The sequence below is a fragment of the Hyperolius riggenbachi genome, chromosome 3, assembly GCF_040937935.1.
Source record: "Hyperolius riggenbachi isolate aHypRig1 chromosome 3, aHypRig1.pri, whole genome shotgun sequence".
In the NCBI taxonomy this organism is placed as follows: Eukaryota; Metazoa; Chordata; class Amphibia; order Anura; family Hyperoliidae; genus Hyperolius; species Hyperolius riggenbachi.
Genome location: NC_090648.1, coordinates 165,985,273 through 166,222,786, shown reverse-complemented (window position 1 = coordinate 166,222,786; position 237,514 = coordinate 165,985,273). Strand labels below are relative to the sequence as shown.

At 43.6% G+C, this 237,514-nt stretch overlaps 2 protein-coding genes across 4 annotated transcripts; one reads left to right on the top strand and one right to left on the bottom strand.

The window, feature by feature from the left end:
• Positions 1-23,002: 23,002 nt before the first annotated feature.
• Positions 23,003-105,062, bottom strand: ABHD2 (abhydrolase domain containing 2, acylglycerol lipase). Of its 2 annotated transcripts, none has more exons than XM_068275190.1 (11): positions 104,880-105,061; positions 58,324-58,408; positions 52,369-52,567; positions 46,835-47,010; positions 44,966-45,133; positions 38,327-38,510; positions 36,270-36,362; positions 32,451-32,558; positions 30,712-30,781; positions 26,549-26,633; positions 23,003-23,226 (listed from the first exon to the last, which is right to left on the bottom strand). In XM_068275190.1, exons 3-11 carry the CDS (start codon positions 52,560-52,562, stop codon positions 23,030-23,032), a joined length of 1,275 nt encoding a protein of 424 aa, XP_068131291.1. In that variant the 5' UTR covers positions 52,563-52,567; positions 58,324-58,408; positions 104,880-105,061; the 3' UTR covers positions 23,003-23,029. The 2 variants fall into 2 exon arrangements, with proteins under 2 accessions (XP_068131291.1, XP_068131292.1); XM_068275191.1 differs by lacking the exon at positions 23,003-23,226 and adding an exon at positions 26,086-26,397 and having other exon boundaries at positions 104,880-105,062.
• Positions 105,063-133,968: 28,906 nt separating this feature from the next.
• Positions 133,969-234,138, top strand: MFGE8 (milk fat globule EGF and factor V/VIII domain containing). Of its 2 annotated transcripts, none has more exons than XM_068275188.1 (10): positions 133,969-134,207; positions 168,002-168,124; positions 181,371-181,502; positions 194,915-195,028; positions 200,363-200,544; positions 203,052-203,207; positions 203,641-203,785; positions 216,977-217,179; positions 231,100-231,255; positions 233,662-234,138. In XM_068275188.1, the coding sequence occupies exons 1-10, from the start codon at positions 134,150-134,152 to the stop codon at positions 233,803-233,805; spliced, it is 1,413 nt and encodes a 470-aa protein (XP_068131289.1). In that variant the 5' UTR covers positions 133,969-134,149; the 3' UTR covers positions 233,806-234,138. The 2 variants fall into 2 exon arrangements, with proteins under 2 accessions (XP_068131289.1, XP_068131290.1); XM_068275189.1 differs by having other exon boundaries at positions 133,970-134,207; positions 216,995-217,179.
• Positions 234,139-237,514: the final 3,376 nt, after the last annotated feature.

Genomic DNA, 237,514 nt, shown 5'->3' with positions numbered 1-237,514 from the left:
ACTGGGGCGACTTTAACTGGTGGCACAGTTTTTATGTCAATCGCCCTTTTTATTTTTAAACAGAAATTGGTCAAAATTGAGAAATAATGAATTGTTTTTAATTTTTTCCCATTAAAATGCATAGAGAGGAACATTTTATTTGGGACCAAATACCCCCCAATGAAAGCTTAGTTTGTCTTGAAAAAAAAAGCCTATAGTTCTCAAGAGGTTAAAGGTCCATACACACATCGGATCTTTCCGAACGGGACGTTTAAACGTCCCGTCCAGTCGTCCGCACGCCAAATCGGGCGTGTGTACAGACTGTCGTTCGGGTGATAAGACTGATTTTGAGCGATCCGCCCGGCCGTTAGGAGAAAACTAGTTCTATTTGCTATTGTCAACATTGGCTGCACCTGCTACTGCATCTACTACAGGTAGTCCCCAATTTACGAACGACCTGCCGATACAAATAGTATCGATTCTGTTTCCATGGGAACAAGCCCAAAAAATTTTCAAATTGGACTTTGAATTTTTCAAAATCGATTTTCTCAAAAACTACAAGAAAAAAATGGCTTTTAAACTTGAATAAGCAGGTGCAGAGGGCAGAGGTGAAACAGAGGGGGACACTGGAATCACAGGGGACAGAGATGGCTCAGTGTTTCAACTTATGAACAGATTCAGGTTAAGAACAAACCTACAGTCCCTATCGCGTTCGTTAACCGGGGACTACCTGTATACATCAACGTCTCTACCCACTATTATTGACTCTAGTTGCATAGACATGAAGTTTGATGCTCAGCCAAGCTGGCCTCTCACATGGTTAGGAGGCAGATGCCTCGAAGTCTGACCACCCTTTATTACCTGTGAACACTTATTTACATAAGCAGGAACCTACTCCTGTGCTCTAATATTTGTAGGCCTTTTAATCTTCATATCATGTCCGATATGTAAGTTTTGGCATCATAGGAAAAAACTTTGACAATGTTGCTCTTCTCTGTTCAGAGTCTTGTTTCCTGTATCCATTACAGTGTATCTGGTTTCCTTTGCTGGAAGTATACTGTACATAAGACAAGTAGAAGGCTATTCACTGAATGCGGCAGCTCGGCACAAGTAAAGCATTATTCACCCATCACCTGGCTTCACATCAAATCAAACAGGATGTCTGACATGTGGTCACAGGAATATGAGGCAGAGGGCTTGATGTTAAGGGGTTTCAAAGGTTCTGAATTGCTCACAAGTGGGTTATTTAATGAAATCTCCAAGGAATGCAGCCCACGGATGTATCATGGTCTGAAGACTAATTTCACTGTATATAGTTTTGAAATCAACTGCCTTATTATACCATTATACATAAACAGAGTGTTTACGAATCAAGCACACTCTCTCTCTAATCGGATACATTTTTGGGTACCTGGAGTTGGAGTCTGTCAAAAATTTAAGTCATTACACATTGCACTGCTGCGCTCCAGCCCTGCAGGGGGGCCCATGTGGAGGGAGGAGGAATAATGGTCCCCCCTCGCTGCAGTGGCCCCTATACATGTTACCTATACTGGCTGCACCTATATATGGCTACCTGTACTGGCAGCACCTATATCTGGTTACCTGTACAGGCGCACTGATTTCAGGACAGGAAAAGTTGGATACCAATACATATCTGGTATTGTTGGATTCAGCAGAGTCAGGGATTTTACAAACAGTAACATTTTGTCAGAAAATGTAATTCTTTGAAGTAAAAAACAAAACACACAACAGAAAAATTTCTATCACTCAAAAGTGTTGTTATATCTCCAGAAAAAGTACATTTTGTTTCAGTGTTCAAGCCCAATTCATTACGAAAAAAATATATATCTCCTATTTCATGTAGGTTTTCTTGTAAAAAAAAAAGATCCTAAGTAAACCTAATGACTGCAAAATGTCTAAAAACTGCTTGGCAGTAGAGGTTTGCATTTAGGACAAATCAGCTGGCAGGGAAAGGGTTAAACAAAAGAAAAAAAAGGTTCTATTTCTCAGATAAGTCATCATAAATAACTTGTATAAAAAAAAAAGTTACTTATGCTGTGGCAATAAAGCAGTCAGTGTTTTTAAAAGCAGATATACAGATCTGATTGTGACATAATAAACATCACCACCTCTGCTGAAAGAATAAAGCCCGATGAGTATGGTACTTGTGTCACTAGTAGGGATGTCAATTAAATGCAAGTAACTGCATCTACTCTTGATTGCAGGTTCATGAAAATGTTGTATGCAAATGTATGCATTTGCATACCTTTAGATTGTAAGTCTCTGGCAGGGCCCTCCTCCCTAGTGTTTCCAGCTTGATTATGCAATCTTACTGTCAATCACCCCTCTTGTGGACTAGACCAGTCTCTATTTTGACCTATGACACTGAACTGCTGTAATCAAACCATTTGCATGATCTTGTTTTGTTGTGAGTTTCCTGTATGTCCTACCTTGTATGTTAACCCATTTATCTATTGTGCAGCGCTGCGTAATCTGTTGGCGCTTTATTATAATAATAATAATATGCAGCTTGTAAAATGGTAGACCAATTAAATTCAACCTTTGCAGGATTAAATTGGTCTATTTTCAAGCTGCATACATTTTCATACAAAATTTGCATAATCCTGCATCAACTAAGAATTCTTTACATCTCATTGACCTTCCCTAGTCACTAGTGACATCCAGTTCAGCTGTTTTGCAAAAACTCAAAATCATTTTAATATGTATTGCAAAAGAGTATTAATTTTATACAAACTAATTTGTTTAATCAAGTGCAATTGAGTGTTAACACCTGTAACTATTGTCAGCTACCAAACCAATTCTAATTGATCTTCTTTGTTCCTGTCTGCACCGGTTTATATGGAGCTTCGGAGAAACTTCTTATACAGACAACTTTCTGTCGCATTCCCATTGGTAGTGGCAGGCCGAGATAGCAGACAGGATAGAGTGTCAGCTTCGTGGCCAGGAGCTTTGTTTTGTTCCCAAAAGCAGATACCATCTTAATATAGCTTTACAATTCCTCAGCTTTAGCAGTAATTAAATGCCTTTTGTGTTATGCTGGAAATACACGTTACGTTTTTTGTGGTCGATTCTCCACGCCATCTATTAACCATTCAATTCTCTGCTCAATTCTTCCGCTCGTTTTTCTTATCTTTTTTTCCATTCATTTCTATGAGAAATTGAGCGGAAAAAAATTGAGCAGAGAATCGGACATGACGGTATTTTATCTATCGAAGGCATTTATCGGAACGATCCTGTCGCAAAAAACGTAACGTGCATTCACAGCATTACATACTTTGTCAACAAGATTGTTGTAAATTATAGTCAGAGCTGAGGAGTAGCTGGAATCAAGTCTTCCGCTGATTTTTGTACTGACTCCACAGCCCTGCCTCTATCATTCAGATACATTTCTCCTTTTGGATTCATAATAAATTATTATGTATTTATATAGCGCAAACATCTTACACATTACTTTGCAAAGTACAATGTCATGCCAGCAACGGTCCCTCAGGGAAACTCATAAATCTAATCCCTACCAAAGTCATAGTCCATGCAGGGCCAGTGCTTCCATAGGGGCAGCTGAGCAATTGCCCAGCATCTCTGAGCCACACACTCAGGCCTTCCTGAGTCTAACCCTAAGTATATAGTGGTCCTCTCCAGAGAATTCAACAATGGAGTGACTCGCCTATCTGGCCAGCATGGGCCTCCGTTAGTCTCTGTTCTCCTAGTCTTCATCCCTGCTGGCTACATCGTTTCAGTGACCTTAGCTGAATGGCTGCGGAGATAAAGAGAAGGAGCTTTCAGACTGATGGAGGAGAGTGCTAGATGGACAGGCAGGTCACTCCACTGCCAAATTCTATAGCTGGCTCCAGGGCCTCAGGGGGGCGGCGACAAAGTGGCCTGATATGGCAAATGGGAGATTATGGGGGAACCCACGTGTACCCAGGGCCACATTGAGCCCAGAATTGGGGGGGGGGGTTGTCAGAGGAATATATAATATTACGCAAACACAGATGCGGTATTCCAGGTAAGTTTAATGGAAAATATTCAAAATAATATGTCTGATTCATCAAAACTGGTGGAATGGTATATGGCATCAAATGCTATCAGATTGTTTGCAGTGTAGGTGAGAAAACAAAATCTGCGCTAAGGGTCTTTCAGAATTGCATTTTAGGAATTCCTCATTATCTGCTTAAATACAGAGATGAAATACTTTCAAAAGATCTAGTCCTAAGCAGAAACAGGTGCTGGAATTTGAGTGAAACATGTTAGTTTAACGAATGTTTCACAAACTTTCAGTCAAGGGTATAAATTACAGTTAAATGAGAGCACAGTTCTCTAGTGCATTATATACAGTAATAATGCCTAATCAATCAAATACGACTACTTAACATTGACCTTCACTTTCATTAGGCTCTTTTTCTATTTTAAAAATTAGGTTCTTATACATATGGCCCCGTTAACAAGCCAACTGTATAACAAAATAATAAGCAGATTAACCACCTTAGCCCACAGGTGTTTTTACCTTCAGGACAGAAGCAATTCTTCCCGGTCAGCGCTCCTCCCATTCATTCACCAATAACTTTATCACTACTCATCACAAGTAATTGATCTATATCTTTTTTTTTCCCCGTTACAAATTAAAGAGGAACTCCAGTGAAAATAATGTAATAAAAAGTGCTTCATTTTTACAATAATTATGTATAAATGAGTCAGTCAGTGTTTGCCCACTGTAAAATCTTTCCTCTCCCTGATCTACATTCTGACATTTATCACATGGTGACATTTTTACTGCTGGCAGTTGGAAATAGCTGTAAACAGCTGTTATTTCCCACAGTGCAACAAGGCTCCCTCAGTGTGAGGTCAGGACCATGGTCCGGACAAAACACTGTGGGAGGGGTTTCACCACAATATCATCCATACAAAGCCCCCTGATGATATGTTTGAGAAAAGGAATAGATTTCTCATGTAAAAGGGGGTATCAGCTACTGATTGGGATGACGTTCAATTCTTGGTCACGTTTTCTCTTTAAAGCGGATCCGAGATGAAAAACTATAACAAGTAACTTATTTATAAATCTTATCTAAAGTTTAGATATTTTACACAGCATATCTAGCTGCAAACAGCTTCAACAGTTTATGATTATTTATTCCTGTGATACAATGGGGGCAGCCATGTTCTGTTTGTCACATTGTCACAGGCTGAGGGCTGGAGATGCTATTGCCTGTGTGTAAATTCAGTCCCCTCTCCTCCTCCCCTCTGCCTCTGAATTCAATAGCCAGTAAACTCCTCCTGCCCAGACTGAGCTCCCATAAGCCCTTGCTACAGTGCCAAGGCACAAAAGGAGCTGTGTGCGCGGCTTGTTTAGTTTATAGAGAATTAGAGTATTAAAACAAAAAAAGTATTTGGCTTGAGGAATGCCCTATAAACTATATGAAAGGAACACAATTATGCAATTAGTAAAAGTTTATCCCGGATCCACTTTAAGCTTTTTGTGGGCGATACTGGTTTTCAGTAATTATTTTAGTGTGTGTGTGTGTGTGTGTGTGTGTGTGTGTGTGTGTGTGTGTGTGTGTGTGTGTGTGTGTGTGTGTGTGTGTGTGTGTGTGTGTGTGTGTGTGTGTGTGTGTGTGTGTGTGTGTGTGTGTGTGTGTGTGTGTGTGTGTGTGTGTGTGTGTGTGTGTGTGTGTGTGTGTGTGTGTGTGTGTGTGTGTGTGTGTGTGTGTGTGTGTGTGTGTGTGTGTGCGTGCACACAACTACAAAAAAAACACACATTTCTCCAATTTCATCCCCTATAGTTTTACAATAAGCAATGCTACTATAAATAAAACCCACACAATTTATTTGCCTATTATTCCCGGCTACCACATTTAAATTATGTTCGAGTACAATGTATGGCATTAATATATTGTGTGGAAATAAAGGTGTAATTTTTGGTTTTTGATTCCCATCAATTGTAAGCCCTTATGTCCTAAAAGAACAGTAATATACCCTTATGACATACATATTTAAAAAAAAAAAAAAGTTGAGTTCCTAAGGAAACTATTTCTGGATTTTTAGTTTACATCTGTTTGCTTGGTAACTGGAGTTGGGGCTTTGAAAGGGATTCATTATAATATTATTTTTAATAAAAAAAAAAAAATGTGTGGAGTGTAATTTAACTTTTGCTTTACCAGAACAAGTTTTTTTTTTTTTCTTTTTTTACTTTGTCACATTCTTACTTATGAATGGACATGGCCCCTGATCGGGTTATGTCCATTCATTACCGGCACTGGGATTAGTTCGGGGAAAGCCTTGCTTCCCTTCCCCAACCGCCGACATGAAAATACCACTGCTCGTAACTCTTGTCCAGTTTCCCTTTAGCGCCGCCTATCTGGACGAGAATACTCGTTCAGATAGGCTTAAGTGGTTAAAAGAAGGATAATTGATAGATACATTTAAAAATTAAATAACCACATTAGGTCACTAGTGTGCATTAGACAATGGACCATATGCAATTAACTTTTTCTCTTGAGTTTTCTCATAGGTCATAATTTTCCCACCTGGTCAATAGACACGTTACTTACCGGTAACGTATTTTCCGGGAGTCGGAAGGACAGCACCCATATGAGATAAATTCCCTCCAGATACTATTGGACAGAAGAAGGTTAAAAATTAACACAACCAGCAGCAGTATGCATGTATATAAACCCCCTAACATTCAGTAATAATAAAGATGAACTCAACTTAATGCTCAATAAACCAAAATTTATATATACACACATACACACACACACACACACACATATATAACCTGGTCCGGGTAGTGCGGGTGCTGTCCTTCCGACTCCCAGAAAAGACGTTACCGGTAAGTAACGTGTCTTTCCCAGGGTCGTCTCCAGGAAAGCACCCATATGAGACTACCAAGATTAAATATATGCAAATATATATTGGCTGAAATGGTGGACTCATGAGAGCCTGAAGTACTAAGTTTAAATCCCAAGGAGGCACATGAGATTTATACACTGGTTTAATCCTGGACATAGCTCTAAAAAAAAATCTGACAAAAAATTCATTTTCTGCCAATCTCCTCTGTAGAAAGACACTTAAGGCCGACGTCTGCACCTTTAATGTACTGATACTGAGTCCTTTTTCAAGACCTGCTTGGAGAAATTCTAATGGAGTATACTCCTGTCTTGAATCCATCTTATTTTCATTGCACCAATGAAGATAGGTCCTCCATGCTTTCAAGTAAATTTTTCTAGTGACAATCTTTCTGCTTTGTAGTAGAGTGTTGGATAAACTACCCGAAAATCCTTTATCCCTTAATAGCTTCCATTCATCATCCAGGCTGACAGATGTAACATTTCCAGCTGCGGGTGCATCACTGGACCCTGATGTAACAGATCCTGACGTAGCAGTAAAATTACTGGTTCCTGCACTGATAACTTCCCTAGCAGAGAAAACCAAGCTCTTTTTGGCCAGAAAGGTATTATTAGTATGCCTGTTGCCCTTTCCCTGTAAATCTTGTTGAGGGTTTTTGGAATCAACCTGAACGGAGGAAAAGCATAAATCAGATGATCCTTCCAATTCAGTGAAAAGGCATCCACTGCGACAGGGTTGTCGGTGAGACAGAGGGAACAAAATTTGCGACATTTTACATTCCTTCTGGTCGCAAATAAGTCTATTGTCGGGGTCCCCCATTTGCGTGTCACACTCTGGAAGACTTCTTCGTTCAGTATCCATTCGTCCTGGTTTAGTTGTGACCTGCTGAGGTAATCTGCCACGAAGTTTAATGTTCCTTTTAGGTGTACTGCAGTCAGAGATGCCAGATTCGTTTCTGCCCACAGAAGGATCTTGCTCACTCTGTTGAACAATGATCTGCTCCTGGTTCCTCCCTGATGATTTATGTGGGCTACCACTGTACTGTTGTCTGATCTGATTACTACATGTAGCCCCTGAATGGATACTTAAAATTGTAACAGTGCCATCATTACTGCTTCCATCTCTCTGATATTGGAATGAGCTTGGGCCAGATGTTTCCCCCAAGCCCCCTGTGTTGGAGTGTTGTCCATATGTGCTCCCCAGCCCCAAGAACTGGCGTCTGTGGTTATCATCTTTTGATATGGCAAGATCCATAATCGGCCCTCTCTTAGATGAGACGGCTCCAACCACCAATGAAGTGACATCTTGACATAGTGTGGTATTAGCACCTTCTTGTCTAAGGCATTTTGTTTTTTGTTCCAAGATTGTAAAATCCATAGCTGAAGTTGTCTTGAATGCATCTGGCCCCATAGGACCGCCGGGAATGAGGATGTCATAAGACCGAGCAGAGACATGGCTTTTCATAGAGTGATGATAGTTGATTCCTGAAATGAAACAACATTCAATAATAAAAGTTCTCTCTTTTGTGCAGGGAGATAAACTCTTTGATTAACAGTATTTATCTAAAACCCCCCAAAAAACATAATCTGAATTGGAGTAAGAGATGATTTTTTCCAATTGATTAACCACCCCACTGATTCAAGAACCGTCACTGAGGTCTGGATCTGGGTGGATACTGACATAGCCGAGTACCCCCATAAAAACAAGTAATCTAGATATGCTATGATCTGAATCTCCTTAAGTCTCAAAAAAGCAAGAATTTCAGTCATTATTTTCGTAAACAACCATGGGGCAGAAGAAAGGCCGAATGGAAGGGCTGTAAACTGATAGTGTCTTACCTCGCCTGTTTGATGTACTGCAAACCTCATGAATGCTTGAGATTCCGGGTGTATTGGAATATGGAGATATGCATCTTGTAGATCTAGAGACGCCATATATGTTCTGTCTTGAAGTATGCTTAGAACAGACCGTATGTTGTCCATTTTGAATTTTCTGTAACAAATGAATCTGTTCAGGGTCTTTAGATTGAGAATAAGCCTGAAATTCCCTTGCGGCTTTCTGACCAGAAACACTGGGGAGTAAAAACCCTGTCCTCTTTGACACTTCGGAACTTCTCTTATCACCTGTTTTTGCAAAAGATCTGACACTGCGTTTTGTAAAGCTAAATTCTGTTCCGTTACAGTGGGGGGAGGCGTTACCAGAAATCTTGTGCTTGGCTTCTCTACAAACTCCAGTCTGTAACCCTCTAGTATAATCCTTCTTATCCATATATTGTTGGTCAGTGTATACCAGTTGTCTATGAAGTGAGCCAGTCTTCCTCCTACCGGAATCCTGGCGTCATTGTTTTTTAGGCTGATTGGCTGGGGAGAAAGGAAAGGAGGATTTTCCCTTTTGTTCCTTTTGTGCTCTCCAGTTTCTTCTAAACCCTGGTCTAGTGTCTGACTCCTGCTTCCTAGAACCTCGAAAGGAATGTCTGATCTGAATGTTTTCTTTTTATTTGGGAAATTTTTCTTATAGTCTGCTGATCTTTCTAATGTTTCATCTAGCTTTGTGCCAAATAACAGATTGCCTTCACATGGAAAACCACACAATTTTATCTTGGAAGAAACATCACCTTCCCATGGTCTCACCCATATTCCTCTTCTTGCTTAATTGGATAAGGCAGAAGCTCTTGCAGTTAGTCTCACCGTTTCATCCGCTGCATCTGTAAGAATCTACTACATGGAACAGATTAGGAAAAGATTTAAGTATAACGTCTCTAGGGGAACCTTCTGCGATATGCATTTCTAATTGTTGTAACCATATCTTTAATGATCTTGAAAAGGCCGTACTCGCCACGGCTGGTTTGAAGGTTAAAGTAGTTGTTTCCCAATTCATCCTTAACAAATCATCAACTTTTTTGTCTAGAGGATCCTTCAGTACCCCAAAGTCCTCAAATTGTAAGTCCGATTTACGAGACACTTTAGATAATGCAGGATCTAATTTAGGGACTGGTCCCCAATTCCCTTGGTCCTCTGGTTTAAAGGGGTATTTCCTATTCATAGATTTTGGCCAAAAAGCTCTTTTTTCTGGGTTCTGCCACTCCTTATCAATCAATTCTTTCAAGGTAGAATGAACTGGGATAAAACTTCGATTATCTGCCAGACTCTAATACATCCTATCTAAGGTGGAAAGTTCCTTCTCTTCCTCCTTAATACCCATAGTAGCAAACATTGCACTCAAAATCTGATCCATCTTATCCATAGAAAAAGCAAATCTCTGTCCCTTTCTTGTTTCCTCTGGTTTAACAGTCTCATCTTCAGCACTCATTTCTTCCAGGGATGAGATTTCTCCCTCTGAATGTTCTGAGTCTGAATTCCATTTCCTCTTTTGTCCCTGCTGGGATTCACCCACAGTTATCGATGTTTTAGGAGAGGAAGGAATAACTTTAGGTGGTAGTGAGTCAGGTACTGCTGAAGAGGTAGAGGGAGCAGACTCCTTATAGGATTGAAAAGTAGCTTTTATCTCTGACTTCATCCATCCCATAAGATCTTTAAACATAGTCGGGGTTTCCGCTTTAACCACTTTGAGTACAGGAATAACAAACTTTTCCCTGATGTAGTCAAAAATTTTGCTGCACATAAAGCACATTTCTTTTCTTTACGCTTTTGCTCCGTTTTAGGCAATTGCGCTGAAGAATGGCCAGATTCAGTTTTTGTTTCCTTTCCCTTAACCGGCTTGTCAGCTTTATCCAGTTTTGGCTACAAGCAATAAAAAGAAAGGAACCTAATTACTATCTATGTTTGATAAAATATAGTACAAGATATAATGCCCACACTGTGGGACTACATACCAGACCATGCACATAAGCTCCCTACTAACCCTTCTGCTTGGACTTACTTGGCCGCCAGCACTGAAGGGGTTAATTCTGGACGGCGTTTCAGCATTTGCCTCCTTACCGCTGCATGCCACCCCACGCCAGTCCAGCTTCCGCTCTGCTTCCGAGAGGGGCGTGCCCAAGCTTCCTCCTGGTCACCTGACCCGGATGAGCCAATCCAACCTCCGAAACGCCAAACACTGCGCGCGCACTGCCCGCTCAGCTCTCGCCCCATAAGTCCTAGCGTCTTCTGAGGTCTGTAACTTCTGGAGAACGGCATCCTCTCCCCACATCAGTGCGACTGGCTGACACATATACTGGGGGAACTGCCGCTCAGAGCCTGCCGTCTGACATGGACTCTCCTGCTAGATCCTTCTCCTTCCGTGGACAGGAATTAAACTGAATGTGAGTTCCGTTTAGGGGTTTATTATATACATGCATACTGCTGCTGGTTGTGTTAATTTTTAACCTTCTCCTGTCCAATAGTTTCTGGAGGGAATTTATCTCATATGGGTGCTGTCCTGGAGACGACCCTGGGAAAAAATGCCTTTTGCAAGCAGCAAAATAATTTTGATAACATTTTTTAACCTCTTTTTAATTGCAAAGTTCTGAAAAGTTATTTTAAAGAGAAGATGAAAAAATATCTCCTAGGAGAATACGCAAGAGAAAATGTTAATTGCATATGGGCCAATAGCACCCTATTCAATTAACCTTTCCCTTGTGTTTTCTCCCAGAAGATATGTTCACATCTTAGCCATAAAATACATTATAAGCCACCTGCAAGCAAGAAACTAGTCAGAATAAGCTGGATATTTCACTTACACTTACTTTTGGGTAGATTTTCAAATGCAAAAATGAAAAATTATCACCTGGAAGAAAAGTTGATTGCATATGGGCCAATGACAACGTTTTGTGTGAAGTAAGCTCACCTTTTCAGGCCAAAAAGAGAGAGTCTATAGCTATAGAACATTTAATTTTATTTTTACCTGAAAAAGCACATTTTTCCACCTGCAAACCAATTGTCATGGTTTCCAATACCTGATGAGGCTGTTTAGTCTTTTAATCGTTTTCCATACCCATGAATACTTTCCTCTAAGGTAACCCCAGTCTGTCAGCACTAGTCTATGCCTTTTGAATTTATTGGACCTATTAAAAAAATTACTGCACTATAGTTATATTTATGAGCAAGAATTATTTCTCTATTCTAAATTCACAACATTTATCTTTAAAGGGACTCAGAGCTGAAAAAATAAAAAGATTTTATACATACCTGGGGCTTCCTCCAGTCCCATCCGCCTGGAGAGCTCCTCCGCTGCCGTCCTCCGCTGCCCGCAGCTTTGGAAACCGGGTCCCGTCACTTAAGTCATAGCGGCCAGTCTAGGCAGGAGAGGTGCACGCTTTACGTATCTCTCCAGTGGCTGCTGGAGAGATACACAAACAGCGCATTTCTCTTATGTTAGACTGGCTCAGATTGACAGAAATATGGGGACCGGAGCTGCAGACACTGGAGGATGGCAGCGTGGGAGCTTTCCAGGCAGATAGGGCTGGAGGAAGCCCCAGGTATAAATAAAATATTTTTATTTTTCAGCTCTGGTACACTTTAAGCCTGTCCTACAGGTAAAATGTAGTATAATGGAAAAAAACAATTCTGGCAATGGTATAACAGGAGAGACTTACCTATACACGCACAAGACTGACCTTTTGTATCACCCTTTTTTTGTTTGGCTAATGTTTAAGCACCAGTGCAGTTAACAAAAAACAGCAGGAGCCCTGCCAAAGGGAAATAGATTTCCAAACTTGAGTGTTGACTGGATAGTGTAATTGTTAAGGGCTCTGCCTCTGACACAGGAGACCAGGGTTTGACTCTCAGCTATTCCTGTTCAGTAAGCCAGCACCTATTCAGTGAGGAGTTCTTGGGCAAGACTCCCTAACACTGCTTCTGCCTGTAGAGTATGTCCTAGAGGCTGCAGCTCTGGTGCTTTGAGTTCACCAGGAGAAAAGTGCATTATACATGTTATTTGTCTTGTCTTGAGGATCCTGAGTGTGTTAAAGGTGTGCTCATTTTACGGCTGATGTGAAATAAAAAAAGAACACCATACAAATATACCTGAATTAAACATATTCTTTATTATAACATATTCGGTTCCATTTAATCCAAAAAGTAACAAAAGGTCTTTTTTTCGTGAACTCTGTCACACATCACACAAATTTATCAGAAAGCAAATAATAAAAAAAAAAAAAGGAAAGACACAGTTTGTCATAAACAAGATATATGTATATAAAATTGCATTGCTAGTTGCAAATCTTAATCTCTAAAAATGACTGACCCTCCTTTGATTTGTATTTAAGGGTCTTCAGTCAATTTCAGGTTTGTAGTTGACAAACTTAACCAAGATGGGGACAACCTGTGGCTGCCTAGTGCCGACAGCATGTGTGGTCCATAACTGGCATGCTCTTAACAACCAGAGAGTCACAGGTTGCTTGATTCCAAACTAAACCATTCTAGGGCAGCATTTAAAGTTCTAAAATAATAAAATGGAAAAATTGATCTTTAATATTAGGAGCAAGCCAACTTAGCTGAAGAATACAGTGAGAACGTTACAAATAACAGCATTCCTAAGTGCCAGCACTTATGTACATATCACCAATTACCCTACTTATTAAGGCAGTTGCATTTGGGGTTAGGGGACAAGGAACAAACATACTGGGATTTTATCATCCACTGGAAAGTTTCAAAAGCAACACTAAAATGATTCCTTTATGTTCTGGGCATTGGGTTACCAAACAAAGGAGTACTTTCTTTCAGCTGGGGAACTTCTAGAAAACAACGTACTCGCTATGTTGACCTTTGCAGACTACAAATACAGCACCGTAACAGAAACTATATTCTGTAGATATATGGCTTGCTCCAAAAGGCTTTTTTCCTACACTAGGTTATTTAAAAAAATGAAACAATCTATTAAAAAAAGCATTACATGCAATTTACATAGTTAATTTACAGGCTTTTACATTGCCAAAGAAAAAAGATGGCTGACTATACACACAGTGCCTGTAGCAGAGGATAGATCAGTGCATGGCTCTTCCCAGTCAGCAAATGGGCTATTATCAGGTTACTTTCTAAACTGCACACTGAGTCGTGTACATTGGTGGGAAATTCCACTGATATACTCTATACTGAACTGAATATTATCATTTTAACAGCCATAAATGCTGCCCTATTGAAAATTACTTTGATTTGATATAACCAGCAGCAAAGCTTAGAGTATATGGTTACTATTTTAGAACAACACTGTATCTACAACAGAGTTTGGAATGGTTTCCATTGTAATTATAAGAGTGAAGCCAATCTGGTAAGATGGAAACACGGAGCAGAACCTTCTCCTAACCTGCAATTCTACACTTACCCAGTTGGGGAAAGACATCTAGCAAATGAATGCTATTAGCCTCCAAGCAACTAGCTGGAAAATGATTACTTGGCCTGCAACCAGTCACTTTCAGTTGCTAGAGAACCTTCACTTCCTGGTTCAGTAGAGATTTGCATGTTTGGAGAGTTTTGTGCTCAACATGAGTAATAACCAGTGATGCCACCAAGAACACGATGGTACAAAATCCTAGTCACACTGTCAGTTCGACTTGCACAATTCACTGCCCCAATCCAATATACACTGTATGCATTAACTCTGCTCAGACATTTTGTGAAAGAAGTAAAATGGTTCCAGAGTCCTCGTAGAATGAGGCTGTAGAGCCGTGATATCACTGTAAAGGTTCTTTCTAGCCTAATTTGCCTGTTGGAAGATTTACTGTAGACCTCAAGTAGAAGATCTCAGCCCACTGCATAATAACAGGCACAGCAAGAAGACTGAAGAAAATAGCTTGGCATGAAACTGGAAGAGGATGCAAATAAGAGGATGCAGTAACACTAAGGTTACATCAGCCTCATCCCATTGTACTTCACAAATCACATACAAACTTGTTCCAGTGCATGTTGTGGAGAAAAGTAAACAAAATGACTTAAGCAATAACCCTCTGCAAGCCCATCTTAGAGTATTATCAGAGCACAATCAGATCAGATTTGAGTACAGATGATCATTCTGCTACTGATGAGGCCCTGGAATTTCAGAGGGGGTTATTAAAGGAGATGTGTAATGATGTACATTTCAAATATATCCAATCATATACAAAGGATTTAAAAAAAAGCAAACTTTTCTACCCAGTTGTATGTCTGCAGTGAAGACAATCTCTTAAAGGGGAACTGAAGAGAGAGGTATATGGAGGCTGTCATGTTTATTTCCTTTTAATCAATACCAGTTGCCTGGCAGCCCTGCTGGTCTATTTCTCCGCAGTAGTATCTGATGAAAACCAGAAACAAGCATGCAGCTAGTCTTGTCAGATCAGACTTATAAGTCTGAACCACTGAAACACCTGATCTGCTGCATGCTTGTTCAGGGGCTATGGCTAATAGTATTAGAGGCAGAGGATCAGCAGGGCTGCCAGGCAACTGGTGTTGTCTAAAAGGAAATAAACATGACAGCCTCCATATACCTCTCTCTTCAGTTCCCCTTTAAGCCAGTAGTCTGTCCCCATTGATGGGCAATCTGATTAAAATGATCAGATCGATTGTTAATTGGAATTGAATTCTTCTTCCAACCAAATTAGAGCAATTGATAAAAATCATTTATTGGGAAGTCTATTAGATTGACTGACTTCTGGCTTAACCACCCTGGCGTTCTATTGAGATCGCCAGGGCGGCTGCGGGAGGGTTTTTTTTTTAATAAAAAAAAAAACTATTTCATGCAGCCAACTGAAAGTTGGCTGCATTAAAGCCCATTAGAGGGCGCTCCGGAGGCGTTCTTCCAATCGCCTCCGGCAAGCATAAGTAACAAGGAAGGCTGCAATGAGCAGCCTTCCTTGTTTGGCTTTCCTCGTCGCCATGGCGACGAGCGGAGTGACGTCATGGACGTCAGCCGACGTCCTGACGTCAGCCGCCTCCGATCCAGCCCTTAGCGCTGGCCGGAACTATTTGTTCCGGCTGCGCAGGGCTCGGGCGGCTGGGGGGACCCTCTTTTGCCACTGCTCGCGGCGGATCGCCGCAAAGCGGCGGCGATCAGGCAGCACACGCGGCTGGCAAAGTGCCGGCTGCGTGTGCTGCTTTTTATTTGAACAAAATCGGCCCAGCAGGGCCTGAGCGGCACCCTCTGGCGGTAATGGACGAGCTGAGCTCGTACATACCGCTAAGGTGGTTAAGAGACATGGTTCTTGTGTACCAGCACTAAATAACTGGGACCTGCGGATTGCAAAGATAATACTCTATGCTGGGATAACTAAACAGAGAAAATACTGCAAGTATCTCCTCACTTCACCCCTTGCAACAATAAAATAAAATATATATTTGAGCAGAGGTCCCTTAAAGGATACCTGACCTGAAGTAAAGCTTCCTCTCGATTCACCATTCCATTCCATTCTCTTCCCTGCCCTATTTCAATTCCCTTAAAGGCGGAGAGGAGTAAGAAATGGGAAGGCAATTGGGGCAGGGTAAACATCACAGCAATCCCACCTCTTCCTGTCTGAAAATTTGACTTTGAGCCAAATATGGAGCGGGTCAGTGCTTATCTTAGGTAACTCAGGTCAGGTATGCTTTAAAGGGAATATCCGAGCCAGAAAAAAAAAATGCCAGCTACTTATCTGGGGCTTCCTTCAGCCCCTAGTAGCCGCTATGTCCCTCGCCGCAGCTCCGCCCTCAGCTGCTGGCTCCTGATCCTCAGTGGTGAAGAGGTTGACCTTGCCAGGTCGTCCTCTACTGAGCCTGTGCGAGCGCCGCTGTCTCCACAGTTCACTTCACACCACGCGCCAGTGATTGACAGCAGGGCTTGCACAGGCGTAGTACAGAATGACCTGGCGAGGTTAGCCTCTGCACCATCAGGGACCAGGAGCCAGCGGCTGAGAGCGAAGCTGCAGCAAGGGACATAGCTGTTACTAGGGGCCGGAGAAAGCCCCTGGTAAGTAGCTGTCTTTTTTTCTAGCTTGGATATTACCTTTATGGTGTTAGCGGAAGGCGGATGGTCTTTGTAAATTGAGAATTCTACTGCCAAGCCCACTTTAAGAGCTCAATCACACTAGCTGCACTGTACAACATTAGCCAAAACCCAAGCACAGCAGGTCTCGTTTTGAATGTCTCCAATAAGCACCAAAACATTTTGATCACATGTAGCAGAAAAAACAAATTAGTCTTGTCCACTGTTTTTCAGTGCTTTTATGGGCCACTTCAATTACAGGGGAGCAAATGGCTATTTGAACTACAATGTGTTGCATAGTGTGAAAGAGTCTTACTATGTTAATATATTAATAACCAGACCTAGATGGCAGACAACAGCTACCACAACTCCAACACAAATATATGCTGGTCTGACAGCAATCCTACCATGAGAATCAATTACAAGTGCACAGTACGATATCCGCTCACAGGTTACAATATATTGCGTATGACATAAGAAATGTGGCGTTCATTTTTGCTGACATTTCATTTTGTTGGTGTGGAGGGAAGTCAAAGCTAATAATATTAGTGGATATGGTGGGGTTCAGAAAACCAGTAACAAGAAAACTAAATATAAACGGAACTCTTCTTCTTACAATAGCTTAAATCAAGTTTAGATGGTGATATGAACCTGGTACCAATAAACACATCCCTTCAGTGAAGCAAGCCATTCTGTCACAGACTAACAGACTGCAAAGTTCCAGTTAATGTCTGACACTGGAAAAAAAAAGACATCATAATGATAGTGGGTCTTCAGAATATGCTGGAAGCAGGGCTGTGGAGTCAGAGTCTAAGCAATTTTGGGTACCTGGAGTAAGAGGTTTCATAAACTGAGGAGTTGGCTGATTTTTGTGCCGACTCCACAGCCCTGGCTGGAAGCACACAGACCAATATTAACTGCTGTCTCTACAAAAACACTGTCTGTCAAGTGAAGCTTCCCAGACGACAGACATCTCCAGATGGAAGATTATACCTCTGCTTGGGGTGAAGCACAGAACAGGAACTGTGGCAGGCAGGCTGGCTACAAAATAGCTGCACTGGTGAAAGTTTTCACCACTTGGAAAATTGCTATTGCTCGCTGTATTGTACCATGCCATTGTCAACTGCCAACTTGTGCAGGAACGTAAGAAAAAGGTAGGAAAAAGTCATAAGGATTAAGGAAGCTGTGCCTATTCATTAACACATTTCAAGGTCATGCCCTATATCACCCTAATGACTCACTACGCTATAGTGACATCACACCGGCAAGGAGTTATCAGCCTGCAATGAGGTAAATGGCATAAAGGGTCAGTTTACCAGGAACTGATATTATACAGCTATAGGAATCTCTCTTCCTGAACTGCTAAGGGATGCAAGTAGCCAGCGCATGAGTCATCTTTCCTATACCTATCCAAACTGAGGAATGATTTTCTGGTAAGTTGATCCTTTGAATCCTGACAATCCTGAGTAAAAAAGCAGATTGTACAAATTTTCAATTGTGTTAAGTGGTGACATGGCAACACAGCACAATAATGACTCGTAAAAAAAAAAAAAAAAATCTAGAAAAATAAATTAAAACTATCGCTAATGTGCTTGCATGTTAAATTCCTGTGATGGGCATCCCCTCAGTTCAACCATGAACACTTTGGTGTGCGGCAGTGCTATCCCTGAGTGTTAAAACCACAGAAAACAAGCGCACAAATAAAAATCGACAATGAAATGAGACTCAAGTATGTGCTACAACAACAAAGTGCATAAAACAAAACAAAAAAGACAAACACACATTACAGGCATCATTAAAGTGGCGGTAAATTAGATACAAAACTGCATATTAACATTGTCTACAATTACAATAAGGTAACGATGAGCAAAACATTCTTCTAACATGCAAATTGGCTTCACCAGGAAGGGGATGTTGAGCATACCTAATCAACAAACAATAAAAACAGTTGCTGGTTAACTAGATCAGAGCTGTGTTTTTTTAAATACAAACTCTGCCTCTTGGGTGGGGCTAATTGGCAGATTAGTCAAATATTTTGATCATCACTGCTATTAAGAAATCTACTCCACACTGTGCACTGATTGACAATTCAGAATAAATGTAATGGCTGGTGCCCACTGACAGCTCAAAGTCATCCGTGGGGCTGGAAAGTGTTCTATACTCCATGGACATGTCAATAATATATAAGTGTGTGGCCGTGATAAACTAGATGGCTCCTATCTGAACATGTCTTAAAGGCAGTGTCTCTCTCTGTATAGAACTATTCATGTGTCAGTCTAAAACAAGGACTGCCAGAATTACCCACTCCAAACAACATATCAATCGCTGTATAGTATGGGGGGGGTAGACTGTTCTAGTAACAGACACAGCCTTTTAAAGCAAAGAGTGGCTTAAGGCAAAAATGAAGTAAATGGATGTGAGTGCTATCGTGTGTACACGGGGTGTCTCTTATTACTGCAGCCCTGAATAACAGAACAGCAACATTGACAGCAAACCATCCAATCAAGAAATACGTTCTGAACATACAACAAGGAAATATAAAGTGCCAAATAAGAGTGAGCAGACCACAAACCTTCAGGTAGGGGTCAAGGCTATGGGTAAAAGATAAGTGTCAATATAATGTGCTCAATGTTTTATGAAATGAACACTACCTTTCAGCCATTGAGAGATGTGTGTGTCCCACAAATCCAACTCTAAGGGCTATGGCACGTGGGTAATCTGCTCAGGAACCGGACTTCCATGGAGGAACAAACTGCTGATAGTTACAGAACAGCCAGCAGTCTTGCCAGTGACAATGTTACTTTATCACCAGGTGGAATGCTGTACCATAGCTCTAAAGAGTCAGCATTCAAAGCCATGCTAGATGCTATAAAAGACCCTGTTTTACAAGGTGACAAAGTGCCTATTAGAGAAGCCGTATGGTTTACTCAGGACACACACTATACTTCCGAAACCATAAGCATCAAGCACATGGCCATTAATCTCGTTGTCCACAAACTACTAGGGTGACAAACTAAGGCAGTGTGGTATCTGTATGTCAAAGAGAGGAGATGGCCTGGTAGATAAGCAGACATATCTAAACTTCACAAGGAAAATATTTTCATTGCTGCTAACTGGACTGAATGCAGCAACGTTGGTGACTCTTTATAGTGAGAAGTCTCATCCATTTTGCACTAGTTGAAGCAAAAGAAATCATTTCGCTAAAAACCACGGATAGGTTCTCAAAAATATCTTTACGGCTTTGGTAGAAATTGAAAACAACAAGAACAAATAAGTGCAGTAGGAAATACTAACAGAGCAATCATTCTGTAGGTTCATGTACTACAATGTACTCTACAATTTTCTTAGCTATTCCCTTCAGATCTAATAGAAGACCATTTCAAAAATATAATCTCTCAGTAGGCTAAGCTCTCACCATGTCCCCACCACACATTTCCAGCAGAAACAGTCTCTCTGGAGAGTAGAATCCCTAGGTCCATACAAATCGGAGAGCATTTCTAACAGGTACACTTTCCAAATAAGTACCTACCTCTCAACCCTGCAGAAGCAATTTTCCCTCTAAGCAGGATACTATGCTTCTAGAAGATAGTTGCATATCATTTAGCGAGCTGGAATGTACATAAATACACAATTAAAGTACACCCGTCACACGATAAATAGGCCAATTTCCGGTCTGTAATGTTGATCCTTTTTGTACTAACTGCACAAACGTACAGATAAGGAGTTTCTAAAAACCTGATCTGCATACTTTTTTTCAGATGATTGATAGACAATATTTTAGCCACAGGAATGAAAACCAGAAATCTAGTATTTTGTATGTTAGCATGTTATTCCTCTCATGAAAGGTGTACTGCAAGTAGAAAATACAAGAGATTTAGGCAGTTTCACTGGATAACAAAGGCCTGAAAACAAACACTGATCTCGGAATTTACTGATCTGAGTCGGGCCTATGGCTATATTTCCCAAACAACTGATTCACCTCTGCAGAGAGGACTCAGAAGTCTTCTGTATTCAATCAACAATGTCAACCCCTGTCATACCAAATGCAGGTATGCAGATGATAGAAATAATCTAGTGCAGGACTTTCCAATGGTTCTGGCAACCCAAATTTATTGGTAAAGTATTGGTTTCAGACCTTGGCTGCTCAAAAGAGGGTTTTCCACTTTAAAATGAAACTGGAGTACTGCTAAAGAATATATAGTGTGTGTGCTCCTACAATACAGAGTGTGCTATGTCCAGGCCCCACATTACTCTGGAGTCAGGGCTGCGATCTCCCACTACCTACTTGCAGAATTGGTACAGGTGAATCTGGCGACCTCAGTCCACATATTATGGCAATATAGGAGCAGAGAAATATTTCAACCAGGGAATGACTGAGCTCGCGAAAAATAGCAGAAATAGTGCCTCTGTGTAGCTTTATAAAGAAGCGAAAAGGGTGACCCCATTACTACATGGAGGGATTTAAAGGTAACAGAACATGACCCCTCCCCACCCACACACACACACTTTGCAAATGTTTAAACCACACATCTCAAGCTATAATCCAGCTCTAGGGCAATGAGGCTGAAGCTATTCTCTAAGGCACTTATACATGGAATACAGTGCATCAGTCCGCCTTCTAAATAACCCCCCCCCCCCCCAAAAAAAAAATTCAATTCACAAAGAATGTGGCATATCTGAAATGTTACCAGTGACAAAAGTTGGTCACAGTCGATCGGGCATATTTTTGGCGGCACCGATTTTTATCCAATTATAATCTAATCGATGTATGGCCACCTTAGCCTGGTCAATTCAAGGGTTATGCAAATTCCCGGTTTTGGATGACTGATCTTTCTGATCAGAAGGTAATGCCAAATCAATGTAAACGCAAATACAGTAGTTCTTCCAAGCAATCTTTTGTTGTCAGCAAGTGCTGCTTCCTTTACACCAAATCATGCAATGTTATTAACAGAACTGATAAATATTTAATCCAAACATTTAACAATTGAAAAAGCAATTGTTTTCCAGTCATTTCTGAGTGGTCAACTGAACAATTCTCTCCTAATCAGTGCAAAGTCCAATTGTTTTGTTGCATGTATCGATTTGCGTTTACTTCTTAATCTCTAGCAATGCTCTTAGAGAAGAATCATTGTTGGAAATAATTAACAAGACACTAACTAGCCAAATTACTTGCAAACCAAAAAAATAAAATTGAGCTACACCAAGGTGCTGATTTTTTTTTTGTTTTGTCTGCAAAAAAAATGAGCAAACAGATCTTGTCTATTATCTCTAGCCACTATTGGCATACTAACATTAAGGGGCTCCAAGGCAGGCATAGAGAGAAATCACAGGGGTCTGGAATAACCGCTGCTTGATATGTTGTAGTGCATTCCGACTTGAAGCAGTGTCCAGTTTTCATTTAAAGAGGATTTCACTTTGCATACTACCTAAAGCTCTTGCATTTTACATCAACCACCTGACAATCGATTTAACCAGTTTAAGTGCATTCACTAAAATCCTACAGCACAGTGATCAGTACAATTGGGTGCCCACAATATTGTCTAAAGACCTAAACCTGTGTTCACAAGTGACAAAATCACAGTGATAAATCTTGCTCCAAAGTGTGTGTGTGTGTGTGTGTGTGTGTGTGTGTGTGTGTGTGTGTGTGTGTGTGTGTGTGTGTGTGTGTGTGTGTGTGTGTGTGTGTGTGTGTGTGTGTGTGTGTGTGTGTGTGTGTGTGTGTGTGTGTGTGTGTGTGTGTGTGTGTGTGTGTGTGTGTGTGTGTGTGTGTATTTAGTATTCATGTATTTCAGCTATATAAGTCACTGTTGCTAGAGTAATCAATAGCTGGCTGAGATGTACCATTGGTGTTCTGTTTACGCGATAGGGCTGGACTTCTAGGACTCTCTCTATTCTAGGAACATAAACATCCAAAACAGCAATTATTCCATATGGCATTACATAGATCTAAATTCCACTTTGCTCCTTGTGACACAAAGTGTTCACTTATCACTGAAAGTTTCATCCCATAACACAAAATATATCAAGGATTTCCAGATATAAGACAGTACAAATGGAAACACAGTGGCCTTGCTGCTGAAACCAGCAGATATATCACAAGTAAAACAGTGCAGTAATCAACCACTAAGGGAACGCAGGAACTCTAAAGGCTTACAGTGGAGTCGTCGCGGCCGCTTCCCATGGAGTTTTACTGCAGAGATAACATGGGTGGCCCCATTTTGTGACACGTAGTAGAAAAAAATTGTTAGTAAATAATTGTACATAGTTAAATTGATGATTCTATAGGCAAGTCTTTGGGAAGGTCACAAAAGTGCTTAGTTTACTTCTGCTGCGACGCTGCCTGGTCTGCCTCGGAGCACTGAGATTTGTTCTTCTCCCATTGGCAGATGGCATTAGAGTACTGCACCAGAAGTTTATCCATCCAGGTTAGCGGTTCAGGGAAGAGAACTGCGCCCTCAAAAAAGCCCAAGTGTCCGCCATGTAAAGGTAAAACCACCACGACGTTCTCTTTCTTTGCTGAAAATGACACAAGATGAAAATTATTAGTCTGTCAACCCTTGTGTAAGCATGCACATAGCACATGGTGCTCTGTTCTTGTTTTATGCATTTACAGTGGTACTATGGAAACTGGGGACACCTATGTACCAGGAAGGAGCGAGCACAGTTTCAGGAGAAGCTAAAACGGCACACACTTGTGTCTGAGGAGGTGGCAACAGCAGAGAGGGTTAATTTACCTGGATGAGTGCTTTCCATGGACGCTCCATCATCTCAACACTTCCTGCTTCACCACCGGAACTCTCACTGTAAAGAAGGAAGTGTCAGGAGGATGGAATGCAGCTTGGTGTGCTGCAGCAAGAGGATGTCATCCAGGTTAATTAACCCTCTCTGCAGTAGCCCCATACTTAGACACGAGTAGCACAGTAGGACGCTCACTCATCCTTATTCTGCATCATCAACCTTTATCATTTGGTGGGATCCACTGCCTGATATCATTCAGCTGCCTCCCCTAAAATGAATGGTAATGGTAAGCAATTGGATTAAAGAGTGAGATTTCAAGCTTTTTCCAAAATATTTTTTCACAGTTAGCCATCCTCTCCTCGCTGAAAGCTTAACCCTTTCTGATCCTGTGTCAGACTATATCGGACATGGGCATTTCACAGTTCAGTACCTGGAGACATGGCTGCTGCTAGGTGCACTATTGCCATATCCAGTCCAGCACAGCGTCAGCTCCTTAAGATCATAGTGCCAAACCAACTCTTTGATCACCGCTGGCTCAATGCTCCACCATGCAATATCAATTGGACACATTTTGACTCAACCTCTACGGCCACCATTGCCGGATCTAGTCTGGCACGGTGTCAGGCTATTTGGATCAAAGTTCTCACTTTGCAATAGGACAGTGACTGATTCATTTCAGTGGAGGAGGCAGGGGCCCAAGAATACTATTGCAGAATATTAGTACCCATTCACTACGTCGATTTCCTGCCGATATACAGCATATTCTGTGATCGAATCTGCTGTGAAATAGTTAAGGCAATTGTTGACCGATCGACCGATTTCCATCTGAAATCGATCTATTCAGTCGATCTGTCCAGGCGGAACATTTTGCTCAATCACCAATGGGTAGGGAGCGCGTCGTTCGATTTGGCGACAACCGACGCAGCAATAATCTCACCTGTCTGCTGGCGCAAGTCCCCGGGTCCGTGCTGTCCCTTCTTCCACCTGGCCATCTTCTCTGTCTCTTCACTTCCTGTCCCATCCTGTGAAAAGGTGAAGTTCAAACAGTAGAGTGCCCTCTACTGTTTGAACTTCAGCTTGTCACAGGACGGGACAGGAAGTGAAGAGGAGACAGAAAATAAGGCCAGCCGGGGAAAGGGACAGCACGGGCCCAGGGACTCGCGCCGGTGGACAGGTTATATTGCTGCTGGCCAGGGGCGCAGAAAGCAGGAAGGCCTGGGGGTGGTGAGGCAGGCGGCAGCTCCACAGGTTGTGAATTGATTTCATGTTAAAATCAATTCAACATCTGTGTACAGTGTATGGGCAGACAGTAGATCCCTCTCTGATCAGATTTGATCAGAGAGGGATCTATCTGTTGGTCGATTTGGTGGCAATGAACCGGTGTATGGCAGCCTTAAGGCTGTAGAACTATTGGGCTCACTGAATGGTCATGACAGCTTATTTATTGTACAATTGAAGCAAGAAACAAGCTTTATGGGCCCCTAGAATTACTATTTCTTATGTGAGTGGTAGGTGGAAGTGCTATGGTAGCTATAATCTTTTTCCTAGAGCAGAGATTTAATAGAATAAAATACTAAAATTGTACACAATTTAAGCAGCTTAAATGATCACACAGGTAAAAAAAAAATAGAATATCGTGCAAAAGTCCATTTATTCCAGTATTTCAACTTTCAACTTAAAAGGTGAGACCAATCTATGAAATAGGAACCCTCTGCAGGTGTTTTGAATGAATTAGCCGATTAGAGTCTGTCACTTTGAGTCTAGAGATTTTCATAGTATTCTAATAGCCTGAGATTTTCGATTTTGGGGTTTTCATAAACTAAGCCATAATCATCAAAATTATAATAAAGGCTTGAAATATTGCGCTTTGCATGTAATGAGTATTTCATATATTGGCTTCCCCTTTATGGCCTCTTTCACACCAAGACGTTGCGTTTTAGGTGACGTTAAGGTCGCATAATGTGCCCCTAACGCAATGCATGGTGGTGTTGAAGTTGGACGTCAAATTGAGCCGCATTATGCAGCTCTTGGAGCGCTGTTTTTGTTCTATCTATACTGATAGAACAGCCGCTCCAGAATAGTGATGGGAAGTCTGGATCTTTTCAAGGATTCGGATGATTCGAATCGGATCATTGAAAAGATCCGGATCTTTGAACCAAATCATTTGAATCATTTTACTAGAGAAGCAGACTAAGTGAAATGACTAGCAGGACATTACTTTCCCTGCACTGTACATTCTGTATGTTCTTGTTTCTTCCAGACAGACATCCACTGTGAACCGAATCGTTCATTGTGATGATCCGGATGATTCGACTCACAAAAAAGATCCGGATCAAAAGAACTATTCATTCATGATCTGGACAACACTAGGAGTCCAGGTTACGTCACCACAGTGCAGAGAATATTAATTAGCCATGTGGCTAGTCACTGAGCATGTGCAAGTCTAACGCAGCTAAAGCCCAGTATAACGCACAGCATGCTGCACTTTCATTCAACGTGTAGTGTTACAATGTAACGCAACTTGGGCACTCTGAACAGCACATTAATTTTTCATTACTGTGAGTTAGGCTGCGTTACAGGCTGCTGGAACGTAGGACTTTAACGTCCCACTGTGAAAGCAGCCTTAAATTGAATTACTGAAATAAATGGACTTTGCGCAATATTCTCATTTTTCATCCTTCAAGCTAGGTTTACACAAATTATAACCCCGAAATACTGCTCATGGTGTCCCCATTCCATACAGAAGCAAACATCTTAATTTCGGCTCATGCACAACTGATCAAATGTAAAGCATGAAAAAAACATGCTATTTATAGACTTATTTAACCAACAGGAAAACCCAGAGTTCCCATGATGCAACAGGAGCTCCTCCTACTCAAACCTTGCATGAACTGTGCTGTTAGTCAGCCTGATCTTGGTGAAGGTGACAGATTTTAACTACAGCCCATTCTACAAGGAAAATAGAAAGTGTTAATTGGTAATGTGCAAATTTTTTTTTTTTTTTATTAGACAAGGTCAACAAGAGACTTTCCAAGTCCCGAGCAGAGACTTTCCAGGAATACTACAGCTTTACATTACCCTGTATATATGGGTAACTTACCAGCTAGAGTCTTGGGAATGGACAACAAACTGTCGTGGACTAGTGGGTCATCCACAGAGTTCACCAGCATGAGTGGAACATGAATCTAGAAAAACAAATACATTGCTGATCAGCAAGGGAATAATAATTCACTTATGCATGACTTTAAATTGAATTAAATATTACATGTACTGAGTGTTACAGCTGTAAAGCTTCTTCTATAGTCACCAGGCCCGGATTTACATCATAGGAGCCCCCCCCCCCCCCATTGCCTTATGGAAAGTCCAGCCCTGATAGTCACCCTTTTGCTTGTCTGTAGAAAAAGTCTAAAAATGAATTTATTTGTAAAGGGTGTTAACACAAGCACAATATCAATGAAAACCACAGCTGAAGTATTGGCAACCCATGTACTGGCACAGAAAACGCTGGGTGCTTCTCCTGTGGAATCCTCAATACACAATCCTTTCAATGTATACTCCTGCTGACTGAGAGGGCCCTTTTCCCTTGAAATAGTGATGCGAATGCGGTTACCTCGCCGAATCGCATCACTTCCACATGGGGAGATGCGGAAGTGTATGGAGGAGATGGCGGCGGATGCAGTTGTGCGAGAATCTGCAGCATGCTGCAGTTTCTTGGATCGCTCTGAACCCAATGCACACAATGGAAACTATTCCATTGCCGTGCATTGGTTTCAGGACACCCGCGGTGCGATGCGGCTGTGTAGCCGCATTGCACGTAATGAAACCAGGCCCAAAAGAGAACGCTAGCCCAGGGCATTGAACAGAAGGTGGTAACAGGTTGAAATACTACTGGCCTGCTTTGTCAGAATCTATTGATCTGAAGTCTTGCATGCCAAGCACGGCTGTCTTTGCTAGAAGTGGATCTGAAAGATTATTTTTACTTGGCATATTCCCCTCTCATTCCTATGTTTCCTAAGCATGTGTGAACTTGTTAGAAATAGGTTTTACTGTAACTGACTTTAGAGTTTGTGCTCACATGACCTTGCTCTAGCCGTCTTCCCTCCTTATTGGAGTCAGGATACAACAAAAACAACAACAAAAAAACCTTTGTAAAGCGCTAGCCTCCTGTAGGACCCAAAGTGCATACGCTTGTCTCAGATCAGTACACAGTTATGTGTTACAGGGCAAAAAGTTATGTGATCATAAATGCCAGACTAAACAGGTGGGTTTTCAGTTGTAAATACCTTCAGGGTTGGAGAAGTCTTGATTGGGTGTGGCACGTGCTGCCTCATTGCTGCAGCCTCCCATACAGCATTACTGGAGGACACTTTTCCCAGTCTGACACTCACCCTCCCTGCTACAGTGCCCCATGGAAGAAGCCATGTCATGAGAGAAGGGGCAGGAAGAACTCTGACAGACTGCAGAGGTCAGGTCACTCGTCTTCTGCAGTCTGTAATTTCATTTTAAGATACTGGCACATGACTTGTGATATGTACAGTGTAAGCGGTTAGCATAGCTCCCAACTGTCCCTTTTTTGGAGGGACAGTCCCTCTTTGGGAGCCCTGTCCCTCTTTCCTCCTCATTTCTATGTAAATATATATATTTCTCTACTACAAAATGTGTTTGATTGACTCTAAACTTTATTTCCATCGTTTAAATTGATATATGAAGGAAAATGAACCAAGATAGAAAGGCCCAGTGAGGTTTGAATTATAAAACAACATATTTTTATTATGAAACCTTTATGGTATGCGTGACTAGGGGTATGATGGGGCGTGGTCAGGGGTGTGGCAGGGGCATGGCTTAACCACTTAATTGCCACGTGGTCTGCGGCGCAGAACTACTGCGCCACAGACCATGTGGCGATAATCGACAGCGGCGGCTCGCGCAGGCGCAGTAAGGCCGACCCTGTGGTCGGCCTCTACACCGTGCAGCAAGACCGGGACAGCGGCGGGGAGCAGAGCGGTCGGCGTGGGACAGTCTGCTGCAAGGGGCTGGAGAAAGCCCCAGGTGAGTAAACCTCATTTTACTAATTTTCCCTGATAACTCCTTTAAGGAGAATAAATCTTTCAGCAAGAGATTGGTGACACTAATTCACCCAGCAAAATGCTGGTCAAGGCATCAGGAGACACTGTACCCACGCTACATTCCTGGCAGAGGCGGTTATTTGTGGCTGCGTTTCCCTTAAAGAGAACCTGAACTGAAAATTAAAAGTCAAAATAATCATACACATGTCATACTTACCTCCTGTGTAGTCTACTTATCAATCTCTTTCTCCTCTCCTACGTCCCATTTGTCCACTGTGATCAATGGAATTCTCTGCCCTCCATTTTGAAAATGGCCATTACCCCCTAACAGCTTCCTGGTCAGCACACTGTTAAACTGTAATATCGCCCACTTGAGCCATAGGGAAACATGGACATTACCTTGCATATTCAGTTGTAACTGACAGCAGCTGATATATAACTGACAGCAACTGGTATATTTCAGTTCCGACAAAATATTGTCAGAACTGGATGAGATCACTGTAAGAAGAAAATGGTGAGCTGAGAGGAACTGACGGTGAAGTAAGTATGTAATATTCATTTGCAGCTACATCATGTGTTTATTTTAAATAATTTTACTCAGTTCAGGTTCCCTTTAACCTATCTGCTCTCAAATACAGACAGATGATAGAGTTGTCAGGAGACTTGCCTTCTGTAATGCTAGACCCTGAAACAAGCAAGACAAACATTTAAATTGCCTAAAAAAACTAATTTGTGAAACCGTATACAATATATACATGTATACTGTTCATAGTGCATTTTAGTATTAAAACATTTGTTTTAAAACTACAGTTTTTAAAAAGGTTTATGCAAGACTGCATGTAAAATGGTAGGCATATACCCAAGAAGCTTGTGCCTGACTATATGTACCTAGCTTTGGATTATCTTCTCTCTACTGTTTCCAAAAGTCCTGAGCAAGTATTTATCAGGTACAAAGGACTACTAGATCAATGCATTTTGTCACACTTAAAGTGTAACCGTCGGGCATAAAATCAAAAATCAATTATTTTTTACCTGGTAAACAAGTAATTAGGATGCTAACCAGGCAATCCAAAAGTTAAAATCACTATTACTTTTCTTGTTCATAAATGATCATTCCCCAGTTTACCTGACTTATTTGGTACACACAAAATTTGGTACAAAAAAAAAGAAGTTGCAGGGCATGCTGGGTTGTAATTTTTTGCTTTTCTACTTCCCATCAGACTAAACTAAAGCAGCCCGATTGGCTGAAGCCTCTTTCCCTACTGTTTCCCCTCCCACACCTTTGTTCCTCTTTGATTGGCAAATATTTCTCATGCTGAGACAATGCACTTTCTATAGTGAAGGGCGGGCAAATCGGGCAGAGGAAAGTAAGGGAGGAAATTACCTCAGGATTGGCTTCAAAATAGCCACACTTAAAATGGGAAATGCTGAGAAGGATTTTCTCTTTTTTTACAGTAGAAAAATCACTAAAATCAAAACGTGGACAGTGCTATACATATGTTATGGCTGACCGCTCCTGCTTAAGGCTGCCATACACACTGGTCGATTGCCACCAGATTGGCCAACAGATAGATCTGATCAGAGAAGGATCTATTGGCTGCCCGTACACCGCACACAGATTTTGAATCGATTTCAGCATGAAATAGATTCACAACCTGTGGAGCTGCCGCTGCCTCGCCACCCTAATCATATTACCCGCCGGCACAAGTCCCCGGGTCTCTCACTTCAGTCTCTCACTTCTTTCGGCGTCCTCCTCCGTTCTCCCCTTCACTTTCTGTCCCGTCCTGTGACAAGCGCAAGTTAAAACAGTAGAGGGCGCTTTACTGTTTGAATTTCGCCTTCTTACAGGATGGGACAGAAAGTGAAGGGGAGAACAGAGGACGACGCTGGAAGAAGTGAGAGACTGCAGGGACCCGGGGACTCGTGCCGACGGACAGGTGATATTACTGTTCTGTCAATCATTGTGGTATTGAACACCGTTAACGATGCACTCTCGTCCCACTGGCAATCAAGCAAAATTTTCTGCCTGGACAGATCGACTGCCGATCGATTTCGATTGGAAATCGGTCAACATCTGTGTTAATGATTTCACAGCAGATTCAATCACAGTGATCAAATCTGCTGTATTTTGATGGGAAATCAACGTAGTGTATGGGTACATTTATTAATCGATTAGTAGGATAAGACAAAAACTTACATTGTGTAAATAACGAACACAACTTTCGGCTTCATAATACTCCTTCAGAGTCTTGTAGCCATGGAATTTCCTAATAAGAGAAAGGCAAGAAATAAGCAAAGACACTGTCAAAATTGTTTACCAGTGTTACTAAAGCAAATGTGAAGTCAAATAGAAACAAAAAGAGACACTACATATAGCAAAATAGTGTCAATACTTTTTAAAATGTTACTGTTAAAAAAAGGACGTGGTTTTGTGCTGCCTATAGAAGGTAGTGCATTTTCAGCTTGCTCGCCCTTTTGCAGCACAGTAAGGATCATACACACGTCCTACTCAATGCACAACCACCTGCACATCATGACCAACCACACACAAGTTGTTTATCTGACAAGTATACACACACACTCTCTCTCTCTCTCTCTCTCTCTCTCTAACGGACGCACTTAAATACTATGAGTGCAAGCTAAATGACAAACTGCACAACATGTCCACATTCAAAAACAAAGTTGTTGAAAAGACTTGTACACACTTTCCGACCTGCTTGATCATGGTCAGATTCATCCACCGGTTGGATCTGGCAAATAACGTTATCAGTTGGTCCTCTGCTTGTTTTTCAGCTGTACACACACCCAACTTATCGTCCAACAGACACGTTTGGAAGATAGTTGGACAGATTGTTGGTAGGTGTGTATGAGTCCTAAGAGGAGGGACATTTTGGACCCAACTTACTGAGATTCTCCTGGGCTGGAAGTAGGGGGCGGTTGTAATGTTTAGGCTGCGGACTTGGGTTACCTAACCCAGTCCAGGTTTGCAAGATCACTTATGGTCATTAAATCCCCTCTAAATGTCTGCAACCCTCAACTGCATTATATCAGAACACACTAAGGACTGCTGAAAGGCTATGGAGAGTCATGGTCAATAATCAAGTGCTTTGACTATAGAAGTTATATATGCGTCCGGAGCACCAACTTGTTTTTAATAACTGGGAAAAAAAAAAAAAAAAAAAAGGTTTTCGCTGTGGGTGCAATCCCATACCTGCGTCATAGAAAACAGGCAGAAAAGGATCCTTGCTGGTTCTGAAACATTGGCTTTTTTATGCCACTGACAGAATAAAACAACACTATGCTGTACAGTGTGCGCGAGGTTTCAGAGACTTTGATCATGGACTGGTTTATCCCGCTATGCACTCATGCTGTTTGTTGTTGTCCTACGCAGATACATGCACAGTTGTGCTCATAAGTTTACATACCCTGGCAGAATTTATGATTTCTTAACCATTTTCCATAGAAATATTTTCTTTCACTCATGGTTAGTGGTTGGCGGAAGCCATTTATTGTGAAACAACAGGTGTTTACTTTTTTTAAGTCAAACACCATACATGTTTGATTGCGGTAAGATCGCAATGCACATTAGAAGTGTGCTGTGATGCATACAGTACATTGAAAGCATGTTTCACCGCCACTGTAAATGCATGTGTAATGTATGTAAACACACATCAGGCATAACTGCATTGTGTTGGGATGCGATTATATTGTCCGTTGGGACAGAACGCAATAGACAGTGTGAAAGGACCCCAATACTTCTGAAATACAATGAAAACACTTAAAAAAAAAGTTTTACTATATTCCCAGGAATGGTGATGATAGAGTGGGAAAAAGAGTGAGAGTTAGAGTTAGTTAATATTATCCAGACCTAATGGTATTGTATTTTGCAAATGATCAATTCTGTAGGAATAAAAGCGTATTCTTTAGGATACTTACCTCATGACAGTATCATCAATCTGCATGAGGGATGTGGCGGTATACAGTCTGCTTAAGACTGAATCCTCAAAGACTTTAGTCATTCGGATGTCACCAAACAGAGCAGTTCTGGCAGAAATAAAAACAGAGGAAGACATTAAAAGTATGATTTGGCATTAAAGTTTAATTTGTTGCTGTACTTTTATTGAAGTGTGGTAAAATGTGGTTCTGCAAAGTCAATTAACCCTTTGCACACTCGGACACAAATACTCATTCAAACACAATAACCAACCATTATCCATACAGTTAATTAAAAAGCAGAGGTATCGTTTGCAAGACATTAACTTCAATTCACTAAAGGTCTGTACCAACCACGTGATTTTTGCAGCAACTTTTGCATCTCTCGCAATTACACAATCGTTATGATCCTCGTAGACTACAGCGCAAAATACCACAATTATGTTGCACATGTCATGTGTCGTCATGTTGTTTCCACAGCAGAAGATGGATCAGGGAAAGTCCCATGTTGCTATTTATTTCGTGTTTAAGAGGTAAGGGGAGAGGACACAGCACATAAAAAAACCAGACAAACAAAAAAAGGGAGTTTCATTTTAAACATAGAATCTTTCATTTCAGCTTGCATATAGCTGTGCCTTGAGCATTTGACCTTCATCAAGTGCAAGGCATGGAATTAAGCAGCCCTATGGAATAAATACTGGCCGAATGCACAGAGCTATCCCTCCAAGAGCTGAAGGTTGGGGGAATTTGGACAGCTTATAGGCTATGAGAGCACAGAGTGGACTGGCTTCGAGTAGTAATGTTATTTCACACTCCAAACAGCCAGCTGACGGAAGTGACATACAGAAAATTTCAGTTATGCAATAGTATAATGCAAAAGAGCCAAAAATAAAAATCTTCATAATGAATAACCGTGTTGTCTAGCATTCAACTGTAAAGTATCCCAAAGCAAAAACAGAGGTCTGATTATTTAGGGGCTCCAATTAATTGATTTTTAGGGAATCTATTATACTCCTCACGAACAAGCTGTATTTAGTGTAACCTCTGTTCTCTCTGGTTCTTCTAGTGAGTTCCAATAACGCTAAGTGTGTACATCCAGCCCCAGTTTCTCTATAAAGACAGGTCCAAGCCAATCTCTGAAAGTCATGTGCTGCAAAATCTTTGGGTAATTTTGAGACACCGGTGTATAATGTGACTGAAATGTATAAATCAAAACATTATGGAATGACAAATATCCAGACAGGTGAAAAATCTTACATATGCATATTGACCATTAAGTCTGGGAAGTGTTTACAAACAAAAAACATGGCTGCTAACCAGCATGTGACATGCTCAGAGAAGCTCAGTCTGTGACTCATACAGAGCCTGCAGGGGGTGTGGAGAGGGTGTGCATAACTTCTATCCTATCACAGGAGAGCAGAACATTTCTGCCTGAGCCGACAAAGCCGGCAAAGGAAAGATGATTAGATAACATAGATAATACAGCCACTGTGCGACTAGGAAAGGCTGCAGTAAGACAGACCACATTAGAACAAGTGTAGGAACTTCTAAGATAGAAGAAATAAGGCTGAACATTTTGTTACCGAGTCTCTTTAATGGACAAGCTGCAACATTTTACAAGTGGTGAAGGACTGACCCGCTGTAATCACAAAAGTATATGCTGTAGAGCTACAGCCTTTTCTTTTCCTCTGAGGGCAAACTAAAAATGTCTGTTTTGTTGTGCAACCAAAGCAGAGGATATCACACTGAGTAGGACAGCCAAGTCAGACGCCACCCCACACAGATAAAACGCCACCTTACAGAATCTAAAACTCTGCAGCAGGGTTACTGAGAAGAAGCAGATGCTGTTGGAACTGATAGTGCAGAAAGGCAGGCAGTATAAAGTACTGACGCCCCTATTAAGAGTGACTATTGGGTTTTACACAGTGGGCTGGTTTACGTGTTCAAGCATACAAAGTCAAATGCAGACACATCTATGATGTAGCTGTACAATCATCTGTGCTTTAGACTTTTATAAAATGAGTTGTAAAGTCAAAATGAAATAAATAAGATGCTTTTCACATTTCTTGCCACCTTTTTAGAATCAGTGGTTTAGAGATCAGAGCAGCAGGCATTACGACTGCATCGCCAACTGGTGAGTTGGGATCAGGGTGATGCAGATAGTAAACCTCTTCTTACCGATTAGCTTAACTTAGCCATCGCTCATTCTCACCGTGCCCCCCCCCCCAATGCTAATGTGGTGCAGAACACTGCGAGATCAAGGGGGGTGTGTGGACAGGACCGCACAAACGCAGTAGCCCATGACTAAAACTTTTCAGAGAGTATTCTAAGGGCAACAGCAGCACAACAGAGGACACCAAGAGGATACAGAGGGTCATAAAAAACTATGGGGGGCTGAAGGAAGTCCCAAGTAAGTAAAGGTCAAAGTTTTTAATTACAATTCAGGTGTGCTTTAAAGGGAACCCGAGGGATATGGAGACTGTCATGTGTATTTGCTTTTAAATAATGCACATTGCCTGGCTGTCCTGCTGATTCTCTGCCTCAAATACTTTTAAACCATAGACTCTGAACAAGCATGCAAATCAAGTCTATGAGAGGAATCTGACAAGATTAGCTGCATGCTTTTTTCAGGTGTGCAATTTAGACCCTAGTGGCCAGAAAGATCAGCAGGACCGACTGCAAGGCAACTGGTATCATTTAAAAGGAAAGGTTAGATACTTAGCTCAGTAGCTTAGATACTCAGTAGGGGGAACCTCTGGATAGTGCAGAGGTTTACCCTGATCCTCATCCTCAATTTTCAAAGGCGCTCCCCTCTGTGTAGGAGAGTGGCAGACCTGCGCAGGCGCAAACTAGTGCAAAGCTTTTTCTTCCTCTGTACATGAGCTGCTCTGTGCTGCTACGCAGGCGCAAAACAACTGGCGCCCGTGCAGTGCAACCATGCTTGTACATGGAGAGAAGTGTAGCCGTGGAGATAGAGAGGGTCCCGGCTGGCAGTGGAGAGATTGTGAAGGACCAATCAAATGCAGCCACTGCATGTTTTTGGGATGTGGGAGGAAACTGGGGTGCACAGAGAAAACACATGCAAACACAAGGAGAAAATACAAACTCCATGCAGATAGTGTTCCTGGTGGGATTTGAACCGGGGACTCAAACACTGCACTATGTCAAATCTGTTGGGCTAAGGGGGGTATTACATGGTCTTGTCAATGCCCTGTAGAAAGGCTTCACATAAAAAGGATAAACAAACCTGAAAAGGTATTTTGGAGTTCAATAAATGCATAAACCAATGTTCAGAAAGCAATCCTATACACATATGGATTCCTCCTAACAAGTGCATAGGTCTTCTAGGGGTACTTGCCATAATGTTTCCCACAACACAAGATACTGTTATCACCATCATACATAAAGGCATGCATGCTGTAATGTGAACATTCTAGGCAGTTATTAGTAGATCTGTCACGGTATCTCACATACAAGGAAAAACAAGGGGCATTACTAGCTGGATTTTGTAATGAGAGATACAGCGAATGTAAGCATGCATTAATAAACATTTACTCAGACTAAATTATTAATGGTTCTCAAGGGTAGACATGCCTGAGCTAAATGATGCCTTATCCATGTACTGTTCTGCCATCTTTTTCTTACTTACCATATGACAACTTGATTAGCGGACATTCAAATAAAACAGACATGTTCAACTTGAAGAGATAAATTATACTAGAATAAATATTTAATAAGCAGACTGCTATTTATACTGGACATCTTGCCCTGCGTTACATCTGCACATACATACAAGCGCACCCCCCACACACGTGTAAATACCTATGGGAAAGGATGATTTTCTTCATATTATCAGCCATGAGAAAGTTGTAAAAGCGCCGACACTGATCCCACTGTAGAAAGGTTTCCTGTGCACTGGAAGGCAAACAGAAATCAATGTTACAATCTACACACAGTCTACCTATATACACTCGAGAGACTGAGCTAATCCTAACTATTGGTTTCCTCCATCAACCTGTACTGAAAGCAACCTCTCTCCTGTTTACAGGAGTAAGAGCATGCATGCTTCAGAGATCGGTATGAGGGAACATGAAGAAGATACATTTTGTGTGAAAATAAAAGTATATCCCATCAGATCATGCGTGAATGTCAATGGCCAGCTTACCCACTGAATGAAGACTGCCTGCAAGACAGCATACAGGGTATAACAATACAAAATAAACAATACAACAGTTAATACAAGACAATGGTGGAGTACCACTGATGCAGTGAACAAATAAACTACAGATAGTTGCACAGGGGTGGGAGATATGCACACACAATACACAGCATTGAAAAGGCCTTAAAGTCTGAGGCCACTTTCACATTATGAAACGCGGATGGCCATGCGTTCGGTAAGGCAACGCATACAAACGCACGTCATCCGCGTGTCTATGCGTTGCGTGGCTGATCCCATTCAACTGAAGTGAATAGGTCAGCCGCGCATTTCTGCAAAAAATGCGTGCAGCATGCGTTCCCAGACTGCACTGGTCCGGAGCGCATGCAGTGTGAACATTAGACAGTGCTGTCTTTGCATCGTCTGATGTCGTGCGTGTCTGCCTCCTGCAGCGTTCCCGAAACGCAGATGGTAATGCGGGCAATGTGAACGGGGCCTAAAGGTTTAAAGGATAGGACAGTAGGTGAAGGGAAGCTGTGCATGTGAAGGTACAAATGGTAGACAGTGGGCAAAGTGGCCTAGGTAGGAGAGTATGCAAACCTGAAGAGGTGAGTTTTCAGGTTGCGTATAAAAAGGGTAAGTGTGGGTGAGTGGCAGATGTGTTGAGGGAGAGTGTTCCAGAGGAGGGGAGAGAATCGAGGCAAGTTTTATAAGCCGGAGTGAGAAGAGGTGACCAGAGAGGAAGACAGGAGAACATGGCTAGTAGAGTGGAGATTGCGTGTAGGATGGTATCTGGAAATACGATTATTCTGACTCTAGTTTCAGTGTGTCATCAGAACTTCTATTGAACATACAAGATGTAAGCAAGGATATGCAATTCCAGAGGCACACCAGTCATATTGTGTTGACTTAACTATGATTCTCTGTCACAATCTGCACTCTACAAGAACATGAATTATAAGTTATCTACTGTGATGTATTTTTAATCCATGTCAATGATTTAATGGAAATAATCTGTAATAAATCATGAACCATAAAAAAAGTAAAAAAACAATCTCAGTAAGTCTTGATCCTTATGGAAAACAGAGAGACAAATGAAATGGAGCAACTAAAGCACTAATCACCACTAGAGGGCATAGATGTGGCACAATAAGGCACAGTGTTACAAGTGGCTACGGGTCCTGACAACTACAATACATTCATTTTGTTTAACCTGACTAAATAATTAACCTCCCTGGCGTTGCGATTCAGGGTCCAAAAGCTGTGCATATTTTTTCATAAGCTTTTAGACCCTAAAAACAAGAGAAATAAAAAAAAAAAAAAATAATACCACATTGAGATTTGCAGCAGCTCCTGCATATAACTCACTCAGGCACAGGATTACCGCTAAGGAGGTTTTAAAACACTACTCATTCCAGTCATTTTATTTTCAGGTTTCAAGCAGATCTCTATAGCCTTGAACGGCAAATTAACAATTCGAGGAAAATTAACAAGCAGATCTCGACTGACTCAGGAAGCTAAATTCATGCGAGTAAATGACAGCTTCTAGCTGCCGGGCAATTAGTCTGCAACTGTGTCATTTAACCAGTTGTCAGATGATTGACAGCTAGTGGCCTTCACTTGCTAGACAACTTGCACTACCTTGGTCAGTGGAGAATCGTGTTTGGAAAATCTTCTGGTCACAACTAAAAATGTATGAGGGAATAGATGATTTCTGACTTACCGGGAGGCACTGTACCCCTGACACACACTGACACAGCATAGGACTCTCTCCTGATTGGCTGCAGCTTCACCAAGATATTTACACACAATGTTTCCACCAAGGCTAAACCCCACAACTATAAGCCGGGTCTGAGGGAACATCTTCTTGATGTAATTAACCATGGCGCTAAATTCCCACGTGCAGCCTAGAAAAATGACAGCAGAAGATTTTATTGAACACATACATCTATTGAAAACGCTTTTTATCTTTCACTTAAAATAGAGAGGTTTTGGTTAGAATATTTTAACAGTTTGCATTACAGACATACCCTTCATTATGCAACTGTTTGTAGATCTCTCTCTCTCTCTCCCTGTGCTGCAAGGTGCGTCATTAGGAAAGCTGCTGCCTCTACCCTGTGGAATAAATCTAGCCCTGCTGCACTAAACCAGCTAAGCTGTAGGGCTGTGAATGGAGAAGTACAGGTTACTTTCTGCTTTGTGCAGATTAAAGAGATCCTGAAGCCAAAATGTATTAAAAAGAAAAAAAAAAAAAAGTCAGGTACTTGCCTAAGGAGAGGGAAGCCTTTGGATCCTAATGAGAATTCCCTCGATGTCCTCTGGTCCCCCACTGCCGCTCGCAGAGCCCTCCAGCTGATGAAGGCCGCACTCCTCCTCTGGCACATGTGCAGCCGCACGAGCACAGCCACACCCGCGCAGTAGCATGGAACCACTCATGCTTGATTACAGACTAGCCCTTGTCTGAAATCTTGGGAGGGTCGTCGCTTGAGAGTGGGGGACCGGAGGACAGTGAAAAAAGCATCATTAGTATCCAGAGCCTACCCTTTTCTTAGGCAAATATGCGATTTTGTACTCAAGCTTTGGCTTGGGTACACTTTAAAAAAGGTGCACACACCCCTTCAATAACAGTAAACCCAAAGGGATCGTGACTCAATTCCATGGGTGACCGTTCAGGGGCGAGTTCTATACAGACACTATAGCAGAGCACTGTGTGTGTGTATTGCGATGGAGGGGGAAGGAGGGACGATGAATGGAGAGGAGTAGTAAGGTGGAGAACAATGCACTCGGGGTTACCATCATTCAAATATCCGGTGTTCCGGATCTTTACAATGAGCTTGGGTGACATCTGCACACATGCTCAGATTCTCAGCAGAAGCAAGAAGTTTTAAATCAGGATGATACCATTTATTGGCTAACTAAAAATGAATAAGAATAAGCAAGCTTTCGGCCTTGCAGCCTTCTTGCGTTTACTGATGGCTAACACGGTACAATACCCTACTGCTACTGCTACTACTATTCTTAGCAGAATTACATATTTTATGTGTACACACTATATGAACAAAAGGTATTTGGCATTTTTAACCTTAAGCTATGCACTGTTGCCATGGTTTCCAGCAAGATTTCGTAAAAACAGTTTCTGTAGACTAAAGTATTATCATTGCACTAAGTAACAGAATAACTTGTAAACAAGAACTAAAAATAAACTCAGTGCAGTACTCAAGGAAAATATATTAGCAACATAGCACATAATCTTATATTTTTATTTTCAGTTTAAGATCTGAATTTTTAAAATTGAATTAAAAAACGACAGTCATGTCAAAGTCTGAAAGTCTGATGTAAAACCGGCTTTATTAAATTGCAAAAGAGAAATTATCACCCTTTGAACTTAATAGCGCTAAACCATTATCAGCATGGTTTCCTCAGCCAGATAAAGTGTTTTGCCTTCTATTTACTTATCAGGACATCCGGTTAAGAAGGACTGTTTGACTGCCACATTTGTATTCTTAACACTTGATGTGCAGGCAAGCAAAGAACTTCTGACAATGTTGTATCCATGTTTATCTCATGTCACATGTCAGTTTAGATTTCCTGTAGATAACCCATTAAATGTTGATCTATAACTTTTAGCACAAACATCTCTGTCCACTGTGCCAGTAATAAAAGGGTATGTCAATGTAAAATGCAATTACAAAAAAAAAAAAAAAATCCAACCACACTTCTACAACACACACATACATTTACAAACACTTAGGTCTTGCTGACACAGAGAATGCCAGATCTACAAGCACTAGATATCTCTATGTCTTTTAAACTTAACTACATGTTCAATTGGCTGTTTTCGTTTCGTCTTTTAATTTGCTGCCTGAAAGAGTTTATTTTCAGGCATGCAAGTGACCGCTTCTATCTTGTTGGTACCTTGTTGGGAATATAGTAAACTTCACTAATAAGCAAACTACAGCCATAAAAGTTTTCCTTGCAGAATACAACTTCTAAGGGTAGGGGAGATAAATAAAAAGGTCAATAGTTCATACATTTTAACTCTGGGACACTTAATAGACTACCATTGAGCAAAGCCAATAAAACATTGAATCTACTTTGTAAATGATGAACTAAAAAATAAAACCATGGGATATCTATAAAGCCATTTTTAGTAGGAGGATGAATCTCATCAGTTTATTTTGAGGCCAGCATCATTCACTGGATGCACCTCCCTGAACTTCCAAGCTTAATGTCTGTCCACATGCCCTAACTGCCTGCTCCCCATGCTTGTATCAATATGCTGTGTGCTGCTTTATTCTCTATGTGTCCTATGCTTGTATCTTTGTAACCTCTCCCAGTGTAAATGCTATGTCTGTCTTGTGCTCTTCTGCCGTTGCCATGTGAACCTCAAATAATTCCGGGTACGCCAATGGCGCACTTGGCAAAATAAAGAGGATTCTTATTAAGACTTTGGGTTCACTTTACACAACTGAAAAGGTTTATTTTTTAATGTGCAATGCACAAACAATTGTAGGCAGTAGATGTGTATATGTGGTTATCACTCTTGCATTTAGGTTTCTAGAGTTTCTGGATATTATCCACTTGAAGTTTGTATGTTCACCCTGTGTGTGTTTACTCTGGGTGCTCCAGTGTCCACCACAATTCAAAAGCAAACTGGTAAGTTTATTGACTTCTCCATAGTCTGTGGATGTGACAGTAAACCCCACTCATTGACCGTGAATCATAAACAGCTCTTTGTAAAAGCCTCAGCAGTATGCAAATGTATAAAAATGCTACATGTGCATTTTGTCTATATTGTTAGCTCTATTCAGTTTCTTTTGTCTTAAAAGTAGCAGAAATATTACAGATAATGTTCGGTTTACATTAGACAATAACATTTTATGCAAACACAAATATCTGTAGAATAATTGTGATGTAGAAATCCATGGATGTACTTTATTCTGCAGTTATGTTTGCAACAGAAAAATGGTACGTGATGTGAGTGGCTTCATTGTTTGTACAATGTGTTATTGGTACTTAAAGGGGATCTTTCGCGAAAAAAGTAGGCAGTTAGAAAATGTGACAGATGACAGGTTTTGGGCCAGTCCATCTTTTTAAGGGGGATTCTCAGTGCTTTATTTGTTTTCAGCAGAATTTCCTGAACAGCAGTTTAACTGCCAAAATAGCAAGATACCAGCCGGCCTCCCTACTCACTTGCACACTATTATGTCAGTTAGATTTTGCAACTGTTGTTCAGGAAATGCTGTTGAAAACAAAGAAAGCCCTGAGAATCCCCCTTAAAAAGATGGACTTGCCCAAAACCTGTCATTTGTCACATTTTTTAACTGCCTACTTTTTTCGCGAAAGAACCCCTTTAACACATTGTACAAAACTGCTGAATAGGTCATATAAGGGAGAAAAAAAAATATGAAGGCCGCCACAGTAAAAAAAAAAAAACCTCTACACTTGGAAAAATAAATACAAAAAGCCACATTATTTACCGAGGGAGTGAATTATACATCAGGGTCACTTTTGGTGCTGTTTGTTTTATATAGAGTCACAATTCTCTTTTGTATATTTGCTGTGTTAGTTCCAGAAGCCACAGGTCATGAATGTAAAAATGTCGGTGCTGTCAGCAAGAATGGGAAGTAAGGGTCATCTGGACTGACCTCAAGCAGTAGTACAAATGTATTTATTTTTGTTACACCAGAGTCATATATTTCACCATCATATAGTCTGTGCATTAGTGGGGCAAGCAAAGAGTAAAATGCCGGAAGATACGGTACTTTCTCCCTCTCTGAAGGCAGCTCTCCCTTCTCCTTTTGGTCGGTTTCTCTTTTCCCTTTCTTTATTTATTCCTATGTAATAATTAATTAAATTTGATTGGCAAATTCTGATTGGCAAACATGATGAGACTTCATGCCCAACACCAAGAGTGTGGTGATGAAGCCTATCAATATGGTTGGGCCTTCATAAACTGTGGCTAGACTGAGCTAATCAGAAAAAAATGAATATAAAAATGTCGGTGCTGTCAGCAAGAATGGGAAGTACGGGTCATCAGGGATGACCTCAAGCAGTAGTCCAAATGTACTTATTTTTGTTACACACGGGTCATATATTTCATCATCATATAGTCTGTGCATTAGTGGGGCAAGCAAGGAGTAAAATATTTGAGTTTTCAGGCCTCATTATGGGTCAGTAAAAGTTGCTGGAAGCAGAGAGAGCGTGGCAATGTTACAATTACCTACATCAACAACAAACTACTCGTTGCGCAATTAGCATGGTTTGCATAATCAAGTAACGCTACAATTGCTAGGGTACTATGTGATGCACTACATGCAAATTGCGAGTTACCCTAACAATGATCGCTTTACATATGTAATGTAGGTTCTCATAAACAAAAGAAAGGATCTTGCGCTCCTAGTCAAGGTGATCGCTCACAGGTATGTGCTTCCTCTTTAAATTCGTGCACTTCGCCGCTCCATTGCCCACCTCCCAGCGAGACGGAACCCAGGCCATCGGGACCCGCGCTGCTGCCCACAGCGCGTCATCCTCCACTGCTGAGGTTAAGCGTCTGGCTGTCCGCTGAAATGTGATTTGCACTATTCCTATTGTGAGTATAACTTTTAATTGCAAATAAACTATCCTTTTTGATTAATGCACTATGGCGCGCTCCATTTCTGTCTAGTTCATATGTAATGTAGGTTGGGCTATTTACGTCACAGTGATTGTAGAATTGCCGTGCACTCTAACATTACAGATCTTTAGTGAATATATGGCCCTAGATGTTATTTTGTAGTCCGCTAGATTTTTAGTAAGTCTTTCCCCCCAAAATATGTTTTTTTAATTTTGCTCAGTACATTGGCATATACACACACATATACATATGTTAAGCCTTACGGGGAGGTTCATATGATAAAAAGAAAAATGCAGCTCATTTCACTTTACTAAGCAGTGAATAAGATTTCTGAAATAAGAATCATATTCATGCTTTCATGTTTTCAAGATGTGTGCAAAAATACCACAATCATGGATCCTTGAGTCAATAGCTGTGGCCTGGTCATACTCAGCTAATGTATGACAAACAATAGTATATAAAAGTCATAGAAGTATTCTTTGGCAGTACAAAGGTGCAGAACGGTTTTCTCTTACAGGACAGGTGTTAAGCAATAGGTCATTTCATGCACTCTTCTCAGATAATATGTGAAGGTTAAGCTGACACAAGTAGATTCAACAAATATTGTCACACAACCAATATACACTGTCCTAGGACATTAAGGATTACTTAATAGAATACAAACTGAAGATAGGTCAGGTTTTACTGCTCCTGCATATCAGATAGCCAGAACAGAGCTTCACTGGAATCTGGGAATTTAAAGCCCATACCCAGACATTTACATTTTGACTGTCTAAAGCTCCCCTCCAAATGATACAACATCACACACACCCTAAAACACACACACGCTTGTTTTTGAAAGGCGAGTGTTGCTGGGCGATTTCAGCTGGTTTTGTGGAGCAGACTTCAGCATCGCAGATCAATTTTCACCTCAGATTTTGGTGCTTATATTTTTCAGTAACCTAAAAAAAAGACATACCCCCTCAGGCCTTCTTACGACTTCTTCCCCATGTCACAGGTATTGCTAGTATAGCTGAATCAGCCAATGTGAGGCTTCCTCAACCTAAACAATACCAGGCAGGCCGCATGGTCCATGACACTGGGAAGACTCTGCAAGAAGAGGCCTTTCTTGCAAAGTCCCCTAGTACATATCTGAAGTCAGTGCAAGCATCCCACATCTATCAGTCACAGGCAACAAGCAATAGGTCCCATAAGATCAATTCATTTCTTTGGGCACTCTGGGGAGCCCCTGGCCTCGTCACCCCCATCCCCTCTCCAGAAGAAATTGCATTCCACTGAATGAGCGCCACTATATGCCTATCACCACCATCAGTATTTCAGCAGGTAACATTGATTAAAGCCATATCTCTGTATGGAGTTGAAATGTTAAAACATCGCCACCACTATATTTATTCCTTCTTGGTCAGCAGAAATATGGTTTTCTCGAAAGCACTTTTTGCAGAAGCCAAGCAAGGCATTGCATGGAACCCAAATTTTTCTGACACGATGAGGAAAAAGTGGCTTTCCTAAAAGGCACACATATACATTTTGTAGGACACCTGCACCTCATCTGAACTCCAGAAAACCCCTTGGTGAGTGGTTAAATCTCTCCAAGGATTGTAGAATAATAAAATATGATAGCAATCAGCTACCTCAATTTCCTTTGGATAAGAAGTGATAAAAGCTTATCTACAACCTACTTATTGTTTAACACACATTAATATCCTTTAAGCCTCTCCCTTACATTATGACAGTTTCCCTGCTTACCGTATGTGAACATGCGAGGAGACGTCAGCTCAATGTTGGGTAAGGCTCCGAGGTGATTCAGCACAGCACATCTATAGCCATGTTTCTGAGCATTGTCAACAAATGTCCGAATATATTGCTTCTCGCTGTGATTGGCTATACCAGGACATATTACCATGGTGACATTGTCTGCATGAAAAGAAATGGAAAATTTGAACACCGTTCTAAGTACACAAGTTAAGAAATGGTGAACCAAGTGTTTAAAAAGTCCACCATCAACTCTTAGAGGAACTGCTAATAACTTGAAAAGATAATCCTAATACTTTTAAGGTGGCCCTGCAGTGAGAGGCATAGGGAAGCTGCCATATTTCTTTTATCTTAGTGATTCATAATGTGCCAGCATCTTCTGTGGTGCTGTGCTATAGACAATACACAGGATACACACAGATGTATAAAGAATGAGAGGATACAGACAACACATAATTGAACAGCTCAGCTGTAAAGTTGTACATAGGAGTAAAAGAGATACACACCTCACAAAGAAGTTTTAAGGTGCCCATACAGATGATGTAAGGGCAGATCGACTAAGCGACATATCCCTCTCCTGCCCACACACCACAGGCCGATTTCCGATCGATTTCCACATGAAATCTCTTGGGAAGCAGCCTTGTGATGCCGCATTGCCGCCGCCCCCCCCCCCCCCCCAACAAACTGTGCCCCCTGGCGCTAGATGCACTATGCTTTGCCTGTCTACGTCCGCCACTGGCCCCTCTCTCCGTCCACATACACGTGCGCCATGTTGCATACATAGGCATGTGTGTGACATCACACACGTGCCAATGTTACCACGGCAACCACATGGGGCGAGTGTATGTGCATGGTGGGCTGAGCCAGCGGGGGACACAGAGAGGTAAAGTATATTGCACGGAGAAACGGGAAGCACATTTTACACTAGGTGGGACAGCACCGGGGGTTCCATCACTCGTCCAGATATCAAATACCATTACCACCGCACACCCGATCAAGCATATCGCCCTACATCTTGCAGAACGACTGATCAATTCATGCGACCAATTTTCAGCCTGAAATTGGTCACATTATAGATTGAGTATGCTCCTGGCGGCACAGATTTTCATCCGATGTGATTATAATACTCAAATCGGTTGGTCAATCGGCCTCCATCTCGCCTGATATATGGCCGCCTTTAGGAAACAATAGCAAAAAGAGCAATGCTCCTTTGTGCTTTCAATTTGACAGGCAAATGGGGTAATGACAAGCGAAGATGGGGCATAAGAATCCACTGCAGTAGGACACTGTTAGGAGTAGTTGTCAACACAAAAAACACTTAGGCCTGGTGCACACCAAAAACCGCTAGCAGATCCGCAAAATGCTAGCAGATTTTGAAACGCTTTTTCTTATTTTTCTGCAGCGTTTCAGCTAGCGTTTTGCGGTTTTGTGTAGCGTTTTTGGTGTAGTAGATTTCATGTATTGTTACAGTAAAGCTGTTACTGAACAGCTACTGTAACAAAAAACGCCTGGCAAACCGCTCTGAAGTGCCGTTTTTCAGAGCGGTTTGCGGTTTTCCTATACTTAACATTGAGGCAGAAACGCATCCGCAATCCAAAATCTGCAGCAGCCCGGGAGTATGCGTTTCTGCAAAACGCCACCCGCTCTGGTGTGCACCAGCCCATTGAAATACATTACCCTAGCGGATCCGCACCCGCAAGCAGATCGCAAACCGCAGCGGAAACGCTCCGGTGTGCACTAGGCCTTAAAAAGAAGCATGCACCCGTAAACTTAAAAACTGTGCCTTGACTCCAGATTACAAGAAAATACAGGCTCCCAAAATAAAGGTGGTAGCCCTAGCAAAGATTACATCGAATCACTAACCTCCAGTGCAGTGCTCAGCTAGAGGCTCAAAGAGGTCAAAGGTTGCTGTAGCCCCATCAGGCATGGTGATGTACTTCCTCAGCCCATATGGATTTGGCGAGCTGACTCTACCCATCTTTCCATATAGCGCTGTTTGGATATGTCCACTTTTTCCCCAGATGAGAGGCGGAATGTACCTACAAATATAAAACCAGAATACAGATAAAATGGCAGAAATATTGGACTGAGTAAATAAAAAGGTACACTGAAGAAACATTTGAAAAAATGCAGTCCTGGATGTGATAATGCAGCAGAGTAGAGAGAGTTACTGTTGCTGCCAACTTACAAATTGTAGGTTGTGTGCAGACATTGGACTTTCATTCAGCAGTGGAATTTTGTGGCGGATTGCTTTGCCCCTGGGAATGGCAGCCAGGTAACCACCAGTTTCTGCTCTCAATAATACATGCAGCTCTGTTCTGTCAACACTACAAGAACTGTTATGGTAGTTGCTACAGACAGTGTCTAGCTCGATTGGAGCAATCACAAATTGTTTTGACTTGCAATAGATAAACAGGTCAGCAGTTTTAGTACTGCTAAGATCCATCTGCCAAGAAGGGGGGAGAGAGTGGCAACTGATGGCACACAACCACCTGAAGTCCAGTTGCTACTGGAAGTTCATTCCACAATATAATTGTCACTTTAGGTGTTGTGGACCGTGTGACTGACATCTAAAGACCATAATGGGAGGAAAAGTGAGCATCTGTGCAGCAATAACCTCACCTCACCAGCTTCTGCTCTCTAAACCTACATTCTCTCCTGTAAGGGCTTGTTTCCACTTGTGCCGCACGCGTCTGCGAGACGAGCAGCGGCACTTCCGGGTCTGCGGGTACGCAGATGAATCGCATCAGCCGTGCCATGCATGGCTATGGGATTCGCAGCCTCCTGCACAACTTCGGATAGAAATGCCGGCCGAATAGCTAGCTCAAGTGATTCAGCCGGCGGCGCTATTACTCCCTATTGGCAGAGTTTCCCGTGCGATCTGCCTGTGGGGAAACTGTGAAATCAGCACGGAAACAGGCCCTTGGTGTGCATCAGCCCTAAGCAGATACTGTTGCTAAAGCAAAACTGTCACTATTATTACAGTGCCTAGAGCAAAGGCACAAATAGCTATTGCACAAAAACCGCCTGCATGCTTCCTGGCAGCATAAAATCTTTGCTGATCTTTAAGTGATCCAGCCTCTTCACCAGCACAGTTAAGCCCAGTGTACTGCTAAAGGGCCAGGCTTAGCTATGGAGCTGGAACACTGGGCTGGTAAACAAGCAGCAAAGACTTGTATGTAAAGGAGAATTGTGGCATGGTGCAAGGGCTGGCCCATCACCAAGTCTCTGTCCCACTGGTTCCCACAGGAAGAAGGAAGTGTACGGGATAAGGAGAGTGGCATCTGAGCACAATGTGTCTCAGGCTGGTGCAGGAAAAAGTAGCTTAGTTCACTTAGAAGGTGGCCCTCATGTGAATCCCAAAACTGAGAAACATATAGCTAAGTATGAAGAGGTTTTGGGGGGGGGGGGGGCAAGATAAACCTGGATCATTCATTGTGACAAACGATTGGACCTCTGGTTGCATTTACTTTCCTACACTTGCACATTTAACAGTATGTAATGGCTAAGAAAAGATATATAGCAGTGGTCCTCAAACTAAGGCCCGCGGGCCGAATGTGGCCCCCTGAGGCTTTTTTACCGGCCCTCACACAAAATATATTATAGATGCGGTCAGCTAAAGCTTTAAATATTGGTGGTCTGCATATAACATGAAGCCAGAAAGCAGTAATTCGCTGATTTCAATCAAATTCCACACCAGGTGACACGATCGTCCAATTACATAGTTATTTGGGTTGTAATTGGACTGCAGGTTAACACCTGCGTATGCTTCACTGTCTGGTGCGCAAAGACTTCTACATTATTTTAAGTATACTCTGGCCCCCCAGCAGTCTGAAGTATGTTGACCCGGCCCTCGACCCAAATCGTTTGGGGTCCCGTGCTTTATAGGCAAGTACTGTATAACGCAGTATCTGCAATCAACCAACATACCAGAATAAGCAATGTGGACTAGTAGGCAAAAACTGTATAAGTAGCTATTCCAAATTGGCAAAATCCGTGTAATGCTTTACAAGCCGCTCACACGGGGCTTTCACTTCCAAGCCTGCTATGTAACATGGCATTTACCCAAGGCTTCAGTCTCCCTTTGCAGAAGCGGATTTGCATATGTTCCGTTCTTGTTGTGAGCAACGTGATCGCAGCTCATGACTACAAGTTTTCTCCCTCTTCTTGCTTTTCAGAAAGGATCAAATGGAGCAGAGGACTTTTAAATTAAAAGCTTAAAATGAAAGCTTTTCAACTAAATAGCTTAGTAGTAAGAGATTAAACTCTTGTAAGCACATGCTACATTTTCAGCACAATCACTTGTCAACAAGCTTTATAAGTAAGCATGCACACCTGAACCAATAATTCTCCTTTCAGATTCTAGGTCTATAGGTGGCCATACACCTGTTGAACTGCCACCAGATCGAGTACATTTGAAATCAGCGCCGGTAGACTTGGGCGCAGGATACAGCGGTATATAGCTGATCCTGCTTCTGCACAAGTCCGGGCCGATTTAATTACTATTCCCCCTCCAGGCCGCCATGGAGAGTGGGGGAATGAAATAATTCGGCTTCCAGCGATTGCTGGAGGCCGAATTATTATGTTTTTACGCAACCTCACTGAGCGCTGCAATAGGAATGATTCCTATTGTATTCTATGGAGGCGCCGGCTGCGCCCAAATCTAGCAGCGCTGAAAAGCACTGCTCCGACCAGATCGACCATCAGATAGATCCCTCTATGCCTGAATCTGATCAGAGAAGGATCTATTGCCTCCCCACACACTGCAGACAGATTTCCATAAGATTTCAGCTTAAAGCAGATCCTAGATGAAAAACAAACTATAACAAGTAACTTGTCTATATATATCTTATCTAAAGTTTAGATGGTTTACACAGCAAATCTAGCTGCAAACAGCTTCAACAGAATATGATTTTTTCTTCCTGAGATACGACAGCGGCCATGTTTTGTTTGTAACATTACACACAGGCAAGCTGATCTGCATCTCCAGCCCTCAGCCTGTGAAAACCTAATTCCCCCTCCTCCCCTCTACCGCTGAAATATCTGGCTAGTAACACCTCCCCCTCCTCCTGCCCAGACTGAGCTCCCATAAGCCCTTGCTACTGTCTGAAAATGCCAAGGCTCTCTGAAAAGCTGTGGGCGAGGCTTGTTTAGTTTATAGGGAATTAGAGTATTAAAACAAAAACAAAAAAGTATTTGGCTTGAGGAATGCCTTATAAACTATATGAAAGGAACATAATTATGCAATGAGTAAAAGTTTACCTCGGATCCACTAACACCTGGGAGGTCCGAAATGCCTTCTGATGACGCCGTGAGAACGGCGAAACATGTAAAGGACGTGCTTGCATGAGACGCCGTCCCCACCCGCAGCACTCCCCGCCGCCTCCGGTACAGGACTTACATGCCTTGGTTCCAGCTGGGCCATACACAGACGCCTGCCCTGCTTGCATCCCTCCGAGCAAGTCCACATCCACACCGGTCTAGGACGGCACGCTCCATACAGCAAATCTACAAGTGTTTTTGGAGACTTTGTTCCGGCTGGTCAGCTGTGTAAGTTTGCAGAGCAGCGGCCCTTGGGCAACTTTCAAACCACGAGTGGACTACTCAAGCTCCTTTCCCAAGATGGTGGAGTGGTGAGATATGATGGTTGCCATTTCCTTGTTTTTGATATGAACTGTTACTAACCATTGCTGCTGCACCTACTTGCATCTTGCATGTGCTGCTTTGCCTCTTAATGCATACTCAACACTACAGTTGGATGGAACTGCATGTTGCTCTCATTTCCCAAGCTTGAAGCAGCCTACTAACTAGACATTTTTTGTCGCCATTAACAACATCCACACTAGGTATTCCTGGCCAGGAGCATGATTGCTGGTATGCGTGGTGAGTGCTAGCGTGCGGGGATGGCCATCTCATGTGGTTTTAATATATGTTTTTCCAGTAACTTGTATGTTTCAATAAACGTTACCTTTTTATAGATCAGTTGTAGGATTTTCAGATTATTTCCGTATATTAGTGAGCACCTGTAGTCTATTAATCGCTCTATTTTTTGTGTAGGTCCGAAATGCAGCCATGCGTCTGTTGGTCACAATCTAATGCTAGGTACACACTGAGATTTTCTGGCAGATTTACTGTCAGATCGATTATTTCCAACACATCTGATCTGATTTCCGATTAAAGTGAACAGAAAACTGTCAAAAAAGTCGATCAAAAATCAGATCGGACAAGTTGGAAATAATCAATCTGACAGTAAATCTGCCAGAAAATCTCATGGTGTATACCTAGCATAACACAATTAATACCGTGCACCTGATCAAACCCTTGCAAACGAGGTTTTCCTGCAGGTCCCGACTGATTCTTTTGACCAATTTCGGTCGAAAATGGATTGACACGAATGATCAGGTAACCATGTTGCTGCATCGATATCTGCCAGATTAGATCATTATGATCAAATTGGCTAGATATTCAAGTGAATTTTTTTGAAATGCATACTCTGATCTCATTGAAAGTAGTTGTTTCACATCTAAAGAACTTTAAGAGGACCTTTATCCCTTTCAGTAGCCGATACCTCCTTTCCCATGAGAAATTTTCACCTTTTCTCAAATAGATCATCAGGGATGTCTATATGGCTGATATTGTGGTTAAACTCCTCCCACAGTGTGAAGTCAGGACCTAGGTCCTGACAGTGTTTTCTGTTTGTGAGCCTTGTTGCATTGTGGGGAAACAACAGCCGTTTCCAACTGCCAAGCAACCAGAATCTCCCTCTCTGCACATGAATATCTATAACAAAAACAGCCTTTTAGCCTATCACATTGTTAGGGTGTGTGGTTATAGATAACGGCAATTGGTGCTGTCTATTTTTTCATGTCTGCCAGTAGTAAAGATGATTATGTGCAGGCACACTGTGGATCAAATAATATGAACAAATTACATGGTGAATATCAATATTTTTTTGATCTTTCCTATTTTTTAACTCCTCACTTTGAAATGTATCGATTTTTTACTTTTTTGCTTTAGTTCTACCCAAAAAGTTCCTCTTTGAGTCATTCCTCAATTGTATCATTTATATATTGTGCCAGCATCATCTGTATCTCTTCATTCTGAGGACCATTCATGGGCCTCAGTAACAACATTGTAATAGAAACATGAAGCATCAGAGAAGAGAGGGCCCTGCCCAGCCTGGTGATTAATGGCAATAGAATGCCTAGATACAGCAAACAAGTCCCAGCTCCAACAGCTTGGAGTGTATTTGCTTACTGCTTAGCTTCCTGAAAATGATTACCGGTAACCATTAAGAACCATTAAAGATTTTTTTAAAGTATGAAATATGGAAAGTGTCTCATTGTTTGCCTAGATGAAAATATAGAGCAGTGAAGCAGAAAAAGCAGGGTACTCACTCTTTGGTCAGCAAGGGACAGGATTTCACCAGGAAGCGAGTAAGAGGGGTGTCTTGGTAAACAAGATCTGGAGGAGCAGTTGGACTTTTCAGGTTCAAGCAGCGCACAATAACGTAGAGAGCAGCAGCGACCGCTGCCAGCTTCATCCCGTCAAAGACGGCGGGCATCTCCGGGCTTTCCAGCATTGCACTCATGTTGACTGTAAACAACAACAAAAGGGATCAATACAATTGGTTTTGAAACAGAATGCATCATTTATTAGTTTGCAGATGCTGTGAGCAAAGGTGGGAGATGCAGCCTCTACAGAAGAAATACATTTCCAGCTAAATAAATCTCAAGTGAACCATTCCCGATACAAACATTTGCGTGTATAACATAACCCTTATTTTGTTAGTAGGGTTAAAAATCTAGGTTTGAAGATTTATCTGTCTCATTGGCATCCAGTTGTTTCTTTATGTTTATTCAGCTCCCATGCAGAGTGGCTTTTTGAAAGCCATATCACTTTCCTGCAGTCAGGAGTGTTTTTTTTTTCAGTCATATAACTTTTCTTGCATCAGGGAGAACTTTGCAGTGGTCTGACTTTATCCAGGAAGCTTGGGATGTATATACAGTGGTGTGAAAAAATATTTGCCCCCTTCCTGATTTCTTATTCTTTTGCATGTTTGTCACACTTAAATGTTTCTGCTCATCAAAAACCATTAACTATTAGTCAAAGATAACATAATTGAACACAAAATGCAGTTTTAAATGATGGTTTTTATTATTTAGTGAGGAAAAAAAACCTCAAAACCTACATGGCCCTGTGTGAAAAAAAATTGCCCCCTGAACATAATAACTGGTTGGGCCACCCTTAGCAGCAATAACTGCAATCAACAGTTTGCGATAACTTGCAACGAGTCTTTTACAGTAGGAATTTTGGCCCACTCATCTTTGCAGAATTGTTGTAATTCAGCTTTATTTGAGGGTTTTCTAGCATGAACCGCCTTTTTAAGGTCATACCACAACATCTCAATAGGATTCAGGTCAGGGCTTTGACTAGGCCACTCCAAAGTCTTCATTTTTGTTTTACTTCAGCCATTCAGAGGTGGATTTGCTGGTGTGTTTTGGTCATTGTCCTGCTGCAGCACCCAAGATCGCTTCAGCTTGAGTTGCCGAACAGATGGCCGGACATTCTCCTTCAGGATTTTTTGGTAGACAGTAGAATTAATGGTTCCATCTATTGCAGCAAGCCTTCCAGGTCCTGAAGCAGCAAAACAACCCCAGACCATCACACTACCACCACCATATTTTACTGTTGGTATGATGTTCTTTTGCTGAAATGCTGTGTTACTTCTACGCCAGATGTAACGGGACACGCACCTTCCAAAAAGTTCAACTTTTGTCTCGTCGGTCCACAAGGTATTTTCCCAAAAGTCTTTGCAATCATTTAGATGTTTTTTTAGCAAAATTGAGACGAGCCTTAATGTTGTTTTTTGCTTAAAAGTGGTTTGCGCCTTGGATATCTGCCATGCAGGCAGTTTTTGCCCAGTCTCTTTCTTATGGTGGAGTCATGGACAATGACCTTAATTGAGGCAAGTGAGGCCTGCAGTTCTTTAGATGTTGTCCTGGGGTCTTTTGTGGCCTCTCGGATGAGTTTTCTCTGCGCTCTTGGGGTAATTTTGGTCGGCTGGCCACTCCTGGGAAGGTTCATCACTGTTCATGTTTTTGCCATTTGTGGATAATGGCTCTCACTGTGGTTCGCTGGAGTCCCATAGCTTTAGAAATGGCTTTATAACCTTTATCAGACTGATAGATCTCAATTACTTTTGTTCTCATTTGTTCCTGAATTTCTTTGGATCTTGGCATGATGTCTAGCTTTTGAGGTGCTTTTGGTCTACTTCTCTGTGTCAGATAGCTCTTATTTAAGTGATTTCTTGATTGAAACAGGTGTGGCCGTAATCAGGCCTGGGGGGTGACTACAGAAATTTAACTCAGGTGTGATAAACCACAGTTAAGTTATTTTTTTAACAGGGGGGGGGGGGGCAATCACTTTTTCACACAGGGCCATGTAGGTTTTGAGTTTTTTTTCTCACTAAATAATAAAAAACCATCATTAAAAACTGCATTTTGTGTTCAATTATGTTATCTTTGACTAATAGTTAACGGTTTTTGATGAGCAGAAACATTTAAGTGTGACAAACAAGGCAAGGCAAAAGAATAAGAAATCAGGAAGGGGGCAAATAGTTTTTCACACCACTGTACATACAGAGTTATTAAAGCACTTACAGAGAAAGATAAAGTAGCAACACAAGCAATCTAAAGGTGACAATTAACAATATGATTCTTCGGATAATAAATTCTCAGATTCGTAATATCGATCCGTTTTTTGGATCTGATCAAATTGGATGGATAACAGCTATCCTTCTGTTAGTGGGCCCAAACAATCGTTTCTGATGGATCAAAGAATCATATCGTTGATGATCACCTTAAGCGGGATTGGTAGTGTATCTTCTCGTGTTGATCTCATCATGCTACTGGTCACTTTAGGTACGCTTCAGTTTTTGACCTATAAAGCTCATAATAGTATTTACATCTTTTTGACATTCTCCTATATGCAACACACAGCAGAAGCAGTAAGACTGACAAAGTGTGAAAACTATGCTCTTTACCTTCAGCACAAACTTTTCTGTCCAAACAGCCTCCACCAAAACAAACATCTTAATTTCATTACCTACGTCACGGGACAAATATGAAAGTCACATACTTAAACTGTCTGAGCTGAGTGCTTCCAATCTGGAACTTGGCACTACCCTTATTGCATTCCTGACTCTGGGGAAATGCATACTGAATAAAACCCATGATGGGTTAGATACTCCCTCCTGAATGTCCAGATGCTGCTCAATGTCCTTTGTATCCCCGTTCCCCATATTCCTCTTACAACCCGAGCCTTCCAGAAGTTCATCCAAGCAGCGCAGAGTGATTTTTAACTGCGCAAGCCCAAGTTTGGTACTGCATATGTGCAGTGAAAGAAGGAGCTTGTGTATGAGTGCATACACTAGAACTTACACCTAACAATTCTAAGTCACACAGCACTGCTTGGGGGAAATTCCTGGAAAGTATTCGACTGAAGGCTCTAGTCACATACTTTCCTGACTGGGCACAGGGAACGGGAGGGACCCCTAAGACAACAAGCAGCATCAGGAGACTCAGGAGGCGGTAACCTAGCCCATCATGGGGCTTCATTCTTCCCTGCCAGAGTCAGGGGAACTTTAAGCATTCATTTGCTCAGGGCTGTGGAGTCGGAGTCGTGGAGTCGGAGTCGTGGAGTCGGGCAATTTTGGGTGCCTGGAGTCGGAGTCGGGAAAAAATGCACCGACTCCGACTCCTAATGAATTTGTAACTGTAATTAAAATAGAAAATATGATAAAATGTTCAATTTTCAGATAATAGTCATTAAACATAATGTATATATACAGTATATATACAGTAATAGCTGTGCTTAGTCCACAAAAATGAAATAAACCAATCAAAATTAGTTACTTGTGCTGCTTCAATAAAGCAGTCCCCATATTTTTAAGGTCAGATATACATATCTGATTGTGACTGTATATATGATGTGTACACAGGAATCTCTTATATATACACTAAATAACATCTATGCTGTAAGAATAAAGCCTGATGTGTAGCTGTGTCACTAATAGAGATGGTCAACGAGATGGAAATAATTCTGCATTGATGCTGATTTATGCAAATGTATGCACTCCCTTTGCTGATGAAATCAAATAATGTGATATGTTATTAAAATTTGGTTTGGTGACTACAAATTAAAGGGTAACTGAGACGGATGAAAAGTAAAGTTTTATACATACCTGGGGCTTCCTCCAGCCCCCTTCAGGCTAATCAGTCCCTCGCTGTCCTCCACCACCCGGATCTTCTGCTATGAGTCCTGGTAATTCAGCCAGTCAGCGCTGTCCGGCCACATGCCGCTCCCACAGCCAGGAACATTCTGCACCTGCGCAATAGTGCTGCACAGGTGTAGTATTCTCCTGGCGGCGGAGTGTGTGCATGCGCACTACGCCCGACTGGCTCAAGTACCTGGACTCATAGCAGAAGATCCAGGTGGTGGAGGAGGACAACGAGGGACTGATTATCCTGAAGGCGCCTGGAGGAAGCCCCAGGTATGTATAAAACTTTAATTTCATCTGTCTCAGGTTTACTTTGTTACACAGTAGTACTATACTCTACATATGCACTCCCCACAGAGCTGCAGGGAATCCACTGAGAATGCTGTGCACATTGAACACAGAGGTGTTGTCTGTTTACAATCTCCTCATTCCCCTGCAGAGTACCTGCACATCATTCTTACATGTACCCACACTTACATTGCCTAGGACCTGATAGATGTTCTTTGTTCCGGTTTGTACCTTTTACAAGTACTCTTACCAAGGACTAGTTTTAGTCTAAAGGGAATAAATATAGTAGTCTACATATCCTTCTCACTTCAGTTGTCTTGTAAAATTCCTAAGCGTTGGCAGTTAAGAGACGAATTTCATGTTACATACTTTTAACCAACAAAATTGTAATATGCAAATTAGAGGAGTCGGAGTCGTGGAGTCGGAGTCGGTGGAATCCTAAACTGAGGAGTCGGAGGATTTTTGGACCGACTCCACAGCCCTGCATTTGCTCCTATCACAATGCTATGTCAGATTGGCAAGCTAACTGTATACCAGCAACTGTGGTGTACATTTACAGATCTAAACAAAAGGCAGCCAGGGCATTCGCAGGGGAACTAAATCATGAATGCACAATAACCACACTACTCATCACGGTCAATTTGGCAAAGCTGGTAGATACAGTGTAGTAGACTAGGAGCAGACACTTGGTTCCACCTTCATCAAAAAAACACAAGGACGCCAGAGACCTAAAACATCTGCCTTATGAAAGCACATATTGTAAGTGAAAATGGCAACAGGCATTGTTTTATGGGAAAATACTGAGTGATGTAAACATTTATTTTGCATTACATTTGTACCTTTCAACTTACAGCAAAACTTTACAGGCTGACTTATTGTTAAATAGCTACCTACAAATAGCAAATATCTTTTAATTCCTTGTATATTCATTCCCACTAATGCCCTAATAGCACACAACATGCCAATGCCCCCACCAACACTATTATCAAGTGGTAAAACACTACATATTCTGCAAGGCTGAATAGGGCAACATTTAAATGTGCTCTGTCACAGCATTTTACAAGACAAGGAACAATTCTGATCTTAGTAATTGCAGAGCAGATAGAGTGGCTTTAGAAATTATAGTCAAATACCAGCAGAACTACTGTCAACCCCAAGTGCATGTCACATAGACAAGGCAAAGACCCCATGAAAGCTTGTTCCACACCAAATCAAGAGGGATTTGTAAGAAAACTAATCACACGGTCGGTGGGGGGAGGGGGGGCATTACATCGGAACGGGTGGGATGCAAGACCACTGGAAATTGATGTGCTATATTTGCTATCGATTCTTTTCAAAAACAAACCGATCATTTTGGAACATTGGGTGGAAATCTATAAGTGTGTGGCCAGCTTAAAGAGAGATAGACTAAAGTAAAGCTCTGATACTTACCCAGGGCTTCTTCCTGACCCATAAATAAGGCCCACGCCATCCTCCCGTGGTCTGCCGTTCAGCCGTGGTGAGCCCCAGTAACAGGCTCAGTCGATGCCAGTCTGGGTATACTGCGCACGCGCAGACCTCCCACGCATGGGCAGTAGTCCCTGACTGACGTCACTGAGCCTGTTACCAGGGCTCACCGCGGCTGTACGGCAGAGCACGGGAGGATGGCGTGGGACTTAGACGTGTTTATGGGGCGGGAGGAAGCCCCGGGTAAGTATCAGAGCTTTAATTTAGTCCATCTTTGAGTCTCTTTAACAACAATGCATTAGAATTCTGGAACTGCATAGGTGTGCAGGACCCATACCAGCTGTTGAAGATCTCTTGCAGAGTGTGTTCTATAGGAATTCACTCGATAGGATTTCAGGCTCACAGTGGCAAGGTCAGTTTTCCTATGGAAAAAAAGAAAGAGAGAAGTGTATTAGCAGTGGCATTACTATATTTCCTTAGCCAGAGAAGATCTGTCAAAATGATTGGTCTATGGAGCCGGCTACCATCTGGGAGGTCACAGGCATCCCACAAATGAGAGCTCATTACTAAAATAGACATAATTACAGAGTATATAAAATAGAAAAGGTGCAGAAAAGCATTGCAAAAGTATAATTGGAACAGAAGTACATATTTAAGTTATAAACCTTGATTCTATGACATCTAAAAGCCAATTTATACAGAGCAGTACATAAAACTGGAGCAAACAGATAGTTGCTCAGATCAACTGATCGTGATCACTCCAGTTAGTAAAGGAAAAAAAGGAATCTGAGTGGTTGCCCTGGGCTACTGCATAGCTTTGACTTTGTTCTCTTTGCAGGACATGGGTTCACTTTTCCTACATACTACACATTCAATACACTTCTTTCTGCCAGGTCTACTAATACAATTTGTACTTGTTTTATAAATACCATATTCAAAAGATTTTAGTGGAAAAAGGCAAATAAAGTCTCATTTGCAGAATAATAAAAGGAACCACTCTACTCTGAGCTAATGCTGCAATGCCCATAGCGACAGCCAAGGGCTTGGCGATCCGGCATCCAAACATTTTGGAATAATGGAAGAAATTGGCCTACAGAAGCCATAAAACTACTTTATGGAGAGGCCAAAGTCTCTAAAAGCTTACGTTTCAGAACTACTACAGACCTTAGTTATAGCTTACACCGACACCAGGCTCACATCACTCGAGCTAGTGTCCCACATCAACCATTCCAAAGCCAGACAACAATCATTTGCAGCCTTCCTCAGGGCTGGGGAGTCGGTTCAAAAATCATCAGACGCCTCAGTTTATGAAACCTCCAACTCGAGATACCCAATATTGCTCCAATTCCTCAACGCAGAGTCCTTAGTCTAATTCTTATCAGGACTGTGGAGTTTGTAAAAAAATCATCCGACTCTGACGCCTCAGTTCATTGAGACCACCGACTCAGATTTCAAGTACCCAAAATTGCTCCAACTCCTCAACTCCACAGCCCTGCTTCCTCTTCATACAGCATACTTTTCCAAATGCCACAAACTTCCTACTGACTTGTTTAAATCCATGCTTATGAACGCAAAGTGAATAAAAGAGAAATCCAGCATTGTACTTTAGAACTGGTGTTGGATAAAGCACATATGAAAAAACATTTTGCACAGCTGCTAAGCCCTGAAAAAAAGCAATACAAGTCCGCAAACACCTTTCTGCTGTATCGTCTATTGTGACTGCTTGCTTCCTAAAACTCAACAAGAGTAAAACATTATTACTCTTGTTAAGTTATTTTTCACTGTCTATAGCCAGTTCTCAACCTGATGCAATAAGTGTCAATAACAACCCTATAATCTCAATAACTTAAGCACACTAGGAGTGCTATTTGACTCTTCTCTCTCATTTATTCAGCATTTTTGCTCTCTGCCACCGGTCATGTGAAATTTAAAAACAGTTCATATAAACTAAACTCTGCTCTACAATTTTTGTCTCGCTCTTCCCTGCCAAGCTCTTCACTGGCTACCAAATAACCAGAGGGGTTTAGTCTACAAAGCTCCTCACAATTTTTCTCCTCCCTACATTTACTCACAAGTCTCCAGATACCATCACAACCTCCACTCTGTGCACAACTTACCTCTGTTCTCCACTTGAATTACTTTATCATATTTATGTGTATAGAACTTCTCACAAGCCTCTCTCTCTTCTAGAATGTCCTTCTACAATACATCCGTCCTCCTCCAACCCTCAAAGCTCCCCCTTAAAAACTAATCCTTTTAGACAAGCATAGAGTCTAAAGGGGCCCATACACCTAACGATTTTCCCGCCGATATACAGCAGGTTCGATCACTGATCGAATCTGCTGTGAAATCGTTGCGCAAACGATTGATTTCTATCTGAAATCAATCGTTCCCATCGAGCCATCCGTGCAGAAGATTTTTCTTGATCGCTGGCGGGTCAGGGGTGCGTCGATAGCAGCGTTCAAATGCCTGACGCAATACAGCGGCAATACATTACCTGCTCCGGCTGGCGCGAGTCCCCAGTGTCACCGCTGCTCCGTCTCCGCGCTGGGCTCCGAGTCCAGCAGGCTTGACTTCTTCCTGTCCCGGCAGGAAATGTAAACAGTAGAGCGCCCTCTACTGTTTAAACTTCCCCGGACAGAAAGAAGTGAAGCCAGCCGGTCCGGAACCCAGCGGAGAAGAAGACATCGGTGACAGCGAGGACTCGCCCCGGCCGGAGCAGGTAATGTATGCGAGGGGGGGGGGGAGCAGCGGCAGCACCACCACAGATTGTGATCGATTTCATGCTGAAATCGATTCACAATCTGTTTGCAGTAAAGGCAGCCATACGATCCCTCTCTGATCAGATTCGATCAGAGAGGGATCTATCTGTTGGTCGAATCTGATGGCAAATCGACCAGTGTATGGCCACCTTTACCTAGACCATTAATTTCAGCCTCTGACCAACCTCTGTTTCCTACAGAATATAAGAAAAACCTCAACGCTCTGGATACAAGCTATGCATTGTCTTACTTCTTGCCTCCTTCCTTCCTTTAGATTGTAAGCTTGCAATGGTAGGGTGCACGCCCTTTTATTCCCTGCAGCTTGCCGTGTTCATTTTGTTAGTCACAATATATTAGTCACAGTGATATTTATGCTGTCTAACAACTATATTATTTACCATTGTCTGTATTATGTCATTTTTTTGTTTGTTTTACTTTGTACAGTCACGGAAGATGGAAGAGAAGCTTTCCCCTCACCAAAGTTAATGCTACGTTCACACAGTGCAACTTCCCAGCAGATCGACGGGTCCGAGTTTGGAGATGTACACACGATGCAATTTCCCATCAAATTACCAGTCAATCTGACTGGAAATTGCATTGTGCAGTGTTCTCCTCAGGCTCTTTTAGCCAGGTGCTCCACCCGGCTAGTTTTGGTGAGCACCCGGCTGTCATCTCTTCTGAGTTGTGCAGAGAAGCGCCGGCCCAGTATTCCCTCATCTTGCCCCACCCGGCTACTTTTCCATGCCACCCGGCTGGAAAAAAAATTCTGAGGAGAACACGGTTGTGTGTACCTAGAATAAAAACAAGCAATGATCTAAGAGCAGCTATACTGCTCTCATGGCAGAGTGATTGTTGACATACATTCAGTAGTATGCCTAGAAACTCCTGCATGCATGAGCTTGGTGTACTCTTCATCTGAGCAGGGCTGTGGAGTCGGAGTTGGAGTCGGAGTCGAGGAGTCGGGGCAATTTTGGGCACCCGGAGTCGGAGTTGGAGTTTCAGAAACTGAGGAGTCAGAGTCGGGAGTCAGAGTCGCATGATTTTTGTACAAAATCCACAGCCCTGTTAAGTATTAGACTAAGGAGTCGGAGTCGAGGAGTCGGAGTCTGAGCAATTTTGGGTAACCGGAGTCGGAGTTGGAGTCGTGGTTTCAGAAACTGAGGAGTAGGAGAGGGAAGATTTTTGTACCGACTCCACAGCCCTGCATCTGAGTGCAGTGGCTGTTGTCCTCCAACACAGAAAATCTATGTTTGACAATCGTAGCTCTTTGTGACTCATGGTTTCAACGGATCAGATTCTATCACAGAGGGATCTATCTGTTGGTCGATGGTGGCAATGAAGCATTGTATGACAGCCTTTATTCAGACACTACTGCAGCCAAATAGCTCAGCAGGGCTGCCAAGCAACTGGTATTGTTTAAAAGGAAATAAATATGGCAGCTTTTATGTCCCTCTCACTACAGTTGTCCTTTACACCCTCTAGTAACTTGGAAACCACTATATTATTTAAGCTATTGATTTTATGTTGTGTTTAATGCTTTAGACATAATAAAATTTGAGTTTCATCCCACTTTTACTGTAATGACCTTTTAGGGTATAGAACATACACGGTTAATTCACAATGTAGGCAATTGACATAACCTATTCACATAGATTTAGTTTATAATTACCTGCAGCTAAATGGATTTACATCAGGAAAACATAAGCATATTTTCCTCAGTAGGTTTTGCAGGGCTTTGTGGTAAATTTACATGTATAAATATGAATGAAGACAGAAATATGAATTGTTCTGACAAGCTACTCACTGCCAGCAGCAATGGCTTTAAACTGTTTGTCATTCAAGCCTGCATGCAAGAAAGGATTTAAAACATTGATGAGTGGCAATGATACTGACAGTTAACCACTTAAAGAGGAACTTCAGCCTAAACAAAAATACGGTCATGAAGTTACATTAGTTATGTTAATTAAAATAGATTAATTAGGTAATATAACGTCTTACCCACCGTTTTAAAAGAACAGGCAAATGTTTGTGATTTGATGGGGGCAGCCATCTTTTTGGTTGAAAGGAGGTGACAGGGAGCATGAGACACAGTTCCAAATGTCCTGTGTCCTAATCACCCCTCAGTTGCTAGGCAGCGAAAACAACAACATCTAAAATCCAGCATTGCACAGCATCAGGGGAAAAACGCCCAGGCAGTTTTATGGGGTGGAGCTTGGCTTCTAAGCAGCCTAAAAATTAGGCTTTGGTAAGAAAAACAATGTTCTGATGCTGTGAAACTGTTAAGAAACACCAAGCCTTTTCAGTACCGTTGAGCAGATTTTTAGTCTAGAGGTTCACTTTAATCTGAGGAATACATTAGTTGTAAAATTCTGGCAATAACAGAACAAAAAAACAAGTTGAAATGAGAACTAGAACAACTATAATTAACAGGTATTTTCACACACTGACTACTTGAATTCCCAGTACTAGCATGCACACACTGCAAAACACTCATGTTGTGGTGATCTCATGGGACTGGTGTTTAACTCTGTAAAGGCAAAAATACACAGTACTAGCTGAAATGTTTCAAACTGTACAATGTTAATCCGCATGGAAAGGGCTTTTTTTGTGTGCCAGTCTTGCTCCAATTGAGTTATTAGCATCATTATACAGATCTTTGCCACAAGGTGCACTAAAGTCGCAAACATGCTAGAAGTTCCCTCAGCTGGGGTGGCCGTTTGGAGCCACAAACCTAGCATGTGAACATCTGCACCACTCCCTTCCCCGGCGGTTTAACCCCTTCCCGACCTAACGCCGATAGGCGTCGGGAAGGTGGCAGCCCCAGGAACAGCTAACGCCGAAAGGCAGCAAGTCCTGGCGCTGGGTTTTGCAGGGGATCGTGCGCGCATCCCCGCTTGAGAGATGGAGCTCTGCTCCGTCATCAGTCTTTCAGCGGTGATCACTACTAGCAGACTGTTAGACAGTTAAAGCGCCATCTATTTACATTGTATAGTGCTGCGATCTACAGCAGCGCTGTACAGGGGACAGCCGTGTCACTCGGCTGTCCCCTAAAGGCTCCAATCACAATGCCCTCTCATAGGCTGATGCCTATGAGGGAGGATCGTCCTGATTGACTGGCAGGGGGAGGGAGGGGAATAATAAAAATAAATACAAAAGTAGAGAAATGTATTTAAATACAAACAAATTAAAAAAAATAATAATAAAATTGCAGCAGCAATCAGAGCCCACCAACATAAAGCTCTATTGGAAGGGGGCAGGGGGGTTAAATCGGTTTGTGTGCTGCGTTGTATGGCTCTGCAGCAAGCTATTAAAGCTGCAGACCTCTAAATTGTAAAAAAAATAGCCTGGTCACTAGGAGAGTTTAAACCTGTGGTCCTGAACTGGTTAAAGATCTGGAACGAGAGTTCCTTAAAGGGAACCTAAACTGAGAAGGATATGGTTTTTTCCTTTTAAAATAATACCAGTTGCCCGACTCTCCTGCTGATCCTGTGTCTCTAATATTTTTAGCCACAGCCCCTCAAGTATGCAGATCAGGTGCTCTGACTGAAGTCAGACTGGATTAGCTGCATGCTTCTTTCAGGTGTGTGATTCAGCCTCTACTGCAGCTAAAGAGATCTGCCGGACTGATAAGCAACTGGTCCCTCTCATTTCCCTTTACATGACCATGATGAAATAGCACAAGGCTCCCCTCCATACCCTGCATGAAGCTGCTGCATCCTGCACCAACATCCCTTCTCTTTTCTTCATAGAAACTTTAGCCAAGCAACACATCTGTATAACGACTGTCCCAAGAACTATTGCTCTAATGCTTGGGTCCTATCCCTGTGGCTGACAGGTATTGCATAGGTGTAAGCACATTAAAGAAAATGCAAGGTGAAAATAAAGGTTGCATACTTACCTCAGAAGTGGGAAGCTTCTGGATGGTCCAGAAGATTACTGTATCCTCCTGCCGCCCACTGTTCTAGCACAGGTCCCTTTATACTTATTAAACAAAAACTTGTCAAATAGGTTTGATCTGGCTGTAGAAGCACACCTCTGAACTAAATATGTGCGAGTAAGGTCTGGAAAAGGTCAGGAAAAAAGCTGCAAATCAGCGGCTTCATTCTACTGCAGTGTTCTCCCCAGAAAATTTCTCCAGCCGGGTGGCATGGAAAAAAGTAGCCGGGTGGGGCGATGGGACAGAATGCAGGGCTGCCGCTTCTCTGCTTACAGCAGAGGAGGAGATGAGCAGATGACAGTCGGGTGCTCACCAAAACTAGCTGGGTGGAGCACTCGGCTAAAAGAGCCTGGGGAGAACACTGTACTGAGCATGTACAGACTTGTGCATGCCCAGTCCAGGAATGTGGTCAGAAGGTGAAGAGGCACCCTGTGCTGGAACAACTGGCTCTATGAGGATCTAGGAAGCCTCTGCAACATCCATAGGCTTCCAACTACTGAGGCAAGGTACTTCAAAACCATACACACACCAAATTATTCAGACCATAACTTACACTGATATGACAGAAACAGCTGTCTGTAAACTGGATTATACAACTCTGTAAAATTAAAGAAACACAGGTGTGCTGTAAACCCGTGTTTACTGGAGTAAAAACGAAGGGTTTGCATATTCCCTTCGCTATCCTCAGGTGATGCATGAACATTCTGTCAAGCATAATGTACAAGCTCTTGTATTTCTGGTTCACTTATCAGACAGAGGACATCTGGTCATGTGTCCAGACAAATGAAAAAGAAAGTTATCAGCCAAGCCAACTATTTCTGTGTCTATGCCTGGTTTACACCCTGCAAGCAAAATATCAGTGATGATGCCTACTGTATGTATAATCGAAAGAGGTGTTCTCAGAAATACTTTATTGGGTATAAATTGTACACAGCCAGGAAGTGTACGCCTGCAATGAACCACTCCAGTGACACCGGCAGACAGTACTGCTGCACGCTGTTAAGGAAGGCCACTAGCTGTTCTTGCTTATTAAATATCATTGTTAAATATAAATACCTGGTAATGGCTTCTGCCAATAAACTGGATTCACAAATACCTGTGGTGTTGTATTAATAGACAGCCAAAAAAAGAACATTGTCAAAAGCAATATGCCCGGATATCTTCTGGCGCGGAGCCTGGCTTTTCACAGCTACCTACACTGCTGAACTATGCTGTATAACTAAGTGTATGCTGTATAACTTTACAGTATACAAATAATATAGTACTCTAAAAACCAGGGACTTTTAAACTTAAAGGGAATGTCCAAGCAAAATAAAAAAAATGAGTTTCACTTACCTGGGGCTTCTACCAGCCCCATGCAGCCATCCTGTGCCCTCGTAGTCACTCACTGCTGCTCCAATCCCCCGCTGGCAGCTTGCCGACCTCGGAGGTCGGCGGGCCGCATTGCGTACATTTTAGCTAGTGCAGGAACATTGACACATACATTTTTACGCATTACTGGTTCAATGCGTACAAATTTCCGCATTGAACCAGTAACGCGTAAAAATGTATGTGTTAATGTTCCTGCACTAGCTAGAAAGCGTAAAAATGTACGCAATGCGTCCCGCCGACCTCCGAGGTCGGCAAGCTGCCAGCAGGGGAATGGAGCAGCAGTGAGTGACTACGAGGGCACAGGATGGCTGCATGGGGCTGGTAGAAGCCCCAGGTAAGTGAAACTCATTTTTTTTATTTTGCTTGAACCTTCCCTTTAAAGAGACAAAGTATTCCTACCAGGGAACAAGCAAGAAATGTTGAGGGAATGGGTACTCAAAGTATAGCGCAAGCAGTGGCATCCTTTCGGAGATGTCTTCATTTGGGGAAAGAGGGTATATCTAAATATTGCTGTATATTAGTATGTAACCCTGCCCTGCCAGTGATGCTTAGCCTAGGCTAAGATGTCACAAAGCCTTTCCTCCCAGGGAATTCTGGCAGACTAGGCGTTTCTGCTTACTTCAGAATACACAACAAACATGCATTCTGCAGTGATGCACCTTGCCATCAAGTTATGGTCAGTAAAGTTATTTTTTAACTACATTCATTTAAGTCTGCTAGTGACCTATCCATTTACTAAATTCTAAATGTAAAGGTTCCAAAGTTATCATTACTGGGTCTTTGACTTTTTGCACTATACCAGATTCTCTCCTCCCTAGGTTTATATGGTTTAGGTCTTACATGCTCTGTTGGTTTCCCTTCTACGTCATTCAAGGGATTTAAACACAGTACAAGTCCAGCTCTCTTTTCCCCTCTATAGCTATGGTCTTTGCCAACTCATTACCTCAGTGGGCTTTGAATATCACGTGTATGTGGGATACAACCTACAGTAAATTTCTTACTGCTGCAACCCATTAGATTGTAAGCTCGCAAGGGCAGGGTCATCCTCCTAATGTTTACTGTTTTTGTAACAATATTTGTGCTGCTTGGAACTCTGCTGTACATTTGTTAGTTGTATCTATGTTCCCCTTGTCGTCTTATTGTGCTTTGAAAAGCGCTGCGGAATATGTTGGTGCTATATAAATTAAATAAAAAAAAAAAAAAAAAAGTTACCAGTAACTCCCATTTCTTAAGATTATTAGGAATTCTGTTAGACTAATCCATCTCTTCTTTGATGATCATTATGATTTGATAGATTATAATATGAGGGTCATGCAGAAAGTTTTCAGATATCGGCCACACAAGGTATTCTGTGTCAGGTAAATTCATCTCTGCCTGCACCGCTTATCACATGACTGCAGAACACCAGTAACTGTTTGCTCAGCAGCATGAATCCCCCCCCCCCCCAATTCCTCCAACTCATAGGTGAAGAGTGTCATGCTATTTCAACAAGGGGATTCAAATATTTGTAAAAATATTCATGCTACAAATAAGCCAAGGGGAAAAAGTTGACTTTTACTTATTCAGGCTTCTCCCAGACCCCTGTAGTCTTTGAGGTGCCTTGGGGTCCTCTGGGTCACCCCTGTTTCTTCACTGTCACCTTAGCTTAAGTCCATAACCTGGCTGGGTGGCCCACTATGGTGCATGCACTGTCCCCTTAGCTCAGGTTTCCTTTAAAAGCCAACTCCAGACAAAATGCTTACAGAGTTTCCATACATCAACCCTTTCTGTCAAAGCTTCCGCAGCTAAAGCAAGCTTTAAAAAAATGTGGTACTGTTTTAATGGCAGATGGACCCCAAGCTGTCCAGACTAAAGGGGCAAACACGAGTTTATTTATCTAAAACATATTAAAACCTAACTTTTAATAGATTTGATCAATATGCCTGTCTCTGCAAATATCTCAGTACTATTCTGGTTAGTGGAATTAGGAATCCCAGAAAACCATGCATAGCCTTTATTTGGCTCGGATTAGCAATATGGTCTACCCCTTTTCCCCAGACTGATATAACAACTTTATGACACACACACACACACACACACACACACACACACACACACACACACACACACACACACACACACACACACACACACACACACACACACACACACACACACACACACACACACACACACACACACACACACACACACACACTACCCCACAATAACCAACATGTTTCACACCTTTAAAGTAGGGGCTTCATCAGGGGCAAATATAAAAGTGCAAGGTGCAACCAGTGTCAATGCATAAAGTGAAACATCAAGAAAAGTAAAAACAGAGTTACAAATCTGCAGAATAGACTCACAGCTATATAAGGGGGCAAGGCTCAGGAACATAGCCTGCAGCTCTTGAAAAGCAATCTGCAAGTACTGCTTGCAAGGAACCACTGACCAGGTGCCTTAAAAGGTGATGCATTTAGCATGCTCTTCTAAAAGAAAGCAAAAAAACAGATACAAACAAGCTCTGCTGCATGGAACTAGGAGAGCATCTATGAAACTATCCATAGTATATGTCATCTCTAAAATATACAGAGATCACTGTCAATTTTGCCTCTCCCCAGGCTGTGAAGGATGGTTACACAAAACATGTTGTCCTCTGTTAGTAAATGTTATCATAAAGTCAAACATCCCAAGTTCACTGAGAGAATGTAAACGTACAGAAGATGGTATAAACAGCTGATTAGCCTGAGGCAACCAAGGTTATTTCAGTAGCCCTTGAATCTCCCTAGGACTCCGAGTAGACAGAAGTGATCAATTTGTTGTTGTACAAGTGTAACTATGGAAAAATGTGAAACAGTACAAAATGTCACCCTGAAGGAGAGTCAATGGAGTCAGGCATTCCAACGAGCAACTTGTCGATTTGCCATTTCTTGCAGTACATTTAAAATACAACCACAGAAAAGAGAGATGAAAAGACAACAACGCTTAGCTAGATAGATATCTCATACACCACTTCCAGCTGCAACTAACCTCTTGCTTTAATTCACATTTGGTCTTGGCTAGGGATGGTCAATTACCGGTACATGTGAATTATGCTGACTTGAGGCAAATGTATGCAGCTTGAATATGGCAGTAGCAGCTGCACGTGATTACGGTAGTTCATTTTAAATCTTCATAAATTTGCATCATTATTAGGAGCCCAGTGACCATCCTTAGTCCTGGCATATGTGCACCAGTGGAGCGGAAATCAAACACTGCAGTTAAGTACAGTTTGAAAAGTGACTAAACAAACTAACAAACAGCGCCATAACCAAATGAGCATCCAGGAAGCGTTGAGGTTCCTTGATTTTCTACTACTTGTTAAATATGCCAAAATGAACGGCACCAACAACTGTCCCAGATGTTCCTTTATCTCGGGGCTCCATTTCTCTGATACTTCCTCCTTAAAGCGGACCCAAACCAAACATCTTTTCAATTTAAAATATTTAATTTCACCACTCTGACACATACAAAGATAAATAAACACTCCTTCAAGCCTATGAGCATTTCAGTGCATGCTTTTCACCCTTCTCTTTTCATAACTAGGGTTATGCAGGTGGCAGCCATTACTTCTGAGCTTAGTAGGAGGTTTTAGATTATGGTTGTGCTTGTCATCAGCTACCCTCCCTCACAGGGGCGTCGTCTATGTGAAATCTCACACAAGCTGAGATCACCTCCCCTGTGACATCATCAGTAGCACAGTGTGTTTTTTTTTTTTTTTTTTTTTTTTTTATCTCCTCCACCAGTCTGCCGGATTCTGTCCCAGCAATATGAAAGGAAGAGAGGGGTTCCTCCAATAAATGTAAAATATTTTATATTTGTCATCATGCAGCTGAGAAAAGGCTGCTATTTATTATTATAAGTTAGAAAATAGATTTTATTTCTGAAGTCTTGTATTTTTAATTTGGGTCCACTTTAAAGCTCTGACAAAGGAGGTATCTGACGTGGAATTTGACGTGGAGTAGAGTCAAGAGAGTTAACACTCAACTGCCCCACCTATACCCCTTGATATATAAAGGTCTTGAGCCGAAGCATTTGGAAAAGCAATCGAAATTCGACCGCTCATCCCTAGTCTTAACCTCTAGCAGATTGCGTCACGCCGATGGACATGGCCGCGGCAGCAGCCCCAGTACCGCCTAACGCAAATCGGCGTAAGGTCCAGTGGGCCTGTTTTGCAGGAGATTACATCCCTGCTTGAATGACAGAGCTCAGCTCCGTCATCAGCCTCCCATCGGCGATCACCGCTAGAAGACTGTTAGACGTCTAATTAGTCTGTACAGAGCTGTGATCCATGGCAGCGCTGTACTGGGGACAGCCATGTGACACGGCTGTCCCCCTGTTGGAGACAGAACAACAACAACAAATAACATTTGTAAAGCGCTTTTCTCCCGTGGGACTCAAAGCGCATAAGCATGGCTCCGACCATCGTGGTACAGAGGAAGAATTTTATAAATCTGGAAATGCCAGGCTAAACAGGTGGCTTTTCAGTCTGGATTTGAATAGCTCCAGGGATGGTGCTGTCTTTACTGGATGTGGTAGGGAGTTCCAAAGAGTAGGGGCAGCATGACAGAAGGCTCTGTCTCCAGATTTTTTGAGGTGCACTCTGGGAGTGACCAAGTTTATAGAACTTGCTGATCAGAGGTTGTGAGAGGTGTGGTGCAGCTTCAGCAAGTCCTTCATGTATCCAGGGCCCAGATTGTGCAGGGATTTGAATGTCAGCAGTCCAATCTTGAAGAGTATTCTCCATTCTACTGGTAGCCAGTGCAGTGAGCGAAGGATCGGTGTAATGTGACAGTGGCGGGGCTGGTTTGTTAGCAATCTGGCAGCAGCATTCTGCACTAATTGCAGGCGACGCAGGTCCTTTTTGGGGAGGCCAGCATAAAGGGCATTGCAGTAGTCCAGCCGTGATGTGATGAAGGCGTGGACTAGGGTTTGAAGATCCTCTGGGGGAATCAGATGTTTAATCTTTGCAATGTTCTTCAGATGAAAGAAGGAAGATTTAACTACAGATGAAATTTGGTTTCTGAAACTCAATTCCCCATCGTTTAGTACGCCAAGGCTGCACACAAGGTTGGAGCTGTTTATGTCTGAATTCCCAATCCTGATTGGTGTTGCTTTAGGATAGAGCTGTTTTGATGGCGAGCACTGGCTTTGGACAAACAGGACCTCAGTTTTGTCAGCATTCAGTTTCAACCAGTTATCATTCATCCATGCCTGAAGCTCAGCTAAGCAAGAGTTTATTTTTGGGGTAGGGTCTGTTCCACCAGGTTTGAAGGACAGGTATAGCTGTTTGTCATCGGCGTAGCAGTGGTACGTCAGGCCATGTCGTTGGATAAGTGTACCGATTGGCAACATGTAGATTGCAAACAGCAGAGGGGATAGGATTGATCCTTGTGGCACTCCGAATTGTAGAGGTGCAGGTTTGGACATTATAGGTCCTAGGGATACTCTCTGTGTTCTGTCAGTCAGGAATGATCTGAACCACTGGAGGACTGATCCACTGATGCCACAGTACTCCTGCAGTCTGTTAAGCAGGATTTTATGGTCAACTGTATCAAAAGCAGCTGAGAGATCCAACAGGATTAGTATGGAGCATTCCCCTCTGTCCCTTGCCATGAGCAGATCGTTGCAGACTTGGATGAGGGCTGTTTCACAGCTGTGGTGTTTCTTAAAGCCAGATTGTAGAGGGTCCAGGATGTTGTTTACTGACAGCCTGGTTTCAAGTTGCAGATAGACAGCCTTTTCAATAACTTTACCTAAGAAGGGGAGGTTGGAGACAGGTCTGTAGCTGCTCATAGCATCTGGATCCATGGAAGGTTTTTTTAAGAAGGGGCTTGATGATTCCTTCTTTTAGAGAGGTAGGAAACCTCCCTGCTTGCAGAGAGCAATTTACTATTTTGTGAAATGCTGGACCAAGCAGGTCAGGGCATTTCAGCATATGTTTAGTTGGTCCAGGGTCCAGGTCGCAGGTTGTCTGGCGTAGACGACAGAGGATGTCTGAGATCTCTTCCTCACTAATACTTTTGAAGTCAGTCCAGGGTGTTAGGTTGTTTTTGCAGCTATTTCCATTAGTTGCATGAGTCTTGGGTGCTGTGGACTGAATGAGAGACCGAATAGAAGATACTTTGTCAGCAAAGTAGCAAGCAAATTTCTCACATAGCTCCTTTGAGGGAGTTATAGTGGGTTTTAGACAGGATGGATTACATAGTCTATCAACTGTGCGGAATAGTTGGGCTGGTCTGTTGGCGGCCTTTGCGATCTCCTGTGATAGGTAGGAGGATTTTTTCTTGGTGATCGCATTTTGGTAGCTTTCCAGGTGAGAGACAAGGGTGTGTTTATCTTTTGAATTCTGAGATTTTCGCCACTTCCTTTCTAGTCTGCGCACTTCTTTCTTTATGTCCTTTAGTGAGCTGTCAAACCACCGTGCATGGTGAAGTGGTGTAGATCGTTTAATGCGAACTGGAGCGAGGGCGTCATAGGCAGATGACACTGCATGGTTGTATATCAGGACCATGGAGTCTGGGTCTGCGCAATGATTGGTTAATGCGTCGAAGTTGAGGATATTCTGAACGTGCTGGGGTGAGACATCTTTCAGTGAACGGTATTTTATGAGTTCTTTCCCTCTGTGTTTTATCGCTGGTGCTGTCAGAGAGAAGTGGATGGTGTGGTGGTCTGACCATACCACTGGGTTTATATCCATGTGTGATATTAAAAGTCCGGAATGAAATATAAGATCCAGGGTGTGCCCTTTCGTGTGGGTGGGGAGGTTGACAGCCTGAGAGAGACCCAGTTCACTCATTATAAGAAGTAGTTCACTTCCTAGCTGGGAGTCGTGATCATCCACCCATGCATTGAAGTCTCCCAGGATGATCCATCTAGGGTGTTCCACTGTTACGCAGGATAAGAGTTCAGATATTTCCTTAAGAAAGGCTGGACCATTTTTTGGGGGGCGGTATATGAGCAATATGTTGATGTTTACTTCTGCTGACAGTTGAGCTGCAAGACATTCAAAGGTTTCAGTGGGGCCTATGGGCAGGGGCCTTATGTTCAAAGAGGATCTGAAGCATATGGCAACCCCCCCACCCTTGCAGACTTGTCTCTCACAGTGCAAGATTGAATAATTGGCCGGCACGGTTGCTGAAGCCTATGACAGCTGATCGCACTGATTGACTGGCTGTAGGAGGGAGGGAGAGGACCAGAAATCACTTGTGTGATGAGTTGTACGGCTCTGCAGCGAGGCCTTAAAGCTTTTAGTCTTTGTCTTTAGGGGGGGTTTAAGCCCGTGGTCCTTAAAAGCAGTAGGATCAGCCATACTATTCCAAGGAAAAAAAAAACATATATAAGTAGATAAATACTTGATCTACTTACATAACACATGTATTGTACTGTCCACGTTTTGATTTCAGTGAATGTTATATAGTAAATGACGAGAATTCTGTTCCTGGTGGGGGCCATGTCTTTTGCCCACAGTAAAGGCTAACTCGTGATGTCATTTCTGCCCTTTACTTTTTTCTTGTCTCCTCCAATCACTGAATCACCTCAGCCTTGCTTGTAAACACAAGTGAGTAGGGGATCAGGTTTCAGATAAGCAGCAGACAGGGAAATAAAGGGAAGAGGAGGAATATATTATAGATAAAAAGAACCCCCAGCATGCAATTCTTTGGCACCGACTACCAAAGAGCCAGTGCTCCTAAGGTATATAACTCCAAATCATAACAGCAGAAAACGTTTTGAAAGTTTTGAATGCAGGATTAGCATCTTTATCACTTAATACACTCAGACCAGTTGCTGTTGAAATTTTTATGGTGACGATACTGCTTTAAGTGTTTAAGATCAGTGGCCAGGCAGTGCAGGGTTTTGAGATTTACACATGGCCGTTAAACCACATACTATTAAAGGTGTGGGGTGAGATAAAAGCATTATTACACGCTGAACATGGACATCCTGTTGAGTAAGTTGTAACTGTACTGAGCTGCAGTGCTGGCTACAAACAAATCTCTCAGTAGCAGAACGAGAAGGATCTGAGAATGCGGTGAGGGTCCTGTGATGGCTCTTGTTATTTTAAGCATACTTGAAGTGTAACTGTCGGGCATAAAATCAAAAATCAATACTTTATTTTTATCTAGTAAACAAGTAATAAGGATGCTAACCAGGCAATCCAAAAGTTAAAATCACTATTACTTTTCTTGCTGATAAATGATCATTCCCCAGTTTACCTGACTCTTATTTGGTACGTTGCCGCACAAAGGAAGTTGCAGGGCATGCTGGGTTGTCCTTTTTTGCTTCTGTACATTAGTTTAGTCTGAGGGGAAATAAATAAGCCAAAAAAAAGACAACCCAGCATGCCCTGCAACTTCCTTTTCGCGACAACGTACCAAATAAGAGTCAGGTAAACTGGGGAATGATCATTTATAAACAAGAAAAGTAATAGAGATTTTAACTTTTGGATTGCCTGGTTAGCATGCTTATTACTTGATTACCAAATAAAAATAAAGAATTGATTTTTGATTTTATGCCCGACAGTTGCTCTTTAAGAATAAGTACATGAACACTTATGACTAAAGGTTTTAAATAGATGAGAGATGATCATTAGTCAGTTATGACACCATCTCTACAATACGGGCTCCTGAACACTGTCACAGGCATGCCTAGCATTTGATCTTTGGAGAAATAACAGGTTGAACTGAACCTTATTCCTATGACAAGGGGCACAAATAGAATTTCCTAGGTTCCCGAGCAAAATTTTACAAGTGCCGCACAACCCGCCTCCCTGGCCAGCTACTAGTGGTACTAGGTTGCCCTTACGCCCCTCAATAGAATTAGACTTTGCATCCTCCAGATAGAATGGCACAGGAAGGCCATATATGTTACCCGTTTTCAGTGCCGTTAGACATTAGGAGGGGGGGGGGGCTAGAATATTGGATATATTAGGAGGAGGGTTAAGCCTCGTACACACGCCTGATTGCAGGCAACGACGGGTCCGTCGGCACCTCAGCAGACAGTCCAGTGTGTGTACAGTCAGTCTGCAGACTGATAAGGCTGTTTCTGAACGATCCGCCTGATAAGGCTGTTTCTGAATGATCCGCCCGGCGGATCGTTCAGAAACAGCCTTATCAGTCTGCAGACTGACTGTACACACGCTGGACTGTCGCTGGATCGCCCGCCAAGCGGGAGGGTCTGATGGACCCGTCGTTCCTAATAATCCAGTGTGTGTACGAGCCTTTAGCGTTAGGTATGGGGGGGAGGATTATTGAGACATTGGGAGGAGGGGTTAGTGTGAGAATAGGGCACCGGGGAAGTAAAATACAATACTATATTACTGATATTTGAACTATCTGCACCACCCAATGCTCTACTAAATGGCATGGCTATATGTACTCCTTCCTGTTCACCATCTTCTCCACTATTATTAACATGCAAAATGGCATATTATAATAAGAGATGGTCAATGATATGCTAACAATTTCAAGAGGATGTTCATTTTATGCAGCTTGAAATAGGACCAAACTAATGCAGTAACTGATGACTGACTAAACCAGTTCTAAGCTGCACAAAATTTGCATTAGCTTGAAATTATTAGCATCTGACTGACCACCTCTAAACATGGCTGTGTAAAATGATGGACTGTTTATTCAACAGAATGATCTTTCCAAAAGCCATAGTGCCCACGTCTGACTATTCTCTGAGGTCTAGAACTTTAACATGTCTATGATGAATTCTCTATAGTGTCATTTAGGATGATTCACTGAACAAGTAAATGCATGCGAGAGAAGAAACAGAAAGGAATGGAGTTCCTAGAAGAGAAAAATAAAAACAGCAGCAATTTGCAGCGACGCTGCTTAAAAGTTAAGGGGTGTTAAACCTTCCAGCTACAGGATTTATATTAAAGCACTGGAAATTCTGACATGTCCTAGATCATGACTGGTGAACACACTTGGACTTGCAGCCTCTGTAAAGATAAAAGAGAAACATGTAGAGCTAAACTTCACTGCAATGTTTAAAAAAGAAGACCATCAAGCAGAGATAAATGTGTGCAAAGTCCAGTGACTCACTGCAATCCTTTTGAAATGCTGTTGGTCAATATCGGTTATTAGGCTTTGCATGTTCGGTAGCTCTCTGAAGGAAGTTACAGAAAATGGAAGTGCTGCTCTCTTCAAATTTACAAAAGCACTATAATGAAAGCTAGACAGCTCTCCATAGCCAATCTGACAGAGCAAAAGCTCCATGCATGCCCCGGTTTGTAGAAATCAGCCCCATGAATGCTCATGCAGCTTTACTTAATGGTTGAGTTAACCTCCCTGAAGTTATGATTATTTCAAGAATTGTGCAATTTTTTTCACAACCTTTTACACCTTAAAAAGGACCTTGAGCAGTAAAAATAAATGGAATCGCAACTCACCTGGGGCTTTCTCCAGCCCATCATAGGTCAGGCGGTCCCCCGGCGTCCTCCTGGCTCCTCTCCCGGTCCCTCCGCCGCATACAGCACCGGACCGTGTGTCGCCGGTGCTGTATGCGGCGGAGGGACCGGGAGAGGAGCCAGGAGGACGCTGGGGGACCTCCCGACCTACGGTGGGCTAGAGAAAGCCCCAGGTAAGTAGCGATTCCATTTATTTTTACTGCTCAGGGTCCCTTTAAAAACAAGAACAAAAAAAACGAAAAACCATACCACAGAGAGATCTGCAGCAGCTCCTGCATACAACTCACTCGGGCAAGGGATTACCGCTCTGAGCTGCAGATTTCCGTCTCATGCCTGACTCTGGATTATTGCTAAGGGCCCTTTTTCACTAGCAGTCGCGATTTTTCATTTCTTTTTTTTTTTTTTACCCAATTTTAAATATGCAATGCAAAATTACTCTCAAAGTCGCTCCAGAAAGCGTCTGCGCCTTGAAATAAAATCGAATTGCGGTAGTGGAAAATACCTACCACGATTCCCATGTTAAAAGTAGCAACCCAAGCAATAAAAAAAAAACAAAACAAAAAAACGCTAGCATTTTGCTGTTTTGTGATTGCTGATCACAATCGCCTGTAGTGGAAAAGGGCCCAAAGGAGGTTAAGGCACATGCAGAATATTCTGTAGGTCTTGAGTATATTCCTTAAAGTGAACCCAAGGTGGGCAGATGGGACACAGAGGCATGTTTGCTGCCTCATGACATGCCTCTGTGTCCCCACACCGCCGCTCCCCCATCGCCGCTCTATAGCCCCCCGAGATTAGTCGCTATGTCAGAGGTAAACACAGAACAGGATTCCCTGTTCAAAACGCCCACCAGGGGCATTCCTGCAGGATTTCCAGATCTACCATTGGACAGCTCTCTCTCTCCCTGGCCGCACCCCCTGCACTCTGCGAGAGACACACAGTCTCTCCATGCAGCGTCATGACCTGTAGGTCACGAAAGTGAAAGTGGGTCAGTGCGGCCCAGAGGAGTGGCGTTTTTTGCAGATATCGGATTCGCTCAGCCCCCTGGATAAGGTACCCTATTTTTTTTTTTTTTTAAGCTTACCTCGGGCTCTCTAAGTTACCGTATATCTTGGAATATAAGTCGTCCTCGTGTACAAGTCGACTCTAATATTTGACTCAAGTGTAAGTCTACCCAGCATGTTAATGGCTGCAACTGGAGACCAGGACGAATTAATAGCTGCATTTTGGGACCAGCAGGAGTTGATGACTGCACTGTATAAAGTATTGCAGCCATTAACCCTTCCTGTCCCTTAGGTGCAACCAATACCTCCTCCAGGCCCCCAAGTGCAGCAATTATTGACACCCTTCCTGCTGCCCAGAATTTTCCCCTGACCCTTTCCTTGTTAATTGCTGTGGCCAGGACTTTCAGACCAGTGCTTTCTTGGCATTTCCTTTATCAAGAAAGTGTCACTAACCAATGGGCAAATTGCTGCAAATGGGAATGTCACTAATAGTACACACATTACTCAGTGTTTCTTGTGACTTGTGTATAAGTCGACCCTATACTACGGTCTAGTGAACCAGACCTAAATTTCTAGACATATAGTAGATTATATCCCTAAAGTTATGTACAGACCTCAGATTACTTGACACCCAAAATGATCATTCAAACTTGTTTTGGCCATCTAAAATTTCTAAGCTTTCAATATTTTCAGCACTTGTGATAGCAGGCAACACACTGTCAACCACATTTTTTTTTTTTTTTTTTTTTCTTAACGTAGCTCTGCAAATCCTCAACATGCCTTCATGTGTAACTGAGAACAGAGCAGGTTCATCCACACAGCAACCTAGGAAGGTGTCTGGATCTTAGTGGGTGTCAAGTGGTCCCAACTACCACTTTCCCCAACCCGTCTTTCACCTCTCATTACAAAAAAAGAATCAGAATGCTAAACCAAAAGTTACCCCTTGCCTACGGCCCCATTTCATCTTTATTTAACCACTTAGCAACCTTTGCCACGCTTATCTACGCCCCTTTAAAATTCACCTGGGTCACAGGGGCGTAGATAGGCATCTCCTGTTTGTTTTCCCGCTGTTCGCGATCGCATGCACGCGGATGCGCGGCCGCGTTCGGCACCCGCTGGTCAGCCAATCAAAGTGCTTACAAGTTTGAATGAGCACTGCCAAAGCCAATGACAGTGCTCATTCATTCAGAATGTGTGTAAACATTGAATCAGTCTCTATGCTGTTACAGTTACTGAGATCACTCGTGAGAGGATCTCAGATAACTAACACAGCATTAGTGACTGATCAGCATCAGTGAGGTTTTTTTTAAATAAATTATACCCCCATTAAGCCCATTAACCCTTGCCTCCCTGAAATGTTAAAATTGCTGTGGTTTTTAGGTGAAAAAACCCTGTGGTAGAGAAGTGGTTAAAAGATCATTTTTAGGTTGTTTTTTTTTTGTTTTTTTGGGTTTTTTTTGGCTCTTTAGCAGACAATTTATTTAGAGGCTTGTAAGTGCTCCAGGTTAATATATTTTAGCACATTTTCATTTCTTGTTACAGTTTAATTTCCCTGCTTCCAATTAGTACTATTGAAATGTGTATTTATGGCCACTTGTCACTAGGGGGCAGAGGGAGACTTCTGCTTCCAGTTTCTATATTTTCTGCTAGTAGAGAGAGATCAAAGCATTCCAAGAATTTACAGCACAGAGTCAAATGCAGTGCACATATCTCAAGCAAGAAAAAAGCTGCTAATGGGCTAAAGAAAATGGCGTCAAACAAACGTCAGTTATAAAAAAAAAAACAGCTGTGATCCAGATACAATCATACACATAATAGCGGAGCAGCAAAACATCAGCAAATCACATTAGTGGGAGATATTAGATACCAAGACATTTAAACAGCGGTATAAAACTGAGGCGTGAGGCCTGTATCCTGCAAGAGGATACCGAACATGTGGGGAAACATATACAAAGCTAAGTAAACATACAAACTTCATGCAGCATGAAATAGTACCCAGGGTGTTTTAAAGGTAGGGCTAATCATCATTTAAAGAGGAACCATAGTGACATGTAAAAGAATGTAGTAATTATTCAGGATGTTGTGTGCGCCATCCTGCCACATGCCCGGCATCCAATCAGCACCACGGCCAATTAGAGGGGCAGTCCAGGGCAGACAGACACATATATAGAACGGATGGCTTGGACATTTTTTTTTTATGATACAATATCCACTTTTACGTTAATTATGGTTTCAGCATCAGAAATCCTTCCTATATTTGTATATTGGTATGTAGCCCTGCCCATCTAGTGATGCCACAGCCTACACTGTTAAGCTATGCAGAGTTCTCCTCCCAGAGCATTATGGGACACCAGATATTTCTACTGGCTCTGGGAAACGTTCTGAAATGATCAATAATTAATATTGTAACAAATGTTATCCCTTACATTATTTTAAATACAGTTCATCTTTAAACAACACATTTGTACAGGAAAAATAGCATGACCTAGTCCTAGACAACCGCTTCTCCCTTTTCAGATAAGTGTCCTCAATCCTCTAGCAATGCTGGGGAGTGATTGGCAGCTTCCTCACAATGATACAGTACCCGAGAGCTGTAACAGCACACCCTCCTATCTGTACCTGCAAGGTGAGATACTGAGTGATCACGCGTTTTACTGAACGCTGATACCGACGGCTTTATTTTCAAACCAGTTCGCTCATCACAGATAAGATTATAGGTTGCAACTAACAATTATTTCAGATTCAGATACTACATGACAAGAAAAATACAAAAAAAAATGTTAACAGCATTCTAGGAACTGTGAGAGTGATTAACCACTTCACCACTGAGGGGTTTTACCCCCTGAGCACCAGAGCAATTTTCACCTTTCAGCGCTCCTTCCATTCGTCTATAACTTTATTATTACTTATCGCAATGAAATGAACTATATCTTGTTTTTTTCGCCACCAATTAGGCTTTCTTTAGGTGGGACATTATGCCAAGAATTATTTTTTTCTAAATGTGTTTTAATGGGAAAATAGGAAAAATGTGGGGAAAAAAATAATTATTTTTCAGTTTTCGGCCATTATAGTTTTTAAATAATGCATGCTACTGTAATTAAAACCCATGAAACGTATTTGCCCTTTTGTCCCGGTTATAAAACCATTTAAATTATGTCCCTATCACAATGTTTGGCGCCAATATTTTATTTGGAAATAAAGGTGCATTTTTTTCAGTTTTGCGTCCATCCCTAATTACAAGCCCATAGTTTATAAAGTAACAGTGTTATACCCTCTTGACATAAATATTTAAAAAGTTCAGTCCCTAAGGTAACTATTTATGTATTTTTTTTTATTGTAAATTTTTTAATTTTTTTTTAATTACAAAAAAAAAAAAAAATGGGGAGTGTGGGAGGTAATGAGTTAATTTTATGTGTAAAAGTCATTTATTTGTATGTGAAAAATGTGTAGGGTGTAGTTTACTATTTGGCCACAAGATGGCCACAGTAACTTTTTGTTTTAATGCGACCTCCAAGCTTCCTTCCGGAAGCTTGGAGGAAGAATAAGGAGGCTGGACACGTGAGTTTTTTCTCACAATGATCGCGCTGCCCATAGGAGAGCAGCTGATCATTGCGGGGCTTAGATCAACGAACGGGAATGGATTTTCCCGTTCATTGATCTCTGGGCGAGCGGGCGGCGGCGTGTTTACTAGCGGCGGGCGGCGTGTTTACGAGCGGGAGCGCGGGCAGCGTCGGGAACGCGGAAAGTACGTGTTTCTCCGTCCCTGGTTTTTAAAGGATGGAAAAAGGGGCGGAGAAATACGTACGCGCGGGGGTAAAGTGGTTAATATTAAATTAAAACACTGTTTGCCAAGGCACTTTGAAGTGTCTGGCACAGACATAAACCACAAATATCTTAATAATGGCATCACTGGTTTATTAACAGGATCTGCTAACAGACATACTTAACAACTGTCTGAAAGCCATACACATGCCTAGGGCTTCATAAAGGTATACAACATCCCACCCACTGTTCAACAGTCTATGGCAATGGATAATACTAAACCCCCAAGCACTAAATATTCCCTTTAAAGTAGATCCGAGATGAACTTTTACTCATTGCATAATTGTGTTCCTTACATATAGTTTATAGGGCATTCCTCAAGCCAAATACTTGTTTTGTTTTAATACCCTAATTTCCTATAAACTAAATAAACCACACCCACAGCTTCTCCAGAGTGCCTTGGCGCTTGCAAGGGATTGTGCGATTTCAGTCTGGGCAGGTGAAAAAGGTGTTACTAGCTATAGATTTCAGAGGCAGAGCTTTCACAATCTGTGCAGATACAGATCAGTTGCCTGTGTAATGGAGGAGATAAGAGTGGAGTTTTCACAGAATATGCAGATTAGCATGCCTAGATACAGATAAGCTTGCCTGTGTGTGTAATTGTGTGATAGTGACAAGCAGAAAACATGTCTGCTCCCATTGTATCACAGGAAAAAATATTAATATACTGTTGAAGCTGTTTGAAGATAGATTTGCTGTGTAAACTATCTAAACTTTAGATAAGATATATAGACAAGTCACTTGTTATATTTAGTTTTTCATCTCGGATCCGCTTTAATATGTAAGTACGGTAAATTCCTAGGCCATGTGTAGCTAAAATGTGAACACTTGGTCATGATAGTGGACCCTGCCCTGAACATTACAGATTAATGGTGATAGGGACATGTATATTTAATATAAGCAAGTGGGTTAGAAATAGCAAGCAGCCCCATATCGCCCCTCTTGGCCAAGATTTTGACCGATTTAATCAGGATGGTGAGGGAGCCTACAGGGATGCTGCAGGAAGTTAAAATGCTTCTCTCTGTTTGATCTCAGGTGCACTACTGCCTTGACAATAATATGCTATTGTGAGGATCCGCTGGGCTGCCTGCGCAGGCAGGCAGCCTTTTGACCACTGTTCAGGTCTGCATTCTGCAGGTCTCTGGAAGAGAGACCTTTTGTCAGTATTGCAGCTTGCTGCTGAGGAATTTGCATATGTTTGTCATGCAGATTGCCTAGCCACATCCCTTGTGGGCTTGCTCTATAAATACTATGTGATACCACAGTAAGTTGCTGGTCATAAGAGTTAGATCCTGTGTGACACTCGCCGGGAGTGTCAGCCTTGCTCTTTGTTGAAGATTAGCCTAGAGTAATCCCTGGAAACTGCACTGGGCAGGTTTCCTTAGTGCAGTTAGGATTGCTTATCTGTTTTGTTTGTCTGTTGCGATTGTCCTGTCCCAGCGGTGGTCGACAGGAAATCGTTCTGTGTGTCTGGGTGCTAACCGGAACAGCGGTTGTTACTGGTAGCCCCTTCTGATCTGTTTCCCTGGATCGCACTAGCATCCTGCGCTAGTGCGGTGGATCCTTCTGTTCTGCTACTCTGTACCTGGATCGCACTAGCATCCTGCGCTAGTGCTGTGGATCCTTCTGTTCTGTCTTCCTGGATCGCGCCAGCCGCTTTCGCTAGTGCTGTGGATCCTATCGTTCGCTTATTCATGTTTTCGTGTGTCTGTCTTGTCTGTTACGAACGCTTGCTGGAGGCTCGGTGAGGTAACCGTTAAAGGGAACCTTAACTGCTGCGGAAAAATAAATTCACTTACCTGGGGGCTTTCCCAAGCCTCCTGCAGCCGTCCTGTGCCCGCGCCGGTCCTTCGGTGCCCTCCGGTCTCCCTCCGCCGCTAAGTTTCGATTTCGGACGACTGCCAGTCGTCCTGGGGCCTCTTCCGCATTCCTGGTCGTAAACTGCAGTAAAGCGCGTCCGCATGACGCGTTTGACGTCATGCGATGACGCGTTTGGCGTCATGCGGACGCGCTTTACTGCAGTTTACGACAAGGAATGCGGAAGAGGCCCCAGGACGACTGGCAGTCGTCCGAAATCGAAACTCAGCGGCGGAGGGAGACCGGAGGGCACCGAAGGACCGGCGCGGGCACAGGACGGCTGCAGGAGGCTTGGGAAAGCCCCCAGGTAAGTGAATTTATTTTTCCGCAGCAGTTAAGGTTCCCTTTAAGCAAGCGCTCGCGTCCTCTGTTTCAGGTTTGTCTGTCGGTGGTTAGTTAGGCGTGTTTGTCTCTATTGTGCTTATCACGTGGAGACCGCGCATAAACGCGTGCACTGTTGCGAATGAGTGCGGTGTTCGCGTTTAGCTAGCGTTTGTTATTTTCCGTATCTCCTTATTGTATGATTTGCTGTGCCTTTGCTACTCTCGTGCTCTGCCTTGCTGTAACCTTGTGTCACGTCTGGCGATCGCACCTCCTTCCTACTTCATATCTGCTGTGGTGTGTGCACCGTCGCGGGTTGGCGACTAGTTTGGTGCACACACATACAATCTGTCTCTGTGCTCATTCTCAATCGCCTCTCTTGCGATTGCGTTCCGTCCCTTCGTGCAATTCCTGTCTGGCGTGTGTGGTAGGGCAGAGGAGCTGTTCCTCTGCACTCCACAGCTCCCCCTGTCGACAGGAATTTCCCTCTACAGGTGCATTGCACCTTCTGCTGGGTTCCCGCAAATTATACGTTTGTGGAGGATTTCCGCAGTGTCAGCGCACACATCTTGTGCGCTGATCACGGAGAGAATTCCACAATCGTTACAGCTATATATTTAACATGTACTAGCGAAATCATAATGACATCAGCTATAGATCTCATACGTCTTTTAAAAGTTTAAAAAGTGTAGACAGCTTCCAAGTCTTCCAATGCAACCGTTAAGAGATCATAGATTTTAAATAATTCCAATACCCCAAATGCAATTTCAATCACCTTACATAACGCTTAGGTTCCTTTCACACTGCATGCATTGCATTGCAGAATAATGTTGCAGGTTAACTCACTGATAATACAACTCTATGGGGCTGTTCACATCTCTGCGTTGTAAAAGTTGCTGCTAGCCTAACTCGCTGCATGCAGCCTTTGAATTACCGTAATGTCTATGTCCAGTCTCCATTGCAGTTCATACACATTAGAATGTGTACGTTCTGTAATGTGTAGTATAAATACAGCCTCACTAGACAGGAGTCTGGGGGGGTCTGTCAAATACCCACAGTGATCAAAGTGGTAGCAGGGAACTGCCCATGAACTCTTCATTTGCCAATATAGCGCTGCTCCACTGGTGATGTTATGCTGGCCAATAAAGCGTAAACCCAGGTAATGCCTCATAAGTGATTGCTCATTTCACAAGGAATAGTCTGTGTGACATACATATCACTGGCCTTGGTGCAGGCTAATAACTGGTTAAATTGAATTAATTTAACTTGTCAGATTGACAGACTAATTAGCCGCATCCATTACCAGTCTGTTGAAATAAGTCAGAGATGGTTTCATGTAAAGGCCCTGATTTACGCAGGGCATGGGATATCTAAAAGAAAAATCAGCTTCAACTGGGCACAACTGACCCAGAATCTTATGGTATAGCTCAGCTTTAACCACTTGAGGACCTAGGGCTTTCTACCCCTTAAAGGACTTACGAGGCGAATTGCTTAAAAAAAGTTATGTACCTCATTGCTAAAGCAGACCTCAGGGCAGACGAACAGCACCTTCCTTTTCACTATCAGGTGCTTTATCCTTCTAATCCAGGTTACATTGCAGCTCCCGACCCTCCTCAGGGTCGCCCGAGCAGAATCGCCGCTTTAAAAATCTAACTCCTACGCAGCTTGCATAGCCGTGGCTGCTCAGGACTACAGCCCCGCTCGTGTCCGCCCTCACTCCGTGCGCTCTATTATACGTCATGTGGGCGGCTCCACATGACCACCCACATGACGAACTACACTGCCAGCCAGCCGCGCCCCCTCCGCAGAGAATACAAGCGCTGAGCGAGTGAGTACCTGCTCGCTCAGCGCTTGTATTCTCTGTCGAGGGGGCGCGGCTGGCTGGCAGTGTAGTTCGTCATGTGGGTGGTCATGTGGAGCCGCCCACATGACGTATAATAGAGCGCACGGAGTGAGGGCGGACACGAGCGGGGCTGTAATCCTGAGCAGCCACGGCTATGCAAGCTGCGCAGGAGTTAGATTTTTAAAGCGGCGATTCTGCTCGGGCGACCCTGAGGAGGGTCGGGAGCTGCAATGTAACCTGGATTAGAAGGATAAAGCACCTGATAGTGAAAAGGAAGGTGCTGTTCGTCTGCCCTGAGGTCTGCTTTAGCAATGAGGTACATAACTTTTTTTAAGCAATTCGCCTCGTAAGTCCTTTAAGGACCGGCCACTTTTTTTCCATTCAGACCACTGCAGCTTTCACGGTTTATTGCTCGCTCATACAACCTACCACCTAAATGAATTTTGGCTCCTTTTCTTGTCACTAATACAGCTTTCTTTTGGGGCTATTTGATTGCTCCTGCGATTTTTACTTTTTATTATATTCATCAAAAAAGACATGAATTTTGGCAAAAAAATGATTTTTTTAACTTTCTGTGCTGACAGTTTTCAAATAAAGTAAAATTTCTGTATACATGCAGCGCGAAAAATGTGGACAAACATGTTTTTGATAAAAAAAAACCCATTCAGTGTATATTTATTGGTTTGGGTAAAAGTTATAGCATTTACAAACTATGGTGCAAAAAGTGAATTTTCCCATTTTCAAGCATCTCTGACTTTTCTGACCCCTGTCATGTTTCATGAGGGGCTAGAATTCCAGGATAGTATAAATACCCCCCAAATGACCCCATTTTGGAAAGAAGACATCCCAAAGTATTCACTGAGAGGCATAGTGAGTTCATAGAAGATATTATTTTTTGTCACAAGTAAGCGGAAAATGACACTTTGTGAGAAAAAAAAAAAAAAAAAAAAAAGTTTCAATTTCTTCTAACTTGCGACAAAAAAAAAAAATGAAATCTGCCACGGACTCACCATGCCCCTCTCTGAATACCTTGAAGGGTCTACTTTCCAAAATGGGATCATTTGTGGGGTGTGTTTACTGTCCTGACATTTTGGGGGGTGCTAAATTGTAAGCACCCCTGTAAAGCCTAAAGGTGCTCATTGGACTTTGGACCCCTTAGCGCAGTTAGGCTGCAAAAAAGTGCCACACATGTGGTATTGCCATACTCAGGAGAAGTAGTATAATGTGTTTTGGGGTGTATTTTTACACATACCCATGCTGGGTGGGAGAAATATCTCTGTAAATGACAATTTGTTAATTTTTTTTACACACAATTGTCCATTTACAGAGATATTTCTCCCACTCAGCATGGGTATGTGTAAAAATACACCACAAAACACATTATACTACTTCTCCTGAGTACGGCGATACCACATGTGTGGCACTTTTTTGCACCCTAACTGCGCTAAAGGGCCCAAAGTCCAATGAGTACCTTTAAGATTTCACAGGTCATTTTGAGAAATTTCGTTTCAAGACTACTCCTCACGGTTTAGGGCCCCTAAAATGCCAGGGCAGTATAGGAACCCCACAAATGACCCCATTTTAGAAAGAAGACACCCCAAGGTATTCCGTTAGTAGTATGGCGAGTTCATAGAAGATTTTATTTTTTGTCACAAGTTAGCGGAAAATGACACTTTGTGAAAAAACACAATTAAAATCAATTTCCGCTAACTTTTGACAAAAAATAAAAACTTCTATGAACTCACCATACTCCTAACGGAATACCTTGGGGTGCCTTCTTTCTAAAATGGGGTCATTTGTGGGGTTCCTATACTGCCCTGGCATTTTAGGGGCCCTAAACCGTGAGGAGTAGTCTTGAAACGAAATTTCTCAAAATGACCTGTGAAATCCTAAAGGTACTCATTGGACTTTGGGCCCTTTAGCGCAGTTAGGGTGCAAAAAAGTGCCACACATGTGGTATCGCCATACTCGGGAGAAGCAGTACAATGTGTTTTGAGGTGTATTTTTACACATACCCATGCTGGGTGGGAGAAATACCTCTGTAAATGGACAATTGTGTGTAAAAAAAAATCAAAAGATTGTCATTTACAGAGGTATTTCTCCCACCCAGCATGGGTATGTGTAAAAATACACCTCAAAACACATTGTACTACTTCTCCCGAGTACGGCGATACCACATGTGTGGCACTTTTTTGCACCCTAACTGCACTAAGGGGCATAAAGTCCAATGAGTACCTTTAGGATTTCACAGGTCATTTTTGTTTCAAGACTACTCCTCACGGTTTAGGGCCCCTAAAATGCCAGGGCAGTATAGGAACCCCACTAATGACCCCATTTTAGAAAGAAGACACCCCAAGGTATTCCGTTAGGAGTATGGTGAGTTCATAGAAGTTTTTATTTTTTGTCAAAAGTTAGCGGAAATTGATTTTAATTGTGTTTTTTCACAAAGTGTCATTTTCCGCTAACTTGTGACAAAAAATAAAATCTTCTATGAACTCACCATACTCCGTACGGAATACCTTTGGGTGTCTTCTTTCTAGAATGGGGTCATTTGTGGGGTTCCTATACTGCCCTGGCATTTTAGGGGCCCTAAACCGTGAGGAGTAGTCTTGAAACCAAATGTCGCAAAATGACCTGTGAAATCCTAAAGGTACTCATTGGACTTTGGGCCCCTTAGCGTACTTAGGGTGTAAAAAAGTGCCACACATGTGGTACCGCTGTACTCAGGAGAAGTAGTATAATGCGTTTTGGGGTGTATTTTTACACATACCCATGCTAAGTGGGAGAAATATCTCTGTAAATGACAATAGTTTGATTTTTTTACACACAATTGTCCATTTACATAGAAATTTCTCCCACCCAGCATGGGTATGTGTAAAAATACACCCCAAAACACATTATACTACTTTTCCTGAGTACGGCGGTACCACATGTGTGACACTTTTTTGCAGCCTAGGTGCGCTAAGGGGCCCAACGTCCTATTCACAGGTCATTTTGAAGCATTTGTTTTCTAGACTACTCCTCGCGGTTTAGGGCCCCTAAAATGCCAGGGCAGTATAGGAACCCCACAAGTGACCCCATTTTAGAAAGAAGACACCCCAAGGTATTCCGTTAGGTGTATGGCAAGTTCATAGAAGATTTTATTTTTTGTCACAAGTTAGTGAAAAATGACACTTTGTGAAAAAAAACCAATAAAAATTATTTTCCGCTAACTTTTGACAAAAAATAAAATCTTCTATGAACTCGTCATACACCTAACATAATACCTTGGGGTGTCTTTTTTTTCTAAAATGGGGTCACTTGTGGGGTTCCTATACCGCCCTGGCATTTTACAGGCCCAAAACCGTGAGTAGTCTGGAAACCAAATGTCTCAAAATGACTGTTCAGGGGTATAAGCATCTGCAAATTTTGATGACAGGTGGTCTATGAGGGGGTGAATTTTGTGGAACCGGTCATAAGCAGGGTGGCCTTTTAGATGACAGGTTGTATTGGGCCTGATCTGATGGATAGGAGTGCTAGGGGGGTGACAGGAGGTGATTGATGGGTGTCTCAGGGGGTGGTTAGAGGGGAAAATAGATGCAATCAATGCACTGGGGAGGTGATCGGAAGGGGGTCTGAGGGTTTGGCCGAGTGATCAGGAGCCCACACGGGGCAAATTGGGGCCTGATCTGATGGGTAGGTGTGCTAGGGGGTGACAGGAGGTGATTGATGGGTGTCTCAAGGTGTGATTAGAGGGGAGAATAGATGCAAGCAATGCACTGGCGAGGTGATCAGGGCTGGGGTCTGAGGGCATTCTGAGGGTGTGGGCGGGTGATTGAGTGCCCTAGGGGCAGATAGGGGTCTAATCTGATAGGTAGCAGTGACAGGGGGTGATTGATGGGTAATTAGTGGGTGTTTAGGGTAGAGAATAGATGGAAACACTGCGCTTGGGTGGTGATCTGTTGTCGGATCTGCGGGCGATCTATTGGTGTGGGTGGGTGATCAGTTTGCCCACAAGGGGCAGGTTAGGGGCTGATTGATGGGTGTCAGTGACAGCGGGTGATTGATGGGTGTCAGTGACAGGGGGTGATTGATGGGTGATTGATAGGTGATTGACAGGTAATCAGTGGGTTATTACAGGGGAGAACAGATGTAAATATTGCACTGGCGAATTGATAAGGGGGGGTCTGAGGGCAATCTGAGATTGTAGGCGGGCGATTGGGTGCCCGCAAGGGGCAGATTAGGGTCTGATCTGATAGGTAACAGTGACAGGTGGTGATAGGGGGTGATTGATGGGTAATTAGTGGGTGTTTAGAGGAGATAACAGATGTAAACGATACATTTGGGAGGTAATCTGACGGCGGGTTTGCGGGCGATCTAATGGTGTGGGTGGGTGATCAGATTGCCCGCAAGGGGCAGGTTAGGGGCTGATTGATGGGTGGCAGTGACAGGGGGTGATTGATGGGTGATAGGTGATTGGCAGGTGATTGACAGGTGATCAGTGGGTTATTACAGGGAAGAACAGATGTAATTAATGCACTGGCGAATTGATAAGGGGGGTCTGAGGGCAATCTGAGCGTGTAGGCAGGTGATTGGGTGCCCGCAAGGGGCAGATTAGGGTCTGATCTGATAGGTAACAGTGACAGGTGGTGATAGGGGGTGATTGATGGGTGATTGATGGGTAATTAGTGGGTGTTTAGAGGAGAGAATAGATGTAAACAATGGATTTGGGAGGTGATCTGATGTCGGATCTGTGGGCGATCTATTGGTGTGGGGGGGTGATCAGATTGCCCGCAAGGGGCAGGTTAGGGGCTGATTGATGGGTGGCAGTGACAGGGGGTGATTGACGGGTGATTGACGGGTGATTGACAGGTGATTGACAGGTGATTGACAGGTGATCAGGGGGATAGATGCATACAGTAAACAGGGGGGGGTGGTCTGGGGGGGGGGGTCTGGGGAGAATCTGAGGGGTGGGGGGTGATCAGGAGGGGGCAGGGAGCAGGGGGGGGATAAAAAAAAAATAGCGTTGACAGATAGTGACAGGGAGTGATTGATGGGTGATTAGGGGGGTGATTGGGTGCAAACAGGGGTCTGGGGGGTGGGCAGGGGGGGGTCTGATGGGTGCTGTGGGCGATCTGGGGCAGGGGAGGGAGAAATCAGTGTGCTTGGGTGCAGACTAGGGTGGCTGCAGCCTGCCCTGGTGGTCCCTCGGACACTGGGACCACCAGGGCAGGAGGCAGCCTGTATAATACACTTTCGTCACGGATGACGCGATCGCTCCGCCCATGCCCTTAAATGGACCGCCGCCTCTGTGGGTGAGGCCGTCCTGCAGGGCTCCACTTCCCCGCCGCCCCTGTGTAGTGGGCGGTCGGGAAGTGGTTAAGCCTCTGGCACCCAAAGTTGAACAGAAGAAAAAGAAGAAATGAACTACAGGTAGTCCCTGACTTACGAACGACCCACCGATACGAGCGGCATGGATTCTGTGTTTCCATGGGAACAAATCAAACATTTTTTTTTTCAAAAATTGTACTTGTAGTTTTTCAGAAAAACAATTTTAAAAAATTCAAAGAAAAAATGGCTTTTAAACTTGTATAAGCAGGTACAGAGGGCAGATGTGACACAGAGGGGGACACTGGAGGCACAGGGAGGCACTGAGGAGGTACAGGGGACAGAGATGGCACAGTGTTCCAACTTAAGAAAACATTCAGGTTAATAACGAACCTACAGTCCCTATCTTGTTCTTTAACCGGGGACTATCTGTACAATATAAATGCTGTGACAGACAATAACCGGATTTGCCATCCAGCAGCATTATTCTGTAGGTTCTGACTCCTATATGCTAATTATAAATTAGCATGAGCACACCATCTCCCACGTAACTATGATCAGGGCTCTGGATTGTCTGAGCAGTAGTGATGGTCACATCTAGAAGAACTCATGAAAAAGCATTTCAGGTGATATATATAGGCAAGTCTCTGATTTGCTAGTCATGATCCTGTGATCACAGCAAATCATAGCATTGCAAATCTATTAATTGATCAAACAAATCACATGTTTCTCTATTAATTCTCATAGATATGACCATCACTACTGGGCTGCAAATGGGGGGCTTCTACTTCACACAACCAGGAAATGCACTGGAGAAATGGCAATGCAAGGTCACAACAATTACCAACTAACTGTTGCTGCTGGAACCACAAGGAGGAGGCATGTGTAAATCACAGCCTATTATTTTACAACCCTAGTTTAGGCTTGCGGTTAAAGCATATTGGGGCAGATTTGATTAAGGGCTGGTTCACACGGGCATCTGCTGAGCTTTCGCTTGGCGCCGCGTTCAAACGCCAGCGTTTAAACGCTAGCGTTTAAAAAGCTAGCTTTTGAAGGCTTTTGGGAAGCGTTCAAGGCTAGCAGTTCTGGTCTCTGCTATTGTTTCCTGGCGTTTACCGCCTCTGAAAGCAACATGTTGCTTTCGAGACTAGACGCAACGCTGGGATCTACCGCCAGGCTTTCATGAAAGCCTGCAAAAGCCAGCTCTAAATGCTCCCATTCATTTGAATGGGATGGCGGTAGATCCCAAAAAACGCTGCGTCTGAAACGCCGCCTAAACTCCACAAAAACGCCACAAAAACGCCCATGTGAACCAGCCCTAAACCAGTGCAAAGAAAACTGGAGCAGAGAAGGTGCAAAGTTACATTGAATCAAGGATTTTGATTGGTCACTCTGAGCTAGTCTTCCACTTCTGCACCATATGTGCTCCTATTCTCCTTGCACTGGTAAAGCTGTCCCCACTGTGAAAAGTATACCATAATGTGTAATACACCAAGTTTACACATAGATATCCATCAGCTGCCCACAAAATTCATTTTCAATCTATGCTTAGAGAATAAGTCACATACATTTTAATCTGACTATAAAGAGGCACTTAGTGCTGCGCTATAATAAACATGCTGCAGGTCTACATTCTGAGTCACAAAGATGCTATGTTAATAGCAATACAACCTTGCTGCACCATATTCTCTGCCAAAGAGTTATTAGATCTGGGAATTACCCTTGAATGGTTTCGGAGAGAATACAAGTAGTATTACATATCCAAGAAACGCATATGCCAGGCATGGTAACTGACCAATGTTTTTCTACAGGAAGTTAAACAGCACAAGCAAATATCTCATTCGTTGCTTAGAAACTCCTTAATTTCCTTATGCATTTACATGATGCCCAATGTTCTGTGCCAGTCCAGGGAAAGAGGTGCCCTTCATCCCCAGCAAATGCTGTATGAAAGTGCAGATCTTTCAATGGAATGAAAATATGCTAGAGACACTCCTCCATGCAAGCATCAACAGAGCTCATCTGCTATAGGAGACCAGGCAACTCCAATCTGAAGCTTCTAATAAACTGTGAATGCTATCATCATGGGATTAACCCATAGAGTAACGCCTGACCATAGGGAGATGCCGATCACATTTAGCTAAAAGCAGCACAGCTCTGGTCACATTAATCAACGTTTGCAAGCGTGGCTAGAAATTAACAGTCAGGCATTAGGAATACTGCTGATGTCAGATGAAGGCTGATCACGTCAGCATGATTGGCTGTCTATCACTACAGCTCATACAGGTAGACACGTCAAGTAACAGAGTCCCTGTCATTAAAAGCAGTACAGATCCGAAGGTCAACCATTCCGCTAGCTTAACTGTTCCCACAGAAAGCACAGAGCTCCTGTTCCATTTACACATGATTTAAGCCATTTGTGTACAAGCTCTTCTAAGATGGCTAGTACTAAAAGCTTCCACTGTCAACAGCCTAAGTATCTAGCTGATGCTATGAAGAGCCTGGAACAATGCATCATGTAAAGGCTGGCAAAAGTCAGGCTTTGGATAAAAGCAATGGGTAGTATACTAGTGTAAAAGGATTTGACTGTGCATTTCAGTTATTATTGGGGGTGGTCAATGAGATGCAAATCATTTTAAATGAATGCAGATGTTATTAACATTTTGATGTAATTGTATGCAGTTTGAAATTGGACCAATCAAATCTTGCAAAGGCTTCATTGCATTGGTGCATTTTAAAGCTATATACAACTGCATGAAAAACTGTATGAAATCTGAAATTCCTTCAACTTGCTAATATTAAAGGAAACCTAAACAGAGGGATATGGATTTTTCTTTTTAAACAATACCAATTGCCTGGCAGTCCGGCTGATCTATTTGGCTGCAGTAGTGGCTGAATCACACACCCGAAACTAGCATGCAGCTAATCCAGCCTGACTTCGGTCAGAGTACCTAATCTGCATGCTTGCTCAGGGGCTAAAAGTATTAGAGACATAGGATCAGCAGGAGAGTCATGCTGGGCATACACAAGTCGACCCGGCGGCTCAATTAGCCGCCGGATCGACTCCCACCACGTCCCCGCGGGCGCTCAAATCGATTTCCGCTCGTCCCCACAGGCATTTCTTAATCTTTCTTTCGTTTTTCTTCTATTGTCCACCCGCGGGGATCGAGCGCGGAATCGATCCGCCGCGTGATCGGACACATAAGAAATTATCAATTGAACCATCAGCGGCTCGATTGATAAGGGCCCGTCGACCCGTGTATGCGCATTAGGCAACTGGTATCATTTAAAAAGGATAAATCCATATCGTTCTCAGTTTAGGTTCACTTTAAGGGCCTTTTCACACTACACAACCAGTGCGGGAAGGAACACGCGCTTTTTTTAACCCATGGCATGCGCACCGGGGTTCAATATGTCAGCGGCCACAACACAATAACTCCTGAGGGGAAACAGCATGCGTCACAATGCAACGCACAGAACCATTATTATATTTTATTTATATAGCGCCAGCATCTTCCGTAGCGCTGTACATAATACAAACAAATAATGGGGAACAAATATACATAAGAAATACAAGACACTGTACAGTCATGACATTGAATAGAACAAATATAGACCATTCTCTGTACTGTGAGTAATAACATTAAAAAGTCAAAGGACTTTCATGTTACCATGTGGATCAAACACAATGGGCTCTATTCATAAAACATTTGCTGTATAAAAAAAAAAAAAAAAAAAAAAAAAAAAAAAAAAGGGAAAAACACTGCATCGGTATTTTAGACTTTTGTGTGCTAATTCATAAAGTTTACACTTGCGATAAAAGGTCGGGGAATTCCCGAACTAAACTAGCGGTGCTGCCTGAGTTGATACATTTTCTCTGTGCAGAGACAGAGTTACTATAACGCTAGGTCTACACGCTCCGATGTGCCTTATCAACCGAGCCACTAATGCGGCTCGATTGATAAGATCCGACAGGTCCGATCTCGCCGCCGCCGATTCCCTGCTCGTTCCCCACAAGCAGACAATGGCAGGGAATCGAGCAGAAGATATTGGCGCCGGCGGGGATGATCGAGTATCGAATCTGACGCACGTGCAGACGAGCGGGTACGCGGAAGAGTCGATCCAGTGGCTAATCGAGCCGCCGGATCGCTCCATCTAGATGGGGCTTTAAGGAGGCAGTCCCAACTTCCCTTTAGATGTGCATTTTTTTTTTTTAACTGCCTCTCCTTGCCCTGAATCTTCTCTGAATCTGTCTATAATGGTGGCCACTAATGATCCAATCTTTTTCAACCAATCTTACCATTTCTATCTAATATAAGGGAACTGCCTATAGTATCCAATTAATATATTTCATCAGTTTACTCTTCTACTACATAGATTTGGTAAGATTGGATGAAAAAGATTGGATCATTAGTGGCCACCATTAGTCTTTCAAAACAATCTAAACAATCTATTTAATTGCCAGAGCTTAGAAGAACTTCAAGAAATGTTACACATGCAGGCTTTCTGATGTAAAATTTATCTGAAAACAGGTACCCAAGAGGTTAAAAACACAGCCTGGGTATTCCGGAAAGCCTTCTTTGTACTGTTCTCACTGCTGCTGCCTGGGAGGTCTGTCTCCATTAACTTAGCTGTTATCTGCTGGCTTATCGCCTTTTCTAAACAGCCGGTATTGTCCATCCCAATTCCATTTGCTCTAATCTTTGTAAATTGACACGTAGTGAAATGTGTTTAGATAATCACTGCATACAGCGGTAATTTTCCGCACTGCTCAGGAATGTCAGCTTTTCATGCGGAAACAGCTTTTATGAATTGACACTTTGCTAAATGGTCGGTAAAGTCAGCTGTTTTGAGCATTACCGCATGCGGGAATGCTTTATGAAGAGGCCAATGTGCAGTGTCAACTGACAGTGTTCTTTCACTTACACGGGGCTACTTCCAGCCCCCCTAGTCTTGTAGGTCCCCTCGCTGTCCTCCCGAACTTCTTCCTCAATCAGTTGTTTGGCCCAGTACAGAATCCAAGTCTGCCAAGTTTTATCGGAACAAAAACAGTGGTGAAGGCAGAGGACCGGGAGGACAGTGAGGAACCTACAAACCTATTAAAAGACCATTATGTTCACCTCCGGTATCATTTAAGAAGTACATAAGTACATTCTTCATCAAAGAGACTTCATAAGGAAGCACACAACTGATTTGTCAGTGGAGAGAGTCAAGAAGGAAATAATGCAGACCGTAGCTTGGAATAAGCCCAAAGTCATCAGGTAGAGCATTTGATTGTCCCAATTCTGAGCTAAATACAAGCTGGAATTATTTGTATCTCACTGACCATCTCTATTTATCAGGTATCAATTTCTACTTCTCTGACTGGATAGTCAGGATCACAGCTCTGCCTTTTGTGTAGGCTAAAGGTGAACACCCCTTTAACCAGGGCTGAGGAGTAGGAGGTTTCATAAACTGAGCAGTCTGAGTCAGATCATTTTTGTACCCACTCCATAGACCTGCATGGGCTGTGGAGTCAGAGTTGAGGAGTAGGAGCAATTTTGGGTACCTGGAGGTTTGATAAACTGAGGAGTCCGAGTAGGATGATTTTTGTACCCATTCCACAGCTGATTATTTGCTACAAAGCTAGCAATATAGTGATTCCATCTTTTTTTCTATCAAATATATCTACTGAAATGTGATTGACAGACACAAAGTAGTACATAGTTTGTTAGGACCGGGGCCCACTACAGCGCTTCCTGATCACTGATGATCTGCAAAGCACTGCAACAGTGGAACAATCGCAAAGCACTGCATGCAGCATTTCTGGAGCACCCCCAAAATGATTGCATTCAATGGCTGGCCAATTGCCATCGCACCAAGAATCACATTTAAAGTGTAGCAGAGTTGTTCCAAATAAAATGTTTTATACATACCTGGGACTTCCTCCAGCCCCATACGCACGGATAGCTCCCACGCCGCCATCTTCTCACAGCTCCGATACAGGGTCCCCACACTTCCGTCAGTCGGAGCCAGTCTGACGTAAGTGAAGTGCGCTGTTTGCGTATCTCTCCAGCAGCCGCTGGAGAGATACGTAGAGGGTGCACTTCTGCTTAGACTGGCCCGACTGATGGAAGTGTGGAGACCCGGTATCGTAGCTGTGAAAAGACTGAGGACGGTGGCATGGGAGAGATCCATGCATATGGGGCTGGAGGAAACCCCAGGTATGTAGAAAAATGTTTTACTTATAACAGTTCTGGTTTCCTTTAAAATTACAGTACTTCACAATTCTGAATTCACAAGCAGTTTCCAGAATTGTGAAGCCACTCATAGTGGGCCCCGGGCCTTACTCCGATTGATCCTCCATTGGGGAGTAGTTGATTTATTTTAGAATGGGACTGCCATCGACTCTTTCAGCATGTGTGTGTGTGGTCACTGTCTGTCTCTTCGGACAGTAAGAATGTACAGAATACAGCCTTACTGCCTCAGGTAGCACTGGCTGCTGTCTTAAACAGGTCTCCCAATGAGTTCCTGCAGGTTTTGACAACTAAACTATCTCTTCCCCATTCCCAACTGATCACTGCCTAGCCTCAGTACAGGTGCAGAGGCCTGGAAATTATGTCACAAGAGGGACTAGGAAGAGGTGTGGCCTGATTACCATGTTAGCTAAGGAAAATCTAAAGTATATAAGTCATTTTAAAGCACTGGTCTTCCTTAGGCTGGAAGCCCACTTGCATTAGCAAAATCACTCATAAGCCTGGAACCCACTAGAGCGTTTTTTTGAGCAATTAGGGAGCGCTTTCAATCGCTAGCTATTTCCCTAAACGCTCTGCCAATGCAAATGGATGGGACAGATTCCACTAGAACAATTGCGATTAAGGAAATCGCAATCACAGGACAAGCATGTTATTTAAGTATTATATGATTGAAGTCATATGCCTCAGTTACCTGAACTGAGTTTAGTTAAAAGACTTGATGTGCAGAGTCTCTCTTCAAACATTTCTAGAAACACTGGAACATGGGTGTTTGTGCCTTACACAGAACCAGCCAAGGTTAAAGAGTTTATCCGCCCGATGTACAGACAGATGGGCAGTCTTGTTCTGTAAACATCAGTTGTTTCAGAACAAGATGACCAGTGCCTGGAACATGGGACTTTCTAGGCCATGCGCAGTAACAACTGTGCGTGTCATGATACCACGAGGGGTCGGATACCCATGCCCGCCAATTGTAGGCTTGGGGGGTATGGCTCAGATGTCACATTTAACTCTTTAGTGACCAGTATTAAAGCAGGTGACAGGCTGCAGAGAGTCATTCTTTCAGCTCCCTGTAACTGCTGGCTTCAACCCTGTACTTTTATTTGTAATATGTCTTGTCATCTTATCTACCTGTATGCTGTATGCTGCACTAAGAGCAACGTAGTCTAGATATCATGTAGTCTAGATGTAACGTAGTATAGATGAAATAGAAAACCTGGTTTCCATGAAAGGGAGCCAAGAGCTGTAACAGAGCAATCTGCTTCGCTAAGATGTAACCACATGTACTGTATATCTGTTTACTGAATAAACCCCTAAACTTTGAGGACGCCTAAGAAGTTCTATCTCCTATGCTGTTGCTGTGATGAGAGCAGAGTGAGTTGCAGCACTAATGAGTTGCTGGTGCCGGAATAAAAGGTGGAGTGTTGTTGCCAATAGCAACCAACATATAGTTTCTTACAAAGCAGCATTTCGGGGGCATTTCCATTCTAATAATTAGTATAGGAACAGAGAAATCGATAGCGATATCACAAATTGCTAGCGATTGCAATAGCGCTTTGCGCGTTTTAGTGGGTTCCAGGTCTCCAAAACACAGAGTGTAATTTTGCATCTTAAAATAGAGCGATTCCAGAGCGATTTATGGGAAAGCGATTTTGGATCATTACTTGCCTTCTACTGAATCGCTCCAGAAAAGCTGCAAATTCCGTGTTTGCAATTACAGCAAATCGCAAATCATTCTGTGGGTTTTGCTCCATTGACTTCAACTAGCCAAGCCCTCTAGTGGGCTATAGCCTTTAAGCTTTCTAGCAAGTCGTTTCAAACCTCGTATAATGGCAAGTTCAGGAATCATTCTTGCACCAGAACTCTTGTTCATAAACAGGAAGAGTGCAATAGACATTAGATAGTGGAGTTCTACTATTGTGCAGCATAGGAATTAATCAATAATACAAATTAAAATGATAAAGTTCACCCTCTTCTATGACAACCCAGGCACAATTTAAACACACACACACACACACACACACACACACACACCATCAGGGCTCTGGAGTCGGTACAAAAAAAAATAAAAAATAAAAAAATCTTTCGACTCCAACTCCTCGGTTTATGAAACCACCGACTCCAACTCCTGGTACCTAAAATTGCTCAGATTCCAACTCCGACTCCACAGTCTTGTCCACCATGAATGACAGCTACAACTGATGCAGAAGATGGTTCACATTAGCTCAGCAAAGTGTGGACTATTAATTTGTGCGTAAAAAATGTTCACAAACCCCTTTGATCCCTGCCACTATGGTCTACAGGGCATATAAATGGGGGTATCGGGCTGATGCAACCCACCTCTCCCACAACACACTTGTTTTGTATAAGAGTGAAGCCATGCTGCAAAATAGACATTATTATTATTTATTATTTATATAGCGCCGACATATTACGCAGCGCTGTACAGTGCATATATATATCTTGTCACTAACTGTCTCTCAAAGGAGCTCACAATCTAATCCCTACCATTGCCATATGTCTATATTATGTAGTGTAAGTACAGTAGTCTAGGGCCAATTTTAGGGGTAGCCAATTACCTTATCCGTATGTTTTTAGAATGTGGGAGGAAACCGGAGTGCCCGGAGGAAACCCACGCAGACACGGAGAGAACATACAAACTCTTTGCAGATAGTGCCCTGGCTGGGATTCGAACCAGGGACCCAGTGCTGCAAGGCGAGAGAGCTAACCACTACGCCACCGTGCTGCCCACCGTGCTGACATAGACTCAGAGGGAGACAGTTTTGTTTACACCTGTGGAAAAAAATGACAAGGCACGCAGCTGTATTCCCCATGAGATGGCAGTGACCTATGTGTTCCCAGAGAGAGCAAATAAGTAGTATTATGCAACCATAAGGCTCATCCTCTTACAAGGAGGCAGAATCACTAAAGAAGAATGTTTCCCTCTAATCTGTCTTCAAGTGCATCTCTACTGCACCACCCAAGGACGCAATGACCCATATGCAATTAACTTTTTCAAGGAGTTATGTTCTTGTGAGATAATTTTCAGATTCTCTTTTCAAAACAAAAAAAAAAAAAAAAAAAAGCAAGCAGTTTACAATTAAAAAAGTATCTAAAAGTTGGTGAAAAAAGTATTTTCCACCTTGTTGGTGGTTTAAAAAACATTTATTGACAAGGGGTTATATGCAATTAACTTTTTCACCTGAGTCATCTCCTAGGAGATAATTTTCATCCACTCTTTAAACTAACTTTTCAGCATTTTACAATTGAAAAAGCACTCAAAAGTTGTTGAAAAAATGCTATCAAATTTATTTTTAGCATCTTCTTGCTTGCTGGTGGCTTAAAATGCATTTTATGACAAAGTGTGAAAATATCACCTGGGAGAAAACTCAGGAGAAAAAGTGAATTGCATATGGGTCAAGGGGCCATATACAATTCACTTTTTCTCCTAGGTTATATTTTAACATTTTAGAAATAAAATGCATTTTAACCCACCAGCAAGCAAGAAAATACTCAGAATAATTTTGGCAGCACATTTCCACCTACTTTTTTTTAGTACTTTTTCAATTGTAGAGTGCTAAAAATTTGTTTTAAACAAAAAAAGAAAAATGATCTCCTACAAGGGAGAAAAAGTGAATTGCATATGGCCCAAGGTGTGAAAATATCACCAAGGAGAAAACTCAGGGAAAAAGGTGAATTGCATATGAGCCAATATGTTTTGCAGGCAGGTTTTCCTGTGTGTGGGCTATTCACATCAGATCTGGACTTTTCCCTAGATCTGCCGGCAGTAGGCGGAGGCCATTTTCAGACTGCAAAAAGGCGTTAGCAGTGCACCCCGGGCAAAAACAGGCCTTCGGGAATACCACGTTAGTACGTGGTAATCCCCTTCTGGCTAAAAACCAAACAGGAAGCGACGCTCGCTTCCTGGTTTGGAAATACGGAAGCGTATTGTAGATCAGTGACTTCCGGTGCACCGCACCCTGTATGAAAGCACCCATAGGCTTTCATTGTCATAGCTGTGAGGTGCGGTCAAATGACCCACCTCACCAATCTGGAAGCTCCCTAAAGATGTGTACACACGCTTGATCAAAGAAATCTGAGGCGTCTGACAACAACCACCTCAGTTGATAGTCATGTGTGTGAACAGTGGCCCCTGATCGCTGCTCCGTAAGCAATCTGCCCGGCAGATCAACTTGACCGAGCAACAGCCAACTCCATTGTGCACCTTGCTCCCCCACCCGAAGTCACGTACGCGCCGCTCCGTTGTCCCTCTGCCACGCCCCCCCCATAGCAACAGAGCGCGTTGTCAGCTACAAAAAGGACTTCGCGTCTGTCAGTGTTGGCCCAGAGATGCTGCCTGAGGGATTGGGTCCCGATCCCTGATGGGTGACGTCAACAGTATGTACAGGCCTTAACATACCCAATACCTTCCTATTGGAACCCATTTACACGTCCATCTCTGCAGTGTCTGAGTCTGTCTGTTGTGTAACTGCAAAGTACAAGCACTACTTTTATAAGTCTAACCTGCAATCCTGTTTTTACAGAAACGGCAACTAACAAGCAACGCCCCAGTGTGCATCTAGAAGCAGCTTATTACTGCTGAAGCAAGGTTGGAGTCTCATGTGAACAGTACTCCTGAGTACACAAAGTTCTTTGCATTCAATAAAGTACAATTTATTTCTCAAAATTATAACCTGGCTGCACCTTAAAATGGAAAGATATTTTTAACAACATTAAATGAATCTTCAGCAGCACTACTCCCTGTGTATAGCAGTGGGGCAAGATAAGAGAATGCAGGGCCGGTGCTTCTGTGAGCAACTGTGCTTATAGGATAGCAGGAGGTGAGCCAATGACAGCCGGGTGCTCACCAAAACTAGCCGGGTAGAGCCTGGGGAGAACACTGAAGTGTGAAAGGTAAAATGAAAGTCTATGGACTTTCATTTTACCTTGGAAAACGCCAACTATGGCCGCGACGTTAAAACTCCGAAAAAGCCCTCTAGTGTGAAAGGGCCCTTACAGTCTATGGTGGCGCCTGCTGTGACCAAATCTACCTGCGCTGAAAAGCACTGCTCCGCCACCCCAGCGATGGGATTCCCTAAACATATTTTACAATTGCTCATCCAGTATGATTCTCATAGCCATAGTCAAGCGCAGCTTGACTGGGGAAGCAATTCAGAGGCTTCTCGATTAATGAGGAAAGTGTCCACATTTTACCCACTTTCCTTTCGCAGGCTTGATTTAAAGTGGATGCGAGACAAAAACTTTTGCTGCCTTCCTTTTTCTGTCCCTTACATATAGTTTATTGGACATTTCCCCCCCCCCCCCCCCATTTTTTTTATTTATTTATTTATTGCCTAATTGCATGTAAATGAATGTATCCACGCCCCCAGCACCTAGGCATTCTGAGTCCCATGCTGCAAGTGCTCATGGGAGCTCAGCCAGGGGAAGAGGAGGCTTTTGCTGAAGCATGCACGAGATTTCAGAGGAGAGGGGAGGAGAGAGGAGTGGAGTTTTCACAGGCTTAGGGTTGGAGATGCAGAGCAGCTTGGCTGCTAAATTTTAAGTTTGCCATCTAGAATCAGCACTATGCAATAATAATAAGTGCCATATATGACTTCTCTCTCAGCGATGTAGGCATTTACGGTTCTAGAGATCGCATCCACATGTATCATAAAGAAGCATAAAATACATCAGATATCAACTAATTCATATGCATCTACTATACTTTTGAATATGTACTTTGGAATAATATCCATTGAAGTTGTGTGAACTAGGTCTGGACAACAAATCAAGTTGTACAGTAAAACATTTACATGTAATTCTGACTTGTTCCACTTGTTCTCAATGCAGAGGGCATGTTACTTCTCTATGTTGATGAAAAGGTTCAAATAGCAGAGTTCTAACTAGCAGAGAAAGCCAATACCACTTTATGAGGTTACCATGTGAATAGTTGTACATTTTTAGCACATAATCACATATCAAAAAAGTATTCATGATGGTTGCACACTTAACAAAATCGCATTTCATTTGCATAGGTGTTTTTCCGAGTTCGGAACTGAATACAGTAGTAAGCGAGTACAACTAAATACCACAGGCAGTGGGAAAGGTTTGGCGCTACTATGGTTCAGGTGATCCAGCTGGAAACCTTATAGGGAAATTCTGTTAGGCCTGGAACCCACTAGAGCATTTTTTTTGTTTTATCTTTTATGAAGCGCTTTCAATCGCTAGCGATTTCCCTAAACGCTCTGCCAATGTAATTTGATTGTACAGATTCCACTACACTGATTGCGATTAAGCAAATTGCAATCGCAGGACATGCAGCATTTTGGGAGTGTTTCCATTCGAATGAATTGTATAGGAGTACGGAAATCACTCCAAAAATCGCTTGCAAAACACTATCACAAATAGCTAGCGATTGCGCTTTGCACTTTCTAGTGGGTTCTAGGCCTTAATGTGATTGGTTGCTGTTTCAACAGTTCTTAAATGACCGTTCCCAATAACTACACTCACATTATTTTGCCAATTAGAATGATTGAAGTTGTAGAGGGTGCTGTGATTGGAGAACTGGGCAATTTTTGGTACCTAGAGTCAAAGGTTTCATAAACTGGAGTCGGAATTGGATGATTTTTGTACCGACTCCTCAGCCTGCTCAGATCACCTCAATCAGTCCGAACTGTCACTGGAATGGGCACAAACACATGTAAAAGGCCCATTCACACTGCACTTTACAACACATTACATGTGCACGCTATGCCAATATAAATGCACACAGCGTTTTATGCTAATACACAAATATGCACTATTTGTGAATACTGTGAATGGTCTCATTTAGAATCATGGGTGGTGCTTGTCATGCATTATGTACATAAATATACAATGCATGTAGTGTGAACAGGCCCTTAAATAAATCACTTTTTAACAGGTTATCTGTAAACTTAGAAGTTTTAATCAAAGACCCTCTAACCTTCCTGATCCATACATCCTACTTATCTGATATAAAGTATATAGAAGAAACAGTGTCATGTTATGTAATATATAGTTAGGCAAATGAAACATTGACAACTAAATAGTAAGTATAGTATACATCAGTATTACGTCATTATTATGTGTGCACCTAGATGAAAGAGAGTTTGCCTTGTGTCTCTTGATTCAGATTCACAAGAGGTACCTGAATCTGTAAATTATTTCAAACATTTGCTTTTAACCAACTAAAACATTAATCCGTGTTTTGTTTATATATCAATTTATTTGTTTCACAACTTCCGATAATGATCAGACTGTGAAAACTTAAAGCAACCCAACTACCCCTTTCAGGTACACTCACTGTATCATGAGAATCTAGCCAGCACACTGACACATACAGGCAAAGAAGTATGTTTATTTACAAGTACAGGATCTTTGCCAACAGATATAAACTTCAATTCAAGAAACAATAGGTCCAAGCAAGTCAAGCACCTGCTACCCTATCAAGTATCAAACTCCTTTCTTTCTGGGATTGGATCCGCAGCAACACAGGCACAGCACATGCATATAATGTAACTTCCTGCAAGCTATCAATAATATAATATACAAAAACAACATGGTAGCAAGGTGAAATGTCTAGATCACAAACCCCACACTAGAGAATATGCATGAACAAGCCTCATAGCCTATGGAGGCCACTGCTATCTGCCAGGAACCAGCCAGCCTCATTGTAGTCTAGGGACCACAGGGAGACTGATCCTGTCACTTCCATCGCTGTATGACTGTAGCAGGCTAGTTTCCTGCTCTGGGCCATGCCTAGTGATGGACAAGCAGATCTGCACACAGAGAGAATGAAATCACCATTGTTCGTCACAGTTCTCCCTAGACAGGCAGTGTGTGTAGGGCCAGGGCTGAGTCATATGCATGCTACCCTGGCACACATACCCTCCCTATATACACTCACTATACAGGGCTGAATGGGATGTCACCACAGACAATGCTGAGGCCTGGCAGGTGCTGCAGCTCTGCGCTTCCCCTCACCTCACTGCTCTCCTGGAGGATCGGAGCCGCTGCCTCTCCCATCAGCAAGAAATGACATCCACAGCCCGGTAATGATACCACCGCCCTCCAGCACCTTCCACCTCTCCGTCCCTTGGCGACAGTTACTTCCCTGACAACACAGCTGCTCCGGCTACCCTCACCCCATTGGACAAAGTCCCTGGCAATCACGTCCGGCCGCTTGTGACTGGACGGAAACTGCGAATGCGAAGCAGTCTAAGGGGAGGAGAGAGCTGCTTTGCTCAAGAGATGAGGCAGGCGTGAGTCACCAGGAGGAACGGCGAGCACTGCCAGGGGATTGGCTGAAGGGAGTGCCAATCAAATCTTTACGTAAACCCTGCTGGGCTGACACGTGAAGGATCTGGCGCGGAATGGGGAGAGAGGGGGAGCTGTGTTTTCATTCTACCTGTCTCTGGGGGAGGAGGGGGAGTGGCAGGGTGTCTAGTCGTGACATTGTACAGATAGGGGATTGCTGGCACTTCATCTCATTCTGAAAATAGAACTCTGCTTTGAAATTCCAGTTTTTGTTTTGAATGGCGTGGTGAGGGGGTTTGCCATTTTTGGGGATAGAGGGGGGGTTTATTTCTGTTTGTATCCCCAGAGCAGGATCCTTCGCACAGCCAAAGCAGGTCATTTTGGCGCGCACTGCGCCTGACCTGGGAGCCGCCATAGACATAATGTTATTTTGCCTATGGCCACGTAGCAATGTAATTCGGGTACGCGATCGCCAGAAGCAATTCGGATAGGGAAAAGTAATTACCGCAGCCCGGAATTTATGTGGTAGCAGGTTAAGCTGTCACTCGGCTCACCCTGCGCCAAAATGATGGGCAGCGAGATGGCATGTGCACCACATAGCAACCTGGGCAACTACCTGGGGCCTGTTGGCACCAAGGGGTCCAGCAGAAGCTTTCTCTGATCACTCTCCCACCTCAACTTACCAAAAGGACTAGAAGGAACCTTGTTTTGGGCATTCATTTATCCTAATCCTTTCTTTGTTCTGTTGCTGGGACTTTCTGTGAGCTTAGTGATTAATATGTCAATTGGTAGTCCCATGGACAAGAGATAAGACACAATAATAATTATTATTATTAAAAGCAGTTGGCAATCCTATTTTTTCCACTTTGTAAATATGTTTTATAGCATGTGGCAGAGAGCCTAGGTTCTCAACACGTAGTACGCGTACCCCAGGAGGTACTTCTGATGGTTTCAGGGGGTACTCGGGCTTGATATACTTAACCAAGAAAAACAAATTTAGAGTTTTAGGCTGTATTCGACGTTAAAGTCGCAACATGTCTGCGCTGAAAGGTAACACACTGCAAGCAATGAGTTGCCATAATGGAACATTTTTCAACGTTACATTAACGTTGCACTGTAAACAGCCCATATGATTATCATTGTAGTGCTAAGACTTTATAACGCAGCTCCGCCATGTGCCACTGTGAATGCTACCTTAGAAAATAATACATATTTTTTTAAACAACACCAAATTAGTGTTTAGCTAATTATAAGCAATAGTAAATGCTTGGAAATTGTTTAGAACCAATTATCCTGTACTACAATTAAATATTTATTTGTCAAGGGGTACTTGGGATAATGTTTACCATGCCAGGGGGTACTTGGTGAGTACAGGGTTTTAAAAGGGGTAAATACCAATAACATTTTCAGAAATACTGGCGTAGAGGATAGCACTCTTGCTTTGCAGCACTGAGTCCCTGGATTGAATCCCAGCCAGGGAATTACTTGCGTAGAGTTTGTATGTTCTTCCACATTCCCCCCCAAAAAAAACAATAGGTTAATTGGATTCCACATTAAAAAATGGCCCTAGACTAGTTACATAGTTACATATAGTTACATAGTTATTTGGGTTGAAAAAAGACACACGTCCATTGAGTTCAACCAGAGAACAAAGTACAACACCAGCCTGCTCCCTCACATAATCCTGTTGATCCAGAGGAAGGCGAAAAACTAGGATGGACATAGGAGGGATTAGATTGTGAGCTTCTCGAAGGGTAGTTAGTGACAAGACTATATACTCTGTACAGCGCTGCAGAAGATGTTGGTGCTTTATAAATAGGGCTGCTCAAATCCGGATCCGGGAGATACCCGGATAGTTGCTATCCGGATATCTCCCAGTAAACCTGGGCAGGGGGTCAATCTTACATGTCTGACGTCTTCTTCGGTCCATCCCTCGGCGCCTCCCACGATGTGCTCCACGCGTGTCACGTGATTACAAATACTTCCTACTTCAACCCGGAAGGAGGAAGTGTTTGTAATCACGTGACCGCCGCTTGGACTGCATCGTGGGAGACGCCGAGGGACGGACCGAAGAAGACGTCAGACAGGTAAGATTGACCCGCCCAACCCGCGCAGGTAACTGGGAGATATCTGGATAGAACTATCCGGATGTCTCCCGGATCCGGATTTGAGCAGCCCTGTTTATAAATACTAATAATTGTTGCTAACAGCAGCAGAGTTCTGGAGGTTGTACAATAAGCACGACTCGCAGTATACGGGTAACAAAATGTACTGAGGATTGCACATATTGCACAACACGTGATACTCTGCTGTCGTAAGGGCTTATTCAAACTACACAATGCATGCACAAACACGATATTGCGCATGCGGTATAATGTGGACGTCGGCAGCTGCAATGCAATAGAATGCAATGCAAAATATTCAGAGGCTTCCCACTACAAAGGGAAGTATCTAAATGAACAACTTTTTCCCTCACAAGTTTGCTTTAAAGTGACTCTGAGACAAAGAATAATAAATGATTTATACATACCTGTACTGGCCCTGACTGGCCAAACTTACAGGGCTTCTAACAGGACAACGAGAAGGCGGAGGAAGCCGGCGTGGGAGCGATCGCTGACGAGGGGGCTGGAGGAAGTTCCAGGTATGTATAAATCTTTTATTCTTATTCATCTCTGGTACACTTTGAGCCATATTCACACTGCACCTGTTTTTGTGTGTTTACAAAAGAACAAAACACATTGGAATTGGCAGCTCATATTAATCAATGGGCACAACATGCGCGTTGCTAGGGTGACTTGTGTTACCCCATCACCGTTAGTCTTAATAGTAATGGGTAATTTTGAAATTTTTCAGAATTTCCCGCAACTACGATTTTGATAGTAATTGTGGGTAATATTGATTTTGCTACATTTTTGTGCGTTACATAATATTTTGTGTGGGCAAACACATTTTTCGCATTGCATTGAAGTCTATGGGTATACAATAAGAAAACATATTTTCTTGCATCAATACAATAAAGTCTATGAGGATGAGAGAACACATTTATGGCATTTTCGCATAGATGCATTGAAGTCTATGGACACATTTTTTGCAATATGCAAATGGCAAAACTAATTTTTCACATTGTTGCATAAATGCACTTTTGCATTTTCTCATGTCTATGGGCATGAGAAATTGCATATTTTGCATAAGTAGATTTAAAATCTATGGGCATGACAGAACACATTTTTTTTGCATATGGACACTGGTCTATGGGGATGAAAAAAAACTCATATTTCACATATATTGATTATGTCCTTGGACATGGGAAAACACTTTTTTTAACTATTATTATTTTCAATAACACCATATATCCTCGAATATAAGTTGCCCACATGTCAACACAAATATTTGACCCTTTTGAGCTGACATTTTTTTTATTGACTGGAGTCTACCCAGCAAAGTTAATGGCCAACCCTTGTGGGGTTGCCCTTGGAGACTAGGAAGGTTTAATGACTTCACTGCATAAAGTATTGCAGCCATTAACCTCTCCTGTTCTTTAAGTGCAGCCAATACCTTTTCCTCCTCCAATTATTCACTCCCATTCCTGCAGCCCCCCCTTCCTTGTTAATTGTTGTGGCCAGGACCTGTGCTTTCTTGGCATTTCCTTTATCAAGAAAGTGTCACTTACCACTGGGTAAATTGCTGCAAATGGGAATGTCACTAATAGTACATTCATTACTATGTGTGCTCAGTGTTACTTGAGACTCATGGATAAGTTGACCTCCATACTTTTATTTAGTGAGTCAGACCTAAATTTCTAGACTTATAGTCGGGTATACAGTATATGGTAATTCATGAAAACTCTAAACGGTGTTAAAACTCTAGAGCTAAGTAGTTAAAATAGAGGAATGTATGTTCAGACGGGCTTACAAATGTAGTACTAGAAAAGCACAGTGGACATTTAATCTGGGTGTGGTGCAATGTTTGACATTTTGATGGATGTTCACTGACATTTACTCAGTGTTCAAGTGAAAATTTTGCCACTACCTTTGCAGCCTGATAAAATGGGAAAATCTTTTAGCAATGAATTGTGAGGAATGAGTGGTAATCTGGAACAAAAAAGTGTTTTTCCTCATTTGTGCTTGCTGTCAGGGCCTGTGTTCAGAGCAGGTGTACACCTCGGATCACAAAGAACATCTGTGAAGCAAAGGGTTTCACAGTGTTAAATTTTGCTCAGATGTGGATGCACCCACTGACCACTCAGTGACTGACTACCAGGGCTGTGGAGTCGGAGTCTGAGCAATTTAGGGTACCTGGAGTCGGAGTCGGTGGTTTTAATAAAGTGAGGAGTCGGAGTCGGATGATTTTTAAACCACATCCATAGCTTTTGTAAAAATTAGACTAAGGAGTCAGAGTCGAGGAGTTGGAGTAATTTGGGGTACCTGGAGATGGAGTCAGAGTTGGTGGTTTCATAAACTGAGGAGTCGAAGTCAGAAGATTTTTGTACCGACTCCACAGTCCTGCTGACAACGGATACTTTCAGCATCCTTTATGCAAAACTAAGAATGTAACCGTACAAGTTTGCTGAGTACACAAGAAGATCTTTGTTGAGTTTTAAAGGGACTCTGAGCAGCGCCATAAAAAGGAAATCTGGACTTACTTGGTGCTTCCTCCAGCCCTTCGTAGCACGTGAGTTCCCCCAGGATCCTCTGGTCCTGCTGGCAGCTCCAGTAATCTGACAACTACGGCTGAATTCGTGCATGCGCGCCTCCAGGGCGTCATCATGCTGGTCGTAGTAAGGGTCCTGCCCATGCGCAGGACGCTTACCGCGACCGGTGTGTTGACGCGTCGGGGGTGCAGCACGCAAGACTTCAGCCATAGTTATCGGATGACTGGAGCTGTCAGTAGGACCACGGAAGGGACGAAGAGGGGGGCCAGGGGAACTCACGTGCTACGGGGGGCTGGATGAAGCCCCAAGTAAGTACAGATCTCCTTTTTGTGGCACTGCTCAGTGTCTCTCTTTAAAGGGAACCCGAGGCCAACATTGGGTTAAAAAGACATACTAACTGAAGATGAGGAAGCCTCTGGATGCTGTGGAGGCTCCCCATGTCCTCCTTGCCGCTGCTGTCACTCGCCAGGACCTTTTGCAGGCACAAGCGCAAGTACGGAACCTTCCTGAAGGATTCTTGTGGTCCGAAACAAGCTGACGTTGTTGCCTTAAAAATCATTTTCCGTACTTACGTATTATCCCATCTGGAAAGTTTGGCAGCTTTTTGTTAAAATTCAGTTTGATCCCCTAGCCAGATCTAAGCATTTTTGGAAAGCTGAAGGTCCCGTCTTTCCTTTGCACTGGGTCCCGAGTCAATGCGTTACACCATTCCCAAGTTTGGGTGATTTGGGTGGATGGGTGTGGAATTAGTCTCCTGCCCATGCCAGTGAGATAGAGAGGAGACGAGGGTGCATAGCTGCGCTGCTCCTTCATCTGTAATGAGAGACCCGGGGCACTTGACTTAAGATTTGAAGACACAGATTTATGCTGCGAAGGAAGAAGACTACCGGGTGTGCTGCTTATCATATTTTGGGTTCATCCTGTACTTCTGTAATTGCACTTTCTGCAGCCAAGTTCAGGGGACACCCCTCCTTCAAAACCCATAACTTGGGAACTGAGCATCATACCGACTCAGGACGCGGTGCAACAGAAAGCCGTGAGTTTCAGCTTTCCAAAAATGATCAGATCCTCCTAGGGGAGCAAACAGAACTTTAACAAATAGCTGTCAAACTTTCCAGACGGGATAATACGCAAGTACTTAGTTTTCCATTAAAGCGGACCCAGACCAAACATTTTTTTTAATTCAAAATATTTAGTTGCACGACTCTGACACATACAAAGATAAGTAAACACTCCTTCAAGCCTATGAGCATTTCAGTGCATGCTTTTCACCCTTCTCTTTTCATAACTAGGGCTATACAGGTGGCAGCCATTAGCAATTCCTCCTTTGCCGGACACCACCTACTCCACCAGTTTGCCGGATTCTGTCCCGGCAATATGAAAGGAAGGGAGGGGTTCCTCTAATAAATGTAAAATATTTTATATTTGTCATCATGCAGCTGAAAAAAGGCTGCTATTTATTATTATAATTTAGAAATTAGATTTTATTTCTGAAATCTTGTATTTTTAATTTGGTTCCACTTTAATATTGCACTTATCCCACTCTAAATTGGCCTATGTTTATGGATGGATTTACTGAATGAAGAATTTTGTACTTTTATCATTTTGCACTTTTTGGAATACTGTATTAAAAGAAAAAGCTTATCTTGATTGCTGGTCTCCTTATATACTTTTTTTTGTTTCTGCTGACAAATATCCTTGTTTTAATCAAAATATTGTGTAATAACAGTAAGTAGTAAAAAGATATGATTTTTTTTTTTAGCATTTATTGCGCAGAAAAAGTGGGATCAGCGCATCACCAGGCCGCCCCTGAATGGCCTCAGCTCAGAGATGCGCTGAGCCCCCCCAGGAACTACGAACGCACCTTGAACCAAACAGAGGCTCTGCATATACACCAAAGAAACACTAACAAGTGGGAGCAGCTGACCAGAATTAAATCAAACACAGCAAAGAAATGAACAGCGCTACTTAAAAACAGATGAGTGCTTACCTGCAAAAAAGTGCACACCCCACTCATGGGATTCAAATACACAATGAGCACACACATGACCTGTCTACCACTTGGAGGATGTTAGTTTCACTAACAATTTGCAATTGTTAGGTACTTGTCCCTCCCACTGTCGTAGAAGTCTTTCCTCCATGGGAGGGGACCTAACACTAACTAAACCTACCTGTGCATATGCATAGCCTGGGCGCACTACCAGTAAAATTAAGAATTGCGCAGAAAAAGTGGGATCAGCGCATCACCAGGCCGCCCCTGAATGGCCTCAGCTCAGAGATGCGCTGAGCCCCCCCAGGAACTACGAACGCACCTTGAACCAAACAGAGGCGCTGATCCCACTTTTTCTGCGCAATTCTTAATTTTACTGGTAGCGCGCCCAGGCTATGCATATGCACAGGTAGGTTTAGTTAGTGTTAGGTCCCCTCCCATGGAGGAAAGACTTCTACGACAGTGGGAGGTACAAGTACCTAACAATTGCAAATTGTTAGTGAAACTAACATCCTCCAAGTGGTAGACAGGTCATGTGTGTGCTCATTGTGTATTTGAATCCCATGAGTGGGGTGTGCACTTTTTTGCAGGTAAGCACTCATCTGTTTTTAAGTAGCGCTGTTCATTTCTTTGCTGTGTTTGATTTAATTCTGGTCAGCTGCTCCCACTTGTTAGTGTTTCTTTGGTGTATATGCAGAGCCTCTGTTTGGTTCAAGGTGCGTTCGTAGTTCCTGGGGGGGCTCAGCGCATCTCTGAGCTGAGGCCATTCAGGGGCGGCCTGGTGATGCGCTGATCCCACTTTTTCTGCGCAATTCTTAATTTTACTGGTAGCGCGCCCAGGCTATGCATATGCACAGGTAGGTTTAGTTAGTGTTAGGTCCCCTCCCATGGAGGAAAGACTTCTACGACAGTGGGAGGGACAAGTACCTAACAATTGCAAATTGTTAGTGAAACTAACATCCTCCAAGTGGTAGACAGGTCATGTGTGTGCTCATTGTGTATTTGAATCCCATGAGTGGGGTGTGCACTTTTTTGCAGGTAAGCACTCATCTGTTTTTAAGTAGCGCTGTTCATTTCTTTGCTGTGTTTGATTTAATTCTGGTCAGCTGCTCCCACTTGTTAGTGTTTCTTTGGTGTATATGCAGAGCCTCTGTTTGGTTCAAGGTGCGTTCGTAGTTCCTGGGGGGGCTCAGCGCATCTCTGAGCTGAGGCCATTCAAGGGCGGCCTGGTGATGCGCTGATCCCACTTTTTCTGCGCAATTCTTAATTTTACTGGTAGCGCGCCCAGGCTATGCATATGCACAGGTAGGTTTAGTTAGTGTTAGGTCCCCTCCCATGGAGGAAAGACTTCTACGACAGTGGGAGGGACAAGTACCTAACAATTGCAAATTGTTAGTGAATCTAACATCCTCCAAGTGGTAGACAGGTCATGTGTGTGCTCATTGTGTATTTGAATCCCATGAGTGGGGTGTGCACTTTTTTGCAGGTAAGCACTCATCTGTTTTTAAGTAGCGCTGTTCATTTCTTTGCTGTGTTTGATTTAATTCTGGTCAGCTGCTCCCACTTGTTAGTGTTTCTTTGGTGTATATGCAGAGCCTCTGTTTGGTTCAAGGTGCGTTCGTAGTTCCTGGGGGGGCTCAGCGCATCTCTGAGCTGAGGCCATTCAAGGGCGGCCTGGTGATGCGCTGATCCCACTTTTTCTGCGCAATTCTTAATTTTACTGGTAGCGCGCCCAGGCTATGCATATGCACAGGTAGGTTTAGTTAGTGTTAGGTCCCCTCCCATGGAGGAAAGACTTCTACGACAGTGGGAGGGACAAGTACCTAACAATTGCAAATTGTTAGTGAAACTAACATCCTCCAAGTGGTAGACAGGTCATGTGTGTGCTCATTGTGTATTTGAATCCCATGAGTGGGGTGTGCACTTTTTTGCAGGTAAGCACTCATCTGTTTTTAAGTAGCGCTGTTCATTTCTTTGCTGTGTTTTTAGCATTTATAACAAATGTGGAATTTAACTTTGAATACTGTAAATGTTAAAGGTAAACACAATATCTATGAAGTGCAGTGACTAGATCCCTGCAACCACCTGCCATAGGTGCATAAGCAGCATCTCTTCCTAGTTCACCAGGAACATTATAAAGAAAAGTTACTTATACATTAGTATAACATGCAAACTGCTCACATTTATGGAATTTTCTGAAATTGATTTGTGAAACCGGATGTGACTGTTGACCTGACAGATATGTTGTGGCCTGCACTTTAGCCTACAAGCCATAGAAACGGTTTCATGTGTACAGATAATACAGCTATGAATCACAGGTGGGTGATATTACATTATATCTTTGACCAAACACAACGAGAGCTTCTGCGCACGTCAGCTAGCCTAGGACTTGCACAATATATTGTACAATATGCTGTACAAAAGAGAAGGTGTCATAGTGCCACCTACCTGGTCGGTTTAAGTACAGAACCTGTAAAAGAAATCCTTGTCAGATGTATCTATACTCTGTATAAATGTTGGAAGTTTTTTTTATAGTTTGATTGATAGAAATAGTCACAGTAAAGTATGTTTAACAAGTATCATCAGTCAATGGTCTTGTTAACATTCCACTTTTTGACAAATAGCCCTCCCTCCCTTTCCCCTTAAAGGGGTTCTGTGGGGGTGCCTGAGGATAAAAACCGCCACTTTCCTGGGGCTTCTATCTGCCCCATGTAGCAGTAATGTCCTCTGCCGTCCTCCGATCTACCGTTCCCCGCCGCTGGCATCGGGCAATTTTCGTCTGTCATAGCCGAATAATGCGCGCTACCGATCGCATAATCGGAAGCTTACTGCGCAGACGCAGTATGAAGTTTTCTTGTACTGCGCCTGCGCAGTTAGCTTCTGATGACGCGGGAGCGAGAAGGCCACGCAGCTGCAGTTGGACGGCGTGCCGCGCTAGACCGGGGCTGGCGGTGGGGAGCGGCGGATCGGAGGAGGACGGCGTGGGACATTACTGCTACATGGGGCAGATAGAAGCCCCAGGTAAGTGGCGGTTTTAAACCAGAGACCGGGAAAAAAAGTTTTATACATACCTGGGGCTTCCTCCAGCTCCATGCGCATGGATCGCTCCCACGCCGCTGTCCTCCGCTGCCTGCAGCTCTGGTACTGGGTCCCGTAACTACCTCCAGTTGCGGCCAGTCTGCGTAAGAGAAGTGTGCCCTCTACGTATCTCTCTGTCGGCCGCTGGAGAGATACGTAAAGAGCGCACTTCGTCTTGCGCAGACTGGCTGTGACTGGAGGAAGTTACGGGACACGGTACCAGAGCTGCAGGCAGCGGAGGACGGCGGCGTGGGAGCGATCTGTGTGCGCATGGGGCTGAAGGAAGCCCCAGGTATGTATAAAACTTTTTTTTTCCCCATCGCTGGTTACCTTTAACCAGGCTCAGATGGTTTAAAATGTTCTTGTTTGCTGGTGTCTTAAAGCAAATGTGAAGCGAATATAAACTTATAAGATAATGAATTGCATGTGTAGTAAAGCTAACAAATATAACATTAGTAGCAAAGAAAAAAAGTCTCATGTTGTTTTCCAGTACAGGAAGAGTTAAAACAATTGAGTTGTTATATATGCAAAAGAGCTTGTCTGAGCTATTCCACCAACTTGGTCAACTCAGTCCTGTTTTCTAAACCGCTTAAGGCGCGTACACACGCCATACTGTAGCAAACGACGGATCCGTCAGACCCTCCCGCTGGGCGGACGATCTGCCGCTGAGCGGATCTGTCAGAAACCGTCTTATCAGTCTGCCGACAGCGTGTACACACGTCCTACTATCGGCAGAATGTCCGCCTAGCGGGAGGCTCTGACTGACCTGTCGTTTGCTAAAGTATGACATGTGTATGTGCCTTTAAACAGCCAACAAAGATGACAAACAGCTTGAGATAAGGTTTTACTACAAAGTAAAAGGGTCATTAGTTCTGTTCAGTTTTACAGCTATACAGAGTGTGGTTTATAAACTGCAAATATGACAGAATAAGGCAATGTTATAAATAAAGCTATATAACTATATCACTTTAAAGAGAATCTGTACTCTAATATTCTTACACTAAAAAGCATACCATTCTATTCATTATGTTCTCCTGGGCCCCTCTGTGCTGTTTCTGCCACTCTCTGCTGCAATCCTGGCTTGTAATTGCCATTGTTAGGCAGTGTTTGCAAACAAACTAACCAGCTTGTGATAGGCTCACATAAACAGAGTGTGTGAGTCATACAGAGGGCTTGATTCACAAAGCGGTGATAACCCAGTTATCACGCCTAAAAGACTTTAGGCGTGATAACCTTTGCACCACTGAGTTATCACCGATTTGTGCTGCTCTCCGCGCGAAGCTCTCGTGCGCAAAGTTTTGCGCGCGCGCAAATTCCCATAGGGCTCAATGGGCGCTGCGCGCGAAGCACGGTGCACTGCGCGCGCAAAACTTTGCGCGCGGGAGATCGCGCGAGTTTCTTCTTATCACACCTAAACTGAGTTTAGGCGTGATAAAGGGCTTTTCACAGGCGTGCAAACACTTTGCACCGCTTTGTGAATCAGGCCCTGAGTGTGCAGGGGCCTGCAGAGGGTGTGTATCGCTTCTATCCAATCACAAGCAGCCCTGCACATTCCACACATTCAAGCCTTAGCCCAACAGACACGACAGAGGAAAGGAGATAAGATTTATTACAGAGATAGTGCAGTTAGGAAAGACTGCAGTAAGCCAGAGCAGATTAGAACAGGCATAGGAACTTATAGGATAGAAGAACTAAGGCTGAAAAATTTGTTACAGAGTCTCTTTAAAGGCATTTTAAAGGGTACCCGAGGCAAAAATACAGTGTCCCCTTTTACTTACCTAGGGCCAGTGCATGTGCAGTTGTGCCCAACTTGGCCGCCTTGGATACTGTACCAGGCCACACAGCAGATCGAGGAAGAGGAACGGGAGGACCTACAAGGCTATGGGGGCTGGAAAAAGCCCCAGGTAAGTGAAAGGGGCACTGTACTTTCACCATTCAATGTTTAATAATACGATATGAAAATATCTCCTAGCAGAAAATGTAGAAGAAAAGATTAATTGAATAACGGTCTTTTTTTTTAGGAAAACCCGTCAGGCACACCCTGCACACAGCACAGCAAAATATTGGGTTTGATTTACTAAAAAGTGGTACATGTACCGCACACAAGCTTCACAGGTTAAAAAGCTACACTGGTCCTATCGACAAAGCGTGCGGTTCTAATTACCGTGGGATAGTGGCGTATTGTGACCGTCATACTTCGCTAGCACGGCCGCTACTATGTTAATTAACGTGGTAGCAGCTGTGCAAGTGTCGCAATACACCACTATTGCAACAAACACGTGTAACTTCAGAGCGCATGCTATGCTGATAGGACCATGCATAGCGTGCGTGCAGTCATTTTAACCCACGATGCTTGTGTGCGGTACATGTATCACTTTTTAGTGAATCAAGCCCAATGTGCCCAAGCCCTTACAAGACTTTGGGTTCAAAGGGACTCCACCTCCTGACAGGTGATACGACCCATTGCCAATTGGAGGTTTTTCTGAAAGGCAGTGCAGATAACAGTGATGATAAGCCCATACACAATACAATATTGAGCCAAGAAATTGATAGTGCTTTGAACAGATTGTGTAGGTAAGCTCTCATACTACATGGACAGTGATTGTTGTATAATAAAGATTTGATCGTGTGTGGCCAGCTTATGTTTAGCGGCTGCAGAGAACTCAGATTGGCTTTCATCAGCTTAACCACTTACTGCACCAGGTGCAGTATAATCACGGCCTGGGAAAACTTCACTTGAAGTCTCAGGGCTGTGAATACTAGTCTTCAGTGGCGGGCAGCTGCTGCTCGCTCCCGTGCATGCTCCTGTCGCCGCGCGTTAGCGGAGAGATGAATGAATGGGAACGGAATTCATTGATCTAAGTCCCCATGTCAATGATTGCTGGCATCTATGCCTGCGTCATTGTATCTTCTGTTGCAACAGTGCCACGCATTACTTCCTATTCACGTACTTACGTACGCAAATCGGAAATAATGTGGCCAAATAGTAAAATTACACCCAAATACATTTAATTTAATAAAAATACCAACACTTACTTCTAAAATTAACTATTTCCCTCCCACACTCTCCCATAGTACCCAAATGTTTTTATTTGCATTAAAAAAAATGACATACAAAAAATACATGAATAGTCCTAAGGGACTGAACTTTTTTAATATGTATGTCAAGAGGGTATGTTCATTTTTAATTAGTGGGCTTCTAATTAGTGATGGACACAAAATTTAAAAAAATGCACCTTTATTTCCATATAAAATATTGGCACCATACATTGTACTAGGGAAATATTTTAAATGTTGCAATAACCGGGACAATAGGCAAATAAAATGTGTGGGTTTTATCCACAGTAGAACGTTTTATTTTAAAACTATTATGACCGAAAATGCAGAAATAATGATTTTTTTTTCCATTTTTCTCTTATTATTACAAATAAAATGCATTTATAATAAAATCATTCTTAGCATAATGTACCTCCCAAAGAAAGCCTAATCGGTAGCGGGAAAAAAAACAAGATATAGATAATTTTGTTGTGATTAGTAGTGATTAAGTTATGGGCAAAAGAAAGGGAGGAGTGCTGACAGGTGACAATTGCTCTGGTCCTAAAGGGGTAAAAACCCCTCAGTGTTCAAGTGGTTAAAGTTATGACTCCAGCTTTCGTGAGTGTTTAAAAATGGAGGCAAGCATGGTAACTTGCCCTTGTCCCTTGCAATGTTGTTTACACTCATTTGTGCTACCCTGAACATTAATTTTTATACTGTAAAATGTTATTTTCTACTTATCTGACGATATGTATATTTGCTTGAAAATGTATTTTTAACAAAAATGGGTTGGAACTAAAAAAAACCTAATAATTATCGCTAAGTATAAATTGTAAGGAAATTCAGAATCTTAATTAGTACATGGTAAAGGTGTTAAAAATAGATGGTAAAAGGAGCTAATAGTACTGTTGGTTTCTGGCTTTGTCTCTTTTATAGGTTACAGAAGTCTTTATTCCCTTACACTTCAATGCACACCGCAAGGAAAAATGTCCGTGGATTTGTCACTGCTGGTGTAGTTGAAATTGCATGTGTTTTTGCACCTTTAATATGTTTTTGCGTGCTATGCCACGTCATTGCTTCTTGTAGTTATATGCCCAGTTTATTATTGCTTCCTGAGTGTAGGGGAATGCCAGAGACAGCCACAATTTCCAGGGCATGACCAAGGTTTGAGCACGCTTGCATTGTGACTCATATCTAGAAATATGAATGTCAAGGAGAATTACAAGTATCAGCAAAAGGCTTCCATATAATCTCTGTTTAACAACATTTATTTGTAAGTAACCTTCGTGAGGTTCTCCGGGTTATCAGGAATCCAGCCATGAAACTTGTACCATGCAGAACACACAAACTTTCATTGCTATGTGGGTTAAGCATGGTGTTACAGGACAACTGAAGTGAAAGGGATATGGAGGCTGCCATTTTTATTTCCTTTTTTAAGGACCACTATCGTGAAATTTATAAAAAATAAAACTAAAAAAGATTTATACTGAAGATAATGCTAAGAGGAGAGATAATGAAGGGTTAAGAATTAGTTAAAAATAAATCACCCTGCTGTTTATTTAACATGACAGCGTGAATGTGAGAGGACCATATAGATGGGTTATGGGAGACTGAACTGCGGGCTGCTAGCTGTCCAACGGCATTTCAGTTAGTAGCAAAACTGTCTCATGATCTTAGCCAGGCAGATATGAGCAGCCCTGAGTACAGCCTCCAACGTCGGTATGGTTTTTATTAGTTTTATTTTTTATAAGTTCCGCAACAGTGGTCCTTTAACCTCCTTAGCGGTATGCGCGACACTGTGTCGGGCAGGCCACTGCAGAGGTTTTACTGCAGATCGGGGATCGCCGGAATGAATTTATTTATTTGTGTCATTTAGATACTAGCTAGCACTACGCTAGCTAGTATTGTCTGCCGGCACCCCCCGATTGCTCGCAATCCCCCCCGATTGCCCGCTGGATACATTACCACGCTGGGATCCAGCGATCGAGCAGCCTCTAGCTCAGCTCCGGTCCTTAATATGGGGAGGATAGGGACTTTGCATGACATTGGTGATGTCACTGACGTCATGTACGATCCTCCCCATGGTGAAGACTGGAGCTGAGTGGGGAGGCTGCTCGCTCACTGGATCCCGGCGTGGTAATGTATCCAGTAAGCAATCGGGGGGGGGGGGGGGGGGGTTTCAGAGGTGCCGGCAGACAATATTAGCTAGCCTAGTGCTAGCTAGTATCTAATTTACACATTTAAACTAATAAATAAGTGTGTGTGTATGTGGGGGAGGGGGGGGGGGGGCAGGGGGGCCGCTGATAATGCAAAACCTCCTCAGCGGCGTAACGCTCAGGAGGTTAAACAACACAAATTGCCCAGCTGTCCTGCTGATCCTCTGCCTCTAACTTGTATCGTGCAGAACACATTGACTTTCATTGCTATGTGGGTTAAACATGGCATTAAAAGACAACTGCAGTGAGAGAGATGTGGAGGCTGCCATATTTTTAACCTCCACCTTTTAACGAGGACCACGGGCTCACCCCTCCCCCCACGCGTCATCACGGCGGCCAGTGTGACAGTACTGCGCATGCGCGAATAAACCGTGCATGCACAGTACTGTCACGCTGGCCGCCGTGATGACGCGAGGTGGCCGGCGTGATGACGACTAATGTCATCTTTCAGGCAGTGGGAGCCCGACACTCGGTCCCGGTGTCGCCGGCTGCCATTTCTGCACAGGGACTGGGAGAGGAGCCAGAAGGATGCCGAAGGACCTCCCGACCTACGGTGGGCTGGAGAAAGCCCCAGGTAAGTTCATATTTTGTTTTTAATCACTGCTCGGAGTCCCTTTAAGCCGGCTCTCAATGACACCCTACAATCTGTCTTCAATAATTACCACAGTTGTGAAACAGCCCTTTAGAGGTTTGCGGACATTCAGCGTAGAAACAACTTGCCGGTGAGACGCCTGATTTGCAATAGCCCGACTCGCTGGAATTCCACCCTGCTGATGTTCTCTCGCCTGCTAGACCAGGAGAAAGTCGTCACCCAGTACCTGTATCATTACAGTACAAGGACACAATCTGGGAGGATGGGGATGTTGTGGCCCAACAACTGGACACTGATGCGAAATGCATGCAGGGTCATGGAGCCCTTTGAGGAGGTGACCAAACTGGTGAGTCACGCTGAGGGCACCATCAGCGACTTGATCCCCTATGCCTACTTTCTGGAGCGTGCCGTGCGTAGAGTGGTGGATACAGCTGTGGAGGAGCGTGAACGAGAACAGTTACAGCAGCAGGAGTCGTGGGAGCGATTTACATCCGAACCCGATGTTTCCACAACACCTGCGGCAGCATAGAGGGGGGGGGGAGGAGGAGGAAGAAGAGGAGTCGTGTGGGGAAGGAGAGGAGTCAGACTCTGATGATGGTGATGAGGAAGGTATTTCTGTGGAGGAGGAAGAGGCGGTGGAAGAAGAACAACCGCGGCATCCGTCACAGGGGGCTTCTGCTGCTCCACATTCCCGTGGTATTGTTCGTGGCTGGGGGGAGGAAGAGGAATTGCGTCCCATCACTGAGGAAGAGCAAGAGGAGATGGAGAGTATGTCTGCATCCAGCTTTGTGCAGATGGCCTCTTTCATGTTGTCCAGTCTGTTGAGGGACCCCCGTATCAAAAAACTCAAGGCGAATGACCTGTACTGGGTGGCCACGCTACTAGACCCTCGGTACAGGCACAAAGTGGTGGACCTGTTACCAACTCAACACAAGGCGAAAAGGATGTAGCACTTGCAGAACAAGATGTCGATGATGCTTTACAATGCGTTTAAGGGTGATGTGGCTGCACAACGCAATAAAGGTACCACTGGCAGTAACCCTCCTCCTCCCAAGTCCACGCAGGCAAGGACAGGACGCTCCAGCGATCTCAGGGTGATGTCAGACATGCGGACGTTCTTTAGTCCAACTCCTCGCCATAGTCCTTCCGGATCCACCCTTCACCAACGCCTGGACCGGCAGGTAGCCGACTACCTGGCCTTGAGTGTGGATGTAGACACTTGCGAGCAGCGACGATGAACCCTTGGACTATTGGTTGCGCAGGCTTGACCTGTGGCCAGAGCTGTCCCAATTTGCCATACAACTTCTCTCTTGCCCTGCCGCAAGCGTCCTGTCAGAAAGGACCTTCAGTGCAGCTGGAGGCATAGTCACTGAGAAGAGAAGTCGCCTAATTCACGACAGTGTTCAGTACCTGACCTTTATCAAAATGAATGACGAATGGATCACGGAGGGCTACTGCACGACCGAAGACTAAGTCAGTCCCCACACACAGCATCTCTGCCTGCAGGCCGATTGCCTTCTCCGCCACCACCAACAGGGTCCAGGACTCTAGGCGGATTCCTGAATTTTTAAGGCCGCTGCTAGCAGCGGCCGCTACACTAATTTTTCTGGTGCGTGTACATGCCTGCCTAATTTTTCTGGCTGCACTGCAGGCGGCTACAACAAAAAAACAAAAGGCATGTACATGTGCCCATCCCCCTTCGTGATCATTACCTTGCTGCGGTGAAGGGGCTTGCGTATCACAATGAAGCAATGACCGCTGGCTATTTAAGTGTCTCGGGTGGGGGTGGGTCACAAAAAAAAATAAGGTCGTTGCTTCATTGTGGTCAGACCAAATTTGATCAGCTGGACAGTCACTGTTGTTCTATCATTGAGCTACCACAGCCCGGCGACCATATGGGCTTGAAAACCGACATGGCCTATACTCTCGCCACGGTGCGCACCAGTCCCGCACGGCCGTCACTATGCAAACAGCTGTTTGCGGTGCGTTACACAGTGAGTTTGGTGTGTCAGTGTGAAGCAGAACTCTAATTACACTCCCTGATTGATGTATACACATGCAAGATGTTTTAAAGCACTTTAGGCCTGCAATTTAGCATTCAATGTGATTTCTGCCTTTAAAACGCTGCTTTGCGTCACATCCAGATTTTTCCCCGGGACTTTGGGCATGTATCCCACTCCGCCATGCCCCCCTCCAGGTGTTAGACCCCTTGAAACATCTTTTCCATCACTTTTGTGGCCAGCATAATTTTTTCTATTTTTCAAAGTTCGCATCCCCATTGAAGTCTATTGCGGTTCGCGAACTTTTCCACGAACCGAACCTTCCGAACTGAAAATCGGAGGTTCGCGACATCTCTAATTTGGATAAGCCAGCTTCATTTTAGAATAAGGTGCTGTGGACTGCTGAAACTAAAATTGAGTTTTTTGGGCATAACAAGGGGCCTTATGAATGGAGGAAAAACAACACAGCATTTCAAGAAAACACCTGCTACCTACAGTAAAATATTGTGGTGGTTCCATCATGCTGTAGGGCTGTGTGGCCAATGCAGGGCCTGGGGATCTTGTTAAAGTTGAGGGACGCATGGATTCCACTCAGTATCAGCAGATTCTGGAGACCAATGACCAGGAATCAGTGACAAAGCTGAAGCTGCGCCGGGGCTGGATCTTTCAACAAGACAACGACCCTAAACACTGCTCAAAATCCACTAAGGCATTCATGTAGAGGAACAAGTACAATGTTCTGGTGGCCATCTCAGTCCTCAGACCTGAATATAACTGAAAATCCAGTGGTGTGAGTTAAAGAGAGATGTCCATGCGTGGAAGCCATCAAACTTGAATGAACTAGAGATGTTTTGTGAAGAAGAATGGTCCAAAATACCTTTAACCAGAATCCAGACTCTCATTGGAACCTACAGGGAGTGTTTAGAACCCTAGAAGCCAAACCTACCCTGCAAAACTGGCATGGCATGCTAACAGTCAAATCCCTACGACCTAGGCCCTGGATACCTGAAGGATTTATTGCAACTGTGTCACACCTCCCACAACCTCAGATCAAAAGGATCCAATAACTTGACCACCCCAAGTGACTAGGTTGTCCAGCAGAGGATCAGGGCTTCTCGAGAACATGGCAAGGGAGCCTGTGGCCTAAAGTACAAATGGTTTTCACTTTTTTTCCTCAGGTATCCTTTAACTGGGGAATTCTTCCAAATAGAGATGTTTCTAATTTGATAACTACTAAACCTGGCATAGAATTGCTACCACCTGTTTTTACACACCTTCTCTTACCTCTCGACCTCCTCCTATTCCAATTATTTAGAGTTCATGGCATTCAGAGTGCTTACCAGTCTATTCCTCACTAGACAGAAAGTGCAGTAGATCTACCCCATCCAATAAGAGACATTCTACTGCACCAACATCCAAAGCTACCATTAAATCCACAGCCTCCACAGACTTCTTCATTTGCCCTTCTTGCACAACCTCCACAGACTTCATCATCTGACATTCCAGCACAGCCTCCACAGGATCCTGTTACTTCTGCCCAGCCTCCACAAACTCCTGTTGCCCCTGCTCAGCCTCCCCAGCGGACTCCTGCCAAGTTCCTGAGAAAATCTCCCTTCCCGCCCACCCAGTCTTAGGATCTCCCATCCATCCTCATGTAAACCTGGTACATGGGGTTTCTCCGGTTCTTCCGGATTCCATTGTCCTCTGGGGTATCTGTGCCCTTCTTGGGAGAAAAGCCATTCCTGACGCCTGTCCTAACAGCTATGTCAGTTGAATTACCCGTTTTGACCCATTTCCTCTTGGTTTGCTTGAGAGATATTGTCTTGAGGAATGTCCCCGAGGCCTGTAGTTTCACTGCTGTGGTAAAGTCAGATTTAGTGATCCCCTGGGTGGGAGAGGAAACTGTTTCAGGCATCTTTCTCTTCTGGGTGGAGTTGCCCTGTCTTTAGCCACAAGTAATGACCTCTATTGGGTTGCTGATGCCTTTAATACGCAAGTGGACATGTTTGCAGGTGATTACTGTTGGGCTGGAGGGACTACTCTCTGCACTATGGAGAGTCCTGAGGCTGGTCTGGGGCGAGGGAGGGGGGGGGGGGGTATTTTAGTAATCCTGCAACTCCCTGGCTTGCCTGCACACACTGCACTCCTGAGTCTGAAAATATTAATGTTTTTTTATATATAAGCCAACATCTTCCATAAAGCTGAACATAGTACAAAACAATTAGTGGGGGGCATAGACACATGAAACGTTCAAATCTGTACAATTAGGACATCCAGATACAAATACATCCATTGTCAATGTGTCGCTTGAGACATCATCAATACTGGTGCATGTTTATATGATACATTACATTAGAATAAGTAATACTGGGAGTAGGTCTGCCTTTGCGAGCTTACACTCCATAGATATGGAAGACAGCAACTCCCTGCTCTACCTGTGGGTGGTATCTTGGACTTGGACTGTCTTGTCCTTTCACTGACCACCACCAGGTGCCTCAGCAGTACTTCTCAGCAGTAATCAGGCAGCAGCTGTGCACCACCCTATTAAAAGACCCTGCCCTTATTTGGTAGGTGCCAGAGCTTCACTAGTACTAGGCCTCTGCTTGCTGCTAGCTGTCTGAACTCCTGGTACATTTACCCGTTCCTGATATCCCTGGTTTGACCACTTGTATGTTTCTTACCTTGTCTTTGGATCCTGATTTTGTGCTGTTTTGCCCTTCTGGTTCTTGATATTGTATTCTGTTCTAACTTGCCTTCGGTTTACAATTTAGTCCAGTATACTCAGTTCTGTATACAGTCTATATAGTTTTGTCATTGTTAGTTATTTAGCCTTGTGTGGTGTGTGTGTGATTGTTTTGGTGAGCTTGCATTTATCTATTTGTTGACTTTTACTGCTGTATATATTGAACATTATTGTCAATAAACATGATTGCTTTACCTGCTGTATGTGCTGCATGAAGTGGTCACCAGCTCCAGTGATGCTTGTAACAGAGATTCACACCTTCCAGACAATTTCCCAATTAAAAACAGCTTCATACACAGAGTGACATTACCTGTTTGGCATCATCGCTTCCAGTAAGGGTAATCAGTGCGGCTGCTGGGCAGGTGCTATTCACATCCTGTTACAATGCACTTAAAGTGGTCTGAAAGCCAGCATTTCTACTTTGCTCTGAAAGATTCCTCACAGCTTGAAAGCTACTATCCCAGAAAAAAATTATAGCAGAACATCACTGAAATGGTTAAACAAAGCACTTTCTCCTGCTATTCAGCTTCAAATCTGCATCCAAACTGGAGATAACATCTTTTTTACTTGTTAAAGAAAACCTAAACTGAAAATTAAAAGTCAAAATAAGCATACACAAGTTATACTTACCTTCCATGTAGTCTACTCCTCAGTGTCTTTCTCCTGTCCCGCGTCCTGTTTGTTCACTGTGATCAAGGGAATTTTCCGTCCTCCATTTTGAAAATAGCCATTATCCATAACAGCTTTCTGGTCAGCACACAGTTAAACTGTAACATCGCCCACTTGAGCCATAGGGAAACATGGACATTACCTGGTACATCAGTTTTCCTCTCAGCTATAACTGACAGCAACTGATATTTTACTGACAGCAACTGATATATTTCAGATCTGACAAAATATTGTCAGAACTGGAAGAGATTATTGTCAGAAGAAAATGGTGAGCTTCTGAGAGGAACTGATGGCAAGGTAACTATGTAATGTTCATTTGAAGTTAACTCATGTGTTTATTTTAAATATTTTTACTCAGTACAGGTTCTCTTTAAACACAAATGTATCAACACTGGAATGTAAACAAGCACTCTCTGAGAAGCTGTCTCTGCTTCAGGCACACACAGTGTTCAGAATAGCTCATTAGAAGATTTTAATATATAATAAAAAGCAGTTATAATAGAAAAAGAATACAATGCAATGCCAGCTTTTAGGGTAAGAAAAACTACACTTTGGAAACTTGTAATTTGTAAACAGACAATATTATGTGTGCACAAAAGCAAATATGACAACTGTATGAGTAATAAAAAGTAGGAAAACACATTTTATTGAAAATTATGTCAGAGTTTCAGACTACTTTAAAAGCAGAGGAAATGCTATGCAGATATACACATATCAGTGGTATTGTCTCAAGGCCCTTTCACACCGACGCGGTGCGGTGCAGTATTTTTAGCATCCCACCGCTGTGCAATGAAAGTCTATGGAGACTTTCATACTGTAATGTTACGGTGCGACGGAAGTGATCTTTTGACCGCATTCCTGACACAGGTTAAGTACTATGTTACCGTGCGGCTTCTGCTTCGACTTGGGGTGATGTACGTCTGCCCGGAAATCGTTAATCTTTGGCGACGCGTGGATTTGTAAAAAATCACCAATATGACATTGTGGCTCGTATGTGTGGAAGTGTATTTTAACAATAGGCTTTCGTGCACTTCCGCATACCCGAAGCAGGAAGTGACGGCAAGCATGCGCCATGCACGCGTCACCTCCTGCTTGGCCAGTGGCCAGACAGGGGACACCGTGCAATAGAGCAGTGTTCCCTGAAGGCATGTTTTTTGATGGTGCAATGCGGTGCGTCGATCACAACGCACCGCATCGCTAGTGTGAAAGCAACCTAAAGGTGGCCATACGCCTATAGATGGCCACTAGATCGATCATCAGATAGATCCCTCTTTGATTAAATCTGACCAGAGAAGGATCTATTGGCTACCCACACACTGCACACAGATTTTACCGCATTAAAATTGCTTCAAAATCTGTGAAGCCGCTGCCCGCCTGCCTCGCTGCCAAGGTCTTCCCCATCTGTGCTCCCCCTGGCCAGTAGCAGAGCTCTTACCTGTCCGGCTGCCGCAAGTCCTCCCTGGTCTGGCGCTTTAACTTGTGTGCCGGGTCTCCTCCTCGGTGTCCCTCTTCTCTTCCTGGTCATGTGACAGAAACTAAAGTTCACAATGTTGCCAGAACGCTAGTGTTTAAACTTTAGCTTGTGTCACATGACATGGAAGAGAAGAGGACACGGGGAGGAGGAAACCCGCCACATAAATTTAAACCACCCGATCTTTCTGGACACATTCCAGTGGGACAGGTGAGAGTACTGCCGCTATTCTGCGTCTGTTGTCACTGAATAGAATGCCGTTAGCAACCCGCTCCTGACCCGTTACTGATCAAACAACATTTTGTGCCCTATCCGATCAACCGAATCAATCAATTCCGGGCGAGAATCGATCGATTGGGCAACGTTTGCGCTAACAACTTCAAGCAGATTTGATCAGTGATTGAATCTTCTTTATGTCGATGGTATAATTGACTGGTGTATGGCCTTTATTCTATTCAGTATTTATTCAATATTGCCAATATTCTACTAGCAGCTTCATCTGGTGCCCAAATTTACTCCCACATCTGGTGCCCTCATTACACCCATGTCTGTATACTTGCTTCTTATTCTGATATCAGCAGCCAGTGCCCTGATAACTGTAATGGGTAAACTATCCACCACAGCATTTCTGAAATAACTAATCAGTTGACGTCTGCTTTTATGCTAATGGTTACACCTTCTCCCCTCAATGATAACAGTGTTTTTTTTATCCTTTCTTGGTCTATCGCAATGTAGAATACATTTTTTGGGTAGGCTTCCACTTTATGAAAATGGTGCCACTCTGTTCATTCTGTCCACTAAAACCAATGCTAAGAGACCATTACTCTGACCTGGGATCTTGTGCAGGGCTTTGATAAATGACGTTTTCCTCCATCCAGCCTGACGAGAGATTGAAGTAGGAGGATCATAGTACAGGGGATGGAACATTTCCACTAAACCACCAACGCTTCAATTTAAAATACATTTACCATACCTCCCAACTTTTTGAGGTAAGAAAGACAGATGCTTCAAGACACACCCCTGTCACACCTCTATCCACACCCCTCGTCATGCATACCACCAGGGGCGTCTCTAGCCATTTTGTCACTCCAGGCGAGAAAACCTGTGGTACCCTCCCCAAATCTCCCCTCCCCACTCATGAAAATAATCACACACAAAAAAAATCGTAATGCGGCAGCGTTTCACCTGAAAATACACGTTACGGACGCATTTCACCAGAAAGCAATTGTAATGCAGCAACGTTTCACCAGAAATGACACTTATTGCAGCAGCGCGTCACCAGAAAATACACGTAAATGCAGCAGCGTTTCACCAGAGAATACGCAATGCGGGCAGCGTTTCACCAGAAAATGCAGGTAATGTGGGCAGAGAAGGCACAGAGGGACACAGCGGCAACTACCTGCTACTTACGCTAAGCAGATGCAGCAGAAGCAAGTAATAGAACACCCACAGGGCGGGCCTTATTCGAGGGGTGGGGCTTCGTTCGGGGCAGGGGCTTAATACAACAACATTGCACGCATGAATATTTTTTATATATATGTTTAATTTTATTTAATTTTAAAAATTTTCAATCTTAAACAATTTTGTACGCTTTTTTTCTTACTGCAGTGGGAGAGTGGGTGTGATTGATGCCTGTTCATGTGACTGTAGGGCAATTGTTACCCATATATTGGGCTGTCATAAATTTGCACATCCATTGTAATTACACAGATCAATTGAATAAGAATAAAGTAGTAATTAACTATTTATCCAGCGCTGACCCAATACTGATAATTAATCCAGTTCTAGGGCCCCAAGTTTTTATGCCTAGTAGTTGTATGGTCCCTTGTGGCTAGAGTTCAGACATTGTTATCATCAATGATCTCAGTTGCAGTTTATTGCTATAATGCAGCTTAGGCATATCCCTACAGAATCTCCACTTCCTCAAATACTGCTTTCCTTGCAAAACCCAAATGACCATCTCTACACCATGCAATTTCATGTGCGATCGATTGTATGCGATTGGATCGAATTCGATTAGATCAATTAAATCTGACAAGTCCGATCAGGATTTGATCAATCGTGTGATCAATTTTGCATTGAAAACTAACCAAAATCGATCACACGATCGATCGAATCCCAACCGGACATGTCAGATTTAATCAATCTGATCGAATTCGATCCAACTGAATTCGATCAATCGCACGTGAAATTGCATGGTGTAGAGGGGGCTTGATGCTAGGTTCACACTATGAGATTTTCTGGCAGATATACATTCAGACCGATTATTTCAAACATGTCCGGTCTGAATTCCGGTCGATTTCAGATCATTTTCCGACTGATTTCCGATAGTTTACGGACACTTCTATCGGAAATGTATCGGAAAGTGATCGGAAATCAGAACAGACATGTTGGAAATAATCAATCTGCCAGTAAATCTGCCAGAAAAATCTCATAGTGTGTACCTAGCATTAGACGGATCTATTAGATAATTTCCAACAGGTTCAATCGGATTGCGTTAGATTTTGCAATCGATTTTGGGTACTTATCAAAGCAAAATCTATCGCAAAATTGATCTGATACAATTTGGACGTCTACACACTATGTAATTTCTTATTAGATCTATCTAATAGATCCGACTACCTGATGGAAAATTGTACCATGTAGATGAGGCCTCAGTCTCTTGCATCTGTAATGTCCAGATATCTGTTTCACTTTATGGAGAATGACCATCTCTTATGCTAGGTACCCACTATGAGATTTTCTGGCAGATTTACTGTCTGATTGATTAAACATGTCTGTTCTGATGTCCGATCAATTTCCGATCATTTTCCGATAGTGAACAGAAACTAGTCGGAAAACGGTCGGAAAATGATCTGAGATCGATCGGAAATCAGATCGGACATGTTTGAAATAATTGATCTGACAGTACATTTGCCAGAAAATCTCAGTGTGTACCTAGCATAATAGATCCGATCTGACGGAAAATTGTACCGTGTGGATGAGGCTAGAGGCACTACCAACACCTTGTAGGACAACAGAGAGACACAGCTACTGCAGAGAATGAATGTCCCTGGAGATTCTAGAGATATAAAACCTAGAGAATGTGAAATGTACCGCTATTCAGCCAAAATTGAAGGATTGCTTTTGGCAGAGGTTGACCTTTTTTAACTTATTTTTAGAAAGTACTTATTATATCAGTGAACTGGTTGTGCAAGTCTGCTTTTCAAAAAGATCAGGTATTGTCATAAGCTGCTGCTTTTAACATTTTTCTTAGCAACCACCGATTTGCAGCCATGTAGGGAAAATATTTCTGCATAATGTTCTAAAACCTTTGTAAAATAGCCCATGTTGCCTGCCCAGAAGGTATTACGGATTTCGTCAATGCGTGACCCAGACAGTAAGCTGTGAAAAAATGTGCTTTGTTTTGTTACATAAGCTCACAACAGGCAAGTATTCCAAAATATGTGCGTAGATAGCGTTGCTACAAGTTGGAACAGATAGCCAAGCATGTTTAGAGGAAACAAACTAAAGCTAGTATTACAGAAGCGTGCTTTTCAAAATGCCATAGACATTGCTGTGGAACAAATTGGACTTTCAGGGCTTTTATTAGTATTGGGGACAATGTACACTGCTATGGGCTGATACAAATGCTCCCATGCTTACATTGCACCAAATAAGGAATACTGCCAAAAGATGGCCACACACGGTACAATAAAATGATCCGATTTTACGGCAATTCAATAAAAACTATCGGATCTCCCGAAGAAATTGAAAGCTTTTTTTTCATTTGACTGAAAAATCCGATCGGATTTCCTGTTTTCTTCGATTTTTATTGATCCGGAATGCCAGATATTTTTCTTCAATCTTTCTAAAGATTGTATGGTGTGTGTTAGATTGTCAATTTATTAATACACACACCCTAGCAATTTTGTCAGAGTTTCCAATCATTTTTATCATAATTGGGGAAAAATTTAACATACATACATAACATACATTGGTCATATTTTTGAAATGTTACAATCAGTCAGAAAAATTGATTGCAGTTCTTAAATTGAACAGATATTTAAAAAACTGTATGGTGCGTGGCCACCTTTAGGCTCGGTTCACACTGCCAATTTAGTGGCAAACTGATCTGTGAAAACGGATCTGATTACCAGTTCAATGGATCCGTTTTCACTTCGTTGCTGTTCATCTGCTTCCGTTTTTGTTTCCCCACATCCCCCCAGACCCCCATAACCAACGTGAATTTTGCTGGCTAGAACTGTCCGTTTCTTAGCCAGTTTGAAGAAACGTTCCTTTTTCTTATTGCCCCCAATGCAGTGCTTTCAATGTTCCTTTCCGTTCCACTGGGCTCAGCGGTCCGAAAAAATTGCTGTGGCACCAAATTTGCGGTCTATTGTGAACTGATCCATAGGTTAACATTGGGTCCGTTAGAATCTGCGAACAGACTGTTTTTTTCTGCTAGTGTGGACCGGGTCTTATGCAATTTGTTTTGTGAAAATTATGTAGCGTAGCGTGCAGTCTGGATAAAGTCCCTCAGAAAAATACTTTTCCCTTCTCAATATTTGATAACCAGCCCCAGGCACACAGCTTGTATGCAAGGTTTTATGTAACTTTTTGCAGTTTCTATATGCAGCAAAACTGACCATGCGATCACTCTGATTTTTACGCTCAAATTGTACAGAAAACCATGCAATACGTGGAGAAAATCGATGTTAAACAATTCTATTATTGATTGTAATACAGAATTTTTTTGATCAGAATGTTTAATCGTATTTGATGAAAGTTCCCTAATGGACCCATTTTTGGGAACAAACGCTAATTACTTTCTCATTACTAGCGATCCCGCAAATTTCGGGGAGCGGCATGCACAAAGGAATCATCTGTTTCTGGCGGTGAGTAGGTCCGCCGGCTGGATAACTTGCAGGATGGGGGTCAGGGATCAGATGCCTCTTTACACACCCCTGATTATCGTCTGAGACGGTCGTTATCAGGCATCGCTGCCGACTTTAATCACACGTGTGCAGTGGAGCTAAGGGCCCCAGTGTAAGTTTTACATTGCCCCCGCCCCACCCAAAGAACTCTATAACAATTGATACAGCACACCAAAACCTGCCAAGGACAACCACGGTGTGAGAGGTGCAAGTGAGGGTGGGGGAGCATTTTGCTGATGATTGCTACTATTCGAAGCATTTACAGAAGTGATTATTACCAGCGCAGGAGCAATAGAGAACTAATACTGTAATTGATGAAGGGCCTCTTGGGGCCACTCTGGTTTAAGGGCCCAGGTGCAGTTGCAACCTCTGCATCCCCTAATCCTCCAGGGCCCATGTAACATGTTGAGTGTTGCACACTCATCTGTCGCGTTGGCTGTCTTTTTCACGGTGACACATACACTTGGGGTGGTGGCATGGCAGGCGGCATTAGGAAAACTCCTGTCTGTACAATTTCAGAAATCTGTCTACAGTGTCTGAGCAGGTAATTGATCCCTCTTCAATTAGATTTGATCACAGAGGGATTTTTCTGATGGTTGATCTAGGGCAGATGGAAAGGTGTCTTTTCTCTGTAGGACAGAACAAGATGATAGTAGCCAAGCTTGTCTGTACAACTACACTGCCACCTAATCACTAATGATCATTTTGGGTGACATTAAGTGTATATTCAAGATTGCTGGGGGGAGGGGGGTGTCTGCATCTCAACAATTGTGAGGAGCAGCGGGGGGGGGGGGGGGGGGGGTTGGGTACTGGGGCTGGTACAAGAACACACAGAGGCATGTCATTGTGCACAGGACATGCCTCTTTGTCTTATTAAGATTTAAAAAAAAAAAACTCATTATAAAGAATAATGAATGAGGAGAGGACTAGTGCTAGTTGCACACGATACAATTTTCTGGCAGATTTACCTGCCAGATCGTTTTTTTACAACATGTCCGATCTGAATTTCGATTGATTTTCCGATCGATTTCCATAAAAGTGAACAGAAATCTAACGGAAAATCAATCGAAATTCAGATCGGACATGTTGGAAAAAAACGATCTGGCAGGTAAATCTGCCAGAAAATTGTATCGTGTGTACATAGCATTAGTCCTCTCCTCATTCATTATTTTTTATTTATGAGGTACAGCTATACACAGAGTTGCACAACATGTATACACATTAATAGAGCAGCCCTAACTATGCACACTGCAGATGATGCTCCCAGCCTCCCACTACAGTGGTACCTAGTCATCACCATCATCCATAATGGGGAGCCTGATACTGAGACCCCCTGTCTAGATGCTGGGCATAGTCCGTTGCACAACGCACGGTGATGAGTCACACAACGCTGTCCAACTCCCAGCTGTGCGCCGCAGACACAACACATCCACGGATCCCTCCCTGTGCTCTGTATCCCAAAGCCTCTGCCTTGCAGCCGCCTCTGATTGGCGGACGCCCGGAGTCACGTGACGCCAAGCTGCAATCTCAGGCTCAGAGCGCAGTCCTGGTGTGAAATCTGCCCGGAACAGCCAAACTCCAGCAGCTCCATAGAGACTAATCACAGCGGAACGTGACCCCAGCAGCAGTAGCGGCATGCCGGGCACACTTCTGCCCACTTTCCTGACTTTCTGCCTCTTTGTCATTGCGCGGGGTAAGTGCAGATGTGGTGACTTTATGTATTAAAGGCAGAGCTGTCACTTGACTGCTGCACATCTGTAGCATGTCATCCCTCAGCAAGTGCTGAAGCCTAAAGCAACTTATCCATGGTTACTATCAGGGCTTCTGGAAATCAGTGGGCACAGCTCCTCCTGTTGACGAATACTAGCTAATTTCTGTGTTGTGTAGATTATTCTGTATTGAACTTTTACTGGGTAGTCACTCTGCTGTGTAGTGGATGTTGTTGTTATTGTTGTGTTTATAATACTTGAATGGAATATTTAGGATGTGTTTAATCACCCTGAGAATTCCATTTCTTTTTTTTAGGGGTCTGGGCAGGTCCGGACCGAGGCATAGGCTGGAGAGGCTCCAGCCTCAGGGCGCAGTGTAGGAGGGGGCACACAATTCATTCAGCTGTCATTCCTAATTGTGTATGAAGCAGAAAGAAATAAGAAAAGGGGATACATAGCAGTGACTGCAAGCCAGATAACTAGATATTAAGGTGTTGGGGAGGTTGTGGGCCCTGTGTCCCTCTTAGTCTAATAGCAATCCGTGTGTGATAGCTGAGGTGGGAGGGATGGAGGGGCGCACTTTGGTGTCTCAGCCTTGGGTGCTGGAGGACCTTGTCCCTGCACTGGGTCTGGGATACCTTCAGGCAAGGGACAAACTTGTTGATATCGCAGGCATTTAGCCGTAATGCGAAAACGCAAGTAATGCTTTGGGGCGCTGTGTTTTTAGGATCCGTCTGCGATTCTGTATAGCGTTTATGATAAAACTGGCACTACTTTTCCGCACAAGGCATGCGATTCCTCATTGAAAAGCACTGGCTACTGTAAAAAAAAAAAACATGCATTGAATCACAGACAGACGTGCATATCGTGCGGAAAAAGGATGGGAATCGTCTGTGTTTATCGCAGAAACAAGTGTGCTCCCTGCCTCAATATATTCAGACAACAGAAAGAAAGGATTCACATGGCTCCACCCACTTTCCTAAAGAAAGAAAGTCTCTATTCTTTGGGTACATGATGAACTCGAGAAAATGTGAATACATTTAATACAATAGTTGTGTTCTATTGGCGTATTTGAGCACATTTTTGTTTAGTTTATTTATGTGCCCTCATCCTGATATAGTTACTGTTGTATTGTTTAAATGCCTTTTTCAGTCATTGAAAGACCAGTGTAGAAGTGAAAGTAATCATACTACATTATGGATTTCTCAGTTTCAGTGAGGGCGTAAATATACCTCGCCCATAAGCTGTACGCTGCCAAGCACTGAAGCAAGGTTGTAGAGCAGCATGTGCAGCCAGTTCTGTGCCACAGCTGAGGCTATTTCAGGAGCCAGGCACTAACTGGGTGATTTATTTCATCGCCGAGACAGATTTAGAACATGCATTGTTTTTCTTCAGCTCCGTTAGTTCTCATGTGATGTTGGTTTGTAGCCACGCTTGCAGCATGAAAGTTCACCATTCCAAAATGTTCCGTGATAGGGCGAGCTTATTTGTGTAAACTTTGGCAGAGAAACATGTTTACCACAGGAACGAATCGTTTGTAGAATGTGGATTCATATGTAATAGGAATGATCAGATTCCATTAAAATCACCTTCTCCCCACCGTGAAAATGTAGAGCAAACCACCAGTGCTGGTCTAGTTTAGGGGACTCAGCAGGAATTCTCATGGGGAACCATTCTCCAAACACAGTACCTTCCTACAGCACAAAGCATTGTGATTGTAGTTTACAATCTTTTGGAAACCTAGCAATTCATTAGGTTGACATCCACCCAATCACATTAATATAATTCCCCTGAGGTTTTCTGCTGGGTCCCCTAAAGTCGACTAGTGCCAAACCTCCTTGCTATGGCCTATGTCGAGAAAGAACTACACTGTGATGTCTGTGTTTATTTATGGCTATAGCAATAAAGATGGCTGAAGTAAGACAACATTTGTCAACATGTCCCCTGAGGCACAGCTGTTGGCCTCCTGTATAGGGCTATTGGAGCTAGTATGATTGAGGTAAGCCAGCAAGAAAGTCCATATGGAAATTCCAGTAATATGATTGGGTGAGCAGCACACCTCTTGAACAGGTTTCAGATAGGCTGTAGTAATAATTATGCCCACTCTATTCAGCCAATTAGAATGCTTCAAGTTGTAGACATTGCTGCATTTGGAGAACTGTTCCCTATGGACCTTCTCGCTGGATCACCTCAACCATACTAGTTCTCATTGTCTGACTGAAACTTTTAGCAGCTTCAGTCATTTTGAGTGCTTCTGACTGAAATTTGCTGTTGAACTCCTCCATATCTACTGACTGATGGAAAATGCAAAAGTGTTCTTTGATGTAAGCATTCTCTTGACAAAAACAATCCTCAGTTGCTTCGGATGACAGTTAAGAAACGATTGCTATACAAGCAAGCTGCTCAGCTCCTTCCAGACACCATGTTCTACTCGGTGTGTGGTGTGTGTGTGTCTGTGTGTGTAGGGGGGATAAAGATGATTAGGAGGCATCCCACTCCGACCAGCAGCAAAAAGAATTAAAGAGGTTGGTTGTGGATTTCCCAACTTGGCGGATTGCTCATGAGTAGAAGACGGTTAGTGAGGTGCTAACGGTTCAAACTTGCATGCACATTTAATGCAATTTGCATGCAGCTTGGAATTGGGCCTATCAGAATTATTAGGAAGTGCATTTGATGGACCTAGGTCCGCTGTATACGGTTGGCTTTTAATTTCCAGGCAAGCCAGAATTATTACCATCTTATAGACCATCTGTACTGAAGAGCAAGAGACTTGCCCCACAGGCTGTTGTACACACAGTAAGCATTCACCTGAAATTATTTTAAATACGGTACAGTATTCGTTTCAGGTAATGGAATCCTACTGTGTGTACATAGCTGTAGAATTTGACATCAAAATGAACATATAACCAATCATTTCGGATCAGGCATTTGAAAGATGGCTAAAATAATGGAGATGTTTATGTAATACAGTAATGTGATAAGCATGTGCTATGTGATTTAAGCCCTGTACACACTGAGGAATCTTCCAGGAATTTATTTTGCCTGGCAGGGATTGGGTACACAATCCCCTGAACACTGCTGACACTGTACAGACATGTCACCAGCCTCCAGGCTAGCAACATGTCTGTTGCTATGTGTGTGTGTGTGGGGGGAGAACAAGCAAATTACCTCTAGCGGGGGAAGATGGGAGAACAATGCGATTGTGGATTGCTAAAGAACTGGTCTTTAGCAGACGTGTGGCCGCTGTAAACATGCTGGTCTGACTCCCAATTCTCAGTCATGGCGGTCTTTTTGACCAGCGTGTGTACGTAGCTTTACAAATTAGTACAAATTAGTTGATTGACTCTGTTCAACAGCATATTTCCAGGCATGGCCACCTTGAGGTAAACCTATCATTCTAAATGTATGGAGGTTCACATTCTGTCTTTCTTCTGGAAAATGCTAGTTTTCTGGTTCTGTTGCTGATCATTGATTGACCAGCTTCCAATTATACTTTCTGATCCACTCCCTAAAATAATAATAAAGATCAGAATGGTCACAATAATGTCAGAACACCTGAACTATGTGCTTGTCCCAGGTGAGTCATTCAGAAAGCAGTCTAGCCAGATGATCAACACAATAGACAGGAAGCTGTCACTGCTTGGATGGAGGATTCCATTGCTTTCCTATTGTAGGTATACTGTAAAGCAAACATAGGAGATGCCATTGCTGACATTTTTATAGAGGCATTCATTTCCCTGGAGGTCATTCACATTCACAAGTGAGTCTTCACAGATAAGTCTGTTATCATAAACAAGTATGGACCTCTGACATCACAAGCAGCATGCGTACATTGGTTCGGTGTCGGCAATGCCATCGCTCATTTTACCACTATGGTAAAGGATCACTTTATAAATGTCCATTCGTTATGCGATAGCAGCTTGACTCAGCAAACAAGTGATTACTCCCTGACCTGGAAACTGATCAGGAAGTGGCAGTCATTTTACCGCCTGAGACCTTCTGTCATAAGGTTTGTGGCAGGGTGGTGTACTGGCTATGGGCTTTGCCTCTGACACAGGAGACCAGGGTTTGAATCTTGGTTCTTCCTGTTTAGTATGTCAGCACCTAATCAGTGAGGAGACCTTGGGCAAGACTCCTTAACACTGCTACTGCCTATAGAGTGTACCCTAGTGGCTAAAGCTCTTGCGCTTTAAGTCTGCCGGGAGAAAGGCACAATATAAAGCCTTGTTCACATCATAAATCGCAATCGATTACGCCAGCGTTTTGCAATTTTGTGAGTGATTTTTTTTCTTTAGCTTGCTTGCGTATTATTGATTTTTAGTAAAGTGCTTTTCTAAGCGCTTTTGCAGAGCGATTTGTTTTTTCACTTCTTGACGTCAGTCAGGAAGTGAACTCTTTGACCCAGAAAAGAATAAATACAATGTATTTTTTCTAAAAAGCGCTTGGGAAATCGCTATACAAAGCGCTTTTTCAAGCGCTTTGCGATTTACCAATACCTTCCATTATAGGCAAATCGCCCACAAAATGGTACAGGCATTGCTTTGGTGAGTGGATCGGAATCGAACCGCTCATATGTGAACACTCTCATAGGGAATGACACAAGCACTTTTAGGGCGATTTCTAAAATCGCCGGCGTTTAAAAAAACCTGAATGTGCCCTAGGTGTGAACAAGCCCTAAATGTGTCAAAAAGAAGTGAAGGATGCTGGCATTGCCACAAAACACTGTCTTTATTCAAAACTTGCACGGTTACATGGTAAGTGCAAAATTGCATTGCCCATAAGCTGGATAAAAGGTAAACATAACTGTCGATGGAGAGGTGGCACAAGTGGTGACGGTGGGTGCTGGGTGCAAACGCCTGACGCCGTTTTGCTCTTTGCTGCGCTTCTACGGAGGCTTCTGTATATGTATAAATGTTCTTTGTCTTGTCTCGTTTTATGCACACATTCAAAATCTGAAGCCCCTGCAGGGCCTCAGGCGACAGTTTGGGGCCCAGTGCGGTTAAGGTATTGCTGTGGAGTGCTCACAGGGTGGCATGGAGTGGGGAGGGCAAGTAGGAGAATAATGTCCTCACTGTCACATCAAGGGGTTCGGAGGCTGCAGTTAAGGCTACATTCTTGGCAGAGGAATCCTCTATCAGCCGCGAACCGTCTATAAAAGGCTCTATTTAGGATCAATGACACCTGCTAGCTTTTTTCTGATGAATGCCACACAAAGCTATGTGGCCATTGATACCCCGCTACTCCTCCCCATTGTTAAAAATCACCACCTTCTCCAATCAACTTTCCATCCATTATTTAAATGAAAGGCATTTGCATTTCAAAGTTTCTGTCAAGTTCAGTGTTTTCATTAAAATTGAACATCCAGTGGTTTTAAAAGTGAAAACAACCCAAAACTTGTATTTTGCATGGGGGCTGGGGGGTATCAGGAATGTTTTTCATAGAATAGATGTGCTTTTGTGGTGTGTGTACAGTGGAGGAAATAATTATTTGACCCCTCACTGATTTTGTAAGTTTGTCCAATGACAAAGAAATGAAAAGTCTCAGAACAGTATCATTTCAATGGTAGGTTTATTTTAACAGTGGCAGATAGCACATCAAAAGGCATCAAAAGGAAAATCGAAAAAATAACCTTAAATAAAAGATAGCAACTGATTTGCATTTCATTGAGTGAAATAAGTTTTTGAACCCTCTAACAATAAAAGACTTAATACTTAGTGGAAAAACCCTTGTTTGCAAGCACAGAGGTCAAACGTTTCTTGTAATTGATGACCAAGTTTGCACACATTTTAGGAGGAATGTTGGTCCACTCCTCTTTGCAGATCATCTCTAAATCCCTAAGGTTTCGAGGCTGTCTCTGTGCAACTCTGAGCTTGAGCTCCCTCTATAGGTTTTCTATTGGATTAAGGTCCGGAGACTGACTAGGCCACTCCATGACCTTAATGTGCTTCTTCTTGAGCCACTCCTTTGTTGCCTTTGCTGTATGTTTTGGGTCATTGTCGTGCTGGAACACCCATCCACGACCCATTTTCAGTTTCCTGGCAGAGGGAAGGAGGTTGTCGTTCAGGATTTCACGATACATGGCTCCATCCATTTTCCCGTTAATGCGATTAAGTTGTCCTGTGCCCTTAGCAGAAAAACACCCCCAAAGCAAAATGTTTCCACCCCCATGCTTGACGGTGGGGACGGTGTTTTGGGGGTCATAGGCAGCATTTTTCTTCCTCCAAACACAGGGAGTTGAGTTAATGCCAAAGAGCTCTATTTTGGTCTCATCAGACCACAGCACCTTCTCCCAGTCACTCACAGAATCATTCAGGTGTTCATTGGCAAACTTCAGACGGGCCTGCACATGTGCCTTCTTGAGCAGGGGGACCTTGCGAGCCCTGCAGGATTTTAATCCATTGCGGTGTAATGTGTTTTCAATGGTTTTCTTGGTGACTTTGGTCCCTGCTAATTTAAGGTCTTTCACTAACTCCTCCCGTGTAGTTCTAGGATGCTTTTTCACCTTTCTCAGAACCATTGACACCCCACGAGGTGAGATCTTGCGTGGAGACCCAGAGCGAGGTCGATTGATGGTCATTTTGTGCTCCTTCCATTTTCGAACAATCGCACCAACAGTTGTCACCTTCTCTCCCAGCTTCTTGCTAATGGTTTTGTAGCCCATTCCAGCCTTGTGCAGGTCTATAATTTTGTCTCTGACATCCTTGGACAGCTCTTTGGTCTTTCCCATGTTGGAGAGTTTGGAGTCTGCTTGATTGATTGATTCTGTGGACAGGTGTCTTTTATACAGGTGACTAGTTAAGACAGGTGTCCTTAATGAGGGTGACTAATTGAGTAGAAGTGTCTAACCACTCTGTGGGAGCCAGAACTCTTAATGGTTGGTAGGGGTTCAAAAACTTATTTCACTCAATGAAATGCAAATCAGTTGCTATCTTTTATTTAAGGTTATTTTTTTCGATTTTCCTTTTGATGTGCTATCTTCCACTGTTAAAATAAACCTACCATTGAAATGGTACTGTTCTGAGACTTTTCATTTCTTTGTCATTGGACAAACTTACAAAATCAGTGAGGGGTCAAATAATTATTTCCTCCACTGTATATATAGTAAAATAACTTAATGTACCTGTATTATGCGGGTAACATACAATGCAACTTCCGGTCCGATTGACGGGAATCAGACGATTATGGGGATAAAGGGATTGATTTTGCAACGTTATCATCGGGAAATCAAATAACAGCTGTTATTAGTCACAGAAGAGGGGGAGAAGTCTTGCCGCTATCGATTTTTCCACACAAAAAAATTGTAAATTTGCCACGATTTTCATTCAGGGGAATGAGAAAGCGTTTTTCAAAGTGCAGCATGAATGCTGTGCAAAAACGCTGGCCAATGTGCTAAAGCCTAGCACACACCATGCAATTTCCCGTCAAATAGGGCGAATCGATTATTTCAGACAGGTCCGATCTGATTTTCGATCATTTGTGTATAGAATACATTGGAAAATCGATCACAAAATGACCTGAAATTAGATTGGACCTGTCGTAAATAATATATTTCACCTGTCTATCTGATGGGAAATTGCACGGTGTGCTGTACCAGGCATGACACTGTTTGTGGTAATATACCAGCCTATTTTGTTATCAGCAGGATAGAGTGATTACAGTGCAATAAAGTCAGGCACATGGCTGGAAGGGAAGGGAGTTTCAGGAATCTTTATTCATCATCCCCAGTTACAGAGTTTTCACAGGTGGGAATGGGAGGCTACAGCTTAGCTGGCTCTCTAGCATTGCTGACATCTATTGGGCGTTGTTTATGGGAGAATGAGATCATGCTAGAAACAGACCGTCCTATAGGAGCAGTTAGCAAGCAGGAACCTGATATTCTGCATAGTAATACAGTGATATGTGGTGGAGCTGCCCTGTCTAAACCTGAGCATTTAGCATCCACTAAAAGACAAGCAGGCTGAGTGCTGTGATAAAATATTTTGCACGGTGCCTGCTATTCTCCAGCTGCACATTGTTCTTCCCTGTGATCGTTTATATATAGTAACCATTATAGGGATCCGTGGGCACAAAATCCTCTTAGGAAAGCTAATCTTGTCTAGACTTCCAATATTGTCCGTGTTATCTTCTGTAATTCACTTAAGTGGTCTATTTACAGATCTTCCCTTCAAAGTTCTTTTTGTCTCTCTCATGATATCATTAAACATTTGTGAGTTTTATTATCGTTAGACAACACTGATAATTCTGTATGGGGTGGAATCTGGACATGCAGAACACACCATTGTCTCAGTGGGGCAATGGACCCCACTACAAGCAGAGTGACTAGATTGTGAAGAGAGCTGAGATACGCCCGTCTCTGCATACGCAGGATAGATTAACATCTCCTGAAGTGATTTTTGTGATCATCTTGGGGATCCAAGATGAAAAACTAACTATAACAAGTAACTTGTCTATATAGCTTATCTAAAGTTTAGATAGTTTACACAGCATATCTAACTGCAAACAGCTTCAAAAGTTTATGATTATTTATTCCTGTAATACAATGAGGGCAGCCATGTTCTGTTTGTCACATTGTCACAGGCTGAGGATTGGAGATGCTATCAGCTTGCCTGTGTGTAAATTCAGTCCCCTCTCCTCCTCCCCTCTGCCTCTGAAATCAATGGCTAGTAACCTCCTCCTGCCCAGACTGAGCTCCCATAAGCCCTTGCTACAGTGCCAAGGCACAAAAGGAGCTGTGGCCGAGGCTTGTTTAGTTTATAGGGAATTAGAGTATTAAAGCGGTATCGTCACCATAAAAATCAAATTTCAACAGCAACTGGTCTGAGTGTATTAAGTGATAAAGATGCTAATCCTGCATTCAAAACTTTCAAAACTTTTTCTGCTGTTATGATTTGGAGTTATCACATACTTAAGGAACACTGGCCCTTTAGTAGTCGTGCCAAAGAATTGCATGTTGGGGGTTCTTTTTATCTATAATCTATTCATCCTCTTCCCTTTTTTTCCCTGCCAGCTGCTTATCTGAAACCTAATCCCCTACTCACTTGTGTTTACAAGCAAGGCTGAGGTGACTCAGCGATTGGAGGAGACAAGAAAAAAAGTAAAGGGCAGAAATGACGGTACTTATCCGTTAGCCGGGCGCATCCGGCAGGTGGCGCTGTTGTAGCGAATTTCATTCATGCTTAGTTAACGTAGTGCTGTGTGAATGGAAGCGCCGCAGGTGGCGCTAATTGCATTGATACGGCACATAACAATAACAGTGTTAATGGGAACTAATATGTATTTCAAGTGGCCGGAACTGTTACTTAATGCAATTAAAATGAAGGCGGCGGCAATTTATCAGATGAAGCCGCCGCCTTCGTCTGTTCTTCGTCTTCTTCTCCCACTTTGTCCTCCTCTGGCTTCTATACAATGCTGGCAGCCTGCGGGGACACGCGTCTCCCCCCATAGTCGTTCGTCGCGGAAGGGAATCCTGTTTGTTTTCTTGCGACGAACGACTCTGGGGGGAGACGCGTGTCCCCCCCCAGCTGCCAGCATTGTATAGAAGCCAGAGGAGGGGTTAAAGGAGGAGAAGAAGACGAAGAACAGACGAAGGCGGCGGCTTCATCTGTTACATTGCCGCCGCCTTCATTTTAATTGCATTAAGTAACAGTTCCGGCCACTTGAAATACATATTAGTTCCCATTAACACCGTTATTGTTATGTGCCGTATCAATGTAATTAGCGCCACCTGCGGCGCTTCCATTCACACAGCACTACGTTAACTAAGCATGAATGAAATTCGCTACAACAGCGCCACCTGCCGGATGCGCCCGGCTAACGGATAAGTACCGAAATGACATCACGAGTTAGCCTCAACTGTCGACAAAAGACATGGCCCCCCCAGGAACAGTATTCTCGTAATTTACTATAAAAAATTCACTGAAATCAAAATGTGGACAGTATAATACATGTGTTATGTAAGTAGATCAAGTATTTATCTACTTATATATGTCTTTTTTTCCCTGGCACAGTATGGCTGATCCTACTGCTTTAACCTCCCTGGCGGTAAGCCCGAGCTGAGCTCGGGCTATGCCGCGCAGGAGGATTTCTCTGCTTCTGGTCGGGCGATTCGCCCCATTCAAAGTGCTGTGCGCGCAGCCAGCACTTTGCTAGCCGCGCGCACAGCTCGATCGCCGCCGCTCTGCGGCGATCGCATGCAGCGGCGGAAGAGGCCCCCCCCCCCCGCCAGAGCCCTGCGATGCCCGGACCAATGAGTTCCGGGCAGCGCTATGGGCTGGATCGAGTGCGCATGACGTCAGGACGTCGGCTGACGTCCATGACGTCATGCCGATCGTCGCCATGGCGACAGGAGAAGCCAAACAGGGGAACGCGTTATATACGCGCTCCCCTGTTTGCTATTGATTCCGGCGACGGTCGCACTAGAGGGCCACATGCGCCCTCTAGTGGTGTTTCATGTAGCTACCACTCTGGTAGCTTTACATAAAACAAACAAAATAAATAAAAAAAAAAGCATTTTTGCCCATTTTTAAAAATAAATTAACCGCCAGGGAGGTTAAAACAAAACAGCTCTCTTTAGCTCAGTGTTCCTCAACCCTGTCCTCAAGGCACACCAACAGTGCATGTTTTGTGGAAATCCACAGAGGTAATTAATCAGGTCTGCTGAGACACTAATTACCTCACCTGTGCATGTGTGTGGTTTTCTGCAAAACATGTACCTTTGGTGGGCCTTGAGGACAGGGTTGGAGAACTCTGTTCACACCACAGATTTTCAATTATATTCAGGTCTAGGGACTGAGATGGCCATTCCAGAATGTTGTACTTGTTCCTCTGCACGAATGCCTTAGAGGATTTTGAGCAGTGTTTAGGGTCATTGACTTGTTGAAAGATCCAGCCCCGGCACAGCTTCAGCTTTGTCATTGATTCCTAGACATTGGTCTCCAGAATTTGCTGATACTGAGTGGAATCCATGTGTCTCTCCACTTTGACAAGATTCCCAGTCCCTGCACTGGACACACAGCCCCACAGCATGATGGAACCACCACCATATTTTACTGTAGGTAGCGGGTGTTTTTCTTGGAATGCTGTGTTGTTTTTCCTCCATGCATAACACCCCTTTTTATTCCCAAATAACTCAATTTTAGTTTCATAAGTCCACAGCACCTTATTCCAAAATGAAGCTGGCTTGTCCAAATGTGCTTTAGCATACCTCAAGCGGCTCTGTTTGTGCTGTGGGCGGAGAATTGGCTTTCTCTGCATACAGTATATCCTTGTGTAAAGTGCGCCGCATGGTTGAACAATGCGGTTGAACAATGTGGCTTCATCTGCAGCAAGATGTTTTTGTAGGTCTTTGGTGCTGGTCTGTGGGTTGACTCTGACTGTTTTCACCATTCGTTGCTTCTGTCTATCCGAGATTTTTCTTGGTCTGCCACTTCGAGCCTTAAAGTGGATCCAAGATAAACTTTTACTCATTGCATAATTGTATTCCTTTCATATAGTTTATAGGGCATTCCTCAAGCCAAATACTTTTTTTTTGTTTTAATACTCTAATTCCCTATAAACTAAGCAAGCCTCGCCCACAGCTTTTCAGAGAGCCTTGGCACTCAGTCCCAGGTAGCAAGGGCTTATGGGAGCTCAGTCTGGGCAGGAGGAGGAGGTTACTAGCCAGATATTGCAGAGGCAGAGGGGAGGAGGGAGTAGTGGAATTTTCCACAGGCTGAGGGCTGGAGATGCTATCTGCTTGCCTCAGTATAGTGTGACAAACAACATGGCTGCCCTCATTGTAAAATTTAGATAAGATATATAGACAAGTTACTTGTTAGAGTTACTTTTTCATCTTGGATCCGCTTTAACTTGAACTGAGTCTGTGGTCTTCCATTTCCTCAATATGTTCCTAACTGTGGAAACAGACAGCTGAAGTCTCTGAGACAGATTTCTGTATCCTTCCCCTAAACCATGATGGTGAACAATGTTTGTCTTCAGGTCATTTGAGAGTTGTTTTGAGACCCCCATGTTTCTACTCTTCAGAGAAATTTAAAAGAGGAGGGAAACGTAAAATTGACTCCCTTAAATACTCTTTCTCATAATTGGATTCACCTGTGTATTTTGGTCAGGGATCAATGAGCTTACCAAGCCAATTTGAGTTCCAATAATTAGTTCTAAAGGTTTTGGAATCAATAAAATGGCAACAGTGCCCAAATTTATTGACCTGCCTAATTTTATTTAAACAATTATTGCGCACTTTCTGTAAATGCAATAAACTTCATTTCACTTCTCAAATATCACTCTGTATGTCTCCAATATGATATATTTAACTGACTTTTTTTTATCGTAACAACCAACGATTTATACAGGAAAATTATGACGATTAACAAGGTTGTCCAAACTTTCTCATCCCACTGTATGAGTAGATAAATACTTGCTCTACTTACATAACATAAGTATTGCACTGTCCATGTTTTGATTATAGTGATTTTTCTACAGTAAAAAAAGAGAAAATCCTTCTTAGCATGTCCCATTTTAACTGTGGCTATTTTGAAGCCAATCCTGATGTAATTTCCTCCCTTACTTTCCTCTGCCTGATTGTGTATGCATTGCCCGCCCTCCACTATAGAAAATGCAGTGGCTCAGCATGAGAAGTATTGGTCAGAAAGGAACAGATGTGTGTGAGGGGAAAACAGAAGGGAAAGAGGCTTCAGCCAATCAGGCTGCATTAGTTAAGTATAAGGCGCAAGTAGAGAAGCAAAAAAGGACAACCCAGCATGCCCTGCAACTTCCTTTGTGCATACCAAATTTTGTGTGTACCAAATAAGATTCGGGTAAACTGGGGAATGATCATTTATCAACAAAAAAAGTAATAGTGATTTTAACTTTTGGATTGCCTGGTTAGCATCCTTGTTTACCAGATAAAAAATAAAGAATTGATTTTATGCACGACAGTTACACTTTATGGTGGCCATACATCTTTCGATCTGCCACCAAATCAACAATCAGATCCCTCTCTGATCGAATCTGATCTTAATCCTCATCTACACGGTACAATTTTCCGTCAGATCGACGGATCTATTGGATAATTTCCAACTGATCCAATCGGATTGCGATAGATTTTGCAATAGATTTTGGGTACTTATCAATGCAAAATTTATCGCAAAATTGATCAGAAACAATTTGGACGTCTACACATGATGCAATTTCTTATCAGATCACCAGTCGATCTGATGGACAATTGTACCCTGAAGATGAAGCTCAAGAGGGATCCATTCATTGCCTGACACCCTAACCTCCCAACTCAGGGTGAGTGTTGCATGCCCACCGGTCATGCTGGTGCCACTCCTGACTCCTGTGTCTGGAGTCTTTTTGACTTGCCACTGTGACTGCCTGTACCACATGACAACGGGTAATGGGCTGTTGTACACATGCCGGATTATCTGCAGAGGAGGTGGTTAGCTGCTACCTCAGCTGACTTTAATCTATCTTGTTTACGGGTCTTTACAGGTACCGATAAATATGATACCTCTGTATGCAGTTGTAGGCCTGCCATTAGCCGTGACTGTCTTGCCATCTGCAGAAGAGTCCATGGGCAATGCAGACTGCATTGTACTGATTGATATGTACAGTATATACAACATGTACCCTTCAGGCAGCTGAAAACACAGGTCCAAATAGATTGATTCTTCAACATTGATAAAGCCGATGTCTCCTGTCACCCGTTACAAATAATGTCAGCTGCTCTATTCCCATAGCAGTGCACTATAGCAGGCCAAGAGGTGTCGGCGGGGGCTATTAGTCTAAAGGTGGCTATACACTGGTCGATTTGCCATCAGATTCGACCAACAGATAGATCCCTCTCTGATCTAATCTGATCAGAGATGGATCGTATGGCCACCTTTACTGCAAACAGATTGTGAATCGATTTCAGCCTGAAACCGATCACAATCTGTGGAGCTGCTGCCGCCAACCCCCGCATACATTACCTGCTCCGGCCAGCGCGAGCCCCCTGGTCTCTGCGGTCTTCTTCTCGCTCCGGGCTCCGGCTACTGAACTTCCTGTCCAGGGGAAGTTTAAACAGTAGAGAGCGCTCTACTGTTTAAACTTCCTGCCGGGACAGGAAGTTCTGTGTAGCAGGAACGGCCCGGAGCGAGAAGAAGATCGCAGAGACCAGGGGACTTGCGCCGGCCGGAGCAGGTAATGTATACCCGCTGCATTGCGTCGGTCGTCGGGCATTCGAGCGCCGCTACCGACGCACTCCCGTCCCGCCAGCGACCGAGGAAAATCTTGCGCACGGATGGGGCGACGGGAATGGACGGGAACGATCGATTTCGGACGGAAATCTATAGTTCTGTCAACGATGTGCACGGCGATTTCACAGCCGTTTCAATCACTGTGATCGAAACGGCTGTATATCGGCGGGAAAATCGTTAGGTGTATGGGCCCCTTTAGTGAATTTCTACAGAGATCGTGGCTTTGTACAGAGGCACACCTCGGGAGGTAAACCATTTCATTAACATTTTTTGCAGCTCTCAGTGGCCCTGCTTTAGCTTATAATTGTCCTCATCAAGGGTGTCCAACATTTTAGGCCAAGGGCCATATCGCTGTTCTTGAGAGTGCTAGGACTATCAAAATGAAGCACAATTTTTCCTGATTGGTGTTAGGTACACTATACCTGTGTGACATTTTGTCAAATAAAACATTTCCACAGGAAATGGCCCATATACCGTGTGCAGTTAGCACAGTGGCATCTGATAATCAATTACTGTTATCGATGCTTTTCTCGGAATGCGGCATCACAGCTTTGGACAACCCCAAAGCCCTGACGCAAACGCAACAAAAACGCACAGTGCAGAAAACACATAGTTTTCTGCACTGCCTAGTGTGCTCCCAGCCTCATTACATCAGTGCTTAGATGCTGTGGTTTGCGCATGAGGAATTTTACTAATATAGGCCCGTTTCCATTTGCGAATGGGAGCCGACAGTATTGGAGGAGACAACGGATGGTTGCGGCCGTGCGAGAATCTGCAGCATGCTGCAGATTCTTGGATTGCTCCGCACAGCTCTGCACAACCAACACGCAATGGAAACTTCCATTGCCGTGCATCGGTTACAGTGCAGCCGCGGTGCGATGCAACTGTGTAGCCACTTTGCACCGCGTACAGTGGAAACAAGCCCAATCCAAAGATATTATTTTAAAAAATCCATAGAAAAAGCCTTGCAGATACGTCTGCTAGTTGATATACTGTAATGGGAAAAGCAGTTCCACTTCTTGCAGACATTAGTTGTCCGGCTCTCAGAATGCAGCTGTGTGATAGCTCAGAAAGGACTCTTCATAGAGGGCTGCTTTAGTGACTAAGCGCCGTCTATTGTGGTCACATGGAACTGCTTTTTCCATTAAAGTGGATTTAGCAGCAGCGTGAGAACAGCAAGATGATCATTGCCAAACTCTCTGGCAGTGAGACAAATGTGTTCTGCACAGTTTGCAGCTTCAGTTTCTGTGGAGACATTTCTTATGCTTTTGAGATTATTGTGTAAATTGATCAGATGCATATTTATACTTTGCAAAGATCTTTATTAACATACAAAGTTAACTTTATTGCAAAAGCACATTTTCGCTGTATTTTAGCCCTTGTAGTAAGGCTCTGTTCCCACTAAAGCAGAGAATGGACTTTTTTTGCCTGCTCTCCGCTCATTGCTGCACTTCTGTGCAGTCTGCGATAATCCTGGGCCAGGTGTACCAGACTTCTATCTCTACTATCTGGCATCACAACTTACCTATGTTCATAGATGGATGGGGCCAGATAGATCAGATATCTCCTTCAACTTGGAGGCAGGTGTAGCATCCTCGTTTGAAGCACTGTGCAACGTAATATATAGGGGTAAAACCCCTTATAAAGAGGGCTCGGCCTTAATTAACTCCTCTATTAAAATATACCAGAAATCATCCAAATTGTTCCCTGGAACGGCTGAATCTTTATCACCTAGTGTTCCTTTGTGGTCAAATCCCTGTTTGCCAGAACTTTTAAAGATGGAGGATGTTGGGTTTTGGATAGATCATGGGATTAAATATGTGAACCATATTTTTGCTAATGGTGACTTCAAGAGTTTTGCTCAACTTCGTGAGGAATGTGAATTGCCCAGACACTCCTTATTCAGATACTTTCAGCTGAGAGACGCAGTTAGGGTTCAGTGGGGCCTCGTAGGAGTCCACATTAAACCTTCCGAATTGGAGTTGTTAATTCTGAATAAGGATAGAACTAAAGAGGTCTCCAGATTTTATGCTGCCCTACTAAAACAAGTCGGTTTTAATAAATATGACGAAAGCAAATCAAGGTGGCAGAGATGCGCCGCAGACATAGAACCGTCAGACTGGGTAGATTTTAAATCCTCATATATGCCTACGGTTGTTAGCGCCAATGACAAATTGATTCAAATAAAATGGTTCCATCAAGTATACTATACTCCTATGAGACTGGCTAAAATGGGCAGAGGGGTAGGCCCTGAGTGTTTCAAATGCGGGTATACTGGGGCAGATTTTTGTCACTGTGCTTGGGAGTGTCCCTCTATGCATACATATTGGATATCTATTACTGCATTTTTGGCCAAAATTATGAAGCAACATATAGACCTAGGATTTAAGGCCTCTATGCTGGGTATGGTTGAGTCCATGCCCTGCAGCAAGTATAAAAAAATATTTTTGCGGATTGCCCTCTTCTATGCTAGGAAATGTCTTCTGCTTAAATGGAAATTGAAAAAGGCCCCTACGCTAGAGGATTTCATCACACTAGTAAATCATAACTTACCGCTGTATTGTTTAACTTATCAGGCTAGAGGACATCCCAAGAAGTTTAATAAAATATGGGATCCATGGGTTGAGGTTGCAGAATCGGTTATTCCCAATCTTGATGTTACCATTAGTGTTTCTGATGTATATCTATAATGCAATCTGATAAGTCATCATGGTCCTGTGACCTGTCTATCAATGTTTCCTGTCAGGGATAATTCAATTCAAAATCAGCTATTGTAATAATTATATTTTGGTTATACGCTGCTGGTGGCTATGTGATGTAATTTTATGTGATAGGCCAGGGGGATGTGGGTGAGGGTGGTGGGAGGTGGGGGTTGGGATTGTTGATATGTTTTGTACTGTGAAAAACCTTTCAATAAAAATTCTCTTTAAAAAAAAAAAAAAATCCTGGGCCAGGTGGATGTGTTCCCCCATATAGCTTGGGGGAGCGCATCTGCCACAGGCTCCACCCAGATCAGAGTGGACATTATACTGTATGCTCTCCCGCTGGCCGCAGGTGATCCGGAAGCAAGTGTGAACACAGCCTAAATGATCAGCTAACTTCTTTTCAGTGTACAGTAATCATAACATCAACACCGGAGAAGGTGTCCAGCTGAAGACATGGCTGAATTATATAAGCAGACTGATAACTATACAACAGGGGCAGATGTGCTTGTGATTATTGTATTCTGTGTTTGCAGTGGTTACCACCAAAGAAACGTGTGCAACCATCCATTGAATCCATTTGGCCTCACATGCACGTAGATAGCTGCTAAGAATATTGCACCTGAAGGAACTATTTACAGGATTATCTTGAACTTCAAGGTGAAGAAGGCTTCAGGATGCCGAAGAGTTCTGATCAAATGCCAGTTCCGATATGGTTTTTTCAAAAAAATAAGGCCAGTTCCGTCTTCTCCTGGTGAGTCAACTACAGAATCATGTTGCCACCACTACAGAGTTTGCTCAGTATTACAGGCAGCCAAAGAAAAGCACCAAGTCCAGGAAAGTCTGCAAAAAGTACAAGGTTTAGACAGCAGAAGCCTGGTGCAAAGTTATTTTCTCTGATGAATCCTCCTCCTGATTGTGGAGGACATCTGGAAAATTAATTGTCTGTAGAATAAAAGGAGAATGCTGCCATGAGACCTGTGATGTGCCAGTATATCCTCAGACAATCCATGTGTGGGGCTGCTTCTCATCCAACGGGGTGGGCTCACTTACAATCTGCCCAAGAACACTGCCATGAACAAAGAATAGTATTGAAACGTCCTGGTCAACTTTCAAAATGTAGTCAGACAAACACAAGTGCACAAGTTGTGATAATCTCCAAGCGCTAACAAGCTAAAGATGTTTCCACATTAGTCAGGATTTGTGCCATCCAGCCAAGACAAAAAAAAAAGAGCCACTTGTTTTTTTTAATTTGTGCACTACACCGGCCATTGAAGTCCTTGGGACTTTCCATGTTTGTCTGCGCTCCATTTACGTGCTTGTTTGTTTTTTTCAGCCCTCTGCTTTTTCAGTTCTAAGTAGATGGAAGCTTCTGTATAATCCTGAGGCCTCCCTGATCTATCCTTCGCTAGGACCCTCGGTTATTGCTCGTGGCTGTGCTACCTTCCGTGTCTGAGCAAAGTATGGCTTGTGCCTGCGCAGTAGCTGAAAGCCGCTCCTGAACAGCTTCAGGGGGATTGTGCAGATGTGAACCCTATAGCCAGAAATCTAGCATGGTTTTAGAAAAAGGTCACAATGATATACTGCTGACAGTTATCATGTACTGATACAGAGACTGGATAGTTATATTCCTGGCACAGGATACAATATTTCAATTATTTTATTAAAACTTTTAATATTTGTCATCGGAAATGAGCTTTCTAGCTCGATTTGGTAGAATTTAGAATGCTTGCTGTACAGACACACATAGTGCATGGCTCCCAGTTGAGCGGTGTGTACTGCTGTATGCAGAGGGGAGGGGGCTGCAATTGGCACCAGTCTGCAGGAACTCTCCTTGGTAGTTCCTACTCTGCAAATCAGACAAGAAGGATCCGTCCTGACAGATGTCTGAACTGGAGGCCAGCGATAGCAGAGCACACCTGAACTCACTTTTATTTTCTGGATGAAACAATCGGAAATTTATTCCTGTTTCTTTGTAAATATTGCATCTCTTTTCTCTTGTTGTAGTAGAAACACTTGTGTTGTGAAGATGAAATGCGGCTCCATATTTGGTTTGTCGCTGGGAGCCTCTCACCACCACAGCAGCCAGAGGCTACCATAGATGAGCTGTGTTGTGCAGCTAACAGGCTGAAGCACTGCCCCTCATTTATATGACAGTGACTGTAACTGCCCGGAGTAATGCAAGGCAGAGCAGCGTGTAGTCTGTTCACATATATTTGGATCACATCCATTCATTTCCGCTACCAAATGAATGTTATGAGGATATGTTCTGTGCTGGCGCGCAAGTTTTATCTTTGTCCTTGAGCAAAATGTATGTATTTTGTCTTGTTGTGGGAAAACGCAGCAAAATAATTGCCTTGTATGTAGTCTGGCAATGCTACTGCGAGTTTTGATCACAGTAGATTTTTCTTTTTGTTTTCCATCTGTGAAAAGGGACGAAAAGAGAAAAAAATTGCTTTTTTTAGGAAGTTATTTGGAAACAGACACAAAACGTGAGACAACAAAAAAGTGGAGGCTCATCTGGTGTATATATGTACTTCCACTTTACCGGTTGTCACTTATTAGGCACCATTTTGGGGGGTTATTAGATTGGCCCCCTAAGCTCCGGTCCTATAATAAAGTTGGTACATAGCAAGGAAATGAACAGTGCTACTTAAAACAGATGAGTGCCTACCTGCAAAAGAGTGCAAGCCCCACTTATGGGATAAAATACACACCGAGCATACACATGACCTGTCTACCACTGGAGGATGTTGGTTTCCTGTAACAGCTTGCAACAACATCCAACATCCTCCAGTGGTAGACAGGTCATGTGTATGCTCAATGTGTATTTTATCCCATAAGTGGGGCTTGCACTCTTTTGCAGGTAGGCACTCATCTGTTTTTAAGTAGCGCTGTTCATTTCCTTGCTATGTACTAATTTAATTCATTTTTGGTCAGCTGCTCCCACTTAACAGCTTTGCTTTTGGTGTATATGCAGAGCCTCTGTTTGGGTTCAAGGTGCTCAGCGCATCTCTGATCGGAGGCCATTCGGAGGGGGCCTGGTGATGCGCTGATCCCACTTTTTGCGCAATTTTCTATAATAAAGTTGGTTTATCTCCTGTCTAGAAAATCCCCGTAGTTGCCATTCTAAGCAAGCAGAGGGCAAGAACTGTTAAGGTAGGCTGGCAGTACTAATTTGCAGCAACCAGCCAATTAAATTAAACAATGAAAATATTTAAATCAGAGGCGTAAAGGTGCCCATATATCAGACGATATATGGACAGATCCACCAAGAGACAGATCTCTCTCTGACCGAATCAGAGATCTGTTGGCTGGCCATAAACTGGAGGCCGATTCCCGAGAGATTTCAGCATGAAAACTCTCGGGAATCGGCCATGTGACGCTACCTCGCGCCCACGTGCTGTCCCCCCAATGTAAAATGTACCTGTCCGTGTCTGACGCTGGCTCTGTCTTCCATACACATGCTTGCCGGCGTAAAGTGGGTGTGTGTGTGACATCACATATGCATCCATGTATACGCCGGCAACCACATGGGGTGCATGTATGAGGACAGAGATCATATGATCCAGCACTCCATATCTCTTGGTGATGCATCAAGGTGGATTGTGGCTGCCATACACACAGCAGATTCTCAACAGAGACAGCCCTTCTAAAAACCATATAGCGTGTATATGAGTCTGTCATTTTATAGCAGCTATGGGAAAGCCTTTTATTTACACATCCTCTTAAGCTCATGAGCCTTGTTATTTTCCTTTTTTCCCTTTTTTGGATGTCAGGTGGCTGTATTTCCAGTTTGACCTCACTACTATTACAGTTGCTAATTTAGCAAAGGTAGAATGTTGAAATGCCTGTTGTGTATTGGTGACTCCTTTTGTAACCTGTCTTGGGACTCTTACAATGGGCTATCTGCATATTGGTTGTCACAGTGATTCTTAATTTCTTCATCCATAGATGAGAAAAACTCATGCACTGGGAAAACCAGCACTAATATAAAGTAAATGTCTTACCAAAAGGGTTAAAACTGAAGTGTTAATATAGAACCTTTTGAGATATTTATTTTGCCGTTAATCTATTGTCTACTTGCACATCTGCAAAATGTGTTGTTTGAAATGATTATTAGAGATAGTTTTAGGCAGCGGTTTTGGAATAATCACTGTACAGACACACTGCTCCTGCCTGCACAGCGCTCTATTGAGAGCGGAGGCGGCGGATGCGTGAGCGCCACCATATTGTAGAAACTTAAAGGACAACTGTAATGAAAAGAATATGGAGGCTGTCATATTTTCTTTTAAACAATACCAGTTGCCTGGAAGCCATGCTGATCTATTAGGCTGCAGTACTGTTTGAATAACACCAGAAACAAGCAGGCAGCTAATCTTGTCAGATCTGACAATAATGTCAGAAACACCTGATATACTGCATGCTTATTCAGGGTCTAGTGCTAAAAGGATTAAGCCTAATCTACACGATACGATTCTTTGTGCGATTCGATTACGATTCTATTTACGATCCAATTAAATTCGACATGTCCGATTGGGATTCGATTCAATTCGATTTGCCATTCCAAAACAATGACAAATTGAATCGAATCCCGATCGGACATGTCAGATTTCATCAGATCGTAAATAGAATCATAATCGAATTGCACAAAGAATCGTATCGTGTAGATGGGGCTTTAGAGACAGAGGATCAGCAGAATAGCCAGGCAATGGGTATTGATTAAAAGGAAATAAAAATGGCAGCCTCCATATCCCTCTCACTCCAGTCAAGTCCTTGCAGGAAAAAGAGGAATGTTTGGTTGCTTCGGAGGGGAGGGGGCATGTTGGATTATTTACATATGCTAGATTCTCATCTGAGGCTGTTCTTATTCGCTGTCTCGGCCATGTTCAAAATAGCATATGTACACAACTTCAGGAGGAAAACAGCCCCAGCCTGTGCTCAGACAAGATGTTTCGGCAGACTGGGTTTCTCGCCAGTGCATTGGGGCCAGTGTACATGTGACAGAATCTTGGCAAAGGCTGCCCCAAACGGCAAGTGCACAAAGCCTAGGACTGTTTGGTCTGTACTAGGCCTTAAGGTGGCCAGACACTGGCAGATGGCCACCACATCCAACTTTGATCAAAAGATAGATCCCTCTATGATCAAAGTCTATTCAGAGAGGGATCTACAGTGGGATGCGAAAATTTGGGCAACCTTGTTAATTGTCATGATTTTCCTGTATCGATCGTTTTTTTGTTTTTACGGAAAAAAATGTCAGTTAAATATATCATATAGGAGACACACACAGTGACATTTGAGAAGTGAAATGAAGTTGATTGGATTTACCGAAAGTGTGCAATAATTGTTTAGATCAAATTAGGCAGGGGCAAAAATTTGGGCACCACAAAAAAAAAATGAAATCAATATTTAGTAGAGCTTCCTTTTGCAGAAATTACTGCCTCTAAATTCCAATGTAGATTCCAATGAGAGAGATGTTTGGGAAAAAGGAATGGTCCAAAATACCTTCAACCAGAATCCAGACAATTCTGGTTGAAGGTATTTTGGACCATTCCTCTTTCCAAAACATCTCTAGTAGAGATGTAGTGAACGGTTCGCCGGCGAACGGTTCCAGGCGAACATTGGGGGTTCGCGTTCGCCTGCGCCAGGCGAACCTTTGCAGAAGTTCGATTCGCCCCATAATGCACTATGAGGGTCAACTTTGACCCTCTGCATCACAGTCAGCAGGCACATTGTAGCCATTCAGGCTACAGTAAGCCCTGAAGCCCCGCCCCCCCTTATATAAGGCAGGGTCCGGCGGCCATTACACTCACTCGTGTGCCTGCTATTAGACAGACTAGGGACAGCTGCTGCAGACTTGTTCTTCTAGGGACAGATTAGTTAGGTTCTTGGCTGCATAGTTTGCTCCTGGCTGATTGTTATTGCTTTTATAGCAACCTAGCTCTTTTCAGAGCTCATCCTGTACTTTATTTTTTTTACTGTGTGTCAAACTGACACTTTTGTTGCATGCACAGCCTTGCTAATTGTTAGTGTGTGTGTGCCACTGCCAGCAGCCCAGCACATTCAGTGACTGACTACCTGTGTGTGTGACAGGGAGCTGCACATTGTACTACCCAGTACTGCATATACCCAGTACCTGTTGTGTTTACTTAACCCACCTCATCACTGCATATACCCAGCTTTGTGTTGAGTGAACCCAGCTCACTGCATCCTACTACTACCTGTTGTGTTTACTTAACCCACCTCATCACTGCACATAACCTGTAGTGTTGAGTGAACCCAGCTCACTGCATATACCTACTACCTGTTGTGTTTACTTAACCCACCTCCTCACTGCACATCACTACCTGTTGTGTTGAGTGAACCCAGCTCACTGCATATACCTACTACCTGTTGTGTTGAGTGAACCCAGCTCACTGCATATACCTACTACCTGTTGTGTTTACTTAACCCACCTCATCACTGCACATAACTACCTGTAGTGTTGAGTAAGCCCAGCTCACTGCATATACCTACTACATGTTGTGTTGAGTGAACCCACCTCACTGCATATACCTACTACCTGTTGTGTTGAGTGAACCCACCTCACTGCATATACCTACTACCTGTTGTGGTTACTTAACCCACCTCATCACTGCACATAACTACCTGTTGTGTTGAGTAAACCCAGCTCACTGCATATACCTACTACCTGTTGTGTTGAGTGAACCCAGCTCACTGCATATACCTACTACCTGTTGTGTTTACTTAACCCACCTCATCACTGCACATAACTACCTGTTGTGTTGAGTAAACCCTGCTCACTGCATATACCTACTACCTGTTGTGTTTACTTAACCCACCTCATCACTGCACATAACTACCTGTTGTGTTGAGTGAACCCAGCTCACTGCATATACCTACTACCTGTTGTGTTGACTTAACCCACCTCGTCATCACTGCATATACCTAGCTTTGTGTTGAGTGAACCCAGCTCACTGCATTCTACTACCTGTTGTGTTGAGTGAACCCAGCTCACTGCATCCTACTACCTGTTGTGTTGAGTGAACCCACCTCACTGCATCCTAGTACCTTTACTGTTCAGTGAACCCAGCTCACTGCATCCTACTACCTGTTGTGTTGAGTGAACCCACCTCACTGCATCCAAGTACCTTTACTGTTCAGTGAACCCAGATCACTGCATCCTACTACCTGTTGTGTTGAGTGAACCCACCTCACTGCATCCTAGTACCTTTACTGTTCAGTGAACCCAGCTCACTGCATCCTAGTACCTTTACTGTTCAGTGAACCCAGCTCACTGCATCCTACTACCTGTTGTGTTGAGTGAACCCACCTCACTGCATCCTAGTACCTTTACTGTTCAGTGAACCCAGCTCACTGCATCCTACTACCTGTTTTGTTGAGTGAACCCACCTCACTGCATCCAAGTACCTTTACTGTTCAGTGAACCCAGCTCACTGCATCCTACTACCTGTTGTGTTGAGTGAACCCACCTCACTGCATCCTAGTACCTTTACTGTTCAGTGAACCCAGCTCACTGCATCCTAGTACCTTTACTGTTCAGTGAACCCAGCTCACTGCATCCTACTACCTGTTGTGTTGAGTGAACCCACCTCACTGCATCCTAGTACCTTTACTGTTCAGTGAACCCAGCTCACTGCATCCTACTACCTGTTGTGTTGAGTGAACCCAGCTCACTGCATCATGCTACCTGTTGTGTTGAGTGAACCCACCTCACTGCATCCAAGTACCTTTACTGTTCAGTGAACCCAGCTCACTGCATATTCCTAGCATCCCCCCGAGATGGACAAAATGGACAAACCAGGTAGAGGAAGAGGTAGAGGCAGACCCAGAGGAAGGCCACCAGGCACCGGCAGGTCTGTGCGAGGTGGTGTTGCTGTGATTTCGTGCGGACCAGGCCCAAAATACAGTGCTCAGAAGAAGGCACGTGCCATCACTTCCCAAAATCGTGAGGAGGTGATTGAGTATTTAACACAGAACACCTCATCTCCTGCACCCACAAGGGTCCACCTGACCACGAATGCCTGGTCTGCCAAGCACGGGCAGGGCCACTACATTACATACACAGCCCATTGGGTCAACCTGGTGACCGATGGCAGCAAGCAGGGAGTACGTGGCTGCGCAGAGGACCGACTTGTCACACCTCCACGGCTTGCAGGCAGGCCTCCAGCCACCTCCTCTCCACTTGCTATCACCGCTTCGCTGTCGTCATCCTCCTCCTCCTCCTCCTTGGCTGGTGCCGCCATCTCCTCTCCAGCTACACAGCCCCAGCACCCCAGGGCCTATGCTGCATGCCAGGTACGACGGTGTCACGCAGTGTTAGACATGTCTTGCCTGAAAGCGGAGAGTTACACTGGAGCAGCTCTCCTGGCTGCTCTTAACAAACAGGTGGAGCAATGGCTGACCCCACACAAGCTTGAGATCGGCAACGTGGTGTGTGACAACGGCAGCAATCTCATTGCTGCGTTGAATTTGGGAAAGCTGACACACACACCCTGCATGGCACATGTGCTTAATCTGGTCGTGCAAAGATTTGTGTCCAAGTACCCAGGCTTAGAGGACGTCCTGAAGCAGGCCAGGAAGTTGTGTGGGCATTTCAGGCGCTCTTACAAGGCCATGGCACGCTTTGCGGAGATTCAGCGTAGAATCAACTTGCCGGTGAGACGCCTGATTTGTGATAGCCCGACTCACTGGAATTCCACCCTGCTGATGTTCTCTCGCCTGCTAGACCAGGAAAAAGCCGTCACCCAGTACCTGTATAATTACAGTACAAGGACACAATCTGGGAGGATGGGGATGTTCTGGCCCAACAACTGGACACTGATGCGAAATGCATGCAGGGTCATGGAGCCCTTTGAGGAGGTGACCAAACTGGTGAGTCACGATGAGGGCACCATCAGCGACTTGATCCCCTACGCCTACTTCCTGGAGCGTGCCGTGCGTAGAGTGGTGGATACAGCTGCGGAGGAGCGTGAACAAGAAGAGTTAGGGCAGCAGGAGTCGTGGGAGCCATTTACACACGAACCCGATGTTTCCACAACACCGGCGGCAGCACAGAGGGGGGAGAAGGAGGAAGAAGAGGAGTCGTGTGGGGAAGGGGAGGAGTCAGACTCTGATGATGGTGATGATGAGGAAGGTGTTTCTGTGGAGGAGGAAGAGGCGGCGGAAGGAGAACCGCGGCAGCCATCACAGGGGGCTTCTGCTGCTCCACGTTCCCGTGGTATTGTTCGTGGCTGGGGGGGAGGAAGAGGAGTTGCGTCCCGTCACTGAGGAAGAGCAAGAGGAGATGGAGAGTACGTCTGCATCCAGCTTTATGCAGATGTCCTCTTTCATGTTGTCCAGCCTGTTGAGGGACCCCCGTATCAAAAAACTCAAGGCGAATGACCTGTACTGGGTGGCCACGCTACTAGACCCTCGGTACAGGCACAAAGTGGTGGACCTCTTACCAACTCAACAAAAGGCGGAAAGGGTGCAGCACTTGCAGAACAAGCTGTCGATGATGCTTTACAATGCATTTAAGGGTGATGTGGCTGCACAACGCAATCAAGGTACCACTGGCAGTAACCCTCCTCCTCCCAAGTCCACGCAGGCAAGGACAGGACGCTCCAGCGATCTCATGGTGATGTCGGACATGCGGACGTTCTTTAGTCCAACTCCTCCCCATAATCCTTCCGGATCCACCCTCCACCAACGCCTGGACCGGCAGGTAGCCGACTACCTGGCCTTGAGTGTGGATGTAGACTCTGCAAAAAGCGACGGTGAACCCTTGGACTACTGGTTGCGCAGGCTTGACCTGTGGCCAGAGCTGTCCCAATTTGCCATAAAACTTCTCTCTTGCCCTGCCGCAAGCGTCCTGTCAGAAAGGACCTTCAGTGCAGCTGGAGGCATAGTTACTGAGAAGAGAAGTCGCCTAAGTCACGACAGTGTTCAGTACCTGACCTTTATCAAAATGAATGAGGAATGGATCACGGAGGGCTACTGCACGACCGAAGACTAAGTCAGTCCCCACACACAGCATCTCTGCCTGCAGGCCGCTTGACTGCCTTCTCCGCCACCACCAACAGGGTCCAGGACTCTAGGCGGATTCCTGAATTTTTAAGGCCGCTGCTAGCAGCGGCCTCTACACTAATTTTTCTGGTGCGTGTACATGTTCCCATCCCCCTTCGTGATCATTACCTTGCCGCGGTGAAGGGGCTTGCGCATCACAATGAAGCAATGACCGCCGGCTATTTGAGTGTCTCGGGTGGCGGTGGCGCACAAAAGATAATAAGGTCGTTGCTTCATTGTGGTCAGACCAAATTTGATCAGCTGGACAGTCACTGTTCTGTCATTCAGCTAAATCAGCCGGGCGAGCATATGGGCTGAAAAGCCACCATCACCTGCACTCTCGTCATGGTGCGCACCAGTCCAGCACGGCCGTCACTACACAAACGGCTGTTTGCAGTCATTGCATACCTTTCACTGCATCTGTGACTGCACATTATACCTGGCAGTCAGTGCATAACTTGCACTTGAATGGATACACTTTTAAACAATTTAAAAATACAACCATCTAAACTTTCAAACAATTTAAAAATACAACCATCTAAAGTTTCAAACAATTTAAAAATACAACCATCTGTCATTTTCAAACAATTTAAAAAAAGGGCAAAAAAACTTGCCCTCCGTAAAACATTCTTGGCAAATGCTTTCGACTTGGTTTGTCTTCCGCTGGGTCAAGAGTCCATCTGACCACAGATGCCTGGTCTGCAAAGCACGGTCAGGGCAGCTACAGCATGGGTCTCAGCAGGCTCCCACTTCGGGACGGAATCTAACCTTTATTCCCCGCGGTGACAATGGCAGACTTGCCCTCCATAACGGATTCCCGTTAAAAGGATTTAAAGTTGATTCATTACAATTAGGGCCTCAAAGTCCTGTATTGCATGCCTGCCTGCTGCCCTCCTTGGATGTGCAGTGGTAGCCGTTGCTCAGGCTCCGCACCGGATTCCATCCCTCATTCCCCGGCCATTACCTGGGGTCACTCACAAATGGCAGACTTGCCCGCCTCCATATGATTCTCGTGAAATGAATGTGGTGTCATCTTTGCCCGCCATAACGGATTCCCGTTAAAGGATTTAAAGTTGATTCATGACAATTAGGGCCGCAAAAGGTCCTCCTGAGTCCTGTATTGTTGTTTTTGGTCACTACCTCAGGGCGGGCGGGCGGGCATGCCTGCCTGCTGCCCTCCTTGCCTGGATGTGCAGTGGTAGCCGTTGCTCAGGCTCCACACCGGATTCAAACCCCTCATTCCCCGGCCATTACCCGGGGTCACAAATGGCAGACTTGCCCGCCTCCATATGATTCTCGTGAAAGGAATGTGGTGTCATCTTTGCTCGCCATAACTGGTTCTCGTTAAAGGATTTAAAGTACATTCATTTCAAATACACAGCAGGGCCTCGAAAGTCCTCCTCCTGTATTGTTATTTTTAGTCACTACCTCGGGGCGGGCGGGCGTGCATGCCTGCCTGCTGCCCTCCTTGGATGTGTAGTGGTAGCCGTTGCTCAGGCTCCACACCGGATTCAAACCCCTCATTCCCCGGCCATTACCCGGGGTCACAATGGCAGACTTGCCCGCCTCCACAGGATTCTCATTGTAGCGGTACTGAACAAGTACACAGCAAGTAGAAAATGTAATTTAAAAACAAAACGTAAGCTTTTTAACAATGCCATGGAAAGTTGAGAAGGAAGTCACACATTACCTGACATCACTGAGTGAGGAAGAGCAATCTCGCCATGTTGCGCAGTAGTCCAGCATGGCCGTCACTACACAAACAGCTGTTTGCGGTGCGTTACACAGTGAGTTTGGTGTGTCAGTGTGAAGCAGTACTCTAATTACACTCCCTGATTGATGTATACACATGCAAGATGTTTTAAAGCACGTTAGGCCTGCAATTTAGCATTCAATGTGATTTCTGCCCTTAAAATGCTGCTTTGCGTCACATCCAGATTTTTCCCCGGGACTTTTGGCATGTATCCCACTCCGCCATGCCCCCCTCCAGGTGTTAGACCCTTTGAAACATCTTTTACATCACTTTTGTGGCCAGCATAATTTTTTCTATTTTTCAAAGTTCGCCTCCCCATTGAAGTCTATTGTGGTTCGCGAACTTTTCCGCAAACCGAACCTTCCGCGGAAGCTCGCGAACCCGGTTTGCGAACCGAAAATCGGCGGTTCGCGACATCTCTAATCTCTAGTTAATTCAGTATTGATGGCTTCCGAGCATGGACAGCTCTCTTTAACTCACACCACAGATTTTCAATTATATTCAGGTCTGGGGACTGAGATGGCCATTTCAGAACGTTGTACTTGTTCCTCTGCATGAATGCCTTAGTGGATTTTGAGCAGTGTTTAGGGTCGTTGTCTGCCCCGGCGCAGCTACAGCTTTGTCACTGATTCCTGGACATTGGTCTCCAGAATCTGCTAATACTGAGTGGAATCCATGTGTTTCTCAACTTTGACAAGATTCCCAGTCCCTGCACTGGCCCCACGGCCCCACAGCATGATGGAACCACCACCATATTTTACTGTAGGTAGCAGGTGTTTTTCTTGGAGTGCTGGGTTGTTTTTCCTCCATGCATAACACCCCTTGTTATTCCCGAATAACTCAATTTTAGTTTCATAAGTCCACAGCACCTTATTCCAAACTTAAGCTGGCTTGTCCAAATGTGCTTTAGCATACCTGTTTGTGCTGTGGGCGGAGAAAAGGCTTCTTCTGCATCACTCTCTCCTTGTATAAAGTGCGCCGAATAGTTGAACGATGCACAGTGACTCCATCTGCAGCAAGATAATGTTGTAGGTCGATCTGTGGGTTGATCTGACTTTTCTCACCGTTCGTTGCTTCTGTCTGTTTGAGATTTTTCATTTCACTTTGAACCTTAACTTGAACTGAGCCTGTGGTCTTCCATTTCCTCAATATGTTCCTAACTGTAGAAACAGACAGCTGAAATCTCTGAGACAGCTTTCTGTATCCTTCCCCTAAACCATGATGGTGAACAATCTTTGTCTTCAGGTCATTTGAGAGTTGTTTTGAGACCCCCATGTTGCTACTCTTCAGAGGAAATTAAAAGAAGAGGAAAACTTATAATTGACCCCCTTAAATACTCTTTCTCATAATTGGATTCACCTGTGTATGTAGGTCAGGGGTCACTGAGCTTACCAAGCCAATTTGAGTTCTAATAATTAGTTCTAAAGGTTTTGGAATCAATAAAATGACAACAGTGCCCACATTTATGCACCTGCCTAATTTTATTTAAACAATAATTGTGCACTTTCTGTAAATTTCACTTCTCAAATATCACTGTGTGTGTCTCCTATATGATATATTTAACTGACATTTTTTATCGTAACAACGAACGATTTATACAGGAAAATCCATGGCGATTAACAAGGTTGCCCAAACTTTCACATCCCACTGTATCATTTTCACACACTACAAATAGATCTCCAATAGATTTCATCATGGAATCTGTGGAGCCTCCTCCGCCTGCTGAGCCCCCCAGGTCTCCCTCATGTAGTGGATCCAACACCATGCAAGGCTGACTGGCAGGCTACCCAGGTCTCCCACCATCTAGAGCTCCCCCTGGGCCCTTGCAGAGTATTGCAGCTAAGTGCTATCACCTGTCCCCCAGAATGCTCTGCCTGTATTCTGTCTCTATCCCCACTGACTGCCTGTTCCCCCATGACCCCGCGGCATGTACGTAATCATGTAATGTACATGCTGTCCGGTCACGGGGAACAGGCACACCCGTAGGGATGGATACAGGACACAGGAGGGAGCCAGCCGGCAGGCAGACAGACAGACAGACAGGTGAGCAAGCTCTACTGCCAACATTCTGTGGGGGGGAGGGTCCATCGATCGGCTATAAATCTACCACCGTGCTTGTGGCCGCCCCCTTTTGCGCAAGAGCTTTCTTTCCGAAGCAATATTTGAAATTACGATCGGCAGCCACATTGGCACATTGATCTCCAGCAGATTCGATCACAGTGATCGATTTTTGCCAGGGTAAATCAATAGATATTGAATCACTGATGCAGGTTCCTGAAGTGACTATTGACCATTGTACTGGCACATATTCTACTTACTAACAGAATTTCTAATCACCTACTGTACACAACAAGTTTGCCTGTTTCATTTCGTGCTGTTTATGAAACTGCCTTGTGTGTGTATTTCGGAATGGTTTGTAATTCACATCAAAATGTTCTGTTCAGGTTTCGCTGGTCGTATAATAAAAACGCTAGGGGTTTTCCACACAACCATGGGAACAGAAACTCTTGAATATGGTAACAGTGAAAAACATTTAAATTTGGTGTAACGTAGCAATTTGTCTGTAGAGATGAAGGACACAAGTGATCAAGCAAAACCGTTTAAAGGGAACCCGGGGGTGAGTGGGATATGGAGGCTGACATGTCTATTTCCTTTTAAATAATGCACAGTGCCTGGCTGTCCTGCTGATCCTCTGATACTAAGACCCTGAACAAGCATGCAGATGAGATTTCAATGATGAGATTTGCTGCATGCTTGTTTTGGTTTTGATTTTTTAATGATATCTGAAGGATCAGTCGGTTATTTCTGGCAATATTTTTTTTTAACTCCCATAGGGCCTGATTCACAAAGCGGTGATAACTCAGTTATCACGCCTAAAAGACTTTAGGCATGATAACCTTTGCACCACACTGGTGAAAAGCCAGTTTAGGCGTGATAAGTTTAGGTGTGATAAGTTTAGGTGTGATAAGTTTAGGCATGCTAAGTTTAGACAAGTGTAGATAGCGTGCAAAGTCCCGCACGCAAAGCAGCGCCATTAAACTCTATGCGAAGTACACCAGACTTTGCTAGCGCAAAACTTTTGATCAGCTGTGCACTGCGGTGCTAACGCAGTTGGTGCTTAAACTTATCATGCCTAAACTTATCACACCTAAACTTATCATGCCTAAACTTATCACACCTAAACTTATCACACCTAAACTTATCATGCCTAAACTGAGTTTAGGCGTGATAAAGGGCTTTTCACCAGGGTGCTAACTGTTAGCACCGCTTTGTGAATCAGGCCCTTAGTGTGTGAGGATTTACTAAGCAGACCCACTGTTTCTGCTTACATCCGTGTTCTGAGTTTGATGGTGATGAATCATGTAGAAACCTCAGTTTGATGCAGTTCCTACATTTAGTTTCTGTTCTTTAAATTTCCCACTTACAAAACCAAATTGTCATTTGTGGTTTTAGGAAAATTGTGAGTCATTGGGAGTATGTTGATTTTTGTGAATGCTTTATGCATCATTCCTGATAAGTGTGGTAGATAGGCACTACTGCATTTCTTTCCCAGACAAAAATAACATAAGCTTTTCCAGTCCTTCAGCATAATATTTATGTTTCCACAATCCATCAAAAACCAACCAACGGCTAAGTCTTGGTTTTAGAAACGAGCAGTGGGCGCAAAATTCCATCCAAGAAGCTGTTCCAGAAGTAGTCATTCTTAGGATCTAAAAGTAGACCTAGGGATAGTTACTGTGGGGGAACCTCAGTAGCCTGTGCTGACAGAGATAAGACCAGGAGCCAAATGGTGCAGACAGTATAGTAAGATATAGGGATAGCTCAATAGTACAAGAGTAATTATACTCACAAAGGTGGAGTTGCAGAACCTGAAACCACAGTATATCGCCTGTGGGGAAATCATTGTCCCTGCTCAGTATTCCAGGTCCTGCCAGTACTGGGTGGTCGCTCTCCTGGGGTCCTTACTGGCTGTGGATGGCACCGCACTAGTGGGAAGAACATCTTAAAAAGAGGTGTAGTAGGCAATGTAGATGGGTGGAGACGTCCAAAAATATGTATGGCTCAGAGTAAAATATGATAAAATAAAGTATATGAAGTATCTTACCTCTCCAGATGAACCAACCCAGACAATGAGGGTTTAGATCAGGTAAGGTTTATTTAAGCATGATTTAAAAACGTGTTTTATGGGTCTCTGCCTGCTTCCTCAGGTCAATACAGTGTCTGTAATTAAAAACATATGTACATCTGTACTGGCGCCAGAAAACTGAACGTTCACATTTCAAAATACCATACAGAATCAATAGTTCTTATTTTTTAACATTATTTATATAATGTAAAAGGACAACTGTAACAAAAGGGATATGGAGGTTGCCATATTTATTTTCTTTTAAAGAGACTCTATAACAAAAAAAAAGGTGCCCCTGAGGGGTACTTACCTTGGGAGGGGGAAGCCTCTGGATCCTATCGAGGCTTCCCCCGTCCTCCTCCGTCCCACAGTGGTCTCAGTGGGCCCCTCCAAAGCCACAGCCAACAATTTGTCAAGCTGTGGAGCAGTAGCGCCTGCATATGCAATATTTACCTTCCCCGGCTCCAGCGCAGTAGCAGCTCTCAGCTCGGGATCAGACGAGATAGCCGATTCCAGTTGGGGCCGTTCTACTGCGCAGGCAACTTGCGCCTACGCACTGGAGCAGACATGACTGGGATTGGCTACTTCCACCTGATCCCGAGCTGAGAACCGCTACTGCGCTGGGACAGAGGAGGATGGGGAAGCCTCGATAGGATCCAGAGGCTTCCCCCTCCCTTGGTAAATACCCCCAAGGTAAGTACCCCCAGGAGTTTTATGTTACAGGTTTTCTTTAAGCAATACCAGAAATAAAGGAGTTGACTTTATTTGGAGTATATATGGTAATCTGTCCATCATGCCATCTCCGAAAATGATTATTCTTTGTACCGCTTGACATAAAGGTTCTTACTTTAATTAAGTTATTTATTCTTTTGCTGTTTTCTTTTCTTTTATCCAGGTGAGACCTGTGAAAAAAATATTTGCCGTAATGGAGGAACCTGTTTCACTGGTGCAAACAAGGAGCCTTTCTGCATCTGCACTGAGGGTTTTACCGGTACATTCTGCAATCTGACAGAGAAAGGTAAACCCTCAAACCTACTGAACACTACATTAAATCTGTCTGAGGTCAAAACTGTTTTTTTTTTTATCTTGTAAATCTTAAAAGTAAACCATAAGTTTTAATATTAGCAAACAATGATCAGTTACTGTACATCACAAAGTTGAAAAAAGACATCCCGTCCATCAGTCCAACCAGAATAATAAAAATAAATGAACAAATAAGTAAACATTAGGCACGTTTCTTTCCTGCACTCTCAGGGCCGTGTCACACTGAGGCGGTGCAGCAAATTTACCGCACTCCACTGTAGCCTACTGCAAAGTCTGTGGGGGAGTTCACACTCATATATATACAAGGAGCAGGGACGTTCCTAGGGTCCTTGGAGATCGGTGGCACCTGGGGGCACTAGGTGGGGGGGGGGGGGTATATGCGGAACGCGCCGTGGCAAAAATGGGCATGGTCATGCAGTGAGTGGCCGTGGGTGTGGCCAATCATATATTAGATTAGGACAGCGGTGGCGAACTTTTTGGAGCCCCAAACTGCAACCCACAAGTCACTTATCTATCGCTAAGTGGCAACGGCAATTTAAACTAAATACTCTACAAACGTTTTAACACATACATGAACATTATGGAAAATCCAAGTTGAAAAACTGTGAAGATAAACAATTTCATCCATCCTACTGCTGAAAAAATATATTCATTTTTTTTAGAACCTCCCAGTTTTATTTTCTGTTTTAAAAAGCTAAAAAAAAAAAAGTAGGTTTAATGCTATTAATTCATATGATGATGAATCAGCTTTTCCCACAGTCTCGCAGTTAGCAATCATGTGACCCCCAACAAGACAAATTCAGCAATTATGAGGCCCCTATCAAGACAAATTCAGAAATCATGAGGCCCCCAACAAGACAAATTCAGCAATCATGAGGCCCCAACATGACCAAGTCAGCAAGCGTGAGGCCCCCAACAAGACAAATTCAGCAATCATGAGGCCCCCAACAAATCATTAGGCCCCCAACAAGACAAATTCAGCAACCATGAGGCCCCCAACAAGACAAATTCAGCAACCATGAGGATGAGGCCCCTAACAAGACAAATTCAGCAGTCATGAGGCACAGAAATAGACAGCATTTCACATAAATAGGCAGAATGCCCCCTTAATATGGTAGACACCTCTCACCTGGCTTCTGAATTCTCCTCTACTGGCTGCTGTGCCCGGCAATACTGTTTTTGGTTGGATTGGGGATAATGTGTGCGCTTAAAGGCCTGGCAGTGATGCTGTGGCCGATGCTGTGGCTGGGTTGGCTGGCAGTGATGCTGGGCTGTGCTTGGCTGGTTGAAGTAAATGCTGGCCTGACTGGTGATGATGCTGTGGCCTTTTTGACAGACAGTGTTTCTGGGCTGGTTGGCTGGTGGTGATGGTGGGCTGGCTGGCCTGGATAATTTAGGTAGCGACAGGTGCCCCCTAGTTTAGGTAGCGACAGGTGCCCCCTAGTTAAGGTAGCGCCAGGAGTACCCCAGTTTAGGTAGTGACAGGAGCCCCCCAGTGTATGTAGTGACAGGCACCCCCCAGTTAGATAGCGAGTGACAGCAGGGACCCCCGTTAGTTACTGAGTGACAGCAGGGACCCCCGTTAGTTACTGAGTGACAGCAGGGACCCCCGTTAGTTACTGAGTGACAGCAGGGACCCCCGTTAGTTACTGAGTGACAGCAGGGACCCCCAGTTAGGTAGTGAGTGACAGCAGGGACCCCCAGTTAGGTAGTGAGTGACAGCAGGGACCCCCAGTTATGTAGTGAGTGACAGCAGGGACCCCCAGTTAGGTAGTGAGTGACAGCAGGGACCCCCAGTTAGTGAGTGACAGCAGGGACCCCCAGTTAGGTAGTGAGTGACAGCAGGGACCCCCAGTTAGGTAGTGAGTGACAGCAGGGACCCACAGTTAGGTAGTGAGTGACAGCAGGGACCCCCAGTTAGGTAGTGAGTGACAGCAGGGACCCCTAGTTAGGTAGTGAGTGACAGCAGGGACCCCCAGTTAGGTAGTGAGTGACAGCAGGGACCCCCAGTTAGGTAGTGAGTGACAGCAGGGACCCCCAGTTAGGTAGTGAGTGACAGCAGGGACCCCCAGTTAGGTAGTGAGTGACAGCAGGGACCCCCCGTTAGTGAGTGACAGCAGGGACCCCCAGTTAGGTAGTGAGTGACAGCAGGGACCCCCAGTTAGGTAGTGAGTGATAGCAGGGACCCCCAGTTAGGTAGTGAGTGACAGCAGGGACCCCCAGTTAGGTAGTGAGTGACAGCAGGGACCCCCAGTTAGGTAGTGAGTGAGTGACAGCAGGGACCCCCAGTTAGGTAGTGAGTGACAGCAGGGACCCCCAGTTAGGTAGTGAGTGACAGCAGAGACCCCCAGTTAGGTAGTGAGTGAGTGACAGCAGGGACCCCCGTTTAGGTAGTGAGTGCCAGGCGCGCTGGTGGTCAGTCGCTCTGGCAGGCAGTAGCACACCGTCCACATTTGAGAGGCACTGTGGGGGGCACCAGCCGGGTGAGGCAGCGAAGTCTGAGTCGGCGGCCAGATGGTGGTGTCGTGGTGGTCGTGGTCTGCTGCTCTGTGGTGGAGCCGAGACGTGGAGCAGTCTGGCGGCGAGCGGATGCGTTTGGCGGGTGCGGAAACCGGCGCCGCCACTATGACGCGTCCATGTGCTGCCTTGCCTGGGTCAGAGTCCATGCAGGGGGCGGAGCTAGTCACACTCCATGGCTCCAGCCCACTGCCAGGTGCTCCTCCGCTTCTGATTGGAGCACGGGGCGAATCAAGGCAGGCAGCGTATGCTGCCTGTCACTTTGATGTCGGGCAGGAGCCGGAAATGTGAGCGGCCGCCGTATGGAGCGAACGGCGGCCGCGTTGACTCACTTGTGCGGCTGACAGCTGTGCGGTGCCCATACATTCGGGGCATCTGTGTTGGGCACCCCATAATGCAGATCAGGGGCACCCTACGCCAGGTTCGTGGCACGTGCCACGATTGAACAGCGCTAGGAACGCCCCTGACAAGGAGGCACACACACCAAGCTGATTCAATTGCAAGTAAAATTGTATTGTAATCGCACATCAGTGGCAGATATACCAAGAAGATACAATATATACAAATGTACAGTAGAACACACCAATATATACAGCATATACAATATGATTAAGTAGCAGGCTACACACTTGCTAGAAGCTAACAGTAAATATCAGCATATATTCAGACAAAATATGCAGGCTCATGTACTCTCACCTAAAGGATTATTAGGAACACCATACTAATATGGTGTTTGACCCCCTTTCGCCTTCAGAACTGCCTTAACCACCTTAGCTGAGCTCGTCCATTACCGCCAGAGGGTGCCGCTCAGGCCCTGCTGGGCCGATTTTCATGAAATAAAGAGCAGCACACGCAGCCGGCACTTTGCCAGCCGCGTGTGCTGCCCGATCGCCGCCGCTCTGCGGCGATCCACCGCGAGCAGCGGCGAAAGAGGGTCCCCCCAGCCGCCTGAGCCCTGCGCAGCCGGAACAAATAGTTCCGGCCAGCGCTAAGGGCTGGATCGGAGGCGGCTGACGTCAGGACGTCGGCTGACGTCCATGACGTCACTCCGCTCGTCGCCATGGCGACAGGAGAAGCCAAACACGGAAGGCTGCTCATTGCGGCCTTCCGTGTTACTTTTGGTCGCCGGAGGCGATCAGAAGAACGCCTCCGGAGCGCCATCTAGTGGGCTTTCATGCAGCCAACTTTCAGTTGGCTGCATGAAATAGTTTTTTTTTTATTTAAAAAAAACCCTCATGCGGCCGCCCTGGCGATCTTAATAGAACGCCAGGGTGGTTAATTCTACATGGCATTGATTCAAAAAGGTGCTGAAAGCATTCTTTACAAATGTTGGCCCATATTGATTGGATAGCTTCTTGATGGAGATTTGTGGGATGCACATCCAGGGCATGAAGCTCCTGTTCCATCACATCCCAAAGATGCTCTATTGGGGTGAGATATGGTGACTGTGGGGGCCATTTTAGTACAGTAAACTCATTGTCATGTTCAAGAAACCAATTTGAAATGATTCAAGCTTTGTGACATGCATTATTCTGCTGGAAGTAGCCATCAGAGGATGGGTACATGGTGGTCATGAAGGGATGGAGGTGGTCAGAAACAATGCTCAGGTAGCTCGTGGCATTTAAAGGGACTCCGAGCTCTGGCTAAAATAAAAATTTTCACTTACCAGGGGCTTTCTGCAGCCGAGTGCTGGTCGGGACGTCCCACGCTGGCCTCCTGGCTCTTCTCCCCACGGCTGTCCATATAGGGCTGTCCGGCGGCTCCCCGGGCGACACTGCCCGAGTGCCGGGGCTCCTTCTTCCGCAAACCTCATCAATGACGTCGCACGCCGGCCGCCTCGCGTCATCACGGCGGCCGGCGTGACAGTACGGCGCATGCGCGAATCGCCACCACTACTAGCCTGCACAGTGGTAACAATGCATGATGGATCCATGTTCTCATTCTGTTTAAGCCAAATTCTCACTCTATCGAGACCCATCAGACCAAGCAACATTTTTCCAGTCTTCAACTGTCCAATTTTGGTGAGCTCGTGCAAAATGTAGCCTCTTTTTCCTATTTGTAGTGAAGATGAGTGGTACCCGGTGGGGTCTTCTGCTGTTGTAGCCCATCCCCCTCAAGGTTGTGCGTGTTGTGGCTTCACAAATGCTTTGCTGCATACCTCGGTTATAACGAGTGGTTATTTCAGTCAACGTTGCTCTTCTATCAGCTTGAATGAGTCGGCCCATTCTCCTCTGACCTCTAGCATCAACAAGGCATTTTTGCCCACAGGACTGCCGCATACTGGCAATTTTTGGGTATCTGGAGTCGCAGTCGGGAAAAAATGCACCAACTCCGACTCCTAATTAATTTAAACTGTAATTAAAATAGAAAATATGATAAAATGTTCTATTTCTCAGATAATAGTCATCATAAATAATTTATATATATATATATAGTAATAGCTCTGCTTAGTCCACAATAATGAAATAAACCAATAAAAAAATAGTTGCTTGTGCTGCTTCAATAAAGCAGTCCCCGTATTTTTAAAGTCAGATACACATATCTGATTGTGACTGTATATATGGTGTGTACACAGGAATATTTTATATATACTAAATAACATCTATGCTGTACGAATAAAGCCTGATGTGTAGCTGTGTCACTAATAGAGATGGTCAATGAGATGGAAATAATTCTGAGCTGATGCTGGTTTATGCATATTTATGCACTCCCTTTGCTCATGAAATCAAACATACCTGGGGCATCCTCCAGCCCTCTTCAGGCTAATCAGTCCCTCGCTGTTTTCCACCACCCGGATCTTTTGCTATGAGTCCCGGTAATTCAGCCAGTCAGCGCTGTCCGGCCGCATGCCGCTCCCACAGCCAGGAGCATTCTGCACCTGCGCAATAGTGCTGCGCAGGTGTAGTATGCTCCCAGCGGCAGAGTGTGTGCATGCGCACTACGCCTGACTGGCTCAAGTACCTGGACCCATAGCAGAAGATCCAGGTAGCGGAGGAGAACAGCGAGAGACTGATTAGCCTGAAGGGGGCTGGAGGAAGCCCCAGGTATGTATAAAACTTTAATTTCATCTGTCTCAGGTTTACTTTGTTACACAGTAGTACTATACTCTACATATGCACTCCCCGCAGAGCTGCAGGGAATCCACTGAGAATGTTGTGCACATTGAACATAGAGGTGTTGTCTGTCACCCATAAACCTTGTTCAGATTGTGCATGAAAAATGTGTAATAGAGGAAGAATCACCTCATTCCCCTGCAGAGTACCTACACATTACTCTTACATGTACCCACACTTACATTGCCTAGGGCCTGATAGATGTTCTTTGTTTCTGTCTGTACCTTTTACAAGTACTCTTACCAAGGACTAGTTTTAGTCTATGACTAAAAGTATTAGAGGCAGAAGATCAGCCGGCTAGCCAGGTAACTGGTATTGTTTAAAAGGGAATAAATATGGTAGCCTCCATATCCCTCTCACTTCAGCCACAACTGCCATGTGATTGGTTTATTAGATAATTGCATTAATGAGAAATTGAACAAGTGTTCCTAATAATCCTTTAGGTGAGTGTATAATAAGGCAGACATGTGTGGCCAAAGTTCATGGGGGAAAAAAATTCCCAGTACCCTCAAAGTCCGTTTAGGGAAAGTGCTGCTAACTGCAAACCGTTTTTGAGCAATGATGGCAGAATCAGTGGAGGTGCCGACACCCTCTATATTTTCGGAAAAATATTCCTTTCTCAATGGGTCCAGCGGCAGGCAAGCGACTAAAGCAATGGCGGAAAGAGGCGGCGTTCACACTACCTACGTTGCGGTACACTGGGCCGGAAGTGACCTATCTATATACTTACGTTACCATGCGGCGATGTGCGTCGGGCTGGAAGTCATGTAAGCCTGTGGTAACATGCAGACATTTAAAAAAACGGCCACAGTTAACAGTGTCGCCGAGCGCAGAAGCGTATTTTAGAAATACGCTTCCGCACATGTCATCAATTGCCGAACAGGAAGTGTGTGTTACTTCCTGTTTGGCTGGATGCCAGAAGGGGATTACTGTTTACTAATGCGGTAATCTCCGAAGGCCTGTTTTTGGCGGTACGGCCACCACACTGCACCGCCAATCTGCAGTGTCAAGCCGGCCTCACATATTCCAGTTGATCTTGCAAAGTATAATATTTAGGCCCCCTTCACACTATAGAGGTGCGCTCATCCAGCATTTGTTGGGTGATCACACTGCAACGAGCTAGACAAGTCGTGCTGCGCTTTACAGCCGCAGCGCGACCATAAAAAAAATGAACATGGGTTTGGTCCAGTACCGGGAATTGATGGGTAACGTACAGCAGCCTTTGCGTTACCTCTGTGATGCTCAGAGCACTTCCGTTGCATTGTGTTGCTCTGCTGGTACTGCGGCAGGTCTCATGAATAGCCACAGCAGCGAGCTACGGCAGTGGAGTGTACCGCGACGCGACGCGACGCAGTAAGTATGAAAAGGTCAAAAATGTAATAACAGTAACAATATACATGTTTTCTTGACCCTGTTGTACATAACTGACCAACAAGAAGAGCCTTTATTTCCTCTGGTTTTCAGTTATATATTATTGAAAAATGAAATTTTCAGGTATATTTAGCAGGAGCAGAGTGAGGCAGGGCAGCAGTAGCAAAGCAGGCATAGAAGTGCCTGTATACAGCAGGGGCGGACTGACCATTCAGGCACTCGGGCTTGGGCCCGAGGGCCCGTGGTCAGTAGGGGGCCCACCTGCGTTTCTAGCCCAGGCGAATAGTGCAATCGCCAGGGGCACCAGATTGAGCAACAGGAGGGGGGGGGGGGGGGCTCTGGGACAGTCCGGGTCTACTGTGCATGCGTAGGAGGTCTGAGCATGCGCAGAAGACCCAGACCGGACCCAACTGAGCCAGTTACCGGGGATGATCTCGGCTGAATGGCAGACCACAGGAGGACAGCGTGGGACTCAGACGAGCTTATGGGGCTGGAGAAATCCCGGGTAAGTATTGATTCTTTAGTTCTTTTGATCTCTGGTACACTTTAAAGACAGAAGTAAATAGCCTGCAGAAAGTTGTAACTTCACCTGTTGTTTAAACAGTCAATTCAAGGCTTTAGTGAAAGCTCCTATTATCTGAAACCTCAAGGTAATTGCAGCCAGATTAGGTAGTAACATAACACGGGATCTGGCAAATGATGAACACTGTTACCACTGAGGTCAGCTGCTGCATTACCACCCTGACTCAGCAGTTCGTGTAATAATTTTATTACCAGAAAACCAGACATCTCACGTTTGAGTCTGTCATAGAATGCAAAAGATTTAAAGGTGAATGTACTATTCTTGAGAAAAATGTAAAGAAAAAAAGAGAATTGGCTCTTTGGTGCACGAGATAATAAAAATCACCTGTTGCCATTACTGCCTATGGAGCCTGAACATTGTTTTTATGGGAAATTCTTGGTATTTATGTTGTATTGGGCTTTCTATACTTAGTGTATTTTGTATTCATATATTAGTATCAATAAAGCAATTTTTGTATTATCTCATGCACCAAAGAGCTAATTCTCTTTTTTTCTTTACATTGTTCAATTTCATATGCTGCCATGGTGCATGAGAGCATATTTTACTGATTATCGAATTAGAAGTCATTTTTGATTCCTATTTGTCCACTATCCTATTTTTTTGAGCCGTTTCACATATATTCTTGAGGAAACATCATTGTTTTTGGTTTGGTTCTCAGACATGGCATGGACAAATTGCAAACAGTTTATCAGTTTCATTACTTTTTAAAACACAAGTATTCCTCAATGCATCTTACAGAAAGTAATGCTGGGTACACACTATGAGATTTTCTGGCCGATTTACTGTCAGATCGATTATTTGCAACATGTCTGATCTGATTTCCAATCGATTTCTGATGGAAGTGAACAGAAAACAGTTGGCTATAGATTGGAAATTGATCGCAAATCAGATCGGACATGTTCAAAATAATCGATCTGAAAGTAAATCTGCCAGAAAATCTCAGAGTGTACTAGGCATTACACATGGAAGCATCAAAGTTGGTTGCCAGTAAGTGGATTAGTCCAGCTACTGGAGAGTCATGGAAAATTTATTCCTTATGCTAGGTACACACCATACAATTTTCTGTCAGATTCACCTGCCAGATCGATTATTTCCAACATGTCCAATCTAACTTTTGATCAATTTTTAGATTTTCCGATTGTTTTTTTTAATTTTTTTTTTCATTGATTTTCATCCAGTTCTATGAAATTCAATAGAAAAAAAAATGATTTAAAAAACGATCAGAAAATCGAAAAATCTATCAATCTATCAGGTAAATATGCCAGAAAATTGTAAGGTGTGTACCTAGCATCAGAGGTACAGTTGTTAAGGCTGAGAAAAAGTGCAGATTGATCTTCCTGCCAATTTTGGTAATTCTTAGCTGGCTACAGACTGAAATGTAAAGATAATTTTTGATAAAAAATACAGGAAATCTTAAATGGTCAAAAAAGTTGAAATTTACTTACCTGGGGCTTCTTCCAGCCCCCCGCAGTCTATCAGGTCCCTCACTTTCATCCCGGTATACTACATTGTGTCGCTGTGCCTCCAACTAAAGGCTACTACTCATGCGTGTCCCTCAGCCACATGTGAGCACTCATCATGCTCTTGCAGAGCTGCCTGTGCATGCCCCGGCACATGATCAAGGAGATGCTTGCCCGGGGACAGCGCATGTATTGTAGACCAGATTGGACATGAGGGTTTGTAAAAAAGATGTGGGATACTGACCTATGTTTCTCTCTGTCTCTCTCTCTTCCTCTCTCCTTTTAACAAAGGTAGAATTTCCCTTTTTAATAGTTTTTGTATGCTGCTGAGGAAAGAAGAGAGTTTAGTGGCCATGGGCATCCCTAAAAATGTTTCCATTGGGCAAAATAGGGGGGTAGGAGTCATGCAGCGTGGCCATGAACCACAATGTGGGTGAGAGGGAAACTTAAGCCATGCCCCCTGTGTGGCATTGAGCCATATCCCAGATTTTGCAGGAGGGTGCCAGTGGGTGGGAGAGGGTGACAATGAGTGGGAGGAGGGTGCCAGTAGGTAGGAGGGTGCCACTCTGGGTGGACAGGAGGGTGCCAGTGGGTAGGAGTAGGGTGCCAGTGTGTGGGGAGGACAGCAGAAAGGCAGAGAGAGAGAGAGCCTGCAGAAAGAGACAGCTAAGAGGGAGAGTGACAGCTGAGAGACAGCAAAGAGAGAGAGCAGAAAGGCAGAGAGGGACAGCAGAGAGAGAGAGAAAGAGACAGCAGAAAGACAGAGAGAGACAGACAGCAGAGAGAGAGAGCGCGTGAGCAGAAAGGCAGAGAGAGAGAGACAGCAGAGAGAGAGAGCAGAAAGGCAGAGAGAGAGAGAGACAGCAGAGAGGCAGAGAGAGAGAGTGCAGAAAGGCAGAGAGGGAGGGAGAGTGAGACAGCGGAAAGGCAGAGAGAGCAGAAAGGCAGAGAGAGAGAGACAGCGGAGAGAGAGAAACAGAAAGGCAGAGATAGTGAGCAGAAAGGCAAAGAGAAAGAGAGAGAGACAGCAGAAAGGCAGAGAGAGAGAGAGACAGCAGAAATGCAGGGAGAAAGAGACAGCAGAGAAGACAGCAGAATGGCAGAGAGAGAGAGAGCAAAGAGGCAGAGAGAGAGAGAGACAGCAGAAAAGCAAAGAGAGAGAGAGAGGATAGAGAGAGACAGCAAAAAAGCAGAGAGAGAGAGTGCAGGGAGGGAGAGAGAGAGAGAGAGCAGAAAGGCATAGAGAGAGACAGCAAAGAGAGAGAGAGGAGAGAGACAGCAGAAAGGCAGAGAGAGCAAGCAGAAAGGCAAAGAGAGAGAGACAGCAGAAAGGCAGAGAGAGAGACAGCAGAAAGGCAGAGAGAGAGACAGCAGAAAGGCAGAGAGAGAGAGAGCAGAGAAGCAGAGAGGGAGACAGCAGAGAGAGAGAGATGAGAGGCAGAGAAAGAGAGACAGCAAAAAGGCAGAGAGAAAGAGACAGCAGAAAAGGACATCAGAAAAGTAGAGAGAGCATAGTTGCCCCCAGTATTAGTATAATTGCCCCCAGTATAGCTAGTATAGTTGGCCCCAGTGTAGGTAGTGTAGTTGCCCCAGTATTAGTATAGTTGCCCCCAGTATAACTAGTATAGTTACCCCCATATTAGTATAGTTGCCCCCAGTATTAGTATAGTTGCCCCCAGTATAGGTAGTATAGTTGCCCCAGTATAGTATAGTTGCCCCTGGTATGAGGGAAGCTTGGATGGAGGGACAGCGGCAGGGAGGAGAGCCAGACCCCCCACCTCCCTCACCTGGGTCCCTTCCCTCTGGTGCTTCTCCCCCTCCAATTTAGCGGCGGCAAACAGAAGTGGACGGAGAGGAATGCTTCCTGCGTTCCAGGCGATGGCACGCCACGTCATCCTCACATGACACTGGTTTCCGACTTCTCCGCCGCTCACTGTCCACTAATCAGGAACCACAGAGCGGTGGAGAAGGCGGATACCAGTGTCACGTGACAATGATGTCGCGTACCATCGCCTGGAACGCAGAAAGCAGGTGAGTAATTCCTCTCCGCCCGCTCCTGCCCACATCTGTTTGCCGCCGCTAATTTGGAGGGGGTTAAAGGAGAACTGTAGTGAGAGGTATATGGAGGCTGCCATATTTATTTCCTTTTAAGCAATACCAGTTGCCTGGCTATTCAGCTAATCCTCAGGCCTCTAATACTTTCAGCCATAGGCCCTGAACAAGCATGCAGCAGATCAGGTGTTTCTGACAAATTTAGACAGATATGACAAGATTAGCTGCATGCTTGTTTCTGGTGTGATTCAGACACTTCTTTAGGCAAATAGACCATCAGGGCTGCCAGGCAACTGGTATTGCTTAAAAGGAAATAAATATGGCAGCCTCCATATCCCTCTCACTACAGTTCTCCTTTAAGTGCGAGAAGGAGGGGACCCAGGTGAGGGAGGTGGGGGGTCTGGCCCCCCTCCCCGCCGCTGTCCCCTCTGCCCCTCCTTTTTGTGTTGCTTCCCCCTCCTGCGCTGTAGGAGGCCTTGGTGACACTTCTGGATTCGGGTGGCTAGGGGAATCAGCAGCTGGCTATGTGGGTGCGCATGCTCCGTTTTGCCCAACGTGTGGACGCCCATGTCAATGGCGTTGGTGGGATTGTGGTTATTTTAGTAATACTTGATAGAGCGGTAGCTACTGCTGGATCTACACCAGCATGATTTTACAGCAATTCTGGTTTCCAGTTTCCTGCTGCTCCTGAATCACTTGACCAATCCCCTAACTATAGACTGATATGGGAATCCATAGATTATTAATTAAGCTGATTCAGCAGGGGGCTGGAATAAGCTTGACATCAGAGTGCCTGTCGGCTATTGAAAGCCAGGATGCTCTGATTTCAACTGCATGGATCCACTGACTGAAAAAAAAACTCTTGGTGTTTTTAACAATGACCTTTACCACAGCACGACCCAAGCCATGTCCCTGTCATGCAACTAACAATGCAGCAGTGGTAGAAAAGAGCTGTAGTGGTAAAGAGGAAAGTGGGAGGTTGGCATGACAATGAAAATGGTCCAGACAGAGAGGAGACAGCTGTAGGTGGCACATGTACTAAAAGAGCATAAGACAATAAGACTTACTAGAGATAGGCCTCGATTCATCATTCTCTTTGAGATAACTTTTTCCAGTTTGTTAAATTACCGAATTCGACGTTTAGCGATTTCTAGTTGTATTCATCAAGGTTTTTCCTCATTCGGTGTGAATTCGATAACAATTCGGTAACCATTCGGTAACGTGTCGATATTTCCATTTTACAGTGGTACTTTAACACAAGGCCATAAGATTCCCATGGAATTGTGGGTAAAAGGCAGTCCTTTGAGCACTACGTAGCAACATTCTGAATAGGGCTTAACACCTGGACCAGGATTCTGAAAGTGGTTGGGACAATCCCACAATTTGATAGGAGCCTTTTCTAAAAAATTATAGTGCAGCTAGCAAATTAGTTAACCCTGACACTGCCTGTGTTCTCTTACAAGATGATTCAAGAGAAATGCAGATGTCGTGTTATAGCAAATAAATCTATTCTCTTACAAATTTATATGGTTGCAGACCTTATTCTTGCCCTTCTGGGCCTTTGAATCACTCTCAGCTGATACATAACCACTTCAAATGGCTCCATCTTCTCTGTCAGCAATGATCTGACAGGAATAACGACAGAGCAGTGAAGGAGATAACTAATCCTAAATGTAACGCTAAACCACGCCCACTTTCTTTTTCATGAATTGCACTTTATTCCGTTTTAGCGAATCGTTACCGAATGTTCGCTAACAGCTGTAGATAACTTTGATGAATCCTGAAATGAAGTTAACAAATTCGGTATTTTACCAAACTGTTGTTAACAAATTTGCTAAGTGTTGATGAATCGAGGCCATGTTCTCCTGGAGTTTTCACAGAGGTATACCACATACATTCTTGTATATCCTTTCCATTGGCTGCATATAAAGAGGTGCAGATGGTGTGACCAATGTGCAGGGAGCAGGAGCTCTATAGCAGATAATCAGGATTCCTTCGATTATTTGAAATGGTTACTATTTTTTGCATGGCCGTGTTGAATAAACCTATAAAATCTAAGAAACTTTTATTATTATTTTTGTACATTCCCTGTTTAACTTCACAAATTGCCTGTTCTATTTCTAGGCCCTTGTCAGCCGAATCCCTGCCACAACAATGGAGTGTGCCAAGTCCTGTCCTACACTCAGCGAGGTGATACATTCGCACAGTATGTCTGCAAGTGTCTTCCTGGCTATGATGGAGACCACTGCGAAAACAGTGAGTATGAAGCCAAGTATTTATTGCAACAACCTGATTCACACAACTGCATGTGGAATTATTTTTTTCAAAGATTTTGATAATGAAGAAAGGTTAAAAAAAAGTCGATTTTCACTGAAATCCGAGTCCATGTGTGAGAGATTACAAATAGGACAGAAAGTGAGGAGAAATCTCTGCAAGGGGGACACAGATAGACAGCAGAATACGCCAGATGGGCCTCTAACCCTCTCCTCTAGTCTCCTTGTAAAATATAACTCCACTTTCATAATAAAGATTTGGGTAAACAGTATCTTTCCTTTGCTATGCTGCTCACCTGAGTGTACATGTGTGCTGAAAGAGAACATATTTGGGTATTGCTGCACACGGGCTGGAAACAGACGCTTGGGATTATGACATATTTCTACAGGGGAAAATGTCAACTTACATGAATGAAATACACTCTACAGAAGGAAATCAAGATGTAAAAGTGGCTAGATAGTGTAACGGATAGTAGAGTGTAATGGTTAACAGGCGACCTGGGTTCAAATCCCAGCTCTTCCTGTTCAGTAAGGGCCTGCCTCCACTTGTCAATTTTGCTGCATGAGTTGTCTGACAGTTTTGCATTGCTGTCAGTTGCTTTTCTGCATGTGAAAAACACATTCAGGTGTGAACTAGCCCATTCAATAACATAGGTTGCAGTTTTCCTGTGAAGAAAATGCACAGGAAAAAACTGGCAAGTGGAGACTGGCACTAGGCCAGCACCAATTCTGTAAGGAGTCCTTGGGCTAGACTACCTAACATTGCTACTTCTTACTGAGCACCTTTAAGCACGGATCAAAAACTGATGTGGTAAAAACAAATCCATTATCCATTTCAAATGGAACAGTTTTTAACATTGGGCATACATTTTTCCATGTGTTCCGTTCTGTACCAACAAAGCATCTGATGGATCTGTTCTGTCCGGAAATGTCGCATACTCCCCATAAGCAAGAAGTTTTAAATCAGGATGATACCATTTATTGGCTAACTAAAAAGAATAAGAATAAGCAAGCTTTCGGCTTTGCAGCCTTCGTCGGGCTTAAATCCTGTTTGTTTGCAGGCTGGTGGTACAGACAGCTATATACATGCAACATCAAAAGGGCTGGTGGCTAACACGGTACAATACCCTACTGCTACTACCATTCTCCCCATACTAACATTCCGTACACATACCTAACATATCTGTTACCAACTTGCTGATGTCAATGGATCCTATTGCTTTGATAGGATCCATTGGGATCAATTCCATTTCATTCCGCTAAATGGAACGTTTTTTTTAGTGCAATGTGAACCGAGCCTTCCTTTGACTGCAGTGATTGTGGATCAAGTGAGGCGTGCTTTTGTACTACGAATACCTGTCAGTATAAACATGAGGCGTGCAATCTATCTCCTGTGGGCAACGTGTGCACTTGTGTCTCTCTTTTCATAAATCTGCCCCGGTGAGCCAGTGAACTGTATGTTCCCAGCAAGTGGTATAAAAGTATTTTTGGATTTCAGACATAAACATGTTGAGAAGTAGAATCTGAGCAGGTCTATGGCTGTGTGACTCATAACTAAAATCTTTCCGGAAATATCTCTAAGCCGACTATAAGCGTAAGTGTGACTATTCTGTGGCTAAAAGCATAGCAAAGAAATTAGTGACTAATACTTGCATGTGAGGCAGTATTTGTCTTCACATACTTTCGAATAATTTTTTTTTGCAATTGAGCTTACATGAAAATTACTTATGTACACAAACAGTTAACTCCTCAGCACTCGGCATTAGGGCTGAAAGCTTTAGAGGTACCTTAATAGCAAAACATTCAAATTTGTTTCATCCTTTTGTAAGAGCATGAGTGGCTTCTGGTTCAAGCAAGGTGATGTGCATCCGGTGTATAATGCTGGAAAACACTGTCAGACGTCGGTACAAGAAGGTAGCCCGCACACTGTCTCCTTTAAAGGGATACTGTAGGGGGGTCGGGGGAAAATGAGTTGAACTTACTCGGGGCTTCTAATGGTTCTAATGGTCCCCCGCAGATATCCTGTGCTCACGCAGCCACTCACCGATGCTCCGGCCCCGCCTCCAGTTCACTTCTGGAATTTCAGACTTTAAAGTCTGAAAACCACTGCCCCTGCGTTGCCGTGTCCTCCATCCCTCTGATATCACCAGGAGCATACTGCCTAGGCTCAGTATGGTCTGTGTCTCCGCAGTACGCTCCTGGTAGCATCAGCGGGATTGAGGACATGGCAACGCAGGCGCAGTGGTTTTCAGACTTCAAAGTCTGAAATTCCAGAAGTGAACAGGAAGCGGGGCCAGAGCATCGATGAGTGGTTGCGCGGGCACAGGATATCTGCGGGGGACCGTTAGAAGCCCCGGGTAAGTTCAACTCATTTTCCCCTGACCCCCCCCCCCTACAGTATCCCTTTAACTGCTTTATTCTACAATATCGCCACAGTTTTTACATACATATACTGTATTCAGCATGTGCATAGAGTCCAAACCTGAGGTTGATGAGCTTGCCTGGATGATTGGGGATCGGGTGACCAGGGGAGTGCCATCCTTCATCCCCTGGTCACCCGATCCCCAATGATCCAGGCACGCTCATCAACCTCAGGTTTGGACTCTATGTAAATGCTGAATATATGTATGTGAAAACTGTGGCAATATTGCAGAATAAAGCAGTTAAAGGAGACAGTGCCTGTCTACCTTCTTGTACAGATTACATGAAAATTAGCCTTGGCCTGCTCACAAATTCACATTATTTAAAAGAATTATCTTCTTGAAGTAGCGGTGTATGTGTTTGTTTGTGTGTGTTTGTGTTTTGTATACGATCCCTGTAGTGAGGAGAACGCAGAAACTGCTTTTTTATTTATGCTGTTTACCCTAGAAAAAATCATTGGCTCTGCTCTGTTTTGTCATTTATAATACAAAGTATGGTGTGTAAACTGCACATATTAGAGAATGATTCAATCGTATTAAAAACTAGCTATATACCTGAAAATAAAAATATGAGACTCTTTTCTTTGCTACTTATGTTCTATTAATTATCCATACTACACATACAATTCATTATATCATAAGGTTTTTACGCGATTACGACGTCTAACAGTCTCCTGAGCCGCGATAGCCGCTTGGAGACTGAAGGCGGGGCAGAGCTCCGCCCCTCAAGCAGGAGATGCTGCAGTAGCCGGCCCCAGGATCTGACGCCAGTTGGCATTAGGCGGTCCTAGGGCTGACGTCGAGGCCACGCACGTCGGTGTTGGGCGGTTGGCAGGTAGTTAACCTCCTTGGCGGTAACCCCGTGACACGGGGTAAGCCGCCGGAGGGTGCCACTCAGGCCCTGCTGGGCCGATTTACATAATTTTTTTTTTCAAATACGCAGCTAGCACTTTGCTAGCTGCGTGTTTGGTCTGATCGCCGCCGCCGATGCGCCGCTACCCGCCGCGATACAGGCCCCCCAATTGCCGCCAGGCTGCGCCATGGGGTTGATCGGGATTCCCTGTGACGCCACGACGTCGGCGACGTCGATGACGTCACTCCGTTCGTCACCATGGCAACGGGGGAAGCCCTCAAGGAAATCCCGTTCAGAATGGGATTTCCTTATGGGCAAGCGGCGCCGGCGGCAATCGGTGAGTACGTGGAGGCGCCGCAGGGAGGGGGGAAGCATGTAGCTAGCGCTAGGCTAGCTACATGCTAAAAAAAAAAAGTTGAAAAAAACCCTCCCGCGGCTGCGCAGCCGCACATATCGTACCGCCAGGGAGGTTAAACCAAGTTACTCTCAATCCAAGGTTTTACTGTATTTGTATAGCGCTTTTCTCCTGGAGGACTCAAAGCACTTGAGTTGCAGCCACTAGAGCACACTCAGTAGGCAGTGGGCCTGCCTCTGACACATATCTGGGTTCAAATCTTGGCTCTTCCTGTTTCAGAAAACCAGTACCTATTCAGTAAGGAGTTCTTGGGTGAGACTCCCAGTACACTCTCCAGCCACTGATTATCTCCATTTTCTTCCAGTAGGCTGTTTCATCCAGCCAAAGCATCCTATCAGTGGTACCTTTACAGCCTGTTGCACTGGAAATTACTAGACAATTTCTGATATTTATACTACCTATGTTGTATGTAAAAATGATTTGTTTTATGAATACATTTCTGATTTTTCTCTCCCGTAATACTTTGTCACATGCTATGAATGGTTGTTTTAGTGCTCTAACACAAAACATAAACAAGCCATTGTTCAACAGTGTGAGATGACAGTTCTGTAGTAGGGCCCCCTTAGTTGCTATGTATCTGTGTCAGTGTCAAGGTCAGCTGGCAGTTTCATTCACAGCAAACAGAGCAGCAGGCCATGCAGTAGTATCTGGCTTGACATTCCTCTCATGTGACAGACCTTATAAGGGTTTAGGAGAGGAATGTGCAGAAATAAACCTCTGCAAACCTAAACTCTTGTCAGGCTTTTCCTGGGACCGGTAATGATGTGAAATGATTACGGTATTTGTTGAGGGCCATAAGAGGACAATCTGATTGAACAAAACATATGACTCTGGAAATCCGATTGGGATTAGAGAACACAGTCTCTGAAAAACAAAGTGTTGTGCTGGAAAGCTGCAAATTAATTCCTGAAATGCCTCTGTGTTTATCATTGAATGCAGGCTGATTCATTCTTAGTAGCCCCATTCCCCTGATTTCCTGTAGACATTGTTCTGAAGTGACGTGTTTGAGGATTGAAGATTCCGCTGATCTGTTCAAATATATTTCTGTGAAATTTGCAGAGCAATGAGAATTACTTTCTGTCAGATTTATTACATACTGGGTGGGCAGAAGTGTCTCCTTATGTGATGGATGAGATGATGGATGAGATGATGCCATTTCTTCTTAATGAAGGGACACAGGGTGGATATAATCTGCTGTGGTTGGGTGAGGGAGCTTGGGGTGCATACACACATCCAATTTTGACTGGACACCGATTGGACCATTTCATCACTTGCATAAAGTATGAGAGCTTACTTAGCATATGTATTAGTATGCCGCCAGTGAGCTGGGCGCAGGGTGAGCCGAATGATGACTTGCCTTGATGCTGATTAAATCTCCGATGACGTTAAATACTATTGCCCCTCAGAATTGTAGCAACTGGAAGGAGGAGTAATTTGGGGTCCAGCTAAATCCCAATTTACCCTTACCCTGCACAGTATAACATTACTGCTATGGGGGCGCCTAGCTTTGGTGTTCAGTGATGATCGCTGTGCGCTGAAACCACTTGCTTCGCTTACCTACACAATCTGTCATAGAATTTAAAATCTGTTGGCCCTCATACAATTGCCCAGTCATTGGCCAACCAAAAATGAGATGTGTGTATCAGGCTTAACTCCATTTAACAGATGTACTGACATAGCCCACACAAGACACAATTGTGTTTTGCAGTTTGTGCTTCCAGAAGCTTTATGCACAACATGAAAAGTATTGCCTCTTTAAGACACAAGGTGATCACTTTGTTTTATCCACAACTCAACAGCCATTATGCATCAATTTACGTCAATTTACGTCAGTTTACAATTTACGTCAGATCAACGGGTCAAACCAATACTTTTTGATTTGTCTGATCAGCTCAGGATCGATTTTCAGGTCACTACTGCACAAAAGGAATCCCGTTACCGATCAGGAGCTGATCAGATATGTTGGAAATTATTGGTTTAACCTGTTCATCTGTTGAGAAATTGAATAGTGTTTACCTAGTATTAGATCTGAGTTGGACACTTGTTGGACTTGGCGAGTTATCAGCTCAGCTCAGCTCCTATGCCTTAATCTACCACCACCTTCTTCACCCTGTGTGGCGCGTCCCCGCTTGAAGATGAAGAGTAACACCTGCCCGACTTCGGTTACACCCAGGCCTTGTAGGTGCAAGGTATAGGAGCTGAACATAGAGTGAACTATGTAACTCACCAGAACCTAACAGGAGGTAGTGAAAGTCCAGTAACAAGCCGAGGTCATACACGTTATAACAGAAGTATCGAGGTACACTAGGAGTAGGCAATATCAGGGTCAGGCAATCCAAGGTCAATACAGGCGGCAGACAGAGCGTGGTCAGATTCCAGGCAGAGGGTGAGTACAGGCGGCAGACAGAGAATGGTCAGATTCCAGGCAGAGGGTCGGTACAGGCGGCAGACAAAGAGTGGTCAGATTCCAGGCAGAGGGTCGGTACAGGCGGCAGACAGAGAGTGGTCAGATTCCAGGCAGAGGGTCAGTAAAGGCGGCAGACAGAGAGTGGTCATATTCCAGGCAGAGGGTCAGTACAGGCGGCAGACAGAATGTAGTCAGATTCCAGGCAAAAGGTCGGTACACGAATAATCCAAATACAAGTAATTACACCCAGAAAAAGCACACAGCCAGAGCTATCACGGGCAACATGCAAGTGTCCAAGCAGGGTTTAAATACTGGCAGCATCCAATCATTGGCCGGCCACGCAACACAGTGTGTGGTTGCTACCAATCACACACTTTGCAGCCCTGCCTGAGTGTCAGCTGACTAACAGATCAGCTGACACAACATAACAACCCCTACCTATGTGTCAGCTGACTAAGACTGTCAGCTGACACTAACTTTTATATTTCCTCAGAGAATAGGAGGGACATCTGCTCCAGAACGTCCGCTTGTCTCTCGCCGCGGGAGCCCTCATCGCGGGCTCGTACAGGTAAGTCCCTTACAACCCTGACATAGAAGTGGCAATTTCTTAAAGAATCAAAAAGGAATCCGACGTGGATCATTTTTATTGGCATGTCTATGGGCAGGAACCATAAATACTGTATTTGTTTATACCATAGCTTAGAAAAATATTCATGTTTCATGCAGGAAAACATAATTCATTTTTAACTAGGGAGCTACTCAATTGGAAGCACAAAATCAATAAATAATACTGACTGCAAACCAATAAACTTTTTTTTAACACATTGTGGAGGGATATGCAGTAATGTGTTACAGCACACACATTAAGCTTGATTCACTAAACCGTGATAACTCAAATATCACACCTTATCAAGGATATCCCACCTTGGGCTTGATTCACAAAAGCGTGATAACTGAGTTATCACGCCTAAAAGCTTTGCACGTGCAAACTAGGGTGCTAAGTTCTAGCGTGCGTGCCGCGTAACGCCGTTCGTGCGCTAAAACTTAGCATGCGAACAGCAACAACTTTTCAAGTGCAAACTACTTAGCACCCTATTTTGCATGTGCAAAGGCTTGAAATCAATGGAGCTTCGCCCACACAGTAAAATATATTATGTTAATGTAATTATGAATGGTGGTTACACTAACATGTGCGGTACTGTAAAGCGGCGTGCACAAAGTCTTACGCGCGCCGCATAATGAAGTATATACAGTAATAATCAATGTTTTACATTGTGCTTGCGTGATCTGCGCTGACTTTGCATGCTAACTATCATTATCACGTGAAGTCAGTGCAGTTCACAGTACTTTGCAAAACTTTACGCGCGCAAACTCTGCCGCGCATGTTAGCACGTGCAAAGTGGCTTTTTACTGGCGTGCTAACACTTTGCACGCGTTAGTGAATCAAGCCCCTTATCAGAGTAACATAGCGACTTCTTATGCTTGCTAATTGGCAATGGCACTCATCCTGCCTTGAGCTCCTGTGGGTTTGTAGCGCTCGCTATACTACTCTGATAAGGCGTGTTAACTTTGATAAGGTGCGATTTCTTTGATAAGGTGTGATATTTGAGTTATAACAGTTTAGTGAATCTAGCCCATAGTGTGAGAGCAACCCCTCATTTTTGCCATACACATTATTATTATTATTACTATTAACACAAACACTAGTTTGTGAAGCACTGTTGATTTAGTTGTGCAGCTAGACCACTGAGGGCTTGTGTGCATGGTTGGTCCAGTGAGTCTTTTTGAACCACAGTTGCACCGTGATTCTCCAAATGCAGCCTGTTCTATTCTGCTGTGTCTGTAATGCTGGGAACACACGGTGCAATTGATTGACGGGAATTGGACGATTATTTCCAACATTTCTGTTCGAGAAAGGGATCAATTTTGCTAAGTTATAATTGGAAACTCAATCCCTTTATCGATCAGAAGCAGTTTGGACTTGTGCACACACACGGTTCAACTTCTTGTCCAGGCAGGGCTGCCAGGCAACTGGTATTGTTTAAAAGGAAATAAATATGGCAGCCTCTATATCCCTCTCGCTACAGTTGTCCTTTAAAGCACATCTGAAGTGAGAGGGATATGGAGACTGCCATATTTATTTCCTTTTACACAATGCAGACTGCCTGGCTGTCCTGCTGAGTTTCTGTCTCTAAGGGCTCGTTTCCATGCAGCGCAGAGGTCCTTGGATCTGTGCTGCGCATCACTCCCAGCGGGGGGCGGGGCTTGCGATCCCATTCATTATGCTAAATGGGATCACGGGCTGAAGCTCCCTGAAATGCAGCAAACCATGCGAGGCAATTCAGCAGTGAATCACCGTGCATGAATAGAAACGGCAGACAATGCAGTTTATGCACTGTTTGCTGTCCCTGCAATTGCGTTTCCATAAGCGCGCATGAAAGCACACTTACGGAAACAAGCCCTAATACCCTTAGGCATAGACCCTGAACAAGCATGCAGATCAGGTGTTCTCATAATATAAAAGGAAATAGATATGGCAGCCACCATATGCCTCTCAGTTCAGGTGTTCATGAACACACTTTTTGCATTAGGTTACAATTGCCTGTTCCTTAAGGTCCGTACACAGCCTAACAAAAGTCGCAGATAACAGATGACCAATGCTGCAGAAATAACTTGACCGGGGCATTGTTGAAAAGACTTGTCGTTTCCACACACCAGTAGTGCAAACGACCAACTCATTTAAATACTGTGAGCGTGCAAGTCGAAGCGATATTATGTAGGACATATCCACAATCAGTAGAACAATGTCATTCAAACGACATTGAACAGCCGTGAGTAACTGCACGATATCTGCCCAACAGTTGTCTGAGTAGATCCGCTGGACAGATTGGGCAAAATGCCTGATCGATCACTCGTCATGCCGTTTGGCTACATTTGTGCACATCGTTGTCGTCCACCATGGAGAAATCTGTCGTTTATCAGAAACTTCAAAGGACTTTAGTAGTTGTGTGATCAGTGTGACATGTAGATTTCACTAAAGACAACCTCCAGTTATTTTATAACTGTGCTCCATTCCTGTTGCTCTGTTTTCTTTGAGTTTTAACATATGATACCCTTCTAGGTGTTTTGGACACATTTAAACATGTTTGCCGGGTTTATATGACAATGTATACACAGTATTTCTGTTTAATATATATGTCACTTAATACAGCTGTCAGGATGGATACAACAAGGGTGGCTTTATATGCTGACGAGGAAACATTCCACAGAGTGCTGTCATGTTGTTCCCCTACAGATATTACATTTCCCAGCTGGAATCTCATCCTGAAGACGTCTCTCGATTCACTTCTTAGCGTTCTTTCAGATGAGCAATTATTTAAAGCGGAACTGAAATATTCTGTAGTAGTGGTAACTGGCAGAGAGGCTGCTTTCTAGGCATCATGTCAGCATTGCCTGAATTCACTGTCCAGGAAAATGGCGCCGGTTGTAATTTTCTGCAGCAGATAAAATCACAATGGACATGTGTGAAAGGGCCCATAGGAAAGCATGGACATACAGTGCTTTGCTTGGGTCATAGCGAGGCATAGTTATTTTTGCGTTTAATTGAATCTTCCTAAGTTTGAGGCAAGGTTCACAGTGGGAGGTTGCAGAGCTGCGTTATAAAGTCTTGTAACAGCTTACCACACTGCAATGATAATGCTATGATGCGCTCACAGTGCGACGTTAGTGTCGCACTGTAACGTGTAGCGTTATTACCGGGTACAGGAAAGCATGCTTTTAATTGCCTGTATGCTTTACTGTACCTACTATATGCAATGGTAACGCTGCATTAATTTTTTAGTTTTTGTGTTGTAATGCTGCATTGTGACTTTAGCGTCGCATCACAACGCAACGTCCCACTGTGAACCTAGCCTAAAACCTTACAGAGCTGTGAGCATTGAAGAAAATGAGTTATCCTGAAAACCTGGTCTGGGTTTATCGATGGTCAAGATTCAAGCACTTTGTCACTGTGTAACACAACAAAATGACTTTTCATGACATAGAGACATTCATCATTGGATGCCGTGTTTTCAGATGCATGCATGCACCTACAGTGAGGATTTTTTTCCAATAAATGCCAGATGTCCTGGACTAGAGAAACCCCAAAAATGTTACTGCAGATTTCTGCAGATTCCTACAAAAGTGCGTTCACTAACCTTATAGCTCTGATATGACCCAGGTAAGTGCATCCTATTAGCAGACTGCTTCTTATTAAACGTCATCCAGGATTGCAGGGTTCTTCAACTTATTCCAGGCCAGGAGGACCTTGGTGAATCAGACTCAACATGTCCAAGTGTCAGTTTGCTCTTAACTCAGTATAGTGTAGGAACTCTTTCCACATAAGGACCATAGATTTGAAAAAATAGAAATGTAAACAATACGTGTAATATACCCAGCTTTTACCCAGTCGTTACGTTGTGGTGGTCCGTGCAGCCCTGGCCCCTTGGTAGCGGCTTTGTTCACCTGAGCAGAAGACCCCCTCCGAGGAGAATTTACGTCTTACTCATAAAAAGTAGGAAAGTCTGACTGCGGTATAACAGATCGGTGTTTTTCCTGACATTTCCTCTGCAGTCAGCAAGTCACACATGCCATTAGCTTTCTACTGACACTGGACTATTTCAAGCCTGTGCTAAGCAGAAAAAAGCAAAACCACTTGGTTTAAATCAGGTTCTGTTTTAGCAATATGGTAATTAAATCAGCTTGCCTAGAAATCTCCCCAAGTCTTGTTCTACTTCCTGTGCTTTTAGTCCTGCAGAGTTTGTTATTCCTAAGAGCAGTCAGGATGGTTTTATTGCACCACATAGGTATATATATTGCAGAGGACATATGCTTGGGAATACATGGACCCAATGGCACATAACATTATATTGAAGCGGACCTGTTTTGTTTTTTTTGAGAAGTAACTAGTGCTACTACTGCCGTGTTCATTCATCCTGATGGTTTATTACTGCATAATAATATATCCTTGACCTAGTATAGTCCCAAGTACCAAGCATATGCATGTCTTGGGTCATAATTTCACAGTTGCAGTTTCAAACTCTGTCTTTTTAAGCTATAAAACAAAGCAGAAATAATGACTTTTGAACTTTCCTGCAGTAAAACCTTATCTCAAGCTGTTTCTCACTGTTTCTTGGCTGTTTAAGTACTCCAGAAAACAGAACTGTCTTCAACCCAGTGGGTCAAATAGCTCAGAGAAGCTCTTTTGCATATATAACAACTGAAGGTTTTTTTAACTCTTCTTGTACTGAAAAACAATAAGAAACTCTTTTCTTTGCTGCTAATGCTCTATGTCTTAGCTGTACTACACATACACTTCATTATCTCATAAGTTTATTTTCCCTTCAGGTTTGCTTTAAGTGATTGCGGTCATCATTTTGATGTGGGTGACAAGCAATCGGCAAGCAAATTATTTCAGCCAAACAGTACATATCCCCCGGGCACTATGAGGAAACGTACTGCTTCTCTTCTCTCACCTCTCTCTAAAGGATGGTATATTTAGAAGGGCTAATATAGAAGGAGTTGTCTATATGGCTATCTGAGTGATGGAGCAGAAACAGAGAACATATCACTTATAATGGCATTGCTTATCCTGGATGCCGCACTGGCCCCAAACCCCCTGGGCCCAAACTCTATTCAGCAGTTTGTCGTCACCCATTACAAATGAACAGTATGGCGTGATAGGCGGCATACTGTTTGTATTGCTATTTTTAGCTTCTGGCATATTTGTATATTTTCGTTGCTTAATATAGTTGAACATTTATAGCTGGGATGAACAAGGACATACCATATATCTGGTGGTGTTTAAAACCTTATAATTTTGTATATTTCAAGATCTATACCTGTTTTCTTTCCCTCGTCACCTGGTGATTACTAATCATATACTTATTTCAAAAGAGCAACAGAGATTGGTTTGATTCACATTGCTTCATGGTCACACATTATAAGGATATTTTCAGTATGGAAAAATTGCATAAACTTGTGAAAATGTGAAACGTACTACTGTCTGATGCAGACTGTATTTGTATTCATCATTGTGTAGTCCAAAACAGTAAAATGAGAACCTCCTCTGAATCCTTACCTCACATTCTAATCCACCACTAACTGCTCTTTAACCCATTTGCTTCCAACTCTCGTTCACATATCACACCTCTGGTGGCCAAGCCGGTTTCAACGCTATTTTTTATTGGCACCAAGAGAATACTCATCATAGACCAAAGGTTTATTAAAGACCCACGAAACCTACATATTGTCAAAAAGCAGAGAGCCTATAGAATTAAAATATAGTAGTAGACTTTTGGTATTACTTGTCGTAAGCAGCTCTCCCACTTGTTCTCACCATCCCCTCCTCACAGAGCAAAGCATGCTACTTGAAAGATGGCCAAGTAGTGTATTTTGTATGGGGAAAGCAACCAACTACTACTAGGTAACTGTGCTGGCTAATGAGCCACCATGAGTTCATTTTTGCTGTTTAAAACTCAGAACTTCCTCTCTGCTCCAAAACATAAGCAAGAGTATAATAACATTTAAAGAAAAACATTTCTTTGTTACTGCTTACAGCACTCCTGGAATAAATCAGAAGAGTGTCTACTTCCTGCTTTCATGGAAGCAGACACATGGTTAACATCCTGTGTTTACATATTAGCAGTGTCCACCAACGACTGTTGAATTTCTGTGCTGACATAGCTGAGAGATCAAATTACACTTGTGATTACTTACAGATGAGGGGGAATTAGACAGGCTCTTTCTAAAAACATACAGGGTTCATCTCTCTCTGTTGTCCTTGTGTCCTGTGCAGTAGTGCGGGTCCACTTTAAAAAGTCCAGTTTGAGGATAATACTTTAAAAAAAAAATAAGAGGTGAACTCCAATGCAGAATCCGGCTAACAAAAAAAAGGAAAAAACACATCCCAAAATGTATATGGTTGCAAGAGTTCCCCTCCATCAGTTCCAGGGAAAGGCTGATGTGACATCGTCAGGCTTTGCTCTGATTGCTGAGACCACACTTGACATGCTTCCTGATCCTGGGAAATAGAGTGGTTTTTCAGCTGACTAGTATAGTGCTGACTAATTATTCCAGCACTACAACCTGCACTCACTCATATAAACATAGATACTACGGTAGGATTCATGTTTTTTTGTTTGAAGATGCAGATGATAACCATATTTGAACAATTCAGCAAACTAGAAGCAGACATTTGAAAACAGATCAATTAAACAAAATATGATTTTTATTACTAACTTATGGTGCACTTTCTTTATAGATAACAACCACTGCTCTTCATTTCCTTGCAAAAACGGAGGAATTTGCAGTCACCTTGATGACGGTTATACGTGCAAATGTGCATCGCCCTATATTGGGAAAGCCTGCCAGATGCGTAAGTAGTTTTATCTTCTTTCTGTAGTTTTCATGAATGGACTGAGATGGGCCATGATATTAATAAATATTACCGCTGTTAGATGCCACCAGTCCTGTGTAAATTGAGATATGCAAGTACAAAAAAGGGTTTATTTTTCTGAATCATTTTGCATAATTACAGTTAGTTTGGTTGAAAAAGAGATTTGTCTATTAAGTCGAACCAGAAAAAGAGATAAACATTAGGTACCTTTCACTCTTGCACCCTCCCCTATCTCAATTGATTGCGTGTTTGTATATGTGCCTTTGTGTATTTAACGGTAAAGAACTATGCCCCCCCCCATGAGTCGTGTGTGTGGTTTTCAACCACTGTCTTCTATCAGTGGCCGGGGAGTTTGAGGGTTCTGTGCAGTACCTTAGCTTTTCCTAGCACTGTGCCCTCCTGGTCAGAGAGCTCCTGATGATTTTGGGACCTGTGGAGATCTACATGCTTATCCATCTTGTAATAATATATGCCTATATATATTAACTGGCACTTTTTCCCTTCCACCTGTTCATAGCATGTGTAAGCAGATGTATCTCTTGTTAGATGGACCTACAGCTAAGTCTAAGCCTAGTCATGAATGTATTTGGGGTTCTCTGTTTATATGGGAATCCAGCAGCTTTGATATTTTCATAAGAAACCTGGAGATGCCAGTGTTGGCTGGCAGATTCAAGCCCAGTAAGAATTTGTTCTACCCAGCAGGGGCGTAGCAATAGGGGTTGCAGAGGTTGCGACCGCATCGGGCCCTTGGGCCAGAGGGGCCCTCCCTCAACTTCAGTATTAGCTCTCTATTGGTCCTGTGCTGGTAATAATACCTTCTATAGATACTTTGAATAGTGGTGATCATTAACAAGCTGTTCCCCATCCCCTTCTTGCACCTCTGACACTGTAGTTGCCATTGGCAGGTTTTGGTGCGCCGTATCAATTGTTATGTATAGAGTGCTTGGGGGGCCCCATTGTAAAACTTGCATCGGGGCCCACAGCTCCTTAGCTACACCACTGGTACCCAGGTGCTTATAGAGCAGGCTGCTGGGCAAGGGGACCAGTTCAGGGTATTATCTGAACACCAACATTTAATTAGTTCAATAATACCAATTGAAATACTTCACTGGGGGAACGTTGGCTGGTCCAGTGACTGCAGATAGGGACGTGTCACTGTGTGTCAGTCTCTAAAAGTAAGCTTCAGATTAAAGATAAGAGGGTCTTGCCCACACTGAGCTTAGTTAAAGTCGATTAGGTAATGAGGTGGATGATGCCACCTCTCTACAAGTCTTTAAAAATATCAGTTATTTGAGATCCAACGTCTTGGGACCATGCAGGATCCCTTTATCAAGGCAAAGGGTCTATTGGGCAAATCTGTCCACAGCAAATGCTGTATAGGAGTAGTTATCCCCTGGTGTCCAATCACCTCTGCATTCACTCTCCAGCGATGTGCACTCTGCAAGTGGCTGCTGCTGTAGAGCATAGAGCGAGTGCAGAGGTGCCTGGACACCAGGGGGAGAACTACCTCCATACTGAGAAGTGCATTTGCTGTAGACAGAATTGGCTGGTAGAGCCTTTGCCCTGGTAAAAGGATCCTGCGTGGTCATAAAATATTGGATTCCAACTTTTACCCAATAAACAATAATCATCTGTAAGGTGGCGCTGGTATGCAGCCATATGAAGTACTATATCATACTCCTGAGGAGGAGGAGGGGATTAATATTCTGTAGACTGACTCACATAGAATACTCAAGGTGATATAGCCAATTAAAGTGAATCTGAATAAATAATTGCTATCCCCATCTGGTTATATCTCAGTCCTCACTGTACCTCATCGTATTTGTACCTCTGTTCTTTCTGTGCTGCATTCATATCCGTATGTGACTTTATACTCCTACTTTATACTTCTCTACACTTCCTACTTTGTACAGCGCCACGGAATAATTATACTTTCTCTTACTAGACTCTTCTCTTGTCTTATAATGTATATTTCTCTGTGTCTCTGCACTGCTGTCCTTCCAATCAGCATTTCCTCCCCAACCTGTGCTGAGCAGGAATCTGATAGTATTGCATGATCAAAACACTGATCCAAGCTGGAGGCTCTGCATAGGATGGCATAGATCAAAGTCCCTTGTGTATCTTATTTATTGTATTTATGAATATTTAATTTGCATCTTCCCTAGGAAACACATAAAGTGAATATGAAGTTTTCTGCATAGCTCAAGCCGGGTTATTTCAGCTTATTACCAAGTTGTCTTGTTTCTTGCGTGTCGGTGAAGCTTGGCACCTGTCTGCCTTACTAACCAGTCAGAATATCAGTTCACGTGTCATGTTTTCATTTGCACCAAGTCTGTAAGTTTAGCTGGCACAGTCAACTTGATAATCTACTACAGCGCAGAATAAGCTTTGTGTTTGTTTGGGAATCATTGGGATACAGACACAACACAACATATTTTTCTTAAGAAATACAAAAATATATATATCTTCCCCAAATTCCTCTGTGGCTCAGTTGTTCTACTTAAAGCAAACCCAAGTTGAAATTCGACTGATGGGATAATTGTATCTATCCTCTTACTCTTGGAAATGACTTTTCTTTTTAGATATCTTTCAAGTTTTATTTTATCTGTAACCTTCCTAATGTTATGGAGGAGCCTGACTCGTTCATGCAAAAATGCTGAAAGTGGTATGGGCAAGTCACAAAAGCTAAAGCCATTCTGGACCGAATGTATGTACAGGTACCCCTCGATGTTGCATAAAGATCCAGGTCTTTAGTGACAGTAATGCCCAAGCAAAGCTCTATCCCATTGTTGCTTTCCTCAGCCTGCCCACCCCTTTGCTGCATTGTCATGTTTCTGCCCTTCTTTATAGAAACAACTGCATCCCTCAGCTGTACACCATAGGTTGAGATCATGATTTGCATGACAAAATTGCCAGTGTTATTTAGGCATGTAGAACATGACAGTGTAATGGATAGCGGAGACACGGCCGCAACAGCAAGCGGCATGACGGCTATCTCCGCGTCGCAGCCAGCGGTTTCCGCCGCGCAGTTACACGCTGGTGCTTTGCCCGGTCCTTCTATTGCTCATAGACTAAGGGCTACACGCGCGCGCGCCAGGTGACAGGACCTTTATGCAACTAGAAGGAGAGTCAGCTGATCAGGCGATCAGCTGACTCCAGCTATGCTCCGGATTGGCTGAGTGACTGGGGCGGCGCTGTGGAGCGCTTGCAGTATATATAGGACAGGTCATTCAGTTGCTCCGCATCTGCTGTTGCAAATGCTACGTGTTAGCACTCAGACCTAGTCAGATCCCAAAGTGTGCTAGATCCAGCAGGAGCTGGGGATCCACACTTAGCCAGATTCTGTTGATAGCTTAAAGTACTAATTGAATTGTACTATTTGTTATGACCTTCTGCAAGCTTGACTACTCTTCTGTTTACTGATCCTGTACTTTTGCCTATCTGATATAGTTGCCGACTCTGCCTAAAACACTACTCTGATCTAGCTTTCTGTCTCTGTACCGTATCTGTCCTCTCGTTGCCAAACCTGCTTGTCTGACTCTCCTGTCCTCACCAGTGAGCCTAGTCACTGGTGAGGGATCCTCTGCTAGCATCACCTGCTTCACAGGTGAATACTGGCTGCAGTACTATCTGAATCACCTGCCCCTCAGGTGATCAGTAGCTGCAGTACAGTACAGTCTGAATCACCTGCTCCTCAGGTGATCAGTAGCTGCAGTACAGTCTGAATCACCTGCTCCTCAGGTGGTCAGTAGCTGCAGTACAGTATCACCTGCTCCTCAGGTGAATAGTCACTACAGTACTAGCCTTTCTACCTGCCCCTCAGGTGATAGTGACTACACTACAGTCTGAATCACCCGCCCCTCGGGTGACCAGTACGGTTGTTAATTATAGTTCTGCCCGCTCCTCGGGTGAACTATCTCACTATTGTCTGTATCTCCAGCTTGCTGGAGTTTGTATTCCTGTGTTATATAGAGATGTTCCTATCTCCCAGCTCCTCTGGGAAAGCGGGTATCTCTATCATTACTGTTGCACCAAACACCTACCCTTACATTGGTTGTCCTGTTTCTGGCTATACCAGTATTAATGGTGATTCTGCAGATCACACATAATCAGGTATAGCATCTGTATTATTGGTGATACTGCAGATCACCAATAATCAGATAAATCTGTTCTCGCTGACACCAATCGTTACAGACAGGCTGTTTTTCACACATATTGTGTGCCATACATCATAATTACCAATGTACAAACTTTGTGCTTTAAAAATTAACAATATTTGTCATTATTTATTGTTTTGCCTCCTGGCTGGGTGTATTTGTAATGCTGACTTCCTGTGTGAATGCCATATGCAGCTTATGCTGGGAATACACGGTTCGTTTTTTTAGGTGATTAGATGGTTTGATAGATAATTTCCGGCATGTCCGATCTCCCTTTCGATCCTTTCGCCGCTCAATTTCTGATAGAAGTGAATGGAAAAAGACAAGAAAAACGAGCGGAAGATATGAGAATCGACTGCAGAATCGAGCAGCAAAAACAATCAAGAGGAGAATTGAGTGCCAGAAACGAACCGTGTATTCCCAGCATTAGTTAGACTGAAAGGCGGTTTGTGAACTGTCCAAGCTCCTCCCTTTAGTCTATCCCATATCCACCCACAGGGGGAGGAAAGACATGGAAGGGGGCACCAGTTCTACTTCCTGTGCTCCACAGGCTGGAACAGAGGAAGCAAGTGGACATGGCCAGCTGCTGGCTCTGCACAGAGAAACCATCTCCTACACTGCTGGCAGCTCTACACTTTGTACACAGATTTCTTGATCATGAGACTTTTTTTTTTCAAAGAGAGTTTCTCTGAAACAGTTGTTTGAAAAGTGTGTGAAAAATTGCATAATTAGCCGCTCACCTTAACTAACAATTTAAGTTTCAGGTACATGCTTGTCTGCTGGTGGTATAATGAAATGAAAATGCAGCTTGAAAACAAACCAATCAAATGCTACAGGTGCAAGCTGCATAAAGTGACATAAAATTAACATACAAATATACATGAACTTGGAATTATTTGCATCTACTGGTAACCTTGGAGCCTACTGATGTTTTGTGTCTCACAATGCTTCATCAGAGGAAGTTTCTCAACACAAATGTTACCTGTTGCTTCCTGCTGTCTCACTGCTCCTGATTTTGTATTGTGATGAGTAAATTTATGTTTTCCAGCCAAACCTGTTTTAAAGATGTAGACTAGAATGATTTTGTGGTCTTGTTCTACAACAGGAGTAGAGATGTTCTAATTCAACGTATTGCTAAACCTATTTATTTCTCTAGGTTGTGCCAATGCACTGGGAATGGAGGGAGGAGCTATAACTGATGCCCAGGTTACGTCCTCTTCCTTGTATTATAGCTTCCTTGGCATACAGCGCTGGGGGCCAAACCTTGCCCGTCTCAACAATGAAGGCATAGTCAATGCATGGACTGCAAATAGTTATGACCAGCACCCTTGGATTCAGGTACTTGATAGGCAATTATATTGCCTAGGGCTTGTACAGGAATAATTAGGATGTGCTTTTTCTTCTACTCAGCCTCCAGACACCATTAGAGAAGCAGAAGGATCTGCTTGAGAAAGAAGCTGTAAAGAAACGCTACTTTACCAGGACCATGGTGGCTGCCATGGCTTACTTCTAAACTGCTTGTTTTTTGAGTTTCATGCTGATTGTAAACCTTTGGTAATTTTTGAATCACAGACCCAGAAAAACTTGAGGAACAAATGTCCTTGCTGCTTGTGCCAGATCAGTGACTCCTGTACTGCTAAAGCCCAAAGATCAGTCAGTTACCTGTCTGGTCCAGCTGTTCTATTGCTGGACTGAATCTTAGTAGTCATCTTTTCTGAATGTTAGCCTTCGATGATAAAGATTACATGAAAGAGGGAAATGAAGCACTTGTTTTAGCAGAAGGTATAACACAAATTGCCCATATCCATGTTAGAGTCAAGCCTTGGACATATGACTAATGAATGTCACCTAGCAGATATTGGGACTCAAACACTCAATCCCCCAGGTAACAGTTTGGGGTCAAGTCTGTACTGATGCGTTGTCAGGCTGCAGGCTGGTGACACTTTCTGTTGCTATGGAGAGTGAATGAGGGATGACAGCGCAACACATGATGGAGTGGGTGGGGTGAATAGAAGAACAATGCTTCCCACTGTGTTTGGCCGAGATGATCCACCAGGCCTAGGCAAGATCACTCACCAACTATTTGGGGGGGGGGGGGGGGGGTGGCATTGGTTTGGTTACATCTCGGACTCCATGATAAAGTAGGTCATATCCACACCTGCGTCCCGTGTCCGTGTGTGTGTCTACTGTGCTTGTGCCGCAGGGACACCCTTTGGACAGGGGGCGTGCGTGTGGCGCTCTGTGCGCAGTGCCAACTGTCACAGAGGAGAGGGGAGGGAGGGGGCGATTCCAACACAGACCTAGAGCCCGGGCTTTTAAACGGGCTTAGGTCTACTAGTGCTTAAATAAATGCCTCTAACTTTGCATAATCAATGACCAGGATCCTGGGACCTTAAAGAAAAACATTTTTATGGTGGCCATACAATGGCAGATGGCCACCAGATGCAACCAACAGATCCCTCTCTGATGGAAATCTGATTAGAGAGGAATCTATTGCTGCTACACACTGCAAATACTGGTAGATTTTAAATAGATTTCACCTAGAAATCTATTAAAAATGTATGGAATCACCTCCACTGCCACACTGCAAGGCCAACTTCCGGGCTTTACAGGTCTCCACCATCTTAGTGCTCCCGGGCCCATGCAGAGTGTTAGCAGCAGAGCGCACTCACGTGTCTGCTGGTCCGCTCCTCCCGTCTCATTTCTCCATCCCTGCCTGCAGACTAACCATTCTCATTTCTACACTTTGACTTCAATAACTCTTTGGTGCTCAGTATATACCCTAGCTTATGTCGAGAATTTGGGGCAAATGTATCAGAAACAGTGTAAGGATAATTAGAGTAAAACTGGTGCAGAAGCAGATGCCATGATTCTGCTTTTTTAGTTTCAAGGATTTTTATTGGGAGAACCAACCTAAAGTTGATCACATTATACCCCGCGCAGGGAAAATAGTAATACTGACAGAGTTCACATTAAAGAGTCTCTGTAACATCAAAAACCTCCCCTGGGGGGTACTCACCTCGGGTGGGGGAAGCCTCCGGATCCTAATGAGGCTTCCCACGCCGTCCTCTGTCCCACGGGGGTCTTGCTGCAGCCGGCGACAGACCCGACTGTAGATTCAATATTTACCTTTGCTGGCTCCAGCGGGGGCACTGTGGCTGCTTTCGGCTCGGAAATAGACGGAAATACCCGATGTCCGTCGGGTCCGCTCTACTGCGCATGCGCCGGAAACTTGCGCTTGCGCAGTAGAGCAGACCCGACGGCGATCGGGTATTTTCGCCTACTTTGGAGCCGACAGCCGTCAGAGCGCCTGCGCAGGAGCCGGGAACGTAAATATTGACGTCACTGCTGCACGGAGGGCTGCAGCGAGACCCCTGAGGGACGGAGGACGGCGTGGGAAGCCTCATTAGGATCCGGAGGCTTCCCCCAGGGGACGTTTTGACGTTACAGTTCCTCTTTAAAACAGGCACAATTAAGATCACATTTTTCTAGAAAAGTAAGATCCATCAGTTAGGCCATCTAAAAACAACAACTTCCAGAAAGGAAGATAATAGACCAGAAAAAATAAACAACAACGTAATCTCCTTGGTGACTGGGGACTTGCACTGCATTCTTGCATCAGTTTTGCTCCAGTTTCCCTTGCACTGGTTTTGATAAATCTGCTCCAGTGTTGATATGACGCAGTTTCACCTTTGGTTCAGTTTTTGTAAGTGTTGTATATTTGTACTGTATGATGATCGTACATGGGTAAAAAAATGCACTGTACATAATCCAGGTTTATATAACTGTTTTGTAGGATCTCCACTTCATCATGTGATGTTGTCATTTGTTCCCTTCCCATGTAGGTTAACCTTATGCGGCAGATGCGGGTTTCTGGAATAATTACTCAAGGAGCCAGTCGAATGGGAAAGGCAGAATACCTGAAGGAGTTTAAAGTGGCCTACAGTGTTGATGGACATGAGTTTATCTACTACAAGATAAATGGTCAGGATAAAGACAAGGTGCGACTAAACGTTGCACACGATAAATTACAGTAAAAATGCTAAGTTTACGGATCGACTATTGTATGCTGCAGTATTTTTTATTTATTTATTTTTACAGATGGCTACACACATGCCTCAGTGTGGTTTGCCTTCTTAAATTAGAAGGTATTTGCAATATTTCAGATTTAAGTGTGTAATTGTGGCTACCCACAAAGCACACTGCTGAATATGCAAATTATCTCTAGCCCCTGAAGCCAGGCTTACATCCAGAACCGCTGGTGTATAACAAGCCTATAGCTTTAAATTGTACAGAGCCACATCACCCCAACATGCAGACACCCTGTTTCCTATTACGGCCTATAGCAGCGCCAACTGCGCCAAAATCTCTAGCACTGCTTTTACTTGCTTGGCCCGTAATAGTCTGTTCATTTCTCCATTTCCTTCTTTTTAGGTCTTCTATGGAAATATTGACAATAATGGACGAAAGGCCAACATCTTCAGTCCACCAGTCACTGCGCAGTACATTCGTGTCTACCCTGTGTCCTGTCACAGAGCCTGCACTCTGCGTTTTGAACTCTTCGGGTGTGAAATGAGTGGTAATATTTAATTTTTTTCATTTCATTTTAGAAAAAAAATCTTGTCATCATACACTTGGTTAGTAATCCTCTCTTGCCCCATGCTGCTTACATAGTATATGTTGGGTTGAATTGAAACAACTTAAAGCCCCTGTAAAGAAAAAATGTAAAAACAGATAGCCGGATTAGTGCTATTCGCACAACACTGCTCTACCTGTCAGAAAACTTATTTTCAAACTGTAGTAGGTGTGAAGCCTACCGAAACTGACTGGAAGCTCAACTTTGCAAGCTCAATTGTGGCCTCAATTCACTAAGCATTATTGCATTCGGTAATTCTGAAAACAGCTGAATTTACTGATCACCTTCCTAAATTCTAAACCTGTTACCGAACAGAACATTAGAATTACCGACTATATAGGTTAACTACTGACTTGTGTGGTAAATGCCTCAGTAAGTGTCAAGAAATTGCAGTTCACAAAGATTAAAGCATTCAGTTGGGCAAAAGTGTTTGATATTTTTCTTCAGCTCTGACCAGCCGATAACTCGCTCTATCCATGCTCTCTTTGTGTGGTAACACTGACAGAAAGCCTTAAAGAGACTCTGTAACATCAAAAAGATCCCCTGGGGGGTACTCACCTCGGGTGAGGGAAGCCTCCGGATCCTAATGAGGCTTCCCACGCTGTCCTCTGTCCCACGGGGGTCTCGCTGCAGCCCTCCGAACAGCCGGCGACAGACCCTACTGTCAGTTCAATATTTACCTTTGCAGGCTCCAGCGGGGGCGCTGTGGCTGCTCTCGGCTACAAACTACACGGAAATACCCGATCTCAGTCGGGTCCGCTCTACTGCCCAGGCGCCGGAAACTTGAGCCTGCACAGTAGAGCAGACCCGACGGCGATCGGGTATTTCCGCCTACTTCGGAGCCGACAGCCGTCAGAGCGCCTGCGCAGGAGCCAGGAAGGTAAATATTGACGTCATCTTTCTCGGAGGGCTGCAGCGAGACCCCTGAGGGACGGAGGATGGCGTGGGAAGCCTCATTAGGATCCGGAGGCTTCCCCCACCCGAGGTGAGTACCCCCCAGGGGATCTTTTGACGTTACAGATCCTCTTTAAGAGAAAGTCAGGCAGCCAATAGGGAGAGCCACACAGCCTTGCTTTTCAAGCTGATTTGATCTAATCTCACAGAGCTGAGAAAGGTGACATTTTATGAGACTTATCTGCATTCCTTTAGATGTGAAAATCTGTATACTGTTATATAGAAGAGCCCCCCTGTTATACAGAAGAGCCCTCCTGGTGGCTGTAGCACATCTAAAGGGACGTCTCATACACACAGCTCCCTGCCTCACCGCTGACCATCTATATGACTGGTAAGTGACACTTACGGAGCAGGTCTTAGTGAAGGGAGGCATGTTTATTCAGGAAATTACCCAAACTGCTTACTTATTCTTTAGTGCATTAAGAAAAAAGTGTAAAATACCGAATGCGGTATTTTACCTACCAAAATGATTTTACCGAATTGCCCTTAGTGAATTGAGGCCTATGTTCGTTTTAGAAGTAAATTTGCTGTGAGACTTTCCAAAAATTGGTACCTTGCTGCAAGTGTGATTAGCTGCACAGGACAAGCGGCCCTGCTACTCATTTTCAGCTCGCCCTCCAATCTTCCAGAAACTGTCCAAATGAATTAACCAATAGGGGTCATTGGGGGACAAATTCAAAGAAACCCCAGTGGTCATTTCAAAATTAAAATTACAGCTGTGGCTTACTTGAATTTGCAGCCAAGGATTGCTGTCAGCGCTCCTCACAGCCACAGCATTTTTTTGACGAAGGCTCTTATCCTTAGGTGTGGTTCAGAATCAGAATGCATTGTGGTGTGGTGCACCATAGGTGGCTATGGGCAATGCTTCCATTCATCTGGAAAAACGTGAGTTTTGCCTTTTTTTTTGCCCCAACATGACGAATCTATTGCATTTTTTTTAACAAGCGGAAACGGATCCGATTTTTATAAATAGGGTCTGCTTACTGCGTTCCTCCGAGCTGCAAAAAACTGCAGCAAGTGGAAACCGAGCCCATGTACATCAGACCCTTTGTGTGAGGTCTGCCAGACAGATAAGAATTAAGGATCCTCAAGGTGGATGAAACGTAGCTTCATCTAAAAGTAGATCTAGAGCCCAAATTACTGAAACGATTTATTGGAAAATGTGCATTATCTACAAGTGTCTGCAGTTTTCTTTCAGTAGCTGGCTTCTAATTTCTGCAGGAAACACTTTATAGCTATGCAACGAATGATAAAATGATCAAGCCACCTCTGTCGGCTTTCTTTTCATAGAAAGCGAATATGCATCATTTCCTGTGTAAAGCCTCTTTCAGATAGACAGCTTGTCAGGCAGTTCAGCACCCGATCTTCTGGCCATAACTGCTTGCTTTTCGCCGAATGGCAGCATTTGTAACCCCACTCGTCAGCGTTTGGCATGCAGTAGATTTACATAGCAGAAAGAAACCATGACATTTTCCTTCTGAGCATGACTGTGCTGTTTTTATCATTTTAAACTGTAAGCAGAAATCTCTGGTTTGGAAATGGTTCTAGGTTTGGTTCTAGGTGCTACAATTTATTTTTGGGTTGAACACTATAAAGCAGGGCTGCCCAATAGGTCGATCGCGATCTACCGGTAGATCGCGAACGCCTTCTCGGTAGATCGCGTCTCGTTAAATGTTGCGGCTGGCAGCTAATCATGTTTAGCTGCCGGCCGCTGGCCAATAAGGATGCAGGGAAGGATAGGCGGCGGGGAGAGAGGGAGGAGAGAGGCGGCGCGGCCGCTACGTCATGGCTGGGGGCGGGCAGCGTGCGACGTGCATGTTTGTAATGTGCCCGGCGCCGCCCCCAGCCATGACGTAGCGGCCGCAACGCCTCTCTACTCCCTCTCTCCTCGCGGCCTCTCCTCCCCTGCATCCTTATTGGCCAGCGGCCTGCCTGCCAGAGCGTTCCAGGAGTCCAGGACCCTCAGTCGCCGGATTGAGGTAGCTACTACCTCCTTTACGGACACATACCTGGCTAACCTACGCTGCAGGCACATATACCTGGCTATCCTATGCTGCAGGCACATATGCTTGGCTATCCTACGCTGCAGGCACATATACCTGGCTATCCTACGCTGCAGGCACATATACCTGGCTATCCTACGCTGCAGGCACATATACCTGGCTAACCTACGCTGCAGGCACATATACCTAGCTATCCTACGCTACAGGCACATATGCCTGGCTATCCTACGCTGCAGGCAAATATACCTGGCTATCCTATGCTGCAGGCACATATACCTGGCTATTCTATGCTGCAGGCACATATACCTGACTATCCTACGCTGCAGGCACATATACCTGGGTAACCTACGCTGCAGGCACATATACCTGGCTATTCTACGCTGCAGGCACATATACCTGGCTAACCTACGCTGCAGTCACATATACCTGGCTAACCTACGCTGCAGGTACATATACCTGGCTAACCTACACTGCAGGCACATATACCTGGCTAACCTACGCTGCAGTCACATATACCTGGCTAACCTACGCTGCAGGTACATATACCTGGCTAACCTACACTGCAGGCACATATACCTGGCTAACCTGCGCTGCAGTCACATATACCTGGCTAACCTACGCGGGAGCATTTGAGACATTGGTAGATCTCCTGGCCTCTGCAAATTTTAAAGTAGCTCGCGAGCCGAAAAAGTGTGGGCACCCTATCATTTGGCATCTTCTAAGTATTGTCTGAGACGATCCAACACTGCATGACTGAATATATTCCTGTCTGCAAGCTTTTGGGATCAGTCATATCTGCTTATGTGGAAGAGAACCTGAGTGTTAAAAGCTTGTATTATTATTGTTTTGCTAGTGGCTGTTATTGGGGTTTGTAGCATCAATATCTTCCATGGTACTGTACAAAAAAGTATGGGATTGATTCACTATAACAACCTCCTGTAACACTCGTTATCTTCTTTTGCTCCCCTTACTGCATGCATAGTGTGCCTTATCAGAGTTAACGTGCCTTATCAGAGTAGATCAAATGGAAGTCTGCACCACCTCCTTAGGGTAAATCTTGTTTTATTAGTATCAAAAACACATTAAAAAGAACCAATAGGCAAGACAGTCCGCTGTTTCGGGCTCCTGCCCTTCTTCATGTTGCCAGGTTCTGAATACATGTTCAAACACATCACATATATATACACCAGAGTAACCAATCAGATTCAGTATTCCAAAAAAGAGGACCTGATGGGGAACTTCTCATTTAAATACAAAACCACTCCTCCCCATGTATCTCTATGGGGCACCAGTATCCTTTACTAATACATTAAACATATAAATTACAGATTTCAATTTTGTTCCATATAGGATAAATATATCTGCAGGCAATACCCCCATGCGTCGTAGGGTTTTCCTGGCTATAGATCGCATTTACCTCATTCAAACAGTGTATCGCTGGTTTGTAAACAAACAAACCCCCGTGGTCACAGTCCAATCAAAACGCTATATGCGTCCGCATCATGGTCTGGGATACGCCTATATCACGTGGCCACTCTTGCCGACCAATCAGAAGAGATAAGCGTCATATGACGCGGCCAAACGTACGCATAGCTAGACGTGCCGACCAATAGGGTCATACATAACACGTCAGCCCCATAGTGTTAGTGGCCATGCGAACGCGCAAAAACGCCTGTCAAATGCCGAACAAAAGTACGCAATGTTAACATGGCCATGCGAACGCGCCAAAACGCCGATCAAATGTTAAATAAGGGCACAGATAAGCGTCATATGACGCATATGATGCGGCCAAACGTACGCATAGCTAAACGTGCCGACCCATCGGATCATACATAACACGTCAGCCCCATAGTGTTAGTGGCCATGCGAACGCGCAAAAACGCCTGTCAAATGCCGAACAAAAGTACGCAATGTTAATGCGGCCATGCGAACGCGCCAAAACGGCGATCAAATATTAAATAAAGGCACAGAAACTCACCCCAGGCAAGACATCGCTATGTCAAAGGGGAGAGTATGTGTCAAAAGCAAAAACACGCATATTTCAAACTGGACATAATCCAAGATAGCAAATGCGATAATATATAACCAGAAGAACACACATTACTCTATAAATCTATATTGATTGTTATACTCTAAAATTTAAAATTAATATAACAAAGACCCCTAAGTGAACTCCTAAACAAACATATATACAACAAGAGCAAACCAATTACCAATCAAGGCGTAAGTCATAGTCCCTATTTAATCCAGAATTAATCGTATCCAATTCCCTAATCCACCTGGATTCCATTTTAAGACGTTTGGACAGCCTATCACCTCCTTTTTTATCTGAGGGGACACTACCAATGATACATACTTTGAGTTGACTTACATTATGTCTAAAAGAAGTGAAATGTTCTGACACAGCTTGATCCCTATTATGATTACGTATGGCGGATTTGTGCGATGCCAGTCTGTCTTTAAGTCTTTGGGTCGTTTGGCCCACATAACATTTGCCACAAGGGCATTTAAGTAAATAAACTACCCAACTGGAATCGCACGAATATCTGCCATGTATCTTATATTTCTTTCCACTGGTAGGATGTGAAATAGTGTCCCCCCGAATGAGGCTATTGCATATGTGGCAATTGAGACATGGAAAAGTGCCACAGCGTCCCCTATAAGTGGCTTGATTAGCAATATCTGAGTGTACAAGTTTGCTGCGAAGGGAAGGAGGTCTTTTATAACAAAACATAGGTGGCCGTTTAAATTCAGGTATATATGGCAATGAGTCACCTAAAATGTTCCAATTGCGTTTAACACATTTTTCAACCTGATGGCTAACGGTATTATAAGTGGATACCAGCATAACTCTATCCATTTTGGAATTTTTGGAATTCTTAGACTTTTTATTGGTCATATGTTGTTTCTGTAGTTGTTCATTAAGTATTTTATCAGGGTAGCCCCTCTGTCTAAACCTTCCCACCATCTCAGCAAGTCTTGTATCCTGATTGTCTTTCTCACTGACAATTCTATTTATTCTTTGAAACTGTCCTCCTGGGATGTTACTAACCATATGTCTGGGATGAAAGCTGCTAAAATGCAGAATAGCATTACGGTCTGCTTGCTTCCTGTACAAGTCAGCAAGCAATTTACCATCTTTCTTGTATATCTTAGTATCCAAGTACGCGATGCCCTCAAGGTCAAAACTGGCAGTCAGTTTAATCTCATGACATTTCTCATGCAGTGAGTCAATAAAATCCAAAAGGGTCGAGTGTGGCCCCGCCCACAAACAAAAGACATCATCGATGTAGCGAAACCAACACCGTGCATGTCGAGAAAACAATGGAGAGGTATACACCAGGGCCTCTTCATAGAGGCCCATGTAAAGGTTAGCATATACTGGGGCCACACTCGACCCCATGGCTGTACCCCTGCATTGTAAATAGAAATTGTCATTAAACAGAAAATAATTCTCCCTTAAGATGATATTCAACATATTTACCAAGAATGATCTCTGGGCACCATCATAATCAGAATATGCAAAAAGGTAATGCTCGATCGCCTCTACACCTCCATCATGAGGGATGGAGGTGTAGAGGCTCTCAACATCAAGCGTAACAAGCAGCCAATCATCACCGACATCATTTAATTTACCAATCTCGCCTAAAAAATAATCAGTGTCTCTAACATAGGACGGTAAACAGCTAACATAAGGCTGGAGAATACGATCTAAAAATCTCGCCATAGGGGAAAAAATGGAATCAGTGGCTGCCAATATTGGACGACCGGGGGGGAGCAGTGGATTCTTATGGATCTTGGGTAATGTATACAACAATGGAGTAGATGGATGCCGATTAATGAGAAATGAGAAACATCATCACCAGGTGGTGCGGACTTCCATTTGATCTACTACTACTATTCTCTGTGGTATCCGGAGACAAGCCCTGCACACCTCACCCCCTTTCTTCTGACTAAGGGTGGAGTGCCAGAAGAGTGCAATTGGCTCTTTCTTACGTGCCTTATCAGAGTAGCATAGCGAGTGCTACAAACGTATGCCTGCTAATTGGCAATGACGAGCGCTCCACTCATCCTGCCTTGAGCCCCTGCGGGTCCAATCACTTGAAAGGACATTATCCTTGCACTTTGGCCAAATAGGCTTCCTGTCAAGGGACAGGCAGCCTATCGGGCCAATCAAAGTGTGGGGATAATGTCCTTAAGGGCAAAAACGCAAACCGCTAGCGATTTTACAATCGCTACGGTTTGCTTTTTAACATAGGAATCGCGGTAGGTCATTTCCACTACCGCGATTCGTTTTTGCCGGGAACGCGAACGCGCGGCGGAGCGATATTTGCCGCGATTTTGCTATGCAGTGCATAGCATAGCAAAATCGCGGCCGCGAACGTCGGGGAATCGCCGGTAATTGCGATTCAGCAATCGCTAGCGTTCAGCGTGAACGCTAGCGATTGCTAGTGGAAAAGGGCCCTTAAAGTGATTGGACCCGCAGGGGCTCACGGCAGGATGAGTGGAGCTCTCGTCATTTCCAATTAGCAGGCATATGTTTTGTAGCGCTCACTATGCTACTCTGATAAGGCATGCTAACTCTGATAAGGCAAGTTAGCTCTGATAAGGCGCATTGACTCTGATAAGGCACTTTTACTCCAATAAGGCACACTAAGCATGCAGTAAGGGGAGCAAAAGGAGATGGCGAGCATTACAGGAGGTAACACTCGCTATTTGTTATAGTGAAATAAACACCTATACACTGTAGTACAAACAATCTCACATACAGTAAATTAAGTAGAGATACTACAAAGTCAACATTGCGTTATCGGCGGACTTCCACAATGACACCGTGGTGGCGGAAGTAATGTTAGTCAATGACCGACGCGTACATTTTAAACTTGTTGGCGGTGGTGGTGCGGCGGAACGATGCAAATATGACAGGGAACCCAGGAATCCCAGTGATGTACTTCCTGTCAAGCAGGGAGCATGTCGTCTGGCGAGGGTGTGTGGGGGGTTGCGCTATGCATATGACCCTCTCTGTGTACTCTGCCACAGGGGCATATGAATGACGATATGTGCATTGCGGTGTGATGCAATGGGGTAGAGCATCATACTGCAAATGCACTGGCCAGGTATAAAACCAGCCTCAAACAGAACTTAAATTTCTCCAATTCCAGTTTCCTCCATTGCTCATAAAGCACTTCTGGTTTGTGCACAGCCTAGCGATAGTCTGCAAAATCCACTGAGAACTGAAAGTGACTTCTACAAGGTCAGGCTGCGTAGAACCCAGATGTGCACTAGCAGTTCGGGAGGGGTTCCAATACTAAAGATTTCAGGTCCTTTTTTTTTCAGCATATGCCACCTCCGAGACTAATCTAACTTGCAAGTTACCACATGTAACCTAGCCATCATGTGGCACTTTTGTAACAGTTCTTGAGGGCTCTTTCACACTGCACGGTGCGTCATTTTACTTCAGCCTACCGCTAGAGCAATATAAGTCCTATGGGGTAGCTCACATTGCCTGTGGTGAGCTGCACCGGAAGTATCCTCTCTAACGCGAGTGCATACCTACGTTATCGTGCAGCTGCTGCGGCAAAGTGTGGCAGACCGGAAGTCATGTAGGTCTATGGCGACGCATGTTTTTTAAAATGGCCGGCGCAAGTTTTACGTGTCGTGCATGGGCGGAAGCGTATATTAGCAATACGCTTCCGCGCACGTGATCACTTCGGCCACAGGAAGTGACCATCACTTCCTGCTTGGCCAGCTGCCACACTGGGATTACCGCATACTAACATGGTAATTCCTGAAGGCTTGTTTTTGGCGGTGCTACCGCAACCATGCAGTGTGAAACCAGCCTGTAGGAAACCTGTCCACTTTAATTTATTACAGAGCAGTGTTGGACTGTACAGCTAGTGCAGTTTCTTTCTCTACCACAACATGCTGTGTATGGCTCGTTTCCACTAGTGCGGTGCAAATCATAGGGATTCCACCGCTGACGAAATCGCATGCGGATGCGATTCCGCGTGCGTTTTTTGCCGCGATTTCGCATGCGATTTCGCATAGGCAGGGTATATGCGAATTTAACCATGTCACTGCCTGGTTCAATTTGCATTAGTTTTCATGCGAATTCGCACGCGAAATCGCTGCAAAAAACGCATGCGCGTTTTCCCTATTAAATACATAGCCTGCGAATCGCCTGCATTCCTTACGCAGGCGAATTCTGCAGGCTCTACCGTGCAGAAAAATCCTCCACAGAAAAACGCAGGAAAAAACTGACAAGTGGAAACAGGGCCATCCACTTGTATTGGTTATGCGAATCCGCATGCAGAGAACGCATGCGGATTCGCTCTAGTGGAAACGGGCCCTACATTATGTAAAGTTCAAAGTGAAATGGCAACACATAACTTGAAACTGCTTTTGTTGTCTTTTAGTAATTTGTAGTATTAGTGTCTCCATCTAATGGCACAGAATGGAACTGCATAGCAGTATGATTTCTAATCAGAAACATGTGCATTGGCAGTGTTGAGCCTCTGCTGATGGTATAACTTGTGGAACAGAACCCACTCATTCAGTAGTCACATTGCATATACAAGATATATTGACTCAAAAGGCAGAGGTTTAGTCACAGGCTTTAATTGGATGATAATTTTATGTAATTATGCTCTATAATTGCAGCTTGTGAAACACTTTTTTCTTTATACAGTACATATCACAAGCATTGTGTTTAGCAGTCAGTTATTTTAGCTACCTCTTTTCATTTACTGGAGCTATTTTTGACCTATTGATGAGTTTCCTACTGTATTGAAAGTTTACATCAATATACCGGGCAGCACGGTGGCGTAGTGTTTAGCCCTCTCGCCTTGTAGCGCTAAGTGACAAGACAATACAGCACTGCGGAAGATATCGGCATATATAAATACTAAATAATAGTAGGACCAGCAAGACAATCATGATAGTTGTTCAGATTTATGCCAAAACATTTTTATTTTGTTTGTATTGTTTTTTGAAAAGTCTGTATCTCACCACATTTGCAGGCTACCCAAGACTGATATTTCAGTTTCTGCTTAATACTAGCTAGACTGCTCACTTAGGCTGGATGCACACTTGTTGAAACTCCTTTTGTTGGAACGCAAAGAACAGTGTATTTCAATGGGCCGCTTGCAATTCTGAAAATTCTTTGCATTTTAATTCGCGTTCCTGTTTTTGTATTGCGGTGGAAAAAAGCCTGCCTGCATTCAGCTTTTCTCCACATGCCATCAATGTATTTTGCTATGTGTTTAAACAAACACTAATACATTTTTTAAAAAACACTTCAAATTGCATACAAAAACAAACAGAAAAAGCAAACACAATTAAATACAATGTTGGCACAACAATCTTGTTTTTTCACTGCTTAAGTGTGCGCCCAGCCTTAGCCCAGGTAGGCTCACATAATCTCATTTGTATGTGTACATATTTATATATAGCTAGAAGGTAGATTTATTTCATACAATGGCCTATATGCAATTCCCTTTTCCTCCTAGGAGATCATTTTTCATCTTCAATTTAACTCTTTAGCACTTTGTATTGGAAAAAGTACCAAAAAGTAGGTGAAAAGGTACTGTGAACATTTTTAGGCTGGTTTCACAGTGGGACGTTAAGTCCCACGTTACATCAGCCAGTAACGCAGCCTAACTCACAGCACTGTAAAATCAATGTGGTTGTTCACAGTGCCCACGTTGCCTTACATTGTAACGCAGCACGTTTAAACAAAGTGCTGCATGCTGTATGATATACTGGGCTAAGCAGCGTTAGACTGTTTGCACATGCTCAGTAATGTTGGAGGAGGAGGTCCTCCTCAGCGGCCAGCCACATGGCTAATTAATATTCACTGCACTGTGGAGACTCCTGGTGGGACTGTAGTGTTGTCCGGATCATGAACGAATCGTTCATTTGATCCGGATCTTTTTTGTGAGTCGAATCATCCGGATCATCACAATGAAAGATTCGGTTCACAGTGGATGTCTGTCTGGAAGAAACAGGAACATACAGAATGTACAGTGCAGGGAAAGTCCTGTCCTGCCAGTCATTTCACCCCCAGTCTGCTTCCCTAGTAAAATGATTCAACTGATTCGGTTCAAAGATCTGGATCTTTTTTTTAAATGATCCGATTCAAATGATCCGAATCCTTAAAAATATCAGGACTTCCTATCACCAACCTGGAGTGACTGCTTTGAGAGCTGCATAACGCAGCTCAATCTGACGTCCAACTTCAACACCACCATGCGTTGCATTAGGGGCACGTTATGCGACCATAATGTCCCCTAAAACGCAACGTCTTGGTGGGAAAGTAGCCTCAAGTATTTGTTTGCTTGCTGTTGGTGTAAAAGCCACTGATACAGGAGACCAGGGTTCGAATCTCGGCTCTGCCTGTTCAGTAAGCCATCACCTATTCAATAGGAGACCTTAGGCAAGTCTCCCTAACACTGCTACTGCCTATAGAACACGCCCTAGTGGCTGCTGCTCTGGCGCTTTGAGTCCGCCAGGAGAAAAGCGCGATATAAATGTTATTTGTCTTGTCTTGATTAAAAGTTGTGAAAAAATCTTCTAGGAGAAAACTCAGGAGAAAAAGTGGATTGCATATGGGCCAAGGTGTGCTATACAACAGTTTATTATTTGCATTGCTCTTTTTGCTAAATTACATTGTACATTGCCATAGAATATGTAGATGCTTTATAAATCGTGATCTGGCCTACAGCATTTTTCTGGTCATCATTTATGTTTTAGCCTGATAGATTCACTTTAACAGTTTCTTGTATCTGTTGGTGGCACAATATCTTCATATCTTCCCTGGGAGATATAAAATGCCCATCAGACTCCCTCTGTAACTGAATTATCACTTGTGGAAGGGTTGATCCTTCAAAAGGGAAATACTCTTAAAACTAGTGCACTTAAATTTAATAGGGTTAAGTGTTATAAGTGTTAGTAAACACACTACACACTTGTCGCCAGAAGGAAGGGTTCATGATCTTTTGGATGAATTTGCAGCATGGGTCCACACTAGATGAAACTTGGCTAAGGCAGTTGTTATTGGCCTCCTCTGCCGATTTTCAGCGTGTGCACAGTAGCTTCCAACCCATCTCAGCTAGCAATACACCTGACAGCCGAGAGCATTTTTCTCTCCACTAACCCTGCCTTCTGTGTGCTATCATGTCTAGGCCGCTCCTTCCCCCACCTAGGAACAGAACACGCTGCTAGCCTGCATGCTACTGACGCATCTGCCAGCCATGACACGTGAGGGATCGGGGACCGAACCCGATGAGCAACATGCCTTGTACGTGTGTATGAGGCTTTAGACCAGCGCCGGGCAAACTACGGCCGCTGTACATCAGGCCAGCCGATAAGAGGTGGATTACTCTGCACCCTCCTTGCAGAGTTGCGAGCAGGCGGTAACGGGGTTAAAACTCACCTGCTTGCTGATTCCTGTGTAGCATCTCCATGGCAACAGGGCGTCACATGACCCACCGTCAGGAAGTGCCAGAAATGCGGTATGCGGCCCGGGCTGTGCAAAGTTTGCACAGCCCTACTTTAGACCCTACTTGGCCAACCGCCTTCATTCTCCTACCTCCCCTCTCCACAGGAAAGAATGGACTGTGCTAAGCATCTTATTTGTACCATAATCAGAAAAAGTCATTTATCCTTGTGTGCTGCTTGAGAGCTGTGCTCTTAATGCATCCTGTGAGTATGTGATAGAAATGCTACATGATTATGGTACTTATTGTTAACAAGCCCTTCTAAGTGGAAAGGAAGCAGTGGGCCACCACTATGCAATGAGTGCTGTAAGAGTTAGTGGATCCCAGGAGAGTTCAGACAGGACAGCTGTGTACCACACGCAGCAGTTTGGGGACAGAGTTTTCCATCTCTAAGCAACCAAAATTCTTTACCCAAACAACCTCCATTGCAAAAGCCGCATCTTCTCCTAATGGGACAAATTATTCTAGGTAGGACTTGTCTGTATAACTGCAGCTGTTAAAGTCATCTATTGCTTCAGCTGTTTGTATTATTGTATAGCTGTTGCTGTGCTCCATTGTTTGTTATAGCTTACTGGTATGTATGTATGTATTGCTTTTGCTTGATATATCATGCTTTGCGCTGAGCTTGTAATGCTGAGCACTTTCCTCTTCCCATCCCTTTGTGAACCGTTGTGTTACAGTGTATTTCAACACGGTAGGTTGCTCTGAGCCGCTTGGAATGAAATATGGCCTGATTCCCGATAAGCAAATAACGGCATCCAGTGTGTTCAAGACCTGGGGGATCGATGCATTTACCTGGCACCCGCACTTTGCCCGTTTAGACAAGATTGGGAAAACCAATGCCTGGACTGCCCAGGACAATTCCAAGTCAGAATGGCTTCAGGTATGTGGAACAACATCTTAAGATTGTGTGGATTATTAAATACAATACAATAACATTTGTAGAGTGTGTTTCTCACATAGGATTCAAAGCGTGTAGATATGTCTAAGATCAATACAGGGCTGTAGGCTGGACTGTGTTGTAGAGGAAATAGTCAGGTGTTCATAAACGCCAGATTAAACAAGTTGCTTTTCAGTTTGCACTTAAAGTGGACCCAAATTAAAAATACAAGATTTCAAAAATAAAATGTATTTTCTAACTTATAATAATAAATAGCAGCCTTTTTTCAGCTGCATGATGACAAATATAAAATATTTTACATTTATTGGAGGAATCCCTCCCTTCTTTTCATATTGCCGGGACAGAATCCGGCAGACTGGTGGAGGAAATAAAAAAAAAAAAAAAACACACAGGCTGCTACTGATGATGTCACAAGGGACGTGATCTCAGCTTGTGTAAGATTTCACATAGACGACGCCCCTGTGAGGGAGTGTTGCTGATGACAAATACAGCCATGATCTAAAACCTCCTACTAAGCTCAGAAGTAATGGCTGCCACCTGTATAACCCTAGTTGTGAAAAGAGAAGGGTGAAAAGCATGTACTGAAATGCTCATAGGCTTGAAGGAGTGTTTATTTATCTTTGTATGAGTCAGAGTGGTACAACTGAATATTTTAAATTAAATAAATGTTTGGTTTGGGTCCGCTTTAAAGGGAACCTGAAGCGAGTAAAATTATTTAAAATTAACATATGACGTAGCTGCAAATGAGCATTACATACTAACCTCACAGTCAGTTCCTCTCAGAAGCTTGCCATTTTCTTCTTAGAACTGTCAGAACTGAAATATACCAGTTGCTGTCAGTTATATATGAGCAGCTGTCAGTTAAAACTGAATGTGCAAGGTAATGTCCATGTTTCCCTATGGCTCAAGTGGGTGATATTACAGTTTAACAGTGTTCTGACCAGGAAGCTGTTATGGGGTAATTGCCATTTTCAAAATGGAGGATGGAAAATTCCATTGATCACAGTGGACAAATGGGACACATGAGAGGAGAAAGAGATTGAGGAGTAGACTACACAGGAGATAAGTATGACCTGTGTATGGTTATTTTGACTTTTTATTTTCAGTTCAGATTTTCTTTAAATGCTTCCAGGGGTGGAGATGTCCTTACTGGGTATGGCAGGGAGTTACAATGTGTAGGGGCAATCAAGATCAGTGTAAAGCAAGCACCCAAGGAGGGGATTAATCGATGTGCTCAGGCTTGCAACGTCTCTGCACCTCAGACGTCCCGACAACTTCTCCACAGTCAAGCCAGCACCATCTGTATATAATAGCTCTTTTATTGTAGCATGACAGACGTATTCACAGCGACAGCAGCGCTGTTTCGATCCACTGATCTTTTTCAAGCTGTACAAAGTAATGTCACACCCAAATGGCAAGACACTTGCCCTTAAATACCCCCCTAAATTCACTTTCACCAATCAGAGTCAGGTATCAGGAACCTATCAGGACACAGAGGCAGCAAAGCGGACCACAGTGAAAACCACAGGCTCTAACATTCAAAATACACATCCCATAATAGTACCTGCTGGGTCCTCACCTGTTCATATCACCTAAACGGACCTACTGGGAAACTGCTAATAAATATGCAAATAATATGCGCAACTGCGCATATCACCTCACATGGCTAACTCACCACGTATGTGTTCGTAAGACCCACATCAGCCTCCTCCTCCCCTGACAGCGCCAACGTGACGTATAGTCACATGACCAACAGCGTCAGAGGGCGTCTCCAACGCCCATCTCCCCGCAGTCAGCGTCACCTCAGACGCTGTCATCACAACACCCTGTCACGTGACTCTCGCCGTCAGGGGGCGTATACCACGCACCTCTCTCCGTTGCCAGGGGGTGTGCATCACACACTTGTCATAGCAACCGAAGGACTATGACCCCGCATGTACAGCAGGAGTCACTCCCTATGTCACCCACAGATGGATCTGCAAAATTGTCCATCTAGATAGCGCTATGCTGCGCACTCTGACGGAGAACCAGACCCATATGGTATATAAACGATCTAACTAAACACTAGGGGAGTGTATACAACACCCCTGACAACCCAGCACAGCGCGTCCCTAGCAACAAGGCCAGCGTCACGCAGCTGCCATAAGAGGAAAGAACCAATGTCAACTCACCAACACCTTTACCCCATGTAGATCTGAAGACCAAATAAAGCTGCCTCTATGTCCCCAGGTCACAGATATCCCAACACCTGAAAAAATGAAAAAGTGAAAAACAATTAAAATCAAACATTAGTACTACAGCACAATACTACACATAGAAATCCTTCATTTCTCAGAGAGCAAACACCAATGATGATTACCTCCCTCATGTCTACAAACATGGCAACAAGTTATACTCTCTATTCAAGCCCCCCCTCCCCAACGTTCCCAGCCTGTGAATCCACTCCGCCTCCCTCATGAGTAACATCCTCTGTCGATCTCCCCTCCTAGGGTTTAAAGGAACATGATCTATTACTTGTACCCTCAATTGGGCCACCGAGTGACCACATTGTTTAAAGTGACAGGAGACCGCTTGATCCTCATCCCCCTTCCTTATAGCACTCTTATGGGATGAAATTCGATCCCGAAGGGGTTGTGTCGTCTGCCCTACGTACCCCAAACCACAGGGGCATTTCAAGAAATAGACAACAAAAGAAGACTCGCAGGTAAAAAAACCATTAATGAAAAATTTCTTGCCACTAGAGGGATGAGTAAAGCAGTCCCCTTTACTAACTGACCCACACATGTGGCAATGTAAACACGGATAAGTGCCCTTCCTCATACTGACCTCTTTAGGCTGTTCAAAAGTGCTCATAACCTTATCCCTGATAGTAGGTGGTCGTCTGTAAGATAGCAAAGGTGGATATCTGAACTCTTCGATGTGTGGGAAGGCTTCCTGTAATATTCTCCAATGTTTCTTAACGGCCATCCCAATACGATCACTCCAGCTGCTATATGTAGTCACCAAAGGAATCCTAGAACCCACCGGGCCCCTACATCTAGACTGCCTTGACCTCATAAGTACCTCCCTTGGATAGCCCCTCCTCTCAAATTTAGCCTGCATCTGTCTAACCCTCTCTATACGTTTTTGGGGGTCCGCTACTAATCTTTCAACCCGAGCTATCTGACCGGCAGGTATATTATCTTTAATATGCCTAGGATGGAAGCTATCATACTCAAGTAAGGAGTTACGATCAGTCGGTTTGGTGTACAGGTCAGTGAGTAACTGATCACCAGACCTGTACACCAAAGTATCCAGAAAGGACACCTCATCCGTAGCCACATGTGAGGTCAGAGAAATACATGGACATTTGTCCTTCAATTCATTAATAAAATCGATCAGGATCGAATGCGGCCCCGCCCACACGCAAAACACATCATCTATATACCTCCACCAACATTTTGCATGTTGGCGGAACAGGGCACTATTGTAAACAAAAGCTTCTTCAAATTGGCCCATAAAAAGGTTTGCGTAGGACGGGGCCACATTCGACCCCATCGCTGTCCCTCTGCACTGTACATAGAATTGATCTTCAAACAGGAAGTAATTCTCATGAAGGATAACTTGCAAAAGTGAAACCACAAAGGCCCTCTGAGGACCAGACAAATCAGAGTGTGTCATCAGATACCATTCTACAGCCTCTACACCCCCATCATGTGGGATGGAGGTGTAGAGGCTCTCTACATCAAGCGTCACTAACAGACAATCTGAAGGAACTGCCAAGTTATTTAATTTTTCAATAAACATATTCGTGTCCCTTATATACGAATCAATGGACTGGACTATTGGTTGTAGTAGCCTATCAATGAACTGAGCTAGGGGGACAAACACCGAATCCACCCCTGAGACAATCGGCCTTCCCGGGGGGGCAGTCAAACTCTTGTGAATCTTTGGTAAGGTGTATATTATCGGAGTCCTAGGATTAGCTTTAACCAGGAATTTAGCACACTCCTGATCGATAAGTTCTTTATCCACTGCATTATCAACCAGTGTTTTTATCATCTTCTGTATTTTGAATAAAGGATCCATCTCCAACTTTTTATATACCAGTCCTTGAGAAAGCTGCTGTAATATTTCTTGTCGGTAATATCCCGCATCCAGCACCACGACTGCTCCCCCTTTATCAGCCGGTCGTACTACAATGGACCTATTTGCATACAATGCCTGAAGCGCCTTACGTTCTTCAACTGACAAATTTGGAGTCATGTGGAAGTCCCTCTTATTATACTCCACCTCTAGATCATGTATCTCCATATTCACTTTAGAAATGAACATATCAATAACCGGATGACTGGGAGGGTTAAACACACTTTTATTCCGCAGTCCCAGAGGTCTTAATGCAAGTTCCTGCTCCTCCTTAGCTTCCTTTGAAACAGGCCAGGGGGGTATAGAGGCAAAGTATTGCTTTAATCTGATATTTCTATAGAAACGGCATAAATCCACATCGATCTTAAAAAAATCTGGTCCAGCAGTTGGACAAAAGCCCAGACCATGATTCAGGACACGTGTTTCATCCTCAGTGAGCTTGTAAGATGATAAATTGACCACTAGTTGTTGTTGCGTTGTGATTTGTGTCGCAAATTCATTTTGTTCCCTTTCACATTGTCGGGCTTGCCTCTGCTTTTTTTGTTTGTATCTTTTTCCTCCTCTCCTCCTGGGCCTTTTATTGGGTTTGGGGAGGGATCCCTCGATGACGGTAAAAAATCAGATGAGGATGTATCATCACCAGCAGGACGTCGGGGTCCCTTCCCTCGTCTGGGTACTGGATTGCGTCCCCTCTTTTTGATGCTAAACCCCTCTTTTTGCCACACATACACATAGCCGTCCGAGTAGTCGGATAGGTCACGATGGTACTTAGATCTTTTAGTATCTTCCACATTACTCCTATATTTCTCCATTTTCTCCTTTAGAGTATCCGTGTAATCCTGGGCTGCTGATGGAGAAAGCAGACCCCTCAATTGTTTATCAAATCCATCAATCTTATCCTTGATTCTAGGGATTTCCTTCTGTATGCGATCTATCATGTGTAACATTGCATCAAAGGACGCTCGGTTCCATATACGTTCCCAAACGCCACAGAAATCCTTTTCTCGAGAAAACATCATAGGCGCCACTTGCGCTCTCAATGATCTTGGAATCTTTTTTTGTTGATGGTATTCCGCCAAAGTTGCGGCATGTAATTCATAATTAATCAACGTCTTACTCCAGATCTCCAGATCTCTTTTAATTAATTTCTCATCAGGTTTCTGTAGGAAGGAACTACTTTTGACGGCCGCTGACAGAATCCGATTGGTGTCCTCCTCCGAGAACGAATAAATCTCACTTGTGCTTCCTTGTTCCACCTCCATGTTGCTATCTGCCCCCAGTGCAGTGCAATTCAATCAAGATCAGTGTAAAGCAAGCACCCAAGGAGGGGATTAATCGATGTGTTTAGGCTTGCAACGTCTCTGCACCTCAGACGTCCCGACAACTTCTCCACAGTCAAGCCAGCACCATCTGTATATAATAGCTCTTTTATTGTAGCATGACAGACGTATTCACAGCGACAGCAGCGCTGTTTCGATCCACTGATCTTTTTCAAGCTGTACAAAGTAATGTCACACCCAAATGGCAAGACACTTGCCCTTAAATACCCCCCTAAATTCACTTTCACCAATCAGAGTCAGGTATCAGGAACCTATCAGGACACAGAGGCAGCAAAGCGGACCACAGTGAAAACCACAGGCTCTAACATTCAAAATACACATCCCATAATAGTACCTGCTGGGTCCTCACCTGTTCATATCACCTAAACGGACCTACTGGGAAACTGCTAATAAATATGCAAATAATATGCGCAACTGCGCATATCACCTCACATGGCTAACTCACCACGTATGTGTTCGTAAGACCCACATCAGCCTCCTCCTCCCCTGACAGCGCCAACGTGACGTATAGTCACATGACCAACAGCGTCAGAGGGCGTCTCCAACGCCCATCTCCCCGCAGTCAGCGTCACCTCAGACGCTGTCATCACAACACCCTGTCACGTGACTCTCGCCGTCAGGGGGCGTATACCACGCACCTCTCTCCGTTGCCAGGGGGTGTGCATCACACACTTGTCATAGCAACCGAAGGACTATGACCCCGCATGTACAGCAGGAGTCACTCCCTATGTCACCCACAGATGGATCTGCAAAATTGTCCATCTAGATAGCGCTATGCTGCGCACTCTGACGGAGAACCAGACCCATATGGTATATAAACGATCTAACTAAACACTAGGGGAGTGTATACAACACCCCTGACAACCCAGCACAGCGCGTCCCTAGCAACAAGGCCAGCGTCACGCAGCTGCCATAAGAGGAAAGAACCAATGTCAACTCACCAACACCTTTACCCCATGTAGATCTGAAGACCAAATAAAGCTGCCTCTATGTCCCCAGGTCACAGATATCCCAACACCTGAAAAAATGAAAAAGTGAAAAACAATTAAAATCAAACATTAGTACTACAGCACAATACTACACATAGAAATCCTTCATTTCTCAGAGAGCAAACACCAATGATGATTACCTCCCTCATGTCTACAAACATGGCAACAAGTCCTGATAGGTTCCTGATACCTGACTCTGATTGGTGAAAGTGAATTTAGGGGGGTATTTAAGGGCAAGTGTCTTGCCATTTGGGTGTGACATTACTTTGTACAGCTTGAAAAAGATCAGTGGATCGAAACAGCGCTGCTGTCGCTGTGAATACGTCTGTCATGCTACAATAAAAGAGCTATTATATACAGATGGTGCTGGCTTGACTGTGGAGAAGACAATGTGTAGGGGCAGCATGACAGAAGGCTCTGTCTCCAAAGGTTTTGAGGTGACTCTGGGGATGACCAAGTTATTAGATCCATTTTTTCTAAGGTGGGGGGGATGATGCAGTTGCAACAAGTCCTTCAGGTATCCAGGGTCCAGATTGTGCAAGGATTTGAGTATACAATTTTTTTTATATTTCTTTTCAATTCGAGAATTGCAGTCCATTTTTCTGGTTGAATTTAATATTTTGAATAATCTTCGCAATGTATTCAGTTTTTTTATTTTTTTCCCCATTTATTAAAAAAAATAATAAAAAATTCTGAAAAACCTGCTTCAGTCTATAAATCAAAAAATTGACAATCTATCCTACACCTTTCAGTTTTCATAAAAAATTGATCAGAAAAATCCGCCACTCCCGATTAACTTATATTGATAAAAGCAGCAAGTTTGTTTTGATTTCTCACTCAAATAATAATAAAAAGAAAGTCTAGGAGCTGAAGTTCTAACTGTGGGATTCACTCACCCCCACATCATCTGTGTCTGCAACGTGTGTTGCTATAGGCTGTAGTTAGGAAGTTTATCCTAAAAAGAGAAGTTGTACCATTTTGTAGACATATATGTATGTGGGACAGACTGTATTGCTCAACTGTATCCCATATATAGCTGTTTATGAGCCTTGTAAAATACATTATACACTTTGTTCTTTTTAAACGGTGTTACGTCAACATCAGATTTTATAGAAATTATGGAGAAGAAATTTAGGAAGTGATTGACTCAAAATCCAAATACTTTTGCTGATTTTTACTAAGAAAGCAGAAATAATTAATACCTTGAATGTCCATTAATCTGGATTGTATCTTAGAGACCGCACTTTCAGTATCCATTGAAGACCTCAGTCAAAAGGGGTCAGTGTTATCACAGTTATTGATCTAAATAAATTATAGTAAAAGTAACTGCCATCCTAAGGTGTACACAATCCTGTAATAACAGGAACACAAATAGGCCGCCAAAACATTACACTACCTGCCTCATGTTCTGTAAGTCTTCCTTGTGCCAGAAAAATGGTGCTGACTCATCAATGCATAAACTCCACAAGACCTTTTCGAGGAATCCTGTGATATCCGTCACCAAGATGTTAGCAGCAGAACCTTTAGGTCCTGAGAGCTGCAAGGTGGAGCCTCCATGGAACAGATTTTCTTTTACCCAACATATCCCACAGATGGTCAATGAGATTAGGATTTGGGGAATCTGGAGGCCAAAGAACCATAATTTCTCAAATCGGGACACCTTCCATTGCTCCAAATCTTACTATTGTGTTTTTCATGCACTCTTGAGGGTGAGCAGATGTTAGCATGGCACTCTGACTGGTCTGCAGCTATGCAGCCTGATACGCAGTGAGCTATGATGAACTGTGCTTTCTGACTCATGGGCAGCATTATACTTTTCGACAGGATTGTACCAGATTAACTATGCTTTATTCCCCATGTGCATCAGTAAGCTTTGGGTGCCCATGATCCTGTTGCCATTTTTACTTTTTCCTGACCAGTTGTGAACCTCTAGGAACTCCCCTAAGATCTGCATGTTGGAGATGTCCTGACGCAGGCACAAAGGCATCACCATTTTACGATCACTCAGTGTAATGATCGCTGCTGCAGCAGCTATTACTGGAAGTAGTAGTGCTGCAGCTCAGGCAGTTATGATCTATTTCCATGCAAGTTGCATAGCTTTGTCTGTCTTTCCCTGCTGTCAGCTTGTGACTGATTATCATTCACCTGCGTGGGAATCTGCATGTCTGCTCCCATTGGATGACCTCAGTATAAAGATCTGCTTCCTGCAGGGTTTCCTTGGGTTTTCATAGCTTCAGCTTAAGCCTGCCTTGCTGTCGCTTTAGCCCCCGATCGTGTTTCTTGTTCTAAAGATACTTTGCTGGTTTTGCATCATATATTGGTTCATTGCCAATATATATGCATACCAGCACGTTTATTATTTTCCTTGTATTTGTGTTACGTGATACATCAGTGTCGCTGATGTATACGTACACGAACTGTTTATATCCTGTGTTCAGTTAGTCAGTTTTCCAGCACGTTTTGGTAGTTTGCGCGTACCGTGAACACCCGTGCTGAGCTAGTTATCCTGTTCCTGGTCCTGTTTGTGGATTGCGTTCATCTCTGCGAAGAGATAACGAATCCTTCTGAATCCTGTTCTGTTCCTGTTTGTGGATTGCGTTCATCTCTGCGAAGAGATAACGAATCCTTCTGAATCCTGTCCTGTTACCGTTTGTGGATTGCGTTCATCTCTGCGAAGAGATAACGAATCCTTCTGAATCCTGTTCTGTTACCGTTTGTGGATTGCGTTCATCTCTGCGAAGAGATAGCGAATCCTTCTGAGTCCTGTTCCCTGTGTTACTCCATTCCTAGTCAGCGTTCCTGCTTATGTCATATATCGGTTCATTGCCGATATATACATATGTTAGTCAGACGTTACAAATAGTTTCATTGATAGCTGTAATTGTAATACGCTAGGAAATCATACTTATTGTATATTTATCTGTGTTACGTTCATCTATCTTAATCCTGCTATTTTCTGACTATCCTGTCCTGTCTTTGTGAGGCACGCCATCGCCGCATCGCATTGGCTGCCTCATTCCAGTCTGTCTGGTTTTGGACGCTTGCTGTCGCTAAGTAGCCGCTAGCTAGCAAGCGTTCATTCTGTCTACCTGTCCTGATCTCCTCAGTTCTGGTTTATGCGCTCAGCGCTACTTTGCGCTGAGACGTTATAATGAAAGCATTGTTTGTGGCTGTCAGATCTGCACCGGCTCTGTGCGCCACAATCTCCTATTGGAGTCAGTCCTCCCCTCCACTATACTAGGGATAGCCTGTTTCCTGGTGCTAGTGTGTGTACCTCCTCCACGCCAGCTCATGCGTTGCATGCTGACTGTGGAGAATACACCACCAAGCCTCACACTCAGATCCTCATTCTCACTGTTTTTTACTTCTTCACATCCCCCCCCCTCCCACCGCCCCCCACCCCACCCCGTGACAAGTGCCATTCTACTGAGATAATGATTGTTATTCACGCTGCAGCTAGGGCAAAAATTTTGTTAATGTGTTGGTGTTTTCCTTCACTGTTACAGCTTTTGCCAATAGACCACATGTGGAGCTGGTAAATAGAATTAATGTATCAGTAGCAATTGGCACTAACAAAGTGTTTGTTATGTACTGATGCAGTCTTGAACACACTGTCAGTGAAGCTGCTCAATCAACAACTGGCCCTTAGACAAATGACCATGTGACAAGGATAGGAAGCACGTCTGGATGCCCAGTCCAGCTTCAGGAAGAGGGCTGAATCTTGGGGATGCCACACTCAAATGACCAGCCTCATATGCGCTGTCAATAAGACCCCCCGAAGAAGACAGGATTCTATTAAAATGAGGAGATGATTGGCTACTGGAGGGTGACGTCACTAAAATTCAGCCTCCTGTTTGAAGCTAGGCAGAAAGGTAGTGTTGTGGCCTCACTCAGTGTTTCCAGGCCGCAGTTTATTGTATTTCACATGCTTCAGATCACTAGAGGAACTTCATGTTATTTGTTTATCCATTTGAGGTAACATAGAGCCACTTTGCCTTTATATCCAGATGAACGGAAATAGGCCTGTTCACAGTGAGGATATTTTGTCTCCTCATTTAGCACTTGTGCAAGGAAGTTTTCCCTTTATATTTATAGAGATTTGGAGTTGATTTATTGTTTTTCATTGGCCAATGGAGTTTTATCATCTGTCTAATGAATAGAATGCATATGGCTGTGCTTTCTATGTCTGAAAGGTTTAAGCTCATCAGTACATTAGTAATGGTTTTTTTCCTCTTGTTTAAATAGCCTTATAATTCTGTTCAGTCCTTCCTCACTCCTATTAGCCATTCCCTCTGCTACTTTCATGCTGATTTTGAGGGGACATGCAGTAGATGCTGCTTCACAAAGGAGGTTGAAGTACAAAGGAGATAGAGGTACTGGATCAACATCACTTGGATGTAATGTGTGTAGACATAAGAGGTGTGAGGCACCGAGGATAACTTCCAGTTACATGGTCACTAGCCACAATATGTAGAACAAAGCAAGAGAAGTTAGCTGAGCTGAGTGATTGCCTCAGCAGTAGCTGCCATTGAAATAAATCACCTGAGTTCTCTCATGTTCACTCTTGAGCAGTTTAGCACTCATAAATCATGCATGGCTGGCTGTGCACTTTTTTCTTCTAGGATGCCGCCTTTTTCTCTCACACTGCCCACGTCTGTGCTAATCTCCGTGTCCACTAACTTCAGATAACAGGCAGAATACAGTAGAATATTGCTAAATGCTAAATTTAACTGCTTCAGCTTCCAGCTCAAGGCTAGATAAACCTCTTGCCTATTCAAGCACAATTTACTGTCCCTGTAAAGGTTAGTGTATTGGTGGGAGCCCAGGTCCTTGCAAGCTGCTAGAAGTGAACCTGAATTACCTAAAACATTTGATACTAATTGCATAAGACGTGTCATACGTGTTAATACTATAATACAAATTAAGGAATAAATGTATTATTTTACTTCTCAGAAGTCATCATTTTTGTTTGCTCCCTGGGGGACTGTACATCCGTATGCTGGTTGGCATGTGTCACTTGCCAGCCAGCTCCTTCCTCCATCCCCTGCCTGCATTGGTCGGGCACTTGCTAGCACTCGGTACCAGCACTGGTCAGGCACTTGGCCCCCATCTGAGCATGGCCGCAGTATGATCCTCCTGGCATTCGTATTTTGCTGGGGATTGTTTGCCACGTCCGGTGAATCAATAGGCTGTAACACACAGAGCTCTGCTGTGCTCGCTGTGCTCATTTCAGTGTTGCATTCCTCATAAAGATGTATCCTCTCACTTATGGCTATGTTTATCTTGGTATTCTACACGACCATGGTTTACTCTGTCCTGTCTAATGCAAACAGAAGTTCTATAATGTAAATTGTTGCTTCAGTCTGTGGCACTTTAATGCCTCATGTATTTACATCCTATACAAATGTTACAGCTAAATGATAGAGCCACTGATAGGTTGTTAGTTTAGTTTGAGAACATCAAGAGAGCTCATTAGATCACAGTAGAAGTCCTCCACGGACGTCAAGCAGCTAGACAACCGTGACAATAAATAATTGCGTTTCTATTAGAAAAGGAAATACAGCTGAAGTCATGTAAAATAAATGTGATGATATCTCAGTCTTTGTTGGGTTTGAGGGACTCTTTGATATATGGACTGCTTTATGGCTTTTTCCACAATGTTTTGATAGGTTTCTGTGGCCAAAAGCAACTCAGTGTAAATAAGTGATCACAGTGATGTTCAGAATGCTGTTTCAGCTTGAAAACAGATGTTATCTCTCTTGACCTTGCTATGTTATATGTTAGGCTCCCTGGCTGAGTTATTTTTGCCTCACGGAACTCAAGACTGACTTCTAGATACTTTAACATTTATATAGGCCTCTAGTTATTTTTGTACCATTGTTTTACACACAAGACTAAAGATACACATACCACATCTACCGATTTTGCATTTCGCTCGACCATCTGATTCGATAATTTTATTGAATCAGATAAATCTGTGCTACAACATGTCAACCTGAAAAGGTCTCGGTCCAAAGTTCTCGATCGAGTGCATGGCGGTAAAGGCATTCGATATTTCGGCGAACGTGGCGGACCACCGGCCACTGTCCCCCCCCCCGTCCCCCGTGTAAAATGTCCCCAATGACGAGACTACGAAACCTAAACATAACTACAAACTGCTTGCCCATTGTACCCCTATCCCACACCCTTCCATGCTCTCAATTCCCCTTGCTTTGGCAAAACCTGTATGAACCTTGGTCATGCCAATAAAGCTTTTTTTCAGTTCAATGGCTTCCTAGACTGCTATGGACATTAAGCTATGCACAATTTATCTCTGACTCCTGAAACATTTGTGATATTTTTAGATTACAGTTGTGAAACAATCACTGTACAAGTATGCTTCTTACACTTTCTACTGATCAACCTGTCCTATGGAGGGTGGAATGAGTGGGAGATGTCCCACATTTAGGAAAATAGAGATCGTTTGTTAAGACTCGTACACACGTGTAGACAATCTGCCCAACGATTGTTCCAACTTGTCTGTTGGATGTGTGTACGGGCAATAAACAACTAGAAAACCAACTGATAACAGGCGGTTTGCCCGATCCAACTGTCAGGTCTACTGATCAACTATCGGGCAGGTTGGCCACATGTGTACAAGTCATTTGAACAACATGTGGTTTTTTGAAAATGGGGTATGGTGCGCGCGTGTGGTTGGTTGGTCGTTTGGTCATGCATTAAGTTGCACGTGCGTAAGTACCTTTAGTGGTCCAGCACAAACAATCATTAAAGTGGGATTAAACTCCCTTAACTAAAATTAAGTACCTACTTTTAGGTATATAAAAGAACATTTGTAAGCTTTACCTGTGTGTAAAAACATTTACTTTTAATGCAAAGAGCAGTGCAAGTTTTTCTGCTAATCTCTGCTATGCAGCGAATGTAATCATTGCTGGCTAGAAACTCTCTGTCTGGTCTCTTCACTCTTCTCCCCTTCCCTGCTCTGCTGAAGTAACTCTGCCATTGCCACAGCGATATGTCTTTCCAGCAGAGGAGGGAGGGTGCAGGAAGGAGGTCAGGCAGAGAGTTTACCCTGGCTGGCAACTGTTACATTTACCAATTAGCAGAGCAGTATACATTTTCAAATGTTCTTTTATGTACTTAAGTGTAGGTACATTTTAGTTTAGGGAGTTAAACTCCACTGTACTGACTATCTCAGTGACATCAGGGAACACCTGTATTCACAGATATGTAAATGAGTGTTTGTGAAAAATAGAGTACTTGCAAACTTCGATCAGCCTACCCCAGCTTGTATGTGTATGTGTGTCTGTGGGTGTGTGTGTGTGTGTGTGTGTGTTGTGGGGGGGGGGGGGGGGGGAGGTGGTAACCATCCATTTATTCTTTTTACCTTGTTTTATTGAAAGCATCTGAAGAGAACTTCATAGACAATTCCAATTTTTATTTCTTTATAGGTTGACTTTGGAATGCCAAGGAAAGTCTCAGGGATTGTGACACAGGGTGCCAAAGATTTTGGAAATATTCAGTACGTGGAATCCTTCAAAGTGGCATACAGTGACAATGGCTCAACCTGGATGGTATATCAAGACAGCCGGACAAAGAAAGATAAGGTATCTCCTGCCTTTCGGTCAGCATAGTGACATGGTACCATTAAAAAAAGGAATTAAATAGTATAGTAAAGCTGTCTATACACTATTCAATTATCACTTTATTTTCTTTTTGATCGATATTGCATTTGATAAGAGATAAAATCGATCGAAAGATAGATCCGCAATGTTGATAATATTGATTGTAATTACAAATGCAATATCGTTCAAAAGCAAAAAAATGAGTGATAATTGATTAGTGTATGGCCAACTTTAGGACCTGAGCACACTAGCGCACTTCTGTCCGCTTCTCAGCAACACATCAGGCCTTGTTTGCATCTGCGCATTGCTGATGACGTTTTCAGCAACATGCAGTGTACGTGATTCACAGGGACATCAGAAATGCATAGACTGCACTGTCTGATGTCCCCATCCATGCGTTGCGATTCACCTCAGAATCGCAGTACATGGTTGCATGCATTCCTGCGTGTTTGTGCTACAATCCCATTCATTATAAATGATTGGCAGCGCAAACGCATTGGGGAGAATTTTGTTGCAATGCAGTGCCGTGTGTAACAAAATACAAAATAAAATAAATTCCTTAAAGCTTGAAGCATCTTATGTCCGATTTGAGATATCTGCCAGGCTGTGAGAGTGTTGAAACTGCTGCGTGCAGCCATTCATTGAGGCTGCTGGTATCGAAGAACGGTGTGGTGTTGCCCCTAGCAACCACCAATTATGATTTAGCACATGCTATAATTGTTTTTGGTTTTAGTTTATCTTGAAAAAGTGGAATTACTGCTTTAAGAAAACACTCTTTCCATGGCACTCATATACACTGCAAATAGCAAATAAAGTGAACCTGAGATGGTTCACTATCGCTAATTTATACTTACCTGGGGCTTCCTCCAGCCCCATGAGCAGCACTGAGTCCATCGCTGACCTCTTAGGCCCCGCTGTTCGGCCTCTACGAATCCCGGTGATCCGGGCAGTTGCGGGCTTCTGTGCATGCGCGGCTAGGCTGCACGCGCACCTCTCGTCGCACTCTCATCTCCTGTAGCGTTCTGCATCTACATAGGCGCAGAACACTCCTGGGATTGGGCTTGCATGCGCAGAAGCTCTCGACTTGCGGCGACTGACCGGATTACTAGGAGTTGTACAGCTAGGACAGAGGGGCTGAAGAAGATGGCGAGAAAGCTTTTGGGGTTGGGCGAAGCCCCAGGTAATTAAAATTAGCGATAGTGTACCCTCTCTGGTACACTTTTTAAGAAGCGTAACCCTATGGGGGGAGCTTACTTGGTACTTGAAGTGCGCAAAATCTCAGTTAAGTAGATGTGTGCAAAGAACGGCTGTCAATGTTACCATTACCTACACTGACCTGGTAGTGTGCATTGCTCTAACACTGTGCAATGTGCACTAACTTCTCTGCGTAATTAACAGTAAAATTGCCATGCGCTCCCTGTGCAACTTAATTGGATTTTTGTACATATATATGCTCCATTGTGATGGGATTTGATAGCTTTCTTCTAGGGTGTCCCAAAGATATTTAAATAAAAAAAAAAGAAATGTTTCCATTTGTTTTGTGTCCCATTTTTTACAGTATATATTTTCTTCAGCAGGAAATAGTAATCTAAAGGAACATATCACTGGATATATAATTTCATGCAGTGTCAAAGGATATCTACCGAGTCTTGGGTTTCTGTATCTCCCTGTCCTTTTTAACTCTGCTGTCAACATATAGAATGACTGAGACATGCAAAGAAAAAATATGAACTGTATGTTAGAAAATGTACCCGTTTATATCAGTATTGGTACTTATGGTGCAGTGATCAGCAAGGTACAACCTTACTGACTCCTCCATTGGATTCCTGCTCTAGCAGATCAGACTAGCAGGGAAGAGGTTCAGAAACTTGAAACTGGTTAAACATTTATTGTCCCCACTTGCCAACTGTTTAAAACAGACATAGCATTTCTGTAAGTCATGCAGGAGAGCCTTTATGACTACCGTAAGCTTTTCTTTGATGATTGGGACCCTGTTTGGCCCGGAAACACTACTTTGGTTTGTAATAGCTGGCATATGAAGCCAATAAATTGTGAACTTCGGCCTTTGAAAGTATGAACCTCTCCACTCCTATACATGCCTGGGGGTCCTCTGCTTTACATGGCTAGGAATTGCTAGGGCAGTGAGTGAACTGAAACTAGGAAAGTGTATGTCACAACCATCACCTTCTGGTGCTGACTGTGAATTCTGCAGTTCTTTGTTCCCAGTAATTTCGAAGTCAGGCCAAACTCTAGTGTCTGAGCTTAGGAAATGGAGAAGATTTAGCACACTCTGGGCATTTGATTTCCCATAACTAGTTGGCTGAACATCCTTCTGTGATGTACAAACTTCTGAAACATGTTTTGAAATGAAGCTCTCTACTCTTACAGATATTTATTGGAAATAGCGACAACTACTCCCATAAGAAGAACATATTCAATCCACCGTTTTCAGCCCGTTACGTCCGTGTCCTTCCTCAGTCTTGGCATGAAAAGATCACACTGCGCATGGAGCTACTGGGCTGTGAAAGTTAAGAGGAAGAAATATGGATGACAGTTATATTGCACAGCAAGAAATCACTTTAACTACATTTCCTTCCTGCATAGACTGCTCACCATCCTGAAGTCACTAGGGTGGAGAGTCAAGTGTAATCTCACACGGCAATCTCTAACCTGAACTAAGGTGAAGCAGACCCCTCTACAACTGATTACTAGCCCCTGAGGTTGGGACTTATCACTGAACAACAAAAACTATTACAGCTAAAACTCTGCACCCAAACTAGATGTGTTAATGTTCTTGTATGTAGAGGATAGCTGCATTGTCTGCTGTACAATATTTGTGATGGTTAAAATAACTGTTTGATATTATTTTTGTGACCTATTCAGTATTTAACAGATATGATGCATACGATTTTCGGTGCACAACTACTTTAGTGCTGCTGCTCCCAGCACAGGCAGAACCGCATTAGAATAGTGCATTTTTTGCATTTCCAAAACTTTATGAGTGCTGGGATTGTTTTTGTAGGCTTAGAGGACTGGCTACTAACACCAGAGACATTTTCCCACCACATCATGCAGAAGTGGTCCACTTCTGCATAGAAAATCTAAACTTTTGTTAAAAAAAATCCCTCTTGAGGCAAATGGGGAAACTGAGCTCCCATTGTCATGCAGTCTGCAGATGAACTGCACAGGCTCTGCAAAGGGATGTGGCATTCACCAGTGTAAGGTATTTTGGCTGCAAGTAAGCCTGTTTTGAGTTCACTGTTGCATCTGAATAAGCATAGCTGGCTGCAGGGTGTAAAAGTAAAAGTCATTTATAATAATATTAAATTACAAACTAAGGTGTAGCACTGATATGTCAGTTTTTTAACAACTGTTTAGCTTTTCTTTGAAGGGGCACTACAGCGAAATACTGTAACATTTAAAATATGTGCAAACATAGACAAATAAGAAGTACATTTTTTCCAGAGTAAAATGAGCCATAAATTACTTTTCTCCTATGTTGCTGTCACTTACAGTAGGTAGTAGAAATCTGACAGAAGTGACAGGATTAGGACTAGTCCATCTCTTCATAGGGGATTCTCAGCAAGTCTTTTATTCTTTATAAAGATATTCCCTTAAAAGGATTTCCACTGATTCTGGCCAGCTTCTCTGCTCGCTACACAGTTTTTTGGCAGTTGGACATTGCAACTGCCATTCACTAAGTGCTTTTGAAAATAAATATATCCCTGAGAATCCTCTATAAAGAGATGGACTAGTCCAAAACCTGTCACTTCTGTCATATTTCTACTACCTACTGTATCTGACAGCAACCTAGGAGAAAAGTAATTTATGGCTCATTTTACTCTGGAATAAATGTACTTCTTATTTGTATATGTTTGCACATATTTTAAATTTTACAGTTTCTTGCTGTAGTGCCCGTTTGTTAGTTGGAGCTGCTTATAAATCTTGTTGAATCTCCAGGAGAGCGACTTGTGCAGTATTTGGAATTTCACATTAACCCTGATCTAAAAGGTAACTAAAAGGACAAATCTTGTTATACAATCAAAACAGTTCCTGTACACTCACTGGCACTGGTAGACATATCCCCAATTCTTTAAAATTAACCCCCTCCTCCTCTTATAATACATCCCTACTTCTAAACCAATATTCCACCAATATACACCTGAGAGTGATACAACCCTCCACACACCCAAACACACACTCCCCATAGTTTCTCAGCAGATGGTACTGTACCGGCCTCTGCCACTATTTTCCAGATAAGGGCCACATGAAATGAGGGGAGATAAGTACAGTAGTAGGTCAGCGTCAACTTCTCTGCCAACCCTTTGCACCCCATCCCAGTTTCCTCTTTGGGAGGGTATTCCAGCAGGTCCTGTAGCCATGCCGCCCCATAGGAAAGTGAGTAGCAGCTCAGAAGGCACTACGGGAAATTAGGCCATTATGATTACGCAGAGGCTCACCTCCAAAAGGCATTGGAACCCTCCCAGGTAGATCTCATCCCTGCTAAAGCTTTGCTGGTAATGTAGTAAGTGTCAGGCCTTTTAACTTTTGTGGGGGAGGGCAACTTTCTCAAGCTGGTAGGATGAGCCTAAGGGTTTTATCCCCAAAAAAACCCAAATTCCTGCCTATTTGCTTTAGAAGTTTGATAAAACTATTGCACAATATAACCTTAGGGCCTTTTTCCACTTGCTGTGATCTACTCCAGAAATCGGATCATTCGCATTCTGATGAACGCATTTTGCTGTTTTTCCACTAGTGTGATTTAAATTTCTTTGAATCACAATCACTGGCCTGCATGATTTTTGGTGCGATCGGGTTCCACACCCCATGGTTCACGGCAGCAAGTGGAAATGAAAGGAAGCGCAATCGCACCGCAATTACACATGTAATTGCGCTTCCTAGAGGTAAAACACCCTTGAGCATTTTTATAGATTGGTAAACGAGTAATACAACCACTGGACCATTATTGAGTGTGGTTGTGCACAGTCGGGAGCTGGCAGATAGCTTTTGGGTATTGCAGCTGGCTGAGAAGCTGGTATAGCTACAAGCTATGGCTGTCACAATAGTGACTCTCTGGCTAAGATAGAAAGCAAAGCTATACAGGAACATAAATATAAACCTTTTGTGAATAAGCTTAACTAACGATAATTTAAGAATTGATTTTCATAGTCATGACAAGTTGCCTTAATATGCACTGCCAATCTGCATTTTGATTTCCTTAATAATCTATTAACATTACTGTACAGGAAAATGAGTAGCTGTATTAACTGAAAGCTCTGAGATTGTGGGGAGAAATTTTATGAGACAAAACCAACCTCCAGTTGGTAATCTGATCAAAAGAACTGCAGACAGACTAACCTAAGGTGGACATAGATGTCAGATACAGGTGTCCATACATTACTCGATTTTCCAATGAGCGGTTAAGCGATCGACTTTATTGGAAGATCAACAACAGTTTGACTAGTGACCTATACACTGCAAGCGAGATTCTATGCAATTTTCCTTCACTAATCGATCTGATGTTGAAGGCAATTTTGTGCCTTCATGCAAAGCAGGATCATCCACTAGGCAACCTAGGCAGGTGCCTGGGGCCTAGTGGATGTCAAGGGGCCCACCAGCCACCTTCTCTGACCTCTCTCCACTTCAGCTTACCAAAAGGACCACAAGGGGGTGCCAAATCAACTACCTTGCCTAGGGCTCCATTACATCTTAATCCATCTGCCTCCATGCTCTGAAACCATAAAATCTATTCTGTGTCAATTGAAATCATGTGAACAGTAGGTGATTCCTTCACGATTTCCATCGATCGAGCAGAATGGATCATAATTGATTCTCCCCCAATCCGATAAAATGGTCAAATCGACTGGTCGATCAAGCAGGAAAATCGAGTAATTTGTGAGCACCTTAATTGTTTGGCTCTGTCATTGAGACTTGATCAGGTGAAGAGTGGAAAGTTGGTTGCAACCATCAGACCTCAGCCAATAGATCCTGAGAAGGCCATCTGCTCTGCCCCTGAAAAAGAGGCTTTGCTGTGCCGATAGTATCACTCATCCAGCTCACATAATCGTTGTATGGCTGATTATAGATTGCTTTACACTGTAGCAGCAATCTAGCTAGAACAGCTGTTTGCAATCTTAAGCTTGGATTGATTAGAGGCTTTAATATACACATTTGTGGTTGTTGTTATTCATTCTTATGGAAAAATAAACCAGTGTTTTAGGCCTGCTGTCCTTTTTAAAAG

Coding starts and splice junctions, on each gene's coding strand:
- ABHD2 (XM_068275190.1), bottom strand. CDS start 52,562: ATGAGTGCAATGCTGGAAAGCCCGGAGATGCCCGCCGTCTTTGACGGG. Junction 45,134..46,834: donor AGCTGAGCACTGCACTGGAG/GTTAGTGATTCG, acceptor CTTTTCATGCAG/ACAATGTCACCATGGTAATA. Junction 36,363..38,326: donor CAGGGGTACAGTGCCTCCCG/GTAAGTCAGAAA, acceptor TTTGCCTTCCAG/TGCACAGGAAACCTTTCTAC.
- MFGE8 (XM_068275188.1), top strand. CDS start 134,150: ATGCCGGGCACACTTCTGCCCACTTTCCTGACTTTCTGCCTCTTTGTC. Junction 168,125..181,370: donor CTGCAATCTGACAGAGAAAG/GTAAACCCTCAA, acceptor TTCTATTTCTAG/GCCCTTGTCAGCCGAATCCC. Junction 231,256..233,661: donor GCCGGACAAAGAAAGATAAG/GTATCTCCTGCC, acceptor CTACTCTTACAG/ATATTTATTGGAAATAGCGA.